General features: G+C 38.4%; 8 protein-coding genes and 1 long non-coding RNA gene across 17 annotated transcripts; 5 read left to right on the forward strand and 4 right to left on the reverse strand.

Annotated features, from left to right (window-relative positions):
- Positions 1–20,722: 20,722 nt before the first annotated feature.
- LOC149932683 (nephrin-like) lies at positions 20,723–134,049 on the forward strand. 5 transcript variants are annotated; one of them, XM_090156442.1, is made up of 21 exons: positions 20,723–20,750; positions 29,198–29,319; positions 59,339–59,396; positions 60,865–61,023; positions 61,858–62,034; positions 63,938–64,228; positions 66,994–67,205; positions 94,894–94,981; positions 101,454–101,593; positions 103,905–104,058; positions 105,018–105,076; positions 110,827–111,046; positions 113,411–113,722; positions 117,709–117,993; positions 121,384–121,761; positions 121,834–122,172; positions 124,779–124,943; positions 126,353–126,495; positions 126,569–126,608; positions 126,814–126,953; positions 133,244–134,049. In XM_090156442.1, the coding sequence occupies exons 2-21, from the start codon at positions 29,236–29,238 to the stop codon at positions 133,352–133,354; spliced, it is 3,555 nt and encodes a 1,184-aa protein (XP_090012568.1). In that variant the 5' UTR covers positions 20,723–20,750; positions 29,198–29,235; the 3' UTR covers positions 133,355–134,049. The 5 variants fall into 5 exon arrangements, with proteins under 5 accessions (XP_090012568.1, XP_090012569.1, XP_090012570.1 ...); XM_090156443.1 differs by having other exon boundaries at positions 126,572–126,608; XM_090156444.1 differs by lacking the exons at positions 126,814–126,953; positions 133,244–134,049 and adding an exon at positions 126,695–126,780.
- A 2,155-nt stretch (positions 134,050–136,204) lies between these two features.
- Positions 136,205–142,610, forward strand: Appl (amyloid-beta-like protein). Its single transcript, XM_090155221.1, has 10 exons — positions 136,205–136,393; positions 138,167–138,343; positions 138,411–138,537; positions 138,612–138,830; positions 138,921–139,324; positions 139,402–139,560; positions 139,638–139,866; positions 139,935–140,045; positions 140,100–140,479; positions 140,550–142,610. Exons 1-10 carry the CDS (start codon positions 136,319–136,321, stop codon positions 140,817–140,819), a joined length of 2,151 nt encoding a protein of 716 aa, XP_090011347.1. The 5' UTR covers positions 136,205–136,318; the 3' UTR covers positions 140,820–142,610.
- A 1,664-nt stretch (positions 142,611–144,274) lies between these two features.
- Positions 144,275–148,596, reverse strand: Epp (Ecdysteroid phosphate phosphatase). 2 transcript variants are annotated; one of them, XM_090156172.1, is made up of 14 exons: positions 148,424–148,596; positions 148,123–148,241; positions 148,000–148,053; positions 147,747–147,933; positions 147,461–147,656; positions 147,238–147,333; positions 146,870–147,039; positions 146,575–146,813; positions 146,300–146,510; positions 146,112–146,217; positions 145,929–146,051; positions 145,772–145,864; positions 145,468–145,716; positions 144,275–145,409 (listed from the first exon to the last, which is right to left on the reverse strand). In XM_090156172.1, the coding sequence occupies exons 1-14, from the start codon at positions 148,484–148,486 to the stop codon at positions 145,153–145,155; spliced, it is 2,163 nt and encodes a 720-aa protein (XP_090012298.1). In that variant the 5' UTR covers positions 148,487–148,596; the 3' UTR covers positions 144,275–145,152. The 2 variants fall into 2 exon arrangements, with proteins under 2 accessions (XP_090012298.1, XP_090012299.1); XM_090156173.1 differs by lacking the exon at positions 147,238–147,333 and having other exon boundaries at positions 148,424–148,595.
- Positions 148,597–148,774: 178 nt separating this feature from the next.
- Positions 148,775–149,828, reverse strand: LOC149932686 (uncharacterized). The gene is made up of 3 exons (XM_090156839.1): positions 149,580–149,828; positions 149,117–149,517; positions 148,775–149,056 (listed from the first exon to the last, which is right to left on the reverse strand). Exons 1-3 carry the CDS (start codon positions 149,812–149,814, stop codon positions 148,775–148,777), a joined length of 918 nt encoding a protein of 305 aa, XP_090012965.1. The 5' UTR covers positions 149,815–149,828.
- Positions 149,829–149,955: 127 nt separating this feature from the next.
- On the forward strand, positions 149,956–151,549 carry LOC149932687 (nuclear migration protein nudC-like). Its single transcript, XM_090155250.1, has 7 exons — positions 149,956–150,135; positions 150,214–150,498; positions 150,564–150,611; positions 150,684–150,866; positions 150,924–151,049; positions 151,115–151,317; positions 151,381–151,549. Exons 1-7 carry the CDS (start codon positions 150,058–150,060, stop codon positions 151,430–151,432), a joined length of 975 nt encoding a protein of 324 aa, XP_090011376.1. The 5' UTR covers positions 149,956–150,057; the 3' UTR covers positions 151,433–151,549.
- A 16,405-nt stretch (positions 151,550–167,954) lies between these two features.
- LOC149932688 (nuclear migration protein nudC-like) lies at positions 167,955–174,078 on the forward strand. The gene is made up of 6 exons (XM_090156547.1): positions 167,955–168,039; positions 169,632–169,761; positions 172,195–172,260; positions 172,317–172,382; positions 172,770–172,892; positions 173,442–174,078. The coding sequence occupies exons 2-6, from the start codon at positions 169,759–169,761 to the stop codon at positions 173,508–173,510; spliced, it is 327 nt and encodes a 108-aa protein (XP_090012673.1). The 5' UTR covers positions 167,955–168,039; positions 169,632–169,758; the 3' UTR covers positions 173,511–174,078.
- Positions 174,079–200,133: 26,055 nt separating this feature from the next.
- On the reverse strand, positions 200,134–201,275 carry LOC149932689 (uncharacterized). 2 transcript variants are annotated; one of them, XR_016472965.1, is made up of 3 exons: positions 201,060–201,275; positions 200,838–200,972; positions 200,134–200,773 (listed from the first exon to the last, which is right to left on the reverse strand). It is a non-coding gene; the product is annotated as an uncharacterized LOC149932689 (long non-coding RNA). The 2 variants fall into 2 exon arrangements; XR_016472966.1 differs by having other exon boundaries at positions 200,135–200,773; positions 200,838–200,936; positions 200,998–201,275.
- Positions 201,276–247,296: 46,021 nt separating this feature from the next.
- LOC149932690 (uncharacterized) lies at positions 247,297–249,115 on the forward strand. Of its 2 annotated transcripts, XM_090156282.1 has the most exons (3): positions 247,298–247,415; positions 247,475–248,552; positions 248,634–249,115. In XM_090156282.1, the coding sequence occupies exons 1-3, from the start codon at positions 247,353–247,355 to the stop codon at positions 249,008–249,010; spliced, it is 1,518 nt and encodes a 505-aa protein (XP_090012408.1). In that variant the 5' UTR covers positions 247,298–247,352; the 3' UTR covers positions 249,011–249,115. The 2 variants fall into 2 exon arrangements, with proteins under 2 accessions (XP_090012407.1, XP_090012408.1); XM_090156281.1 differs by having other exon boundaries at positions 247,297–247,415; positions 247,475–249,115.
- Positions 249,116–249,637: 522 nt separating this feature from the next.
- On the reverse strand, positions 249,638–252,103 carry LOC149932691 (uncharacterized). Of its 2 annotated transcripts, XM_090156200.1 has the most exons (4): positions 251,779–252,103; positions 251,322–251,700; positions 250,989–251,243; positions 249,638–250,540 (listed from the first exon to the last, which is right to left on the reverse strand). In XM_090156200.1, the coding sequence occupies exons 1-4, from the start codon at positions 251,979–251,981 to the stop codon at positions 249,848–249,850; spliced, it is 1,530 nt and encodes a 509-aa protein (XP_090012326.1). In that variant the 5' UTR covers positions 251,982–252,103; the 3' UTR covers positions 249,638–249,847. The 2 variants fall into 2 exon arrangements, with proteins under 2 accessions (XP_090012326.1, XP_090012325.1); XM_090156199.1 differs by having other exon boundaries at positions 250,989–251,700.
- Between the last annotated feature and the right edge of the window lie 11,031 nt (positions 252,104–263,134).

Consider the following 263,134-nt stretch of genomic DNA (forward strand, 5'->3'; position numbering starts at 1 on the left):
AGGCTTAACGGATATCAACACACCGTGGTCCAGTGGTGGGCGAGTTGAGAGAAGTAATTTCCCTTAGGAAAATTCCCTTATGTTCCGGGGTCCTTTCCATTTCTCTTCGCTGTCTTTAGCTGGCGCGTTAAGAGGCGCTCCCTCGGCCAATGGCCAACTTCGAAAAGCCAAAAGAGAGCCTACTGAGTGGAGCGAGTGCGCCACTGCCTGAATATATAGGAATTGAAGAAAATTGCTTTCTTCTCTTTGGGCATGTACCCTCGCTTTCTTCGCGAGGAGTCCTCATTTCGTTGGCTCTCGTCGTCAGCCGTACAAGTTTTTCTTTGCGGAATTACGAACGTTATCCATACTGACGTGCTTTATTTGCCTTTCGTAGCCCCACATAAAAGAAAAATATAAATATAAACCTTTGCCTTATTTTATTTCGATGAAATATCGTAAAAAAAGTTTTTCTGGTATTCCGTTTATTAGATTAAATTGTAAGTACGATTTGATACGGTTAAAATAATTTAAAATATCAATGATATATAATTCACTGATGGTCTTTTTTTTTGTATCAGCAAAAATAATCTACGCGGGAATTCCTTTTTGATTCGCGGAGCTTTCTCGTTGACAAAATAATAAATTGGTCTCCAATTAATTGGATAGATAAAAGTGGTTATTGACGAGTGTCCCGCGGATCATTTTGACTAAGGCCCCCGTTATATTATTTGAAAAATCTATGGACATATAATACGGTATCCAAAAGCAGGTTTTTGAAACCCGCGGAATCGTCAAACCTCATTAAGGGCCTTTATAGTTTATTCTTTACAACCAACAGTTCCTCGCTCTCAGCGTCCCTGGGGCCATGTAATCGGTCTGGCATCCGGTGCAAAAAAAAAACAGAACTCATTATTGACTTCCATTGTTCTACTTTGGGGATGAGGACTGGCGTGGAGATAAAACCAACTTTCCGAAATTATTTTTCCTCGCCTTCTCCCCTTCCTTTCTCTTTCAACGAAGTAAAGTTCATCTTTATATTTATTTTATTCCATTTTTATATATCTTTCTATTTCTCTAATACACCGATAACCAGACACGGAACGTGTATTTTTCGGGAAATGAAAGTTTTTTTTTCTCTATTTTGTTTCAAACCCGGCACTCCCGGCTTTTGTTTATTGTCGGTTATACAATTTTTCTCGAGAAGATGATGATACGTGATTCAAAGATTGTTTTCTCGTCCTTCCCCCCTTCCTCCCCTTTTCTCCCACTCCACGTCGTTTTTATTTGATTTTTAAAAAAAAATTGCAGTTTTTTTCCGCGTTGGGTTGATGGGTCTTCGTGTTCGTTTATCGATCTCGCTGAAAATGAACCTAGTTGTCTGTCGTCACCGTCGTTGTACAGCGTATCTCTCTCTCTCTCTCTCTCTCTCTCTCTCTCTCTCTCTCTCTCTCTCTCTCTCTCTCTCTCTCTTTGTTAGTTCAGTCCATTCTTTCGTTTCGAGGTGTACGCGGAAACGAAAATTTGCGGATTTTGCATAACGAGGGAAAAGGGCAAAGGTAAAATATATATATTTTTTGTAGTGGCTCAGCACACGTCTGAAGTTCTTTATATCATTACGAAGTCCTTTGTTTTAGATAATTTTTATGATAAATATATCTGGAAAGTTTCAAAATATTTAATGGAATGGGTGGAGGAAATTGAGTTTATGACTTGTTTACGCGAAGTTTCGAAGGCATCAATAGAGCGTACCTTACGCTCACTTAGTACCTTTAGACGATCGTAATCTACTGTAAAATGAAACGTACGAAATAAATTGGAAGGTAAATTTTTGATTTTTTTTTATATGAAAGTACGAGGCATTCAAAAAGGCCCTCAATAAAAGGCGCATTTTATAATGGCGCTATTTTTGGCGATCTTTGAGTAATGGCCATATTGCGCCTCGAATAACGGTCATATTTCAGAAACATGTTTTCCTCGTTTTCTGTTTTTGACGGTGCTTAATCATATATTCTATTTTGGAACACAGAACCCGCTTTTTTACGAAGAGTATTCTAAAGTAACGGCGTCTCTCCGGATATCCTATTTAGTCAGCCGGCAATCTTCGGATACGTCGGACGAGGCAGATTCGAACGGCTATAATATAACGAGGGGCGCTGCGATTGTAAACGCGAAGGCTTAATGGAACTTAAATTGAAAACACCTTTCGTTCAACCTTATGAAGTTTAGTAGCGGGTTCCTCGTTCGTCATTTATCCATTACGACCCGAGGCGTTTTTTCCTTTCCGCTTCTAATACGATAACCGAAACTAAAACGAAGAGCCGAGAGGAAGCGAAGAAAGCAAACGCCTCTTTTTCATTTGGAAAAGAGCGTCTTCTTTTTCGGGGCCCGCTGCTGGCGTATTTCGTTTCCAGAGAAAGGAGATACTTTACTTTGTTGGGCGGGGGCCCACTCTGTCTCAATCAGCCGTAGTACACGGGGCCAGACATGAAAAATGACTTGAAAACAGCTGTTACGGAAGCGTCTCTCTCGGATCACCCTATTAACCCGCTTTTTATCGCCGCTTCCCGGATAATGCCGCCTGCTCCACCTCGGCCCCCGCCTTCCCGCCCCGCGGGACCCTGCCGTTTCGGAGTCGCCGTCTTCCCATCTACTCTCTATATAATCACCCGTTTTTTTGTCAGACGCACGCGTCTACTCGCTTCATTTAGGAGTCGTCGAATAATATCGCCGATAGATAAAAAAAAAGATCCTGGCTATTATAAGGTAACGTCTTTCGAGCGGCCCCCGTAAATAATAGTTGCCATACGCGGGATAGAATCAACAGACGAGATGGCATCTCCTCTTATACATCATCGGTTCGGCCGCACCTTCTCCTTTGTTTTAGTGTCGGCGGGGATCGCGTTGGGAATGGCCTATTATTGGCCGGGTCGTTTTCCTTAACGATCATCGTGGCTTTTATTTGTCCCGCCGACATTCTCGCAGTCCAATTTTTCGGACACGCGGTTTTATTGGCCCGTTATTGTATACTTACTGCAGCCCGGATTTGGAACGATACGACGCGAATGGTCTTTTTATTTGAGCTCCATTGAGCTCGATATGAAATTGCGAAAAACACCGCGGACACCCTCTCATTTTAGCGAACGTCTATAATGTAATTGAGGGTGTCACGAGTTCAATGAGATTTTATTACTGGTTATTTAGCAGGCTCGTTTCTAGCTCTACCACTCTATAAACCAGCTCCTTCCCCTTAGATCCGCTGTATTTCCAATTGTACTTGAAGTTTTCTAGTATTTTTAGGAAAAATTTGCTCGTTCATCTCCGCAAATTAAATGCTTTTGTTAAATCTTTATAAAATATCTTATTATTATCATAAAAAAATATACCTGACAAAAATTCCGGATTAAATTTGATTCCAAAGCTATATAAAAATTCAAATTTATTCCGATTTGATCAAAATCATTTGATTCAAACATATTGAAACAGTGTGTCTTGATTCCAGCATGGACCAAGAATCGAAGGTGACTTAATATTCAGGGTTTTAAAAAGCACGTGTTAATACCGGGAATAGGAAAATAAGGGTTTATTTTAGTTCAATGTGGACAAACTTGGCGTCGCTGAAGTCGATTTCCGGCGTAGTTTCGTAGAGAAGCTGGAGCGTTCACGTTCAATTTTGACAAAATTGCGCCGTCGTTGTCGGTTAAATCATGATTAGGCTTAGTAAGTTTTATAACTTTTATTTTTGAAATTGGTTCTCTAAAAATTAATTTAATCAAATTAACTGGAATTCATTTATATTCTAAACTTAAAAAATTTAATGAACTAAGCCTAACCTAACTTTATCGCACGAACTGTCGCCTAAGCCCCGACTAAGATACTCGTAATGTTAGTTGAAAGGGATTCTTGAGGCGCTTCAAAGCCGCTGATGTACCTCAGTAAGCCTTCCGACCAACCCTACCGTGTCAAACTATCGGGAACACTAAATCCCTTAGATTCTTGGTCCATGATCCCAGTTGAATCCAAATGAGCGAATTTCAATAACCCATCGCCATCTATCGGATTTAAAAATAACTATAAGGGTAGTACTTTTCACAAATCGCAACAAAGGGAAGCCTAAGCCGACGTCATGTGTCACCGAGGTCACGTCAAAATACCATCCGCGTTGAACTTTCTGCCCAGGCGCGTAGGAACGTTTTGAAATAAGGGCGGTACAGTTTGAATATTGAATTTGGTGCCCCTCTTAAACGTACTAAAAAATACACTTTTGGTGCCCCTTTCCAATTTTACGAGGGGTACATTGTACTCCTGTCCCCCTCCCCGTTCCTACGCCACTGTTTCTGCTTTATTTTAGAATTGAAACTTTGACTTAGCCCTCTACCGACTGTTTGTACGTTTTTTTGTTTTTGTCACTAATAAACTTGAAATTGAAAATTGAAATTGAAACTCATTTTCGTAACTCCAATTATCCAACAAGACATTATAGCATTTAGACTTTCATACTACCAACATCTACACCCATATTTCATAACCCGCATATCCCAGATTTCAAAACTCACTTTCTCGCGTCAGTAAATACGCAATAAATATGAAATCCGTTGGGATAACGTAGATTAAAAAAAAAATCACGGGTCTCTTTTTCGTTGGTCTGGTGGCTCGGCGGTCTTGTAATTACGTAAAGATGAGTTATTAGCGTGCGAATGAGATCCTCCTGTTACGCGTCTTCATTACTCGTTTCCGCGTTAATACGCCTTTAAACGCGCCGCTTCCAGAGAACGACCAAGGTCTAGCGTCCAAAAAAATAGCCATTTGTACCTTATGAAAAAATTTATTAAAAAACGGAGAAGAGAGGGAGAGAGAGAGGGAGAGAAGCGGAATCTAATCTCGCTAGGATTACGTTTGCCTAATAAGGTTTAATGGCGAAATCTAGCAACGAATAACCCAATTAAATTAATACGGAGATAAATAAAAGCGCGTGTAAAGTTTCGCGAAATAAATCGCTTTCGTCCAGAAACATTTTCTCTAATTATCCGGACAAAAGTCCCTCCTAATCTTCGGACTTTTTTAAGCCTCGGCAGCGATCTTTTAGTAATATGCAGGCTTACGTCCGCAGCCCGCGGGATTTTGACGTCGCTGTTTCTATTAAGGTTTCGATTCGTCCATAATCTCGGAGCCTAGCTGGACTAATATTTAAACAATCTTCCCCGCACTACAGTGTCTTAATTACCGCTTCGAACGCGACCCAGGCTGCCAATTAAGCGGCCTCAACCCCGCAATTAGCGACTGACGCCTTTCGTTCGACGGAACTCCGATCGAGGCCTGGTTCTATTTCCGGCCGCGCAAGCTTTACCCCCGTCCCCGCCTTCTCCTCTTATACGATTCTCGGTATAAAGTCGGCGTAAAAACGATTAAACGCATCCGGGGATCGCGTGGGTACGAGGGGTTTGGAAGATTGTTCCTTATCGGATGATATTATAGTGTTTTTACGGGTCCTTTTAAGAGGGACCCGGGGCAGGTTTTGGCTATAAAAGTTTTCATCGCGACGCCTTCTCTTTTCTTACCTTTCGCCTTACGCTCGGGGTGTTTTCTGGTTCCTTCTTTCCGCCGTTTCTCGAAATTTTTGGTTAAATTGCGGCCATCCACCGTTAGGGTTAGAGTTATCGATCCCGCTATTACCGAAGACCAGAGGGCTCTTAACACGTTCCAATCCACGGATGACTGCAAACTGAACCGTTACCGTTCACCGAACGCTTCACTCGTTGAGGGTACCCAATCGAAATCTTGTTATTTTCGGGTTTTGTTCACCTTCCTATTTTTATAAACTTTGCGAGGATTTTTTTATCGCTTGTAAAACATTTCTCGGAAAATGTTGCGACCCTAAAAAAAACTAGTAATATTTTGTCGTAGGTCAATTGTATTCCGGTTGTAGATCGACGCTTTGACAAATTACTCGGGGCGCTTTCGTAGTTCTATGTTTTTAGACTACATAAAGTAGGAACTTGTCAGGCGTTATAAATTTCGATAAGACAGAGAGAGCGAATAAGAGGAAGCTTTTAGATGGTTTCTCTCTCTCTCTCTCTCAACCTCTTCTTCGAAATTTCTAAAGTCATTCTAAAGAGGGCCTATATAGCCACTATATTCATTGAAGAGCGAGATTTCGGTCGCCAGTATACGCGACACTTCAGGGTGCAGCGTGTAGGGACAATGAATGGCGAAATTGGAGAGTGGGCGACGTTCAAAATATTCCCTTAACAGGTGACAGTGTCGCCTGCTAAATAAAGGAGAGCCAGTGTCTTTTCTTCGCGTGTGTTGACTTCTTTTTCTTCCAATTTCAGCCGACGGCGCCGTGTACACGAACTCTCGCGTTGTTTTTGTAGAATTTATACACGTTTATGTCGTATATATTCCCTTAGAAAAAGCCAGTTTTGTTTAGTGACGAAAAGCGGCTAGGGATAACAAGCCTAGGCTATATTCTCGCCTCAATTTTACCTTCAACCTAAAAGGGTTTTCTTCGCCAACCGTCCATATAAAAACAATCTTTTTTTTCAGTCGTTCTTTCACCCGTGGCTTACTTCTTTTCAATATATCCCGATTTTAAATTGCCTCCGGCCTTTGTCTCCAAACTAACACCAGTCGAACTTTTTTCTTTCCTCACACGGATTTTGTCCTCCGCCTGAGCGTATACCGCTTACTAGAAATTCTCGCGGTTTTGGACATTTTTCTACATTTAATAAAATCGATATTGATCATGTTGGAACAGTTTTATTTGTATACGTAACGAGGTAGTAATCAGGTGTACAAATAGTAGGTAATCAAGGAAACTCGCTTTAGAAAATCACTGGAAGTTACCGAGATATTGTGAGTTTTTTGTAATATCAGTAATCAAGTGTACAAAGATTTTACGAGTGATTACACCTCGATACGTAATGATCATTAGCTCATCTTCTGATTGAAGAATGATTTTTTTCGCCGTTACAAAATTGTAAATATATCAATCCGCATTTTCTAATTCAAAGAAAATTTACCTTAAATCAAGAAGGTGTAAACAAATTAGGGAAAATGTTATTGGAAAATTGATCCGTATTATTATAAAATTGTAAGAAAATCTTTGGAGGTATAATAACGCAAATTCAACCCCTCAATACCTAGCTCAGTTGACTTAAGAACTTTAGAAAAATTTACATAAAAAGTAACCTTTATCCAGGCGTTTTGCCGAAAGCCTTTAAAAATAGCAGAATATTTTTATTCTTTCCCGTCAATAATCGGATTAAGAGCGCCGACTACAATTCCCTTTGTTACTTTCTAAATCCCGAAATTTGTATCTTTCCTTTGGCTCCGTATTATTCTAAATATCCTATTGGGAAATGAGGGGCATGTGGCTCCCCATTATCTTCATTTTTTGGGAATCAAATTCCTCCCCCCCCCCCCCCCGGGATTCACTCCCACCCCATCCCTATTTTAAATTTAATCGAAAAAAAGGAGTCTTCCCTTTTTCGAAAATTGAGTAATATCAAAATCTTATTTAAAATTCGGGGTTGAGTTGCTAGGCATATTGGCGGGGCGTGAAAACGCTCAACTGAAAGGTCAATTTTGTAAGCCGCGCTTCTTTCTGCTAAGTGAAGTAAGGGTATAATCCCCACCATCCAAGGCCTAACTTTAAACCTAAAAAAAGGAAAGAACTCCCCACATTGGATTTTACACAAAATCTTCCTTCTTTTGGAGTAGCGAAGAATGTAAGAGAGGAAGAGGGGGAGGGCGTAAATCGCTTTTATATCGTTCTTTTATTCAAAAATGAAGAGGTGTTAGTCCAAGCCGTGGCGGGGGGCGAATAGAAAAGGGCTATTTACGAAGCGTGTGGAACCAACGGCGGAAACGGTAACCGCGCGCGTCAAATCTAGCAAACATTCTCCGGGTACTTTTGGAAAGAAATCGATCAGATGGAGACGCCGAGAAAAAGGAGGCAGTTCGTCCTGTTTGGATTGAAAGATAAAGAGTGAAAACCTTTAGTGTATAAACTGACGCGTAGTGGAAGATGATGGGATCGGCTCCGCTCTCCATCTTCCCGTATCAGTTTCGAGAGAGAAGGCGCGCCTTCGTTAAAAAATGTTCGCGGTTGAAGAGAATCCTTTTCCAATTTTGCCGACTCTCGGGCGACGCGCATCGCGCTGTCTATAGGAAGTGAGTGAGAGAGCCTGCGATGGAGAGGAGAACGTTGAAGATGTTCCCCCTCTCTCTGGAAGAATAAAATCTTTCCAACTACACTTATCGATCGAAGTTCTTCTCCTCTCTCTATAGTTGAACCGTAGAGCCGTCCTCGCTTGCCGTTTCTATAGAGAACGAGCTATATTGTAAGGCTATAAATTAAATTGCTTAAAGCGCTGGAAATACCGAGCTAACAATATCATTTGATTCAGTTTATATTAGCCGTATTTACGTGTGAGAAACGCGTGTCACTTACGAGTCCCCTACGTAGTTTAAATTCAAAACAGAGATAAAATAGCCCTAACAATATCATTTGATTAACTTGAAATAATTAGGATGTACTTGAATTTGCGATGCAACTATAACACCAAAACTTGTTGTCTCATTGATACCAAATTTCAAGCGTGTCATCAATGCGTCTTATTCGGAAACTATGTTGAGAAATTTCAAAGCTTTCGGCGTAAAAGTAAAACCAAGGACATCATTTGGGTGGGGCTAAAGTTCACGGCTTTTTCTAATACCAACTCAGAATCCGATAAAGTACAAGCAATATCTCGCGAAAACGTTTTGTTCAGTCTATTATCCTGAAAAACACGAGCAATGACGCAATAACTATTTCGATTAAAAATCCAAAAAATATAAAATTTGACGCGTTTTTGCCCTTTAAAAAACTGTTTTTCGGGGCTCAAGCGCTGCCCTCTTCAGAAAAGATTTCAAGTCAAAATCTTTTCGAACCGCGTAGTAATCCTTAGCTCGCTTGATGATGCATTGTCAATTTCGAACTTTCGCGAAAACTGACCCATTCTAGTCTATTGTAGCCTTTAACCTTTTCTTTTCGTTATCCGTAGATTTTTCCAACACCTGAGTCTTTTGGTTTTTCTTCTTTCAACCTGAGGTCGGTTTGACTCAAAGTGTGTCCTGAGAGGAATGTGGAAGGCCGAGATGGTATAATGAAATTTGCTCGGATCTTTTGATGTCCTTTTGCTCTCCTTCGTTCATTACGGGATTCCCGTTTTCCCGCTCGGAAAGTAAAAGTTTCGGAATCTATAATCTTCTTAATGATCTTAACTCCATTACCAGCAAGGCCTCGCGGCTCTTATTCGTACGTTCTTATTCTTGACATTGCTATTAGTCCGACAACCGCGTTGAGTATTTAAAATGTTATTTTCCCGAAAAGTTAGGACTCGGGCTTAGGGCAGCTCTTTTTGCGGATGAAAGAAAATTGGCTCAAATAGAAAAAAAAAGTATTACTAGGGAGAGGTAGAGAATGGGTGTATCGCGAGCACCAAATGGAAGATTCGACTAATTCCATTACCTATATATACTTTTCTTTTTGTCTCTCGAAGGCTGGTTCTCGTTAGGGTTCATTTATCGTGTTTTTCTCTAATTGCCACTGGCGGTAATTGACAGTTGACGTGATTGTACTTCTCTTACGCTCCAGTGTTCGATATCAAAAGAAACCCCCCGTAAGTACGACTTCAAAGTACGTTCGTTAGTTAAGTGTGTAATTTACGGGTTTGTATTTTAAATCGTATCCGTATAAATCTCGTAAAGAAAAGGCTTTTATCTCTAGTTCCACTTACAATGTTAATTCCTCGTATTTTAGTGAATTCTTTTTCAAGCGAATATATTTAATAAAACTACGAGCCTTTTTCCGGGAATTGTCAAAACATTTCCCTTTGATACGCCCGCTCTAATTCGGATTAATTTATTTAATAGGCTTAACTTTTACAGCGTCTATAGAAAGCTAACTACGAAATACTCTATCTTGATTAAAAATAAGTCATAAATGAATGTTTTATGAAAAGGAAAGAGTTTCGATTAAAAATAGCGTGGAGTTTTATTCCGGATTGAACCTCGGAATTATAGGTGTAAGCGAAGAGGGTCTTTATAGGGCAACTTCAAACATTCGTGTATTTATAGAGAGAGAGAATGTCTTGGTGCGGAGCAACGTGCTGACTCGTTTATCGATATCCGCATTATCGTTTCGAGGAAAAGCTTCTACTCTCTTTTTATCCCTGGTGTACCACGCAATCAGAGCTGGATATTTACTCGGTGTTTTGGGGAGCGAAAACGGGTGCTGAATACCCCGGCAGCCTCGTTCCGCGAAGAGGGAATATTTGTTCGCTTCATTATTCAAGGAGATGAGAGGAGAGCAGTCTTCGGAGGCCAGCCACGGAGAGATACTCTCTCTGAGAGAGTAGCCCAAGGCGGAACCGGACAATGGCAAAGAAGGCCCTTTTGGATATAATTTATGGGCTATTTCTGCCAACGGAGCGCGTTGGTTTGGAAACCCAGTCTGGCTGCTCCTATAGTTCGGCTTCGCTCCAACTCGCCTTTCTCGTCGAGCCCGCGCCAGATTCCAACCTTCCGACGCCATTGTTGGTACAATCAGGCGCGGACTACGGGGAATCTCGATCCTGACTTGACCGAAACGGATTCGAAATAATAGACAGTGCTCTTTTCAGAGGTCAGCGACCATAATTCCAACACCCCTCCCTCGCCCTATATACTTATCGGTGGCTTTAGTCGGGCCCAGATTAATCGCGCTCGGACCATTCCGCTCCCCTTCCTCCCCGTCTCCCGCAATCACACCCGTACCGTTAACCCTCCTCTATGGGGGGGGGGTGTGCTCCCGAATCAATTAGGCTTTTATTGGAATGCTTATAAAAGCAGAAACGCTTTATCATCTTATCAACTCTCGGAGCTGCCTTTAAAATATAGATGAAAAGGGCTTTGACGAAGATTTTTTTTCATTTTTGAATCCATTATTTCTTGATTATTTCCTCAAACGAAATTTTTTATTCTTCGTACTCGCGGGCTCGATTCTCCGTCTGGTTTCGTACCCGTAACGTTGGCCCGGGCCCCACCGGTTCCAATCACTTTCGCGGCCACCTCCTCCACCGCGCAGTTTCGGCGCTGGCGTATGGCGGTCACGTTTTCAATCGACCTAAATGCCTGGCTGACCTCTACTCTCCCCCATTCCGGCCACTCTTGGCTCGTTTCCTTAACTGGAAATGGTTGTTGGAAATGTTCGGATTTATAGAAACGCGTCGGTGCTATAAATTGATCCCAGTGTTGTTGTTGCCTCGTATGAGGACTTAATAACGCCTCCGGGAACGTGTTTTTTCCGGTATTTGAAACGTAATTGGAACGCGTCCTCGGATTTTGCGAGAGACCCTTTTTGAATACGAATAAAAGGAACGAATCTCCAGGAAGAAATAGATTTGTTGACCTTTAGTACGAGAATTGTTCGTATTTAAAGGAAGAATGTAGGAGCTTAAACGGTTTAATTTGGTTTCGCTAAATTGTATTCCGGCACGGAATTGACTTTACGGTCGCGAAACGAGAAAAGAAAATGCATCTATTGGAGAATTAAGCCACGCGACTCGTTGACAGTTTCCTAAAAGGGGTGACGCCTCACTCTTAAAACGTTTTTTTTTCCAGAGAGTTACTCGTGCGATATTCCATAAAACGCTTCGTTTAGTTCATCAGCTTTAAGTGGAGCTATAAAGTACGGTCGAAATGAATTAATTAACTAACTTACGGACCAAAAACATCGAGTAATTAGGGAAACGCTAATACGTATACAAAATATCTCAATCTGGGGAACATCTGTTTAATAATACAATATTGAAAGGGTTCGGAGAACGGGCCAAATAGCTTTTCCCTCTTAATAATTCTACAGTCTCTTTCTCTACGAGTAGCTTTAGTTCGTGGTCTTTCGACGGCGGAGGGTTGGCCTGGCCAATTCGCTGGAGGATAACGGATTAGTCTTATTAGAGGCGGGCATGGCCCTCTTTCCGAGCGGAGGCCCATGCACCTTCCCCTTGAAAGGCAAAACCATAACCAGGTATATATAATTCCAAGATTATTGTTGGAGTGTTGCGGTATCCGATGATATTTGCGTCAGGGCGGGCGGGCAAGGATCCCGACCAGATCCTTTTCATAATGCCTAGCTCGCTGCGGGGATTACCCGTTTTCTCTCAGTGTTCTCCTCCCTTCTCGTGACAGCGGAACTCTTTGGAAGAAAACAGACACCGCGTTTCCCGTCTTTCTCTTTGCCGGTATAATCTGTAAAAGGCAATCCTCTAATTCCTTCCTTCTCCCCGCTATCGGCTCTCCGTTTCCACCCCTTCTCATCCCCTCCCCCCCGCGAAATGCTAAGAGCTGGCAACGTGGATGCGTGCTACGGCCAACTAGGACAGTCTCGTTTTTCTTCGAACCTCCGTAAGAAAAAGCTTTTTATTACTAAATATCGGATTAGAAATAATCCCACGGAGGATAATAGGATTTCATTCATTATTTTCGGGTATTAGCCCGCCTGGGGACGATCTTCTGACTATTATACCTTTCATTTCTCACATAAATATGTTTATACCGTAAACCTCCGGACGAGCGTATATCTTTCGGCGAGGGCATTTTACATTTCCAGATTGTTCTATTAAACCGCCGCGTGAGGGCGCGTAATAAAAGCAACCGCGATTTTTAATCGAGATGGATACTTGGCGTTTCGTTTTCCTCCCGATCGATTTGGAAAGCAATTTCCGCGTACATTTACGTCGCCGTAGACGTTTGGCCGAACCTTAACCTTCGAAGCCGTTATTTGAGTTTGGAATCGTCTATAGAGAGCGGCGCGGTATAAAAACGTCGGCTATTTAACCCTTCGGGGTTTCTCGAGGGGAAGAAAACCGGCGTTGATGTTGAGCCCTTGTCTTGATCCCAGGGTCATTTTCACTGATAGCTTTTCCACAGCCTTTTCTTCCCTCTCGTCTCGATAATGGAACTTTTCTCTATCCCGAGCCTCTGTTTTTTCTTCTCTCCGGCGGATCCCAGCGACGCTTCCCGATGAGTTTTATTCGCTTTTTTTAGGTCTTCCCGTCTCATCCGGGAATCGCTTTTAATTCGTGTTCTTCTATTATTAACCCATCGCTCGGCGCGAGTTTCCTAGAGGCTTTGGTCCTGGACCGCCCTTCCGCAAAATTGAGGACGTTTAATTATAGTTCGACGTAAAACGTATTCCCAGAGGCCTTTTTTTTACCCAACAATCTCGCTTTTAAACAGAGCGAACGCCACTCTTTCCGCGCCTTTACGTCCCTCTTCCCCGCTACGCACGCGAGCCGTACGTGGACGACGCTTTACAAGCGTTTGTAGACGTAATTGGCCAATTTAATTCTTTTCCCGTTCGGCTACGTAAGAGAGTGATTAAAACTGTTGTAAAACCGGAACAACTAAATCTGGTTCGCTAACCGTTTAATTAGCGCGCGCGTGACGCGACAATAGACTCGCTAATTTCCCGTTAAAACTGAAACAGCGCCACTGGTGGCTGTTTAAGGAAACGCGCGTGTTATAATAAACTTAAGAGAAGCTTTAAATTTATGACTCGCTTCTCTTATTATTATATTTTCGTAATTCGAAGGAATAAACTTTTTGAAGGCCTTCAAAATTAATCGCGCGAAAATATACGACTAAAACCCTTAAATAACAAAAAGATATTTTCTAGGCTCGTATTTTAATAATAAGGCCTCGGATGAGACTTAAAATAATCCTCTTATCTCGATGAGGGAACAGCGTACGCTCTCTAATTTATTAAAACTCCGGCGCTCTAGCCAATTTTGTAGAAGATTCTATAGCGTTAGTTTTCCAAGCCGTGAAAACTCGCGTTAGAACCTAAGTTAAAATGAAGGTTTAAGTTTTCTTCGCTCGGTTTTAAAAGTTGGGGAGTTGTTTCCTCGCTTATTGAGTGGAATAAGACAGCGGGATGGGGATGAAAAGTTTCTCAAATCGCTCTCATCTCCCGAGAGCGCCAAGATACGTTTGGCTAATTGCGAGACTCGTACGTAGAGCGCTCTCTCCCGGACTAGCTCATTGTCTTTACGGAGAACGGCGCTCTTCTAAACAGACACTGGTTAGGTAGCATTCCTAAACATTTTGCCCCCGCGGTCTGAACCGGTATCGTTATCGGGAAGCGCTTCTACCCCGTCCTCCGCCTTCGACAACGACGTCCTCCACTCGAGGATCCATTTGGACAGAGTGAGCGCGGACCAGAGGGGCTCTGGGGACGCCAAGTGGACAGACTGTTCTCTCTTTTCCGCTGGCTTCCCCGTTGCCCAGAGAAGGTCGTGGTCTAATTACCACGAATCGGAATTAAACACGCGTATAAAACCCGTCCTATCCCCCGATCATTACCGCGCCACCGGGGCTAAAGATTGTACCAACACCGTCTAAATAGTTACGGAAGATCGGGTAGACGGGCTAATTTGTATTTTGTTCCGGGGAAGCCCATTTTTCAACGGTAATGAGAAAACGGACCCATTTAAACGTAAATAGGCGAATGGGTGAAGCGGGAGAAAATACGCTCAATCGGCCATAAGTCAGTTTCTTATTAATGTATTCATTTCCTTGACCGTTTCCAGTTCGTGTAGTTCATACTTCGCGTTCAAACTTAGAGCCAGCCTTTAAATCACAATAAACGTATTAAGTTGGGGGGAAGAGGTCTTTTAACATTAGCTTGTTTACTCGTTAGGCTTATTTAATGGCAGTTTTATTTGATTAGCTAGATATTCGTGGAATATTCGGGCTTGTAAATTAGCTTCAGTTCGCGAGAGAAATGTAATCGGGGCCGTATAGAAGGCTTTATGGAAAATCTCCGTGTAGAGCCGTTGTAACAGTGTTTGGTCCATCCTTCAATTGGGGCGCTCCTCCCCGCCGACTTACGGGCCGAAGACAAACATACCGGGGACTAAAACTTTCCAACTCTCGAGACTCATTATCATAATTTAGCAATAAGCCGCAGTTGGCCGCTCACCGTCCCCGTCGTCCCATCAAAGGCAAATTCGCTTCTAATGTTTAAAGAGGCCGTCTTGGACTGATTGCGAATTTTGAAGGACGTAGATGAATGAATTCCTCGTTCCCCTCAGCTTCCGTCGTTTCCACCAAATCCTATCACGTATAAAGGTCCGGCAGGCATTTCAATGAATTTCAACTTCGGGATGAACATTGAGCCTCGATTAGTGGTTGGATTGGCGGACCAACAAACTGAATTCGGGTTTAGCCTCATTTCCGTACAGCGGAACCATCTACGTATCGATAGTTGTACGCTCTAGTTTAACCCCAATTTGCCTCCCCTCCATAGTATTTGGGAACGTTAAAATTCGAGTTTGGGCACGCGCGCCCGAAATTCGTCAGATTCTTGTAAACACGAGCGATGGAGTTTCGGTCGGGATATGTTCCGTGAATTAATGAGGCCGGTCTAAGACAAATTTCGAGACTTAAAACGCCAATCGAGAAGTTAATTATGGTTTTAAAAATCGTTAATCGCCGTCGATCGCGACCCCGGAAGACGTTCGGAAATTTTCGGGACCAACGACTTTCTCTCCTTGGAGAACCTCCTTTCCGCGTCGCCTCCTCGCTTTATTACTCTCTTTTCTCTCTGGCGCTTCTTTTCTGGAAGATGGCTCTCTTTAGGGTCCTTATTTATGCCAACGCCGACGAGCGTCCCGCCTCGAAAATTTATTTTTCCACCGGAAAGATCAAAGAAAGTTGAAAGTTTTGGAAACCTCGTTCCATGAATATAGAGAAGCGGCCTGGCGTGCCGAAATTTATGCAAATTACCGAGAGGGGGAGTATCGGGATGAGTACGGTAGTGGGCGAGATGGAACGGAGCCCGCGAAGGATGAAAGAGCGGATTTGAAGAGTATATTCTCTCGCGTCATAGAGCTTTAACCATTAACCAACGTTTCTTTCATTTATTATTTCCCAGACTCCAAAAAGCTTCAGTTTTTACACACACAATGCGAGGGAATTGCGCGTATTGGTTTCACGTACATTGTAGCCGATGGCGCCGTGTCGTACGTAACTCTTTATTAGCCAGGGTTATAAATTTCAACGATATTTAGTTAGACGCTATATTTGCCGGCCTCGGTATCCCAACATATTTTTTTTTTAATCCGAGCCCAAGAAGTTAATAGTTTTTCCATTTTATTGGGTTTTGGCGATTTTCGCCTTAAAATCTACCTACTTTTTTTTAAAATTAGGAGATACTTGGTTGGAAATTATATTTTTAGTTAGTACTGATCATTTCTGAACTTAATTTGGGGTGAGATTTCTTGACAATTCGCGGGACCCCACAACTAGGGTACGCACTATTGTCGTATTTGAATTTCATGCTAATTGATACAGGCGCCATCTAACTCGTTCACGTTTCCAAAACAGGGTAACTCAAACACTTCGATTTGTCTAAAAAATATTTAAATTTAAGTGTTCGCGTTTCACTACCTTATTGCCAAAACCAGGTAACTCGAAAACTTCGATTTGTCTAAAAAATATTTAAATTAAAGTGTTCGCGTTTCGCTACCTTATTTCCAAAACCAGGTAACTCAAACACTTCGATTTGTCTAAAAAATATTTAAATTAAAGTGTTCGCGTTTCCCTACCTTATTTCCAAAACCAGGTAACTCGAAAAATTCAGTTTTTCTAAAAAATATTTAAATTAAAGTGTTCGCGTTTCGCTACCTTATTTCCAAAACCAGGTAACTCGTTAATGTTCAAGATAATTGGAAATTTGTTCAAATTCAAATTTAATATTTAAAATACATTTAATACTTTGGGAGTATTGTGTGTACTTAAATGTCCGTGAATCTTGTTTTTTCTAATCTAATCCCTGTTTATTTTACATTTAAAAATAAATCGTTATATCATCAAATAAGTTTATAATATTTACCTCTCCGATGGGAGGGGTATTACAATCACTGGGCTGCGAACGCGTATGCATTTTCGGGGCAAAGTGTAATCGCTGCGTACGCAGTTTCTTAGAATTAGGGAAAAGGTTTCTCCAAAAGCGCCCTCTTTTTGTCATTGGGTGTATTATAATTTTCTTTTGCGAATTGTGATTGAAGAATCTTCGACGTTTGGGACGGACCGAGTGCTGAGGGTTACAGTAAACGTCTCAACGTCCAAATGGCAGGGTTTCCACCAATTGTTCACGGTATACGTCATAGTATAATTTTGCGATCGCATCGGGCGGGTTTCGAACCCGAGCCCTCCTGCATGACAGGCGAGTGTTCTACCACAGAACCACCGATACATGTTACGCTTTACTGAAAATTAGAAACTCAGCTTAAGCGGAAGAGTATATTAATAGTTTTTACAGTCTTACATTTTTTACGTATGAAATTATAAAGGTCAAATCTTGTTTTAGCGTAGTCAGCAGAGATAAGGGTAGGACCCGTGGGTGGTCCACTTAGTTAGTTTTTTTGTCTATCGGTACTTTTGAACCGTTAAGGGTAATTTATGAATACAATTTCAAGTGGTATACAACGCGCTTTTTACCTCTCCGAGGGGACTTTGTACCCTATTAGGGGTTATACAACAACCGTGTCTGTCTGCCTGTCTGTGGGTCTGTCTGTGGGCCTGTCTGTCAGGCCTGCGAACGCGTTCGCATTTTCGGGGCAAAGGGTAATCACTGCGTACCCAGTTTCTTAGATTTAGGGAAAAGGTTTTTCCAAAAGCGCCCTCTTTTTGTCATTGGGTGTAGTATAATTTATTAATCGGCTGGGATTCGAACCCGAGCCCTCTTGCACGACAGGTGAGCGTTCTACCGCAGAACCACGGATACAGTTATGCTTCACTGAAAATTAAAAACTCTTCCGAGGAGAGGTATATTTTGGCTTGCCAACTTGTTTCGTTTTGCTTACGAATTTATTTTACGTGTTTTCTTATCGGCTTTAAATGTGTGATACATTTTCATTAATGTGGTTACGTTGGTTTTATTTATTTTGAGATACGCGCTGTTGTTTAGCCTTCACTATTCTGTTAAGGGTTTTTTTTGTGTGCGTTATAAGCCGGGCATTGTTAACGGTAAGGTGTTTTTGGTTTTTTCTATTTCAATTTTCATTACCGTGGGTATATGGATTGTCATCTTCTGGATTTCTAAGTATTTGAATTACCTTGTTGTTTGATTTTGTTATTATTATATATTTGTTATTGCATATTTCTGCTAATACAAGGTTTATTATACTGTGGGTATTTAGATTGAAATTTTCTTGATTCCTAAGTATTTTAATTAACTTGTTACTTGGTTGGGTTATTATTTTTCTTGTTTTATTTCGTCTATCGAAAGTGTTGATAATGTGGGGGAGAATTTATGTCTACCATTTTTAATTTACATTGATTTTTATCGGCTTCTTGGGGTTATCGTCATGAGCCCACGTAGTTTTTATTAGTGCTTTCACTTATAGTTTTGGTTTTCGCTTTAACTTTTGTTTTCCATATACATTTGATTGTTTAAGACCTATAATACAATGGGTTGGTTTTTGTCTATAAAATAGTATATTTTTCGTTTCGTGAGCGTTCTAATAATTTAAAATTTGTATTTTCTATTTCTCATATTGTTGCTTTGTTAATTTATTAACGGTTTGGGTCAAAAGTTGGTTTATGTTCTATTGATATTGGAAATTTGTTTAAGGCAATAACATTTGTAATATTTATCATAATTATAATAAAAAAATATTCTACTGGTTGGGATAGAACGGGGATTGGGTTTTTCTGGAGGACGCTGTGAATATGACGAAATATCGTTGAGTGTCGTGTCCAATAGTTAATACGCCCAAGGACAAATTCTTCCGAGGAGGGTATATTTTGGCAAGCTTGCCAACTTGTTATATAAACATTTTTCTAACGCAGATTTAGTAAATCTCGACTTTAACCTTGAAATATTTATATCGAAAGTAAATTAAACGCTTATAAAGAAATGTAACATCAATAAAATGGAAATCTTCAAAATAGAGATTTTGACCTAGAAAATGGTGATTTTGAAAGTATACCAAAATATAGCAACTACCTTCAAAATTGCAAATTGCAAATTTGGGCAACCGTGTTTTAATTTTTAATGGAATATGAAATCATTTTAATTAGATCTTTGATCAGCGGGATTTGGGAGGGCAAAGGTGAAATTACGTTTAAATAAATTACTTAGGCTATAGATTAAATAGCATTAACCCAAATTTGTGAATAAACATTTTCGAAACTATGAAACCATTTATTAATACAGGATTTATTTCAACTTTACGCGTTCATACACAGTTTTAAAAATTTAATAACGGTCAAAACAAGTAGTCGCGTAGTTGAAAGCCTTTAAAAAATCATCTTTATTACAAGTTACAAAGTCGTGTTTTGATTTTCCGTTTCGGGTGAGGATTTTAAGTACAAATTGATGTTTATAGCGACGCGCGTCTGCTTAGTTTTTCAACGCTGTATATATATTGCCGGGGCTTTTTCCGTACATTTTTCAACTCGCATAAAACTTCTTGCAATATTTTACTCTGAAGGATGGTCCTATTTTTGAAAATGTTGATCTTTTTCAAGCCCTAAATCCTTATTTCACCCCCCCCCCCTCCCCCCGCGCTGGTGGAGAAAAACTTTAGTAGAAAATTCCGCCGCATCGGTCCTAAAAGTCACGGACGAGTTTACGAAAATGGTTTTGTCCTATGACTTCAAGTTGACGCCGACTTCACCATCCCGTCGCCTTCGATTCTACTGTAGGCTGGAATTTGATTCCGCTATAAAGCCGGATTTTTGGGACGTAAACAAATTTTTTTACCCGTCCCGGTCCTTACAGAATATCTACCAAAAAGTGCAAAACGGATGAGAATTGGGAGGTTAGAGTCTGCACGATTTCAAAAAATTGCCTTCAAGTTTTCCAAGTTACTTTTTAAAAATTTTTAAAAAGACATTTTTTTATCACAAAATCAAAATAAACGTAAAAATATATCTAATAATACCTATACGAAGTAAATACATACGCCTTGTTTTCCTCAGTGGTTAAAAGGCCCACAATCAATTTATAAATCTACAGAAAATAAGTGACAAAATTCAATTAAATTTAATTTTAATTAAAATCAGTATTTATTCAATTTATGGGTAATCGTCGTAAAATTATCAAGTTCTTGTATAATAATATAATCCCATAGCGTGATTAAGGATTGGAACTCGCTATCCCAAAATTTTTGTTAAAAAATACTATTAAAAAATATGTAAATACCGTTCCACAGCAATATATCACATTTGTAGCGACCTCCACCGTTTTTATCAGTGATTTCTTTCATAACATTAACTGGTTTTTATTATATTAATCATATTTTACTTAATTCTAGCCATTTTTTCTCGTAAGGAAAAGGCTTTGTAAAGAGTTGATTGAAACATTCAATTAAAAATTTATGGTGGGCAGGAAATGTATTCTCACCGATAACTACAAAAAATTATGCTATTTTAAGCGATGTTTTAACTATATAAACAAAGGTAAAACCAAGAATGTATTTATTTATTTTTAGGAAGAATGATTATGTTGCGACAATCGTCGGGCACGTTGAACGCCTTTCCCCCGTCTCGCGCGGAAGGAAAGACAAAACGTCACCGGCGTTTGATTTCCATCGCGTTAGATGACGTAAATTTTAAGCAGCCAATGAAATACCGGGACAATTTGTTTTATTTTAAGTGGAGGAGCGTACTCGGGGGACCAACAGGTGGATTGAGAGAAAGGCTAAAAACCGTCTCGACATAGACATTCTCCCTAGGTATAAATAAATACATTCTTGTTAAAACTAAGAAAAATTGGGAAAAAAGAATCATGAAAATATATTATCTTTCGTTTTTTCTACGATTCAGACTGTTTGAGCCATCTGATAATATTTCGTGTATTTAAATATCGACCAAATGGCGTTGCTCCTCTGAAAAGATCTTCTACATTGTTATGTATGTATCCTAAATCTATTGCTTAAGACCTTAAGGGCTGGTTTTCATTTGGCCAAAAATGCGTCGACGCAAAAAATCTCCGTTAGGCCTAATACAATATTTTTGCGTCGATATAAAATCTCCGTTAGGCCAAAACAATATTTTTGCGTCGACGCCAAAAATCTCCGTTAGGCCTAATACAATATTTTTGCGTCGACGCTCGTAGTAGCAGTTTTTTGCCTTGTGAAGACCAGAGAGCGGATAGAAGATAATAACTATATTATTAAGACTGCAAGTGCAAAGTGTGTCGGTACATTACTATTCCAATCCACTCGTCCGAGATCAATTGTATATCGTTAGTGGGTTCCCGGCACCCTCGCCAAGTTTCGATCAAAGTTGAATTTTATTTTGTACGGAATCCTCTCTCTCTAGAGAGTTTTTTCCCGCAAGTTTGGGCGAGCGGTGTATAAAGCCGAGTAAATTCGACTTATAAAGACATTCTATGGCGAAACTAACCGCGTTACGAGCGTCTAACGAAGTATAAAAGTTTCTATAACTGGGAAGCGGTCGATGGCGCTAAACTCAACGGGCACAATGGCCGCGCTAACCCATTCGAGCGTATATGGCTTGGGCCTATTTCCCGCATTGTGTACTGTTGCCATACAACATTTCGTTTGCTAAAAAAATACGGTTGACTCTCTATTTGCGAAACGATCCAAACTCCTAAAGGGTATTAAAGCTCAGGGTGACGCCAAAACCGGCTAAGTCAATAACGGAAAGGGCTCGTAGCCCGTACCACACCCACGCCTAGTAGGCCAACAGCCAACTGACCCGCTTATCCAGCCCTATTCATTGATATTTCTCTATACTTCTCTCCCCCGTTGACGCGTATCTGGCACTTCAACCGAGTTTCACTCCCTCCCACGCGCCCCGTCCATCATCCTCCGCCAAGAATGTACGGAATTTTGAACCTTCGAGCTTTCGAGCAGCCATCCTAAGCCTAATTTTCAATCGGATTAGCCCAGAACGCATTCCGAAGGTTCGCTTCTAACGGGGGCCAGGCCACGGCGAAAAGCAATTTTTAATATTAATTATTCTAATAAATTTAAATTTTCCCGATAGCTAGAGGAGAGGAATTTTATCGAAGGCGCGCGTGCGAAAACCAGAGAACGGTGGGGGTGGAATTTTTTCCCTTTTTCGATTTACGCGGATTAATTTCGCAGAGTGGGGAAGAGGGGGGAAGGGGGAGTCGATTTTGGAATCTATTAGGGAGATACAAATTTGAAAGTCAAGGAAGGCTCCGTTAGCGTATACGGTACGCGTTTCTTATTTGTAAGGAGGTTAAGCCGAGAAGGAACGAAATTAATACGCTATTAGGTTCGAAGTACAGGTAGAGAATTAATCTTATAATAGAAGTTTAGAAGCTGCTGTCTCGGGGGAGGGGAGGCATTGGCGTTGTAAAGGGGGGGGGGGTTTCTTTATTAAAAATCCCCAGACGCGCTACAAGATTAACAAGGGTGGAGCGGCGGGTGGCTAAGAAAAAGGCGAGGGTGCTTATCTGAAAGGGCCCCGTTAGATTTATGGTTTCTTCTACTCGCCGCTGGTTACTTCGGCGGCGCTTGTTTTTTAATACTATCTCTTGTAGTTGATTGGCGAGTAACGACCGTATTACGGGGGAACCCTGTCTGTGACGCGGACGCTATCGACCTATGTCGTTACAAATTGCTTCGCTCTAATATTCTATTTTCGGAGCTGATTGCCGAATTTAGTCCCGTTCGTACGTATACCCTCGGAAACGTCTCGCGTCAGTTTAGTTTCGATCACACTTTCAAGTTTTAGCGCGTTTTATCGAAAATAAAGCGCGCTCAATGTAGTCAAAGTTTGTTGGCGTTAAGCCACATTTTCATGCTCGCTGGTAGCGGGTAAAAATCGACAAAATCCGCTTCCGCTACACACTTTTTCACTTTCCGCGTCAATCTGTTTCAAACAGATATTTTAGCTTAATTTTCACGCGAATTTTTCCGATTTTTATCCGTTACCAGCGAGCATGAAAATGGGCCTTTACGGTTAAATTAAAGATGGGATGTCCCCAGGAGAACTTTGGTTTTTTTTGAGCTCGTTATGAGCGATTGTGACGGGTGGGACAATTCAGTCCGCTCGTCCATCTGGTTAATCAGGTGTTAGATATGTGTTACGGCCACGCCGACGGGGGGCTACTTGGGGATAGGGACGGGACACCCGTGGCGGAAGTATGACAACCACCCGTTGGGGGATTAGTGGTCGTCCTCACACGGCCATCCACAAACTCTGACTCCCAGACGCTTGGGATTACAGGAGTACGCCACTATTCCCGGTAGTGACCTATTTTCGTTGCCATGGTAACTTATTTATATCGGCCATGACATTAAGACGCTCATAGTGGTCACGTGATTAGTTGTCAAACATGATAGTACGGTGATTTGCCTCGTGATCTTTGACGTTGTTTTAAGGCGGGGCTTAGTTTCGACGTATACCTAGTAACAAAGATAATATAAAACTCGTATCTTAGATTCGAATTAACTGCCTCGCGCGTAGTCAATAGCGTTTGTCTACTTCTTGTCGGATTCTCCGAAAAAATCGGCTCCATAGTTACCATGGTAACCCACTATAGATAGCAACCGACCAAGGACAGTAGATATAGGGACGAGAAAGCAGGAAAAAAAATTCGATTTTAAACGTCTTCATATTCACGGGGAGTTAGATGTAAACAAACCGCGGCCATTGTTAAGACGTGGTTCACCATGGACAGTATTATTGTAGTTAGTTTTTACCATTTTGATGTTAAATTAGAAATAAAACTAACTAATAATAAAATGCCCATTTGTTTTGAACACTTAAGCCTCGTTAAGAACCGCTAAAATTAGGTGACCGCCATTTTTTTGTATCCGTGGTTCTGCGGTAAGACGCTCACCTGTCGTTCAAGAGGGCTCGGGTTCGAATCCCGGCCGATTAAAAAATTATACTACACCCAATGACAAAAAGAGGGCGCTTTTGGAAAAACCTTTTCCCTGATTCTAAGAAACTGCGTACGCAGTGATTACCCTTTGCCCCGAAAATGCGAACGCAGGCCTGACAGACAGACCCACAGACAGACAGACACGGTGGTTGTATAACCCCTCCTAGGGTACAAAGTCGCCTCGGAGAGGTAAAAATGCAGAATTATTTTTTAAATCGCTGCTAAACTTGACGCCGACCGGTTCAAACGAAACGATACGGAACGCTTAGACGCGTTATGTAAGTGACTGTTCACACGACACGAAACAAACGCTGTGGGTACGTGTGAACGCGGCTTATGTCCAGCGGCACGGAGTCGCATCGGGCGCGGAATGCGATATTTATTGAACGGCGAACGTCAAGGGCTTATAAATTACTCGGGCTTTTTGTAGGCCAAGTCTGAGTTCGGGAGTCGCTCTATTTTTATCTTTTAAATTTCTATTAAAAAGGCTTTAAGTTGTTTTTCGTCTCGAGATTTTTGCGTAACAGATGGTGTAAAGTGTAGACCCTATTAATTGTATATTTATTTCAACTATATTTTCCTTTTTTTTTATCCCTTCCAGAGCTAAGATGCTTTTAATAGGCCATTTATACGGAGATGGTAAAAAATTGAAAATTTTGTTAATAAATTGTCTCATTTTTTTTAATCCGTAACTTTTTAGACACTTCCGGTGATTATTACACTATTTATCTAAACTAAAATTGACGCTTGGGAGCGCCTTTCGGTTAAATTAAAGGCGGGCAAAGAGGTGAAGTTTACGTTAAGTAATGAACTACGCGAAATTAAGTAATACTTTTTGGCTTTTCGACCATGAAACTATTCCGAAACTTAATGGGATGGACGTAAATCGTCTAAAAGGCGTTTTTTTCTTCGTTATAATAGGGAGGTTCAGCACCGAAATTCTTCGACAGCACTGTTAAGTTAACTTGACGAAACACCAACTGCTAGCCATAAAGTCGATCGCTTAACTTCTCTATTATACTTATAGTATACTTTATTTCAATACGCGTATATTATACGCGTTAAGTTGAAGAAAATTGTATTAAAGCTAAGAAATATACGGGTCAGTGAGTCCGGAACACATTTATTTTTTTTTCCTCTTTCATTCAATTTCTTTATATATTTTAGTCGCTATCTTTGGAAGAATTTTCTCTGGCTTTCTTTTTGGCATAGGTGGTCGTTGGGAGGTCGTGGGGTGGATCCGAGATCCTAATGACGTTACGTATAAAATCGGGCCTTGGTCATCTATACATTGTTAAATTATAATAGGAACTGATACTTCCATAATGGTCTCTGACGGGTTGCTGGCTTCGCCAATTGATCGCGTCTCTCTCATCCAGAGAATTTTCAATTTTTGACGGTCTCCTCAACGATTTGCGATAGAATGTGTGTCTCTCACCCATTAAAATAGTTTCGCAGAATCAATTTCGAAAGTTTAAACTGGTTTCGGCGGTTTCCCCCTCCCACTATCCTCGATCTATCCCCGGCCTATTCGCCGAAGAGAGAGATGACAAAAGAATTTTGGCCAAGATCGAACGTTTAATAAAGGTTTCCCATTTCCAATAGGTATAAAGAGGGATTTCTTTGCCGAAATATATCGATTTTTATTTTATATAAAAGTATCCGATAACGTTATTTTCGAAAATTGGTCAACATTTTTTGATATACCGTCTATTTTTGTATTGAACTAACCCAATCGCGAAAACCTACTTTTAAAATTAAAATATTTTTTTTTTATAGATTATCTTTTTCAAACATTGAGTTTTTTTTTAAAGTTTGAAAGAGGATGGAAATATTTTCTGAATCTGATAATTTAAAAAAATTTTTGATGTACATTAGAGGTTCAATTTTAACGCTTGTTCTTATACTAGATGGCGCTAGCTACATTTTCGTTGCTGGAATAAGTATTAGGGATGCACCGATATGGGTACAGCCCATATATCGGCTATTCGTGGCCGATATTAACAAAGTTAACGGTTGTGTATATGACAAAATCATTATAAAAGACGGTTACTAATTTTTTACATTATTTTAAGCGATTGTTATTAAAAATTAGAATATACTTCGTATAAAAAGAAACACGAAATAAAATAATTTTCGAGGTTTTATATGATTTAAAATTAATGGCGTTAGCATTTTCGCCTCGCAGCCAGAGGAGCCGGGTTCGATCCCAGATTGTGGCACTGGGTGAAAACTCGGAACCACTCTTTCCGCGTTGAGTTTGCAAGTTATCTCCGCACTGGTTAAAGGGGTTTCCCTCGAGTTCTTCGGTTTCCCATTTCCATAAAAACTTGTAAAGGTTAACGGTAATAGTAAGTGTAGGGTGCTGTTGGCTCGTGTGGCATGAAGGGCTTGCCACCACCTTCGTATACGCATTGTAACCCGGCCACCTGTTTAAAGGCATTAAAAGTCGTCCGATGACTTGGGTATTAGCCTAGCTGATTATTATTGGCGTTACTCCCGTGAAAGAATCTTCACCTGGTCAAACGTGTATCGATCTATATTGTAATAATATTATAATGTCATAAAAATATTAATATTCATAATAGAATTCGTTGGAAAATCTCAAATCTGGTTTGTAACGACTATTTAATTTTTCAAAATAAAGCGGATGAAAACAATTTTAAATTTTTGAGGAACAATGTGTTCCTTTTAAGTTTCTACAGATAAGAGCAATTTGCCTTACCTCTTTTTCGCCTTTCCGTTTCTGTTAGGAAAGACCGGTTGAGGGGGGGGGGGGGGGCAGACGGCAATCTTGCAGGAATAATCTTATTAAGAGAGGGCGCCACCACACCCACTCTCATTCACACGTGTATTTAATTAGTTGGAGCCGCTTAAAGCACCCTTGACACCCGGAAAAACACCCAATTAACGAAAAGGCGGCGTGCCCATCTATAGCGGATAAAGTCCATACCGGAATCTTCCGCCGGAAATAAAGATCGATTCCCGAGAAAATAGTATACGGAATAACAATTTGCTTTTTGGTATAATTCTCTTTCGATATTCGTATTTGATTAGAGCTGATTCAACCATTGTTTTCAATTTAAGACTTTTAAAAATATTCGAACCTTTGTAAATTTACAGTCTTTCTTATTTGCCTTTAACTTCAAACCTCGAGAAAGATTCGGTGCTTCGAAACTTTTGTATTTTTCTTCATCTCCCCGTTTGTATGTAAATTGCTCAGAGCCAGCTAAATTTTAAGGCTCAAAGATTTTTAGGAGCTGACTTTTGATTTTGCATCAATAGGTACGACGTAATTTTACCTCTCCTTTAATTTCGAATTCTCTTTTAAGGTTCGCGTCGTGTCAACAAACATTTATATTATCAAATAAAATTCGCTTCGATGATGTTTTCCGTCAATTATTAATTTAACCGTTTTGTTTGGACAATATTTATATAACGAACTTAAATAAAACAATATTTCGAGAATTTTCGCGAAGTTAAGGTCTACTCGCCTAACTTGGTGAAATTTGGGATTGAGAAAAATTTAAAATAACATTTTTGTCGTTAATTAGAAATTGGGCTAAAAGGTTCATCGCCGACTAAATTAAACTATTCAAAAAACGCAATTACGCGAGCGCTATTTTTTAACACTTGCTTGACGTCTCCTTTTGTTCACCTAGTCTCAGCTTTTCTATTAATAGAAGTAAGAAAACGTCATCTTTTGGTATGCAAAATAGATGGAACTTTTGTCTGGGTTAGTTTAATTAAAGAACGTCAGATTCCATAATTAATTAATTTGGCAAATTCCATACTTTCGACTTACGTCGCGGTTTAAAGAAAATTAAAAGAAAGCGAGAAAAATGGTAGAATCTAGCTGAAAACTTGACGCTCTTCCTTACAAGCGGCGTTAAAAGCTTTCCATCTTCTCACACCCGCTTTCCAAAACTTTTTCACCTAAAAGTTTATCATCTAAAAAAAAATAAGGCGCCCTTTTTGAATCCAAGTAATTAATTAAGATTAAAAGTGAACAGGGAGTTAAAAAAAAGCGCTGAAGTTTTATTTATAGAAAGTGTTTTTCTTTTAAGTTCTAAGAAACTTCTCTTCTAATTGCTACCGCCAACTTTTTATCCGTTCCCCAGAAGTTGTATACGCGCTACTATCGAGAGCGAAAAAGTGATGAAGCTACTTGGTCTACCATAGTAGGGGGGCTGTAATCCTCTTGGGGTTTAGAGGCGGTGAAAGCTACTAGCCAATCCCTAATTGACTTCGGATTAAACCTGAACCAGTAACCTATACGGCCCTATACGTATTGTAGATGCAAACATTTTTCGCGTTAGCTGAGAATACGTGACACGAGTCCCGGAAGATATTCCACGCCTATGAGCCTTCGATCGTACTTCCGCCCCATACCGGGAGAAAGGGGCGTGGTATCTCTTCAGCGAATCAGGAGACGAACAACAGAATACAGGGTGTTTCAAAAGGTTATGCAAGAATTTGAAGGAGTTGTAGGAGGTGAGTTGAGAAGTATGCCTGTTTTTTCCACATTTTGATACGATAAGTTTAAAGAGCGCCAGAGAGCTTCAAAGTGTGGTCTACTAGTCCCTGGAAGTAGGCTGCAACAAGCGCAAAGCCAAACAGTAGGGACTGTTTAAGTTTACTTTTTTACGCTAGTTACCTCGATTTGTTTACAAAGTCCTTTTTTACCTATCGCACGAACCCAAACCTTAATGTTCGCGTTTCCCCGCTGCTTGGTTTTGAGCTTGTTGCAGCCTACTTCCACGGGCTAGTAGGCCGCACTTTGAAGCTCTCTGGCGCTCTTTTAACTCCTCGTAGGAAAATGGGAGAAAAAAACCGGCATACTTCTCAACTCACCCTCTACAACTCCTTCAAATTTTTGCATAACCTTTTGAAACACCCTCTATATTCTTGGCACGTGTACCGATACAGGTTTTGAAAACTAAATTTTTAGGTCATTATTAGTTTATTAGCTACTTCCAAAATGTATTATTTAATTTACTTATCCTGAATTTAGTTAGTAAAATTATTAATTTAAATTAAATTAAATATTAATTTTAATAAGTGGTAATATACAATTAAATTTCAATAAAATATAACGTTATTTCTAAGCAAGCCTTAGCGGTCGATCGACGCCTACTTGTTGACCTTTAGCAAAACCAACTTGGCTGTCCATTTTAAGCGTAAAAGGGGGATACCTACTTTACCTATCCTTGCCTCTAATTGAAACTGTCAAGTAGAATCGGTATTCAAACACGACGGTATACGCGTATTGATAGACTTTTCTTCTTTCCTCAGGATTCGAACCGACAATTCCGGGTTTCGCACGATATTCAATGGACGTTCGAGAGCCCCAAGGAGTCTACGATCTAATCATTAAGGACGTTCACTTGAGCGACGAAGGCGAATACCAGTGTCAGGTTGGTCCATCGGAAACCTATTTGCACCCCTTCTATAAACCCGCTGCCACCACCGCAGCCACCCAACGGCCCTCCTAGACTAGACTGAAGACGAGTCACCCTTTCCTCGTATCTCTAGAGTCTTCCCGAGATAGAGAAAGATATACCCCTTATATAGACTTTTCCCGCAATTCACGAAGAGGGGAGAGGGGTTGGGGCGCGACGCCGGGAGACAGTCCCGTCTCTTTTGTGTAATTGAGGGGGTCGGGGGTTGGATCGGGGTTCCGGAAACTTCTACGCTAGTCGGGCGCGGCCCCTCCCTTCCTTTTCACAGTCGTAATAGAGCTTTTAATCACCCTTCGGGGTCCCCGCTAATGCCCCAGGAATCTTTCTGATCGAGATGCTCTGTTTCCAATAAACGTCGAAATTAAGTTTGGGCAGCTTGGAAAAGGGTTCGTCGCCAGGGGGCGTTGGCCCTTTCTCCTCCGGACTAATGACTCTCTGGCTATTTCACGCGGATCGCTACTATAAAAGCTCGACGACTTGTTTGTCGTCTCTCTATAAATCTTATCTCGGTGTTGTTGAATTAAATTTTTCTCTCTCGCGTTGAATACCACGCCACAGGATCGAATAAGTGTAGTCATTTCTATACTAAGCTGGACTCCTTCGTTCTGGATATTTCTGGCTATTTATATACTATTGTTGATGGTTTTAAGGATTTTCCCCGCGTCATTTTGAGTGTCCTAACGCGATCTTACGACGAAAATGGCTCGTAGACTTTATACGGGAGCGAACCTTCGCTTAGTCATTGGGCAAGGGGTCACGCGTTTCCCCAAATTCAAAAGACGGGGTGGCCTCGAAGGAGCTTTACGCGAATTTAGGAATAATGAAGCGTATCCGGACCAGATCGGCTTCACTCAAAATCTTATATTATAAGTATATTTGGGGCGCACGCCGCTTTCGTTGGACGGGCTTTAAAATGTAATTACCAAATTCGAAACTCCATATTCCGTTTCTCTCTTTGGTCGAGAAATTTATGTAAATCTGGATTTATCGTTTCGGGCTTCGCTTCGTAATAATTTCGTTACGTGAAAATCCCCCTCTCCCCGTTGCGTAGCTCGTTGTACGGGGACCCTTTGAAAACTAATCGTATTGATACGACGAAAATCTGCAATTCGGAAAAGGTTCCTTCCCGTTCTCCCCGAATTTCCTCTAAGAGTTTCGTATATACGCCGTTCACTCTATTGGATAAATCGGTCGTTTAACTCCACCGATGTTTTTATATGTATTGTTGTCCGAAATTTTGGTAACAAAAGGAAGCCGTATCGGATACGGGGGTGGGCCTATGAGGGGGGGGGGTGGAGTAAATGTTTATCGAATGGGAAAAGCTTCCGATCCGCCCCCGCCGCCAAATCCGGCAAACCTCGAGAATCGATCTCGTTCCTCTTTTGTTTTAGGAAGATTGGATAGAGAAGTCTGAAAAAGAGAGGGACTGCAGCCACTTTTAGGGGTGTTGCGGAGGGGATCATTTTTCCCGTCAATAATTGACCCAGTTTCTCCGTTAGAAGTCTCGCTAAAAGTTTCCACTTTTTCCAAGGGTCCATCGTGACCCGCTGTTTCGTCCCAAGTTGGTCTAAAGGTAAGCCAACTATCGGCTAATCGAAGGAATTCCGACGACCGCTTTCAGGTACCCTCCAGTTCAAATTATTGTATAAATAACTGTTAGGAAAGGTCAGGTCGAGTCGGGTCGAGGGGGGGGGGCTTCCGGCACTTTCCCCACGAGCGTATATCTCCGGCCTTCTAATTAAGCCTCTCTTAAAGCGATTAGAGTCTTTCCTCGAGACTATTTTAAAATGCAAAGTCAATTTCCTCCGGCGCGTCGCGTAGTAAAAGGATTCACTAGCTGGACTTTATTATCGCGCGTCCGAATGGCTGAATTCCGAAATGTTTTCAAAGACTACCGGCCTAGATACGACCCTACGTAAATACGTTTAAAAGCGACCGGACGCCAAATATAATCGTATACGAGGCGTAATCGTCGCCTTTTCGGAGGAAAGATTCTCTCGCGTAATTCCTCTCGTTTGGCGAACGGGTCGGCTTCTGTCATCTCGCGAAAATTCTGGATTTCGGAAGCGAAGGAGAGACAAGGCGGGATTTAATCCTTATCATTAGCCCCGAGCCTCCGCTACACGCGTCGAAGCAATTAAGATTGACTCTCTCCCAGATCTGGCTACGAACACCTCCCCGAACTGGATCTCGAGCGGGAAGGTCAAAGCCGTCTTAAGCCAGCAGCCTCCTACCGCTACTCTGGAACCTAAATCCATCGTGAGTTTCGCGTCTGGGCCAGCCGAAAGGATAGGTAACGAACTGGCCTTTATTCTCTAAGCGACGCGGCCGCCCTATGACGACGCGCCTCCCCGTTCTCTCTCTCTCCGCTGGAATCTGAAAGCTAGATTATTCTAAAGACCCTTATTAAATATACGCATTTACGGATAGCATCGATCAGAATAGAGCCGGAGAAAGGGCCCGAGTTTAGGGATCCCCGATCGAATTTATCAGGGCATCTCCGGCCGAAATAGCCCTGCGATTTGAGCCCCCTCTTCGTCGTATACCGGGGGAGGAAGCTGTCAAAATTCGGTGTCGAACACGACTCCGGAAACCGCCGAAAACGGGTTTCGTCGTCTATACAACCCCGGAATAAATACTGATGATTAATATCTGCGTTTTCCACCGCATCTTCGCTTTAGCCACTTCTAAGTAACCCCTTCTAGTTCGAGCCAACGCCGATAGGGGCCCGCTCGCTTGCCTTTCGTTACAAGTAATAGTTCTACCACCTTTCGAATCTCCTTTTCAATGTAAAGACTGCCTCCGAAAAGCTTTAGAGAGAGAGAGAGAGAGAGAATGAACTGCTCCTTTCTGGCCCTGATCTTTGATATATATACTCTCGCAAAATCCAGTTGGCTGTTAGATAACCCCCGTTCCGGATCTGCTCCGGTTCTATCGATTCGGTATATCGGCCGAGACTTAGTGTAGCTTACACTTTGCCTCTAAGAATATCCCGAACGTAAAAGAAACCGTGTAGGATAGTTGCCCCGAAGGAAAGAGTAAAGGTAGACGCGTAGAAAATGTTAGACATGTCTTCCGCGCTACTTACAAAATTGAAAGGATTGGGTTTTTCCCTTTACCCGAGTTCTTTATTCTTTAAACTTTACTTTCATCTTATTTAAATTCGGATGGATATTTTTTCTTTCACTCCGAGACTTAAGGAAATAGATTTTTATAGTATAAAGTATCGTGCAAGATATTGAAGTTTAACGCTGGTGGTTTTCTCAACTCGAAACGTTTTGTATTTTTATTAATACGATACGTTATTCCGTTTTAAATTTAGGTTTTTTTTGGTAAGCCCAATTAATTTGTCACAGTCGGCGGTGAAGCTTGTCAAAACTCTCTTAACAATTTGGAAGCAATCTAAACTGACGCGCCAATAACAATAGAAAACTTTCCCCCGTGGGGGAAATTCCAGACCGAGCTATGCAAATGGTTTTTCGTTTTTTTTTCTTTTTCCATCTTCACTCATCTAAAATTCCGTACACTTTGAAAAGGCCGGGTTATTACTAAACATCGTTCTCATTAAGAGATAGCGTACTAAATATATATAGGCCTAGTCTGTTATATATTTGTAAACCGAATCTCATTTCAATTTCTCCGAGTTCCAGACCTAATTCTTGTCTATAGGTATAAGTCTGGTTTATACTCCAGTTCCAGAAATAGTAGTTATTTGAAACTAGTGAGGGAATAAATCGAATTATAACGGCTTCCAAAACAATAACGACCTAACAGTAATAGACACGCGTATATACAGGGTGTTCATTAATAAAAGGGCTAATATTTCAAAATATGTTTTGTTAGGAAATCCAAATGTTCGGAAAACTGTAACATTGGTGTAATAAAATGGATTCATACCATTATTATCTTTGTGTAAAACATATTGGTGTTATCAAAATAACTTAAAAAAAATATATAGAATTTTTCTCAAATCGCTGTGGATGACACACGAAAGACTACGCGTCACTTAAGCCAAGGTCACACTAGAACTTAAAACTCAGTTTAGGTCGGTTTGAATGTCAGTTTTGACCGCCGACGATAATTCATGGTTCACACGTGCGAAATCCCCGGTTCGCTTATAGCCAAAGCTTAACGTTATTTCAAATTATGGCCAGAATTTTGAAAATACTAAAATGTATCCCAAAAAATTAGTTAATCATGTTAGCTATACAGTAATATTATTGGACATTATTTAGAATTTGTATTTCCATTATTTTGGAAAATACGAGCAATTTTAGTTATCCACCTTGTAGTTTTGAAAGTGATTCTAAGCGAACCGACATGGACGAGTTGCTTCCCGAACCACGGCCAACTTTGATCTCTCGCGCTACAGCGGCCAACCCATTCGTCGAAATTCCGCGAGAAGGATTTTCAACCCTAAAAACTGTACTATAACCTGTAGGAGTTCAGCGCCACGCTCGTTTTTATGTTGGCTTCAATGCAAAAACTATTCGAAAAATAATATTCCGCTCAAACCACACAGATATCTTTTGCTCATAGGTTAACATAGAAGCTTCAACGAATGGGTTGGCCGCTGTAGCGCGAACAGCGCGTGATCAAAGATGGCCGTGCCCGAACCAGCACGAAGCGATTTCTCACGCTGGCTTTGAAAACTAGTTATCTCAAAGACTAAAACGAAGCGATTTTAGGGGTAAGTGCGAACCTGGCTTTATTTTCTCAGCGTAGCCGGGGGATTTCCGATTTTGAAATGACAGGTACAAATAGTCGCGGTAGAAGAGAAGACGCGATCTGATATTCCGCTATTTAAATTTCCCAAATTTTTTCGCTTTTTCGGTCTCAGACAGGGCTCGCGGTTGCGAGTCGAGGAAAGGGTCTAATTAGGGAATAATTAACCATAACACAGGCCACCAGGCCTCTTATCGTCTAAATTGCAGAGTGGCGGATCCGTGTTCCAGGCTACGAGCGTATTAGGAAGAGGCCTTTATACCTGTCCGTGATCGGTATCTCGTTTTATCAACTGGGCGACGTTTCCTCTATTACCAGGCAACGTTTAACAGCCTGTTCCAGGCCTGAATACAAATTTTCATCCGCTCCCAATATCCTATTATATCCTCAGGCGCGTCAAGATCCGCGGCCCTTTCTGGGGAAATGTTGGTAGTCTTTACGACCACTCTTCCCGTTCCAGCCAGCACCAAAGAAATCTAATTTGAATTGGCCCGCTCGCTCGTGGCTCCCCCTATAAGCTTTAACTCCGTCCGTCCGACCAAGGTCGATTGTAAACCTGTTTAAGGAATTTCTCCGGGACCGGTGCGCGCTTATATAAATAGTTCCTTTCTAGTCGCCGGCTTTTACGTCCGCGTTTCGCCGTTCGGCTTTTGTTCCATCATTCGGTTCGTCTCGACATTGGCCGGCTTTGAATTCTTAGTGGCTCTCCCAATATCGCCTTACGGAGAGATAAGACTGTTTTGCCTTTAAGACTTTTTAGGTAAGGTTTTACGAAGGGATTTTACGGCCATTTTATGTTTCTTCTCGTTTTTTTATATCCATCGTGCGCCCTCTGTCTTTTTCTTCGGCGCCTAATTTTAATTTTGGTGGAAACCCTTTTATGTTTCCTCTGATCTTCTTATGGAAAATCTTACTATTTTCTTTTTCGTCCGGTTTTATTAAGAGCTATTTTTTGTAGCCGGTTATGGGATTAGAGTAACGGGATTACGCTTTGGGGCTCTGTAATTCGCGTATTAGGTCGTCAAATTTTTATATTCTGTCCCTGTAGTAGTAGTTGTATTTTACAAACTGCGGGCGTGTGCTCTGAATTTTAGAAGTAGGAAAAAACAGTAAACAAAAAGGCCACGTTATTTTAAAGAAATGCCTATTAACAATATCAGAAGTATATTATATATACGTGAGAAGTATTCCTCGCTTATGTCATTCGCTCGAAACATGTTCCTACGATAGCTCCCGTTGATTTTTCAAAACCACTTTGGAAGGTGAGGTGACGGAGTGGTTAGCGCTTTCGCTTCGCATCAAGAGGAGCCGGGTTCAATCCCAGCTTGCGGTACTTGTATAGAGTTCGTTAGGTCTCTCCCCAGTAGTTAAAGGTTTTTTTTCGAGTTCATAGGTTTCCTCTTTCCGAAAAACATTGTGGAGGCTAAGTGTAAGGAACTGTTGGCTCACGTGACATCACCACCCTCCTACGCAATTTCACCTAAATTAAAGCCATTAAAAATCGATAGATGACTTGGGCATAGGGTGGTGCCTTGGATATAGCCTAGCTGGTTATTATTATTATTGTTAAATTAATAAGAAAAAAAAGCGGGGCGAGATTATTGATATATTGAAATATATTGATATTCGAATAAAATGTCATCGGTAAAATATGGTTTATTAATAAATAAATAACTCTACACATCTGCGATTTGGGAGACAATTAAGGGGAAGTGAGTTTTTACCCACTGATTTTCTTAATCGAGCTATTGATTGTCACTAATTTAACAATTTATTTTATTAAAATATCGTATACAATCAATGTTAACTTAGAACAAATTGGGGAGAAAACTAAGCTTTATTTAAACACCATATTAAGACAATTTAACACAAAGCTCGAATCAGCCAAATTAAGTGTAATTTCTCTATACATCGCGTTCAACACAATTCGAGATAACCGCTTTGACTATTTACATTTAATAATACTTAAGGTTAGAACTGATGCCGTATAAACTGTAGAGACGTGAAACAGCCAGCATTTACATCCTCAAAGTCCATTCAATAGAGAATCACAATAAGGCTAACTTGTCCTATTTAAAGGTCGCGTTTAACATTAGGTTTATTAACGAGCGTAACGGGAGGATGTTGATCATTTTGCCATTTCCCCGCCCCGTCTCTCGCCCCCCTCTTCGGCAAGTGTCGATTCGAGCGGGCTTTCCCCTTTAGCGCCCATCGTTAGCGAGAGCCGAAAAATGATTCCGTTCGCTTCTTTTTTAACGACACGCCATCCTAAGCCCTGGGACAGAGCCCCGTCGAGATTGTTCGCCTAACAGATTACGCCATTAGGACATCAACCCTCCTCCACCGCCACCCTCTGCTAACCCTCTTTTCCGAGCGAAGAAAACATTAAAAAGTACAGGTTAACGACTACGGAGATGCTCTAGTCGTCCCAGCGATCGAGTTCTGGTACGCGTGGCCAAATCCTCCAAACGAGAAAAGATTCGTACTAAATTAACGTTTCCCCCCAACTTTATTTCTGATTATTTGGCGATCTGACCGGTAGAGTGTGCCGTAATTAATAACGCGCCTAGCCTCCCCGTGGGTGGCTGGGGCTGGATTTCTCGGCTTTCGCTTCGGGCCATTCCGAGGACTGATTTGCCTATGTCTAAATGTCATCGAAGCCTCTGGCTCTCTTTCGGCTATTCCTTTAATAACGGGAAAGTATGTTTATACGTCATTAGAATCGGTCAAGGGGAAGAATTAAGCTCGTCGCGTATCCCGCCGCTTAGGAACGTCGAGGCTCAAACAGGCGGCCGATGGCGTAAGCTATTCCGTTCGGGAATGTAGAATATCCCGCTATAGGTTTTGGGTGGCGCGGCCGACGCGAAATAACGAGTCAGCATATTTCAGGCCTTATTACGAGATAATTACGCGAGGGAGAACGGAGAACGGGGAGTTCAAATAGTGTCTCCCCTTTTAACAAATTAACCATAAGCCTAATTAGAATAAGGACCAATAAACGAGTCCTGATCATTAGATTTTCCACTTCAATAATTAGCTCTATTTTTTCCCGCCATTCTCTCTCTGGCGTTGAGGGCGTAGAAGCCCCGGAATGGATGTTTCGGCGGCTCGATCACTTCCTTGGTCGTTTAGAAATTGCTTTCGCAGCTGCGTCGCTGATTTTAAATCAACCTTCATTACCTGGATATTTATGGAGAAAGGGGGGCTTATGTAAGCGGAATCTCGTCGAGCTCTATTCGTCCCCCCCCCCCCCCCATTTTTTTGGTCCTGATTGAGCCGCCCCCTCTCGATAGTTTTCCGAAACTTGTTAATGGAGCGTACTACGCTCGCGTCGAAATATGTTTAATATCGGGCATGGCACGCGCGCCCTAATTTATTGTTGGTAAATTCTGTTGAATTGGCCGCTTAATTGATGGCCGGGCATCGTTTACGGCTTCTAATTACGCCGTGTTGCGTGCTTCCCCGCCGTTATTTCCTCGCTTCGCTTCGCTTTACGCGCTCATATACAGTTCCAAATTAATATTGCTTTTTATATTTATCCAAACGCGCGCGTTCTGCAATTTAGCAAATATGCAAATTTAAATAATACATAACACCGGCGTTGTTTTCTACCATGTTTTCAAAGTTCTGACGACTTACGTACCTCGTGTAATTGGATGGTTTATTTACCGATGCCGGTTTCATCTTGGTGGTAATTTGTAATTAGTTGAAAGGACGCGAAATGCTCTCTCCAATTTGTCAAAGAAATATGTTTCACCGTAATTCTGATTATAAATTTTGTATCAATGATAACGTTCAAGAAAGTATGACTGTTTAATTAAGTTTACTTATCGTGGTTCTTTGGCTGTTAATTGATAACGGGTCCATCGGTTGTCACCCAGTACACTTGTTGTAGTTTGGCGACGATAAGACGATAGTACTTATCTTCTCATTCTTTGGGCCTCAAATGCAGTGATCTCAATGCCACCATCATGAGAAAGGAAAACGTTACACAGAAAAAAAGGTGTTTAGTTCGAAGGGTCCGACATTCGTACAAATCCCGTAAACTCTAGAGAAAAATAATTTTAATTATCTTGAAAAACACTTTAAAATGCTGAAATCTGGCTGAAAAACAGTTCCAAAATTTCTAAATCAACCTAATAACCAGAAATCATCAAGAAAATCATATTCTGAAATCTTAATATCAGTTTCGGACTTCAAAAATCACTTGGAGATTCAAAATCACGTACCCAAAATTTTCAAGTGTCCGACCGCTTGGTTTGGTGCTCTCCCATACAACCGAATTCCCATTCGACCGAATCAATTATACAACCAATATATTTATAAAAGTAGCACCAAGTTGGCGGGGTCCCATTCAACCGAATAATAATAATATTGTATGTAACAAATAAATATTAATCGTGAGTTTAAAAAATATTAATTTCGATCCGTTGACATATAGACTGGGTTGGTATTATGTAAAGGGGTGTTAATTTATTCATATGAGTAAGGGTTAGGTTAGATTGGAATTTTGTATAGTTAGGGCTGGGTTAGATTAGGATTATGCATTTTTTGGGTTTAGGTTGGGTTGAGTTGGGTTAGGTTAGGTTGGGTTGGGTTGGGTTAGTTTAGGTTAGGCTAGGTTGGGTTGGGTTGGTTGGGGTAGGTTAGTTTAGGTTGGTTGGGTTGGGTTGGGTTAGGTTGGGTAGGTTAGGTTAGGTTAGGTTAGATTGGGTTGGGTTTATGTTGGGTTATGTTTATGTTGGGTTGGGTTGGGTTAGAATTGTCCGTACTTGTGTTGGCTTCTGTAGGATTCAGCCGAAATGGAATTCGGTCGTATGGGAATTCGTTTGTATGAGTTTTCCCATTCTACCGAATCCATAAATAGCCATTACATTTTTGAAAATTGCGCTAAGTTGGCGGGGTGCCATTTTAACCAATAAATTAATAAAAGTTCTCTGAAAACATTTATTTAAAATCTGTCAAAACTGTGCGGTTTGGTCGAATGGGAATTCGATCATATGGGAATTAAGCCCTTCGTTTTTAAACAATTTAATAAACACCTAAATGCAACATAATTTTTATTATGTTTTTAAATAATCACGTTCAAGTTAGACTAGTGTTTATACTACTTCTAAGTCATGAAGTAGCAGCTTTTTTAAAATTTAACAATTTATAATAAACCGTGGCTAAAAGTTTTAATATTTATAGTTACTAGTGTTTAAGTTCGTAAAGTGCTTTTTGTTTATAGCATTTGAGCATGTATATGTTTAAGTTTGAACCATGTTAAGAAGTCAATTTAAGAGATGTTAACTTAATCATAATCCTATCATAAGGTTCACCTAAGGAAAGGTGCTACGATCACACACCCGTTATTAAGTGGTAGGAATTATAAACCGGCACTTCCTAGTAACTACGTCCTTAACTACGCATTTCTGAAAGTAAATTCGCAGCCCTTAGCAGCGTAGCCAGGTTTATTGGAGATTATTTCCAAGGAGGATAGGAAGGGAGGCGAAGTAGGAGGGATAAACGCGCCAGTATCCTTGTAAGAAGTTTAGCGCGCACTCGGCGGGAAAATTTCGGAAAAATGGCGGCAAAATAGCGGCCACTACGCTACGTGTTGCCGCCATTTTTCCGAAATTTTCGAGCCGAGCGCGCGCTAAACTTCTTACAAGGGTGCTGGCGCGTTCATCCCTCCTACTTCGCCTCCCTTCCTATCCTCCTTGTTATTTCGCTTTCAAAGTTAAAATTAACACTTATCTTGTCAAAAAATATTTCACCTATGCTCTAGACCTTTACTTAGGGGGACCTTATGATAGTCTTATAGTATAGTAGAAAACAAAATACCTGTAAAAAAAAATTTGTTTTTTTGAAAATATTTTGTTTATTAATTAACTAGTTCAACATAAAATGTCAAAATTAATTGTTTTAATTTTCTAAAAAATTTAACATAAAATTATATTTTTTAATATATTACAATTCTCCATAAGAAAAATAATTTAAGTAAATTATTACAATAATAATTAAATTATTAAATGTACTAAATTTTATAAAAGCTTGCGTTAAATAAATCAAACGTAAAGCATATACTGCATAAATTCTAGATAGACACACTTTAAGAACATCAATGTTTATATTTGTGAAAAAAAAACCCGAAGATTAGTTTTTATATACGATCTAGACGTGTGGTTTGTCTCTTATTGGGACACCATTGGAGTTATTGAATTGGAAATTCAATTTTAAGTTATGCACGAACGTTTAAGCCGGCAACATCAGCTCTATACAATATTTAAGATTAGAACACGTTTAAAAGTTTAAATCCTATATACATTATTTTTGGTATTGGAATTCGAAATAATGGTGAAATCAGAAGAAATTAAATGGATTGTATCATGCAGTTTTAAACTTAAATGAATCTGAGGTAGTGGTTGTACACAATGAGCGGTTAAATTGAGAAAAGTTTAAGTCCCAAGAACATCCCCTACACGATACACGACACCAAATAAAACTTCGGTGATTATCTCGGAAGCCATAAGATGCCGGAGATACTAACTCGACTTAAGTTTTATTATACGATTAAAAATAAATACTGCTACAATAAAAGCGAAAAGGAAGACTTGAAAGAAATTGGAGAGCAAAACAGCGACCATAAAAATAGCCTTAAACTCATCCAAGGAGAAGAAAAATTTGGGTTCCGTAAGCCTCTGCTCCTATTAGTTTCAAAATATATTTTAGATCAATTAAAATAAAAAATAAATAAAATAATAAATTAGTTCATTTAGGCGTATAGAACACTTATAGACGAATCCGAGCTATTTTATATCTAAATGTTTGAGAGCGCTTTTTACCTCTCCGAGGGGACAAAGTCCCCTAGGAGGGGTTATACAACGACCGTGTCTGTCTGTGGGTCTGTGGGTGGGTCTGTGGGTTCGTCTGTGTGTGGGTCTGTGGGTGGGTGTGTCTGTCTGTCAGGACTGCGAACGCGTTCGCATTTTCGGTGCAAAGTGTAATCACTGCGTACGCAGTTTCTCAAAGGGTTGGCAAAACCACCGTGCGACGGTGAGCGTTAACGGATGCATTTGCGGTTTGGGTTGGATGGTGTTTTTTCGCTCACCGTCGTGACGGTTTGGTGTATTACGTTTTTGTAATGTTTATGCGTAGGTTGTGAGTGTTGAATTTGTTGTGTTTGTGTTCTGATGGATGTGCATGTTGAGTCTGTTGTGTTTATATGGGCGTTTTCTCTCCAACTTCTTCTTAATGACTTTGGGACGGACCGAGTGCTGAGTGTAATGCTACCTCTCAACGTTCAATGGCAGGGTTTCCACCAGTTGTACACGGTATTCGTCTTAGTATCAATTTGCGATCGCATCGGGCGGGATTTGAACCCGAGACCTCCTGATTGACAGGCGGACGTTCTACCACAGAACCACCGACACTTGTTACGCCTTATTGAAAATTAGACCTTCAGCTTTATCGGAAGCGTATTTAATAGAGTACGAAATTTTGGTTTAATTGAAATAGAATTGAAATTGAAATTATTGCATCGAAGAAATTCTAATTTAGCGATTTCTCATTTGATTAAAAACAAATGCGTTACCCAGGTTTCGAACCCGGGCCGTTCAGTTAGGCAGTCGAGCACTCTACCACAGAACCAACGATAACTTCAAGCTACACTGCAAATAAGACACTCATTGTAAGCATTATAGTTAACAAAGTCCTGAAATTTTTTACGAATGAAATTGTGAAGGCCTAATGTGGTTTTTTTACGAAAAAATTATAAAGACTTAATCTTGTTTAATATAATAAGTTGCTTTATTTCAATTTGGTACTTTTGTTTAGTGTTTTTTTAATGAATGGAGTTTAAGATTGTTTCTTCTATTATTTGACGTTTTATTTTTGCGGTTGTATATTTGTTTTATCTTTTATTCTTTTAAAATTATTTACTTCTTCCGCAAAATGGTTCATTTTTTGGAGGAACCTTTTTACTTATTTTTTGTGTATTAATGTTTTGAGAACCTTTACGTTTGGGAAAGGATAATTTTTGACGGAACCTTCAAAGTGTATACGTCGCATTTTCAAAAAATTTAATGGTCAAATCTTGTTTTAGCGCAGTCAGCAGATAAGATAAAGGGTAGAACCCGTTAGTTTTTTGTAATTTATTTAGTTTTTTTCAGTCGTATATTCTTATCTATTAGGTTTAGCGTATTGGTTTTCAAGCTTAATAATTCATTTATTAACAACATATCGAGTTGGTCTGGTTTTCAACTCGGTCGTAATTTATTTTAAACGTTTTCTCGGCTGATTAAGATGTTTAATGCAGTTCATCAATTGGGTTCGTTTGTGTTTATTTATAAAGAACCCTAACTATTCCCTCTACGGTCATTTATTGATATACGTTTAGTCAAGTGGCTTTCTGTGCTTTGTGAATGGTAAGTTTTTCCCTTCTTGTTAATAAGTTTTTTGTTGGTGTGGATATTTGGATATCTACGATTCCTAATGCAGTCATTGATATCCTGGGTGTGCGAGTCATTATATGATATGGGAAATTGGACGGTTTTGGTCTTTTTCATGCGGTATGTGTCACAACGTCAACAGGTTCCGACAGTCTACGAGTCGTCCACTACCAGATATCTACGGTATCTTGATCGGGCGATAGTTGAAATAAAATGAGCGTTAACTATGCGGCAAGTATTTCGTAAGCGACAAAAATACAAATACCCTCTGTAGATATTTCTTTCATTAAAATTGGCTTCGTATTATTTTTAACTGCTAAACTTGTACCGTAAATAGGGTTAAAGTCAATTGTGCATTGTTTTAGTACGTCTAACTCACTGTTGTAACTACTTAATTTATAATATTCTGAATAAATTAATCTCGGTTGTTTCGTCTCAATTATTTTAATTCAAATTAAAATTTTATACCGGGCGGGATTGAACCGGGATTACGTTATTAGTAAATAACTCTGAATTGGGGAGATATAACTTAGAGGGTCATCTCGAGAAATTATTACCACTAGGGACAATGCTTCCGAGGAGAGGTATATTTTGGCTTGCCAACTTGTTGTATTAAACAGGTGTTTCTTTTTAAATTTGCTTTTTATAATATCCGAAATATTTCCGAGTATAAAACGTTTTAATATTTATATTTCCATCAAATTTAAAATATTTGAAATGTTTTCATTTTCTGTTTGTTTTTATCCAAACATGGACGATTCGTTGCACTCAGTTGTTTTTTTAATGGTTTTTTTGGATTTTGAGGGTAGTTTCTGATATGGCTGGTTAATCTTGTTTTATTCTCTGGTAAAGACAACCACGACGGCGTCTCTCGGGGGATTTTGAAGTCGTCCTTTCTGGAGGTCGTGCCTTCTTCTCAGAGCGCAGAGAGGTCATGGTACCCGCGGAGGCCGACCACTTAGGTCTTCCGTTGACAAACCGAAAAAGCCCCCGGCCACCTTCTTCTTTCCCGGGGCCAGGAGGACCCCAGAGAATGTAACTCGCATTCCGATAAGTGTTTTCCGTTGGTTATACACTCGGCCGATCCGCCGGCCATCGTCTTGCGGCTTGTGTGTGCGGAACCGTTAAAAGCTGTATAGCTGTTTGCCCGTTCGTCGCTACCACCCATCTTGGTCTACCCTCCTTCCACAACGTAGAATCTACGTGGTCTCGGAATCACGCGGAACGCGGAGCCTTAACCATTCGCTTTGGGTATAATATCGTCTCGGAGAACGAGAGAAGTAGAGTGGGAACTGGAAAACGCGTCGATTTTTCGCGGTCATTGACAGACGTTGGGGAACGAAACGTACTCTCCAGTAAAGAGGTGCCTTTTATCCCAGAAAACTTCTTTTATATTGAAAGAGATAAAGCCCAAATATTGATATGTTCTTGGACAAATTTTCGTTTTGTTTACTTAGCTAAGACAACTCGAGTGCCGTGTCAGACCCTGGATGGGCTTATTATACGCGTGCCGAGATGGATTCTTGACAAACTGGGTTTATCGGAAACGCGTTGCCACGAAGTCCTTCTATCGTATATTAAAATCTGGACGTGTTTACATAAGCAAAAGTCGAAAAGATACAACCATAAGAGGACCGTGGAATCGTTGGAAACATTTTGGGCGAATTTCAAGTAGCACCAGCCCTTCTCTTCCATCACGTCACAACACGCTATGATTTAGCCTTACTCGCCAAATTCAAACGATTCAGTGTCCCTTTAAAGTAACTGGTGGCTTTACCGGGGAGTCGGGGTCCGGCTCTTGTAACTCATAAGGGCGGTGGTGCACTGGGTGATGTTAGCTTTAACATCATATCTCCACCTCCGACTTCGGTCAGGTATGGGCTGGAAACTGGGCTTCGGCTCAGGTTAACGGAGAGGGTCCAGGCAAACTGGCCACCTCGGAGGACTGGGTAGCCTGCTGTGGGTCTCCGCATGAGGCACAGTGGTCCTGCTTTCCGGCCTTTTGGGGCAACACCAGGTGTCCGATGCCAGCCTGTCCCTATCTAGTGGTGTGATGGGGTCACTGGAGCCTGTGGGGGGCTCCATACCCGGCTCTCAAGGTCATGTGATCGGGGCGCTGGGTCACTGGAACCTCATGGGTGTTCCACACTCGTCATTCTGTGACCTACTAAGGAGGGTAGTTTGCAGTGGAAGAGGAAGCCACTCTAGTCCTCAGCTGTGCGAGGGTGGGTCTCGGGCAGCCCATGGTGTCGCCTTTTGTTGGGCCGTGATGAGGGCGTTTGTTTGCTATATGTGAGGCGGTCAAAATGGCTGTCTCACTGGCCGAACGTTGTTTCGCAAAGCGCACTTTTGCCCAGGGCTGGTTGTTTAAGGTGGCCGCTGTAGTGCTTAAGGCGGGGCAGCGGGGTACAAATACATATACTTATGTCCGATGCCAGCTGTGCCGGGTTACGTGGGCCGCTGTGTGCCCGTCGTTCCCCTTTAGGAGCTCTTTCTGAAGGGTATGGCCCTCTACCTACGTAGGTGAGGTGTTGGCTGGAGTTGCTATAGCATCCTCTCTTATCCCCACTGCTGTGTGCGAAGTGAGGGGTTGGTCGTCCCATTGTTGCACCTTCTGCTGGGTTGAGCGGCTCGCGTCGAAAGTGTGACCGTCAGCGTATAGGGTTCTCTCGCTGCCTTGGCTGTTCTGTCACCTGTCCAGGCTTTGGACGCTGCCGTAGGGCATTATGATGAGGACCTCCGGTGATGTGCACTCTGTTTACGGTACACCGGACTACAAATCTGATACACATGTCCCTTTAAAGTAAATGAATTTGTTACTTCGCGAAGATTTTGTTTAACCGTAGCAATTTATTCGATAAATAAAGTCAGCGGGAAACCTGATCTAAACAATATTCGGTTACCAGTTTCCTGAGTTGGATATTTTCTCTCTCGCGCGTATATACGGATAAAGAAATAAAAATTGCGATTACTAAGCGTATACGAGTCTCGAGGACGGAATACGAGGTCGTATACGCGAGTGACGGTGGAAGAGAAATTTCAATATTTGCTGTGTTTGTAGGTGGCGGAAGGGAGGGCTTAAACGCGGCAGGACCCGGAGAAGATGCGGATCGTCTGGGGTGAGAGAGAAAGAAACGGAAGCCGTTAAGGAAGTCCAAGACGGCCAGGAACGGGGGGGGGGGGGCCTAAATCCGCACCCCGGCAACCACCGGGTTGTCTCTCTTTTTTTCTTCTTCTTGCTCGCTTCGACTATTGGATTTAAAAGTTTTTCTTGGATCATACGCCAAAAGAGGCAGAGAAAATCTATTCCTAAGGCAATAAATATTCTCTATATATTGTCGAAGATTCAAAGTCGTACCAACCCGATTTCTCTCTCACTTTTATTATTTTTTATATGGCTGGCTTCCCCTTTCCCGACATTTCGGTATAACCGTCCTTGGCGGCTGTTTTTTGCGCGGTTTTCCAGCTTCTCTCTCTCTTTACCCCAAACCCCCACCGCCCCGTACATTTTTTCCGAGGTTATTCGATTTTGAAAGACGCGTGAGAGGCGCATCCCCCCCCCGAATTGGCGTCAATATCACTAGAAGACGATGCTTGTAAGGGGTTCACTCCCCCCGCTCTCTTCGTCCCTCAGACGTCTACGTGGACCAAAAACCGATGCATTTTAAAGAGGTATAAGCCACCATCAAACTCCCTTATACCCACGGGCTATGAAGGATGAAATTCCGAAACTTATCTGACTCTACTGTCGATAGCCGGAATGAGGTGCGGGCTGCTTCTTTATTAACGCTTTAAACGAATTTGGGGACGCGATATCGAACCTCTGGAACCGATATATCGGGATTACATTTTTACGCGTAGAGGGGTGAAGATGGGGAGGTGCTGACGAAATCTGTCCCGACTCTTTGCTTAATGATATAGTGTCAGGGGGTCAAATCTTCTAACTTGAGAAACTTTATTTGGACTGAAAATCACGCTCTCAAATCGGTGTTATTTGCGTTAGTTAAACTTAGGAAGAATGGCTATTTCGAAACGACCCTCGGGCACCATGGTTTAGTTTTCTCCTGCCACCAGAGGGGGGAAGGAAAAACGTCACTGGCGTGCACTTCAATCCAATGATAAAGCGTAAATTAGCGGGAACCAATAAGATACTGGGCTGATTTGATTGACCGTTAATTGGAGGAGCTTACGGCTAGAGCGTGAGGTGAATTGGCTCCAGAAATAACTCGAAAAATTCAGAAGTATAAATAAATACATTATCGGGAGAATATAGTTTACCAGGAGTTTATTCAATTAAATGTGAGTGCGGAGGGGAATACATTGGACAAACTGAACGAAGTGTTAGGTTAAAAAGGTATTATAAGTCGGCCCTGGCCACCCACGTTCAAAATACAAACCATATAATTAATTTCGAATCAGCTGAATTTAAAAAATATTGCAATATTCCAACTGAATTAAACTTAAAAGAATCTTTTTATATTAAAAAATCAACAGATAAATGTAAATGTTTAAACCGTGATTTTGGACCGGGGGTAGATTATATCAATATTTGGAAAAAAATCCTTTTTAAAAAAAATAAATATAATATCTAATTTGTAAAGTTCTAAGGTTATAAATATGTTGTAAACGTTGTATCTATTTGGTCCGAAATTCGCGTCTTTTTGTTTGCTCGAAGATCTATTGGTACGAGCATATGTAACATAATTACTCATAAGTATGCCTCTGTATAATATTTCCATTGAAAAAAAAATCAATGAGACCTTGTTTCACGCGGAACATACATTGAGCGGACCCAAAATGCCAAAATGTTTTTAATCCTTGCGCTATTGGAAAGGTTACCATGGAAATGAAATCGTGTGATCGCGAGGCACGAGCTAAACTTGACATGGGCAAAGCCAGAAACGCGCGAGGAATTCTCACTAACTTCCGTTTCCCATCAGTAAAGTTGATGACGCGTATTTCATCACGGAGTTCTAAGTGACGAAATTTACGTCATATCCCGTGAACAAGGTTTCATTAACGAAAATGCTTTTATGGCATACTTATGAGTGATTATGTTACATATGGTACGAGCTATTTGTAAGTTTTTAAATTTCTTCAAATTTGTTTAGGGTTTAGCTTTTCTATCCCTTTTCATTATGGGCTATTTGGTTTAAAAATAGTCGAATTCCCTAGTGATGCTATTGTATTTATAAATTTTCTTTGGTCATTCTAATAGCTCTTTCTATAAAATAATATATACGCATACATGTATAAAGAGTGTTATTTTTTGGAGCGCGCGCTTTCTAATATTTCCGTGTAGAGGGTCTCGTGCGTTTTCGCGCGAGCTCAACCAAAACAAAAATATGCGCGCGCTCTCTAACTTTAACTGCACGATGAATCTAACGTAATCACGTGACCTCTCGTATTTTATATAAAGAGCTATTAAATTCGCGGTAAAAGGTACGTTCGGATAAACAGTACATCCCCCCCGGACAGCTCTTTCGTTTGACAACGGCCGAAACATCAATTGAGAGCGTGTATAGCTCGTAAAGCGATCGTTATTCGACAAATTTAGTCGACAAGCCGCGATTTCAACTTGTTTAACATTTAACAGGCCTAAAGCGAATCATCTTTTCGGCCTTCGAGACGTCGCTTAACAATAATAACTATTTCCCGTTATTAAGCTAATTTGCGGGAATAAAGCGGGTTCGTATCATTACCATTCCGTCACGTTTACATTCTCGTTACGTTGTTGCTTTTATCGCGGAGGACGTTTTCAAAGTTGCTTTAAACGCGGAATGTACATTACGGAAATTTGCTCGTATTCTTGTATTTCTCGTTATGATCGATGGCGCTGTACAGTTTTCCGGCATTCGCTCGGGAAAACTCGCGCTCCAACCTTAACGGAATAAATCCTTCGAGGAATAACTGTACAACCTTAGTTCGTCCTATACGCTTCTCTTACATATACCTAACTAGATCTGCCTGTCCTTTTTCCCCCCGCCGAATTAGCGCGTTTAGCCTACAGTCGTCGGGTATCTCAGTTCGTGGAAGGCGAGCGGATTTGATGCACTCTGTCCGTATTACCGCGGCGGAAAGCGGCTTTTCCGCTAATAAGGGTGTTATATAGCGTAGGCCCTGACTTCTCCGCGCAGTCCTCGCTATTAATAGGATATAACGTAAGCTCTTAATGGTATACTGGCTTATACCGTTGAGGCCGTAAAACTAGAGCGTGGCGTCACTCGGACTTACTTTTCTTAACAGTAAAAGGGTCCTGACGTCAGAAGGTTCCGAGCGCCAATTAGGTCACCCGACTTTGGCCCCCTTTTTCCCGCTTTCCAAATTTTTCGTCGCTCTTATGAAATTCAATTTATTCGGCCGCTCACTCGCCGCCTTTCCAACATTCTACATTCTCTCAGTTCGGAACAGTCGATATTCTAATTACGGCTCGCCAAGTCCGCTAATTAAGGTTTTAATTGGGTTCCGCCGTTACTTCTCTCTTTCTCTAGACATTATATTTTGCTAAAAGTCTACTAAAGCTAAAAATACCGCGCGTATTTCCTTCTGCCTTTTTGTAGTTAGGATTTCCTGGACTTACCGATCAACAACACCTTTGAAAAAACTACGACGGGGTGGGGGGTTTTCGCTTGATTTATGTAAATTAAATATTTAATTAAGTCACGGAAGACGGTGTACGGAACGGTGGGCAAACCTTTGGACGCATTGTTATTATTTGTAGTTGTTGACTGATTTTGATTAGTTCGGTATCCTTAAAGAGAAACCAGGCGAAATTCAATTAAAAACAAACGTGGACCGCCAATCGATTCGAAACGCTTTGCCCCGTTTGGAAATCGAGCGTCCTTCGACGCTGGTTTTTGTTTATCGTCGTTCCACCGTTTCCACGAAATGATTTTACTTTCCGTTTCCGTCGACGAGTGTTTTCCGCGAACGCTAAATATTATTCATCGAAGACAGCTCTTATAAATCGCTGGAAATGTGACGTAAAAAATCATCTCTTTGTTCGCGAATTTGGAGTCCATAAACAAGCGATGAAAATAATCCTTTCCATTAATCTAGCCCGAGTACCTTTGTTGCGTACAGATTTTTCCCAAACAAATCGAAATTGAGGAAAAAATTTGAAAACAAAGTGATTAATTTTATTGACAGCGGCGATAAATGATTTTGAATCTGGGATTTGATTTATTTTGTTACTAAGTTAGCTGTAGAAAAAATTCTCCATTTTCTAGTTCAACGGAGTAACTTTGTTAAAAGTACAACTCTTTTCAGACATGACACTTAAAGTAAATTCAATTTGTAATAAAAATATATATTTGGAGAAGTATTATATTTATTATTGGATGATAAAATTGGTGAATATGTTGATAAGTCCATTAAGAAAAGGGATAATCAACCCTAATCAAATTTGAAGAAATTTAAAAACTTAAATAATTTAATTTAATTATTCACTCGAAGATCTATTTGGTCCGAGTTTCGCGTTTTTTGTTTGCTCGAAGACCTATCGGTGTTTAAATTTCTTCAAATTTGTTTAGGGTTTAGCTTTATTATTCCTTTTCTTAATGGACTTATCTACTTATTCGCCAATTTTATCATCTTTTGCAATGCAGTCCATAGGTGGTTCGTTTTAACTTATATTTATTATTGTTTCAAGTATTAGCATCGAAGTGTGCGATTCCTATAGTGATAAAATTATGTTTAGAAATTCAACTTCCATTATTTAGTATTTGCCTCGGGCTGTTTTTCGGAAATTCTTTTATGTTTATCTTTTGAATCGCGAATATGGAGAGTATCGGCTCTTTAAAATATGCAAACGGAATACGGAACGAAATTCCGAAGCATGTTAGAATTTTTAAAGATTTCTAGAACGATACCCTGTATACGTATTCCTATTTTTAGCTTAACCCCTCTAGTTATAGAGGGATTGAGGCTGTTATTTTCACTCTGGACGTTATCGGTGGTGATATGGTGAATACACCGCGGCGCTAGCTCCAAAAGGGACTCCGCGTAAAGTCGATTGCTCATCAACGGCACTCGATAAATATTTAATTGATACGTCTTTCGATTGGTATTAGTTCCCTCTATCTAACCATACCATAGTTGCGACTTTGTTATTAATCAAAGGGGGGTTTTTCGTCCCCCAAATGCAAATGTTACTTCTAGGTCCCCGCGAAACGACGATTTCTCCTCAGTTGACGGCACTTGATAAAAATTTAATTGATACGTCGTTCGATTGGTATTAGTGGATCAAAGGGGTTTTTTCACCCCCAAATAAAACTCTGACGTAAAAGTCCCCGCTAAACGCTAAATTCTCTTCGGTGGCGCGTGCGATCGATTTAATTGATACGGCATTCGTTCGGTTAAATTTCCTCTATCTAACTATACCAGTACCGAACCTTTGTTGTAGATCAATGGGGGTTTTTTCGCCCAAGAATAAAAATTTTACGCAGCGATAGATCCTTGGGGGACCGTAACTTTGGGCCCTTGATTTAGCAGCGACCACTGAGGCGATAAATATGAAAGATACGTCCATGAATATGGTATGAAAAACTCTTTCATGTGCGATACCCGTTTAGATCCTTGGGGGACCGTAACTTTGGGCCCTCGATTTATCAGCGACCACTGAGGCGATAAATATGAAAGATACGTCCATGAATATGGTATGAAAAACTCTTTCATGTGCGATACCCGTTTAGATCCTTGGGGGACCTTAACTTTGGGCCCTCGATTTATCAGCGACCACTGAGGCGATAAATATGAAAGATACGTCCATGAATATGGTATGAAAAACTCTTTCATGTGCGATACCCGTTTAGATCCTTGGGGGACCGTAACTTTGGGCCCTCGATTTATCAGCGACCACTGAGGCGATAAATATGAAAGATACGTCCATGAATATGGTATAAAAAACTCTTTTATGTGCGATACCCGTTTAGATCCTTGGGGGACCGTAACTTTGGGCCCTTGATTTAGCAGCGACCATTGAGGCGATAAATATGAAAGATACGTCCATGAATATGATATGAAAAACTCTTTCATGTGCGATACCCGTTTAGATCCTTGGGGGACCGTAACTTTGGGCCCTTGATTTAGCAGCGACCATTGAGGCGATAAATATGAAAGATACGTCCATGAATATGATATGAAAAACTCTTTCATGTGCGATACCCGTTTAGATCCTTGGGGGACCGTAACTTTGGGCCCTCGATTTATCAGCGACCACTGAGGCGATAAATATGAAAGATACGTCCATGAATATGGTATGAAAAACTCTTTCATGTGCGATACCCGTTTAGATCCTTGGGGGACCTTAACTTTGGGCCCTCGATTTATCAGCGACCACTGAGGCGATAAATATGAAAGATACGTCCATGAATATGGTATGAAAAACTCTTTCATGTGCGATACCCGTTTAGATCCTTGGGGGACCGTAACTTTGGGCCCTCGATTTATCAGCGACCACTGAGGCGATAAATATGAAAGATACGTCCATGAATATGGTATGAAAAACTCTTTTATGTGCGATACCCGTTTAGATCCTTGGGGGACCGTAACTTTGGGCCCTTGATTTAGCAGCGACCATTGAGGCGATAAATATGAAAGATACGTCCATGAATATGATATGAAAAACTCTTTCATGTGCGATACCCGTTTAGATCCTTGGGGGACCGTAACTTTGGGCCCTTGATTTAGCAGCGACCATTGAGGCGATAAATATGAAAGATACGTCCATGAATATGATATGAAAAACTCTTTCATGTGCGATACCCGTTTAGATCCTTGGGGGACCGTAACTTTGGGCCCTTGATTTAGCAGCGACCATTGAGGCGATAAATATGAAAGATACGTCCATGAATATGGTATGAAAAACTCTTTCATGTGCGATACCCGTTTAGATCCTTGGGGGACCGTAACTTTGGGCCCTCGATTTATCAGCGACCACTGAGGCGATAAATATGAAAGATACGTCCATGAATATGGTATGAAAAACTCTTTCATGTGCGATACCCGTTTAGATCCTTGGGGGACCGTAACTTTGGGCCCTTGATTTAGCAGCGACCATTGAGGCGATAAATATGAAAGATACGTCCATGAATATGATATGAAAAACTCTTTCATGTGCGATACCCGTTTAGATCCTTGGGGGACCGTAACTTTGGGCCCTCGATTTATCAGCGACCACTGAGGCGATAAATATGAAAGATACGTCCATGAATATGGTATGAAAAACTCTTTCATGTGCGATACCCGTTTAGATCCTTGGGGGACCGTAACTTTGGGCCCTCGATTTATCAGCGACCACTGAGGCGATAAATATGAAAGATACGTCCATGAATATGGTATGAAAAACTCTTTCATGTGCGATACCCGTTTAGATCCTTGGGGGACCGTAACTTTAGGCCCTCGATTTATCAGCGACCACTGAGGCGATAAATATGAACGATACGTCCATGAATGGGGTTTGAAAAACTCTCAGGCGTGATACCCGTTTGGGCCCTCAATTACGATAATAAAGGGCAGGCGTGAGGCAGCTATTATGCCTGTGCAATCTTGTTGTATCACATTTCGATTTGACGAAGAGAGGCTAATTTTAATTTTTCATAAATATTAATAAGACCAGGCTACGTTTTCCCCCGACATCGACTCAACTTGAAAACGAGAAAAAATGTTCGTATTAAAAATGGACGGAGGTTGGTTGACGCCGAAAAAATTAGCGTTTACAGTGGCGGCGCCAGGAATTTTCGCGACGGTAGGCAAACCAAATAAATGGGCCCCCGACCCGGGACCCCCCTTTTCTCAACGAAATACTTCAATAAAATAAAGTAGTGATGTACATGACGAACAAAAACGTTCTAACAACAGTAAAACGAGTCCAAATATAACAGAACTGGTTTTATTTACTAGGAGATACCTAAAATATTTCTAAATACATTATCGACATTGGTTTCATTGTTATTTATAAATAATTTTATCCCTTGGGACAATTTTGAGACCCTTTCTAGATCAATTTGGGGCCCCTTGTAGGGTGATTTTGGGGCCCCTCAAAAGTTTAAGGTAGGCAGTGGCCTACCTGGCCTACCCCCTAGCGCCGCCACTGAGCGTTTACGTATTTTTCAAGATCTAAAAATGTGTCCGATATCGGGAGTGCTGGGAGACGATTGGTACGAAACGCTTTGCGTCGAAAATGATCTTTGAAGTTCTTCGGTCGAACAGAAAAATAAGCGGTTTACGGGAAAAACGAATTGAATCAATAAAACTGAAGTCCTCTTTCTCCCCTTTCTCCGACTTTCAGTTCTCCGAGTTGGAAATTGAATTTGGGAATTGCTTAGCCCCGCTCGTTGGCGCCCATCGCCCACGCTCCCCCATCGCGCGGCCTTCTTAATGTCCGCCATTCCATCACGATGGCGCTCTTCGAGTGGGCCGTTTTGGAAATAAAGCGACGCTGGACGGCGGTGGGACATTTGATTCGGTCACGATAAAACGCCCTGAAAAATCGCCACTGTCCGAGAAACGCGATGCCCTTTGACTTCCCTTCCTTTCCCAACCCGACCGTATTTATCACGCTATCTTTCTTCACCCTTCTCTCTCTCTCTCTCTCTCTCTCTCTCTCTCTCTCTCTCTCTCTCTCTCTCTCTCTCTCTCTCTCTCCCTCTCGCTCGGCATTCCTTCGAATACTTCGTCAGCCGTTATATTTCCTTTGATTACGCCCAGCTAGTACGTTAGTCTCGAAACGGGTCTGGCACTTCGGTCGGGGGGATATTTAGCTATTCTCTTTGGGGTAACGGAAGCTACGTTTACTTCGAAGGCTAGCCTACCAAATGAATAGTATATAATCACGCGAAGAGCTTCGTTTCGTTCGTTGTTTATTTGCTTAGCATCTATCGCGCCTTGGTTAAACAAGATGTTTGGCGAGCCGCGGTTTGATATACCGTTTTCGAAGATTACGGAGCTTCTCGGCGAAGGGAGAGACTTTCATTTTTATTCGTTCGTCTGAGCGCGGAACGATGGGAAAATGGCCCGTTGGCGCAGCGTGCACCGTTAAAGAGTCCATTTTTCAGGCAGCCCGCCGTGGTGGAAGCGACCGATAAAACTAGCCGAGATAAATGTGTCTTAATGAGATAAGTTTCCATCGCCGACGAGCTACTTTTTGATAGATCGCTCTAGTCATTTTTTTCCATCTTCGTTATAAAACCTATTAAATACGAGGCTACAGCCCGTCACTATTTGTTATCACGTTCGAGTTCTTTACCCAATACGCCTGTAAAATTAAATATAATTTCGCACTGCGTATACCTCTATCATAACGTAAAATCGACGTTGCGTCATTAAAGGCTAGTTTGCACTAGGAAAAAACGCCAAGACGCGAAACAATTGTATAAGTCTTGGTTTCCACTAGTGCGCGTAATTGACGGATTTTGAAATGACGTTTTAGCGCGCGATACTACAGGTACATGTCTTGGGCACACAACCTTCGTTGCGTGCTTTTTTGACCATAACATGTAAAGGTATTTTCACGCGCAAAATGAATTTTAAAAGCCGTCTATAGCATACATTAAGACGCGCCCTAGTGAAAACCAAGCTTTAGGCCTAACGTAGATTTTTGCGTCAGCGTGAAATTCAACTTTTCACATACATTATGACGCGCCCTAGTGAAAACCAAGCATTAGGCCTAACGCAGATTTTTGCATCAGCGCGAAATTCTACTTTTCACATACATTATGACGCGCCCTAGTAGAAACCAAGCTTTAGGCCTAACGTAGATTTTTGCGTCAGCGTGAAATTCAACTTTTCACATACATTATGACGCGCCCTAGTGAAAACCAAGCTTTAGGCCTAACGTAGATTTTTGCATCAGCGCGAAATTCTACTTTTCACATACATTATGACGCGCCCTAGTGAAAACCAAGCTTTAGGCCTAACGTAGATTTTTGCGTCAGCGTGAAATTCTACTTTTCACATACATTATGACGCGCCCTAGTGAAAACCAAGCTTTAGGCCTAACGTAGATTTTTGCGTCAGCGTGAAATTCAACTTTTCACATACATTATGACGCGCCCTAGTGAAAACCAAGCTTTAGGCCTAACGTAGATTTTTGCATCAGCGCGAAATTCTACTTTTCACATACATTATAATTTAAATATTTACAATTAGGATCTACGTTATCTAATGAAAGACGGCAGCATCCACTTCCTCCATAAACAACAAAGCCACAAAAATTAGGTAGATGGCGCAAAAAGCCGTATCTTGTCCCGTATTTTGTCAACCTTTCCACCCACTTTCCACCCACCCCACCTCGATTCTCTGGCTTCTTGGTTGAGAACCCTAAGAGATCTGTCAAAACGACTCCCGTTCTGTAAAATTTGTTTTTTACACACAATCCTTAGGGATTTGTGTGTATTACGATCACGTACTGTGTAGCCGCCGCCGCCGCCGCCGCTGCCGTACACACGATTGCTCGCGGTACGTTAGTGGTACAAAGGCGATTGATATCTCAATCGATAGGCACTATTTTGGGATCGGAGCCCGAGAAGTTGGGCAAATGCCCAATTTACTATTTTTTGTGGTTTCGCTTTGTGTGGTTGATATTTTATTTAAAATTAAGTCCGATAACGTTAAAAACAATATTTTTGGTAAGGATAGGATTCAGCGGATATACAACTTCAGTTATATCAGTAAATATTAAATTTAAGTATAGTTTCCTGGTTAATTTACGGGACCCCAATTTTCGCGGTTTTATATTTTCGCTTAAAAGTCTACATAACGTTCTTTAATTTAAGTCCGATTTTCATGATAGTTATATTTTTGAATAGCTATGGTTTCCCTTAACCCTAGATTTGCAATTACGTTGCTTAATTTTAATTCTAAGTGAGGTTTTTTCGACAGCGTATGCGGACCCCCGCAAATTCCGACATGGTAAATCCGCGTGTCTATAGAGTTCTAAACGCCAGTTTCCCTCTCGCATTTTTCAAGGCCGTTCGCGCCGAGCTTTCAACGTGTTCCCAGAAGTAACAATAAGTGTGACCCCCAACGTTTTACGCACGTTTAACGCCCTTTTTACGCACGTCGTACGACAGGAAGTAGGTAAGTAAGATTTGATCAAAAATCACCAGTTTTTTTACTTCTAGGCCTATTCCAGCTTAGGTTGCAGCCGCGTTGGAAAAAGTTAATTTTAAGTGAATTAATTAGCCATTTCGCGGCATACCTGAATTCTTTACGCGCTGAAGCTATATTCGCATTCCATTGAAAGCCTGTCTGCAATAACAATAACGTATGAACAGGCGCGTAAAAAATAAGTGTGACCCTAAATATTTGTTATGCCCAGAAGTTAAGCATAAGTGTGCCACTAAATATTTTTTTGACCAGCTGCCGTACACACGATTGCTCGCGGTACGTTAGTGATATCTCAATCGGTAGGCACTATTATAGCCTCGACGGGATTTTCGTAATTTTTGGGGTCGGAGCCCGAGAAGTGGGGCATTTGGTCGATTGTCATATTTGAATTTCGTGCCAATTGATACAGGTGCCATCTAACTCGTTCGCGTTTCCAAAACCAGGTAACTCGGAAAACTTGGTTTTTATAAAAATTAATTTAAATGAACGTGTTCGCGTTTCGCCACCTTATTTCAAAAACCAGGTAACTCGAAAAACTTGGACCTTATTTCCAAAACCAGTTAACTCGAAACGCTTGGTTTTTATACAAATTAATTTAAATGAACGTGTTCGCGTTTCGCCACCTTATTTCCAAAACCAGGTAACTCGGAAAACTTGGTTTTTATAAAAATTAATTTAAATTAACGTGTTCGCGTTTCGCCACCTTATTTCCAAAACCAGGTAACTCGAAAAACTTGGACCTTATTTCCAAAACCAGTTAACTCGAAACGCTTGGTTTTTATACAAATTAATTTAAATGAACGTGTTCGCGTTTCGCCACCTTATTTCCAAAACCAGGTAACTCGGAAAACTTGGTTTTTATAAAAATTAATTTAAATGAACGTGTTCGCGTTCCGCCACCTTATTTCCAAAACAAGGTAACTCGAATAATTCTTTTCCGATAACATTCCTCTTGGGTTTATTAAGTTAATACATCAGTGGGATTGTGTGTACTCAAATGTCCGTGACATCTTGTTCTTATTTCAGGCTGTTCATAAAACGACCGAATTTGTATTTCATTATTTATTCAAAGCGCGCATCTATTAGGGAAAAGTTAAATTTCTGTTTTTAATATTTTTATCAGGGAACATATATTTTGATGTAATATTTATTACAGCCCTAACCAACGAAACCACTCATAATTCATTTAAATAGCTGCAACCGAACAAATTAAAAAAAAATCTCAAACCCGTCTAAAATCCCATTAAATTGAGCACTGCTTTTGCCAGAATTACCCCAATTTCACCTAATGGCTAATGCGCTAAAACTTAAAAATTTCAAAAATAGCCCAACCCGTCTTAAGTTTCCTAAAACGACAAAACCACCGAAAATCTCTAAAAGCACCTAAAATTCAAATTTTTTAAAAAAATACCAAAATTCCCAAAACGGCATCAAAGTACTTAAAGAAACTCGCCATAACAATCCAAAAATAAAAATGGTATAAAGTTCTTAAAGAAACAGTGACTCAAAAAAATCATAAAGGGGTAGTAAGCAAAAAAAGATCTTAAAGGGATCACGAATTCAATAATTATTAAAACTATATTAAAAACAAAATTGAGGTATATTGAACCGCTTTAAGGGACAGTGAACGCAAAATTTTTTGAAGGGATAGTTATCTGAAACATCCTTAAAGGTCGAGAGAAAAATTTGGGATAGAAACTGAGCTCATAATTTGAAAATAAAAAGATTTTATTACTAAGAAAAATATAATTTTACAGAAATTATACCAAAACATAGTTTGGCCTGCATAGCTAAACAAGTTGGCAAGCCAAAATATACCTCTCCTCGGAAGAGTTTTTAATTTTCAGCTGTATCCTTGGTTCTGCGGTAGAACGCTCACCTGTCGTTCAAGAAGGCTCGGGTTCGAATCCCGGTCGATTAAAAAATCATACTATTCTATCGTGTATAAGTAACGGATAGAATTAATTGATCTTATAATATTAGTGTCTGCTTTCTAATTTAAGTCGTCGTTATTGCTACGCGAAAAAGGAATAGCAACTTATATAATTTATTATTGATGGGTTCATTTATAAGAAATGGTCTTAATAAAATTTGCGTACGAAGTAACAATTTTTAAAGATAACGTATTAAAGACTAAATAAAATAAAATTTCTTAAATCGTATTTATACAATTTTTGAAAAAACTTCGAATCGTAACAGAATATTTTGATTAAGCAATTGAAATTATTAATTTATAAATATTAACCTTTAACTTTATCCATTTACGAGTACAAATCGAGCGACGTCCTTTTCTTAGAAGTGCAAAGCTCAACTATGTTTTTGTATAAACTCGATTCTCTCCTTGGCCATCCTTTCTCGCGAATTTCGTTTGAATACATTTTTAGATTAAATGTACGCGATTAAACTGATGTATCTGCTATTAAGAGGCGTAATATGAATTAAGGAGCGCTTAAATTTTGGAAAGAGTTAAAACGATTCTAGCGTGTATTCGGGATGGGCTCGCGGCCCGTTATTCATTAGCGGCCTTCATTTGTATAATCGGCTTAGCCTCGGTCATTTTTCGACGAGAGCGGGTGGTGGATGGGCGAAAGTAGGTCGGTGTCCCGGCGCTGGTGGCGCGCGGGGACTCCCTCCATTGTTCCTATAGTAAAGTAAATATTTTTCTTTCTCTGACTCTCATCTTTTTCCTCCCTTTTTCCACCGCGTAGGTTGGTCCGGCTCCGGAGCAACAGCCGATAAGAGCGGGAGCCAAGTTGACAGTCACGCGTAAGTAGGCTGAGTCACTTACCGCGTCCCAGTAAAACCTCTTTCTTTCTCTCTCTGGGGGGGGCGGGGGGGGGCGAACGGACGGACGGACGAAGAGGGAAAGATTCGGCTGCTCAGGTCTTCGGCGCGCTAGCTTCGACCTGTCTGTTTCTATCAGTGACCTATTCGTCTGTGAACGTACGCTTCGCCTACACCGTGACCCGGGATTTTGGGCCCTCGCTCGACGCGACGCTCTTCCTCAGATCTCTCCCTTTTTTAGCTCACTCCGAGAGAATTCCCGGATTCCAATTTTTGATTTTTGTCGTTCCTCCGCGCGCGAGAAATCCCCGAAGCTTTCAATGTCAACTCAGCGCGAAAGTGAGAATTAGAAACTGGAGAGAAGAGCCGGAGCGAGAGAGCGGCCGAAGTTAAACAAAACTTTTTTGACATTCGTTTCGCGATCCCCCATCGAAATGAGGCTGACCTTTTGTCGTACCTTAGCTTCCTTACTCCTTTAAAAGCCTTCGTTGTACTTTTTTTTTCTACGCAATTAGAATTTCATACATTCTTTCACTCAATTTTTGAGAAGAACGTACGATTCTCGGGGGATCTTTGGGTTCCTTAAGTGTGGAATCCATTAAAATTATTTCAATCATTCTAATCTTTTATCTTTTCGATCGTACGAGTCTAAACCTTTCCAGTTTTTGATCGAAAATATTTTTCGATCGTTTTATCACGGTCTTCTATAAAATGAAATTTACGTAACTAACCGCGAATTAAGAATATAACACGAGGAAATATTTACCAAAGTTGTCAAAGATCCCTTTGACGCAATCCGCGACTCTGACCGTAAATGCGATATTTTATCGGAGGGAAAAAAGCGGTTTTTAAATTAAATAGCTTTTCCAGAATTGGAGTCACCGTCAGGGGAGTTCACTCGCTCGACTTCAATAATTTAAAACCAAATATAGAAAGGCCCTAAAATAAGAGTCATTAAATTTCCAAAGCGCACGAAATTTGCATAAGGTTATATTTCCGGCTAAAATTTCGCGACAATTTTCTTTTCGGAATGCTTTTAAAGGTTTTCCCTTTGAAATGTCTTAACGCTTGTTTAAGCGCGGCTTTCGTATTTTCCGAAAGAGTAACCGAAAAATAATAATTCACGAATAGGCGCCAAGCTTCAAAGCCAATTTTGCTAAATTATTCGAGGTCGTAACGCGATTTTAGCCAAGCTTACGGTGTTCAATTCGTCTAGCCGTTTGTTTACTCTTTTTCCCCAGCGACCTTTAATTTGAAAAAGTTTAACGCGTTTTATTTTTTACGGTGTATGATTATTTAGTTTTGATAGGGGAGCTTAATCTCAAATATTTATCGCAGTTAGATCCGCTTCATCTAGAAAAAAATTATAGCCAGAGGAATAAACTCGGAAAATATGAATATGTATTGAAAAAAATTACTCTAAATTATTTTCATTTATCTTTCGTCTCAGTGGCTCCCTCCAACGTTATTTTGAATAACAAAGAAAAACCGCAAGAGATTCAAGTCCGGGAAGCGACCCGCGTCACTCTCACTTGCCAAACCGACAGAAGTAAACCCAAATCTGCCCTCAGATGGTACAAGAACCAAAAGGAGATCGAACCTGACGAAGGTAATACGACGCGTCTCGTACCATATAATGGATCATCCGCGTTACGTTGTTGACTCCATTTCTCCGTGACCAACTTTTAAGTCTTCCAACGCGGTACAGCGCGGCCATCCTCAAGTTATAAATGCGGTGGACAGGAGATCTTAAAACTTCGAGGAATTTACTCCTCTGTGGGTCGTTTTTAATCCAGTTTTTTTTTGGTATCTTAGGGGAATAACGGTGTTGACTTTCACGACGGTAAGAGTTGGCTGGGGAGGGTTTTTAGACGCTGTTTTGACTTTGAGAAAGTAATTACTTATAGATTGGTAGCTTGTCAGTGTGTTTCGGTAACGACTAGCGTAGGCGGTTAATATCGGCTGTCCGCCTTGGACGTAACTGTCAGTTGATCCGTGGTTCTACTATACACGCGTAGCTCTCCCCGGGCGCGCTCGTCCTCACTTCTGACTTCTGACGCGTTGTCGAACGGTGAGCCGCATCCATCAAGTTTGAATCCCTATTCTCTCACACTCTCGATATTTGAAGACAAGAAAAAGCTCTTCCGTTTTATCTCAACTTACCGCGCGCTGTTCTTTGTTTACGCAAACAAAAACCCCAGCCCGTTATCGCCTTTCTTCCTGTATTCTTACACTCGAGAGCGGCTAACAAGGAAGCTACTCGTCTCGGGTATCGGGCGACGCCTTGGGATGGAAACGAACGCGCTGTCCGTTTTGATCTGAGAATCTTTTCTTCGGACTTTATAGAATGTATTATAAAGGGGGGGGGGGGGCAGCCACCCGAGGATGGCTTTTCATTATAAAAGGCGGGCTTAATTTAGCGTTCTCTCTTCCTTCGCGACAGAGACGAAGCCTTCGGAGATGACGAACCCGGCCAAGCAGTGCAGCCAGTGCTTCGTGACGGTGGGCACCTTGTCTGTGCATCCGAAACGGGAGGACAGCGACGCTACCTACACTTGCTCGGCTCAGCACCCAGCCCTCAAAAGTCCCCTGGAGGCTTCTTTGACTATCAGCGTCTTGTGTGAGTAGTCCCTCTCCTCCTCCCGCCGAAACCCTTTCTACGTCAACGGGCCATTTTTGGATCCATTCTTCGCGTCCGCCTTGTCCGATATAATACGGGCCATTCTTGGCGCTGCAGCGGGAAGGCCCGGCGGATGGCTTATACTGGGATTTAACTGGGTCTCTGCCGGGTGTAGCCGCGGTATCCCCTTTTCCTATTCCAAAAAACTATCATTCTCGGCAGCGGTAATTCTTTCACGTGTCACCTATTTATAAATCACTCTTTCTTTATTCTTCCACCCTGGTGGCATTTTTCCTTGTCGCGCGGATGTAGTTTTTCTCCTCTCTTACCTCCGGCCACCCCCCTCTACTTTAACACCCCTACGAGGCTGTCACCTCGCCAAATTCTATGGCGTATCCGTTCCGCCTTCTACCGGGGTTTTTGCCTCGCTATGTAGTGACGGAACTACGGTCACTCAAGCCTAGCCGCCTCTCGTTCGGCGTCGTTGGCTCCCTCGAACTAGAACCAAGCTGGACGCGCCACCGCTACCTATAACAACTTGACTCCTAAGTGGAGTAAAATCTGCTCCAACCTTAAAAGGGATTAGCGATCCGTTTTCTTTCCGCTCGGTACGGAATCGGAAAATGGACGGAGTAAAGAGGAACTAGTCGAAGTCAGTCCGAAAGGCGTTCCAGGCTGCGCGGAAAAACTGGCGGCTCTCGTGTTCGCGCCCAAAAAAAGGTTGCAACCCCCCCCCCCCCAGACGAGTGAAAAGAACTTTTGATAAAAAGTGAAACGACACCGTTAGTGGAACTAAGTATACTAAGGGTAAATTAGGCTGTCTTCGGCGGAAGCCCACGCTCTCGGCTTTCTTTTCTCGTCGTCGGAGCCTTCTCCATCCGCCGCGGCCCCCCCTTCGATACTTTATAACTCTGGCGCGTACTTGTTCGCAGCGCCACTGTTCCGATCTCGTTTTAGGCGTCGAATCCGTCGAAGGGCCATTCTTCTTAATCTACGGGGCGAGCCAGAGCTTAAAAGTTCTTAGCGAGGCCGATTCTTCTTTTAAAGTTTTACGCCAAAGTCCCCTTTCTCGGTCGACGTCAGACGAGAGCTCTCCGGGAGTCGATTAGGCCCAGCCTTTAAAAGGAGATTGACGGATAGAATTATCGTTAAAAAGTCTTTTTGATCAAATTATTTCTTTCCACCCCCTCTCCCTTCCCCGTTTTTCATCCCCAAAGGTGTGCTTTCGGCTTCTTTCGCATTAGGAGTTCTCGTTTTGACGCCTTAATCCGCAACCTTCGCCGGGATACGTGCCTTATTGTCTCACCGCCACCGTGATTATTCCGAAATGGCGTCGCGACGAAAATAGCCTTTTTATCGCGGTTGCCGTTAGAAGCTCTAAAGGCTAGTTCCCACTTAGCGAAAAATGCAGTTTTCGCGAAGCGAATTGACTCATGCGAGTGAAATTTAGTGAAGCTTAAAGCTACGACGAAAATTAAATTCGTCGCGAAATTCTCGAAAATTCGTCAAGTGGGAACTCGGCTTAAATTGGGTAATTTTTGTAAATGACCTTTTGAGACTCGGAATCCCAAGCTTTTGATGATTCGTATTTTCGCTCGTCTACCGCGAGATTTTTCCCACACGCCGCGTCCACTTCATTCGGACCCTATCCATCGCGTGCGAAGGAAGCTATCCTGGCGGTTCGCGACACCCAGCCCAAGGGACAAATTACGTTTATTCCCTATTTTTTTACCCCGTATTTTCCGCAGTGTTATTACGCGTTATTTTCATTCCTTTTTTTTTGCTTTTTGTCGTCCGAACCGACTCGATGTCGAATGTCTTTTGAATTATTTTCGTTCCAATTTTGTCCGTCGCGAAACTAAAAGACAAAGTTCTAAAAGCGTCGTTTTGTCTTTCGGAACAGACGCTCCCGATCCACCGACGATAGAAGGTTACACAGAGGATGACTCCTTGAAAGTCGGTGATCAAGTCAGTCTGGTTTGCGTCTCTCGGAGTGGAAACCCTCCAGCCAGGTTAACCTGGTTTAGAGGAAACGCTCAAGTAGACGCCTCGTACACGACGGCTGGCAAAGTTACCTCCAACAAGTACACCTGGACAGTCAGACCCAGAGACAATAAGTCCCTCTTGAGGTGCGAGGCTTCCAACGACGTTTCCGTTAGAGCAGCTGCTATCACCGTTCAGTTGAACGTCGTCTGTGAGTGGCCGACCTTTCTCAACAATTTTCATACTTCTCTATTCAATCCATCGAACTTCTTAGTTCAACGATAAATACAGACGAGTTTAGCTATATTTATAGACATTACCGATTCCAAGAACGTATTTCTCCCGTAATCTTCTCATCCCTACTAATTGGGCTCCAACTTATTAAATGATATCTCCTTAAGCTCTTTACCAGTAAACATCTTAATATCTTTAGATAAATAACCAACGATACGATCATATCGCTAAGCGGCTATACAGGGTGCTGAGTAGTTCCTTGGATCGGCTGGCGTTCCAAATCTTAAATTTATCCACGGAATAGGGGAAACATGACGAGCTTTAGCGCGGAATTTGTAATCTACCGCCCAAAGCGGTAATTATTAATTACGAATTGAGTTATCCCCTTCAATCGGTCAGTTTACGTTAGCTTTGACTAGCGGATAAACTAAGCCCCCGTAATCACCGCGACTAATACTAATTCCTCCTTTGACTCGATTGCCCCTTCCTTCGTAGAGGGATTCAGATTTCTGGCAACACGCGGTGCACGCGCGCATTACAGGTAAGCACCGCTAGAACGACAGATCCAAGGGGCAAAGCAGAAGCACCCAGTTTTCCTCGAAAGCCAACATTTCGAGTGTTTTCGTTCCGCGGGCAATAGGAAGGATTACTTATTACGAATATATGCCGAAAGTAAATTTTCTGAATATGGGTTTTGAGACAAAAAAGTCTCAAGAAATCTTAAGAAAATCCTTGGGAGCTCTAAGTAGTCTTTGGGGGGTTGAACGTTTGGAAATATTGTCTTAAGAGTTCTTTGGAAAGTTATAGGGAAGTTTTGAGAGAAATAGCTTTGGAATATATTGGGATATTATTTCTTAAGATTTCTGAAGAAAATCAAATAGAAATTTTGGGAGAAAACATCTAGGGAAATATTGGGAAAATTTATCTGAGGAAAACTTAAGAAAAATTAAAGGAATTTTAAAGAGAAAAAATGGTTTTATTGGAAAATGTTGTTTTAAGATCTTTTAGAATAAATAAAGTTTTGGGAAGAATTTAGATTTGATTATATTACTGTTTTTCGGAAGAAAAATTACGGCATATTTGAGCTAAGGAAGCCCCCGAAATGAAACTGGAGTTTGGGGATTTCTAGGGAAATTTTCTTAAGAACGTTGTTGGGAAAAAGGGGCCAATTTTCCCCTTATTTCCCAAGGGAGTTTCTTAAGAAGTTCCCATTATTACCGTTAAAAAATTTCTTAAGATTTCTTGAGACAATTTTTATTAGGGTAAATGTCTAATGCTTTCGGTTTTACTTAAAAGATTGTAATCGCGAAAGCAGTCGTCTACTTCTTTATAAAAGGGATGATATTTCGCATCGCTTATGGCATATATATATATATATATATATATATATATATATATATATATATATATATATATATATATATGTTTCGGGATTTTGAGCACCAAGAGAAATTGTTCTGACAGCTTGCTCAAAGACAAGTGGCCGAACTGGAAACTACTTTCAATTCCGAAATGGAACCTGTACGTCTCGACAAAACATTTCAACTACTTTTCTTATTCCACATAGTTTGTTGAATTCTATTTGTTGCCACGAAAGAATATAACCTAATTAGAAGCTAGTAGACCGAAAATGTCTGATGTTCTGTCTAAAATGTATATTTTGCACTTACAAAGGAGAGTACCCGAGGTATTTATTGCCGATTTTGTTCAAAGTCGGGCGTTATGTAGACTTAGATGAGATATGAAATTTCCCAAAAGGAGACGTTGCACTACCCGTTCGATTTGCCAAGGCAACCAAAAATGTTTTGATCACTTAAAACAAAAAATCTCTATTCAAAAAAGCATGGGTTTTTCTCGGTTTCACAGAGAACATTTTTAAAAATCTCGAAATGGGTAATTTGGACCAATTTAGGTAAATTTCAACAAGTTTGGGTAAATTGGAACATTGTTGGAGTAAAATTGTAAATATTTTTGGGTAAAATAAGGAAAAAATCTTATTTTTGTTTTAAGTGGTCAAAAAAAATTTCGGTTGCCATGGCAAATCGAATGGGTAGTGCAACGTCTTCCTTTTGAAAATTTCATATCTCATATAGGTCTACATTACTCCCGACATTTTGAACAAAATCGGCAATAAACACCTCGGGTACTCACCTTGTTAGTACATACTCTCAGTGGCGCACCCAGATGGGGGGGGGGGGGGCGAGGGTTAGGGGAAAAAAACCAAAGTTAAATATAAAAAAATTGTAGATTTTAGAGAGATGGTTGACCTACTTTTTTCTATAATACAGATTTCATAAAGTCGGTGACGAATATAGATGTCGGTAGCGTTGCTTTGTAGCCCTTATGAATGTTTTAGTACTTCTCCGCATTACAGTGAAATAGAGCCGCGACGTTAGAGAGTTGCAAAATCCAAGCCGTTCAAAAATATCTCCCAAAACGCTGAAAATACTAATCTTAGTTGTCAATTGTAACTAGAATCTAACATTTTAAACTTTATTTAATATATTGGAATTTTTTAGGGTGGCTTGATCCTCCAGCCCCCTCCCGCGTGCGACACTGCACACCCTTTACTGCTATCGGTATATTTTATCAATATTTAAAATTTAGGCTCGTACTTGAAAACTGTATAGAATCGAGGACACGAATAAACCAAGACTAGGAATTATTTATTACGGTGTTCGAGTAAAATTGTAGGTTTTCCTAGTATCTAGTTTGTAACGTAAATTTTCAAATTTTCATTAGATGCACCTGCCGCTGTCGGAGTTAGTGGACCAAAAACGGCGATTTCGGGGGAAACAGTTACCTTCACCTGCACCACGGACCCCAGCAATCCACCCGCTCTGATTAAATGGTCCGTCGACGGAGGATCCGTTCTTCCGGGAGACGAAATGAGCTACGGCACCGAGACGGGATGGGTCACCGTTTCCAACCTCACAGTCACACTCGGACGTCAGGTAGGAGAGACCACCCGTCTCCTTCTAATTTATAATCCGCGTTCCGCCTTCGTCGCCTCGTTGACCCGCGCCTTTTCAATTTGAAATATATCCGCCGGGTTCGTCGTTATTACCCACTTAATTATCATTTAATCGTTCCTTATTCAACCCAATCTATGGTTCTAGATATTTTTTCATCTACATTTCAAAACGCGATGTTTCGGGGGTGGCGAAAGAATAGACGACATCGTAGATTGAAACTCGATCCATTTTCATCTATTTGGAAAAGAAATTACTCAAATTTGCATTTTGGAAGAGTGAAAAAAAACTGTAAAAAGAACTTTCGAGCAAATAATTCTTCCAGCCGTTTTCCCAGAACGACTCTGTCTCTTCTCGTTCCCTCTTCTCGCGATCTTCGAGAAAGAAAAACCTAAAAATTTTTCCTCGTTGGAGTATAAAAGTATAACTCCCCATTGTCATACACCGCGAAGATGGAGGGGGAAAATAAAGGAAAAAGAAGCGCGAGAGAATGCTGGAAAAGAGGTAGGAGAGATGGAAAAGGACGGCTGAGTCCATTATCTATAGAAATTGAAGGGGGGGTTGTTTATCAAAAAAAAATTCCGGGAATGGGAGAGGGGTGGGCGCGAAGGACCCGGAGTTTTTGTCCGTCGAGTTTGTACTCTTTAGGGCCCTCCGCTTTGGTCTCATCCCCCGTCGCCCGTAGAAATGTATTTATCAAAACAACATTGACAGCCATTGGCTCTTTCTTTGATATAGTCCCCGGTAAATATATATAGACGATGGGCACTCTTCTAAATAAGGGGTCAGCCGCCCCCCTCTCCCCCCTTTCCTTTCTGCTTTAGTCGCTTGTTTATCTTTCCGAAGCCGGGGAATCCGCGCGCCGACGATCCTTATTTTCGGAAATGTAAAAGAGAAAATGATCTATAGTCGATCATTTATTCGTTGGGGGAAGATACGGCCGCCTCTCCCGGGGAATTTCTCAGTGCACGTTCTCAGAAACCCCCCCCCCCCCCGCCCCCCGCCCTCACCCCCAGGAGAAGACGTTCGAGTTGGAACCCAACCTCCGCGCTCGCAAACCGAACCCGTTTCCCGAGCGTTTACTCGAACATTCCAGCGAGATGAGGATCTTCGAGGCAGACCCTTTATAGCGCGTAATCACCCCTTGTTCTCTCGTATATCGAAAGTAATTTTTACGCGTGAATATTCGGGTCTTCTCCCCCGTCCTGTTTGTTTTTGGTCGCGACTCGCGGAGGGAATCGGAGTGAATGGGCGCGTGAGAGCTTCGTCCATCATTCTCTTTGAAAGCATAATTTTCGCATCAACCTTTATCGCCATTAGGGTGGAAGGGGGGGGGGGGCTCTCTACGGTTAATATTGGAATATCTCGATAGATACCCTTTCTTTTCGTTCCCGCCATCGAGTTCGACCCACTCGTCCTCGATGGTGGAAATGCCGAAAGGAAAAATAGAAAGCGCTAGTTTTGTTTGAGCACGGTTCGCTATTAGGTTTCTCCCTTTCACTAAACCCAATTTACGGATTATTCTGGGTTTGGTTTTATGTTATTGGGCGTAGCTATTGTGTAGAGCAACGACGCCCGTTGTTTGTTTGGTCGGATATGTAGGAAAATGGCGGCGTCTCCTCTAAACCCTGGGGGTTAACCTTGATATTACCAGTCCAAATAAGGGCGGTCAATAGCGAAGGATCTCTGGATAGCCGAAACGAACTTTGTAATGGATAGCTAGGTTTTCTCGTTGGTTATTAGGCCGAGCTCATTCGCTGATAAAATAGAAATAGAACTCCTCATTATCCGTGTTGGGCCGAGAGTGTAGTCGTTCGGAAGGATGTACCCGTAAGATCCGATACGCGCGCTGATGTAACGAATTCCGGAATTAAGTAGGTCAACAATATAACGCTCCGACGAACGCGAATGTTTATCGACCTAACTAGGGATTTGCTCCCCATTACAAATTATCTATAGTCGAGCCTGATTTATGAAACGCGCTTTTAACAATGAGTTTTGGGCTTCGAGATTTCCCTATCACTTCAAAGTTTAAAAGTTTATCAATTCAAGTTTGACTTTCTGCCGGGTTAAAATACTCCGAAACGCCGTAAAAGATGCTTTTAAAAAATTGACTCCCTTTTTCTTAAATTTCCAATTTCGCTATCCGTTTTAAGAAATACTAAAAGTTAAAGTTAATAAAAACCATCTATGGATTATAATGCAGTTAAAATACGTGAAAAGGTAGAAACGTCCATAGTAAAAAGGGGGAAAAAAAGCTAAACTCTAACAAATTTAAAGTAATGATAAAACTTACGGAATACTCCATGGACAGTAAATTAAGAGGACAGGTTTTCGATACCCTTTCACAGTGCATTTTATTTCTACCCGCGTATCAATCAGCTCGAGAGACTCCGAGAGAGTCTTGCAAGGTCATTTGTACCACGTGATCTTAAAATTTCAAAATGGCAATCTAATGCGGTTGATATTGTTACGTAATCTTTTGCGCTTTATATTTTAGTAATTTTTAATTTTGGTTTTTTAATTCAATAAAAACTATCAACTGATATTTAGTATATCGTATTTAATCTATAAAAACGTGAAAAAATACCTTTTGGCGTAAAAATTTACTTCGTGTTTATCTTTTTTCGGTTTTCGAACAGTATCCGTCCACTCTTAGCTATACTTGTTTTTTTTTTCAATAACCTTGGCCGACTCCCTTAGTGTGATTGGTTTACGGGGGCTAAAAACCAGGCTTTTTACCGATCCCCTAAAATCTACTATAAATGAATACTCGGACCAATAGGTCTTCGAGAATAAAATTAAAACGCGTTTTGAAAATTTTAATGTTCAGGCTTAGCTTCTGTTTTCGGTTTAGTCGCAAGTCCGATTCATTGCGTGGTACCATAAGGCTATAATATTTTTCATAAGTTTGTCAGTTTGGGGAATATTTTACTGAGAGCTAGTAACGGAGTGACGTCATCACAAGAAGAAAATCTCCCCCTAGCGAGGCGCTGTCAAAGGCTACGTGTGACGCGTTAGCAAGCGAACGCAAAACGGCGGCGAAGCCCTTATAATGCAGTCTGTCTCGTGAATAGCTCTCAGTAAAACGTTTGCATGTGAAGAATAATAAGTGTCACACTTAAGTAACAATATTATACACTTATGGTGGCACTGATGAGTTCCAACTAGTTCGAAACCGGTCTACCGCTGGAAAAAAAAACTTGTTGAGGTTAACGGTAATAGTTAGTGTAGGGAGCTGTTGGCTCGATCGCGTGGCATGCAGGGCTTTCCACCACCCTCCTACGCGTTGTAACCCGGCCACCTGAATTTATGGCTTCAAAAGTCGCTTGATGACTTAGGCCTAAGGTGGTGCCTTGGGTATTAGCCTAGCTGATTATTATTATTATTAGAAAAATGCTGGCTATTTTAATTCATTTTAATTCGTTTTTGACTCGAAGACCTATTGGTCCGATAATTTCATCAGTTTTACCATTACTTTAAATTGGTTAGTTTAGCTTTTTTGCCCCCTTTTTATTATGTACGTTTCTGCCTTTTCGCGTATTTTAAGAAATCCTAAAGCCACGTGACTTACTCTTTCCGGGCCAATTAACAAGTTCTACTTTCACTTTCTCGATGACTATCGCGAGCTATTAGTAGTCATGGCGAATGGCGCTGTCTTTTTTTATCTCCTCGTAAGTCACGTGTATTTCATCGCGTTTTTCGCTTGTTAAAATGACTCCGCCTACAAGTTGTGTGTAGGTGGAGAGTGAGGTCAGTTCGCGGACGCAACCCCGGAATCCCCCGAAGTAAACGGACGTGATTCTTCCGGCGATGTTTGCTCTGGAAAGCCATCGATGGAACTGGGCTCCGAAAGAACGAAAGCGCAAAAATAAATAGAGGTAGAATTGGCCCAACCTGGTCAATTTTCCGCCATTTCTAATTCGATAAAAAAGTTAAAACTAGCGTGCTACGATGGTTAGTCTGGCGAAAAGAAAAATTCTATGTAAATTACTTTCGTGATTGAAGTCGCTCAAACCCAGTTTAGCCCTCCTTTTTTCTATCCGTTGGAAAAACCTCTCAGTTTGGCAAACCCACGCTGTTTTTCAAGCCTCGCGGAAAAAGTTCGATTTAAAAATCGACCGAACTTGATTTACTAATTGGGAGTAACGGAAAAACACGAGTCGAACGGAAAAAGTAAAGTTGCGGTGCCGAAATCTTTTTTATTTTTACTTTTGGAATTGAGGACGGTGAACGGGGGAGTGTTAGTGGGTGAAGGGAACTTTTTACTCGTCCCAAATTAGCTCGGTTCGATTCCTTATTCGTACAATTCTCGCGTTTTTTCTTCACCCTTGTTATTTTTCATCTTTCATCGACGTCATTCGTTTAATGTTATTTTTTTCCCAGTCGTGATAAATCGAAGGAATCGTCTTATCGCCGCTGAAGCCGGCGACGTCATTTTCGCCATTCGTCGGATTGCAGTGACATTTTGCGCCGGCCCTTTATTTAAGACGTCCTGTTTGTTTCTTCCTCCGCTTTTAGAGATAAATGATGGTTCGATTCATTTCATTCAGAAAAATCGCCTCCTTGTTCGGTGCCATCCCCGCCATTTCGAATCACTTTGTGAAGAATCGTGATGAAGATGGGTGCCAGGGGTGCGCGAGGGGTGCACGAGGGGTGCGCGAGGGGTGCAAGGACCAGGGGGGCGGGGGCAAAGGTGTGTTTTTTGGAACGCGTCTGGCCCGATCATTTTTATCAATTTTGTCCATTTTCCAAACACCCCCTACCGGTCATTTTCGTGACGAACACGTCACTATATCTTTATTTCTCGAGTGTGTGACACTAAAACGCGTCACTTTCAAGAACGCAAACTTCACCCTTTTCCCGAGCGTTCACTTAAATAGACACCGTATAAAAACGTTTGGAAAATATTTTAGTATACGATGGGGACGTAAGAAAAGGTAGAGAGATAAAAAAAAAAGGAATTTGGAGGATGGAAGGTTGGAAGAGTTGGAGAAACACGAAGAAAAAATGGTCCGAAAAGGGTCCCCGAAACTCGCTCATCCGAAACAAAGACCGTTTATATCAAACAGCAATTGCGATCTGCTGACAGCTCAATTCTCTTAAATTGAGCTTACTGTGTTCGACCTTTTTTGTCGCTATAACTTTAAGGAATGAACATTCAACACTCTCCTACTTCTAGGTTCTCTTCAAATACCACCTCTTTATTGAAAACCTAAAACCGTTGCGCTCATCTCTTCACTATTTACATGTACGTCCCAAATATTCATCCGATATTCGTGGAAATCGATAAATAGGAATATATTCTACACAAAAGAGGAATTGAAAATTTCGGAAATTATTGGCGCGGAAGTAATTTTAAACGTTATTTTCGTCCACCCTTTCATTCTCTCTCATTTTTTTTACTCTTCTTCGTTATCCAATTTCGCGTTTTTTTCTTTCGCGAGACTTATTAAAAAATACCAGAAAAAGATAAAAGAAATCTTTAAAAGCGAAGAAAAGGCTTTCCTCGACAGTCAATGGAATATACGATGGTTGGGGTAAAAATATAATATTATACGTGTACGCGAAGAGAAAAGAATTGTCTACGTACTCCACTTCAATCAATATCTGAGAGTCAAATGAAGAGCCAGAGGTGACCGCGTTCAAACTTTAATTACGAGGACTTCATTATTAATTTTTTCCTATTTCTCTTTTCTTACCGGAAGTTAGGCCAAAACGCCAATGTATTATTCCTCAAATTAAGCCTGTGGTTTTCTCCTTTTTGTACGGACTTGTTTTGTCTTTCTGCTGTGCCATCTGGGCGAGGGGGAGGGTGGATGAAGGGGTTCGCGGCATTGACTTTTTTTATCGAATTCCGTTGGGACCAACGAAGAGAAAGACGAAAATGATATAAACATTTGCTTTGTGGTATTACCAGAAGTATTTAAGATTACGAGGCTATATTCAAAGCGTCCTATTCAATGGGTGCAACTTGGCCGACAAGCCGCGGAAGCTTACACCGAATCACGGCAGAAAAAGTTTCCGCTCGTATTACTCCGTAAATAAAGTGGTGCTATTTAATTATTAATAAACTAATTTTTTGGATTCTAATATTTGTAGAAAGTTACTTGAAACGGTATTTTGAATAAAAAGAATGGGAGCGTGCGATGGTACATGTTTGAAGCGAATAACACTAGCGGCATTAAGTATATTTAAGATAAATATTATATTCAATACCATTTGCATAAGTGTATAATATGGTTTCGTAAGTGTGACACTTCCTATTCTTCACGAGACGGACTGCATTATGGGCTTCGGCGCCGTTTCGCGTCCGCTTGCTAACGCGTCACGCGTAGCCTTTGACAGCGCCTCGCTAGGGTGAGATTTTATTCTTGTGGTGACGTCACTCCGTTACTAGCTCTCAGTAAAATAATCCCCAAAGTGACAAACTTATGGAATTATATTATTAATAACTCTAGCAGAATTAAGTATATTTAAGATAGATAAATTAAATCTTAATTTATGTTATTTATTTATTTATCACGAAACCTCCAAATTGCTATATATAAAATGAAATCCTTTCATATTAAATTAAGTAGGATTTGGAGTACAATTTTCGGCGTTCTTTCGGGTAAAGTACAGAATTTTCATTTTATTTTTAAAGTTTGAACAAAATTTGAAATGCCTTTTAGGATTTGTAGCCATAATATGTAACCCAGTTTTAGCATTCTAGCGTAATATATAGCCTGAATATTATAAATCATGGAAATTCCAAAACTATTTTTAAAAAGTCTTGAAACGTAAACATTGACATTGTGGACATTTCTATCTCCAGACTGTTGCCCTTCCTAATGAAATTTCGTAAGAAATATATCCGTATACCGAAGGCCGTGCCTGTACCAGTTTGTGTGTGTGTGTTTCTGGGGGGAATCTTCCCTATTTCACGGTTCAATTCGTGGATTTTTCCGTTGACCTTCACCATCACGCTCCCACTTATTTTACGTCCGCAGGGACCCTAATTTTGTCAAAGCATAAAAACAGGAGGGGGAACCACCCGTCCACCCTGACAAAGAGAAGCCACCCCTCTGACCCCCCAATGTCTCGGATAAAAAGAAGAAACTTATAAACGCAATAAAGAATAAGGGATGAGGATGGAGCCAGGGGTATTGAGAGGCGGTATCGCGCCGAGAGAGAAAAACAATGACGTTCTTTTTCAATGGCCTTGTTATCCAATACGAGATACGGCGTTAGGCGGCCACCCAGCCACGCGGCCACCCAGCCACGCGAGTCGCTCTCTGTACGTACCACGTAGATAAAAGCCTAGTAACTACTCGTGTTTCTCCGAAAATATCGTATAAGCCTAACGTTTTCCTCCAGAAAATATCGTATAAGCCTAACGTTTTCCCCCAGAAAACTAGAATATATTCCGTATAGTTATTGCTAGACAACGCGGTTGAAAACGGGGGATATGGTGTAGTCTGCGACATGGTTTCATTTGAGATTTTTCATCACGGAGTATGTTTGAAACGAGAAAAGTGGAGACGAAAATGGGGGATTGGTAAGAAACAGATGCCGTGTATTTGGTTTTCAAGAGCTATACCCGGAAATCGTAAATAGGGAGTAGTTTGGACTTATACGCTGCGTTTTCCGAACCTCCCTCCTATTGCAGTTGCGTTTAATGAAGAGAGAGCTATTTTGCCTTAGTCTAGTATCTTTTTATCTCTCAATTGCTAAATCGTAGCTTATACTCACTGGTACGTCCAAAATAGGCCAAGTGAACCAGACATTATGGTTGTCTGGTTGCTGGGCTGTTTTCATTTCATCAAAGGATTGCGTGTAGTTGTGTAATTCTGATAATATTAAATATACATGACTTAGGGAATATTAAGTTACAAAAAGAAATTAACATAACTAAATAAATATGAATTCCAATGAGGGCCGTTGAGCGTAAATTAAATTTTAATTCTAAAGTAACCTAACGATAATATTTTCAGAAAACCTATCTTTCAAATTAGTTTAAAAAAAATATTCAGGTCCTTAATTTCTAACCCAAGAAGTTAATTTTAAACTGCCTCTTTAAATATTCTTTAGAATTTTATAATGATGTTAACTTAATAATCAAAGTACCAAGATTTAATTTTAATTTGACCTAAATAAATAATTTAGTATATTTCTTTAAATAATTAAAAAAGATATTGCAAGTTATTCATTTTCGCATTCGAAAATTTAGTTATTTTTAAATCTAAAGATTAGCACGGTACAACCGTAATTTCATTTAACCTTAAACTTAGAAATAAATATTAACGATAAAAATAATAAAAAAAATACGCAGATTTTCTCCATCCTCGGCATTGAGTTGCTTCTGCTTATTAGGAAAAATAATCACGTATACCCGCAATTTGAAAGAGAAGGAAATGGTTGGCCGCTTTTCCCAGAGTCCCGCTCTGATCTGGTCCCTCAGGGGGGAGTAGGGGGGAGGGATAGTTGGAAATTAATTTTCGGAACAACGAGGGAGCCTCGAACAATGAGAAGTTTTAATTGAATAATTATTCCGCTCGCGTCTTGCCATTTCATTTCAATTACACTTTAGAACGACCTTTAAAAATGGGCGGCTAATAACGGCGACGTTGAAGACGGAATTAGAGTGGGGCCGAATCGGCCAATTGGGTTTACAGCCATAAAATTCTCAGACACCCTCGTCCTTTCCATTATTAATCTTCGATAGATTTCTTGGAAAAAGTTTTATTTCGCCATCGCAATTTCCCTCGTTCTTTTTTTGGAAAACGATCCATCGCCGTCCTTATAAAACAAATTGAGCCATTTTACTTGGACCGATTTGTTTACGTTCCTTTTGGCATTTCGACGAAATATTTTTGTTTACTTTCGTCCGAAAGCTTATATTCGATTTTATTGAGAATTGTTTTTTTTCATCCACCGAGTTGAGGCATTAGGCAAATCGGAAATGGTCTACAGTCTCCTCTATATGTTTTTCTTCTCCGAAAAACCAACTTTTTAACGATAAGTGTGGCGTAGAAAATGTTACGGCCAGAATCGAGTCCGCTAAATACGGCGACTCCTTAACGTCTCCTGACTGGGAAGCGAATGCCTTTTGGGCGGTATACGTAGGCGAAGGGCGGTGGAAGCTCGAAATGGATACTTTCCGGAATCGTCTCGGACGTGGCTTCTCAATCTCGGTCGTTTCCGTCTAAGAAATATCATTTCTGGGGCATCTCGAATCGCCGCGACATTTTTTATCCGAAAAATTCCGATTCTTTCATTTTTATTTGGCATTTTTCTCGAATTCGCGTTTCAGCATTATTTTGTCTCGTCTTCTCTATTCTCTCTCTTCTATTTCACTCCTTTCGAGGAATTTTATCCCGCAAACTTTTGTTTCGCTCTACTGTCCGCTTCGTTCGATGCTAGGTTCATCGGAGTCTTCGCGACGGAGTAGTCAGTCCATTAGGTTTTCGCTAAAAGCCCCGTTCCCTCCCGGTCCGTTCCTGTTCTTATCCCTCTCTTATTTTAGTTTTCACTCTTTTCTCTCCGTTCTTTCTACGTTCTTCGTTTTAAAGTTTTGTTCTCTCGTCTGGTCGAATGAAGAGCAAATATATTGCCCTTTCTAGCCTTCTTCGGGCGGGTTTCTATTCCGGGAATGCTCGTGAATAAAACATTAAAACTCCATTTGATTGTATTAAAATCCAAAATAATAACCGTACGATATTTGTCCTAATCGTTTTTTGCGTTTACTTCGATACGTTGCGATGATCGTTTCCGAGGATACGCTTGTTTTTTGTTGTATATACGAGGTTTTTTCCCCTTTTTATATCGACGAGAACCTAAACGACTGTACCGTTATCTAGCGAAATATTGATAGTACTTGAAAAATGGTCGTCGCAGTGCGAACGCGATCAAGAGTTTTGCTCCTTTTTGGTCTATCGCGTGACGCCGTACACCCGGAAGCGTAGTTAAAGGCGGGTATCGGGTGAAGTTTACGAATGCGCGTCCGTATCGTCGGATTCGATTATAGGCGGTATCGAGGGGTCGTTTCTCGAATTCGCTTAGGTTGTGATAGAGATAAACTACTCGTCTATCCAGTGGATAGAGAGAAGGCCACTCGGATAAGAACGAGACTTCGGGTCTGAGCGGAGCAAAATTGAGCCCGTGTCTGGTCCTAAAACGGAGAGGGTGGATTGGGAGCGAGTAATGGTGGAGGGTGAACGTAAGAGCTGGACGGGAAGGAAAATGTATAAATCGATAGGATGCCCCCCTTTAAAGCTGGGGCTATCAGAACGTGGCGGCTACTATTCGCTTTTTCAGCCGCTCGCAGTCTGAGAGCGAGTGCACCAGTTACGCCCCGTGTAAATCACGGCGAAAGGGGCTTTTTTCTGCGGCGCTGGCCCGCTGCTGGTGACGGACTTCCTCTTTGACTTTGCCGCGACTTTGGCCTTAATTTGACAAAACTCCGAAACCCGTTTTAAGAGTCCAATCCGCGGGTGGTGGTCGCGGCCATTACCACCTTCTTCTTCTCACCATCCGCCGCAAACTTTGACCCTTTCATTAAACGAGTACGTGTCTTCGGACCCAATTGAATGGCGAGCTCTTTGACGGAAGAAATACTTTGGTTAACTTGATCAAAAAATAGTCGTACATTTTGCCCGTGAAATTGGCGCGCTACTCCGCGGTCATTGTTTGCGGTCGTTGGTAACGAGTTCTTACGTAGAAGCGCCCCTCGTCGGTTCAATGACACCCTCAAAGATCTCGTCGTATCCTTAATACAATTTGGACGCTTTCAGAAGCGAGTCTCGGTGGATATTTGCAATGGCCGCTATTTGCCTCGAGTAAACGCTGGCGAACAGACGACGAAAAGTATGGCGAAAGGTTCTTTTTGCAAACACATTAGGGCCGGCTTACTTTTTCTCAATCCTCGCTCTATTTTTATTAAGGGCGTAAGGAGAGGCCGCTTCTAAACGTACAACGCCACAGAGACCAGACCTGATACTTACTAACGTCACAGTTCTTAGGTTAAACCCGCTTAATCGAATGAAGCTATGTATATTTTACCTTTAAAGAATCACCACTTCAAAATCAATACGAGCGTTTAATTTAATTTTTCTTACTTAAGACAAATGTTTAAACTCGACCAACCTTCTTTTTTTGAAGAGAAATCAACTTTGAACTAGAGTTAGATAACTGTATAAAACGTAAAAAAGACCAACTAATTTCGGCCCAAAGTTTTTCCAGGCGAATATTATATATATATCTAATAAGGCCCAAATCATTGATCTCTTTTACTTTTTAGTTTTAGAGTATTATTTTTTTTACTGAGGAATTCGTGAATGGGCTGCTTCTAAATAGCCAGAACCACGGAATCTTCTACACGACCTTTTAAAGTCTCTCTCTATACTCGTATAACGGCTTTTTAAAAAAAATGTTTGACATTCTTCAGGGCGGACCATCCGTAAATTATAGTTAGCGTTTACGACTCTGGATACCGTTGCTTTTCTCGGAGAAGGCGAGGGCGAGTATATCGCGTGGGCCCCTCAAAACGATTAAGGTTAAAGACACCGTTTTTTGGCGTATACCCCGTAGCGGGCAGAGCTATGGGGTGACCCACGTGATTTCGGACGATTCGCGCTCTTAAGGTTATAAAAGTTGTTTCGCGATCAACGGCTTTTTAAGATTTAGGAGCAAACCGCATTATGGGAGGAGCCATAAATCGTTCCGCAGAACGCTCTCAGAGAGAGAGAGCGAGAGAGAGAGGAAGAGAGAAATAAGAGAGAGAGAGAGAGAGAAAGGGAGATCTGTGAATAGCGTAAATCAGTCTAAGAGCCTCCGTATCCCGCACGATCTATGGACGGGCATAAAAAGAGGCACCCCGGAGTAGAGTGTTAAGCCAGGCGCTCACTGCTCTTTGTAACGTCTCCGCCCTACCTTTCGCAAGCCTTTGCTTCGTAACGGAGACGATGCCTTGTGGAAGGCAGGACAGATACGAAACGGAGAGCCAGTGGGCGCCTAGGCTTAGATGCGGGGAGGCGAGGATGAGTTTTCTATAGCCGAAGGGGTATACTCCGTCCCTTATTTCTATAGCGAGACCCGTGGCGACCCGCCGCTTAAATCAAAGGGCAAATCCCTGTTTTTCTTTATATATTCAAACGCGGAGATCGGACTCGCAATAATCGATACGATGGTGGTTGCGAGAAAAGCCTTCAAAATCCCGCTTATTTTAAAGGATATATGACCGTCTTTTAAAACCGCTTTCGTCTCTAACATTCCTCGGATAGAACAAACATAGTTCTCTTTGTAATTCCTCGGTCCCTTTAAGACGCTGGATTTGGGAAGTTCCGACTTTTCGTCCGTAGTTGAAAGTCGCTCAGATTTAAAATTTGAATCAACATCTGAAAAGTTTAAGAGTGTGTAGTTTTCGTTTACTTTCGTCGACCGTTCCGCCGGCCCGGTTGATCTTTCCGAGTGTTTATTTAGCGTAAGTAGGTCGGCAAGGTTCTCTCGGCGTATTCCGAGTAATTCTAACCGAATTTCACCCCTTTCCATAGCGGGAATATTAAAATGTCGAAATAACGGCGTAGGCCCCCGCAGGGTCGAGCCGGAGTGGGCCCAGTTCTCTTTTTCGATCGAGCGCCGTCGAGGGGGCGGGGGAGAGTGTTTTCATAGGAAGACGTCAACAAAGGCTCCAAAGTTTTTCTTTCCTTTTTCTAATCTCCCTCGAGGAGATGGAAACTTTCTAACTGAACTAAATTGCGGCTAGGCACGAGAGGAAAGCCGCCCATATTTTTTAAGCTACATAAACGCTTTCTCGTATTCATTGAATCCCAGTTAACCCGAGGATAGCTCGCACGAAACAAAAAACTCCTCCTCTTTCGCGAAGTGCCCTTTCTCTAGGTAAGCGAGAATTACCTTTTCCCTCGCATTGTTACTCTCTTTGGTACACGCGTACTTCCAGATATTCGATTTTCACTCGCCCTATTGTACCGCGATAAGCGTCAAGGTAGTTTCAATAATTGGCGGTAGTTGTTCCAGGTTTCAGAGCCTTTACCCTGTAGGCTTAAACGATGATGCTGAAGAAAAAAAGAACTTGAAATGTAATAGTTGATTTTATAAAATAAAAAGTGGTCTTGCCCAACTTGTTAAAATGTTGCTCTTACGTCACAAGACCCAGCTTTATTTGTGTATTCTTCGCACGAGCGATTTGCACGTGCTCTAGAAAAAGCTATATTCCTCGCGACTGTAGCGCGCGCTAGCAGGCTTGTCAAAGTAAGAGACTGTGACGTAAGAGCAACATTTCAACAATAAGGCCACGTTAGTTTATAAAAAGAACTATTTCTCGACTAAATATCTTTTTAATGGCAATTCGAAGCTTTTATTCTTATTTATAAATGGAACGTCCAGCGATTTGGATCGACCTATTGTTTAATGGGAGTTTTTTAGAAAACATTTTCACGAAGTTTATTCTATTTATAGACAATAAAGATATTAAGCCCGTGGTAAAGAAACGCGTAGGAAGAACGTGTACAACTCGTAGCTGTAATAATCTCTAAACGTTTTTTGGTACCGCCTTAATCTCTCTAATTTAAGTTCCGAACTTGAGCGTGTACGCTTTCATATTGCACGTAGCTGATCGTGGTATAGACCCATTTTGCCCGGTAGTTTTAATCTAATTCCGTCCAACGTTGAGTTTGACAACCTCCCATTGCGCACGAGTTTCTAAACTGGTAGTTACTTAATGTATTTCGACAACCGTGAAGGGGACCACTCATCACGTTACGCTCGACAACAACAGACACCTCCGGTACAGTTCGGTATAGTTGAAAAAGAAGAGAGGGAGTGGCGAGGGAAAGAGAGCGCCCAAGCATATACGAGGGCTCCATTCATTTCGGGGGAGACTCGTTTTAATTAAAACACTTTTAATGACGCCTTCGCAACCCCCCCCCCCCCCCCCCCAAAAAGAGAAAGATAAAAAGTGTACCCCGACCCCAGGACGAACCGCGGATGAAAAATTACGGCGAGATGTAAACGGGAGCAATATGTCTTTCGCGCCTACCTTCGAGGCGCGTAGATTTGCGGGCGCCGAATAAAAGGCGGCAAAGCGAGTGGGACGAGGCCTAATCGAATAAGGTGAGAGAGAATGACGCCGCTGGTTAGCTTCGGGAAGCGAGCGTTGTAGTCCAAATTTGATGGATTATGACGATATTCCAGGGTGTAATGGGCCGGCCGCCTGGGATTCTTTTTCGGCGCGGAGTGCTCTTTGCCTCTTCCCAATCGATTGACGACTGGCCAGAAATCTGGGTTCTTTCTCTGGCTGCCGACCGCTCCTCTCATTTCCCGAGTAACGCTAATTATCAGGGACATCTACAACTCGATTAAGAGGAAGGGGATGAAAAACGAAGCTTCCACGCCTCCCTCCGGCCCTTCCATCTTTGTCTACCTTCTTTCGCACCCGCCGGGGCATCCGTCCAACCCCGTCTACTTTCCCCTTTCCCCTTTTTCCCTGCTTCAAATTACTTTCGGATCTTTTCCTACTTGTACATTTATATTTGTAAGAAACCCCCTCCCCCATTGTTACGAAACTTATCACTTGGTTCCGATTAACACGCGAATTGTAGGTGAAGTCTGCGCGGTAAGCTACTCTTTTCCTTTACGCTTGACTGAATAACGGTGTTTAGCTTTACTCGGACTATAGATTTTCACGAATATTCGGCCGTTCCTCGGTCGTTTCTCAACAGGTAGCAAATTACTGCAGTTCCGCGAATGCCTCCTGCCCGCCGTCTGTTGGATGGAGGAGGAAATAATTTCCTTGTAGCGAAAACCCTCCTCCTCTCCCTGCTTACTCTTTGTTTTCCTATCCAAACTTCCAAAGAACGAGCTATGAAGAAAAGAGGAAAAAGATTATTGAACGCCTGCCTCTCTTTCGCCGTGTGTTTTTAATTGATTCAAAGATCAGCCGCGACTAGACCGTCGTCATTACTATTTACGCCTTTAAAAGTTGATTATTGCTTAGTCAGACTACAACATTTTCCACGCGTTAGAATTAGTAGCTGTTCGCATTGGTTTTCTCAGCAATGTCTATTTTTGACCTACTAGCCCCTGTAGAAGTGTTCAAACCGCGGTACACCAATGTTCAAGAAGAAGCAGATATACACGATTTTATCCTACAACGCTTTTTCTTTGAAACTAATTTGAAACTAGCATACTTTATAACCTTAATTTCGAATTAACATATTTCTTTATAACCTTAATATTGATTTAACATATTTTTATAAAGTCAATATCGAACCAACATTTTCCTTACCAAAATTGAAGCGGCGGCGCTAGGCTCTACCTCTAGTGGTGCCTTGGGTTATTACTATTATTATTATTATCTACTACCGACATTTTCCGACGGTACGATGCGATAGAAACCAACACCTATGACGTTTACCTGGCCCCCCCCACCCGTGCAGGGGGAAATCTAGACCACAGTGTCCACGGATACTCTCGATATAGTTATTCTCCCGACACTATAATTAAATACATGCTTGATGTGACCAAAAGAACACTGCGCGATAGGCTGATAACTATATTTAAAATAGAAACTCAATGAAGTCTCTCTATTGCAAGTTATTCGAGATTTTTTGGTTGATAAATCCCTCACTTTTTTAATCTACTATTTGGTAGCTCGTATTTAAATCTTGTCCATATTTATATCCTACAATTGAAGGTTGGGATTACTGTTAAATATGAGTAATATTTTGATGTTTCAAAAATATATGTTTATTTAAATCTAATCTAAGATTTTATCCTTAATTGTCCTCGTTTCATTCTTAAATATGGTTCTTTTTTCGGTAAAGGCTAGGCTATATTTTTAAACCGAATTCAAGACTCATTTTAATATTAATTTAAATACTCTTATTACTGTCTTTAATTAATATTTTTTACACTTGATCTAAACGGAATTGTAGCTGAAAATATCAGCCATATTTAGGACTATTTTGAAGTTCCAATGAAATAATTTTACACTGCGTTTTTTAATTTCATCTAGGTTAGTTATGCTTCATTTTATTATCGAATTAAAGTCGTTTTTGGATCTTAACTTTAAAGGTATATTTTATCCTAAAGTATTCCTAATCTTATTTTGAACTTGATTTAAACGTTAGATAATTAACTCTTATCCGAGTGTCAAATTTAGTCAAAATATTTCAAATTTAAGATAAATAAAACTAATTTAACTTTAGCTTGAAATTTTCCTTTCAGACTAATTCGTGTCGAAAGTACTACTTTATTACTATTGTATCCTTATTGAATCCATAATTAGAATTTGAAGTACGCTTAATTTAGTATTAAAATACATACTCGAATATACATTTAATCTCTATTTTTTAGCTGACTTTAGCACTCTAATAAGGTTAAAATAAGTATTTATAACTTGCATGTATTTTTATCGACCAAAAATTTAGGATTTAATTTTAAGCCTTATTCAAGACTTTTTCAAATCTTCGATAATAACGATATTTGCATCCCCATTTTCCCTTTATTTCAGTCAATTTTAAATCTTATTATAAATCGAAATGTAACGTAGTAATAAAGACGTATTACAAATATCAATAAGACCTCGGTGAGTTATATTTAGTCATTACTATTCCATAATTGAGACTTAAAGTAAAACTTATTTGGTATTTTAAATTCGTACTTCAATATACGTTAAATCTTTATTTTATTCCTTACTTCAGAGCCTTTCTAAGGCTAAAATAAGGACTTTTCAACTTGCAGATATTTTTATTAAAACACATTTTAGGCTTTAAATTTAAACCTTCTTTAAGACCTTTTGAAATATTAAGTGAAAAGGAGATTAGTCAATTTTAAAACTTATTAAGGACCTAAAATAACTTGAAATGTATCGTAGATGTAGAGACGTCTGTAAGATATTAATAAGATTTCTATGAGTTATATATTTAGTCCGCAAATATTATACACGTGTAAGGTTTGTTTCAGTCTTAAATGTGTTGTATTTTGATTTTTCGAAAATATCTGTTCCGATCTGTTCATTTTAGTCTAATCTAAGACTTTATCCTTAATTATCCTAGTTTCATCCTAAAATAAGACTCCAATTTTCGTAAGGGCTAGTAACATATTTTTACAACCTTAATTTAGAAGTAAAATATTTTTACAACCTTAATTTAGAAGTAACATATTTTTACAACCTTAATTTAGAAGTAACATATTTTTACAACCTTAATTTAGAAGTAAAATATTTTTACAACCTTAATTTAGAAGTAAAATATTTTTACAACCTTAATTTAGAAGTAAAATATTTTTACAACCTTAATTTAGAAGTAAAATATTTTTACAACCTTAATTTAGAAGTAACATATTTTTACAACCTTAATTTAGAGGTAAAATATTTTTACAACCTTAATTTAGAAGTAACATATTTTTACAACCTTAATTTAGAAGTAACATATTTTACAACCTTAATTTAGAAGTAACATATTTTTACAACCTTAATTTAGAAGTAACATATTTTTACAACCTTAATTTAGAATTAACATATTTTTACAACCTTAATTTAGAAGTAACATATTTTACAACCTTAATTTAGAAGTAACATATTTTACAACCTTAATTTAGAAGAAACATATTTTTACAACCTTAATTTAGAAGTAACATATTTTACAACCTTAATTTAGAAGAAACATATTTTTACAACCTTAATTTAGAATTAACATATTTTTACAACCTCATTTAAGAAGTAACATATTTTACAACCTTAATTTAGAAGTAACATATTTTACAACCTTAATTTAGAAGAAACATATTTTTACAACCTTAATTTAGAATTAACATATTTTTACAACCTTAATTTAGAATTAACATATTTTTACAACCTCATTTAAAAAGTAACATATTTTACAACCTTAATTTAGAAGTAACATATTTTACAACCTTAATTTAGAAGAAACATATTTTTACAACCTTAATTTAGAAGTAACATATTTTTAGTACCTTTATTTAGAATTAACATATTTTTACAACCTTAATTTAGAAGTAACATATTTTTAGTACCTTTATTTAGAAGTAACATATTTTTAGTACCTTTATTTAGAATTAACATATTTTTACAACATTAATTTCGAATTAAATAACTACTTGTCTAATGGGAAATATAAGTCCTATTTAACAATTTCTAAATACATTATAGAATAGAAATGAAAACTTTCCAACACGTAACGTCGTAAAAACCGCATTTATCACTCGATCAATAAAAACGACAAAAAAAGGGAAAAACAATAAAAGCTTGGAAATCTCTATTACTCTATGAATGGAATTACAACGATTCCAAAAACCCGTGTCCCAAACGTGAAAGGGCAGCTCAACTGACTATAAACTTTTAGTAGGAAATTCTTCGCCTCTTAATAGCTCTCTGGTAAATAATAACTTCCAAGTTAATAGCTTATATTTTTCTTCAAAACCCGGCGCTTTAAAAATTGGAATCCAAAACGTCTATAAGGCCTAATGTGTAGGACGATGCCCCTCTGTTATAGTGGCGTCTCTATTAGTGAACGGGAGAGAGCGCTCAACCATTTATTTAATTTTTTTTATGGAAAAGGGCAAAAACGGGCGTATCTGTGGGATAATACATTAAGGCTCTATATCCCCTTCCAGTCCCTTTTATTTTTTTATTTTTTAGTTCTAACTATAGAAGCATTGTATATTTAAAAGTTTTAAAAATGACGGCTGGGAAAGGGAATTGGTTTCGATTGGAATCTCGCGTCATTTTTTTTTTTCAAACTTTATTTTATCATTATACGGCTTAACTTCGCGTAGTTTCTAAAAATAGGGTCCCCCTTTTTATCGTTATATTTATGTTCCATCTAAATCTAGGCGCTCATTAAACGCTTTGGGCGTACTCCCCGACGACTATAGTGGTGATTAGGATTACTTCAAACTTCAGTCAAACCTACAGGGACGGAGTTAAGGGCTAGGGTATTGTTTTACGAAAACTCCACCCGTCGCTTCTCTTCGACGGAATTATAAGGTAAGCTTCCGAGCAGAATGTCATTGCTCGCTGATACACTAATGTTGTTCGTGATATATGGTCCGATCCCCAAATCCACGGTTTATTTTATTTTCTGTATTCGGGTCGCTCCTTTTTCCGGTTCTATCTCTCGCTTACTTTCATCGCGCGCGTTTCTTGTCCCCTCCCCCTCCCCCTCTGTTTTGTGGGTTGTGGCTTTTTTCACGTGAGCTCAGCCGTTTTGAGAGAATAACGTCAATTACCAGGTCTGTTTTCGAAGTTTGTTCCGTCCAGCATTTTTTTTTTAATCTTGTATTTTTAGGCCTTTTTGCGTCGTTTATTTAACTCTTATCTCGTTTATGGTGAAAAGTTTCACGCTAAGATAGTGTTGTTGATTTTATTATTTATCGTAATTTGTATATTTAAATTTCGTGGCAAATGGTTGAGCTGGAAACGGGGTTGGACGTAAGTAGTCAGCCTGACTAGTGAGCCTCCGATCTTAATTTATTTTAGTAGTCACTGACTAGTGGGGATAAAAAGGGGGGTATAAAACCAGAGGGACAGCAAACATTTTGCTTTACCCGTCCGAATTAAAATATGAGTTTATTATACCTTGAGTTACATGATGTGATGTTTATTTAAATAAAATGGGATTGATGAATGATGAATTTATGATACGTCATTTTCGCACAATGATTGGTTTGCATTTCATATAAGTTACGCGTAAGCTTAACGTTTTCAAAGCTTAACTACGGATTAATAAAATCCTTTGTTTTCTAAATCCATTTAAATTGTTCCTTATTAAATATATTATTGAATAGAAAACTTAAATATTTCTTACCGTTTTAATTGCGGAATTAATGTTAATTAGCGTAAAAGTTGGGAATGGTTAAAAATCTAAAAATCATAGCAAAATTCTATGGGCTTCAAAGGAATAGTCCGAAATAGGCGAAAACATAAAATTGGCTATGCTTGCCCAGTTTTTAAATGGTACGACGAAATTGTTCAGTTAAAGGCTGTGTATGAATTCATGGGCTCTTTGGTGGGAGAGCTAATGGAAGCTTAGCCGAAGGCATCCATTCCCATTAAAACAAGAAAGCCACGTTCCTTGATAATGACCCCTATTTTTCTTTTGCTTTCTCAGAGAGGTCAAGCGATCAGATATACTGAAACTAAAAGTAATCAAATATAGGGATCGTCAAGCCTTTGATAGCGGTATTAGGTAATTAAATTTAAAGCTTAGAGATAGATAGCGCCAGCTCTTAATGATAAAGTTGTCCGTCCTGATTGATTTTTTTATGTAGATTAGAAGTAAATATCCAGTTTAATATCAACCTCATTGCTTAAAAACTAATTTGATTGGATTTTAATATTTGTTGAGTAGAAATACTTTATGTACGCGCCCATTTCTACACAGGTTTAACTAATAAACGTTTTGTAAAGCGCTTTTACGCTTGGACCCCAACAAGCGACCTCGTGATCCTCAAGCGTACTCTGAGGGACGATATTTCATTGCAGGGTAACTCTTCGTTCTTAATTCTAATTTCAAATATGCTAATAGTTTTAGAGGCATTCCTACTATGACGTCGGTAACCTATATTCCTTTGGGGTCAGGAGAGGATATTTCACCTTTCTCTTTCGCTTAGAAAGAAAATGTTTCACAGAGTAGAATAAAAATTAACGCGAAGTGGTAGCAACTGCGCTCTTTTATTTTATAATTAATTCGAGTTTTAATTTATTTAATCTTGATACAACCCGCTATTTCATTAAATTCAGGATTACGTTTTTTCAGTCGGCGTTGAACCTATTACGCCCTAACTTGAACCCGCAGTATTTCTGTCACACCCCAAAAGGGATCTAATATTAACCCTTCCTTCCTTTGCCCTTTGACATTTTCGGTGGTTCGTTGCGGAGATAAATGTGTCGGGGTCGTCAGTAAAGAACGCGGTAAAGGCTATTTTCCCTTATTCGGAATTAAATATTTATTTCGTTCTAGTGCTCAAGTTAAAACATTAGCAGCTAGGAGCAACAAACACAAGGAGGACGCAGCTAGCCTTTAAACAAGCTAGCGCAGTGTTGTGTACAAATTTCATTGGACGAATCTTTACGCTGAACATTTTACGGAAAGGGGGAAGACAATTGCCGAATTTTCCCCTTCCGACGGCAGCAGGCGCTAAGGCTAGGCGCCCACTGGCTCTCCGTTTCGTATCCGTCCTGCCTTCCACAAGGCATTGTCTCCGTTACGAAGCAAAAGCTTGTGAAAGCTAGGACGGAGACGTTACGAAGAGCAGTGAGCGCCTGGCTTTAAGCGTCTAACCAATCAAAACTGTACACAAGAATTTTGACGGGTTGCGTTCTCCTGGTGTGGGGGCGGTGTTTGCGGCTCTAGTTAGCAGTATTCCGGGCCATAGGCCAAGTCTTCTAAACGTTCCTCAATGTAGCGTGTATAAAATATCTGTAAGGAAGAATCCGGGCCCAAGACCGTTGTCTATATTGCCCAGTCAGTAACGCGGCCATGCACTGAAGCTTAACTTTCGGGGATTATACCAACTAAACCCGTGTGCTAAACTTAGTTAAGAATTGTTAGCGTAACTCTTTGAGTCCTTTCTCGATGGTTTTATCACTTTCGTTCTCAATTCGTTGTACTCTAACACTCTCCGAATATGAACGAGCTTAGTGAATAAAATTTGACAATAGCGGGATCGATCCTTTCGCGCATTGAGACTAGCAAACTAGGCAGAGAAAGACTTTGTTTAGGAGGCCTCGCTTTTACGACTCGTCTCATTCTCTCTCTTCACGGTCGGCGTTAAGGAATTAAGCCCCGTGTCGAGTACTATAAGTCCACTGGACTTTTCCCTTTTTTATTCGTCCATCATGGCCGCGCGATAATAACTCGAAGTCGCGGTTCCTATTATGTCGACGGACTCAAAAAATAGGCTGGAAGGGAGCGAGAGAGATAAAGGGTTGGTGGTGGTGTCGGCGCTATAGGGTCATCGGACCAAATCGGAGCGCCTCGTAAATACGCCTTGGATCGAGGTTTCGGTACGCGCTACTGGTAGGCCGTGCGGTCCACCATCACCAACCGAAAAATATTTGGGAACGAAGAAGCCTGGCCTCTGTCCAGTCGGCCTCGTAATCCCCTAATACGCCCGGATGACTACGTATAATTCCCCGCAGAAACTACAAAAAGGACTATAACATTTACAGCGACTCGAACGACTGAGTAAAAATATGCTATCAAAAGGATGATTTTGCGGGACTCTTTTTGTCATCGTAGTTTTCTTTATGATCTCTTTGTAAGAATTATATTTTTCCTTATCGTCACTCGGGTAACTACCGAGTTTATTTATAAAAAAAATATTGTCTCTTATACTGACGAATCAGTATGGCGTCGCTCTACTTCGGCGCGTTGTATTCCTCCGCCATTCTCTTTCTCTTCCTTCAGTCCTTTTCGACAAAGAAATAATAACGTAAAAAATAGTCCCGGGTGGCGTTAGCTCGTCTATTATTGTTGCGAGATATTTTGGAGAAAATGTCGCGCGAAGAACACGAAAAGCCAACTTATAGGAGAAGGGGGGGGTGAGAAGCGTGCCAAGAGCCGCGTATAGGCATCGTTCCAGAATTTTTTCCAAGCCACCCCATCGAATTCGACGAAGACAGATTATGAAGAGAAATATTTTTTCGGCAAACGGAGCCTCGAGGGATGGAATGGGGGCTAAAATGAAAGAAAGTTAAAGCTTTTATACTGTTTTGTAAATATATATTTTCTTCATTCTTTAGCCCGAGTCCGCGCCGTAAAGCTTCCGTTCTCCGGCGCTTTCTCTTTCGGGGCCCCTATAGTTTATAAAAGATACGCGAGTTCAAATTTTTTGCCGAAGAATCTCGGTCTCTCGATCGTATTTTCTCGATAGGGTAACGCGGATGTCTATAGCGGAATCGCGCCCCGATCGACGACTTAGGCCCGAGTGTAGAATTGGTAAAGTTTGCGTCGGACGGTCACTTTATGATCGACTGAACTATAGATCGGGAATCGACGCGAAAACGAAGAGGTTCGACTATATCGGAGTAGGCTTAAACAGGGGCGCGTCTAAGGTAAAGGAAGATGCCTCGACGCGTTGAAAACTGTTGAACTATTTGAATCGATAAAGATAAGATGGCTTTTGTTCCCGGTGTTACGACGGAGGAGAGAGATGGATCGAGCTCCCGTATTCGCATTTCCATCGTGTCGATATTTTTCATTTGGCCAATGGCTCGGGAATTTCGAGTTCTCCGGATTTTTCAGCGCCGCGAATCCGGAAGGCTGAGCATTCGTTTATAAGGATTTTCCATCAAGTTTGGTAATTAAAATGGCCATTTCGCCTTTGAGACCACGCGGAATTTTCGCATTATGTTTCGTCTATTTTGTTGATATTTGTGGTACAAAACTCCACGTTAGGCCTAAACATCATTTTTTGCATTTTTGCCATAGTGAAAACCATCTATTAGTCTAGCCTATCTGGAACTCCAAAATATGAAATCCTAATCAGCAAAACCAAACTACTAAAACAAGATAAAATACGCGAAAAAGGGATAATATAGCTAAAACCTAAACAAATTTGAAGAAAATTAAAAACTTACTAATAACTCGTACCGATAGGTCTTCGAGCAACGCGAAACTCGGATCAAATAGATCTTCGAGTAATAAACTAATATAAAAAAAAAAAATTAAATAGCCAGAAATTCCAACGGTAGACCGGTTTCGTTCTATTTGGAACTCGTCAGTACCGTGCGGGAAATCTGGCTGGCGACTATCAAATCGAAAAGGGAAACTAAGCCTAAACATTAAAAATTTCAAAACGCGTTGCATATAGCAACGGAAAGCCGAAAGGGGGGGAGTGTGGTGGAGAATAGTTTATACGATAAGTTAAGTAAGAAGAAACCACCTATGGACTGTGAGAAGGTTTCTTACTTTACTAAAACAAGAAAGCTTAAGCTAACGACAGTGAAGATAGCTCGAGGGGGTAGTCACTTAGAAAAAACTTGTACACCACATTTCTGATTTCCGTTATTTCTTAAATATTTCCAGATTTATAGAAATATTGAAAATATTTCCGTTTATTTCTCTAGATTTTCAATACTTCTTTCGATTTCTCGAGATTTCCTTATATTTCTTTGGATTTCTCGATTTCTAGATATATTGAAAATATTACCGTTTATTTCTAGATTTCCAGTAATATCGAAAATATTTCCGATTATCTCTCTAGATTTCCCGAAATATCGAAAATATTTCCGTTTATATTTCTTTCGATTTCTCAAGATTTGCAATATTTCTTTGGATTTACCGATTTCCAGAAATATCGAAAATATTTCCGTTTATTTCTCTAGATTTCCAACTTTTCATTGAATTCTCGAGGTTTCTAATATTTCTAATGTATTTCTAGATTTCCAGAAATATCAAAAATATTTCTGTTTATTTCTCTAGATTTCCAGAAACATCGAAAATATCGAAAATATTTCTATTTCACTAGATTTCCAGAAACATCGAAAATATTTCTATTTCACTAGATTTCCAGAAACATCGAAAATATTTCTATTTCACTAGTATTCCAGAAATATCGAAAATATTTCTATTTCACTAGTATTCCAGAAATATCGAAAATATTTCTATTTCACTAGATTTCCAGAAATATCGAAAAATTTACTGATTATTTCTCTAGATTTCCAATATTTCTTTGGAATTTTCTAGATTTCATATTTCTCCTGTATTTGCAGATTACCAGAAATAATTATTGTTATTTCTCACTATTTGTACACCAGATTTCTTAAGTGACTACCCCCTCTGGCAATCTATAATAATTAATACGCGTTTCTCGTTAGGCAGGACTCTAAAATAAATGCGTATTTATGGGGGGCACAGGGGGCTCGTCCCCCACGCAATCAGTCCTGACGACCCTACTGCTGCAAAATATGTCTATGGGTATAATCCAGGTTTCGAGAAACGTTTCTAATATTTAATGATGTACTAAACTTAAAACGCTATAAATTTATCAAAGGGAAAATTCTTTACAGATAAAATGAGAAATATTTAAGTTCTAATTAAAATATTACATGAAATGAACTATCCAAGACAAGGATTTGATTCGCCATATAGTAATTTCGGAATAAGAGCACGCTTTGAAAATAATCCATCATCCAAATCAAATAACATTCAAGTTCAAAGCGGTTAGTGGGTTCAATAGATAAAGTGGTTTCAATGCGGTAGTCCTTCGCTTAGCTAATAACTGACATCAGAGTCTTATGACCCTCGTCGTATGACCCCCGTGACGTAACTATCTAAATTAAAACACCGCAATCGCCTGCACACACCAAAACCGTTTCTGCAATCTTTACGCGCACTTACCGAAATGAACAACCCCAAATACTGATTTTGGAAAAACCTTCGGTAATTTCCAGTGATTTTCTAAAGCGAGTTTCCATGATTAGCTACGATTTGTACACCTGATTAAATAAATACAAACAAAAGAAGAGTGAAAATGGTACAACTGCTATATAATATCTAATAATATAAGAAAACCAAGATTTTTTAATCACGCAGTAAAATCTCTAATATTGTTTGAACAATATTTTCAACAAAATGGGGTGGGTAGATATTTCTTGGAGAAAGGAAAGACCAACAGCAATTATCTTCTCGCGTGTCTACCCAAAGAGACTTCTTGCAAAACAAAGACACGGGCTCTTATGCCAAAAACCATTAACGACCACCATTAAGGTGCACACTTTGTGAAAATATTATTCTAACAGACTGATATTGGATCGCGGATCTTTTAAACGTAATTTTAAACATCGCAAATATGTAGAATATTTTTCCATATGCGTTAAAAATAAATAGCAAGTAAGGCTTAAAATCGACATTACAATCTCATAAATCTCGTCTATATGCTGGGAATTTAAAATAGCCTAAACAACGTCCTCTTTCGGTGGTCTAATGAAAATTGCCTTCTATTCAGGCGTCTTTTAAATGGAACGCGAGCCATTCGTAAGGATTGTAGAATCAACTCGAAGTGCCGCGATAAATTAGAATTTATCGACTGTAGAGGGAACATTTGTTGACGCGGACATTGTGTTTGGTCGACTGCGCAGTCAATAACGCCACTAATAAATTAAATCATTTTTCTTTTACGAGACTACGGTGGGAGAGCGGATTTTTGACTCGGTAATTTGTAGCAATTCGACCAGATAAGATTCTTAATATTTTGACGTCGCTTTATACGAATTGATTAGGTATACGTGAGGGGGGTTTTAAGGGCGGTGCGTAAAGTTACGGATCAACTAACTTATTTTAAAATCACGTTATATTTTAAAGACTTTGTTCCCGTCGTTCTGTATCGGCTTAAACGAGCTAAACTACATCAACGGAGGCGTATTCGTTGGGGGAAGGGGGTACGCCGGGTTGACGTCCGTCATTAATTATTCATGATATTATAGAGTCCGGAAGGTTTATCAGGAAAAGTCGTGGCCGATCAGAGCGGATTTCTCTCTCTCTCTCTCTCTCTCTCTCTCTCTCTCTCTCTCTCTCTCTCTCTCTCTCTCTCTCTCTCTCTCTCTCTCTCTCTCTCTCTCTCTCTCTCTCTCTCTCTCTCTCTCTCTCTTGTATATTTCGGGGTCGAATCCTGTTTAATCGCGCGAATAAACGTTGATTCCTCCAAAACGGCTCTGTCCTACTATACGGTATATTTAGCGTCACACCCCGAACGGACAGTGTAGAATCGCGGAATATATCTGACGTTCCTCGCCGGTCCTAGGAAGTCGGTTGAGTTCCAAAATTATTGGGTTGGAGCGCGTGGTTACGCTCTCTCAGGAGTGTCCCGCTCAACGCGATGGGGCCCGTTGATCGCTTTTAAGCCTTCGCGAGCGAGTCCCTCCGATCAATTCCCGTTAGACCGCCAATAGCTATAATATGGTTAGCGCGGACGAGTAAATGCTAGTCATACGTCATACTCAGAGTCCCGTTTCCGCGGGCCTCCTCCTCTTTGACGCCGAATCGCGACCATGAGGAGAGCCGCTTTCGCCGATACTACTCCTATCTCACGTCCGCAGAAAACTAGACCATGACTAATTACCCGGCCAAGTCTTAGGCCATCTTCGCCTCGCACCTATCAAGTCCCGAACTCGACCGGATCCGCGGGCCTCGCTACGCCGTATATACTACAACGGGCTTTTTGATTATCTTCCTCGCTGTCGCGTCCCGAACTCGAAAGAGCTTATCCGCGCCACCGCGGGGTCATCCGCGACTCTGAACTCGACGCAGACTGATCCCTCTTCTCTTAGTTTTATCCAATTACCAGCTAAGATAGAAATTAATGGTAGGCGATCCTCAGCCCGCGTCACTAACTTACGCCCGGCATCATTTTTACTCTTTTATTCTTCGACTCTGAAGCTAATTAGAATGGATAACGCGGTTTTAAGTCGGTAGTCCTTCGCTTAGCTAATAAGTGACGTCAAAGTGCCTCCTTATACAGCGTGTTTCGTAACCGGGGGAATAATCCTATAGTTTTATTTTGACGGATCTTTTCCTGGGGGCTCCGAGGCCGAAAGCTACGTTGTAACCTAACCTCCCGGATTACGCGTTGGTGTAGGTTTCGGTGTTCCGAATCGCTTAATCATTGCCTTATTTCTAACCGAACGCCGTTTTTCTTTCAACAGGAACCGGAAGTCAAGACTTTTACGTGCGAAACGGAAACTCCCCCTTTTCCTCGCGCTGTCACCGAAACTGCCAAGATGACCGTCTTCAGTGAGTACACGCTTTCTATTCTATCTTTTCTATTGACGCCTAACGTTACGCGGGGCTCGTCTATTTAGTCGAAGCGAAGCGGACTCTACCACCCTCCTTCCTACTAACCACCACGCGCGCTTTGTCTCGCGCAGCCGCTACCGATTCGAGTATAATCAGGGGTCATTATGATTTTAATACGGACCTCGTCCCCTCCTGCCCTCTCTAGCGCGTCGTTGTCTTTTCGGAAAACGAGACCTGCATTTCCATATTCAATTAACTCGCCTCTCGTAATAAATGGCAGCCATATTTATTATTCATATTCTAGCTTCTCTCCTCTCGAAAATGGCCTCTTTTCGCTCTCACTCTCACTTTCTCTCTCTCTCACTCTCACTCTCACTTTTTAACTCTCCCTCTCTCTCTCTCTCTCACTCTCACTCTCTCTATACATTTATTTTTAATAAGCGCTTACTCGTCTAACTCGATCCCACTCCAACCAGCCTTTTTTCTCTTTTGAAAACTACAAATTATAATAAGTGAAGGGAATTTCACGAAAGTTCCCGCTGAAGGTTGAAGGCTCCGTTGGTTTCTAGCCGAGGCTTCTGGCTGTTTGTACCGGGATGTTTTACCGCATTCCTCCTATCCACTTATATCCGAAACGACTACGGTTAACAAGATGGTCGCACCGAGATAATACTCTCGCTCCTTCCTTTTTGAGGTTAACGGTAATAGTTAGAGAAAGCTGCTGGCTCGAATGGCATGAACGGCTTTCCACCACCCTCCTACTCTGTATAACCAGGTCACCTGAATTAATGGCTTTAAAATTCGCCAAATGACTGGGGCCTAAGGTGGTGCCTTGGCTATTAGCCTAGAGCTCTGATTATTCACGACCAGTCTAAGTGGCTTAACGGCGCTATAGCTTCTCCGAGGTAGCGCCTACGATCTAGCGTCTGCTATAGAGAAAAAGTCATAAGAACGTTTTTTCTTAAATAAACCTATCAAAATATAAGTAAACGATAAAAATATTGTATTATCATCATTATATATAAAATCAAATTTAAGAATAAAGATGAGGAAATACTAAAAGCGTCTGCTTTAGCCGCTATCTATCTAGGTTTCAATAGCGAACCAAAGGGGTTCCAAATGGAACGATGTCCAAGAGGCCTAAATGAAGCTTAAGTTTAGAGTTTCGGGTGGTAGTATTATCTACAGCATCGCCATCTACGTAAAATCTATTAGTTGCACTCGTCTTTTAAGGAAGGGAGTTAGGCTTAAAACCCGGGGGTCATCGTGGTTTTGAGTGAGAGCCCCGTTATTAAAAGTCAGTTATGAATTTCAACAACGACTCGCCTAAATTGTTTTTGTCGAGCGACGCGTTCCTAGTGTCCCCTGTCATCCGAGCGCGCGCCTGATTTACTTTATTGTATTTTGTCCGGTGTACGTTGTCAGATCCGCTCGTCGTCGACCCGTTTTTAAATACGTTTAAACGGGTGTTTAGTATTCGACTAACGCGACGTTTCGCCATCGATTTTGCTCGTGACTTTCGGACAACCCATCCCCCCTCCTCTGAAATCCTCCCTTCCAAAATTCACCCCTCCCCCCCTCTTCTAAAAATAAAAGGAAAATGCCAAAATTCCCCGAATAAAATGCGCGTCAAAAATGCGTGGACAAAACATCGTCATCTTTCCGCGACGGAGTCAATACGAAACCATTTTCTTTTGAGCAAATCGTTATCTAAAAATATGACAAGTCAAAGTGAAAACAAATTCTATCAACTAGAAATAAATACGATTTTGGCAATCCAAAAAGCTCCTCGGTCACCTCCCACCCTTTTTTTTGACATTTTACTTCGATTTTTCTATTCGAGTGAATTGAAATTTTTCTATAAAGTCAAAACGCACCACGATACAGAAAAAAATATCTCGAACTCGTCAAGCGTTGGTAAGCGCTTGACTTTCTATAAACGTGATAAAAGGAACACGAATAAAAAAGGAACCCTATTTCCCTCGGTTATAGACTATTTGCCCGTACTACGGTGACTAGAAAAAAAGGTGGCCTTTGGGTCAGTTCCCCCTTCGCGACGGACTCCTTTTGAGGAATATAAAATTTCTCAGAAATCGAAACTAATACTAGCCTTATTTCCATCCCTAACAATATATATATATATATTTTTTGGTACTTTTTACTTCAATATATACGTGATACCGTTATAACTACTCCCCTTTTCTAGGATTCGTGGTATATTTATACGGACATTTCTTATTTTGGTAGAAGGGTAAAAACCCTCGGAGGGGGGGGGGGGGGGCCAAGGGAAGAGTTGGAAGCGAGAGAATTGGCAAGCCCAGTTTTTTTTGCGGAAATGGGGTTATTTTTTTTTACTTTTGACAAATAGAAAATGAAAAAGGTACGGGGCATCGAGAATCGAGCGAAAATAAAGATGGAGAGAGCGAGGTAGCCCGGAGAAAGTCCGGTTACCTTGGCAACCCATCTCTCTCTCCTCTCCGATAGTCCGGAGCAAAATCGGCGTGGGTGGGTTCTGCGGGCGGATGGGCAGAAATCCTCTATGCACAGACGCGCTTAGGTAAGCGCATCTGATCTAGAAGCGGCAAGAAAAACCGCGGGGCGCCGGCCTAGAGTGTGAAAAAAGACCAGAGCGGGAGAAAAAATAGAGATGGAGAAAAACGCGCCGTTAGCCCGTAGAGATTTCGGGCCCCTCTCGAAATTGAGGGTAAGATTAAACTCGCAGCCGCCGGCGCTAAAAATTTCTTACGGTGGTCGGCCCCTTTTTCTCTCGGAGAGATATATCAGAGGTGAAACTTTACCTAGCCACTTTATACCAAAATCCACTCGCGTTATCGTGCGGTAGTGGCATGCAAAAATATTACATCGTGGCCACCCCAACGCCTTCTTCGGATATAAATTTTTGTTTGAACCCTCTGGGGTTACGCCTAGCCACTCCGTGCGCTTCTAAAATAATACGAAATACCGATAGATACGATCTCTCACCCGCTAATATACTTAAAGCGAGGGAAATAAGTGAAATCTACGTTTTAACGTCTATAGGAAAGCGTCCCCGTTGATCGAAATCAATTTCCGAAGTACGGGTTTAAATTGGAAATGCCGCGTTAGGTAATGTAAAATATTTTTTTTTAAACTTCGCTATATTTGAACCCTCTTTGTTTATATCGTTATTAGCTGAATATAGTGTTTTCCGCATCCAACCTCTATTGTAATTTAAATCGCCTTAATTTTTTCCTAGAGAATAAACCGTATATTCTCTTTCGACGGCTAAATTTTAAAAACCCTATCGGGACTAGCGAGAAATAAAGTAAAGAGCGAAACTTTTTCCTTCGTAATTTGGGACACCTCAGCGGGTTTTTTCCCCTTTTAAGTCTTTTTTTTGTCCGCGGCGCTATGCCCTCGTAATTGTCACCAGAGAATGTTTTCGGGCCCCCTTCCATTTTGGGTTTTTTCTTCACCGCAGAGCAGATTTACCTTGAGGCTAAAAATCCCTCCGTCTTGTTACGTTTCCTGATACAAAGGATCTAGAAGAATTGAGAGAGAAAAAGGTTCCTCTCCGAGGAGATTTTTTCTTTCATTTCTCGGTTGTCTAGAAGGTCATTAGTTAGTTTTTTGTCGAAGCTGCTTCGCGTATAATCTGTCGAAATGTTCTAAATTCTCAGAGAAAACCTTTATTTAAAGCTTTTTGCCCGCCTCCTTCCGTCAGTTTTTAGGAAGCTTCCCATCGAGGGGTCAACTCGTAGTTCGCTTTAAATTATCAAGGTGGTAAAGACTCAGTTCCCGCCCCGGTTATCGAATGAACATTTATCTAAAACCCTCGCGTCGGAGAGAAATTTGGAAGGACCTTAGAGAATGGGATGATGTGCAATGGGAGGACGGGTGGGCGAATTCATTTACGGGGTACTGAGCAAATGACAGCCGCCTGACCCCTATTGCGCCTTTCCTTTTACGCTTATTAGGGTACAAATTTAAGATGTTGCTTTAATTTTCGAATCAAATCCCGAATGTATTCATCCCAAAGCTGTTTTAAAATTCCGTACAAGAATGTCTTTTACGTTTCGCTGGAACTCAAATTTAAATGAAAATAAAAGTTTTATTCTAAAGAAGATTGACCATTTTGAGACGGTTGTTAGCGCTGCTCCCAATCCCCCTCGTGTTGGAACAGTTACCAATCCCCCTCGTGTTGGAACAGATCCCAATCCCCCTCGTGTTGGAACAGTAAGCTAATTCCCCTCGTGTTGGAACAGTTCCCAATCCCCCTCGTGTTGGATCAGATACCAATCCCCCTCGTGTTGGAACAGTAAGCTAATTCCCCTCGTGTTGGAACAGTTCCCAATCCCCCTCGTGTTGGAACAGATACGAATCCCCCTCGTGTTGGAACAGATACGAATCCCTCACGAGTTGGAACAGATACGAATCCCTCACGTGTTGGAACAGATACCAATCCCTCACGTGTTGGAACAGATACCAATCCCCCTCGTGTTGGAACAGATACCAATCCCCCTCGTGTTGGAACAGATACCAATCCTCCTCGTGTTGGAACAGATACGAATCCCCCTCGTGTTGGAACAGATACCAATCCCCCTCGTGTTGGAACAGATACCAATCCCCCTCGTGTTGGAACAGATACGAATCCCCCTCGTGTTGGAACAGATACCAATCCCCCTCGTGTTGGAACAGATACGAATCCCCCTCGTGTTGGAACAGATACGAATCCCCCTCGTGTTGGAACAGATACGAATCCCCCTCGTGTTGGAACAGATACGAATCCCTCACGAGTTGGAACAGATACGAATCCCTCACGTGTTGGAACAGATACCAATCCCCCTCGTGTTGGAACAGATACCAATCCCCCTCGTGTTGGAACAGATACCAATCCTCCTCGTGTTGGAACAGATACGAATCCCCCTCGTGTTGGAACAGATACCAATCCCCCTCGTGTTGGAACAGATACCAATCCCCCTCGTGTTGGAACAGATACGAATCCCCCTCGTGTTGGAACAGATACCAATCCCCCTCGTGTTGGAACAGATACCAATCCCCCTCGTGTTGGAACAGATACGAATCCCCCTCGTGTTGGAACAGATACCAATCCCCCTCGTGTTGGAACAGATACGAATCCCCCTCGTGTTGGAACAGATACGAATCCCCCTCGTGTTGGAACAGATACCAATCCCTCACGTGTTGGAACAGATACCAATCCCTCACGTGTTGGAACAGATACCAATCCCCCTCGTGTTGGAACAGATACCAATCCCCCTCGTGTTGGATCAGATACCAATCCACCTCGTGTTGGAACAGTAAGCTAATTCCCCTCGTGTTGGAACAGTAAGCTAATACCCCTCGTGTTGGAACAGATACGAATCCCCCTCGTGTTGGAACAGTTCCCAATCCCCCTCGTTTTGTAACAGTAAGCTAATTCCCCCTAAAAGCAATCAAATCAGTTCCCTAAAACTTAAATCTTCTAAAGGGTTGTCTATATTGACTTCGATTGTAGTGGTAATTAAATTACATTTCTAACAAGCATCTGAATAATTCGCTTATAATATCTAAAACTTCGTCAAGTATAAATCAACCTAGACAAATTTATACCGTAAAAGACAATTGGCCGGGATTCCTTTGTGCCCGGGGAATTTACCCACCGGAAAAAAAGCGACTCAAATTGATATTTATGGATCAAAACGTATCTCCATTGCCGTTCCTTTTCTCCAAATAACAAGAAGAGAAATCATAAAATCGAACAAAAAATAGAGCTTTGCATTTATACATGAGGGTTCTTTTATTTCAAGCGGTGGTGTCGTAGAGGCGGAGGAGAAAACTTCCGTGTCATTCTTCGTAAAACGTTAAATGTCGCCAAAGGAGGGTGGGCTTGGAAAACGGGGAAAACCAAGAGAGAGAGAGATAAAGAGAAAATTGCGTATCTCTTTTGAATCCGCGCAGTTTCTCTGGAAGAGAAGACAAAATCGACGTATACCCTCTCGGATAAATATTGTCGAAACTTCTTAATTCCAGCTCGCTTCGATGGTTTTTTCAAAGCAACAGCCGTTTTCTATTTTTCTCCTCCGTCTCTCTCTTCGTTCCTTCCGTCTTTCTTCGGGGGCCAGACGTTTATCGCGACTAAATAACGTCTTCTCAGCGCTTTCCACGAAACTAGACCACCCGCCCCGCTACTCGTACGTTATTTAGTAGCGCCATTGGTGAAGTGGCTTCGTTTCTCTTCTTTTTGGTGACTCTCTCTCTAAGACCGACGCCCAAACGACCGATTGCTTCATGAAATACGCATTAGAAATAAATATATAAAAGAATTACATATAGCTCTCCCTTTTGTGTGCTTTTCCGCTGGCGTTTTTATGATCTCTCTCTCTCTCTCCCCCCCTCTCTCTCCCTCTCTCTCTCTCCGTATAATACTTTCTCTTATTCTTTGTTTATTTATTCTTTCTGTTTTCTGATATTTCTTTCTTCGCGCGTATAGCTCCTCCGGCGGCACCGACAATCCTGGGGATGCGGGACGCCACTCGTCCTTTGCGAGAAGGAGAGCTCTACCGTTTCGTCTGCGTCGCCCTGGGCGGTCACCCCAGAGCCTCCCTGCGATGGTTTAAGAGGGACCGAGAGGTGAGCTATAAATAAGTCTCTTTTCCTCTCAACTAGATGGCTCGCCTTTCCCTCTTCTTTACTGCGACCAATTCCTCCTTCGTCTCCTCTTCTCCGTCAGACTCTCCCGTCGCCAATGATAACGGATACCTTTCGCCAAGAACAAAAAACCTTATTGATTTTAGCCGAGCCTCTACCGCGGAAGAAAAAAAACAATTTGCAGACGATTCTTCCATTGATACGATTTATTCATATCTGATTTCTACCTCTCAGACTTCGTATTTTATGGCAACGGAAGTGGAGGACAAACGCCGCGTAATGTTTCGTCGGAGTGTCTTACCAAACAAACCAAATCCCCCTTCGCAATTTTCATTAATTAGATTATTTCATTTTTTTAAATGAATTTATTTACACTTTTATGGCTTATTCATCTTTCTTTTACTGTTAATATTATTATCTTGAAAAACATATATTCTAATTTTTCAAAATGTACTTTGGAAGAGAAATTAGCTTGGGGTGAAATATATTGATTTTTTAAAACTACTTTATCCAGAAAATATGGTTCATAAATAATATCCTTAGGTCGTGTGGTATTAACATTTACATCGTTGGGTGGAGTAAAAAATCGCTTAATATTTTGTTGGAAGTTTTAAACTATTGACAGTAAGGGTTAAACTGTGTTTCATTTTTATGCCCTGGATGGATACTGATTATATATTATGAATATATTCCCTACAACTGTGAAAATTACACTTTTAAAAGTATCTAAGTAAGAAATAAGGTTTCAATATTGTTCCACCTCCGCTTAACAGCGACAAATGGAGTACCAGTAAGCATTAGAACGTCATCAAACGCGAGAACACACTGTGTTGTCTTAACACCCTCGAGGAAAGAGACTCAAATAGTCGTCTGTTTTCCCAATAGAACACTACAGACACGTAACCCTAACCCTTACTTACACCCATCTTCGTTGAGAGAGAGCCGTAAGAAAACGCGACCTTTAGCTAAAGTGTAAGTCAACGGATTATCGTTGAGTAAATGGCTCGAAACCTTGTCTCCATTGTCAGACATATTGGAAAATTATCCCTTCTTGAAAATAAGAGTTTAGCCACTGCGTAGGTCAAAGGGTAATTGTACAGTCTAGCTACCATTTGAGGCTTAGTTTTTGTTGTAGGTAGAATGAACTCGGTATATAACGTAAGACGAAGTCGTCCATAGAGATCGAAAACCTTTTGCACAGCAGCGGCGTGGAGTTATCCCCACGAGGGTTTTCAAACTTTTATATGATAGCGGCGAGACAGGAGAGAAGCTCTAGCTAAAGAAAGGTTTTTCTCGGAAGAGTTCACTCTTTCTTTTCTCTCTGAGGACGACACCGGCAGCCATCCTATAACACCCTAAACGCTCTTGTCCAGTTACTATTTGCCACCGAGGAAGCTCTTAAAAACTCTCGCCAGAAAAGAATAAAAAAAAGCTAAGAAAAAAGGGAAGAGGAGGTGAGCGGACAGAAAAGGGGAGGTTGCAGGGGGGACCTTCGGCAATAAAACACCAGTTCCAATAGGCCAGTGTTCCTGTCGTTCGATTTTTCAATCGCAATCGGCGCTTTGCGTCCGCGGTTTTTCAATTTCGAAAGCCTAAAAAATCGTTCTTATCAGCCTCTATGAATCATTTTCCCTCGTGGAAGAAGTCGCCTCTACTAAGACCACCGCGTTGCCAGTTAGGCCTCGGACTCTCCTTTATATCCCCAGAAGGATTCGCACTTTTATACCTCCTTCGAGTACACCTCATTCTCTCCGAGGCAGTACCTCCCGTTTTCCTCGTTGGCCTAGAACCTCTCTAAAATAAAGAAACCTCGAGTGTTACTTTTGATTTTATTTCCTATCTCGTGATTTAGTAAAAGTTGGCGATAACGTTTTCCTAGGAAGCATAGACAGTTTATTGTCTTCGATTTGATAAATATACAAATGAACAATCGCCTCATTTAACCTCGAGGAACATTTTTTTTAATAACATTTCGTGATACGAAGTTGTCTTAGAAAAATAAGACATTTCGGGCGTTCATGAATTGAGGACAATTAATCATAACCCTCCCTTAAATACGTTTCGAGTGGCCTTTTTCTTTTCCCCAACAAAATAGAATAAGTCTTCTAGATGGCGCTCTGTATCGGTTGAAAATTTTTCCGTTTTATGTTTTAACGGTTTTTTAATGACCTTTTTGGGGATTTTTTTTTATCTCTTGGATGGTGGATAAGAACGGCGCGCATGATGGTATCGTTTTTCGATTAACGCCTTCTTCATCCATATATTTCTCTCTCTATCTTTCGTTTCTCCGCAGATTCGAACTTTGACAACCACCTCGGGTAGCGGGGTGTCCAGCGAACTGGTCATCCGGGCCGAAGCTGATGACCACAATGCCCTCTACAGATGCGAAGCCGAGAACGTCGCCACCCCCAGGCCCTTCGCCGTTCTTATGAAGTTGACCGTTCTGTGTAAGACGTTTCTTTTATTTCCCTTAGATTCCCATTGGCCGTTCGTTCGGCCATATCTCGTTGATAGTCTTTCGCTATTCGCGCGGACATAGATTTCTATGACGCGCTGGCCTCTCCTAAATATGACAGTGCTACTTTTGGCATTAAGCTTGGTTTCCACTAGATCGCGTAACAACGCGTCACTCAATTTTGGGATGTACAAAGGTTTTTACGCGCGTTAAAAAATTTACATTATGACGTGCCCTAGTGGAAACCAAGCATAAAGAGCTTCGTACAGTTGACCAGCAATCTTTATTTGATTCCGCGTGCCTCGTGAAATTCTGTGCAACTCGGTTTTTGTACACATTTCCTCTAAATAAAGTTTCTTTTACATTCGCGCGAATGAAAAGAAACGGGTCAAACGTACTCTTAAAATGTAATCGCCGCTTATTTTAGTTTTTAAATACGTGACCAGCCCTTGTTTTATTTCGAAACACGTATCTAGAAAAGAGAGTATAATTAAATGAAAATTATCCAAAGAGGTTCTTGAACATCCCCAAAAAAAACCGTTTATTGACTTTAAGTCGTTCTGAGAATAACGGAATGAGTGGCGAAAATTGTTCACGTTTTCCACGGTTGTATCCCGAAACACTTAAGCGCGAGCGGGGGTCTCTTTTAGATGGTAATTAACGCGTTGAAATCCGTTTTAATGGCTAATAAATACCATCGATCGCGATCTGTTGGCCCATTAAGCTTTCGAGTAGCTGCGCTTAATGTCCGACTCGAATATAAATTCGTCTCTAAAGCGACCTCTCTGCGTATCAATTTCGCTCTCCTTCACGCGTTTTTTTCCCTTCCAACATATCCGCGAGTTGTAAAACCAATTTGGCGCGTAGGCCCAAACGCGAAAGTACGCCCTCGATTTCATTTTTATAAACAGTGTCTCTTTTTTTTCCTCCCGCGTCTTTACACGGCCGCAGACGGACCGGATCACGTAATTATGGAAGCGGATCCTCAACCCGCTCGATCCGGGACCACGGTAAGTAAGGGGAAATCACGAGCTGAAAAGATAGGGAGCCGTCAAAGTGACACCGCGGGAAAGTAAGTCATTAGGACCATTAAGTTCCCCAGCGACATTTCGCGTCCTTCGATCCAGCCCGCAACGTCAACCGGCCTCTCCTCCTACCGGAACCTTCTCGGACCGTTTAATAGTAGCTATCATTATTAACTCTGTGGAAATGTAGAAGCGAGAGCCTCCGTACCCTGGGCGAACCCGCCACCGTACCTTCGGCGAAGAAAGTCCGGCCAGGGTTGGGTCCTCCTACTACCAGGGACCATTTGTAAAAGGTAATGGCGCGAAGCTGCCAAAAGTTTATTTCCAAACGAGGAAAGTGACGCGAACGGCATTAACTCGCCACCGTCCGGGCCACCCCCACCGCCACGTTAAGCGATCCAGCCTTTTAAACATTTCCGAGCCCTCCGCTTATTAACAATTACCGAGACACTCGCTCTGCCGCCGGGCTTACTGATTCCTTTTAAAACCGCGCCCTAGATACGACTCGTTAAGACGTACGTTTACTGTAGTATTTTTAATTCCCGCGGAACTTCTCGAATCGCCGCAAAGATACTCAGGGTGGCTTTTTCAATTAAGACACCAGCCTGTAAATTAATACGCTCCTGGAACTCGGTACAAAAGGCTGTTTATTAAGCCATTTCAAAACTATGGATTTTGTAGGTTGTTTCCTTTCGGTTTCCTCATATTTTTTAGCAGTTTCTCGGAGAATGTTGGATAGTTAATGTTCCTTCCCTCCTACCACTATTATAAACATTAGACCGATACATATTTTACAAGAGAGAACATCCTTTCACAGAGGGAACGCCGTTAGAGGTCGATTGATGTCTTACCAGATGGCGCCAGCAGACTGAAACGTTTAATTTTTAAATTATAGAAGAACCGTGTAAAATATTGTTTAATTCGTGTATTTTTTGGCCGTATTTTTCATGATTTCATCTTTGTTTTTAGTTTTTACATAGAACATTGCTTAAAATAATATTAGAAGTAGTTTCTGGTGATAAATCGGGAAGTATTGCCATCTATGATAATTAAGAACGTTCAAATTGAACCTTTAATAACTTCAGGTTCCCCTCCCCCCCCCTAAACCGGTATAGCAACTATTTCGGTCCTGGTTTCTTCGCTGTTAATGGTTTTTATAAAACTTAAGTTTGTACACTTTGTTGACTTTTAAAGCTATAGTCTCATTTCATAGTTAGTAAACAAATCCCATAAGTAAGGTCTTACAATGATAGTCATCTTAATTCACAAATCTTGTTAATGAGAAAAATGCTGTGTTGAATGGTGTGATAATTAAAATCACGCTCCAATATAATGTTCAGCTATTAAACAACAAATTAAAGATTATTATTTGCGCAAATAGCCATAAATAAATTAGTGATTCAGCAACATAATAAAGAGGTCTAAAATTCAAAATCTTATAAATTGATATTGTTTCTTTTCCTTCATTACATGAAATTATCACTGCCTATTACCCTAAAAAGAGAGACTTTTTGATTTCGGTTTTACCCGGTTTTGGGCCAAAACTGAAATATGACCTCCATTTTTTATGTATCCCATTAAAAAGCAATTTTATCGGAGTTTTTGCCAACCCTGAAATACGACCTCCTCTAGGGTTAATGTGTCCCCAAAACAAATTTCATCTGGATTTTTGCCAATACTGAAATACGACTTCTATTTTTAATGTGTCCCGGTAAAAAAAAACAATTTCATCCGGGTTTGACCAACCCTGAAATACGACCTCTATTGTTAATGTGTCCGAAAAACAAATTTCATCCGGGCTTTTGCCAACACTTCGAGTTTCGGTTAACACTGAAATACCATCTCTAATTTTAATGTGTCGCGGTAAAATCCAATTTCATTCGGTTTAATGCCAAAACTGAAATGTGGCCTCTATTTCTCTTCTTTGACCAATTGTTTTTAGAACTTCAAAATGGGGAAAAAGGAAAAGCCAAGTTCTTGTTTTAATTGCGTAAAATGCTTTTCTTAAAAGGAAAAGGTCTTCGTTGAATTAAAAAATATATATATATTTAGTCATTCTTTGGCATTTCGAAAGTATTTTGGAACTTCGTCGAACATTCGGTGTCCAAAAAGAAAGCCTAGCTTTTGGGATAAATCAATGGCCTCTTAAAATGGGAAATATCTTCTTAGCCTCTTTTCTCATTTCGGTTCCGCAGCCTTTCCAAATTTCGTTTCATTTCCGTAAGAGTGGCGTGAAGAAAAAATATTCGACAACCACCCGTACTCTTTTGCACCTTATCAAGTCCTTAGAAAAACTCCACTTCAATACGAGAAAAGGGGATGTGTAGCGATCTGCTTGAGAGCCAGAAGCCTTTCCAATGTACTCGTTCAAATTCTTTCGAGTTTTCTTAACGAAGTATTCATCGTTGGAATTGGATATAAATTTATATATATATATATATATATCAAAAACCCTCTTAAAAAATTTTCTATTCAATCGTTGATGATGAAATAATATTAGAGCTTTCCAATAGACCATTTTTTGTAACGAAGCGTTTACCCACTTCCGGCAGAAGACCTCCTAAAAAAACGACCTCCTAAAAATCGACCTACATGTAGGTGGTTTATTTTCGCTCGTTCCGGGATTTCGGAGTAGGGTAAGAAGAGTAAGGCTATGACATCATTTTACTCCGACTCTGTGATGGCGAATAGTTTGAGTCGGAGTATAAGCGTTTTTCCAAATGGCTGCAGACGATAAAATCCGATTAACTCCTTTACACCTCCTTTTCAGAAGGATTAAAAAAAATACTATGGAACATCGACTAGATTGTGGGGCGGAGTAATTCTCATCCCCGGAACAGGCGAATAAAACGTTTTAGGGTAAAAAGAGTACACTTTTAGTCCGAGAACAGGCGAAAAGAAACCGCCTACTGTCTACTTTGATGCAGCGTTCAACTATAGTCAAAAACCATAGCACTCATAACGTAGCTGAGGACTTTTGAACTGCCAAGCAGTGTTCCGAAGTGGTAAACGGCGTGTGTTAAATAATATGACAAATAGTGGCAAATAATGTTTTAAAATTTCAGATTTGGGATTATTTTAGTCAAATAACAAATATATATTCCTCAAGCTTTTGGGGAAGAATGAACAATCGGCAAGTGGTAACACTGATAAATCACGTTAACTCCAGAAGTGAAAATAAAGCTGGATGGTCCGATGACCCCGATTAAGTTTAGGCAACTAAATACGGTTACTAACATTATTTTTATATTATATTTGGTAAGACATTTTGAAGAAAAAATCATTTAATGGAAATTAGTTATTTTGGCCTATTTATATAATTTTAGTGCAATAATTTATTATTTGCCACTTTTTGCCACTGTCATAAATATGTACAGTCCCGATCAAACGTTTCTAACAAATAGTGGCAAATAATGTTTTAAAATTTCAGATTTGGGATTATTTTAGTCAAATAACAAATATATATTCCTCAAGCTTTTGGGGAAGAATGAACAATCGGCAAGTGGTAACACTGATAAATCACGTTAACTCCAGAAGTGAAAATAAAGCTGGATGGTCCGATGACCCCGATTAAGTTTAGGCAACTAAATACGGTTACTAACATTATTTTTATATTATATTTGGTAAGACATTTTGAAGAAAAAATCATTTAATGGAAATTAGTTATTTTGGCCTATTTATATAATTTTAGTGCAATAATTTATTATTTGCCACTTTTTGCCACTGTCATAAATATGTACAGTCCCGATCAAACGTTTCTGGCCGTTTTCTCTTGACAGCGATTTTATTTCTATTTTAGGTAGAGAGCCGAATGAGGGCTTCTATGAAAGAATACCCTCACGAAAATAATATGCAGTGAAAATTAGTGCCCTACCACAAATCGGGCACGAGCCAAGCCGGAAATAGCCAAACCCCTCCAAAATGACGTCATGAAAAATAAATATAATTTGTCGTGTTTAGCTTATTCGAAGCGTCATAATATTCGGAAACCAAAATTAACACTTATGTCATTTTTAATTTAAAAATTAAATTAGGGTTAATTTTCATGTTTTCCGTCATCACTATTTCTTCAATAACTTTACAACCACATATCCGATTTGAGAAATTAAACCAGATTCGGTTTCCGAATATTATGACGCGTCGAATAAGCCTAAACGCGACAAATTATACTTATTTTTCATAACGTCATTTTGGAGGGGTTTGGCTATTTCCGGCTAGGCTCGTGCCCTAATAGGGCACTAATTTTCACTGCATATTATTTTCGTGGTTTATTCTTTCATAGAAGCCCTCATTCGGCTCTCTACCTAAAATAGAAACAAAATGGCTGCCAAGAGAAAACCGCCAGAAACTTTTGATCGGGACTGTACCACCATGGAATCTATAACACTAAATAAATGAATTGTTTGAACTGAGTAACAAAATTAAAACTCTTTCAAAAGAAAAAATAACGTTCGGTAAAGTAATAATGATTTATTGAATCGAAACATAAAATTAACTATTATAAACATTCGCTTCGTTACTTAATGTAGTTATTTTAGACATTTTTAGATTTAAACTCGTTTGAGTGTAGTGACGAATTTCCACTTCTGGACTGACTTCTTCGACAGACTACCATTAATCAATATCGTTCAGTGTCCTACTAATATTTATCATGTTACTCATGCTATTGCGTAAGATTCCAACCAGGAAATTGCTAAAAAGTAAAAAAAAAACCTAAAGGAAAATATTTTTAAAGAAATAACCTCGTGAAAAAAGTCTAATATTTATTCTTTGTTTTATGCGAATTTTCAAATGAAAAAACGTAGAAAAAAAAGTTCCTCTTCCCCAATTCCGGAAATTGAAAATTAGATTGAAATCATTATCCCCGGGGTGTTCCTCTACAGCACGGCCACGAACCCCCCGTTATTTTTAATCCAGAAAATATAGTTCAAAAAATTGAAATCAAATATAAATTTTCCAATCTCTTCTCCGGTCCAAAGCTTAAAATTTAAAAGGAATTCAATTTAGATGTTACCAGCGCGCGTGTCGATGGAATACAAATATCCAAAACGTCGCGAGATTGGATAAGAAAGGGAGATAGATATAGAAGGCTATTTGGAAACTAATTTCGTACTGATGGAGGAGAATTTTTGGAAATATTAAATTATATTTTCCATCGTACTCTTGATTTAATACGGGCGTTTAATAATAATAATGTCCGTTTAAAAACAGTGACATTTTTTCCTAAAATATAATTTAGGAAAAGCGTACACCTATTCCTATTAGATAAGCAAATTTTAAACTGCGAGGAGCGAATTTTTATTGAAGCTATATAGTTTTTGTTTCCGTATCAAAAGTGGGCCAGTTTGTATTATGGATTGCAGATGGCGCTTAAAACGGGCTCGTTCCGCGGAAGGAAGGTTGCTACCACTTTTAAGGACCGTAATAAAAAAAATTCGCCCAACTAATAATTTTTTTCCCTTTTGCTAATGCGTGGCTGCGATGGTAGCGAATCAGTCGCGTTTCACGCGCGGATTTTACCTGATTGCGGCCTTCGAGCTTTACTTTATTAAACTGATTAATCTTGTACTAAGTAAAGTAGGCCATTTAATTGTTACGACTCTTAAAGTCGTAAAATTCCCTGTGAATAGACTCATTATTTCTTCTTAATGACGGCCTTCCGCTTTTTTTAATTGGGTGCCATATCATTAATTATTATTTTCTAGGAAGAGAGTTGACCTTTCTTATTTCGTCAGGTGGTGGTGACGTGCAAAGCCAGTCCCAGTAACCCGGACCCCAAATTCTCTTGGTTCAGAAACAGAGTAGAGTCGTTAACGGGTCAAAGGTCAGTGGCCGGCGGCAGTCGAATTCATTTGAGGGTCACTTCCAAAGAGGACGGAGCGGTCATTTCGTGTTTGGCTTCCAACGAACCCCTGGGGAAATCGGCCAGGGGAAACTTCACCTTGCGCGTGCTTTGTGAGTATTCTTCTTTCATATTTCCGAAACTGACCCCTCGAACTGACCATTACTCCATTACTGTATATGAATTTGTATTTATAGCGTAATATTAATTGCCCTAGAGTTCGGCGTTCGATTAACTTTTATTCATGGATAAAATAAGTTCGGCGATATTTAAATAACCAATATTTGAATAATAATTGTAAAATGTTTAAATAATCGAAAGTGGATAAGCCTATTATTTAAACAAAACAAACAATTATTTAAATATATACCACTTTAATTCAAATAAATGCTTGGTTGCGTAAAAAACATAATTAAATAAGTTAAAATTATATTCTTTTTACCAACTTTTGTGAAATAAATCGGAAATTTTGTGGATAATGAATAAACAATTCCGAGCACTAAATTGCCCGAGCACGGGTAAGCCTATTTTGGACCTGATGCAAAATTGAACCGGTAGTGTAGAAATTATTGAACGTATTAGAATATAAATAGTCTTAAGGCAGCGGTACGCAATTATACTGTTGGCTTTAAAACGGAACCTAACAAAAAAAAAGAAAAGGAAAAGTGTTGCTCGCTTTTTGTAAGATTTAGTAAGGCACAAACATTTTAAATGAGGCTCAAATCCGAACGAAAATCTCGAATCGAAATCCTTAAACAATTTTCAATTCCTTTTTCCCCCAACCCCAGCCTTTCCCCACCGCGAATCTAGGATCCCGTGAGACTGAATTGATCGGGGAAAAAGGATAAAAAAGGAAAATAAAGAAAAAACGACGGGTAGAAAGGAGGGTGAATAAAAACATTAGGGGAATGTTTTTAATAAAGCTTCTACCATCGTTTTCGCAGGTAGGGTACCGCTCTTCGCTTTCGGAGTTGATTTTTTTGGTCGATACACCTGTACCGAAAAAATATAGCTTATTTCTCCCGTCTCTCCGGGCTATTTTGGTCCCGGCAATAAAAGATGGAAGTCTTCCTTTTGCACCCACAGCTAGAGAGAGAAAAAAACGAATAATAGAAAACCGTAATATTTTCGAAGGACGCGAAAAAAATCGATTAGAGAAAATGGTCTTTTGAGCCCCTTTTTATCTTTTCTACTTGAATTTGGAATTAAGGTAATCCTCTAGGTTAATAAATCTTGGATGGGCGAAAGGTCTGACGCGCCTTTTCTTATAGAGCCGCGCTCTTTTTCTTGGCGAGTTCGGGGGAGGGATAAAGTTTTATCTTCGCTAGAACGTGCGATAGGCCTTCGCCGTCAGGGTTGCATTAGTCCGGGAATAATGGCGATAATGCGAAAGTCAGGGCTTCTTTAAGGCCCAACAGACTTAATATTCATCCCTCCTTTATAGCAACTACGCGCTAAGCTATACTCGCCCCGATTTCTACAGGTTCGATTAAAGAATCAAATCTTTCACCCCCGAACTAGCCACTTTGAAATATGGCAGTTTTTTAACGCGCCAGTACCCCGTCCCTCCTCCCTTTAATCCACGAACTTCACCTTTTTTATACGTTTGAATGACTCGTGATTAGAAATATATTATATTCAATAAATTTCCCTCGATCGTTGTATGGCGCGATGTAAAATTTCGCCCCTCGTGTATATTTTTTTTTTGCCTTTTAATTCAAAGTAAAGCCGAGGTTTTTTCTAGGAAGTAATTCATATATCAGTGACATTTTCTCGCTATAATCCCGAGTTGCACGATTTTCCCGCAGCACGCATCTCTGGGAGATTTTTTTTTCTATCTTAATGGTCTTTGCTTCGCGAACATGGAACTGGGATTAGTCAATTATTCATGTCCTATGAAAGAGAAAGATTTTTGGTTTATTAAAAAAAGTTGTTCGGAAAGTTTTTCGGGGAAACGGCTTTTAGCGATTCTTAAATCTAAATGTTATCATTGTTGTTGCTTAAATATTAATATAATAACGAGTTCCGAATGCGTTCATTATCCATTATTCAAAACCCTACACGTAAACGTTAGGCTAACGCGCGGGGTTTTGAATAATGGATTTTTTCTTAAATCTCGGGTTCGACGCTCAACCGCGTCGATGGCTGCGAAGGAACAGATATCTCTTAATTGAAACCATAAGGGGTCCAATGACCCGCGGAGGAAAGGGCTAATAATCACCGAGAGAGGGAGCGGCGGTAAATTCTTCTCTTCCTTTCTCTTACGGCTCTTTCCGGACGCCAGACACGCTCTGTCCTCGCAAAAAAGGAATAAGAAAACTATAGTGTTGGCCCGGCGCTCCTTCTCGCTATAACGGTAATAACAGTAATGGTGGAAACGGTTGGTTGCTGGAATCAGGGTCACATCCGGCAATCGAGCAATATCCGCGCGCGCGTCTCTCATTTCCTCTTTCTTATTCTCTCCCTCCGTATCGCAGACAAGCCGGACTTTTCGAGTCACGTGACCAGGGTGGACGTTGTGGAGCGCGATACGACGCTGGTCAACGTGTCGGCCATGGCTAACCCAGTCGAAGTGACCTACCGATGGACGAGAAGGGGGACCCTGGTGCCCACGGCCAGGGATCGCAAAAGGCTCTCGCCTCCGGAAACCGCCTCCAGCGGCTCCGTCGAAGCGGAGGGCCCCGTTCTGTACGTCACGGGGGCCAGTAGGGCGGACGCCGGCAGTTATCTGCTGGAAGCGGAAAACAGCCAAGGATCCGCCAACGCCACCGTCTTTCTCAACGTTCTCTGTAAGTCATTTATTTCCTTTCTTTCTTCATATCCTCGAATCGAGTTGACCGTTTCGCCCGCGGAATGACGCTTCGTAAGCTCACTGACCTTCTTCGACGAGTCCAATATACCGTCGCTATCCGGTTGTTTCTGATTAACTGGATGCTCCGTAATTTTTAAAGCGGGCCGTTCCTTAAATGAAATACTAAAGCCCGTAATTATACCGGCTCTAGCGTAGCGTTAATAGCGTCTTTTGATTCAACGTGTCTCTGGAGCTGGGATGTCTAGACCTCGATAAGTCCCCAATTTGGCGGATTTACTTCGGTAAACATCTATTTGTAGACTCGTCTTCGATAAAACGTACGAATCATTGGAACATTTTAAACCAATCGATAAATCGCGATATGTATTATCGGATAACTCGTCGAAGGGGGAAGAAAAGCGGGGGATGAAACTATCGTAGTTACGGCCGTATTGAGGTAATTTTATAGTTGTTAGTGTCCCAATCGCCATTGTCGGTCGTATAATCGGGAATATAGTGTTATAATAGTGGCCTTCTATCGCCTTCTCAAGTTTCTCGCGTATACGTTTCTCTTTGTATAACTCGATTGTCCTTAGCTAACGCTTACCAACCTTTATAAAGATTACCTTTCGAAAGGGCCTAGAAACGCGTATGGTAATCCTAAGTGTTTCCATCCCCCCTCCCGTTCTTAGACGGAGTGGTCTCGAGAACGGGGGAGCGCGCCTTCGAAGGGATTAATAATTTAAATCGGTGACTCCGAAGTGTTCCAATTATCCAAAATCTTCCCCCCCGCTTAACAGTAGAGGGCCGGCTGACGCGTCTCCCGTTTCTCGAGGACGCGTTGGTCCTCGAATAAGCCGGCGACTCCGCCGTTGCCGGGCTCTCTACCTTTTAGCCGTCATTAGCTCGGGATTAAGCGTCGCGATTTACACGAAATTCCCATTAGTAGGCCGCTCGCCTAATTCTATGGGTCGGCCTGATTAGACCAATAATTGTTTCCCCACGAAGACGTCGCGCGTTGAGAGAGAGACAAACAACGCGCTTGAACCTTCCCTATAAACGGATAGAATATCCATACTCGCCATTGTCCGAAGACCAAGAGAAGAGGTCCGAGACAAAGCCGCCATTGAACTAATTTCGCGTTTCGGTACAATTCTCGCGAGACAAGAACCAGTCTTCCAAGCTCGTATCGCGTGCCACGCTCCGTCTTCCTTTTGAATAAGTGGCTTGTCCGGCCTTTCGGCTCTAGCCCCCTCTCACGCCCCCCCCACAGCGCGTCGTCTTATCGTCCATTTTTGTCGAACATCACGCCATTATTTCATTACCGCCGGAATACTGATTCGACGCGGGGCACTCGCTCTCTTTGATAGTGGCGTGCTCCAACGGCCATCCGAGCAATTCTCCCCTTCTCTCTCAATCTGACACAGCGTCTTTTTATAGATTGTCTCACCCTCATACTCATCCTTAATCCCGAGCTTATAGGCGAAAGGGGGATACGATTATGATTAAATCTCAAAACGTGGCTGTCCGTCGCTGTTATATATGTATTTCTTATTCGCGATGATTAAGGTGGGCTCGTTTCTCTTCCGATCGCGTCGAAGAAAATTGGACTGGATGAGCTACGCTCGTTTTCAATTCCTTTGAAAATATTAAGACCGGGTTTTCTTCTCATTCTTGCGCGTAGCGTGAGCGCGTTAATCCGAGCGTGTTTGAATATATATACTTAGACTTTCAAAGCGAAGAATCTTTTACGGATCGTACCCCGTCCTAGGCCTCGGGATTCGAGCGGGTCTATGCCCGATACGAAACGACCCTGGGCAAACTTCCGCCGTATTCGCGTGACGCGAACAATAAGTTGGCCAACATTATCCCGGCAGAGTCGGCGGAAGGAGGGCGTACCTCTCGGGACGATAGATTGACAAAAGAGGAGAAAGCGAATGAGCGCCGTTGTGTTTGGAGATGAATAAATTACCTCCGAGCGGGATTTTTTCTTTATCTCGTGCTTGAGATTTTGATTATTTTTCCCGTCCCTCTCCGCACGTACGGCCAGACGGAAAAGCCCCCCGTTTAACTCGACACTGTAGCTCGGAATCATTCATCAGCTCGTAATAAAACGTAAAGCGCTCGCTTTCTCCGCCCTCCCTTCCTCCGCCGGCTCATTCCCTCCGAGGCCCGGCGTCTCCCCCGGAGAAAGGCTTCCCTGGAGTGTCCGTAAATACGGTGATTTTCGAGGCTCGTTTATTATTTCGTCCCTGAACTCTGGGGGCCTCGCTTCCAAAGGCGGGAAAGTGGCCGATTAGTCCTTTATACGTCGGATGACGCGTTCGTTGGCGGGGTGTGTATTCCGAAACGTCCCGGAATATACTTTATGAGGAAACTGCTCTTTAACGCGGCTGAAATTGTCCCTTCTAGTCCCGTCATATATCAGAGGACTGCGCCGAGAATAAAAGTTTTTGACTCTTTTTAAGAGGCGCGTCTCCTCCCGGCGCGGGCGTTATTCTCTTCCTCTTCCGACGTCGCTCTCGGAATCTGTTTTACGATATAGTTTAGTTAATGGGCGGACGTTGCCAATGGATATTCTCTTCCTTCCAGATCGTGCGCGCTGACTAACGCTTCAAAGGCGCACTCATTCTATGACAGCTTTTATTTTTCTAATGGTCCGTTTTCCGCTTCTTTTTTCGACTCTAATCTTAGTTTCTCACGTTGGAAGGGGTCAGTTCTACGTTATTTTTTTAACTCAAAACATCGTTGAATATTATATCTAAAGTAAACTACGCGATTGTCAATACGCATTAAGGATAAATATATCTTAAAAAGTAGTTGGAGGTTAGTTTGCGATTAACGCCAAATTATAGTAGATCCCAAATAGACCAAAACGCCTGTTGAAGCGTTCCAACCGCAACATTCCGGTGTTCAGGGAAAAGCCAACTTTCTTAGCCCTTTTTATTATATATTTCAATATTGATAGCTCTTTAATAATGCCAATATTTATAAATATTACAAGACATTATACAACAAAAATCGTCTTTGTTTCTTGCGAAGATGTCTTACTTATAATAAACTTGATCGATTCGGGCTTCGTTACTGTCATCTTTATAGAAATCTTGATCAAGAAAAGACGGTGTCAGAAGTTTGGGTTTTGCTCGAATTGGCACCTATTCAGTGAGTTACCTTAGCTTCCCTTAGCGAGAAAAATAAATGGTGAAGAGAAAGGAGACGTGAGGCGGGGAAGGGGGGGTGCGTGAAAGGGAAAAAACAGAGTTGACTAATTATTTCTCGGGCGAAGGCGAGCGATGGGCCCAACACGGAATATCGTCATCCGTCATTTTGAATAACGAGCTGGCTAAACGCATTTTCTACCAAGGAAATGACGTGCCCCCTCGGGTCCCCCGCTAGACGGCCAAATTAAATAAAAAATAATGAAAAATAAAAAGGACCACCCCTAGTTTGCGTCGAGGCCGCCATAATGGCAATGGACGTTGCGCCAGTTAGATGTCCGCCCTTCTTTCAAATTATGATTGAACGAAATTAGTATTTACCGAAACTGACGTAACGCGTTCGATTCCACTCCCCCTTACCCCCCCCCCTCCTTCGGCGCAACGCGAATTTGATCCCCGGGGGTACCGCCCCTCTTTGTTATAAATTGTTGAGATTTTGTAACACCGTGGAGTCGCTTTTGTATCCTTCCTGTCCGGGGATTTCTACTCGTAGCGAAAGACAAAATTTTAATTAAACGAAATGCGTAGTCGGTATATTGGTTTCTATCGGAGTGTATGTCCGACCAAAATTATTTCGTAATTATTTCGGCGTTCGCGTTCTCGCGGCGGGGGTATATCGCGTCCAATTACCGCCGCTCGAGCGTCTTGATTTTAATAGCGGCCCTACTTATTCGTTTAATGTTTGCGAAAGGAAGAGAGAGTCTCGCTTCGCGTCCAATCTTGTTTCCTCAAATCGTTCGGCTATCTCACTCTAATTAAATTCCAGACGCGGCGACTATAACGAACCTGACTCGTTTGCTGGAAGTTCACGAGGGCGAAGAAGCGCGCCTGGAGTGCTTCTTCGACGCCAACCCTACCTCAGCGACCGGCGTCCGATGGCGGCGGAAAGGAGCGGCCGATCAAAGGCTGCCCACGGACAGTTCTCCCGGAAGTGGACGCTCCGAACTCATTCTGCGTCAGGTCACTCGAAAGGACGCCGGCGTCTACGAATGCGTCGCCTTCAACGGAATTGGACGCCCCGACGTCGCCGAGTGTCAACTGGTAGTTACGTGTAAGTTACTCCTCGCCAAATTCTTGCTCGGATATATATACGCTAATACCAACTTCTTTCATTCTGGAGCTCCACTTTGGCCGGTACCGAATGCTTCCAAACCCGCTCTACGGGGTAGATAAGCGGATATTTTAAAAATATTCCTTTTACAGGGACGCTATAGTATATTTGTAGCTGGGGCATTATCACGACCTGGTTTATCGTTAAATGCAATTTTCAACTTACGCAATACGCAGCGGAATTACTTATTGGAATTTAAACCGAGCTTCCAAAAATGACCGCGAAATTACCGTATTCTTGAAAACTGAAAATAAATGGTTCTTTTAGAAACAAGACTGCCACGTCGCTTCTAAACTTTCCCCTTATTTCTACAAATCCCAAATTCGAAACTCTAGAAACTGGTGGGGTGGCGGAGTGGTTAGCACTTTCGTCTAGCAGCAAGAGGAGTCGGGTTCGATCCCAGCTTGTAGCACTGGGTGAAATCTCGGATTAACTCAGGACTTCTACATTGAGTTTGCAAGTTATCTCCCCACTGGTTTAAGGGGTTTCCTTTCCATGGAAACTTGCGGAGGTTAACGGTAATAGTTAGTGTTGGCTCGCGTGGCGTGAAGGGCTTGCCACCACCCTCCTACGGATTGTAACCCGGTCAACTGAATTAATGGCTTTAATAGTCGCTCGATGACTTAGGCCTAACGTGGGGCTATATATCCTTCGTCCAACCGACCGAGTTATAAATTGAATATATCAAAGCTGTCTGCTCGTTCAAAATTCTCTTCACAACAGCCTAAAGTTACAACCGAAAAACATTGAAATTCAAAAGTCGTCTGCTATTTCTTCACATATTTAGTTCACGGATATTAAGGCAGATGGCGCTATATTTCCTAAGCTCGAAGCCTATACGGAGCGGATTACTGGGGTTAAAATGATTACCATGGAGCAGATACGAAGTTACCTCGTGAGAGTGGGTCACTCGGAAGCTATAGCGAAAGAGAGAAGGTGGAAATAAAATCGAGGCAGTACTGGCTTTGGCTATATAGGCTTACCAGGCGCAAACCTTCCTAATTGTGTCGTAAATCCCTGACGAAACTCCTTTTATTCGTCTCGGGGCCCGGCGAAAATTAACGCCCTTATCCATTTTAAAGTTTCCTTCAGTCTCATTCTCTCTCTAGGCTAAAACGGTAAACCTATAGTAGTTTCTATTTGAGCGGTCTAGTAGCCGGCTTTCTCTTTTCCTAGTGGCTTCGTATATACTTCCCAAAGAGAGTACGACCGGACTTAGATTGAGTCAACGGGCCGTATTAACGTCATTACTTAAGGGCCTCTGAAAAGTTGATGAATAAGCCTTTTAAAGTCATCCGCTTCTTCGGGGGGAACTAGAGCCATTTACTGGGTGATCCACCGTTCCTTTCCTTCCTCCTCCTCCTTACGCGGCCAAAATATTTCGCAAATTTCCGCTTGGACGGGATAACAGACTCGTTTTAAATCATATACGGGGTGCCTAGGCCTAGAGCCATCCGAGGTACCCCAACTCGTGTTACCAGAAATATTTCATAATACAGACGCTTTAAAATGTTATATTCAAATTACCAGCCCTCTTTCACCGAAGCTGAAGACCCTCCGATTATTACCGGCTAGCCGACTGAAATGAATGGATATGGGTTTTCAACGTACGTTTTTTTCTCACTTTCGACGGCTTGAATAATATCAAGCGGGATTTAGCTATAGACGAGGATTTATTCATCATAGGCGAGCTCCGCGTCCGGGTTTCTACAAAGCCGTACTTCCCTTCATCATATTCGCCTCTCGGTGTATTTCCTTATTTCCGCTCGCTGAATGCCTGGAAGAAAACCTATAGATTATCGCCGTAAGAACGAGACGGGACCAGACGCGAACCTTGGGCTAAAAATAGCTCCCACGCTATACTGACGGCCAAACTGGGCCCTTCTCTTTGGCTTCGGTTACGATTCGGATTGGGCCCGGTTGCGGAAGAGCCCTTGATTCGAGCGTACGCGTGGTTGCCTCGTACGACGGAGGCAATAATTTCCTCATTTCACGCTGGCTAATCTCGGGGAGCCTCCTCCAGCGTTTTCTCGCTTTTTCGAGAAAACCATCCGCTAGTGGAAAAGTGAAAATTATACCGAGTTTCTATCGAAGACGGATGCTGGAAACGCTACGGGCTTTTAAAAGTAGGGCTAGCTCGTAATATAATCACTTACTCCGTAACTGGTCTGGCGGAAGCGGTTTTATAGAAAGAGGATTTAACTTTCGGGGCGGTGGCGGCCCGCGATAATTAACGAGTGGCTGCTAGATTTAATCGCCCAGAATGGAAATGGGCAGCCCTCTCTCTGTTAATCGGACTTCCCTCGCAGATACTCTCTTTTATTTTAAGCCTATTTGCAGGCTCCACCCCGAGGAAAAGACCGGGATTTGGACCGTTTATTTTGCAGCCTTGTTAATTGTCTTTGAATCACCTCGCTCACTCTCTCCTTTAGCTATAACGTTTCCGCTGTTGGGAAATTATTAGCCACCCTTAGACACTTCTTTCATTCAAAGATATCCGATTAACTTCGTATAGCGTCTAGTTTTAATACGATTTATTTTTAAAATCTCGCTTGGCTGACGTAAAAGTGTGGGAAATGTTTACGACTTTAAAACTCTGGCGCCTTCTTTCGAAAGTCGCGTTATTTCGCTGCCGTAACTCGACGCCTTCTTTTAACATATCTTTCTTCTACGCGTTTTGACATAATCCGGCGAAATTCCTTCGTGAGATTCCGTATACGGTTTGTTAACTCCGTCTATCTTTTATTTTTGCTTGTTAAGGGGGGTTTCTTGGGGGATGAAATATTGGCCCTTTTTTTGGGTGTAATTTGAAAAGTTCGTAGCGAAACGACCGTGTCTGGTGGGATGAAAAAAAGGACGCAAAAAACGGTCGTCGATTGCGTGGATGGAAAGGAGATGTGGGAGCGTCGTCGTTGGATTTTAAAGAGCGAGATTAAGCCTAACCGTGTCGTAATAACGGTGGAAAAAGCGCCTCCCGTGACACGAACCGAAACCGTAAAAATCTCGTCGCTAACGTTTGTTTCTTCAGGCAAACTCAATTTAATTTGTTTTAAGCCTAGGTTTGCGCTTTTACGAGTCACTTCGTAGATAGGATGTCCACTGAATACAAATTTAATGAAATACTTTTTTTTTTCTTTTACGTTCTTTTCCCGCCCTCACCCTGCCCCGACATATATATATATATATATATATATATATATATATATATATATCTCTATCCTGGCTGGTTCTTGGCTTTCTTCTTTCGATCACTGTCCACCGTGGTTCCTCGGCGTCCGCCTTCCACCGTTCATCTTTTTTTAACGAAATCCGAATTGGACCGTTGCCCAGATAAGCCAGTGATTTTATCGACCTTCACCTCTCGGACAATCGGGGGTCAGCTACGAGACGACGTTTCCCTGCGTTGTCTGGCCGACGCCAGCCCCGGAGCCACCTTTCAGTGGTCCTTTGAGAATTCGCCGATCGAAGCGGCCTTCCAAAGGGGTTCAGCCGGCACGGAGAGCGCCGGACCTCCTTACGTCGTCGGGGGTGCCTCTGGCGGCGGCGCTGGCAGCAAGTTCCTGGTTCGCAATATGAGGACCGAGGACAGAGTCTGGGAGAGCGTTCTATATATCAGGGACCTGGAGCCCGCCGATTTCGGAAACTACACGTGCCTTAGCAGGAACGAATTCGGCTATGACGCTGTCGATATTTGGCTGGTGAAGCAAAGTGAGATCTTACAGGACGTGGTTGGTCGTATGACCTCAAGAACTAACGTCGTTTTTCTTTTTCATTTCACAGGGAAGCCGGACCCACCCACGAACCTAAAGTTAGCGAATGTGACTGGCGCGAGCGTCCTCTTGACCTGGGAACCGGGTTTCGACGGCGGCTCGACGCAGACCTTCCGAGTTCGGTATTCGAAACTGGGCGAAACGCATTACGTGTACGAGAAAGTGTCGGACGGACGGTCTCAGTGTCAAGTTTCCGGATTGGAACCCGGAAGCGCGTACGTTTTCAGCGTTGCTTCCGCCAACGCGTTGGGTGAAAGTGCCTTCAGCGATCATATCGTCAGAGCCGCGGCGACAGACACCCAGATGGGAGCTTCGTCTACATCCTCCGATTCTTCGCCGTCGCCAACCGGTACGACCTTTTCACCACGTTTCAATATCCGTTTCACCTTCGGTTCACTTAAGTCACTTTATAAAAGCCCGTAACTATTATCAATTTTACGTTTCAAAGGGTCTAACTAATCCTAAATATGGTTGATACGTCTCAATAAAAGTAAGGTATTTGTAGGTGGCATTCTGTACATTGGAATGTCGCGGCAGACTCAATGGCGGGAAAAAAAGAGTAAAATGCCGACTCGTTCAATTTGTTCCTTTTCCCCCTTTCACCCGGTTGTCGAGCCTGTGTCGAAATTGAGCCGAAAGACGGCTTCGAGAAGCGTACTAGATATAAAGGCGCGCATCCAGCCGCATTGCAGTTAAAGAGGAGGAGAGGCTGGCAATTTTGATCCGGAAGGAATTTACCAGAGAATAGTCTTCCCTTTTTTTTCCTTTCAGTCCCCTTCGGGTTTTTAGTTTCCTCGAAATAGATTTTTTTATTTGTCGCTGTTCTCGACGCGCTATTCTGGTCCAATTTCGGAGCGCGAGAGCGTAACTGGGAGCCGACCCGTCACTCGAAACTGCGCTTTGAACGCGCGGGAAAATAAGGTGGCAGCCGTAGAAAAGCCGCGTTATATAACTTTGCCCTTAATCCGAATCAATCAAGCGGCAGACCGAGTCTTCGCCCACCTTTAGCCACCGTCTGAAGTCGGTAAGATAACTTGGCGGTTCCGTGTTCGAATCACCGGTACTCCTTGACGTATCTTCTCCTAGCCTACTAAGCCCCGAGGTATATTGCACCCTGGAAGTCGGAAAGCTCGGGTTGAAGATTCGTGGTGAGCGCCAGGCTCCAAAGTCTCTTTGATCCTGACAAAAAAGCGGCTAGCGTTAAAAGCTCCGAAGAACAAACAAGAAGTTAGCGGTATAGCTTCGTTTCCCGGTGGTCTCCCTCGGCTCCCGCTAAAGCTCCTCGGACTCCGCCACGCGTCGTTCTTCTTCTCCCAGGAGCTCCGCTTCTTTTTGTTTTTCGTAGTCTGGTATAAAACGTTTTGGCCCTCGAAACGGATATACCATATTGATGTTAATGCAAAAGTTAAAGTACTCGTCTTTGAGAGCTGACCAGAGCCGCGGTAACAAGCCGGAGATTAGTCGTCAACTAGTAAGAGGCTAATGCTTTTAAAAGCCATAACGAGAAACCGTAAAGGCATTAAGCCAGCGTCTGAATCCAATAGCTACCGCAAAAACCCAACCTTTTTATTTTATTGACAACTCCCGCGGGTATAAAAGCTTTGGCCTTTAGCCTTTGATGAAAAAGGACCTAAAACGGTTTGTTCCGGAGCGATCCGTACAAAAAGAAAAGGGCCAAAAATAAAAGGAGGGAGGGAGGGTCACCATTCGCCACAGTCCCCCCCCCCCCCGGAAAAAGAAAGATAAAAGAGAAGGATGTGTAGGAGTCAAGTTCTGATAAATCGAGGATAGTTTGGCGAGTCGTGGTTTAAAACGTTTTCCACTCTTGCCGGAGCTTAGCGTTGTTCGGCGCGCCATCCCCCAGACGATAATCCTTTTTAATCCGTTAAAAGGAACCCCCTTCTTCACTCCCCCCCAACAAAGGCGTTTTATTATAATAATTCCTCGAGTTTTCATTTTATCCCCGCTCTCTCGAATTTTACTTCAACGACACGCTCGAGTCCGAAAATGATCTCTCAGGCGTCGTGAAGAGCGGAGATGTAGAAAGAGAGGAAAGAAAGATGAAAAAGATGAGGATTGCGGGAACCTGGAGAGAAATTTGGGCGAAAATCTAAAATCAATCCGACTACGGCGGCGTCGAATGATAGCGAACTATTCGCTCGAAGGGAAAGAAATCGGGGAAATGTCCCTGTCCCTTTCAACGAACTATTCATTGGGGCCTCGAATGAAATATCGCGGAAAGGGCTATTTACTTTTCCCCCATCCGATCTCTCCGTCGTTCTCTATCCATTTCTTTCTCGCCAGAAAAGCAGTGTTGCTAGATTGTGGGAAATTTCCCATATTGTGGGAATTTTTGGGGTCCATTTTGGCTCTAAGGGGAAAAGGTAATTTATTTTCCAAAACGTTGATTTTGTGGGAATTTTCATGTCTGCGGGTATTTATCCTATATTTTTTTAATATGACTATCAATAGAAAGCCCGAAATTATCTAGAGCAGTGTATTTTCGTAAATCTTGGTTTTTATAAATAATATAAAGGAGGTGGCTCCTAATACTACGATCAAGCAATGCATAGGCCTAACAACCAAAATGTTTAAACATTTTAATTTCAATAAAATTTAATTTTAAAAAGTTAATTTTTCAAATATTTTGAAAATTACGGCATGTTTTCCATTGACTTTTCGTTGGGGGTGGGGCTAAATAGGGGGGGGGATTTGTGGGAATTTTACGACCCAGCAATGGGAATTTCAACTTTCAAACATTGGCAACACTGCAGAAAAGCGAAAGACGAGAATGTTAGTATTACAAATAGGCGAGCTAACGATTCTTTTCCTTTATTTCCAAGATGCCCAGATTTCGCGTCTGTTTTTATTTTCGTTCTTTTCTTTTTTCGCGTCGGTAGATGTCGGTATTTTCGTCTTTTCTAATTCCTAATTTGTTCCTATGTTTGTTCGCAGACCAAAAAGGAGCATCGTCGAATAGCAAGAACAATTCGAAGAAATCCGGTGGTCCCAGACACCAGTGGTGGTTGACGACGGCTGTCGTTGGGGGCGTCCTCGTCGCGCTCAATCTTACGGTCATCGTCTGCCTCGTCACTCGGAAAAAGCGGAAAAAACGTAAAGGTAATAAAATTCTAGCCCCCACCCCCCTTTCTCTTTTTACCAAGACGGTCTTTCTCGCCACTATCTTATCCCGCTGACGACCAAAACTCTTTCGGCGTCTCTCCGAAAACGCTTTTTACTACTTTCCGGATCTGTTTAAATGTAAGGACTACTTCCTTTATGGATGGTCATTTTGTAGAACACCCCGGCGCGTAAGCCTCCGCGCCTATAAAGTAGCTTTTCTTCGCGACGACTCGCTGAAAGGCTAATAAAAGGAAAGAGGCACGTGCGAACTGGTTTGGCCCATTCGGAAGGAAGCCCCGTAACAACGACAACCCAGAAAGGCCTATCGCGTCTAGTACATTTTGGGACGTTAGCCAAGAGGCGCCAATTTCGTGGGGCCTTTATCCTTCTCCGAAAGCAAAATGTCTTCCGTAAACAAAGAACCGGAATTTTATTGGTCCGAATGTAATGCGTTCTTTCGGACGTGTTTTATATCCTTTCGTAAATAAATTCGGTTCCACCGATGAATTTCGTCTACGCTTCTACAGATACCCTTTCTGGGTATTCGTGTCCGGATCATGCACTCACCAGATTATAACCGTATATTAATACTGTATATTTACATTTTTTCAAAGAGGGTTCAGGAATAATTTAGCCGTATCGGGATCCAAAATATACGCGCTTAAAATGACTTATATTTAAAGGGGAACGGCCAAGCTTTTCCAAATATGGCCTTATTTCCGTATCAAAAGATTAACAAGACGTTCAATATACTAACACGTACCTTTTTTTGTCTTGAAAAAATAGCTTTTGGCCCAAAAAGTTGAAACGAAAAAAAAAACGCCAGGTGTTTGGATTTGAATTTTCGCCGCCATCTTAGGGGCTGCCGCCAGCGCCCCTAACCCCGTATGAGCGATTTGCGAACTATCCTAACTTTTAAAATCGCGAAATTTAGGCTTAGGTCTCTTATAACTGGAACGCGCCGCGCGTGCAAAACATATTTTTTGCGTCTTCAGCAGCGCGCGCTATTACCTTGTTTTTCTGTCTCACCGACTTCTCACCAGGTGTCGCGACGGACGCGCGCTTTTCGATTTCCCGAAATTTCTTTATTTTATTAAAAATTAATAACTCAATATTTTTTGATGTGGTTTTTGCCATAAATGTTACTTTTTAATGTTCTATAGGGCTATCTAACTGGTTAAAGCTTGACCGTTCCCCTTTAAATTATAGGTTCTCCTCATTTTTAAAATATTAAAGTGCTTTAATGCTCATTCAAAAATATTTAGATCCGTAAAGTTTCCTAAGACGATTTAAAATAATCTAAATCTACGTCTCCATTTTTCCAATTTTTGAATATACTTAAAACATTCCTCGACTCCTAAACCTTCGAAAGAACCTTATTTGATTCCTCGTTGACTTTGAAATAGCTTACAAAATTGCTCGTCAAGCATTGGGAAGCGGAGTGCTCGGTCCTAGTCCTGGGGCTGACGGCGTGGCCTGCCTTTTGCAAGGGTCAGCGGGCGAAAGGTCGATTAGCTCTCGACGTGACTCCGAGGACATCGATGTCGAGGTAAGCTCGCGACTGTCATCGACCATCACCGCGACTCGTATTAAAAGGGATCGTATCTATTTTGTCTTTTCAGCAGCTTCGACAAATAAGGCTCTTAAACGCTGAGATAGTGGGTAAGAGCCGCAATTTTCTCGTTGTATCTTCTTCATTCTGGGAGTGAATAATGAAAGCTGTGTTTTTTGCATTGAACTGGAACTAGACCTAGTGGTAATCCGTGTCAAACACGACTGTTGAAGTTGGTCTGTTTCTTTTTGTCTTTTCTCTCTCTGCCTGGTTGTCCGTCGTCACCGTCCGCACCATTTCCGCCTACCTTCCAAGAGAGACGGGAACGGAGGAAGGAGGGTATCCATCACCTGAGACGAGACACTTCCGATCATCCAGGCTCTGAGATCAAGACTTGGCCAGATGTCATCGCCGCGGGCGGCGAATACATTGGCCCAACCGCTCTCTCCGTTAAGGTCGACCAACGACACACTTTCTCTCTAGTTCTCTTACTATTCAGTCTTCTTCTCTTTCATCACCGTCTAAGGCTAGGCGCCCACTAGCTCTCCGTTTCGTATCCGTCCTACCTTCCACAAGGCATTGTCTCCGTTACGAAGCAAAGGCTTGTGGAAGCTAGGACGGAGACGTTACGAAGAGCAGTGGGCGCCTGGCCTAAGAGACCCCGAGGATTAAATACGTGCTAATGGTACACGTGTTAGCGCTGGACAGTCTCTCTCTCTCTCTCTCTCTCTCTCTCTCTCTCTCTCGTGTCGAGAGGTTTATTTAACTTCCAGCTAGACTTAATTAGGCTTATACAGAAAGGCTTAGAATAATAGATTTCAGCTCCCAGTTAGACGAGATCGCGTATAATTGGTTTTAATTACTATTATATTCTAATTAGTGCTTCCGACGGTCAACTGTTCCAGTTGTTTGGGTCGTGATTTTTATAAGCACTGACAAGGAGACGACCCGAGGTGAATTTCACCGATTTTCTTTAAATTCGGTGGATAAGTAGACCTTTTTTGTAACTTGAAATTTCCCAAAAGAAAAAGTTTCGACGGGCTTTAGTTTTGACATGGCAACCAATAAATGTTTTGGAATACTTAACATCTTCTTTACCATATGGAAATTAACATGGATAAATCACGTGTACATTTCGGTAAATATTAGTAAAATGTGTAAATTAGGTAAATGCAAGTAAAATTTAAAAAAAATGGTTACGGAAGTAAAATTGGTAAATGCCATTTAATTTTATAAAGGACATCGCACTTCTTCTATGGAATTTGGCTTTCGACAGATTTTTTTCAAATTGAAACATGTTGTTAAGCTTGATCAAAGGAGCAAAATTGTCCATTGCCATTTTTCCCTAGCTCCTATAGTTTGTCCTGTATCAGCGGTCAAAAGTGGACAAAACTTAGCATAGTCTATTTGTTAAAAGAAGTCACGGCCCATAGGTTAGCCCTCTACGTTCGCCCGTCGCTAGTCCGGGCTCACTGTCAAAAGAGTTTTCTTGCCAAGATTTTTACACCTCTACTTCATTATTATTTCTTTTCTAGCAACTTATTATTCGATGAATTTTCGTACGTGGAATTATTTGATATTCAATATTTTATGATCAATAATAAAATAAAATAAAATAAAACATAACATAAAAGAAATACTTAGGAAATCAGAATATATATGATTAACCGTTTCGTTGAATCCCACATTCAACACTCGCTGATAGGATAGAAACAGTCACTCCACAACAGATCAAACACTTATTTATCGATACAGTCACATAGTCAGTCATAGTCACGGTCACACGACAGTTAAAACTCTATATTTAACTATTTATTTACTGTGTTCGTTTATCTTGCGATCAGAACGAAACCAAATCCGACGCTCTGTTTTGGTAGCACCCCGAATCTTGGTAAGAAAACTCTTTTGATAATGAGCCCGGACTAGCGACGGGCGAACGTAGAGGGCTAACCTATGGGCCGTGACTTCTTTTAACAAATAGACTATGCTAAGTTTTGTCCACTTTTGACCGCTGATACAGGACAAACTATAGAAACTAGGGAAAAATGGCAATGGACAATTTTGCTCCTTTGATCAAGCTTAACAACATGTTTCAATTTGAAAAAAATCTGTCGAAAGCCAAATCCCATAGAAGAAGTGCGATGTCCTTTGGAAGTAAAGTGGAAAAATTTAGGTAAATACCATTAAATTTGCAAAATGTTAAATAGTATAACCCAAATTTACTTGTATTTACCCAATTTAATTATTTTCCCCCAAATGTACGCGTATTTACCCAAATTAATCTGGAATTACCCAATGTACAATATTTTTAACATAATTTATTTAACTTTATCTATAACTTATTTTTTTAATATTAATTTTTTTTAAATCTGCGATTTCTCCAGGTTAATTTCCATGGGGAAAAAGTAGGTTTTAAGTTATCAAAAACATTTTTGGTTGAAATGGCAAAACTGAAGCCCGTCGAATATTTTCCTTTTGGGAAATTTCAAGTAACATAAAGGTCTACTTATCCCCCGAATTTAAACAAAATCAGTGAAAATCACGTCAGCTCGTCTCGTGTATCCCAAATATACCGATCTGAACAGATCTGAAATAATTCATCTGTCCAGATTCAGTTATCTGACTTAAATGAGGGAAGCAAAATCAAATAAACCGTAATTAAAATTTCGAAATCAATTTTATCGGGGGATGTGTAAAATCGATAACTGTGAGGCCTACAATGAATTCAGATTAATTTCGAACTTAAACTACCAGGTTTTCATACTGACCCCTATCAATTAATCTGATAATATCTGATCAGAAAAGCGGATAATTCGATATTTGATTTATTACAATTATTCAGATAAAGCAACTGTTTGTTAGCCTTATTTATTATAAATAAATAATGAAAGTTAATAAGAAAACCACTGAGTGTTAAAGAAAATACGAAATGAGCTATTCATAAAATCCGTCACATCATTTGAAGTGCATCGAATTGAACGAGCCCGGATCAATAGGGCAGATAGGCTCTTTCCATTTCATTTCTCATCCGGTGAATCGGATATTATCTCGCTTCCTTGTGGAGCGTTACATTTTTTTGTCGTTTTGGCGCAATTATAAACGGAACTATAGTTCAGTCGGAAATGATTGTGGATATACGTTATTATTTCCCGCTTGGCGGCGTTCGGAAACGAGATCGCTTTCGGGCGTCTTATCTGAGAAACGAGCGGATTTTTCTTCCAAATTTGCTAGATTTTCGTGCCTGTTTGCGCCTTTTACGTATCGGAGTAACGCTTTCGTAAACCTTCTTAAGGGGAGTCTTAAGTCGTCTTTGGAAGGTGGTCGCGAGGTGGCTAATAAGACGAAGGCACCGAGGAGTTTAATGAGCTATAAAAGCGGGAATTTTTCCGCTCTTTTTCTTCCATCGAATTTTTGCCGAGATTGATGAAGTAAAAAGAGTGGGAAATCGAGAAAAATGGGGTTGGCCCGTGTTGGGATGGCGTCTCTAAATTACGAGGCCGAGTGAACCGATCTGACTGCGGGGAAGGCGGCTCCTTTTAAGGCGGAAGACGACTCGTCGATATCGGAGTGAAAGGGGTGGCGGGAAACAATCCGAGAACCAACAAAAAGCAGTCGCCTCCTGGTTGTCCCGATTCCAGATTACTTTCATTTGACCCCAATAATCACTAAGATAGAAGTCAACCAAAGCGACGCCTTTTTTGCTATTTGTTCTTTGATTCCTTCGCTTCCTCTAATGACGTGAAAAGACAAAACCCCCGGGAGACGCTCTCATCCTTTATCGCGATGCCGAACCAAAGCGATGATCAGTTCCAGAAATTTAATGTCCCGTGATTCGAGCGTTATTAGGCGAAACTTTGCTTTAGTGGACTTCCCTACTGGCCGTATTGCGAGGGCCTATTCACACGAGACAACATGTTTGGGCAGGGCCGGACTTAGAGATCCTGGGCCCATAGGCAGATAATAAGTCTGGGCCCCCTTTTCACACGCTGCATTTACTCTTATCCCTGTAACTAGGCTGTGCCTGAATTTCCTTGAGTCAGCGTAGAAGTCGGAGCTCTACGGTTATATTACTAAATAAAAGCTCTTAACAATCGTCGACTAAATATGCGATAATTATGCAACATTGCTATTTAAGGCTGCGTCCGCAAACTGCCAGGCAGAAATTTTGGTAATTTTAAAACAAAATCTTCTACCTAGGAATTTCTCCAATATAAATTACGATTGATATTATAGATTTATGCCTTCGAATACAGTAATTACGGTCACTGGAGGGCCCCTTCCAAGGATGGGCCCCTAGGCCACGGCCTAGGTTGGCCTAGCCGGAAATACGGCACTGTGTTTGGCTAACACTGTTGGTCAACACAACCTGAGTTGGTCCGTGCGAATGAAGAACGCGTTTCCACGCAAACGCTGTTAGATGGTTTCCTTTCGCTTGTTCCGGGATTTGGTAGTAGCAAAAGTAGCGTAAGACCCAAAAGTATGTCAGAACGGTATAGTAGTTAATGAGAGTTTGTCGCAAAGTAAAAAAGGGAAACGAAGAGGGGGTCGGAAAATACGTCATCAAAATTGAGGTACTCCAGCGCCGCCGAGTGAGGCGTTTTAGAACGTATGTCTACGGGCGAGTAAATCAAAGAGCGAAAATCGCACCAGACCATAGACTAAAGCCGCGTTCACACTTACCCCTTAAATCGCTTCGTTTAGATAACTAGTTTTCGAAACCAGCGTGAGAAATCGCTTCGTGTTGGTTCGGGAAGCAACTTGTCCAAGTCGGTTCGCTTAGAATCGCTTTCAAAACGACAAGGCGGGAAGTAAAATTGCTCGTATTTTCCAAAATAATGGGAATAAAATTCTAAATAATGTCCAATAATATTACTGTAGGTATAGTAAACATGATTAACTAATTGTTTTGGGATACATTTTAGTATTTTCAAAATTATAGTCATAATTTGAAATGGCGTTAAGCCTTGGCTATAAGCGAACCGGGCTGAATAGATTTCGCACGTGTGAACCAAGAATTATCTTCGGTTCTAGTGTGAACGTGGCTTTAATATAATGTTGCTAGTACTATTCCAACTAGTAGGTTATGTAGTCTATAGTGTGACTAGCGAAGGTACAGCTGACACACATTTGGGTCTTACGCTACTTTTGGTATTAGGGTAAGAAGACTAAGGCTATGGTATCATTTTACAACGATTCTGTGGATGCGAAAAGTTTGAGTCGGAGTAAAAACGTTTTTTCAAAATGGCTGCCTGTGTCCTTTTTAGCAGATAAATTCTGGCTCGCAGACGACAAAATCCGATTTACTCCATTACACCTCCTCTTCAGAAGGAGTAAAAAGAGTAGCCCTAATACTCCGGAACAAGCGAATAGTTTATGGGGCGGAGTAGTTATCATCCCCGGAACGGGCGAATAAAAAGTTTTAAGTTAAAAAGAGTACACTTTTAATCCAAGAACAGGCGAAAAGGAACCACCTACTGTTGCCTAGTTTTTGAGGAACTGATCTTCTTATGACCGAGGCTTAGTTTTAAATATTTATTTATTTAAATCGATAAATAGTCGTGACATCCTTTTCAATGAACAAAACATAATGAAAATATTAATCTCGCCCTCCTTTATTAATGTTAATGGACATATTTTGAAGTATTGGACGTATTTTTTAAGGACTAAAGTTAATTTTCCTCTTTGAAAACCCGTGTTGAACGAAAATGTTGGCTCGTGTGAATAGAGTATTATCGCTCTGTCAAGATTCAAGATTTAATTTCAACCTGTACAACAGTACAACCCCTTTGTATCGGGGCGGCATCACTTAAAGGAGCACAGTTAATCAAAAAGAAAAACAACAAAAAAGGACATAAGCACATTCTGTAGTTTGTTTACATTAACAAAAATAATTAACACAACATTTGGCTGTAGCTTTGGGCTATGGCCACCATTTTTAGGGCAGTTTTAAATTTATAGGAAAAAGCATGGTTGACGTCGACACCTAGTGCTTTCAACGGCCAACTGCTTAGATCATTCGGGCCGTAATTTTCAGATATCCGAATACAATCAGTTAGTCAGACTAGGTTTCAAATTGTTTCCGAATCATTATTCCACTGAACCGCTATAATTCATCTTACCTGATTCTATTATCTTCATGAACAGTTATCAACTTCCACGTTTGACACATATATAACCTTGTGAAAGTAAATCAAAATAAACAATAATTAAAATTTATAAAGGAATTTAATCGGGGTATGTGTAAAATCACTTAAACTATCTGGTTTGAATTTTGACCCATATCAACTTATCTGATCGTGATGCTGATAATCCGATATCTGATTTATCACAATTGTTTTATCGGTTTCATATAACGCGACTGATATCAATGGGAACCGCGTATTGACCCTGTGTCTCGTCCCCTTTTCACACTTTGCGATTGCTTTTAAATAGTCTAAAATAACTGATCGATTTTGAAAGTCAGACTAAAGGTCTATTCACACGAGCCAACTTTTTGACCCAACTAGATGAGTCAACTTTGAGTTGAGTAAACTAGTTGGTTCGTGTGAATAAAAGTTCGATGAGTTGATCCACCAAAAAAGTACGCGAGAAAAAAATGGATCACTGATCCATTTTTGCTGACTCAGCATTTTGATTTGAAAAGTTGGCTCGTGTGAAAAGGTCTTTACTTCCCTTAGTAATCTTCTGGCTTTCGAAATCGAGCTACTGATGAGAAAGACTAATTATTTTTTTCAAATATTGATAGGCTTCTATGGCTCTGGACGAATTGATGCCTTCCCTCGAAGAAGCCGTGACGTGCCACGAACTAAGCACGTTCATTGGTTCGAAACTGGAAGGTGACGTCATTCAAGCTTGATATAAAAATGGCAAACTCCCTCCCTCTTCTTTCAACCTCAGCCAGTGCTCAAGAAATTCGCGCTAATTTCTACTCGCGAATCCGGCGTATTATACGCATTATATAATAATAATACATATAATAATAATTATTATATTATGTTATTATATAATATTTATATTATGTACTTACCATATACTTCCTATATCAAAATCTATAGGTAATTTGAAGAAAAAAACTTTAAAAATTAAAAGAAAACGTTTTTTATATAAACATTCGCGTGTATATAATGTAACTGAACTTATAAGACATATTATATAATTTAGAGGTAGACTGATACGGTTCGCGAATATAGTTGCCATCTAAAGTACTTTAGGATATTTTAAAGAAAAATGATCAGTTAAAATGTTGCGAGGGGGACGTGCGTGGAGTATACTACGAAATTTTAATTTAGAAATTATTCCGCGATATAATAAACCGTAAAAGTAATTTTTAAGAAAATATATTAAGCCTATTTTGAAGGGCTCGGTAAAAAAGCCTTTTGTGTCCCAAACTTACGCGAAAGCGTCGTTTTCAATAATTTAAAAAAACAAATGGGAGAGTAATAAATTAAGATAGAAAGATACAAACGTGTATGTATGCGAGAAAATGCGATAGTTCACCCCTTATTGTAAATATTTAAAAATAAACGAGACGCAAAATAAATTACATAAAACTAGAGACAAAAGTCTTTTGGTCTAGAATTTTTGTAATTTTTTAAAAGAGAAAATATTTGGTTATCGGTATTACACATCTAATTGAAGCATGGAGCAAGGTTACTACGAAACAAAAAAATTAATTCGCGCGTAAAACTATAAATATAGAATTTAAAAAACACAAGTTTTTAAATCGCTAGTCCTACATTAATATTGTAATTCCGGATAAATAGTTTTCTTTCAATATAAATAAGTTGTCTTTAAGTGCATCGCGTTTTGCTAAAACTTTCTTAGTGGTTTCCGTTCGAATAAAAAGTGCTACGATGTAATATATCGGAAACCAGGTGCGGCTTTCCTTCCCCCTCATCGATAGAAACTTTTCCCGGATAATAACAAAAAAAAAGACTGGAACTTGTGTGTCAGGACTTGTTTCATTTTTGCTCAATCAACATCAACATAATGTACCGCGGAAAATTAAAACCGAAAACGAAAACATTTTAGGAATTTTATAATTATAAACCGCCCTCGACTTGAATTAAAATACATGTTTGACTGGCGTTTTGGGAACTCTAGTCGAGAAGCGTAACTTAATAATCCGCGTGATTTATCAAGTTATTCCAATTGTAGCGATCGGATTTCGAAAAAGCAAAATAACCAAAAAAAAACTTGAAGTATAAAAGCGTTGGTGAAAACGAAATACATGTATCACTATCCAATTTCGTTTTGTATATATATAAGGATAGTGTGTACTATAATTAGTTTCGCAATAATATAATTATATATAATGACGACAAAAATAATAAAGACTGTTAAGTATTTCTCTCGTTTACTTTCTCGTCTGTAGGCATACCTAAACGCTACATAAGTACTGTAAAATGTTCTAACACATTTTCAACGGCTTAATATAATTTTTGAGTATTTCACGATTACAGCGTTATTATTGGCATAAGTTTCGGCATCTACAGCGATGTACAGTAATGGTACTATATATATAAAAAAACATAATAATTCTTAAATTATCCATAGTCGTTATTAAATTTTCGCTTATATATTTAGAAAAAAAAACAATGAAAATATTATCATAAAATAAATAAATTATTTTTTAAATTTGAGGTTTATAATTCATTACCCTTTATATACGACTGACATAACGATAGCTAGACAATTTAGTACTCATCGCTATTTTGGTCTTTGAAAGTAAAATAAGTATTGCGAATAGTCAAATAATACTGATAAAATGTCGTTTGACAAGTTTTGCTATTTTTTTTTTACCCTAGTGGGAAAGAGATAATTACTGACGGATAATTAAGCTGTTTGAATACGTTTGGCTACCCGCACACGGTATTCCGCCCAACAATGGATAGCTACGTTATGAAAATATAGGAACACAGATTTTCTGTAAAAATAAAATATAAAATTTTTAATCGATTATTTGGATAATTCGAAATGAAAGCAAATCTTACACCAAATAAAAATTATATTTTCATTTAAAATTATTCAAAGAATTGTTTGAATGCGCAATTTTTCCGATCAACGTCAATGGCGTCGCTTTAGCCCCGCAATTACTCTTCATTTCATATGAGGCCCCACAAATCTTCTCGAAGGAGCCCTGAAGGCGTCTCTATAGTCGCTAGGCCTTTTACTACATGAAGAATTTAGTAAAATTCTGAAGAGTGCCTACAAATGAGGAAAAATTATCAGCTAAGACCGAAGAAAGTCCTGGAGCCGACACTTTTGGAATTAACTCGTTGCATCGGGCATACGTTTGGCAGTTACCATAGCAACGTAGCAGTTGCTATGGTGCTAAGAGAAGATGAGTAGGAACCAGACTTTGGTGGCACGTTATGGTTTAATGAACTCACTAGGATTTTTAGTTTGAGGTCATAAAAGACTGGTCGTCTAATGTCATAGTTACTGGTCCTAAGAACCAATGAAAAAATTATTTTCAAGATTTTGTCTGGCTATTAGCTTCATTTATAAAACAAATAAGCATCTCCCTGTTACTCTTTATTTTAATTGTATATCAATTGTATTATTTATTGTATATCTGAAACGAATTACTATAAATAAATCTGCTTTATTATTTTAAATTGGGCTACATTTCAAACTAGAATGGTGCTACTTCTCTAATAAACTTGGGTGGTTATCTGCGTTCATATCCTGGCAGTTCTGTTGGTTTCCAAGGGCCAAGTAGGGTGTCGTATTTTCCCTCGAGTTTTTTATGGTCTGGTGAGGGTGGGTGCTTTTATTGAAAATAATTATTGTAAAGTTTGAACTCTTAAAAGCAAGAATGAGGTTTTATTTAGCTGTGGTTTTTATTATGGTATTTGTCTTTGGATGGCATAACTCGTGTGCATTAGCTGAGGTGAGTTCTATTTACATTAAAGAAAAGTGTCACCGTTTTCGGCCTAGGCCTAAACAACCAGAATTTAGTTAGGACTAGGCATAGGGATGGTTCTATTTTAAGGCGTAATTATACATTTTTTTTTTAATATCGTTTACACCCAATTTCTTGAAATTGTTCTATTCTTTTACGATGCATTATATTAATAAGCCACTGAATTAAATTTACCACTTTGAAAAGTTTTTGAACGAAATTAAAAAGAATTGAAAGTAAAAACAATTCTTAATCGCTATTTGAGGCCATGATGAAGCCTTAGCTGAAATTACATGTACCTACGAAACTGGTCCACCCACAATGGTTACTATTTACCAAATAATAGGCGTTAGCCATAAGCTTCATTTTGTAATTTTGTTTTCAGTTATAAAAGTAAAGATAGTTTTATTGATCAGATCAATGGTATTTAGTCACCTAGTATTAAGCTACATTTAAATTCCTATCTGAAGAAATTTAACAATTGGTGCTTCCATTGTTTGGGTTATGTGGGCGTTTTACATTACTAAGATTACTTGGTACAGTAAAATTATCGAAGTTCTAATACAACAGTGGTTCTAATCTGAAATGCTTCGTGTTTATGAATGTAAATGAAAAGGTTTTCTTGAAAAGGTATACCTTTTCTTATACAAAAAGTTTTTAAAATGCGTGTGTATCGGTTTTTCTGATAATGATATGTTGAGCAAAATATAATTATTCAAATAACCATTTTAACACCTATAGTACAATCTTTAAAGCTCTCACAAAATGGAGAATATTATTACCACATGCAATTGTAGGCTAAGCCTATCTGTCAAATTGTTTTAAAATCACTGAAGTGTGATGGTGCAGGCTAAAATGTAACCTTTCATAGCCACCAGCTCAAAAGGAAAATGGTACTAATTAAGCTCAATATATTATAACAGTTTTCATAGTTCTATGTGAAAGGTTTTTTTAATTATAAATGTAAGTGATCAATGTGATGGAAAACTATTCCCAATATATAGTTTTCAGTGGCGTAACGAATTGATGTTGGGCCCAGGGTTGAACGCGAAAAAGGGGCCCCCACCCTAGGTGTGACAGTGAATCCACATTTTCCCACACGGGCCACCCCTTCTTGTGCGCGATCGCGATGGGGCCCCCTAAAGGTCAGGGGCCCAGGGAAACCTGTCTGGCAAACCCCGTGTACGGTACGCCACTGATAGTTTTTTCACAGTACTATAAATGTTATTATTTTTTCTAAGATAACATTTATTTGATACTTGCTAATTTCAAAAGCCAAGAGTGGGTATTTTCGTAGTTAATAAAATAAAAATTAGTATAGGTTTTAATAGAAACTACTACTAATTACAGTGTAAATATGAAGAGCTTTTTAGCTATTATATTTTTCCATTAAAGATAACCCAATTTATTACACTGAAGCTGAAGAATATATTTTAAATCTAAAAATTTGCTGGTACCATTAGTTATGACTTGTTTTTAATGTAATTAGCGCCCATTACCCTAATGATAAATCTGATGCGAAAAATCTGAAATGAGGTGATTCACCATTTATATTAAACTCAATTTAAAATATTCTCCATAAAAATAATTTTCTACAGTGATCGGCTTAGTTTTAAGGTTATCATTAAGTTATTAAGTTATTTATATTATAAAATGAGTTTTTCAGTTAATAGTTAAATTCTTTGTTTTTGTGGTATCGATTATAGCAGCTTATTTAGTCTCTTTAATATCAAATTACTAACAAAAAGATATTTTTACAAGGCGTCTGGAAATGCGGATTCCAGCTTAACTCATTTCCAGCCCATGGTGGCAGTTCTTTGTGGTCATGGAAAATATCGTAATCAATATCTAGATGAAAACCGACAATGGGTCTCTGATACAGACTCTAAAGCCACTTGCACCAGTGATAAGTTGGAAGTGTTAGAATATTGCAGGAAGGTACTAAGCAAATATATAATTGATTTTTGTTTAGGTTATTTTTGTGACCAATATTTTATTTTCAAAGGTGTATCCCAAAAAGGATATCAGAAACATAGTAGAATCCGGTCGTTATTATAAAATAGACAGGTGGTGTAAAGCCGGGCAGAAAAAATGCAAAACCTCTCACTGGGTTAGGCCATACAGATGTTTAGGTTTGTAAATGTTACATTTTTGATGTGGTGACTGAACTTTGAAATTTTTATAACAAAGATTTATTTTATTATAGAGGGACCATTCCAAAGCGATGCTCTTCTAGTGCCAGAGCATTGTCTTTTTGATCATATACATAACCAGAGTGTTTGTCAAACCTTTGACGAATGGAACCACACAGCCGCTGGAAGCTGCGAAAATCGCAGTATGAGGCTAAAAAGTTTTGCCATGTTACTTCCGTGCGGAGTGGATATCTTCGCCGGAGTCGAATTTGTTTGCTGTCCAAAGGAAGAAGGTATTTCAGTTATCCAGTTAAACCTGCCTGATTTATAAACTGAATGCAAGTAACTTCACAATTCTTTATAATTCTTATTTTACTACTTAGATCAAAGCAAATCTCTTGGCAGTTCTGAAAATGAATTAGATAGCAATGATGATGATGATAGTGACGATAGTGATGATTACGACGACGATGATGATAATTATTATGATAGCGATTACGACAGTTCGTCGCAAAGTACCAGTAGCAGTAGTAGCACGACAACTACAACAACAACCACTACAACCATGACTACAACTACAGAGAAGCCTGTAGATTATTACTTTACTCACTTTGACAGTAAAAGAGAACATGATGCTTTTAAAGAAGCCCAAAAATCTTTGGAAGACAGTCATAGAGAAAAGGTCACGAAGGTTATGAAGGAATGGAGCGAACTAGAGGAGAGATACCAAGAGATGAAGGTTAAAGATCCAAATGGTGCCGAAGACTTCAGGAAGAAGATGAGCTCTGTACGTGATATTTTATTTCTGACCATACTTTTCATTGGCCAATAAACTTAGCCCTAAAGAATTTTCTTTATTTATAGCGCTTCCAAAAGACTGTAGAGGCTTTAGAGGAAGAAGGTGCCGCTGAAAAAAGACAGTTATCTGCAATGCATCAACAGAGAGTGATGACTATTGTAAATCTACGAAAGAAGTCTGCCATGGATTGTTACACAGCCGCATTAGACCAAAATCCACCTAAAGTAATAATTCTACTCTTACTATTTTCCTTTTAAAATATTTCTGTAGAAGCGTGTCTGATTTAGTATGTGAGTTTCAGACGAAAAAGATTGAAAAATGCTTGGAAAAGCTTTTAAGGGCCTTGGAGAAAGACCGCATTCATACACTTCACCATTACCGCCACATTTTAAGCTCTAATCCCAAGCAAGCTGAAAAAGAGAAGGATGCTATGCTCGAACACTTGGAAAGCTTGCATTACGTTGCGAATCAAAGTTTAGCTATGTTGGAAAGAGCGCCATCAGTCGCTGAAAAGATCAGGGATAGAATGAGTTAGTATATTTTTTACCTCACTTTAGTTTGCTTACAGTTCCATTTACGTATTTCATTTTATTTACAGCTTCTCTCTGGCACCATCTGCACGGATTAGGACCGGAAGAGGAAGTTAGTAAAGACACTGATAAGGCCATATTGGATAAGTACAATGAGGAAGCCGAGGCCAAGCAAAGAGGTTAGTGGCTTTATCAATTGAATAGTTTCCTCAACTAAACTTCTATTTCTACAGAAAGAGAAAAGAGGAAGCAAGTAGAGGAAGCTAGACGCCAGGAATTGAAAGAATTGAGAGAAGAGAAAAAGAGAGTAGAAACGAATAATGGAGGAAAACTTGAACGCGAATTTGATCCAGAGTCCATGGAAGATGAAAGTTTGGTAGCTTCAACTTCAGTTATGCCATCCAAATCAAGCTTTGAATCAGCCTCTCAAATTAAAAATACTCTGGATAAAGTTCCAGAAGAAGGCCTAAGAGACGAATCAAAGTTGTTTAAGAATGATCACCAAAATATAGCTCGCAACTCCCTGGATTACCCTCAACAAAGATTACACGATGAGCTTTTAGCGCCTCGACTAGCTCATATGCAAAAAGAGACCTTTCATCAGTCCGAATCGGTAATTTTGGAAATTTTTGATTTACATCCATAACTAATTATTTAACCCTTATTTTTCTATAATATTTTAGACTTACTCCGTTAGGAAAGAGGATCTGGGAAGGTTCAAATGGAATGGGAGCTTATACATAACGCTCGCTTTTGCGGGAATCGCTTTATTAACAGCCATGATTGTTGGCATTGTGCTTTTGCGACGCCACTCGCAAAGATCATCTCCTCATAGCCAAGGTTTTGTGGAAGTAGATCAGGCTGCTACGCCGGAAGAGCGACACGTGGCCAACATGCAAATAAATGGATATGAAAATCCCACTTACAAGTATTTTGAAGCCCAGAGCAATTAAGAGGAAAACGTTATAACCAAGATGTTCAGCAGGGGGTATGTAACGATTTAACCAACGGAGTAATAAGGGTAGATAAAAGAAACACTTTGACGTGGGCAGTGTTTTGTTCTATTTTTGTTGTCTCCTTATTTTAGAGGCATTTAAAAGAAACAACTTTTTATTTTAAAAAAAAGCGGTAGTTAGGGGGATAGCCAATCCTTCAAACAAAATAATAATTACAAATCTTCAACAAAGAGTTAATGTACTATGTGTATTATTATGACATATTTAATCCGGAGAAAAAGTAATAACTTCTTAAGGGGCAGTTTTATTTTTTCCCCTTTTTACGCCCCTTGAGAGATATTTATAATTTTTTTACTCTCAACTCTTATCTCGAAACAAGCCTCTCTGTGCACATCTCACTTAGAAAAGCTGTTACTCTCTCTATCTCATTGTGAGAAACATTAAAAAAAAACCCTTTTTGTACTGCAAAACTATAGATTGTAGTGTTAGAAAGACTGTCTTCTTCTGGAATATTTTCGAGGACATTGAAAATAAGTGCCACCTTTTTTGAAATACTTAATGAGGAATAATAATATACCCTGTAAATGATAGAATTTGAAACTAAGGTAATCTTGGAAAAAATCTGTAAATTGACAGTTATCCAATTAATGTAATAATCTTGCGAGTATAATTTAAACCCTTGTATTTAAATAAAAATCCAGCTCAAACCGTGTAAAATAAGAGTTGCGCTTTAGTCAGTTGCGAATGAATCTTAAAAAGCGTGTCAAAATGGCCATAGAATTTCTACATAAGTGACTCAAACTACTTAAACTGCCTAGTTACGCAACTCTTTTGCAAAAATCGCAAGATTATCGATTAATGTTCAGATTAAATTCTAACCCTTAAATGACCTTTCAAATTTTAAGGCATTTCTAACGTAATCTCAAATCCTCTTTTACGAAAAAGAAATTAGCTGTACATTAAGAAAAGATGCTACTTATAGAAGTAATTCACGTTAAGCGATATTATATGACAACACAGTATTTGCGCATCCCCCTAAAACCTTACTACATTATACATTCCTAATAATCAACCGCACTTTGTATTTAATCCACTTTAGTGTTGCTATAACGTTGTTGGAATTACAAAAAAAAATATTAAAAAGCCCTGAAGGCCAACAATTTTGCTCCTTGGGATTTATGTCTCAATTCAATTGTAAAATTTATGGGGATTTTTTCCCTGTAACATTTTATTAGGGAAAAACTGAAGTGCACAGTTAGGCTCTTGTTTTCTCCCAAAAATAATGCGAAAAATTTGTTATTGCAACTAAGAATCAACATATTTCTTGAGCTGAGCAGTAATGTGTACATTTGAATTGTAGTCACAGTTTGTGCCATTTGTAGGTAAATTAAAAATTACAAGAGTCTTAATACGATTTTATCCACGCATTTGTTTATATATCCTTTTGAATTGTTGAATGTGTTATAAGTGCCACTTGTCTTAAATCAGTCTTCAGTCATAATTATATAAAGAAAAATGTTTCCTTAAAGTTACAAGTGTTCAAATTTTTTTTATTGAACATATCAACCAAGGTAGACTGTAATTATTGTAAGCCATTTTTCCTTTGCTTATTAGCTGATATTTTAATAATTTATTGTTTTCAAGTTATTGGTGCTAGCTAATAGTTTAAAATAGAAAACCCAAACCTAGTTTACAGCTTGTTATTTTTATGTACAAAGTATGTTTATTTGTACAAAATTCAGTTTACGTGCTGTACCTTTTACAGGTGATCTGGGCTTTAATAAAGATGTAGTTCTTAAAGAAAATGTTTGTGATGTAGGCCCTTGACGCCTAATAAGTACAAAGTCTTGTTTCAAAGGGGTAGTCACTTTATACACATGCTTACTTTTAGAAAAACATTTGGTGATTTTCTTTAATACATGATTATTATTATCCCAATTATGTTTATAGACATTGTTAAGGGGTTAAGTGTGCGCAAGAAATAATATGAGTGTATAATATACTTTGAATGTCCATCGTTGCTACGAGTGCATCTGGAGAAACCGGAGTGGCTTAAACCATGTTGAAAGTAAGCCGTGACGCCACAAAATTATTAAAGCTATGGGAGCGTAGCAGTAAACCCATAAGTATGACGCTGTTAATTTTCATACCGAACCTTTTCACTTACGTTCTCGCGCAGCTTTGACTTGGATTTGCAACTGAACTGACTAGTACATTATCGTACTTTTTAGTAATATATTTTAGACACTTTTCTGCGCAGAACTAAACCTTGATTGCACAATAACTCTCAAAAATAGTTCGGTTAGTGTTTTCTAATTATAATAATATATAAGGGTGATCCTTAATTATATATACATATATTTAAGGCAAAGTTGACTAGTTAATTTTATGCTTTCATACTTTTGGTTATTATGTTACGTATGATAAAACCAAATACTACTCACTTTTGGTTATTTTATGACAGAAGTATCCATTTAGGGCGTGTAAATGAAACACGCCGGTTCATAACAGTTTTGAAGCTATTTTCTTGATAATCCCTGGAATTATCAGAATCCTTGTTTCTTGCAATGATTAATTTGCGCCCCAAAATGGAGTACTATACACAGCATCACTTCCTACATTTTTTATGAAATTGTATTGGCAGATGACGTATTTCGCCCTCTTAGCTATTTTTCTTTTAAGAGTAATTTTGAAAAATCTGCAAATAACATGAGCAGTATGATTACTTCTAATATTGTTGAAGCGAAACTTCCTTATAGCTGACTCAAATGGTGAAATGTTTGTTACCGTTGTAGGCATAGTTAATTTTAATCAAATTTTGATTATAACAAGTTGTACAACAGCCCAAATTTTAAATTTACATCTGTGGTCTGTGACATTTGTGGATAAAATTTATGGGAACCTCCAGCCTTGTGAAAAACCACTAGGTATGTGAAATATATGCATAAATTTGATAAAATTTTATGTATATCATGCACACTGATTAACATACTAAATTTGTAATATCAGTCACATCATATGAAAATAGGTTTCTTAAATGATATTTGTTTGCCTTAGTATTGGATCATTAGAATAGTGGTTTTCAACCTTTTTTTTTAATTTTGGGAATTATATAATATATCGCGGGGGTTAGTGGGAATATTTATATATTTCCTATATCTATGGTGTGCAAAGCCTCCAGCGTTTGGAAAACTAATTTTTTAAATTCAAAACGCCTGAGATTTAAAATTAGGATTTTTTTATTTATAATAATAATATTTATAATTATTTACAAACCAAACTGCAAAATGATCAATTTTTTATCTAAATAACACAATTATAGGCTAGATTATAAATGTATTTGTATTTTTAATCTTTATATGTTTTTTAAATGTTTCCACTATCTCCCAGGTTGAAAACCACTGCATTAGAGAAACCTAGTTGTCCAAACGTTTGATAATGCATGCTGTAAGCCATTTACAATTCTCTATTAGCTTGAAACATATGTACCTTCACAGGCATCATTGATTTTTCAAAATTTGTTGAGATAAATCATTGTGGGAGATAATTATCATTTACTTAAATTTGAAAGCTATAACAGACTAAAATATGGTTTATAAACAACTTCATATACATAGGAAATACACAAACTTTTCCATGGCAATTTTTGAGCAGTGATACGGTTTGGCAGGAAATTTACACCCATTGAAAAGTGCCTGCAAAGGTACATGTTTCATTTTAATGGCCAAGATGGATAATTCTCTCATAAGAGATATTATATACTTCTGGAATAAAGAGGGCTCCAGCAAATTACCAGAAAAATGGTTTTTTAAATTTCGTATGGGATTTTGACATTTCAGAGCACAATTTTCATGTTGATATCTGATTATTAAGACTGATTTCCACATTTTGGAACTGATTTTTGCCCAGATTTCAGGATATTTAAGTTGATTTCAAGATTTCTAAAATCATTTTTCTCTAGAGTGTATGGGATTTTTACAAATATCGGACCCCTTGTGTTTTTATACAACCCAATTAATTGTCTGCCCCTTTTTTAAGTAAACACTACAAACTGCTATTAAGCTTACTCTACTATAAATTTAATATTATTATGTACATTTAGGAAAAAATTAAATTAAGATTTTTAAATTAAATTGTCTATATTAAAATTAGATATAATATCAGCTAGGTTTTTCCCAAAACAAAATTGTAAAATATAAAATTCATTTCATTCTCATAAATATAGTAATTAGTTTTTGAAAATGTTATTTATATTAACTTTGATTTTATGTTTATATTTTTAAATGTTTCAATCTCTTTTTTTTTTGGTTTTGGGCAGGAATGAGACGTATTAAGTTAGCAGACACTTCCAATCAAATTGACCGCTAGATGTGCCAGTGTGGGTTAGAGGAGCAAAAGGCGGCTTCACTAGTTGCCACTTTCCTTCTAATGACTCTTCTACTGTTACAACTCCGCAATATGAAGCTTTATGAGTGAATCGAACTAAGTCATTTGCAGACCGTGGCTCCTTTCCTGTCAGCTGTCGGCTCAGCGTATCCAGAGACGCTGCATGGGCTAAGAGTAATACTGACGCTGCACGTTGATCACCTACAATTTAAAAGTTAAGTTAAAAACCAAAAAAGGCTAGAAAATTTAAGATTTTCACCTCCTTTACTAGTATTATTCAATATTGTCTGCACCACGTAATAACTTCTGACATAGTAATTTTCACTAGTTTCATTAATTTTTTTCAAATCCTCAAGAGTAACTATCGGTTTGTAGTCTAGCGCAATATTATAGCCCAAGGTTTTTAGTTCTTTGGTTGTTAAAAACACTGGTTTTGATTCTTGATACCAAGCCAACCACTCAAATAGACCTGGCTCGATATGAATTGGCAGATGAGAAAGCCCGGCAGCTACATAGTTGAAAAATGTATTAAAATAAATAACAATCATTTTGAAAGAACTTGCCTTTCAATATATTTGTTACAGTTTGAACACAACGGAATGAGGGAGAACAATACACATGACCGATTGAAACATTGGCTTCTTTCATGGCTTCTCCTAAAATAATTTTTTCCACGTCATTTTAAAATAAATGTTAATAGGTTTTTTTCTATAAAATTACCCGTTAGAGTTGCTTGATATAACCCTATTCTAGTTAGTGGCGAATCTTGAGCGTAGTCTTGATATCCTCCTTTTCTAGGTGGTACAGCGTGTGGCATATTTAAATCTTTTTTACAATATTTACCTTAAAAATGAATTAAATAAATTATAAAGAAATACACATTTATACGATTTAAAAAATCACCATCACTATCGATACACATGCCAACCCAATTCCCAAAAGTAAAATCCATTCTTTCTGCATGCCTCGCAATAAATAGTCGTCTTAGTGAAGGTTCAGATTCATTTGACTATTTTGATAAATGAAATAATGATAATAATAGTAGCTTTTAACAATAACAGTGGTAAAAAATTACTATTCAATATTTGTACCTGTTTAGAAACAACAGGTTCTTCCATTGAATTTGAAATTTGACTTTGAGGAGAGACAGACCGTTTTTGATCTTTTTTATCACCAGTAGAAAGCAACTTAGACGAGATATCGGAAGCGCATTGTTGAAAATAACTCAAAGGTAACCGTCTACCGGATAGACTAGGCTCTTCCAAATCCTCAAAAGAGATGTTGCCAGTTAAGGAAACTGCCCTGAAAAAGAATAACTAAAAATCATCAGAAATTTATTAAATTATTAAGTTAAACAAGCACTAACTTATGGAGAGTCCAGGCGTCAGATTCGGCCACTTTCTCAACAAACTCTTTCGGAAATAAACCAGTGCAACCAGTAAGCCACGATGTACCTTCCGCCCATCCGTCCATGGGGGAAACGTTACTTGCACCTTCTTTATTTGTAGTTTGACCTTCTACATTTGCATAAATAAAATCACCCACTATTAATTCTACTTCATCCGGTTCCTGTTGAGGTACGTAAGGATGAGTTACGCGAAAAACCTATAGAGAAAAATAAACTTAAAAAAGGAAATAATAAAACTTTTTAATTAACTAACCTCATTTCCTTTTATAATGGAGTCCCGCGAAAATAGCTTCAATTCCCACGTTGCTGTGGCATTTACGTCAATTTCTTTAGAGAGTTTCTCAAGCTCCACATAATGCTCATTTGGAAACTGATACGATAAAGTGATGTGCAAGGCCTTAAGATATGGCTCCACTTGAATACCTAAAGTAATAAAAAAATGAAAACATTTTCTTGCCCGTTAAGACAAAATATTTTCTAAAAACCAAGAATATTAAAAAACAAGCCATAAAGGAAGGTAAAGATAGGAATGACACGAGAAGGTTAGAGCGATGGAGATGATAGGGAAGATGACAGAGATGAAAAAGGATTTTTTTGGGGAGGTTAGAAATGGACTCTTACGCTTGCGAGAAATTCCTTTAGTCAAGGAAGAATAAGAGGAAGAACACCACGGAAAGCAAGTGCCAAGCACATCCAGAGCTCCCATTTCAGAAACAACTGGAAATAGCCACGCACAAAGTAATTTGAAAGAAATATATATTTTAAAATATAGAGAACCTCCAAAGACAACGCGGAAGGAAAAAGTGTTTAAGGTTTATTAGAGTATTTTTCAAGTAGTACTCACTATACTCAGAGACCTCCCTCATAAATTGAACAGCCAGTCTCTTCAAGGAATCATTATGCTCTTCCGCCACAAATAATCCAAGGAATGTCGGAGAGGTGTAGTGATCTAATTGAATCCTATCTGGAATTTCACTTCTTAGCTTTTCTACAACGTGTTGTAACGCATTTACAAGGTGAGGAATGCTGTCATCAGGGGCCTTCAAAGCCAACAAAAAATATCTCAATTCTATACTGGTACAAAAGCAAACACTGAACTTCTAATAAATATGTAGAATTACTTATAGAACCTGAAAAAATGAACAGAGAGTGATATGAGGCAAATAATTATGAGCTCCGTTTCTTCCGCATTGCTTTAGTGAAGTGTCAAAAAACGTTTGTAGTTGATCTAGTAGTGGTCCAGATGGGCACAAATATAGAATATATTCCCTAGGTGTATTATCATCTAGTGTCGGGTCATTAACGTGAGCTAAGAGCCTGAATTTTTAATATTTTCTGCTTATTTATATCAAATTTCCAATCAGTTCACATATTTATATTTACCAATCAGCAGCAATTTGGACGCTTCTACCACCAGTCGCTGCTAAGGCTTTTTCACTAAATAAGCAAAATGCAGATTATTTTTTGAAATATAATAGTACCTAAAACGTTTACGCAGATATTTACGCTCTATGCTTTGGAATGCCCATTTGTAGGAGGATTTGTAATGGAGTGCTATTGGAGAGTTGACGAGCCGCTTTGGTGTAACTAACATTCTTGCGGGGAATGTTTGGCGACGCCATGCACTACGAAACAAAAAAAAAATCAAAATATAGACAGTGGCTGATGTTTGAATTATTGATACAAGGTGGTTGGCTACAGCTATTACAAGACAAGTCCACAAAACTACTAAACTGGGCCTTGGTACACCAATATTTTAATAGAACGGATTTGGAATTTCAATACATTTAATTATATCAAAACTTACCTTAGAGTCCTGAAAACATTTGGGGGACGGGGTGCTTCTCCTAAAATTTTCCTGCTTACTCATTTACTTTCATTAACTCAGAAGTTCTAAACATTCACGCAGCCTTGCCAACTTCACGAGCAGCAAAAACGAAAGAATCCATGTTGCAAATGTAACAAGCTGGGCAAGTCGTATCTTCATTAATACATCCATGGTCAGTAACCCTTTCAAGGCTTAGAGGATTATAAACTGATATCACACGATTGTTAGAGATATCTCCGGTTTGGCGTGCCATATATAAGTAGACCAAGTTGTTACTTGTTGTATTTTTTTTATTAATAAAAATTACAAACTACGAATTTAATTGTTACACTAAAGAAACTTCAAGAAAGGAAATTCTTTCATATTACTGAGACAAGCATTCAATCGTAAATCCAAATCTTTGTCATCAGCAACATTGACAGTTGAAATAGAAACAGTTAAACACTCTAACAAATAATATGTTGTGTCAAATATAGAAGGATCTAAGTCTTCGTCAAAATGCAACTTAGAGTAATATTTGTTCAAGTAATCCAAAAATAGACGCGATACCGCTGGTCTGAGTAATTCGCAGTACCCAAACAATGATATCTTACTGCTTAAATACCTCTTCGTCTAATAATAAATTAATTAATACGTAATCAATTAAAATCACAAATATACAAAGGTTCATACTTTAACATTCGACTCCTTGACATAAGCGTCCAGCAAATATTCGAGAAACTGTAGGCATTTCCGCAAGATCATCTCTCTGATAAAAGAATCCAAAACATTTGCGTCGCATAATGAAATTACGGACTTGAGAGCTGCCGCAGTTTGTTGATTTTCTTCATTAGTAACGTCTTCATTTATTTTGAAGGATTTGAATAATTTTAGAATTGATTCATTCAAACTATTTAACAAATAGCCTTCATCTATGAAATGGAATAATGATATCCCATTTTGATGTAACTGGTTTATAGAGAGGAGGGAGCAAATCTTCGATACAAACGCTGCATTGTGAATAATTGCAACTGAATTATATTCGGGTACCAAATGGTCTAATTTTTGTACATTCGATGAAGTTTGCGTTTCATCTAAATAATAGCCGTAAACATTAGTTTCAGAAAAATTAAATTATAAATACTAAGATATTTACCGAAATTCTGAATCGTAGCAAGAACTTTGTTCTGGCGCAAAATAAGATTTTCATTTTGAATATTTTTAAGTTCATTTAGAGCCAACGAATAGTTTTGATGAACTTTTCTAATCAATAATTTCGTGAATTCCTCGGCATTAACATTACTTGGCTTTAATTTAATTATATCTACTGCCAAAGAAATTTTACTACGTAAAATAACTGCTTCAATTAAATTTATACTTCTATTTTCCATTGTGAATTATAAATTAATACTAGGCCTAACGGTAGATTTTTGCGTTTAATAGCTTCGAATTTCCCTCAAATTTCAGCTTACCAAAAAAAGTGACCTGATAGTGACATCTATCGTTATTTTAGTTCGAGGTTTCATGATTCATCATCTGAATTTGTGCTTAGCGCCTGGTGCTCGTGTTCAATCGAATCTAATAACTTAGTAACTTAGTTATTGTAATTAAGTATATATATTAAAATCACAAAAATGGAAACAGCTGACCAGGAAAGGTTTGATGGCATGCTCTTAGCAATGGCCCAACAACATGAAGGCGGTGTGAAGGAGGTAAAGAAGTCAAACGTCAAAACCATAAGCCTTGGTTTTTGTTTCGTTGTTACGCTGGTGTAATGGAATTTATTTTAGTTTTTAGACACATTTTTTGGGTTTTTGGCTCGTAAAACGGATTTTTACATGGGAGGAGGAGACAATGCGGCCAAAAAATTAGTCGATAATATATTTGAGAAGTACAATAAAATAGCAGTGGCAGAGCATGTAAAGAAAGTTGAAGAAAAAGAAGCTGCTGAAAGGAGAAGAAAAGAAAAGCTACAGAAAAAAGTCGAAGCAGAAAAGGCAAACTCTATAGATGAAACACCAAAAATTACAGAATTAACTGATGAAGAAGCTGAAAAACTTAAAAAAGAATTAGAAGTATACAAAAATCTAAAAATTTTGTTTACGATTAAAATGCAGCTAAAACAAGTTAATAATTTTAGAATAAAGAAAATCAAGGTACTAATGTAACTGAAACGCAAGAGGAAAAAGTAAAAACTAAATATTTATTATTTTTACATTTTATTTATTGTGTTAGAAACTTAAATGAAACTTCATTGTAGAAAGAAAATGAAGAAGAGGAAGATGAGGCTGATAAAAACAAATTGAAACCCAACTCGGGCAATGGGGCTGATTTACCCGACTACAAATGGACCCAAACTTTATCTGAAGTTGACATCAAAATTCCTTTGAAAGTCAATTTTAAACCAAAGAGCAGAGACATAGTTGTAGATATTAAAAAGAAGGTGAATCATTTCATTTTGTAATTCTAAAATTTCATTATTAATCAACGATTTCCATAGTCTTTAAAAGTTGGTTTGAAAGGCCACCCACCTATCATTGACGGAGAACTCTATAACAATATTAAAATTGAGGACAGCCTTTGGGTGATGGAAGATTCGAAAACCATCTCCATTACTTTAGAAAAAGTTAATATTCCAATAACATTTTTAAATTGAAAGATAAAATAAACTAACGTTTTTTTAATTCTCAGATCAATAAAATGGAATGGTGGAGCAGAATCGTAATTTCTGATCCTGAAATTAATACGAAAAAAGTCAATCCAGAATCATCCAAACTCTCAGATTTGGACACTGAAACCCGAGGAATGGTTGAGAAGATGATGTACGATCAGAGACAAAAAGAAATGGGCTTACCAACTTCGGAAGAGCAAAAGAAACAGGACATGCTTAAAAAGTGAGGTTTTACCACAATTATTATTTATATTTGTAAACTTTTTGTTATTTAAAATTATTTTAGGTTTATGGAACAACATCCAGAGATGGACTTTTCCAAGTGTAAATTCAACTAGTAAAGCAGCTGCGTCATATCACAACAGTGTTTGTACATTAATTTCATCACACTAATGATGTTAATATTTTTTCATTTTGTAAAATTAAATAAAATTGCAATTAGCCTTTTCAGTGAACAGAGAGTCACATAATGGTTGGTCTTTCAAGACAAGTTGAGAAATGGTATGCTGAAAAGCTAAATTATCTAGAAAATAGTATTTGGTACAAAAATTAAATTAAATAAACACGAAAGAGTGATATACCGGTTAAGCTTACAAAGGAAATATGAATTTACCCTACACACTAAAATAATGCAGGCATTTGGATCTTTTGGTGCACGGAAGATTTTAACTTTATGGGGTCAATCAGTGCCTCCTATATCTATTTATATCAGAAACGCTTTGCACTCCATGTTTATATTTGAAATATTTTGCTGCAAATCTCTTCAACCATTTCCATCTCATATTCATCCTTTAGAAAATTTCTTTCCCTCTAAATTATGAAAACTCACTTCCCCTCATGACATCTTCACAAGATAGGGGGAACAAAATATAAATCTCTGAATTTTGGAATTGATCTTTTGAAACAGAAACATTACTATTTAATTATTGTTTAAAAAAATTATATTCCCATACCATTTCCATCTAAATATTGGAATTAATTCCACAATTTCCATTTCCGTCCATTCCAAGTCCATTTCGCATTACTGCCATTACCTGAGGAAATTAATTTAGACCATTTTTATAAAGCTAAATGAAATTATGTTTTACATAAATCAGTTCTTTGAACTGAAAAAATATCCCATTTTGAAGGCCCCCTGGTAAAATTGATCTTCCCACCAATTTCATACTACTTTATTTATCCCTAGTAATAAAGACGAAAATTTGTCCAAACTTCAGAAAAATTGAAACCAAGCTGAATTTTTGTTTATACCTTTATTCAGTTTTAATATATTATATGTCAAAAGTCCCTATCAATTGGTTGTACGAGTAATTTTCGTGCCTTAATAATCCAACCTCCAAAAGTTGAATAACTCTGGTAGGGCATGAATTTTTACGAACCTAGATAGAACCTCTAGTGTTACTCATATGGCTTACGGACATATTCCCTCAAATTGTTGTGGGACATAATCGCTTAAACATATGCTTTGGAAAAATAATCGTTAATAATAACCATAAGTCTATTATATTGTTCCATAAGTTTTGTACTTTGGGGAATATTTTACTGAGAGCTAGTAACGGATTGACGTCATCAAGAAGAAAATCTCCCCCTAGCGAGGCGCTGTCAAAGGCTACGTGGGACGCGGAGGCAAAACGGCGACGAAGCCGGTAATGCAGTCTGTCTTATGAATAACTCTCAGTTAAACATTTGTTTTTGAAGAACAGGAAATGTCACACTTATGTAACAATATTATACACTTATGTAATAACTTAATAGTAACGTAAAATTTACTATTTTGGTGCCTCTTTGCTAATTCCCCAAAACTAGAAAAATATGGTGATTCGTCATTTCTATGCTCCGTTTAATTAGTAGGTAGGATTTGGGGGTCTATTTAAAAATGATAAGGTAGATAAGCCGCAATGGCAATCCTTCCCTAACCATCAGGTGCCGCCACTAAATATTTTTTAACCCAAAAGTTAAAATAACTTAAATTCCAGAGACTATGGGACTTAATAGCGACACCGTATGCGGTATGCCATGTTGCAAATGGTTATTTAGTTCTCGTTCGTTAGATCTGGAAATATAAAAAAATTGCACCTAATACATTAGCTTGTCTCCCATACGATCGAATTCCCATTCGACCGAATCCTACAGTTTTGGAGGATTTTAAGTAAATGTTTACACATAACTTTTATTAATTTATTAGTTTAAATGGCACCCCGCCAACTTTGTGCAATTTTCAAATATAATAATAATATAGTAATAATAATTTATTTGGCTTTTTAGTGAAAATTGGGTCTTACCGAGAGGGTTCAACGCGTGACATTAGGGGATGTCGTTTCCTCCTGGTGCCCCGTTAATAGTGGTGTTCCTCAGGGTTCGGTGTTAGGACCTACATTGTTCGTCATATATATCAATGATCTCCCGTTAGCTATTCGGGAATCTTTTATTATAGGCTGTTTGCTGATGACTCCAAACTTGGGCGCGAAATCAAAGTATCCCACGATTGTCTATTGTTGCAAAGTGACTTAAACGCTTTGGACTCCTGGGCCTCAAAAAATGGGATGAGTTTTAACCCTGATAAATCCACGGTCCTCCATTGTGGTCCTAACATTCCCCTTTTCCAGTACCGGTTGGGTAGTCGGGTCATCAAAGCCAGCGAAATTGTTCGTTACCTTGGCGTCATGTTGGATGGAAAAATGTTGGGCACCACTCACAGTTGGATGGCTTCTGCCCGCGGCTTAGGTTTGTTTTAAAACGTTCATTTTCCTATTTCTCTATCAAGTCCTTTAAGGTGTTATATCAATCTTATGTCCTACCACATCTCGATTATTGCTCGAGTATTCGGTCCCCTCACCTGGTAAAGGATATTAAGAGGCTTGAGAGAGTGCAACGTAAGGTCACCAAGATAGTCTCTGGCCTTCATTCTCTGTCTTACCCTGAACGTCTTGCGCGCCTTGGTCTTTTGTCCCTTTCGAATAGGCGTCTGAGAAATGATTTGGTTGAGGTCTTCAAACTAATTTATGAGTTGTATGACGTCCCAGCCACCTCCTTCTTTACCATTCGCTGGACGGGTAGGAAAGCTCCTACGATGTGTAGTAAACTCATGGAATGCTCTCCCTTCCCTAATTAAGATTAAATCGTCTAGTTCTGCCTTTAAGAGTCGGCTTGACAAGTTTTACGGGTGGTAAATATCTTTCTTGTATATAGTTGTATAAAACGAAAAAAAAATTATATTTTACTCTTCCTAACTGTACCTTTTGCCATATCCATCGCCATTCCTTTGTCATTGCTGTTATTTCATTCTTATTTTTGTGTAATTTTCATGGTATTTTAAATTATCTGCATTCCCTACTAAAGCAGGGCGCAATAAGTGTACACTTTCTTTTCCTGTTTAATAAACTTTATTATAATTGGCTAAGTTGCGAGGCGATTTTTATGCCGTAGCACCGAAAACATTACACTTTATATTTCCGGAGCAAAGAAAATTCAGTAAAAAAATTTAGATTAACAACAATGCAGTAAACAAAAGAAAACAAGTTGGCAAGCCAAAATATACCTCTCCTCGGAAGAATTGTCCCTAGTGGTATTAATTTCTCGAGACGACCGCAATTCAGAGTTATTTACTTAAAACGTAATCCCGGTTCAATCCCGCCCAGTATAAAATATTAATTTTAACTAAAATAATTGAGACGAAACCACGGAGTTTAATTTATTTATAATAATATAAACAAGTTCACCAAAATAAAAAAATCGCCGTACTTCAATATTTTGCCTGTGATGTGTTTTGTTTTCAGGGAAGTCAGTAGCTCGGCGGTAAAACATCTGCTCAGTAACTCGACAACCTGGAATCTTCGTCATGATCGTAATTTACAATTATATTATTAATTCATAAATTAGTTATAAAATTAAAAATTTAATATAAATTTAGTTCATAAATATTTAAAAAATTAAATCAACACTATTTCATTCGTAAAAAAAACCAGATTAGGCCTTCATACATTCATTCAAAAAAAAATTCAAGACTTTATTACCTATTATGCTTACGATGAGTGTCTTATTTTCAGTGAAACTAAGCAGCTATCGGTGGTTCTGTGGTAGAGCGCTTGACTGCCAAGCCGAATGGCCTGGGTTCGAAACCTGGGTGGCGCGTTTGTTTTTAATCAATAGAGAAAACGCTAAATTAGAATTTCTTCGATGCAATAATTTAAATTTCAATTAAATACGCTTCCGATAAAGCTGAAGGTCTAAGTTTAAATTAAGTGTAACAAGCGTCGGCGGTTCTTTGGTAGAACGTCCACCTGTCAAGCAGGAGGTCTCGGGTTCAAGTCCCGCCCGATGCGATCGCAAATTGATACTAAGACGAATACCGTAAACAATTGGTGGAAACCCTGCCATTGGAAGTTGAGAGGTTGCCATAACACTCAGCACTCGGTCCGTCCCAAAAGTCAATAAGAAGGAGTTGGAGAATACGCACCCATAACAAACGTAGCGACGGTGGGTGTTAACGAAAAAAAAATCAACGCAATCGCAAATTTATCCGTTAACGCTTACCGTCACACGGTGGTTTTGCCAACCTTTAAACTGCTAAAACGGTTGTTCGACTGCGTACGCAGTGATTACCCTTTGCCCCGAAAATGCGAACGCGTTCGCAGGCCACACACACACACACACACACACACACACACACATACACACATACACACACATCCACCCAGTGGCGGCGCCAGGATATTACTCTGGGTAGGCTACTTATTTCTTTAATTTGGGGGCCTCCCTTTACATACACTAACTAAACAAAACTGTGACAAAACCGGTTTATTTTTAATAATTTACAAAAGAAATGTACATGACTGTTTAAATGTACTCGGAAGTTATTTTTTTTTAGTCGATGAGCATAACAATGCACATATCGGCAAGGAAGGATTTTAGTTTGAGGTACTTTCATCAATTTGGTTTTTAATTTTAATTTTTCTTAAACATTCATTAGAAAATACAATTATATTAAAAAGTAACCCCCGCTTTTCGAGAATAATTGATAATTTACGTTATATTTCCAATTTCAAAATTTCGAAATTTTGGTCATATTAATACATTTTAATATATCGAAGGGTACACCACGGTAGTATTATTACTTTTGGACGTTCATCAAAATTTTTATTGTATTTCAATGTATGTGGTATTTCGCGTTTTGAGCACTTGGAGCACCTGATTTTTGGCTCTCCGGCTAAAGAAAAGTGTAGTATCTGCTATGTAGCAAAACACATTTTAAACCGAATACACTTTATCACATCCACGTTAGCTCATATTCGGGTAGGGAAATTAGCTCTCATTCCGGTAGGTTTTAGTTCGATATTGGGTAGGATAAGTAGCTTTCATATATGTTATACTATAATTCGGGTAGGTTGTAGCTCATTTGCGGGCAGGTTTTAGCTCATTTTCGGGGAGGTTGTGGCATACCTTCCAATGGGCTTAGCTTACGAGATAAGCTTTGTTTTCGGACACAAAGTTATGGTCACCTCCAAGTGGTGTTTCTCGGGTAATGCGAAGTACCATACAGACAATATATTTGTACCTAACCGAATAGGGCTTAAAAATAACCCAATGGGCTTAAAACTAACCGCATAAGCCTTAAAATAATTAAAATGTCTGCCACAAAAATATACGCCTTTTCCAAAATATTGCTGTTTAAATTTAGTACCTGCCACGAAAAATACCCCTTTTCCAAAATATTGCTAGTTAATTTTAATGCCTGACACAGTAAAATACGCCTTTTCCAAAATATTGCTAGTTAATTTTAATGCCTGACATAAAAAATACGCCTTTTCAAAAATATTGTTAGTTAATTTTAATGCCTGCAACAAAAATGGCAGCTTTTTGAAACCTAGTGCATGGCCCTAAAATTACCCATACTGCCACATCTAAACTATATACTTAGTTTGCACCTACTCTACCTACTCTGTTTGCACCTACTCTGTTTGCATTTACTCTGTTTACATCAATATTTTAATTTAAGTTTCTATCGCTCCCCAAATTTTCCCCAGGGCCCGTAGGTGGTAGAATAAAAATTTAGAAAAAAATGTCCAAAAGTAGTAATACTACCGTCGTGTACCCTACGATATATCAAAATGTATTCTTACGACCAAAATGTCGCAGTATATTCTACCTATATTGGAGCATATAACGGAATTTTTTTAAATGGAAAAATAACGTAAATTATCAGTTATTCTCGAAAAGCGGGGGTTTATTTTTCATATAATTGTATTTTCTAATGAATGTTTAAGAAAAATTAAAATTAAAAACGAAATTGATGAAAGTACCTCAACTAAAATTTTACAATGGGCAACATCCTCCTACAGAATTCTCCATTTTCACTTACAATGGTTGCAAAACACTTGCCAGTTGCCACGCGTCAGACTTGGAAATAGTGATATTTTTTACGGGGGGGAAAATTTAAAATTAGGTAGGGAAAATAGGAAAATAAAAATTGGTTACGTTACTTACATAACATTTATTAACTTTAAAACAAGCAAGTATATCATAATATCACACATAATCATTTGTAACGCTAGATCCGAGGGGCTGATCACTCCGCGTAATCGGTGTACAGAGCCGTACCTTTGACTGTACTAATGGGATTACGCGTAATCTTTGAAGTCCCTGCCTTTGGCAGTGCTAATCTAAGCGTAATCCGGCGTAATCGGTTTACAGACTTTCTAAGAGTGGTTAGCCCCTCGGCTAGATCCCGCTCTCGTATAGGGTAGGAAAACAGAGTTTCAAAAACGGCGTACAAATTATGTTCCAGAAATTTCTGTAAAATGTTTAATAAATATTTTTTAATTTAATTGTGAGCCATGGTGGCCCGCAACCACCATTCGAATGATTTATTTTAAGAGCCCACTGATTTTTATTAAGAGCCATTGGCCCCAAGACTCCCGCTAATTCCAAGTCTGCCACGCTTTATTTTATTTTATTTTTGAAATTGGGACTCGGAGAGCCGGAAAATCGCGCAATTTATCATCTGTCTAACGATGCAACACCTTTTGAAGTAGCTAGTTTAGCAACTACAACGAATCAAGGCTGCATTCGAAAAAAATCTTAGAAATCACTGTTCAGTGTTCGCAACTTAAAAACAGCAGGGTTTTAATTCGGATTTTGATATTTCAAGTTTCGCAAATCATTTTAGGGGGCTGTTCGGGGCCCCTTCATCTAGATTTGGGGCCCCTACAAGCGAAATAAAAGTAGGCTGTAGCCTGCGTAGCCTACCCCTGGCGCCGCCACTGCACCCACCCACAAACAGACGGACACGCTGGTTGTATAACCCCTCCTAGGGGACTTTGTCCCCTCGGAGAGGTAAAAATAGAGAACCTAATCAAACAAAAGAAAAAAATTTACATATATGGTTAGTTTTTTTCTTATTTATTATAAGACCGGGTCTTTCTTAATAAATTCTCGCGCGGCTTTTTTAAAATTATTTAATCCAATATTGGTTGGCGCATTAAGTTTGTTAAATAAACTCGTTCCTTTACAGAATATAGAATTTAGTTTGAGGCTGTTTTTTGCAAAGGGGATTTCTATAATACATTGATTTCGAGTGAAAAATTTCGCAAATTTACTAAGTGTAAAGGTGAAATCGGACCTGTAGTGTCTCTACATTTTGTTGTCAATAACGCGTAACTTACGTTTTTGTAGTAAAAAATTCTATTTAAATTAGTTTCAGATGTATTTCCCCAAATGGGAATACAAAACGTAATAACTAAAGTATAGTTGCAATTTGAGAATAGTAGTAAAAAACCGTTTACATTTACTAATTTTTGAGATATAAAGGCAATTTTTTAGCAACATAATCTGTATGGGTATTTATATTTATCGACCTCGTTTAATGTTGTATTACCTATTATAACATCGTTTTTTTATTAATATTATGAAATATCATATATACAGTTTTGTCTAAGTTTAATTCTAGAAAATTATCCAATGTAATGGCTATTTATGGATTCCGACGAATGGGAATTCGGTCGTATGGGAAAACTCATACTAGCGAATTCCCATTCGGCCGAATCCTACACAAGCCAAAACAAGTACGGACAATTCTAACCCAAGCCACCCAACCCAAACCATCCTAACCTAACCGAACCTAACCTAGCCCAACCCAACCTAACCTAACTTAATCTAACCCAACCTAACTTAATCTAACCCAACCTATACTAATCTAACCCAACCTAACTTAATCTAACCCAACCTATACTAATCTTTAGGGTCATTCCATGACAAATCGTCCAAAGGTATCCACCCTACCTTTTTAGATTTGGATAAAAATTTGCCTTAAGGGTTATTTTGGTCGTAAAAGCCGATTTACAAATTATTTTTAATGTGCGATAAGCGGTTTTTGAGATATTCGCTATAGAACTTTAGCAAAAAAGGCCAAAAAGGCCTCAACACCGAAAACTTGGAAATTGATATCTCCGTCAATAAAAGTCTGATTTTAATGGGATAAAGCTTATTGTAAAGCATTTTTCTTATACAAACCAGCATAAAATTTTAAAAATTCTATATTGATTTTCTTAGTCTCAAAAAACAGTTTAAATTGTATGACCTTTGACCTTTACCTGTTACCCCAATTTTAGTGAAATATAAATATTTTTTTTCGAATTCCCCGTTTATGATTTAGTCGGAAAGATCAAAATCCCAAAGTAGTATTTTTAGTTCTTTAGAAATAAATTATTTTGTACAACCCCTCGTGCAGTTTTAGAGACATGGAACTTGGTAAACATATCTTGTTAGTCCATTCGATTTAAATTAAAAACGGGGTGTAACTAAAAAAAAATTGAATAGAATTTTTCTCTTTTGCAATGTGTTCCTAAAATCGGTCTGAACAGCCCCTGAAAAATTTCCATGAATCCCACCATGGGAAAGTGGTCAAAAGTGGTCACAGGTGGTCAAGGTAGATTTTATTTGGAAAATACGGTCGGGGAAAGTTTAAAAAAGTTATTCTGACTTCATGCTTTGAGATAAAAGGCTGAAATTTGGTGAATATACTTCACAGCTATAGGGGATAATTATAGGTCAAAGCTTTTTAACGCCACCATCTTGGATTCAATATGGCGGACGCAAGTTCGGTGTAAATCTCGGAATATCTTATCAAAAAACCTTATAACGTATGCAAATACTCTTGATATTGTCTATTATCTATAATAATATTTTCCCGCCATTCGCAAAATACAATATGGCAGCCGTTTCAACCTACAAGAGAGAGAATCACAATTGTTACTTGGACGATTTATGCCGAGTTTTGGCTTATTCTATAGGAAACTACATTCTCGGAGCGTTCCCGTCAAAATAAACACTATTTAAAAAAAGAAACATGAAATTAACCTAAATAATTTATTTTAAAAATTTTAAAACTTAAATATTTTCGGTATCAGAGTTCAATATCCGGTTTCAATGAGTTTTCGCAAATAGCTAATTGGCAAGGTCCGCAGGCCGACGAACAATTAAGGCTTTGGCTTTTGCATCGACAACTCTTATCGGAGCACCTCTTGGTACATTTGCAGCGTACTAAATTTAGTAAGCAAATTATAGCTGGTGTTAAGTCCATCGTTATCTCACCACCCTCTAATATCCATCCCCGGTCACTATGGTTCAGATTTTTGACGTTTTATTTCCATACAAATACAAATAGTCAGGGGAATACTCTCGGGTTTCACAAGTGAACTCTTAGATGCAACTTTTGAAAAAAAAGGCTATGTAATGACCGTCAAAGTATCAGTTGATGTACCACCAAAAATGGACTAATAGATTTGTATAGCCCCGTACCGTAAATAGATACAGAAACAGATAAACCCTGTTCCTTTAGAATAAGTCCAAACTAAATCGTCCCAGTAACAATTGTGATTCTCACTCTTGTAGGGTGAAACGGCCGCCATATTGTATTTTACGAATGGCGGGAAAATATTATTACCGTTCAAGCCCGTGATAAACCGGAAATATAGATAATATACAATATCAAGAGTATTTGCATATGTTATAAGGTTTTTTGATAAGATATTCCGAGATTTACACCGAACTTGCGTCCGCCATATTGAATCCAAAATGGCGGCGGTGAAAAGCTTTAACCTATAATTATCCCCTATAGCTGTGAAGTATATTCACCAAATTTCAGCCTTTTATCTCAAAGCATGAAGTCAGGATAACTTTTTTAATTTTCCCCGACCGTATTTTCCAAATAAAATCTACCTTGACCACCTGTGACCACTTTTGACCACTTTCCCAAGGTGGGATTCATGAAAATTTTTCAGGGGCTGTTCAGACCGATTTTAGGAACACATTGCAAAAGAGAAAAATTCTTTTGAAATTTTTTTTAGTTACACCCCTTTTTTAATTTAAATCGACTGGACTAACAAGATATGTATACCAAGTTCCATATCTCTAAAACTGCACGAGGGGTTGTACAAAATAATTTATTTCTAAAGAACTAAAAATACTACTTTGGGATTTTGATCTTTTCGACTAAATCATAAACGGGGAATTCGAAAAACAATATTTCTATTTCACTAAAATTGGGGACACAGGTAAAGGTCAAAGGTCATACAATTTAAACTGTTTTTTGAGACTGAGAAATTCAATATAGAATTTTTAAAATTTTATGCTGGTTTGTATAAGAAAAATGCTTTACAATAAGCTTTATCCCATTAAAATCGGACTTTTATTGACGGAGATATCAATTTCCAAGTTTTCGGTGTCCAGGCCTTTTTGGCCCTTTTTGGTAAAGTTCTATAGCGAATATCTCAAAAACCGCTTATCGCACATTAAAAAAAATTTTAAAATCGGATTTCTCGACCAGAATAACCCTTAAGGCAAATTGTTATCCAAATCTAAGAAGGTAGATTGGAAAATTTCAAAAAATTTGGTCGATTTGTCGTGGAATGACTCTCTAACCGAACTTATACTAGCCTAACCCAACCCAGCCTAGCCTAACCTAACCCAACCAACCTAGCCTACCCCAACCCAACCCAACCTAAACCCAAACTATACATAATCCTAATCTAACATAACCCTAACTATACATAATCCTAATCTAACCCAACCCTAACTATACATAATCCTAATCTAACCCAACCCTAACTATACATAATCCTAATCTAACCCAACCCTAACTATACATAATCCTAATCTAACCCAACCCTAACTATACATAATCCTAATCTAACCCAACCCTAACTATACATAATCCTAATCTAACCCAACCCTAACTATACATAATCCTAATCTAACCCAACCCTAACTATACATAATCCTAATCTAACCCAACCCTAACTATACATAATCCTAATCTAACCCAACCCTAACTATACATAATCCTAATCTAACCCAACCCTGAATCATATGAATAAATTAAGACCCCCTACACTGAGAGAAAAAAAAGTATTTTCAACAGTAATCAATTAATGTAAAATATACAAATCCTTTTGTATTATATACAGTGGTGTAGTCGGGCCAGGGCGTCGCCCCGGTGCTTTTTTCAAAGGCAGGGCGCCGCCCCGCCTTGGTTTATCCATTTTGCCAGGGCGCGCCCTGCTCTTTTTTTCCACTTGCCAGGGCGCGCCTTGCTTCTATTTCGTAAATCATTTTTCTCGAATTTATGATAAATTTTGGCCGCAGAAAAATGCCATAACAATTTCAAATCGTTACCTAGGTACGGCCAACTTCGATCACGCTAAAAATCGAAGTTGGACCCACATTTATAGCAGCCGGTACAGCCAAATTCGGTTACGCGCGAAATCGAAGTTGGCCGTACCCAGATAGCGCCCCGGTTCTTTTTATTTTAGGACTACACCACTGATTATATAGTTTACTCCACATTACTGTGGTTTTTACAAGTCCATCCCTTACTTCTTAAGACAAGCAGTTGTAATTGGTTTTTAACTTTCACTAACTGTAAAAAAAAATTAGCATTCGTATTTTTTTCATGTAATTACTAGTAATTTTTACATGGGCATGGTTAGTAAGTTAACACAACGAAAGACTAAATCTTACAACTTTCATTTCGATTTTACAAAAGATCTGTAATACATTATTACAGATTATTACTGTTTTTTTCAACGACTAATTCTTGTTTTTGTAACTGGGCTAGCATTATTTAGATATTAAAGTATATTCACACTAAATGTTACCTCATAGTACGTATTTTATACTAACTGAATACTAGTAAAGTATATTCCTTTTTAAAAAACAAATCAAAAATATTTTTAAACTTTTACACGGTAAAGCACATTTTACATCAAGTCTGTAGACAGTGGTCTAACTAAGGACCCGCAGAGCCCACGACCGCCCGGGGGCCCATGACAAATAGGAGGCCCTTTCGTTTTAAGGGCCCACCGAAGAAGGTCAAGGGGGGGGGGGGGTGCAAATCTAAACGATTGAAAACGCTTTGAATAGGCTGGAGGGGAAGGGGGCCCTGAATGAATGAATGAATGATTATTTATGAACTCTTTGCAAGAAACAAATCCCTTTTGTGACAGGGATAATTCACATTACAATAAATCCGCATGTTTTAGACCAAAAATCATCAAAATAAACCGGAACTAAATCATATGTTTAGAATGAAAATAAACATAATAATACACAGAATTAAAAATTAGTATCTTGATATCTTGTGTGGGGGGGGGGGGGAAATTTTTCGTTACGCCACGGTCTGTAGACCTTAAATTGTGTGTAGTATCATGGTATTACGTATTTTTTAATATTCATATTATTATTAAAATAGTGATAATAAGAATATATTATTAATTTAATAAAAACACATTGGCTTGTTTATATTATTGCACAATATTATTCATTAATTAAGATAAAATATACTTAAATATAACCATTTAAATTTAATTAGTTTATTTGCTTAAAATCGGTTTAAATAAATAATATTGTGTAAGAGCAAGAGTCAAGTAAGTCGAGATACGTAACTTTTGAAAACATTGCAAAATAAGAATCCTCGAGGGTGTTCAAATTAATCGTAAATTTTAAAAATCATAATTATTTTTAAATTAAGGTGACTTGGTACAAAATTTTCAATATATATTTTCACTTTATTTTATTTAATTTTAATTATTATATTATGCTAGATTTCGAACTTAAAACTGGTTTTTCTCAAATAGGGGTTTCAGACTTCATTTAAAAAATACGTTTTGTACTTCCTTATAAAATTTTCAGAAAACCTTATGATATAAAATTTCAATGTAAATTTTACGCGAGGAAACGTAAAAATTATTTTCTTTCAACGTTATTTTTACTGATCCTCTTGTAAAAATTACTCCAAGATAATTTAAAATTTTAATAAATGGTATTTGATAAATTTTACCGCCAACCTGTATATTTTACATTATATAGATTGTTATATCTAGGAGCAACAAACACAACACCCCACACAAGGAGAACGCAACCCGTCAAAAGTCGTGGATTTTCTTGCGTACATTTTTCATTGGCTAGACGCTTTAGCGCTTTCTGCCGTCGGACGGGGAAATTCGTAAATTGTCTTCCCCTCCGCCCGTAAAACGTTCAGCGTAAAGGCTCGTGACGCACGTCCAATGAAATTCGTACACAACCCTTCGTTAGCGTGTTTAAAGGCTAGCTGCGTTCTCCTTGTGTTTGTTGCTCCTAGGTTATATTAACAGGGTTTATATTTAAAAGTACAAGCAAGTTCTTGTTAAATCGACAAAATATACACTGAAGAAAAAATAGTTTAAACGGTTATCAATAATGTCAAATTAAGGCTACATGTCCTTTGATATTATATATTTTACTCTACATTACTGTGGTTTTTACAAGTCCATCCCTTACTTTTTAAAACCAGCTGTTGTAATTGGTTTTTAACTTTTACTAACTGTAAATAAAAACTGAGCATTCGTTTTTTTTACAATTAATTACTAGTAATGTTTACATCAGTATGGTTAGTAAGTTAACACAGCAAAAGACTAAATTTTACAACTTAAATTTTTATTATACATAAATTCTGTAATGCATATTATTACAGATTATTACTTTTTTCAACGATTAATTCTTGTTTATGTAACTGGGCTAGCATTATATATAAAAGATACTACACTTTGGTCTTAGCCAAAAGACCAAGTTTCTTCATTCTATGGCCATACACACGAAAAACGCTTAAATTATAGCAATTTTTTAAAAGCCTTCTTCTATAGACACTAAGCCGTATAATAAAAGACAAATTATTATGTAAGCAACGTATAATTGGTTAAAATTGTCATTAATCAGTTGGTTATGCGTAGAGAGAGTTATGCCAGCGTTCTATTATCGTGATAAACGTGCCGGGCTTTTAACACTAGCGCTTTACTTCAGATATTGCTTCCGAGTACAGTGTGTTAAAGAACTACACTTATTTTTATAAGGCATTTTCCCTAGAAAAACACATATTACCCTTTTAAAACCTGCCCTTACCTGAAATCAGCGTATTTTCTCGGGAAATAATTGCTTTTTACTGTAATAGGGTTATCCGCCTGGGAAATACCAGGTTCCCCGGCTAGTTAATCCCAAATGTTATTAATATAATTTATCGGTGTAAATTTTAAGCGAGGAACGTAAAATTATTTTATCTCAACTTTAGTTGAACCGATCCTCTCGTCAAAAGTACTTGAATATAGTTTTAAATTGTTATATATGGTATTTGATAAATTTTACCGCTTACCAGTATATTTTACATTATCTAGATTGTTATATTAACAGGATTTATAATTAAAAATACAAGCAAGGTCTTGTTAAATCGACCAATATATTGTCAGTAAAATTGACTTTTTCAACAATAATTTAAATAGTTTCGCAAGACCTATTTTATAAAGCGTAAATGTCATTAATATAATTTTACCGTGTAAATTTAACCATAATACCTAATGTACATTTTACATGGGGAGCCGTAAAAATTAGTTTCTGTTCACATTAGTATTACTGATCCTCTTGTAAAAACTACTTCCAGATATTAAGCATAATTTTATAAATGCGTTCTATCCTTACGCTACTTGTATAATAAGATAGTTGAAATTTTAATAAATGGTAATAGATAAATTTTACCGCCAACCTGTATATTTTACATTATCTAGATTGTTATAGTAACAGGATTTATAATTAAAAACACAAGCAAGGTCTTGTTAAATTGACAAATATACTGTCAGTAAAATTTACACCTACGAATTTGGATTATCAGATAATATCATAACTTGTAAAATTTACGGAACCCTCTTGGCTTCACCGGAGTCCAAGAGTTTCCTGTAAATTTAACAAGATTATTTTTCTCAGTGTACATAATGCCAACCCAGTCTATATTGTCAACGGCTCTAAACTAAATATTTTTTAAACTCACGCCCAATATTTATTTGTTACACTATTATTATTCGATTGAATGGGGCCCCGCCAACTTGGTGCTATTTTTATAAATATATTGGCTATATATTGATTCGGTCGAATGGGAATTCGGTTGTATGGGAGATTTTATTAGGAACCTTGGTATGGGAGAACATTAAGGTAGACGAACTGCAGAAGGCGACATCTAGAGCAGCCACTTACTTCAAATAGCTTATACCTAACTCCACCTACCAATGTAAAATTTTGTAAACACTGCATTTATACTTCAATCATACTGAGCTAAAAATATAAAATACGTTATTAATTTCGGTTATCGTATAAATCATACCAGTTTTAGAAAATATCACTTACGTGTTTCGCCTGGCATTATGTTACCTTTCGAAAAATCAGCAGGTAACAACGATGGTGAAAATTTAGTATAGTCAAAGTTTCGGCCAAGTGGGTCAACAGGGGCGTCGCTAAGTCATTTTTGAGGCTGCTATGCCCCCCCCCCCAATACAACATTAGCCTCCACCCTATTTTCTCAAAGCCCCCTCAAAGATGAAGATTATAATCATGGACACTGAAACCACTCCTGGCTAGTAGGAGTTCCATTTTAGTTTTCAAGGGAGCCTACGTTTTTAGAATTTAGGGGTCACAACGTTATTTAAATTTAGTTTAATTTAAATCAGGCCTAATGGAAAACCATTTTATTACACTATATAATAAAAATGTTATTTGAATTTGTATTCCAAATGAATTATTTTACGTCCAAAGATAGGATAAAGTGTGTCATCTAACAAGGAGAGTACTCGAGGTGTTTATTTCCGATTTTGTTCAAAGTTGGCCAAAAATCCACTGTCCATGGTTGGGCGTAATGTAGACCTATATGAGATATGAAATTTCCCAAAAGGAGACGCACTACCCATTCGATTTGCCTTCAGTTCCATTTTGTAAATACAGATGACATTATATTGATATTATATACGTACGCAAACCTATACAATAACAACATTTTTAGGTAAATTCATTTCACTCAGGAAAGAAGAAAAATTGAACTAGATGTTTTTCTTAAATTAAATTGAAAAGGTCGAGGCCATAGAGTAAGGTCATTCGAATAAAAAAATTGAAGTAAATTATTTTTTTTTACTATCTTTCCAAGACTCGCGTACGTGACCAAAATGAACAAACCATCCGAATCCATTGGAACGGGTAGATTTGAATCCAATTAATAAGCTCGCCAGACAGAGAAACTATCCAATTTACGTTGGCTTGGAATGAGTTTTCGAGCAATGGTGTCATTGGAGATATGTTTTTCAATCCGCACATACACCTGTTATGCCAATAATAAAACCAAAGAGTGCGTCACGTGACTCGATGGGGTATCTACTAAAAATGCGTCACGTGGAGGAAAAAAGGGGGGGGGGTGTTCAGTTTTGGAGAAGCGCCTCGATTTCCCTCCAACGAAATGTTTCCTGTAGGCACATAATAGTAAGGTAACTGGACTGGAGGAATCAAATCAGTTTCGGACGTTCAGCGGTAAAGTGCACGATCTATCATTTCTTGTAATATCTTCGGATTGAATTATCTGTTCGGATAAATACAACTTCGATTTCAAGTGAGTTTGTACTAAAATTTATTCCACTTTTTAAAACTATTTTATACATTTTCATTAAAAAACTGTTTTTTTATGCTGATTAATTAACTAATTTGTACTTACGTATTAAATTTTTTTAAACTATTTTTATATGTTTTATTAAAAAAATAGTTTTTATGCTGACTAATTAATTAATTTGTACTTACGTATTCAACTTTTTTTACTCTTTTTCTACGTTTTCTTAAAAAAATAGTTTATGCCGATTAATTAATTTGTACTAACGTATTCAACTTTTTTTCAAACTATTTTTAAATGTTTTCTTAAAAAATTGTTTTTTTATGCTGATTAATTAATTATTTGTACTAACGTATTAATTTTTTTTACACTTTTTATACGTTTTCTTAAAAAAAAGTTTTTTATGCTGATTATATAACTAATTTGTGCTTACGTATTCAATTTTTTTAAACTATTTTTATACGCAAAATAAATATATAAATTAGTACTCTGGTTAAAATTAATTTAAAGTTTTTTGATAATTTTATACCGAATTCAGTTTTAATAGAAAAACTAAATATTTCCCTTTTACTTTAAACGTGCGAAACAATTGAAATAATTGTTGTTATTAACAACAATTAATTTAATAAGTTTAAGTATGTATTTTAATTTTTAATAATTTTCTTATCTCACAAATTTACAGGCGTAGAATATTAGAGAAAAATGAACTTAGTTAAACAGTGAAGTAAACTAATTTGAAATTTTGAACATAAAACTAGATTGTAGAGTTATGTTGGTCAGTTATACAGAGGTATATACATAGACTTGATCGTCATTTTGTGTTTTAAATGACAAAATTGCTTAACCGAATCACTTAAACGAAATAAAGACGCGTAATATGTGTTAATATTTTATATTTTTAAAAATAATTATTAATTAAGAAGTAAAATAATAACTCAGTAAAATAGCGTTAAAATATATTTATTTATCTTTACGAGAAGTAAAATAAAAAAGATGCGCAAAAAATAAATATATATAGGAAACAAAACTGCAACGAGTTTATTTATATTGCCCTAAAAACATTTCGGTCAAGATTTTGGAGAAAATTTTCCTTGTAGGGGTTATACTTCCTCCATTAGAATGGAATGTAACGTCCGAAAAAAACACAAGCATCATTTTTGCCTTGCATTGAAAATCACATTTTTTTCAATGAAATTTAATTCTTTTTACCACAACCTTTACTCTAGCGCTTGTTGAATTAGTAGATACGGAAGGAACTAACCCTAATTTCGCGACAAGTTGCGTACTAGTTATTTTTACAAGCGTTGTTGGTCTTATAGGCCAAACGGCTGTATAAAGGGCAATAATGAAAGGAATTTTCGGGTGGTTTCCCACAAAAGTAATAATTTAATATCTTTTTAGATACGTAAAAACCCTTAAAAGTTTCGGTAATTTAAAATGCTTGATAAGCGAACCGTTAAGTGCGCGGGATTCAATATTAAAAACTTGCGGTAGACTAGATCAAAATCAGTGACTGAATTTGGTAAATTTAAGTACTAAAACAGGTTTTGTTTGGGGGATTTTTCATCTTAAAACTTTTATTTTCGTTCTCTATTTAGGAGATCAAGGTGACAAAAGCAAGGTAAAACCCCACACTGGTCTTGGGTATTCTCGAGGCGAGCAACCAAAGTTAAAAAAAAACTTTGCATCCGTTAAGCGGTATAGCGTACGTTGAAGAAATCAAATATGGTAAGATCAAATGGTTTTTTTATATAACGCGTACAATGATATATCTCATTAGTTAATAAATCGGTTTGAAATTAGCTAGATGACTAAATGAGTTAGTGTTAACGTGTTTTGGCTTGAATCTGCAATATTTTTTTGTAAAAATACGTTGAGGGCAATAGGACATCCTGTGGAAATAGTAAATGCACAAAAAATCCAAAACCATAAAATCTATGACTAAAAATCAAAATAAAAAAATCTTAGTAAAATAAATCTAAAAATTAAAAAATCCATGACTATATAATCATGGACAGTAAATTAAGAGGACAGGTTTTCGATACCCTTCCACCTAGGAGCAACAAACACAAGGAGAACGCAGCTAGCCTTTAAACACGCGAACGAAGGGTTGTGTACGAATTTCATTGGACGAGCGTCACGAGCCTTTACGCTAAACGTTTTACGGGCGGGGGGGGGGGAAGACAATTTCCGAATTTTCCCCTTCCGACGGCAGCAGGCGCTAAAGCGTCTAGCCAATGAAAAATGTACACAAGAAAATCCACGACTTTCAACGGGTTGCGTTCTCCTTGTGTGGGGTGTTGTGTTTGTTGCTCCTAGCTTCCACAGTGCATTTTATTTCTCCGCGCGTATCAATCAGCTCGAGAGACTCCGAGGGAGTCTTGGGAGTCTTGCAAGGTCGTTTGTACCACGTGATATTAAAATTTCAAAATGGCAATCAAATGCTGTTGATATTGTTAGGTAATTTTTTGCGCTTTATATTTTAGTAATTTTTAATTATGGTTTTTCAATTCAATAAAAACTATCAACTGATATTTAGTATATCATATTTAATCTATAAAAACGTGAAAAAATACCTTTTGGCGTAAAAATGTACTTCGTGTTTATCTTTTTTCTTTTTTCGAACAGTATCGTCCACTCTTAGCGATAGTTGGGTTTTTTTTTCAAATAACCTTGGCCGACTCCCTTAGTGTGATTGGTTTACGGGGGCTAAAAACCAGGCTTTTTACCGATCCTCTAAAATCTACTATCCCTGATATAATCCAAATACATTTGAATTTTGAAGAGAGGTTAAATTAATTCGTTCAACGGTTAGAATGGAGATAATTAAATCTAACAAAGGCAATGAAGGTTGTATTGGACGAAACCCAAATTGCACAGCGATTTATAGGTAATTTGCCACCAAAGAAGAAAAGAAAAGTCTACGCTGACCTTCAAATTCGTTTAAAGACCCTTTGGGAAGATTATAAGCTATTTCTCATAGTATTAGATAACGATAATGTTTGACAAAATAATTTTTTTCAACGAACTTTGGTATTTTAAAAGATTTTAATTTCTATTTTAACGCATTAATTTTGGAAATAAATATACTATCAAATAGAAAATTATTTATTATGGATTTTTTCAACATATATGTTTTATTCGGAAGATTTTTTTAGTTGGATTTTTTTATTTGGGTTTTTTAGCCTTAGATTTTTGGTTATAGATATTTTCTCCTAGAGTCGATGGAAATATTAGGTCCAAAAATATTAATTTTGGGGATCGCATACTTCCGAAGTTCCGCGTACATTACAGTCTTATAGGAGCGGGCATGAGAGTAAACAAAACCGGAACTAGACACTCACTATAATTTTCAACTTTTTGGCAGGAATATTTCTACAGTTTGATTGGTTGAGGACTAAATTAGGTTAGGTTAGGTTAGTTGAGATTAACTCTCCACTGGTTTAAGGGGTTTTCCACCGAGCTCTTCGGTTTCCCCTTCCATAAAAACTGTTGAGGTTAACGGTAATAGTTAGTGTTGGGAGCTGTTGGCTCACGTGGCATGCAATAATTGCCACTACGCATTGTAACCCGGCCACCTGAATTAATGGCTTTAAAAGTCGCTTGATGATTGGGTATTAGCCTAGCTGATTAGCTTAAATAAGGTTAGTTTATATGAGATTATGTTAGCTTAAATTAGGTAAGTTTATATTAGATTGGTTTAGATTATATTAGCTTAAATTAGGGTAGTTCAGATTATATTAGCTTAAATTCGGTTAGTTCAGATTATATTAGCTCAAATTCAGTTAGTTTAGATTATATTAGCTCAAATTCGGTTAGTTCAGATTATATTAGCTTAAATTAGGTTAGTTTACATTAGATTGGTTTAGATTATATTAGCTTAAATTCGGTTAGTTCAAATTATATTAGCTTAAATTCGGTTAGTTCAGATTATATTAGCTTAAATTGGGTTAGATTAAATTAGATTAGCTTAGATTAATATAGATTAAATGAGGGTTGTTCAGATTAGCTTAGGTTAAATGAAGTTAGTTGGGATTCTTGGGAACTGTTGTTATATACGTTTAGTGAAATTTTTTCCACCCTCTAATTGTCAGTTTTATTAAAACTGAAAACTTAACGTCTCAATGAATGAATTTTACGAATGCACACTGTTCTCTTTAGGCCAAAGAAGCGGTAACTGTGGATGGTAAATCTTTCTACTGGTACGATAAAGTGTTTTTCGTCGAGGTAAAACAAAAACTATCCGTATATTTTTCGACAATACTAAACCATCATTTTACTAGCTGCTGATACCATACGACGCTAACACCGAAAACGAAAACAACATACAAGTAGAAATGAATAAAAAGGTTCGTTTATTTTAATTTTAACTTACGTAAAGAATAAATATATAAACTATGACCATGAAATTGCCATAAAAGTATAAAACATGGCGGTATTTAACACGTCAGAATATTCGATTACTTTTCAATGAAGAGTAATTTGGTTTTTTAGTCCTTGAACATTTTTTCTTAGAAATATGTTTTGTGAAAAGATTTATATTTTTAAGCTAAATGGGCAATTTCAAAGAGTAGGCTGAGTAGCCGTACTGAAAAAAATTCCGTTCCAAAAACCTTGGCCAATAAATATCGTGCTAACGTGTCAAGCTTGGAGTTTTTCAATTTTTCTCTTTCTAAGCAACGAAGGTTCTTTGTTAATCTGGTATTATATTACCCTATCCAATTTATCCTTTTCAGCATCTCAAAGTTGGAATAAAAGGAAAACAACCCATCGTCGATGCGGATTTGTTCGATGACGTTGAAGAAAAGGGTTTTACCTGGAGTTTAAAAAACGGCAACGTTCACGTTGTCATCAAAAAGGTAAAAGTAATTAAGTTTTTACATATGGTCATAAAAAAAACGCATAAATTTGAAGCTTAACAGTCGGCGTTAAAAGTGCGAGCCCCCGCGAAGTTTTGAAATGACCTCAATTTTGAAGTGGTTTATCGACATCCTTACTTTCACTTTACGTATCTTAAAAAAACCTTTCGAATAAAAACGAGTAATTTTTTTTTAAGTTTATACGTACGAAGTACTTAGTGAAAGTATTCGCTTTTGTTGGGTGTAAATAAAGAAGTTTAATAGAGCTTACAATAATGGCAAAAAATAGTATGTTTTCTTTCATACTAGTAACCTACTTTAACAACGGTTGTTGAACGTTGCGTGTTAATATACCAAAAAAAATTAAAAGACGTTATTGATAATTTTTCTATCAGAAAATAAGTTGTTTGGCAAGAAATGAATTATAATCATCGTAGTTTTCACCCTTACGCTAGTGTAGGTAATTCGGATAAATCCACTCAAACGGGTTATTTTCACGTCGTTTTGACCTACTAAATTTAAAAAAGGGATTCATTTTCTTCCTCACAGAGTGAAGCGTTTTCATTTTGGATGCATCTATTCAAAAAGAACGATCAAAAGGATGAAAGTGGTCAATAAATCCTCACGACTATTCTTTGCTATGTTTTCATAATTTATTTTATCGTGTAATTCACTTTCCTCCAAACAAAACTTTAAATGTAAAGCCTTTCATTTCAAGTGTATTTTTGTTGTAATTGTAATTAAAGTTATACCATAAGTAACATAATAGAAGTAAGTATATGACAAAAATGTCAGCTATTGACAGTTTTTCGAGGGTCTCAAAACTATAACGATATTACCGTAAAAACAAAGAATAGATTATGTTCTGATTCAATTTAACGCATCATTATTTTTACTTTTAAAAGAGTTGATTGTCAAACCGCCCTAACTATTCTGTTAAAACAAGCGGCAATTTATCTGGTAACTTAACCTGGGAGTTCCGAAGACTACTAAAAGTTAGCGGAACAAACTGTTATCTAAGCCATTAGTGTTACAAGCGATCATTTTCAATTGCGCGGAATATAAGCATTTGGGAGAAAAAGACCCCATCACACTTAAACGTTTTGTTACTTATGCTTCTACGTATATTTCAAAAGAATTGTTGATCAACAGAAGTGCAATTAAATAGCGGGCGTTTTAATGATAATGCGTAATTTAAACGGCGTCTATATGCTTTGTATTTACTCTTGAATTTTCGATTGAATAAAGTTATCTGTCTATTGCCAAGGCTGAGCAGTGTTTTCAGGACGCGAAAACGCTTTACGTACGAGGCTTATAAAACTGGGCTTAGAAAACCAAACCATGTTTTGTAATATGGAAATATGTATGAAAAATATACATTAGATTACTAAAATAAGTAAACTAACAATTGTAAAGACATTATGTTTCACTAACAAGGAGACATCCCGAAGTGTAACAAACCGATTTTGTTCAAACTCGGGGTATTGGTAGACCTTCATGTATCATGAAAAATCCTAAAGGGAATTTATTCAATGGACAACGGTTTTGCCATGGCAACGAAAAATGTTTTTGACAACAACAAATGGAAATTTTCCCATTGAAAATAACATGGGATTCTGACCGATTCCTAGGGCCACCCCTGTAAAAATTTGAACAAATTTCAGAATTTGGAAAATGCCAAAAAAATAAAATAAAAATAAAAATTGACAATAAAAACATCAAAATTGATCAACTTTTGATCAATTTGAGGTCAAAATCCCATGTTATTTTCAATGGGAAAATTTAATATTTTGTATTGTCAAAAACTTTTTTCGTTGCCATGGCAAAACGGTTGCCCATTGAATTCCCTTTAGGATTTTTCATCATACATGAACGTCTACCAATCCCCCGAGTTTGAACAAAATCGGTGGGTTACACTTCGGGATGTCTCCTTGTAAGGCGTTCATTTTCTGGTGGGGAGAGGTTCGATTTTTGTAAAAGGTTCCATAAGAGTGATTAACAAGAAGAGTTTGAAAGTTTCCTCATAGTCTAAGAAGAAAGAACTTAATTTTACCGCATGAGAAATTTGGTTATTTTCCATTTAAAATTTTATCAAATGGTGCGATATAACTGAACTCGAAGGGACCTTCAAAGGTGCAAATAGGAACTGTGAATTTATGTCTAAACCATTTAGTTTAGACAATTGTCAATTTGGTTCAACTTACAATTGTTAGTGATAAAAGGTTTTCGACTCAAGTTTGTCAACAAGTAAAATTTTACTCATTTGTGAAAAACCAGTTTTGGTTTCATCTCTATGATATTACTAAAGATAGTGGAAATAAACAAAAACCAAGTTAAAAAATTAAAAAAATTTAAGTACTTTAATTTCATTTAAAAACACGTAAGATTGGATCGCGTGTACAGGCGTCATAGTCCGTTGAGTTCCCAGTAATTACCACATTTTGTTTAATTTGTATACGTTAGTAAATGTTCCACAATTAAATTTTATCTAATTTCCGCTTTTTAGAGTAATTACGAGTTGAGAACGTTTGAAAAATGAACGCGAAGCACGGAAAGCTAACCCAATTTTTACAATATGCACTTGTTTCAAGAATGCAGTTATTTATAGTTAGGATAATGACTATGTTGAAACAATTCGTGGGCATTGTGGTCGAATTTTTGCCCGACACGAGAGCGCACGATAGGGGGTATGAGAAAAATGGCCGGCTAGCACTAAATAGTGCTATAAAAGATATAAAAGATACGTTTTATGGAACAAATGAGATGACTTTATTTTTTTAGGGGAACGAGTCACTCTTCAAAAACCCTAAAAATCGTTCCAAAATAGTCATTCTCCGTAAGTGTAAATAAATCTATTCTTGGTAATTTACCTACGAATTTATTCTCACGGGTGGTAAATATGTTTTTCAAAATGAAAAAAAGTTTTGCATGCTAATTAGCTTTATTTATTAGCCAAATTTTCGCGTCTAGTTGAAATGCCGGTTTTTCTGATATCTGGATGATGTAATTAACGTGGGCCTACGTGACCAAAGTTGTTTTTTTTTTAAACTTTTACCATATTAATAGCTTTTCTTGGGGATGATTCGGATAGAAAGATAATCGTTCTCTCCGCCGCCTAGAGGCCAAAAAAAATGCAATGGTTCAAGCAACATCGTTTCATTTCCATTTTGGCGAACACTGGTCGCAAAACAAGCTGCTTCGACTGAATGGATAAAAAATTCAACAATGTGTTGGCCATACCGTAGACTAATTATTACATGGAAGTTGGGTGCCACAGAAATTCTTCACCAAGCGGGAAACCCTCTTACACAATTTTACTAACATATCCTCAGAGTATATAATGAAATGTTTCAACCAGTGGCGGCGCCAGGAATTTTCGCGACGGTAGGCAAACCAAATAAATGGGCCCCCGACCCGGGACCCCCCTTTTCTCAACGAAATACTTCAATAAAATAAAGTAGTGATGTACATGACGAACAAAAAAGTTCTAACAACAGTAAAACGAGTCCAAATATAACAGAACTGGTTTTATTTACTAGGAGATACCTAAAATATTTCTAAATACATTATCGACATTGGTTTCATTGTTATTTATAAATAATTTTATCCCTTGGGACAATTTTGAGACCCTTTCTAGATCAATTTGGGGCCCCTTGTAGGGTGATTTTGGGCCCCTCAAAAGTTTAAGGTAGGCAGTGGCCTACCTAGCCTACCCCCTAGCGCCGCCACTGGTTTCAACCTTTACTGGAATTTACCCAATTCTACTAAACTTTACCCAAAAGTACTGGAATTTTACCCAAAAAGTCATTAATTAGTAATTTTCACAAAAAAAACTTTAAATTTTAGATATTTTTTAGGGGGATCCTTAAAATCTGAAATTTTCCCATATTATTTTAAATATGTAATTGATTTTCCACAGGATTAATTACATGTAGATTGGGATTGTTCTTAATGCACTAGGTAGTTGAAAAATATAGAGGGCGGTTGAGAAAACGCTTATTTTCGATAGAATTCCTCTATTAAAAGCTTTATAACTCTTTGAAATAATAGGTAATTTATTCACAAACAAAACAAAGGGCAAAAAATCAATAAAATTAAGTTGTCTTCTAGCGAAGCTCCGAGCAAAAATGAGTTCAACACAGAGGCCTCTTAGGTTTCTAACATAGAGTAACCCACTCGCATAGTGGAAGGCCTATGGAAGCGCATGAAACATTAATCGTAACTGGCTAACTTGTTTTTGAGGTGTGAATAAATATAGTCCGAAGAGCGATGGTGTGGTTTTTACATTTTTTAGAGTATAAACTTACTTTTTTTCTCCAAATATTGTACATTAACTTTAGGCCAAATTGTTTATTTCATGCCTCGGAAACAAGACGTTGCGTAAGAAATGTGTTAATAAGTTTCGCTGATAGCCTCTCACTCTATGTGAGTGAGTTACTCTATGGTTTCTAACTTAAAGTACAATGTGATTAAAAATTTTGTGTACGCAAATGTCCGCGACATCTTGTTTCGTAAAACTATTAAAAAAATACGCTTCAACCCACTTTCAACGTCGTTGCAAAAACTAGGTCGTCATTTAAAATTATTACTGGTAATTAAAGAATTCATAAAAAAAAACAATAAATAGTTTTGTTACACACCATTATCAATTTAAGTACTGTTTATTTTTTAGTGTTATATGGTACGGAAAATTCTAGAAACGAGTGAACAATGCGTTTACTTACGATTCCGATCACGTGGCTTTGTTTAGATTTTTCCGTGTGTAAACACAGTGTTTCGAAGAGACAATTATTTGGTAAAAATTAAATAATGGTCAGATTCAAATTACATTTACATAGTTACATGAAGCGCTCGGCAGTCGATTAATTTTTATCCCTGAATAAAATAAGCTCGGCTATATTTAAATAATATTTGTTTAAATAACCAATAGTTGAATAAAAATTGTAAAATGTTTAAATAATCGAAAGTGAATAAGCCTATTATTTAAATAAAACAAACAATTATTTAAATAAATACCACTTTTATTCAAATAAATGCTTGGTTGCGTAAAAAAACACAATTAAATAAGTTAAAATGATATTCTTTTTACCAACATTTTTTAAATAAATCGGAAAATTTGTGGATAATGAATAAACAATTCCGAACACTTTTTACATGTAGGTCGAGGAAAGGAGTAGGAGTGACGTAGCGCAAGACTAGCAAGCGGCGAAGTTAGCGTCTATTAAACAACACAAGTGTTTTCTTCGGTGGCATTCGATAATTTTAATTTATTCGCAAAGTCTTGTTTCCGAGGCGTGGAATAAACAAGTTGGCCTAAAGGTAATGTACAAGATCTAAAAAATGTAAAAACAACACCCTCGCTCTTCGGACTATATTTATTCACGCCTCGAAAACAAGTTGGCTCGTTAGGATTAATGTTTCACGCGCTTCCATAGGGCCTTCCAAACTTGTGACTGAAAGTTTGAGAAAGTACATTATCTCGCGAAGACTCACTTTATCTACGTCACTACGTCGTAGGTAGCCATTTTATTTTTAATACTGGACCAAAAAAATTACAAAATAAAAGACTAGTTCACGATAATTAACTATTTCGATACACTGTATCGCCAGATGGTACAAATTTTTAATATTGTTTGCAATGCATGAAATTGTCAAAATGGTTAATTAATTTTTGAAAAAAAGATTACTGAAGCCCATATTGTTAATCGTCCAATATAGGCATTATTTACGTCTGTGATAATTTATTTCAATATAATAAATTATTTTTTAATTTTAAAATATCAGTTAATACTTATCCGAAAATGTATAGTGAAATCTGCATTTTGTTAGACCTTCGCAACCTTAGATGACGCAAAGTGGCCCATACGTTTAAGCGCTAATAATCTACGGGTGTGATGTAAACTCGGATGCAAATAATTTCTTCGTCAATATCGCATCCACCCAATTGAAGAGGTCACTACTGAAGGCTTGCGAAAGTTTTAATCCTAGAAATCAGAGAAGTAACTAGAACGCTTATTGGAATGGCGGAATATCCGGAAATTTGAAGTTGTAGCAGTGGCGTAGCCATGATTATGGTTCGGGGGGGGGACACCATTAAAAAAAAGTAAAAAAATAAAACGTTTTTTACGTACATATGTCCCTTTGTGTCCCCCCTGACTACGCCACTGAGTTGTAGCTTTGTCCTCGCTTTTTGTTTGATGGGTTACGACAGTACCGCCCTTTTCGCTGCGCCTTGAAAGATCATTTCAGGTCGATTTTATGGATAACGTACGTACCCATACAAATAATTATTGAAACGCGTTATTGAATTAGAGCTTAACGAATTTAGCTAACGAGCTAAATTTCGTATTTATGAAATATAAATATTTTACATAGATTTACTTAAAGAGAATGTATTCCGTCGACAGAGCTGGATTAACCATTCAGCAAAATTAGCATGTGCTTAGTGTATCAATGCAAGCAGGCACCGCAGAAATTTCCCATTACTAGATTTACTATGAACAGGTTTGCGTCAAGTTTATCCCAGTGGTTCGAATATTTAATATTTGTAAAATATAAATAAATATTTTAAAGAGAATGTACCCCGTCGACAGAGCTGGATTAAGCAAAATAAGTACGTGCATACGCAGGAATGCAAGCGGGTACTACTACAGAAATTTCCAATTACCACATTTACTATGAACAGGTTTGGCAGGTTTAACTGATGGGTGGGAGGGGGGCTACTTGGCAACGGTTTTGTTCTCCAATTTGATGGCTTTTCAACTTAGATAAAAAAGGTTAGCTTAAAGAACAATAAAAACGGGTTAGTAATCTATATTTTTGTTACGAACTCTTCTACCTTTTTTCGTAATTTAACTGCATTATAGTTCATAGGTGGCGCGACATTACGGAGTGGACGAGTGGACGATGGTAAGATAATTGGCCTCAAAATATAAGGAATGCAATGGATATTTCGAAACTAGAATAATAATTATAATCAGCTAGGTTAATACCCAAGGCACCACTTTAGGCGCAAATCATCGAGCGACTTTTAATGCCTTTAATCAGGTGCATAATCGTCTGATACCGTAGACAACCCATTCGCAGTTCCTTTGCCTCGTCGTCCTTTCCCTGGTGATCTGTATCGCGGTGGACGTTTCCGGTTCCTCGGACAAAGCAATTTTCAAGCTCCAGGAGAAAGTCCGCGAATTGCAACTAACTTGTTTGACCGTCACGGGCAAAACTACCAACACGCGCTTTATCAAATCATCAAAATCTCTATTATCATTTTAAAAGCATATACAATTTATAGAACCTCAACTGTGTTTAAATTTCAGTCTTTTCCCGCCAATTTACATAGTAGTAACAAGTACACATGCATTCGGAGAAGCTACACTCCATTAAAAATTAAAAACCATTCTCCAGACCCCTTTTCGTTTATCTTTGCCCCCTCCAACTTCTAGAACGTTCCTACGCCCCTGCCCTACCCGATGACCAAAAACCACATCAAGGGGTCGTTCAGCTGTACGACGTGTAATCTCGTCTACGCTCTTAGTTGTAAAGTCTGCTTTATGCGCTACATTAGTGAGACTCAGAGGTGGCTCGCCAATTGATAGATTCGGGGAGCATCTGAATGATATTAGAAAGAGTCCAACTAAAAATCACGTAACCCATAATTTCACTCACGCTCAAAATATCAATGACGTCATGAAAACCACCAACTTTCCAATGAAAGGCCGCCAAACAGAAGAAAACAGATTGATCTACAATATCGTCACTGAGTTTCCATTGGGTTTAAATGAAAAATTAGTTTTTAGCTAGTTAAACGTACGACATTTGTCGATTTCCGTCTCTTTCGTATGTGCAAGGCCCCCAGAGGTCCTATAATACCTATAAAATCCTATATTTTCGAAAATGTCCTATAACATCATATATTTTTAGCAAAATCCCCAAAAAGTCCTATAACATCCTATAATTTTGATATTTTGCCCGATTTGTAGGGACTACAGCGCTTTCCTAAACAGCATTTGTTTAATCAGCATTTTCCAAAACAGCGTTTTTCAAATCAGCGTTTTGTCAAAATAGCGCTTTGTCATAACAGCGTTTCCCAAAACAACAAATTGTTCAAACGGCGCTTTGTCATAACAGCGTTTCCCAAAACAACAAATTGTTCAAACGGTGCTTTGTCATAGCGGCGGTTCTCAAAACCGTATTTTGTCGAAACAGCGTTTCTCAAAACCGTATTTTGTCGAAACAGCGTTTCCCAAAACGGCACTGCTTTCTATAGCACTAATAATATAGGCCTATTGTAATACATATTTTTCTGGAATTTCGGTAAATTTCATACCTAATGGTCTCTGCCGATAGTTAGTATTGCAAACTTACCTAACCTAACCTAACCCCTGAAGTTCATATGTATGTTATACATTTTCCATCGTCAATTCATATAAATTTTAATAAAACCGCTGCCTTGACCAAAACCGTGGTTTCAAAATCGCTAATTTGAGAAACGCTATATTCAGAAACGTTGTTTATGGAAAAAGCTGTTTTGACAAACCGCTCTACTGAGAAACGCTTAACCAAAAAACGCTTACTAAACAAAAAGCGCTCTTTCGACAAACCGCGGTATTGAGAAACGCTATTTCAACAACCGCTGTTTTAACAAAGCGCCGTTGCAACAAAATGCTGCTTTGAAAAAGTAGGGTTTAAAAAAACCCGGGTTTTTTTTAAATACCCAGCCCGGTGGGTTTTTTCGGGTTTTATTGGGTATTTATTTGTTTTATTGGGTTTTTTATTTTAAAAATATTAAATATATTATGTTTATTAAATTATTAATGTTTATTAAATTATTATTGTTTATTAAATTATTATTGTTTATTAAATTATTATTGTTTATTAAATTATTATTGTTTATTAAATTATTATTGTTTATTAAATTATTATTGTTTATTAAATTATTATTGTTTATTAAATTATTATTGTTTATTAAATTATTATTGTTTATTAAATTATTATTGTTTATTAAATTATTATTGTTTATTAAATTATTATTGTTTATTAAATTATTATTGTTTATTAAATTATTATTGTTTATTAAATTATTATTGTTTATTAAATTATTATTGTTTATTAAATTATTATTGTTTATTAAATTATTATTGTTTATTAAATTATTATTGTTTATTAAATTATTATTGTTTATTAAATTATTATTGTTTATTAAATTATTATTGTTTATTAAATTATTATTGTTTATTAAATTATTATTGTTTATTAAATTATTATTGTTTATTAAATTATTATTGTTTATTAAATTATTATTGTTTATTAAATTATTATTGTTTATTAAATTATTATTGTTTATTAAATTATTATTGTTTATTAAATTATTATTGTTTATTAAATTATTATTGTTTATTAAATTATTATTGTTTATTAAATTATTATTGTTTATTAAATTATTATTGTTTATTAAATTATTATTGTTTATTAAATTATTATTGTTTATTAAATTATTATTGTTTATTAAATTATTATTGTTTATTAAATTATTATTGTTTATTAAATTATTATTGTTTATTAAATATATTATGTTTATTAAATTATTATTGTTTATTAAATATATTATGTTTATTAAATATATTAGGTTTATTAAATATTGTATTATGTTTATTAAATATTGTATTATGTTTATTAAATATATTAGGTTTATTAAATATTGTATTATGTTTATTAAATATATTAGGTTTATTAAATATTGTATTCTTTCTAGAAAATATATTTTCTTTTTTTTTTGCCACCGAACTTTGGAGCCCCTTTAATTTAACAATTTTACATGTGAAAAGGCAATGAAACTTGTGAAAGTCTATTTAGATATTTCCGCGCTGAACCAAAACACTGGCTAATAGTCTAATAGAGTAGTAGCACTATCTGTAGCTTTGGCCATAGTCGCCATTTTGGTCGCAAATTTTTATCTATAGGAAATAGCATGGGTGACGTACTACGACGTCACAGTGCCATTATTCTATAAAGATTTAGATATAAGGTTGTTTAGATAATAAAAGTAATAAAAATCTTACTCTTACAAGGAGACTACCCAAGGTGGTTATCTCCGATTTGGTTCAATCTCGGGTGGTAAGTAGACCTTCATGTAACTTGAAAATGCCTAAAAGGGTGGACAAGAATGGGCTTTCATATTGCCATGGCAACCAAAAATGTTTTTAACAACATAAAAACGGATTTTCTCTATGAAAATCAACATGGGAAAATCGAAGATTTTAAGGGTCCCCCCTAACAATATTTTTCAAAAAATTAAAAAAGGTTCATCAATTAGATACATAATTCAGATCATGGCTAAATCTGGTACCTTTGGACCAATATACGTCAATTTTGGTAAATATGAGAAAATATACATATATTGGGTAAATACGAGTAATCAGTTTTTAAGTTGTTAAAAACATTTTTGGTTGCCATGGCAAAACGAAAGCCCACTCTTGTCCACCCTTTTAGGGATTTTCAAACTACATGAAGATCTACTTACCACCCGAGTTTGAACAAAATGGGAGATAAACACCTCGGGTAGTCTCCTTTTTAGTAAGTTAGTCTTTTTAAGTTCTTAACTTAATAAACATCTAAAATTTTCCTCTCGTGTTTTTTAAAATTCAAACCTTTGAATGTGGGTTTTTTAAGTGGGTTTTTTTAAGTGGGTAATACCCAATAAAAACCCATGGGTTTTTTGGGCTGGGTTTTTTCAATTCGAACCCTGTGAAAAAGGCGCTTTTGAAAACGCTACTTTAACAAATTCTATTTTAGTCAAGCGCTCTATTCCCTACATACCATTTTGCCCATTTCAAATCCATCCGCTCAGTTAAATTGCTAGATTTAGCTATAGGATATATTTATATACAAACTCATTCTAGTCTACACTTTTGTTATTCGACTAGAATATTTTTGTGATAAAATTGTTAAATAGTTACAATTTTTTAAGTGAAAAGATTTATTTCACTAAATATAGATTTTTGTTTTTAAATGCACAAAATTAGTATATGAAATGGCATATAAAATCCTATAATTTTGAAAAATAAATCCATTGAAGTCCTATATTTTTAGAAATTTTATCCTATTTTTCCTATAAAAACTTGAAGATTTTAGTGGGGGGCCATGTATGTGGTTTTTTGGCCGTCGAGTAGTGTTTTTTTGCATGCATTTGATGTTGCTTTTCCCATTTGTTTTTCTCCTTACTTTTTCGTCAAACTTATTGCAAACTTGCCCCCTTTATAGCAGTCCTGTTCTAGTAATTTATAGCCTCTTTGTAGTCGCATTTTAATGTCTCGCGCTTTTATTTAAACATTTTAACTTTTGAAATTGTTTTTGTATTCGCCTAGAAGTACCTAAAGAGCTTTTCACACGAGCCAACTTTTCAAATCAAAATTCTGAGTCAGCAAAAATGGATCAGTGATTTTTTTTATTTAAATCGGACTTTTATTGATTTTTTGATTTTAATTAAAATTTCAAAGTTTTATAGAATTTAGAATCATAATTTTACCTAAAGCAAATCTATTTATATGTATAATGAACTTTAAAACCTATTTTGGTACTTTACAAAATAAATTCGGCGGAATCTCCACCCACAGGTAGAACCCAATGCAACATTAGGGGGAAAGTACAAGAAAGATTATATTTAAACATAAATTATAGCAATTGGCGAGGTTTTTCTTTTTTTTAAATACTCATCATCATCTACAAAATAAAATCAATATTTCAATAGAGCAATTCTGAAATTGATAGCGATAAAACGGCTGTTTCTGTTAAAACTCCAAAAACACACAACTATGCAAAAGAATTGTTAGACCTGACTTTATCAGGAGAAATAGTTCGGAGTCTAGAGGAAATGTTTCCAGAGAATCCCTCTATACATGTAACGACTAAAAGAAAAAACATTGCAAAGACCCCTTGCCCTGAAAGAAAGGAACTGCTAATAGCAAGAGAAAAGTACGCAAAATTTGGTAAAAGTTTGCATTTACCTTTTGAAAATCCACAAGCTGAAAAATAAATAAGTAAAATTCAGATAAAATTAATCACAAAAGGCTTTTATTTTCAAGTTGAGAAAAATTTATGAAATGTTTTACTTATTTTTTATTAAAAGAGGCAGTTCTTCTAAGTGTTTATCATCGTGTTATTTATTTACAATTTTGACTGATGCTTTTGGGACATGGTCCTTCTTCAACTGTTAGTTAAAGAGATAGTGCCAACTCAGAATAATTTAAAATTTTGTTCTTTGGCTTACACGTTATGATAGATTTTTAAGTCCTGAATCCGAATATATATACTTATTAGCACTTTCAATTAGTATTTAGTTTTATATTTTAATGTAAAATAATGGTATTTCAATAGCCGCGTCAAAACTTTACAGATTGTTAATGTCATGAGTTTGGTCGATTTCGGCGCGCTCGAGCGGCAGGGAATTTCCAGTAGTCTCCTTTCTACTATCGCGTAGAGGATTTGTAAGCGCGTTTTTTGACTTTCTTCTCGCGGACCACGCGGTTCGAGATTCTCGAGTCACGACTTCACAAAAATATTATTTTCAAAGTAGAAATTGAAGAAAAAATCGATAACAAGGTATTGTTTATAAATTATATCATTATTTCTTATACGTAGTCATTATAACGATATTTATATTCTACGGAAAGATGCCACCGAAAGCACCGAAGACCGTGGGCGCCACAGTGTATTGTGCAGTTCCTTCCTGCAGTAATAATAACAACAAAAGTGGCTTATCTTTCCATTACTTTAAATCGAATGAGGCCCAGGGTCTTAAAGCGTGCGAAAGCGATGGGAGTAAAATTTCCTCCTGTAATCCCTTAAAAATTCTATCTCCAGCTCGCTCTAGTAGCAACCAATAAACATCAACCTATCTATGACGTAGACAGTATGTGATAAAAACAAGTTACGCTATCTTTCTATTTTAAAATTTGAAATTAATCGTGAATATTTATATTTATACCAAATTTTTTATAACTATATTTTTCTTTACTATATTTTTCAATAATTGATGAAAAAACGTCATATACGTAGAAAATTCTGACACTATCTCTTTAAACAATTTTAAACATAAAAACGAAAAAAAAAATATTTAACTAGCTGAGACTGGGCCATGACTCAAAAGATTCTGTCAAAGTTATAAATAAATACTGTTAAAATTACTCATTTCAAAATACTTCTTTAAAACCAACATATCGGTTGTTTGGGCTTGGTTATGTTGTTCTAATCCTATGAACAACGAATGCTGGTATTACCCTGCGGTTACCATTTCCCAGCTTACCCCATTGCCAAAACACATATTGGCGATAAGCTGAGAAACGGTAACGTTTATTGTAATCTCCATCATTGTCATCCAAGTGGACCAAATTTACTCTCATCTCCATTTGAATTTCTAATACTTCACGGTCCAAAATTAAATTTGAAAATTTCTATAATTGGTGATGCATCCAATGTTCTTTCGCCTGGAACAGCATTTCCTTTCTAATGGTGTGTCCATTTCAACGCAGTGATCACATTTACACCAGTTAGGGTGCCCACCATTAGAAGGATCCTTGGAGAAATTTGGAGGTTCATCACATGATTTTCAGACATATCTTGTAAAATAATTCCATACTGTTCTTCCATCGGCTCCAGGATCGTATCTACTAATTTGTCACCTTCAGGCTTCACCATCGATCGTGCGTGCGTGCGTGCGTGTGTGTGTGTGTGCTTAAACTCTTTTGGATTTAGACAAACGGGTTTCTTTACATTCGGGGCAATACCAAAATTTGGTTGTAGGGGCTTTTCGAATACCTAAACATTTGAAATGAAACCATTTTAAATTATAATTTTCATTGTCGCATGCGACCATTTTCCCGCTTTCGTGTTGGTTGCAGTAGCAGAATTTGTCAAGTTTTTGCTCATCGCTGTCAAAATTTGTATTTACTGGTAAATCTTGTAAGCCATTGCGAGGAATCTTCTTAGAAAAATATTGGCAAATAAGCTCTGGGAGAACGCAATTATCAAAAAAAACCATAGCTTTGTTATGGGCGTTTGTCCAAAATTCCACATTCGGGGTCACTCTTTCTATTTTAATACCTTGGGGGCTGAAAATGACAAAGTCCGAATATGTAACTTCACATATCATTATTTGCGCTTGTACTTGAAAGTAATAGGAATGTTCAATATCTAGTTTAAATTCCTGGGAACTTGCGCTTAACTTTAAGGGGGAATTCTTGGTTGTAATAAATTCCTCAATGGTTATATCCTTGGCAGAGTATGGACATTTTACCTCCAAGGCCCCAGAACCACAACAATCGCAGGATATCACACCATCAGGAGAGGCTCCCATAAATGGATATTTTGGATTTATAACTAGACCTGACTTTTTTACTCTTAGGTTTTCATGCTTATCTTGGTTTTTTTCTAAATATGCTTTTATTGCATTTTCCTCATTTTCAATTCCCCATTGTGTAGTGACTTCGGGGTGACAGATAGATTTTAATAAGGATACCGATGGGTTTGTACCAGGGTTTAAAAAAACCCGGGTTTTTTTAAAAACACCCAGCCCATTGAGCTTTTTTGGGTTTTTTTGGGTTTTTTACCTAAAATGATACCCTAAATCGATGATTTACTTCATTTTTATTTTTTATTTTCAATTTAGCACTACTTATTTATCGCTCTTATTCTTATCTTTCGTAGACGTAAAGTATCGTCTGCTCCATGTTCTGCTAAATATTTATTGAAAGTTGCAGAAGTTTAAAACTTACTGTTTAGTTAACACTGTTAACTTGCTACTGTTAGATTAGTGTTTACCAAAACACTGGTAATGTATTTTGTGTAAATACGTTTTATAAAAAAGCAATATTTTTGTATTATTATAGAATTTAAAGAATTAAAGTTTAATTTTTTAAATTATTTAATATAGTTTAATTATTAAACAATAAATTTAAACTTTTTTCGTCATTTTTGAAACTATTTAAGGTGGGTTTTTTTAAGTGGGCTTTATTGTGGGTTTTTTAAGGTGGGTCAAACCCAAAATAATCCGTGGGTTTTTTTGGGTGGGTTTTATAAATTCGAACCCTGGTTTGTACTATTTGTTCGGCATGCTGCTTTTAAATTCGATGCGGTTATTCTACCCGCTCTTTGAAGAAACCAATCTCGACTCTTTGCTTGTTGTCTTGTTTGGCTTTCTATCCTTTCCGAATCTTCTTTGGTTATTTTAATTTTCCCTCTAGACGTTTTACTTATATCTAAAATCTTCTTGAAAGGTAAATCTTCAAAATCATTGTTTCTGAGGCTCGTTAAGGGGGCTGGCAACTCATTAGATTTTGGAATGTAATTTTGATTAAATGGACTAGTTATTGCTAGTATAACAGGTTTTGACTTAGATTGGGATATCACATTAAAATAGTTATTCATTTCTTCTTTGGTCGTTGTGGGGATTTCTAAAGTTTTCTTCTTTCGATTATTGCACTGAACTGAACTTGAACTATCATCCAATAGTAATCGATCAAGTTATTTTTTTCCTCTGTTTTGAGGAAGAGAAATCAATTTCGCTTGCACGTTTGAAAGGAACTTGCTTCAAGTGTGGCACTAGCCATTGGTTCAATTTTTCTGTGCATGATTGGTTTTTAAGGAGCGAAACCCCAGCATCAATCAGAAACAATATAGCGCCAACATGGGAACAAGATTCCCCTAGTCCGGCCATGCAAGTGCAGTGGGCTGTTAATAATTCACGGCTTTCTCTTGCTAATATCCAATTGTAGAGGTACTCGTCATTAGCTCTTTGAGAGTGTTTCACCTAAATATATGTCTCTTATAAGCATCATAATACGCAATTAAATATTTTTATATAGCAACTTACCATTCCTAAAACCAGTACTAAGCTTTTATCCATTTTTTTAACTAATACTTTTTTTATGTGTCCACTGGTTAAAAATGTATGCGATTCCATACTTTTATGGTTTTTCATTTCTTCAATTGTGACGGAATTTGTGGTATGTAAAAGCATAGAGAAATAATATGGTAAAAGATACATACTAATATCTGGGAATTGTACCTTTGGCCATAGTGCTGCATCAGCGGAATAATTGTCTATGTTTTCTTTGTAAGAATCAAATCCTACAAATTTTATAAACTTATTTCTGTAAATATTCTTTTCTTCTTGATTAAGACACTCATAGTAACCCTCGTAAAATTCATTCGACTTATTGGTTGACATATTTCGACAATTTCATAATTAAGCCTATGCCTCTACATATAAATTCCAATGGAAATATTAACTGCTGTCTGCTAAGTTGGGCTCACAAGTGGCTGGCAGTTCTGTACGGGGAGGAGAACAGGGGATGAATTTAGGGGGAACAAGACCACACCCCCTTTAGTGAAAACTATGTATTCTTTACCGTATTATTTTTCGGAATTCTTTCGCGCATTGAAAGTGAGCGAGTTTTGCTTTTCGACCGTATTCTTTACCGTATTATTTTTCGGAATTCTTTCGCGCATTGAAAGTGAGCGAGTTTTGCTTTTCGACCGTATTCTTTACCGTATTATTTTTCGGTACTCTTTCCCGCATTGAAAGTTAGCGAGTTTTGCTTTCCGCCCGTATTCTTTACCGTATTATTTTTCGCTATTCTTTCGAGTTTTGCTTTTCGCGTACCGTATTATTTTACCGTATTCTTTCGCGCATTGAAAGTTAGCGAGTTTTGCTTTTCGCCCGTATTATTTTTCTATTTTTTCCACTTTTAATAAAGAGTGGACTTATTATAAATTATAAAACAGATTGGACTAATAATTCACGATTATCGTAGCGCCCACGCTCCGCTCAAGTCTTTGTCGAGAATGCCGGCTCCGGGTTTTGAGACGTCCTAGTAAAAAGAAGTCGAAATGGTGAAAATCGAGTTTTTCGGAGAATTTCCAGACTTTCTCGGCAACCATGACGTCAGAAAATGCGAAGCGTATCATTGGCTAATTGTCTGTAATACATTTCTTTACATCTGGGTTTAAAAGCAGGTTGATTTAACACCCAGTAGTAATTGAAATAGGCATACACAAGCCTACGTAGTAGAAAAACGATATGAAACCGAAGGCTCCTCGTAAATTTTTTGTGAAACATCGGGTCGCGCGTAAAAAAAATATTTTTTATTTCGATAATAAGCCTAATATTATGATTAAAAACCTCTGGTTTGAAAACTTCTACAAGTAAACAGAATCCCGCCACTTCAGTTCCTTCTATTTTAGGAATAAAACTACAGCTTTGATTTGCCCCAAATTGCTCGTGCTACGAAGAAGGAACAGACACAACACCCCACACAAGGAGAACGCAACCCGTCAAAAGTCGTGGAATTTCTTGTGTACGTTTTTCATTGGCTAGACGTTTTAGCGCCTGTTGCCGTCGGAATGGGAAAATTTTGAAATTGTCTCCCCCCCCCCCCACCCGTAAAACGTTTAGCGTGACGCTCGTCCAATGAAATACGTACATAACCTTTCGTTAGCGTGTTTAAAGGCTAGCTGCGTTCTCCTTGTTTTTGTTGCTCCTAGGTGCTACGGAGGAGAGAAATTCGCCGAAAATTTGAGAATTTTGAGGAGCGAAAAAGGTCAGTTTCGGACTCAAAGTTAATACACTTAGGCTTGGAAATTTGTTTCGACAATGACATTTTTGGAAAGAGAACGTCCTGGGCTTCAAAACAAGCCCGCATTCATTCGTTTTTAGTTCCACATCGATATATATATATATATCGAAGTGGGACCAAGAATGTGTTTATTTATACTCAGGAAGAATGAATATGTCGCGATTATTTTTAGCGTTTCTCAAATTCCACCCATTGGGGCCACCGGTATGCTCCTCCGATTTAATAAAATCTAATAATACTGCAATCTCATTGGTTCTTAAAAATTACGTTTTTCGACGCGATTACCGCCGCTGCGAGGACGCAAAAAATAAGCTCTCCTCCTTTTTTCCTCCCCCCCCCCCCTTAGCGTGACGGGGTTAGGGCCTCAACGTGTCCGTCGATAGTCTCGACATATTCATTCTCCCTGAGTATAAATAAATACATTCTTGCTATGGATGGAATGTCGTTAAGTGTTGTAGTTTGTTTGGCGTGGAATAGCGACGACACGGTAGATGGAGCTGCCAAAAATAATTTATATAAATTATATTATTGGCGACGCCGGAATTCGAACCCAGATTAGCCGCTGGCCGCACAAACACGAAAACCGACGCCCTTACCAACCAAGCTACGCCGTTCTCTTCAAAATATGCTCGGAACTTCTAGTCGTTTTAAGCGACGCTGGGGTATTTGGCTAGTTAAGTGCAGTAGCGGCGCTAAGGTTTTAGCACAGGTGGGCTAAGAATTTGGTGGCCCTCTCGTCGCGTTTACTGGACCCCTACTGACCTTGTATCCGACCGGCGACCTGGTGGGGAGACGTGCGTGCCCGGGGTATTTTTCTAAATTCCCTTAAGCCCCTTTCTTTTCTTTCTATTGTCCATTCGACTTTATCTCAATTTCCGCTCCCTTCCTCCCGAATCTATCTGTTTATGGGGTACGTCAAGTTGATATGATTTCTGGTGATCTCGCGAACTTGACGATTTTTAAAACCGGAAGTAAGAGCGATTGACGTAAGAGATCTTACAAAATTAGTAAGATCGCATTAGAGGTAGTTTTATATAAGAATTCAAGATGGCGTCGAATGGCGTCGAATGGCGGTGAATTATTTCACAGAGACCTCAAAGACGATGATACGGGAAAAATTTGTAAATTTAAAGTTCCTGCCGAAGAATTTCAGCGAATTTTGAATGGTAAATATATCTTAATTGTTCTTCGAGGCTTTTATAATATTAAATCAACATTTCGGCGTACTATTTATGAAATAGCATTTGATGACAAGGCTTAATGATTTACTTTCTACATCCATGCTCTGACAGAGCCGCCATTTTGTTTGGGACTTCGCGATCTTTTCAACTTGACGCAAAACACGTGAAATCTTATAATAAGAATTTTTCTTGCTATAGTGAGTTGCAGGCTAAGAAAGACAAAATATATAGTACAATCGGCGCAATGATGCCTCAGATCGTTTCCGGTCATTCCACCGCGCGAAATTGGAATTTGGCCATTTTACGGTCAAATTCGAATTTTGCTCTTTTCGTCGTCTTTTAGCGCCATCTAGAGTCCAAAATTTGAATCTTTATTTTTTAATTTCATAATTGTGGTGGCGAGAAAATTTAAAAGATAAGACATTCCTATCATTCTTAAATTTAAAATAGTATGTATAATTATTTAATTTTGTAAATTTATTTCTACGTCTTACCAGTTAAATCGGCAGTTTCTTTTAAAATAGTTACCACGCTTTCTTGGGGGTAACGTTGTCTTAATGAGCTATAGACGTTTAAAATTATGTTTTTATCTTTACTTGTTAACAATAAACCTTTATCATGCTTTTTATAGTAACCTCTTGGGCTATTTAAAATATTTGGAGCTTCCATTATCGAACCTTCTTTAGCAAAATAATTCGGCTGTATTCAGTAATTAAACTCATGACAACATGAAATTAAAAAATAGATTCCCATTTCGGTTCCTAGATGGCGCGAACGTACGATGAAAATCACGAAATTTGAAATTGACCGTAAAGTGGTCAAATTCAAATTTCGCGCGGTCGACTTGCCGGAAATGGTCTGAGGTAACCTTGCGCCGACTGTACTATATATTTTGTCTTTCTTAGCCTGCAACTGACTATAGACCGTTTCTTATAATAAGGAAAATATCCTCTCCACTTGAAGTACCCATGGTCTACTATCTTCTTGAGTAAACGAATTGATTTTCAAAGATAGTTTTTCCAGAAAAACGTTTCTAGGCAATAAAACAAATTTCTAGAGATAAGGAAAATTCATAAATTCAAATACGTGCCCTCTTAATTATAAATATGTGGCCCTTTTAATATAAATAAGTGGCCCCTCTCAGAAATGAAGGGGGGCTAAAGCCCACTTCAGCCCACCCTTAGCGCCGCTACTGGTTAAGTGGTCGCAATTGTCGTACCTTTTTCCGCGTTATTTTACGTATATTTACGGCTTTTAAGGTCAAGGGACCTCAAACTTCGCCTCCCCCCCCCCCCCCCCCCACCCAGTGGATTTTCACCCAGGGTGACACGGGCGTGGCGGGAAGTTTGAATTACAGTGTGGGGCTAAACAACTTTTACCGATGGGCAGTTTCAGGCCTGTCAGGTGAACAGGGAGCACAATTTCGACCCCCCGCTTGTTTAATAACAATACGTTAAAGTTAACTCTTTAACTTAGGATGGTACTTTTTATATCAAAAGATAGAACCAACCCCCTTAAAGGGAGAGAGACTGAAAAAAAAAACAAGTTGGTCTCATTCGATAGAACGTTTTGACGCGCAGGCACTGCCGTTAATTTTCGCCCCTTCCGACCAGCCCCCTTAAAGGGAGAGTGACCGAAAAAAACAACTTGGTCTCATTCGATAGAACTCTTTGACGCGCAGGCAGTGCCGTGAATTTTCGCCCCCTCCGACCAACCCCCTTAAAGGAGAGTGACCGAAAAAAACAACTTGGTCTCATTCGATAGAACTCTTTGACGCGCAGGCAGTGCCGTTAATTTCCGCCCCCTCCGACCAACCCCCTTAAATTGAGAGTGACCGAAAAAAAAACAGTTGGTCTCATTCGATAGAACTCTTTGACGCGGACGCAGTGCCGTTAATTTCCGCCCCTTCCGACCAACCCCCTTAAAGGGAGAGTGACCGAAAAAAACAAGTTCGTTTCATTCGATAGAACTCTTTGACGCGCACACAGTGCCGTTAATTTCCGCCCCCTCCGACCAGCCCCCTTAAATTGAGAGTGACCGAAAAAAAAACAGTTGGTCTCATTCGATAGAACTCTTTGACGCGGACGCAGTGCCGTTAATTTCCGCCCCTTCCGACCAACCCCCTTAAAGGGAGAGTGACCGAAAAAAACAAGTTCGTTTCATTCGATAGAACTCTTTGACGCGCACACAGTGCCGTTAATTTCCGCCCCCTCCGACCAACCCCCTTAAATTGAGAGTGACCGAAAAAAAAACAGTTGGTCTCATTCGATAGAACTCTTTGACGCGCAGGCAGTGCCGTGAATTTTCGCCCCCTCCGACCAACCCCCTTAAAGGAGAGTGACCGAAAAAAACAAGTTGGTCTCATTCGATAGAACTCTTTGACGCGCACACAGTGCCGTTAATTTCCGCCCCCTCCGACCAACCCCCTTAAATTGAGAGTGACCGAAAAAAAAACAGTTGGTCTCATTCGATAGAACTCTTTGACGCGGACGCAGTGCCGTTAATTTCCGCCCCTTCCGACCAACCCCCTTAAAGGGAGAGTGACCGAAAAAAACAAGTTCGTTTCATTCGATAGAACTCTTTGACGCGCACACAGTGCCGTTAATTTCCGCCCCCTCCGACCAACCCCCTTAAATTGAGAGTGACCGAAAAAAAAACAGTTGGTCTCATTCGATAGAACTCTTTGACGCGCAGGCAGTGCCGTGAATTTTCGCCCCCTCCGACCAACCCCCTTAAAGGAGAGTGACCGAAAAAAACAAGTTGGTCTCATTCGATAGAACTCTTTGACGCGCACACAGTGCCGTTAATTTCCGCCCCCTCCGACCAACCCCCTTAAATTGAGAGTGACCGAAAAAAAAACAGTTGGTCTCATTCGATAGAACTCTTTGACGCGCAGGCAGTGCCGTGAATTTTCGCCCCCTCCGACCAACCCCCTTAAAGGAGAGTGACCGAAAAAAACAAGTTGGTCTCATTCGATAGAACTCTTTGACGCGCACACAGTGCCGTTAATTTCCGCCCCCTCCGACCAACCCCCTTAAATTGAGAGTGACCGAAAAAAAAACAGTTGGTCTCATTCGATAGAACTCTTTGACGCGGACGCAGTGCCGTTAATTTCCGCCCCTTCCGACCAACCCCCTTAAAGGGAGAGTGACCGAAAAAAACAAGTTCGTTTCATTCGATAGAACTCTTTGACGCGCACACAGTGCCGTTAATTTCCGCCCCCTCCGACCAACCCCCTTAAATTGAGAGTGACCGAAAAAAAAACAGTTGGTCTCATTCGATAGAACTCTTTGACGCGGACGCAGTGCCGTTAATTTCCGCCCCTTCCGACCAACCCCCTTAAAGGGAGAGTGACCGAAAAAAACAAGTTCGTTTCATTCGATAGAACTCTTTGACGCGCACACAGTGCCGTTAATTTCCGCCCCCTCCGACCAACCCCCTTAAATTGAGAGTGACCGAAAAAAAACAGTTGGTCTCATTCGATAGAACTCTTTGACGCGCAGGCAGTGCCGTGAATTTTCGCCCCCTCCGAAAAAACCCCTTAAAGGGAGAGTGACCTAAAAAAACAGTTGGTCTCATTCGATAGAACTCAGTGCCGTTAATTTCCGCCCCCTCCGACCAACCCCCTGAAAGGGAGAATGATAGAAAAGTTGATAAATTCATTGGTATTTGTTTTATGAATTTGCGACTTTACAAGACTTTTGGTGCCTAAACTACCCAAATGTTTGATATAAATTTCCTAAAATAAACCCATTATAATCCCAGTTTAAGAATTTCTTTATATCATATTTCCACTAATTTCAATAATTTAAAAGAATTATGTTCGTCGTGTTTTGCTTACCTATTTCACCTTTGATACTTTCTGTCTATCTAACGATAGGAAATCACATGGCCTCAACAGCTTTTGTATTGATTAATTTGGTTTGCCCACCCGGGTATCCTGAGGGTGGGCGATGGCTACTCTTTAATATAGGATGGTAAATTATATATCAAACGTTAGGAAATCACATTGCCTCAACAGCTTTTGTATTGCTTTGCCCACCCACGTATCCTGAGGGTGGGTGGCGCCCAAGTTTTAATCCATCAACTTAGGATGGAATTTTATATATCTAACGATAGGAAATCACATGGCTTCAACATATTTTGTATTGGTTTGCCCACCCGCGTATCCAGAGTGTGGGCGGTGCGCACTCTTTAACATAGATTAGTAAATTATATATCAAGCAATAGGAAATAACATGGGCTCAACAGCTTTTATATCAGTTTTCCCACCCGGATCTCCTGATGGTGAGCGGCATCCACTCTTTAACTTAGGATGGCAATTTATATATCAAATGATAAGAAATCACGTAGCCTCAACAGCTTTTGTATTAGTTCGCCTACCTGTGTCTACTAAGAGTGTATGGGTTTGCCCACTCGAATACACTGATGTGGAACTAATATTACGGCCTGGGCTGACTTGTTATTACTATCGATTTTTCGTGCAACCAACACATTAAAATGAGCCTCATTTCTTTTACTGAAAAATTGAAGGTATCGGAAAATAAACTTGTGAAAACCTACCAAAAATTTTTTTAATTATTATCCAATGTTTACATTCAATTAAATACAGTACATTCATATTATATATTTAACCTTGATAGTACTTCATTACAATTCCTAAACTTTCCAACATACAGAGTTGTGGTAGCGGGGCTCGAACACACGACCTCCTGTTTCAGTGATCACCGACTTACCAACCAGGCTACGGTGGCCCCAATATAAAGCAACTCAGAACTTCTAGTCTTTAGTTATATTTGGTACAGCTTCAATGCGATTCGTCGGCCACTTTTGACGTCAAACAATTTAATACGAGCGCGAGCTAATGTCACGAGCAACGATAGACTTCAAATCATATCGCGCGTTCTAATGTCGCCATTTTTGTAAAGGAAATTTGTATGACGATGAGTAAAGAACCCAAATTAAAATATTTTGAAACTTTAGATGAAGTAGTTAAAGTAGGGTACCGAGAAAAGACAAGTATAATGAATTATACAGATCCTTATCTCCTGAAAAAATGTGATATTAAATATTTTAATGGCCAAGATAATGGGGGAAGTAGAAATTCCTTTGACTTGTTGCCACCTGTTGGTTATACTGATGTGTATTGGTATTTAATTTCTGGTAAATCACCATTCGAACATAAGTTATTAAAAAAAGAAGTGTATTTAAAAATAATGAGTAAAAATCATAACAATTTTATATTGGAAGAACGGGGTTTAATTTTAAATGCACTTCATCCCCACCTTGGGGCTTCACCAGATGGGCTAGTCGAATGTCAGTGTTGTGGGAGAGGGGTATTGGAGATAAAGGCCCCTTATTCTATGAGGTTCAAATCAGTTGAGGAGGTATGCCCAAAGTTCTGCCTCGAAAAGAAACCCAGTGGTCTTAAGTTGAAGCGAGATCATGATTATTTTTATCAGATTCAGACACGAATGTTTTTATCCGAAAGGAAAGAAGCCTACTGGGTAGTTCCAGTTACAAAGCAGCCAACATATTAACCTGTTTGCCAAATGGATATAACTTCAGCGAAGGCGAAGAAGAAAGCATTGGACCATATTGTGGAAGCAGGTACCCTATCTAAACCTAGTACGTTAGTTCGGAAGCCAATAAAGGAAGTTCCTGACTTCAACAAAGAAGTAATGGATGATTTTTTTATTTAAATTAATGAAAAATCTCCAAACTCCGCAATATTTAGGGTACTCCCGCAGTTTTATCACAAATATATTCCAAATTGTACCAATTCCATCACATATCCACCAGTTTTCACTGACCTTTATGATAATTCACTAACAAAGTTATCATTTGGGGAACTTCTAGTTCGCTCAGATTTGCTGGATATATCATTCTCCCAAGAACAGGCTAATATAGTTGAAAGCGAAACAAAACATCTGATATGAAAAAAGCGTGTGACACTGATCCATCAATGCCTTCGGTTTCACTTATTCAAACCATTTGTTACCCTGAGTCAAAACATTTTGAGAATGAGGCTACAAGGTGGGGAATAAAGCGTGAAAATACCATGAAAGAAGTGTATTTGAAAATAATGAGCAAAAATCATAATTTTGTATTGGAAGAATCTGGTTTAATTTTAAATACGCTTTATCCCCACCTTGGGGCTTCACCAGATGGGCTAGTCGAATGTCAGTGTTGTTGTGGGAGAGGGGTATTGGAGATAAAGGCCCCTTATTCTACATGAGGTTCAAATCAGTTGAGGAGGTATGCCCAAAGTTCTGCCTCGAAAAGAAACCCAGTGGTCTTAAGTTGAAGCGAGATCATGATTATTTTTATCAGATTCAGACACGAATGTTTTTATCCGAAAGGCCCTATGCGGGTTTCTGCGTTTGGACCACAGTCTATGTTTATATTGAACGTTTAAAGCCTTTTGGGAGAATGCTACTCTTAAAAACACCAAACTTTTTAGAACAGCATTATTGCCTGAACTTCTCAGTCAATATTTTACAGCGGAAGTAGTTCAGGAAAAGAAAAGGACCAAGCTCGACTCAAGTGAAATTTCAAGTCCAAAACCAAATTTCCCAGACACATCCAACGCCACTTTCTCTGAACTTAAATTCTTTCACCATCGCAACCCAAAATTAAAGATTTCAATATAGCTGAAGATGTGGAAAGGTGGTGTTATTGTAAGGAGGGAGAGAAAGGGCAAATGATATTTTGCGAATTCGAAAACTGTGAAATTAAGTGGTTCCACACTAAATGTTTAAAAATGCTACAAATTCCAAAAGGGAAATGGTTCTGCCGTGATTTCCGAAAACAGAAACGTAAAGACAAAAAGAAATTGAAGAAACCTGAAAATTTAATCTCAGCCAAGTTCAAGAAATCAAATTTTTTAAAGTTAACTTCTCTTGAAGCAATTATCTCAAATATCGATTATTAACATACTTATAAGTCAAAGGTGAATATTTCACTTATTTAAAAACAAAATTATTTATTTCTATAAAACAAAAGTCAGATAAGTTAATATGAGATATCCACCATTGGTCTACAAGACAAATTGGAGAAACTAAATTAAGGAGAATGCAGTTGTTCAGATATTAGGCCTTCCACGCGATCAAACTTACAAAAAATCTGAATGTAAATTCTACTTAACAAAATTAGTTTTCCCAATTTTTTAGTCTTTTGACCTCATATAGTTTTCAATAATGATATATTAATTTGACAATTTAACTTTGTATGTATTAAATAAAAAATTTTAAATAATTTTCTTTTTTATTCTATTGGAACCACTTGGGATTGAAATTTGTTAATCCACATGCAACTATGACAATTTTGTCTATTATAGCTATCGTTTCATCATCAGGTGCTTCATGTAAAAGTTCGTTGAGTGTAGAATTTTATATTTTTGGCGCAATTATCCAATAACACGTTCTACATGAATTCTTACATAAGCTATATGTCGGGTACTCTCAACTTCTAATGGATCTAATCCTAGGGCCGTAACAAGGGGGGGGGGGGGGCGTCTGAAAGGTATGGTTGTATGTACAAATTTTTATTTGTTTCCATTACATGCCCCCCCCCCCCCCTGAAATCAAATCCGGGTTACGGTGCTGTCTAATCGTGACTTTCCTTGTGTAAAAGCTGGTAATTTTATTGTTGCATAAACCATACTAACAGAATCGGCTATACCAAAACCACGGTCAGCTAAAACTAAATCTCCAGGCAACAACTAATTTAAAAAACCACAATTTTCTGTCAAGTGTTTATCACTGACACCCCACCCTTTAGAAACAAAACTATTTGTGCCTTGCGGTGTAATTGCAATTATTTACTTAATAGTATTGTTGCGTTTGTAATTAGACCGAGTTTCTGCTTTGCTTAAAACATTTAAGGGCTTTGCAGTAAATATTTCAAAACAATCTATGATAGTAGCCACCTTTTTACCAAAATGCTCACGGAAACGCCTAGGCATAGTGGCATAAAGTATCTCTCTTTCAGGCCAAACAATCCTATTTTTAGTATTTTGAAAGAGTTTATACAATGCCTTCAAAGTATTTTAAAAATACTCTTTCAACAGTTCGGTCTGAGATATCTATGTTTGTTGATATAAGTTCATAAGTGTTATAATTAATTGTTGGAAGTGAGCAAGTTTTGAATTATTAAATTATCAGTAGAATAATCAGAAAACCATGGCTTCGACAAAAAAAAATCAGAAAATCTCGCATTTAAAACTTAAAAATTCAATATTATTTCCAAAGTCACATCTTTTAAATTAATTAATCTCGCGTATATTGTTCACGGATAAATTAAATTTAAAAAGTACTGTAAGGGGGATTCAATACAAGAGGGACCACTGGCGGTCGTATCTTACCAAATAACCAACAATTTAAACAGTTGAATTTTTTTTTTCAAATTACCGAAATAACCCCCAAAACTTTCAAGACCCGTAAAATAACGAATTTTGTCATCACTGTCATTAAAATAAGTTTTGTTTTGCCAATTCTGTTTGCAAAGAACAAATTTCTGCTTTAAATTTAATAATTTCTGATAAATAATTGTTTATCTGCTCATTAGCTTTTTCTCATTTTTCATTTACTTCATCAAATAAATTCCGTGACTTATCCAAATCCTACTCCAATGATTCTAACTGAAACTTCTCTACCATTCGAAATAAAGTTTTGAGTTTCCCGATTTAAAATTTTCACTAAAATTACTGGAAGCACTTGCGTTTCATTTCCCCTGTTAAAACTTCATGTTGCGCACAACTATCAACTTTTTTTGCCTCAAATTGGCATTTAAAACCAAACTCTTCACCACTGACCTGGATATATTTACTTTCAAATGTTTTGAAAGGTGTTTGTGTACCAGTATCCACTCATGTTAATGCATCGGTTACAGGGCTAATTTCCAATTCTGACGTTAATACAGCACGGGTGTCATCCGGCTCACAAACGGAACACGTAGAAATTTCAGGTCTTTCCTCAAAATAATTAACTTCAACATTTGACATATTTTCCGTATTTAGAAGTTTTCCAGTTTCTAATGTAGTAGATAACTTATTTCCACAATCCAGCCCCTATAGTAACAATGATTCCATTAAAATGGTTGGCCATTTTTTGAAATTATATTTAAGTAAATACATCTTTTGTTGCAGCACGGTTTTTTCTACGCTTGTATCTTCCCACAGCCGTCTCAGGCACGACGAAATGCTTGTTATTCACATTGGTTTGGAATCCAATCTGGATTTGTTTGATCAAATAGGGTTGAAGGTACTCCTAAATTAAACCAGATCCAGTTAACAATAATAATTTTAAAGCCAATTTAGTTTTTCACTTAGCAGAGAAAAAATGTTTAGAACAAACCCTTGTATGTTCTTTTATTGCATTGGGTCCAAGGTTTAAATTTCTTAGCCATAATTACGCCGTTTGAGAGATGATTCTCGAGTAACCTCACCTTGGTTCGTTGTTACACATGGTATTCTGAAGAAACTTAACTTTTCTTTGGTACTAATGGTTTTACAATTACTTAAACAACACACCCTCACCATTTTCAAACTTTAAACAAGTTAAAATTACCAGCCACTCACTCCATCAAAATGGCGTAAAATAAGAAGAGTGAATACGTATTTATTTGGAACTAGATGGGGTAAGAATCTCCCCGCGAAAATGAACCATTGAGTTGGGAATATTAATCTAGAGATCCAATCAAATCTGCTCCCCGCGAAACAAGTTTTTGAAATTACGAATGTGCCGTATCCTCTAAAATGACGAAAAAACGTTATCATATGACCCGTGGCGCCATCCATTGTTTTTTAAGAAAAAATATTTTTGCCAGAAAACGGGTCTCATTTGAACGAACCATTGAGAGATAGACGGCGCCACGGGTAAAATGATAACATTTTATCGTCATTTGGGAGCAGACGGCAGTATTCTTATTTTTAAAAACTTGTTTCGCGAAATACTCAAATTCGACGTTTTGATTGGACCTCTAGATTAATATTCCCAACTCAATGGGTGGAACGCTACGAAGTTTCTTTCGCGCCTTTGTCCTAAAGTTTGGTAAGTTTTAGTCATAGAAATCTCATAGGTAACTAGAATGCTGCCGTGTAACTGGCAAATGGGCCAAACGCCGTGGCAGACGATAGCCAGATCTCAGCCAATCAGAGCTCAAAGAGTGGTTCTGCCAAGAATTTAATGTCACCAGAGAGAATGACGTCACCTATCTCCCGCTATAGTAGCAGATCCAAGGAGAATTATTCTCCTCCTTGGCGGAACCACTCTACGGCCTCTCATTGGCTGAAGGTTCAAGGCGAACTGGCGTCAAGCTCGGCCGTAGGCGGCAGCATTCTAGTTACCTATGAGATTTCTATGGTTTTAGTTTATTTACTGACTTGTTTAAACTTATAAATAGTTTTCAAAACTATTGTACTAGTCAAAGCCCAGAATAAATGTAACAATTATTAGTATTTCCCGCCAAGGCCTGATTTTATAATTTAAGCTCTATCAACTGAAAAATAAAATTGTTTAACAGTTATTCCATGACTTTTCTATCTGGGTAAGGGACAGTGTGAATACCGACTGAACTAAAACACCAATTTTAATATAGACCTGTACATTAATCACCAAGTCATCGAGCGACTTGTAAAGCCATTAATTCAGGTAACAGGGTGGATGCAAGTCATTCGTGCCACGCGAGCCAACAGCTCCCTACACTAACTATTGCTGTTCACCTCGACAAATTTTTATGGTAAGGGATAACAAAAGAGCTCGGGGAGAAATCCGCTTCATTCTGTTCACTGTTCAGTTTCCGTTCTATAAAGCAGCTGCATGACGCATTTTTCGTCACGGAGTCGGAAGTGACGTAATTTACGTCATATCCCTTAAGGCATACTTACGAGTGATTATGTTAAATATGATAGTAGAAATGAATACTTTCGTGCCATAGGCTTTTCCTCAAACTCACAACATTATCCAAACCAAACACGCGACTGTTTGCGTGCCTCGGAACGAAAGATTAGCAAACGTGCTTATATAGCTCTTTTTTATCATGAATTCTACTATTGCATATGTTACAACAAAAAAATTTGTGAATTCCCTGATCAAGATATCGAAATATAGTGAAAGGGTAATTTAATATAATATTTATTGCTTCACTAAACACTAGCATTTTAAATGATCTGACGTCACTGCTTTTTTTTTGCTGTCTCCCTATTATTAATCCAAGGTGGAACCATTGAGTTGGGAATATTAATCTAGAGATATAATCAAATCTGCTCCCCCCGAAACAAGTTTTTGAAAATCACGAATGTGCCGTATCCTCTAAAATGACGAAAAAACGTTATCATATAACCCGTGGCGTCTACCATTGTTTTTTAAGAAAATATATTTTTGCCGGAAAACGCGTCTCATTTGAACGAACCATTGAGAGATAGACGGCGCCACGGGTAAAATAATATTTTCTCGTCATTTGGGAGCAGAAGGCCAGACTTGGAATTAGCGGGAGTCTTGGGGCCAATGGCTCTTAATAAAAATCAGTGGGCTCTTAAAATAAATCATTTGAACGGGGGTTGCGGGCCACCGGGGCTCTCAATTTAATTAAAAAAATATTTATTAAACATTTTACGGAAATTTCTGGAACATGATTTGTAGGCCGTTTTTGAAACTCTGTTTTCCTACCCTATACGAGAAAAAGGAAAAGATACTGAAAGTGACGACCGAGAAGTTTGCGTAGAGGTTGAAGCACGGACTGTAAATTTTACAGTCCGTGGTTGAAGCCAACACTTCCGAATGCGATAATCTTCGAAATAATCTAGTCAATTTCGATGATCTTTCTCATGATTATGTGTGATATTATGATATACTTGCTTGTTTGAAAGTTAAAGGGGCTCCAAAGTTCGGTGGCAAAATGGGTGTAAAGTCAGTAAATTTTAAAATTATAATTTAAGCTCTATCAACTGAAAAATAAAATTGTTTAACAGTTATTCCATGACTTTTCTATCTGGGTAAGGAACAGTGTGAATACCGACTGAACTAAAACACCAATTTTAATATAGACCTGTACATTAATCACCAAGTCATCGAGCGACTTGTAAAGCTATTAATTCAGGTAACAGGGTGGATGCAAGTCATTCGTGCCACGCGAGCCAACAGCTCCCTACACTAACTATTGCTGTTCACCTCGACAAATCAGCGTTGCCAGATTCCGAAAACCCAGTTATCGTACGATATGGATCGTATTTTCTAAATTGGGATCGTACGGCTCCTCAACCCCCTCTATTAATGAAAACTCCCCGAAAATAGCCACAAATGTTTTGTGACCAGCAATTTTTCTTTTAAATTTATATAAAAAGATTTAAAAATAAATAAATTTTACGATGTACGGTGTAAGGAAACGTATGTAAATTATAGACCAATGGTTTTATTAGTTTTATAATAAACCAATGGTTTTATTAGTTTTATTATAAACCAATGGTTTTAGTAGTTTTATTATAGACCAATAGTTTTAGTAGTTTTGTTATAGACCAATGGTTTATTAGTTTTATCATATGTAACATAATCACTCATAAGTATGCCATAAAAGCATTTTCTTTAATGAAACCTTGTTCACGGGATATGACGTAAATTTCGTCACTTAGAACTCCGTGATGAAATACGCGTCATCAACAAACGGAAGTTAGTGAGAATTCCTCTCGCGTTTCTGGCTTTGAACATGTCAAGTTTCGCTCGTGGGTCGCGATCACATGATTTCATTTCATGGTAACCTTTTCAATAGCGCAAAGATTATAAGCATTTTTGCATTTTTGGGTCCGCTCAATGTATGTTCCGCGTGAAACAAGGTCTCATTGAATTTTTTTCAATGGAAATATTATACAGAGGCATACTTATGAGCAATTATGTTACATATGGTTTTATTATAGACCAATGGCTTTATTAGTTTTGTCTGAAAACTATATAGGTATACACAGGAGACATTACTCCACGCGCCGATTTGAAACTGGGGGATAAGTCAGTAACGCCGTCTTTTAACAATATCCTTTATTCGAAACGGGAGAGGCCGCTACGGGCGGATTCCGCCAAGTTTTAGTAAAGTCAAACCTACGTTTCTAATCAACCGGTATTCTGGCATTCTTTGCCTCTAAATCGATAAGTGAGGACAGGCTTCCGTTTAAATTAGCGACGACTACAGGGCTACCTTTCACGATCTGCACTTACTCTGATCCCTGGAACTAGGCTGTGCCTGAATTTCCCTAATTCAGCGTAGAAGTCGGAGCTCTGCGGATATATTACTAAATAAAAGCTCTTAACAAGCGTCGACTAAATATGCCTAGGCGGAAATACGGCCCTGAATCTCGGATCGTACTTTGGATCGTATTTTATCTCGGGATCGTATTATAGACGTACGATCCCGCCTTCGGATCGTATATCGTACCGAGCGTCTAAATATCGTACAAATACGATCCAGATCGTACATCTGGCCACTCTGCGACAAATTTTTATGGTAAGGGAAAACAAAAGAGCTCGGGGAGAAATCCGCTTCATTCTGTTCACTGTTCAGTTTCCGTTCTATAAAGCAGCTGCATGACGCATTTTTCGTCACGGAGTCGGAAGTGACGTAATTTACGTCATATCCCTTAAAACATACTTACGAGTGATTATGTTAAATATGATAGTAGAAATGAATACTTTCGTGTCATAGGCTTTTCCTCAAACTCACAACATTATAAAAACCAAACACGCGACTGTTTGCGTGCCTCGGAACGAATGATTAGCAAACGTGCTTATATAGCTCTTTTTTATCATGAATTCTACTATTGCATATGTTACAACAAAAAAATTTGTGAATTCCCTGATCAAGATATCGAAATATAGTGAAAGGGTAATTTAATATAATATTTATTGCTTCACTAAACACTAGCATAATAAAACAAGTTGGCAAGCCAAAATATACCTCTCCTCGGAAGAATTGTCCCTAACTAGTGGTATTAATTTCTCGAGACGACCCTTAAAGATATTTGCGCAATTCAGATTTATTTACTAAAAACTTAATCCCGGTTCAATCCCGCCCGGTATAAAAATTTTATTTTAATTAAAATAATTGAGACGAAAAAACAGAGTTTAATTTATTCAGAAAAATATAAATTAAGTAGTTATAACAGCGAGTTAGACGTACTAAAACAATGCACAATTGAATTTAACCCTATTTACAGAACAAGTGTACCAGTTAAATATAATACGAAGCAAATGTTAATGAATGAAATATCTACAGAGGGTATTTGTATTTTTCTCGCTTACGACATACTTGCCGCATCTTTAACGCTCATTTTATTTCAACACTCGCCCTTGATGAAGATACCGTAGAATAGCTATATTCGACATCTGGTAGTCAGTGGCGGCGCCAGGAATTTTCGCGAGGGTAGGCAAACCAAATAAATGGGCCCCCGACCCGGGACCCCCCTTTTCTCAACGAAATGCTTCAATAAAATAAAGTAGTGATGTTCATGACGAACAAAAAAGCTCTAACAACAGTAAAACGAGTCCAAATATAACATAACTGGTTTTATTTACTAGGAGATACCTCAAAAATTTCGAAATATATTATCAACAATTGTTTCATTATTATTTATAAATAATTTTATCTTTTGGGACAATTTTGAGACCCTTTCTAGATCAATTTGGGGCCCCTTATAGGATGATTTTGGGGCCCCTCAAAATTTTCAGGTAGGCAGTGGCCTACCTGGCCTACCCCCTAGCGCCGCCACTGCTGGTAGTGGACGACTCGTAGACTTCCTGTTGATGTTGTTACACATGCCGCATGAAAAAGCCCAATACCGTCCAACTTCCAATATCATATAATGACTCGCACACCCAGGAAATCAATGACTGCATTATTAATCGTAGATGTCCAAATATCCACACCAATAAAAAATGAAGTAACAAGAAGCGAAAAACTTACCATTCACAAAGCACAGAAAGCCCCATGGACTGAACGACAGCTCGTATATCAATAAATGACCGTAGACGGAATAGTTAGGGCTCTTTATAAATAAAATAAACGAACCCAATTGATGAACTGCATTAAACATCTTAATCAGTCGAGGAAACGTTTAAAATAAATTACGAAGTAATGACGACACAGTTAAAAACCCAGACCACTATGTAAACAACTCGATATTTTCTTCATAAATGAACTAATACCCTTGAAAACTAATAAGCTAAACACACAAGCAAAAGATAAAAAAAAGACTGAAAAACTAAATAAATTACAAAAAACTAACGGGTTCTACCCTTTAACCATGTTATTTGCTGACTGCGCTAAAACAAGATTTAACCTTTAAATTTTCATACGTAAAATAATTAGACTTTATCAAGTTCACAAAAATTAAAAAACAAAGTTCAATAAACAATATATACAGATATTGTATTCATCACAAACACAACAGACTCAACATACACAACCGTCAAAACACAAACACAACAAACTAAACACCCACAACCGTCATAACACAAACTCAACAATCACACCCTACACATAAACATTATAATAACGAAATGTCCAATCAAACTGAGTTAAAACTCTCGCGACGGTAAGCGTTAACGAAAAAACACCGTCCAAACCCAACCCAACCGCAAATTAATCCATTAACGCTCACCGTCGCACGGTGGTTTTGCCAACCCTTCGACAGTCCTAGCAACTGCGAACGCAGAGCTTTCGAGAAACTGCGTACGGAAAATGCGAACTAGTCGTGTCTTTTAATAAAACATTTTTAAATTTTACTATGCAAAAGTGGTCGTTTTCTTAATCTTCCTACATGTATTTATTAATTTATTTATTTATTCATTTTTTATACTTTCTTTTTTCAAAATTGTTCGCAGGACAGACACACAGACAGACACGGTGATTGTATAACCCCTCCTAGGGGACTTTATCCGCTCGGAGAGGTAAAAAAACTTCTATCAGACATTATTAACCGACGAATTAATTAGACGGGAAAAAATGGTTTTTCCTTATTATTACTTTAACAGCTATACTAGAACAGGGTAGATAAGCATTTGGAATGGGAAAAAATATGCTGTTTCTGAAAATTTCAGAAATGAAAGGTGTTATGGTCCTATATCAACCCCCTAAAGTCTCCAAGCCTCCGAACCCGGCTTTCGCCGCCATCTTGGAAAGCGCGCGCTATAACGGAAGTATAGTCGTAACGTTCGAACCACTTCACCGATTTTAATGAAATCGGTATAAAAATGCGTCCTATGATCTAAATAATATGATAGAATATTGAAATTGCCGATTTAAAGTTAATAATTTTAATTAAAATTAATTTTATAATAATTTTAGACTTAAAATTATAGATTTTGATCAAAAAAGTAAAACCTTTTCTGAAAATAATTTCATAATAGCCTCGTTGTGCTAAAAATAAAAATGTTTTCGTTTTATATATCGGTCAAATGCAATTCAACTTCTTAAGCGTTATTTATATTTCCTTTTTTTCGTGGCGAGGTGTTAAATAACGCTATTTTAAAGTCTCTCTGCTTTTAGTAATATTTCAAAGTAGCCCTTTTTCTCTGCGGAAGGTCAAAGTTTAAATGGATTTAATTGATTTAGTAGTTATTTTAATATTAAATAATAATTCGTTTTCTAATAAAAATCACCCTTGGTTTAACGCCAATTTCGAATGTTAATGTTCTAAGGCGAATTCTAAGTCCAAATGTTGCGCTTAGTTCGAACAAAATAGTTTCAAGACTGCGCGACTTGACATTCAACCACCAGAGGGCATTCTGGGTCGTTACGACCCCAGCACGTGCAGTTTCAAAGCGAACGGTACCAAAGATATTTTTGGAGAACAATTTTGAAAAAAGAAAGTATAAAATATGAATAAATAAATAAATTAATAAATACATGTAGGAAGATTAAGAAAACGACCACTTTTGCATAGTAAAATTTTAAAATGTTTTATTAAAAGACACGACTAGTTTCTCTGCCGTTCGGTAGCATCACCAAACACAACTTTGCTCCGGAATGTCTTTTGAACATGATTTTTTGTAACTGTTTAAAAGGATGCGGACCATTATGTGGTTGTCGAAAGCTCGGACTTCACTGTTCATCAGTTTGCGGTAATTGTCACAGGCAATCAGGCCAAAATTGTGAACCAATAGATTCAACCGAAAAAGAAGTAAAGAGCGATAAGGAAATAGACAATCCAGCAGAAAGTGAAATCGAAGAACAAAAAGAAAATGATGAACAAGAACAAAATGGAAACGAAGAACGAGAAGAAAATGAAAACGAAGAACAAGAAGCTCAAAGCGAAGAGTAATAAGTTTAACAAACGATAAATTTTTGGAACTTTAATTTATCATATCACTTTATTTGTGTTATACTTACTTTTTAATTCAAGTATTTATTAATATGGTAAAACTAACCCTATGCATTAAAATATAGAAAGATTAAGAAAACGACCACCCTTGCATAGTCAAATTACAAAAAAATGTATTGGGTTGTATGGAACTTTTGTTTCGCTGCTGTTCGTTAGCATCATCAGGTGCAAATCTCGCATTTAAAACTTAAAAATTCAATATTATTTCCGAAGTCACATCTTTTAAATTAATTAATCTCGCGTATATGGTTCACGGATAAATTAATTTTAAAAAGTACTGTAAGGGGGATTCAATACAAGAGGGGACGACTGGCGGTCGTATTTTACCAAATAACCAACAATTTGAAGAGCTGAATTTTTTTTTTAAATTACCGAAATAACCCCCAAAACTTTCAAGACCCGTAAAATAACGAATTTTGTCATCACTGTCATTAAAATAAGTTTTGTTTTGCCAATTCTGTTTGCAAAGAACAAATTTCTGCTTTAAATTTAATAATTTCTGATAAATAATTGTTTATCTGCTCATTAGCGTTTTCTCATTTTTCAATTTTCATTTACTTCATCAAATAAATTCCGTGACTTATCCAAATCCTACTCCAATGATTCTAGCTGAAACTTCTCTACCATTCGAAATAAAGTTTTGAGTTTCCTGATTTAAAATTTTCACTAAAATTACTGGAAGCACTTGCGTTTCATTTCCCCTGTTAAAACTTCATGTTGCGCGCAACTATCAACTTTTTTTGCCTCAAATTGGCATTTAAAACCAAACTCTTCACCACTGACCTGGATATATTTACTTTCAAATGTTTTGAAAGGTGTTTGTGTACCAGTATCCACTCATGTTAATGCATCGGTTACAGGGCTAATTTCCAATTCTGACGTTAATACAGCACGGGTGTCATCTGGCTCACAAACGGAACTCGTAGAAATTTCAGGTCATAATTACGCCGTTTGAGAGATGATTCTCGAGTAACCTCACCTTGGTTCGTTGTTACACATGGTATTCTGAAGAAACTCAACTTTTCTTTGATACTAATGGTTTTACAATTACTTAAACAACACACCCTCACCATTTTCAAACCTTAAACAAGTTAAAATTACCAGCCACTCACTCCTTCAAAATGGCGTAAAATAAGAAGAGTGAATATGTATTTATTTGGAACTAGATGGGTTAAGAATCTCCCCGCGAAAATGAACCAGTTGGCAAGCCAAAATATACCTCTCCTCCGAAGAGTTTTTAATTTTCAATGAAGCGTAACTGTATCCGTGGTTCTGCGGTAGAACGCTAACCTGTAATGCAAGAGGGCTCGGGTTCGAATCCCGACCGTTTATAAAATTATAGTGCAAAGTAACCTAATTTGGACCACGACCATTTCTGAACCACCATTTTAAAACTCTTATAAAATATCATAGGTTATAGCTCGAACATTTATTTTGAGTTTTAAATAATCCGCCAAACCTCTTCTATCTTGTAATAAATAATGTTTCCAAATAGAAGGCAGTAAATATGTAGAAAATTCAATATTATTCAACCAACCGAATTTGCTAAAAGCCGTCATACGCACCTTGGTAATTAAAAACCAGTGTTGAGTTCCCGCTAAATTTTTAGACAGAACTTTCACTTTGAGCTCCAGAAAACCTTGAATTTTAATGCATTTCGTGATGGTAATTTAATGTTACATCGCATGAGTGGTTAGCACTTTAGCCTCGCAGCAAGAGGAACCGGGTTCGATCCCAGCTAGTGGCACTGGGTGAAAATCCGAAACCACTCCTTCTGCGTAGAGTTTGTAAGTTATCTCCCCACTGGTTAAAGGGGTTTTCCACCGAGATCTTCAGTTTCCCCTTCCCATAAAAAACTTGCTGAGGTTAACGGTAATAGTTATTGTAGGGAGCTGTTGGCTCGCGTGGCATGAAGGGCTTGCCACCACCCTCCTACGCATTGTAACCCGTCCACCTGTTACTTGATCACGCACAAGCAACATTGCTTATGTGGTCGAAGGTGGTGCCTTGGGTATTAGCTCTATTTAAAAAAAAATAATAACGTTTACGTAAGTAAATTTGTTTATTTTTAAAATGTCTTAAGTTTAAAAAAATATAATTATTTTAAAAAAATTGTTTTTAAGAAACTATTCGATTTGCCCTATTCTGAACCTACACTCGACCTATTGTGAACCAATGTTGTCCTATTTTGGACCTAGCAATTGACCATATCTGGACCACTGTGTAAACCATTTCTGGACCGGTTCAGAAATGGTTTATATTTGAAAAATGCGGGATATTTAAATATATTTAAATGATACTAGTCAAAACAGAGGTTAGTCCAGTATTATATTTGTAGTAGAAACGTGTAGGTCCAGTACGATTAAATTTGTATTAATCTTTCAAATAAATGTTGCATTGCTTTTAAAAAATGTTTACGTGCAGTTTTATTTTTAATACGTAGGTCTATGCCTATTTAAAATATTTGACCTAATTTTAACGGTTTTTAAACAGACCTATGTCTAGAAGTAGGCCTATAGTTTAAAATTGTGGTTAATTAATATAAATCTACCGGTCCACTTTAGGTCCCCCCGTGGTCCACATTAGGTCGCCCCTCGGTTCACTTTAGGGCATGTGGCCCACAAATGGTCAAATTGCATATATTGAGAAAAATGAAAAATGGTATCAAGGTCGTCCTTTTTTTAAATTAGAATTTCTAAAACGCAACAGTTAAATTAATAGTTTAAAAAAAATTGTTTTTATTTTTACGAATATTAACTTTTAAAATTGAACTTTTCAAGCGCAACAAAAAAGGTGGTCCAGAATTGGTCACTTTGCCCTACCACACCCAATGACAAAAAGAGGTCGCTTTTGGAAAAACCTTTTCCCTGATTCTAAGAAACTGCGTACGCAGTGATCACCGTTTGGCCCGAAAATGCGAACGCGTTCGCAGGCCTTACAGACAGACCCACAGACAGACACGGTGGTTGTATAACCCCTCCTAGGGTACAAAGTCCCCTCGGAGAGGTTAAAATTTTAAATTATCTGACGTCACTGTTTTTTTTTTTTTTTTGCTGTCTCCCAATTATTAGGTGAAATCTATTCGCCAGTCCCAGAACCGTTCGGACCATGGATACAGCGGCAGCGGACATCATTTCTCTATAGAAGAGTAGGGGTTCAAAAATCAAGTGGCTCTCCCGAACGGCGGAGACACGAACTGAGTCTAAGCGGACGAATTATCGTGAAAATTGGTTTTTCTCCCCAATGCTTTTCCTACGGGAATTTGTTTTCCTAACTGTTGCAATTCGGAAACTTTTAAATAATTTTAGTGTTTGTACTCAACTTTGAATTTTTCATATGATTTTTAGTAAGTTTCCAGGTTTTATTTAAGACTACCTTCATAATTTTCCCTTAATTATTTCGCTCGTAATCTACTTTTAAAATCGTCGAAAATTTTACGGCGAGCAAATTAATTCCCCGCCTTTGGGACCTGTATTTGTGCTAACTGCTAGGCCTCGGTTTTAATGTTGGGAATTTAAAAATCATTGCGCAATAATTGAAAAAGGCTGGTTCGTTACTCGTTAGCACCTATAGTGGGGTTTTAACTGTGAAATGGAAGACTTATGAGCTGATAATAAATAATAAAAAGATTTAAAATAAAAATATGTTTATTTAAAATAAGGATTTTTAGACTCCCTTGAATTTGGCTCTCAACTAGCGAAATAGTTTATACGGTGTATCCGATTGCAATAAGAGACCTATGAACTTTATCTGTGCTTAATCGTATTTTGTCGATGAATAATCCGACGCGGCGAAACATATTCAAATGGATAAGTTTCATTATTCTTTTAAGTTAAAATGTGCAATGTAGAAAATATTAGTTTATAAAAAATATAGACTTATCTGAGAGATAAGTTATTTTTGGCATTGCTTTCTCGGATGAAAGACGATAAGTTATAAGCGAAGTTTTTTTATCCGTAAATTCGGATCTGTTGTTACTTCAATAGTCATATTATTTATAGATAATATAACTCAAAGGGCGTCTATCCAAACGGATAAAACTATTTTAAAGAACCTAAAAATGTTACAATTTTAAAAATATATTCGTTTGTTCGTTAGCCGAAATTAAAGATAGAGGTACTTGGTTTATCGGATAACCATCCGTGAATAAATTGTCAAAAATTAAACGAATAACTAATGAATATGATTAACCGATTCCGAGCTCTAACGGTGATAATGTATGCGCGATTGGTGAAAGCGCCCCATTCGCTTTATGGATGATGGAGTTTAACTCCACAAGACGTTTGATGCGGCGACGTGACGCGAGAGTGCGTCAGTTAACATTCTTAAGTACTTGTGAAATACTGATGTCCCACGATTACCCGACCGATGTGGCAAAACGGACGGCCTTTCGTTGAACCATATCGAGTTTGTGGGTTTCCGCCGCGGTGTGTGGGGTCCACACGGCTGAGCAGTACTCCAAAATCCGAGTGACGTAGGTTTTTATGGCTGATGCTTTCGTAGGAAAGGAGTAGCCGTGGAGGGTTCGGCTGAAGAAGCTGAGAGCTCGGTGGGCCCTAGAGACAGTCATAAAAACGTGGACATCCCAGGAGAGCGTGGCAGTTAAAGTAACACTGAAATCCTTGTACTCTTGAACGTGATCGATGGCCGTGCCTTCAACTTGGTACCCGAAGGAGGTGGGTTTAAACCCTGAGCGGTGAAGGCTTAGCACTTTGCATTTTTTGGAGTTTAGTTTCAGCTTTCAGTGGCAGCTCCAGAGCATGATTTGGTCGAGGTCCAGCTGCAGGATGACGTGATCGCCAGGGCAGCAAATTGCTCGAGACAGGGTGACGTCGTTGGCGTAAATGGACAAACGAGAGAATACACCAGAGCCTACGTCATGGACATAAATTGTGAAGAGAAGAGGGCAAAGTACTGGAGCCCTGTGGTAGCCTGAAGTGACGGGATACCAATCTGACCCGGCCCAGGAAGGACTACACGGAACTCATGCCCCTCCAGGTAGGAGGCTAGCCACCGTAGGGTGGGGCCGCGTACGCCGTAGCTATCTAGTTTCGAAAATGAAGCTGATGAGGCACCGTGTCAAATGGCTTTCTGAAGTCTAAGAAGACCACATCCACTTGGGGGGTGGTCTCCAGACCGGTGCACCAAGCGTCCACGCTGGAGAGGAGCTCGCTTTCGGTACTGTAACCGCGGCGGAAGCCGTGCTGGGCTGGAGTAATGGCATTATGGAGCTCCAAGTGGGTGGTGATGGAGGAGGTGACAACGTGCTCAGCAACCTTTAGGAGTTGGGCCAACAGGGAGATTTGTCTGTATTCCTCAGGATCATCTGGGGGCCCTCCCTTTGGAATCGGCGTTACATTAGCGCGCTTCCAGTCCTGGGGGAGTTTGGCCGTGGAGGGGGAGTTTGACCGTTTAGAGCGAGCAAGCAATCATGAGGGGGACACCGAATCTGGATGAGATGTTGCGTGAGGGGTGTGACGTTAGACCGCCTCAGAGAGGGTAGCCTTAAAAGTGTCCCACTTGTCACACATATCCTGTTTTGGGAGGCACAGTAACTGGAGATCAGCGGAGATAGCTTCAGTATCGCTAGGCAGGTGCGGGGGGGGGTCAGTCTAGGTGGTGAGGGGAGAGCCGGCTGAGTTAATTGAAAAAAGTCGTGGTCCTCGAGACCTGGGTTGTGTATCACGTCGCCAACAACTCCTGCGGGAGACGAGAGCGCTAAGTCGAGAATGCTTTCACAGGTAGACGTAGTTCTGGTAGCACTAAGAACGTGCTGCGTGTAGTTGCACGAGAGCAAAGGCACAAGAACTTCGAATCGAGAGTTAAGGGGGTTTGTAACAGATCCCAGTCTATGGATTTATAGTAGAAATCGCCAACTACTAGGATATCAGAGACACCCTGGGACAGCTTTTCAAGTAAGGCGTTGACCCGGGCGGAATACGACTTATTGGACGAGGGGGGACGATAGACGCAAGCGACCCTCAGACATTTGGAGCCCATAGTAAGTCGCACCACAACCACCTCAACGGTATCCTCGGAGCGCACTGGATAGATTTTATGCTGTTGGCGACCGTGATCAGGACACCACCACCGTGTCGATTTCGGTCGTGACGGTATACGACAGTCCGAGTCAAATATTTCCGAGGAATGTATCGAGGAGTGAAGTTTTGTCTCAGTTAACGCGACAATAGCAGGGCGGAGAGTTAAAACTGATTCAGGCCGGTGACTTTTTACTTTCCTCTTTTCTCGTGGGACCAAATATGGAAGCACAAAAAACAAAAAAAAAACAAAAACCGGGCAAGGGTTTGAAAGAGCCCGGCCTTAAGCAGGGGGAGGGTTCGAAAGAACCCGACCCAAAGCAAGGGGCAGGTTCATCTTCTGATGTAACCCCCCCCCCCCCTGTTTCTAACCCGGAGGGGGGACTTACCCCTGTAGGAACCCGGCCTAGCCTTCGAGGGTCTGCCTCTGGCAAGAACCAGTCGGTGAAGCACGGGTTCAAGGGGGATAAGCCCCTCAATAAAACTCAAAAGCGGAATCGACGCCGCAGGGAAAGATTGATGCAGGAGGAGGTCTCTTGTAAGCACGACCCCCCGCCATAACTTCCAAAACGTTCTAGGGAAAATGACTCCCCCGATTCCCAGTCTCAGGTTTCAAAAAAGGTAAAGTCTCACGACCAAACCTATAGTGAAACCTTAAGCTCCACAAAGATGGCCATCGTTAAAGAAGGCTATCCTGTGAAGACCATCTCTGCCGAGGAGATGGGCACAATTCAGCGTGAGGTTCTGAAGCGGATAGATGGGTTACCCTCGGGAGACCCTCTACCTCGTTTTGGGAACTTTCAGCTGGTTGGGGGCGCCATTCACTACCTCTGTAGGGATGCGTTTACAGCGGATTGGTTGGTGGGAGGATTTAACCAGAAGGAGTTGGTTTCCGGGGGGTCACGGCTTTTAGTAATGAAGGCCGTCGACCTACCGATGCCCTTCAAGGTTGCCTTTCGCACCAAGGATATCTACACAAAGGACGGCACTGTCCTCCTTCGTAGACTCAGGACCTACAATAACGCGCTAAATACGCAATGTTGGAAGGTAGTTAACAAAGCCGATGAACCGACTGCTATCTGCTGGATCTTCCAGGTGGATGGAGAGTCGGTTAAGGCTATCAAGGAGGCAGGACACCAAGCCTTAACGGGTCTTAACGGTGGTATCTTTAAGACTAAAGGCCTTTGACTTGTCGGACACCGACGAGAATAAAGAGGTTGTACCACTAGGGCTAGGGATGTAAGTCGGACCGGTGGGTGTGTTGGGGTATCCACAACCACCATTGCGTCTGAATAGACATCTAAGGCCAGCAACCGAGCTCACCTTAACCAAGATGAGTGTAAAGGTGCTGCAAATTAATTTGCACCACTGCAAGGCAGCCATTGCAGTTCTCTGTAGGAGGTTCGCAAAGGAGAGCTTCGACGTCGCTCTCATACAGGAGCCATGGACTGCCAATTGAAAGATACTTGGTCTCCAAAATGCAGGTAATATATTCTATGATTATAACTCTGCTACATGCCCTTCCGCTCTCAATGCACACCTCCAGGGATATTTCCACGGTAATGCTCATCGCGGATGGTGGGGAGGTTACTATGGCATCGGCATACCTACCGTACGACGATGCTCCCCCCCCCCCTCACAGGGGGTGACCAGATTGGTCAACCACTGTGAGAGTTCGGTAAGGAGGCTGATCATCGGTTGCGATGCTAATGCGCACCACGAAATCTGGGGCAGCTCAGACTGCAACCAGCGTGGTAACGACTTAATGGAATATCTGGTTAGTACCAGACTTCACATTTTGAATAAGAACAATGTACCAACTTTTGTTACTTCTAACAGAAGTGAGGTCATTGATCTCACACTGTGTACAGTAAATGTCGCAGATAAAGTCAAGAACTGGCATGTGTCTAACGAACCGTCTTTGTCGGATCACAGACACATTTGCTTTAATATTTTGGTCAAACCTGTATGGGCTTGTATGGCACGCCAAACCGGACAAAATTCGTCTACCACTCGCAATATTCATACTTTACCTCTTGTTACATTCATACTTGGTCTTGTTATATTCATACTTGGTCTTGTTATATTCATACTTGATCTTGTTATATTCATACTTGGTCTTGTTATATTCATACTTGGTCTTGCTATACTCATACTTGGTCTTGGTATATTCATACTTGGTCTTGTTATATTCATACTTGGTCGTGCTATATTCATACTTGGTCGTGCTATATTCATACTTGGTCGTGCTATATTCATACTTGGTCTTGTTATATGCATACTTGGTCTTGTTATATTCATACTTGGTCTTGTTATATTCATACTTGGTCTTGTTATATTCATACTCGGTCTTGTTATATTCATACTTGGTCTTGTTATATTCATACTTGGTCTTGTTATATTCATACTTGGTCTTGTTATATTCATACTTGGTCTTGTTATATTCATACTTGGTCGTGCTATATTCATACTTGGTCGTGCTATATTCATACTTGGCCTTACTATATCTATACTTTGTCTCTCTCTTATACATCGAGGTCTCGCACACTTCGACTCTCTCTCTCGCTCTACTCTAATTTGGTCATTCGCTATTCATACATCGCGCCTCTCTCTCATACTTCGTCTCTCTCTCTCTATACTCTAACTTGGTCATTCGCTATTCATACATCGCACCTCTCTCTCATACTTCGTCTCTCTCTCTCTCTATACATAGTTTCCTTAGCTTTCTCTCAAACTACATACCGTCGAGCTATCAAATTCGAAGGTCGTCTGTCTCGAACTTTGTACCGCGCGCTTTTGACGCCGACTATATTTGGCCAAGTTAAGTGAGAACTTGACCAACTGAAAAACTATTCTGTCTTAGCCTTATTTTATTGTACAGGTAGTTTGGAAATTAAATTTGAAGAATGAGAATCTACCAGAGTTCAAAAGATTAGTAATTCGAGATACGTGACTTTTCCCCACTTTTGAAAGGTATTCTGCGATTTTGCAATCATTTTGCAAGTAGATGTATTGTACTAGGTGAAAATAAGGTAGTAGACGGAAATTTCGGACCTTTTCTAAAAGACGGTTTTCGCCAAGGTTAGTTAATTTTAGGCTATAAAAGGTTGCTTCGATCACGCGTACCGCGCTTTAGCGGTCCCGTCAATCGCCTCGCATCTAAATGTTAATGAAATCGCGGAAAAATGTTTTTTCTTCGTTTTTCCACTTTCCTATTTATAAAAAACAAGGTATACTAAGTTAAACTATCTTTTCGCAATATATTTATGTATAATTCATAATTAAAAAAATATTACCTTATAAAAATTAAATGAAGAAAAAGAGATGCGTTTTTTACGCGAAGGCGCCATATTAGAATACATAGTTTTGAAGGCTGTAGAGTTGTTGTGAGCGTTTTGACGCGTAAATAATGTCTCTTAAAATTTATAAATCTTTAACAAAAACAAATCTTTATTATATATATATATATATATATATATATATATATATATATATATATATATATATATATATATATATATATATATATATATATATATATTTAAATATATATTTAATTCACGAGTTTATAACCGTTCTTAGGTAGTATTTTCTGTAAATCTAATTAATTTTAAGAGTAAGAATCTTAAAACTAATATAATTGAAGATAAAAGAAGCTTAGGTACATCTTTGGAACTAAATAGGTAAAAGATAGATGGTCTTCAGCCTGAATTTCAAGGAGGATGATTTCTGTTCAGGGTTGTACCTTTATTATGGAAAAAAAATTTCAGTCAGATAAAATTACAAACCGGCCCTTACTAAATTTACAATATTATTCTAGGTTTAAAAAGAGGAAAGTGTAAAACTTGTTGAAACCTAAAATTATAACTTATTGCGCTTATAATATATTATTTAATAAAAAAATTTAAAATAATATCTTTACACTGAAGTGACAGTGAATCTTCTTTTCACTTTTTTTTTATTTATTTATTTACATGTGTTTCAACTTTCAAGTATTAAACAATAATACTATTTGGACACCTCTAATAATTAAGTAATATCGTGAGCTAAAGAAATTTCATACAAACCAAAAGTAAAGCTACGGAAGATAAAAGCTTTTTGTTAGGATATATTTTTTTTTTGTTTTTGCTATAATTATTTAATTCCAATTCTGTAAAGTTACCTTTGATTATTTAATCTTAGTTAAAAACGTTAGGCCAATTTCTCCTTCTTGATTTAGGGCATTTTAAGAGGGGGAAACACTGCGAGTGAACGCTACATGGAACATTTTAGTGCCTTCTCTCAAACACTGCAAAAGTTGCGACGCTCACGGGCGAAAATTTGATGGGAATGCCAAATAATTTAAAACAAAATCAAATAGTCAAAATTTATGTTTTTGAGCGCTGCGCCCATGTTTGAGATTAATTTATTCAAAGACATTAAATATTTCGAAAAGAAGACTTTAGAAGCCATAGAGATATTCCCCAAAGGAGGTGCCGGGTGGCAAAGTGTTCAGCACCGACGCGGAATAGTATACACTCTTTTTCGCGGTATTTTCTAGGCGCGTCCATGTTCTGTTTTCCCCCTTTCAGCCTCATCCACCATTACGGATACCTAATGAGAGGATGTTAGACCAAAGAATATAAAGCTTTATATTCTCTGGTTAGATTCCTCTCTGAGGGCAGAGGCAATGGCCGACGAGCGGGAGGCAAGTAAGTGGGGTCAAATAAAGGCGCCCCGTTGAATCAATTCGCGATTCAAAATATCCTGATGAACTTGCGCCCCCCCCCCCCTCCCGATACGACGACCAATGGAATGGTCCAAGGCCAAACTATCGCGGCTGAAATAGCCGAGACATTTCACAACCACCGCTTTAAACAGAGGCCTTTATTAAAAGGTGGGTGAAAATGGCTACCCTCCCAGCAAAATTTGAATATATGTGAAAGACCAATAAGAAACTGCTATTTCGTTACACGTCGTCTGAAACGCGGACGATTTTAAACCGAAAACCCGAAACTACGCGAGACAGGAAATTCGTTTTCATATAATTTCAAATATTGCTGGGAGGGTCGACATTTTTACACACCTTTTAATGAAGGCCTTTTCATTATTTGGTATTTAAGAATATTAATAAAAAAACTTCGATCGATTCGTCGGTGCGAAAGGTAAACCCGAAATTTAACGTCATAATTTAGTCGAATCAAATAGTGGAAAATATCTTGCACGGTCCTACTGCAAGGTCGTTTGACGTCGACTTCGCACTTTACACATAGTCAGCCTAAAAAATTGCCTCTGTCCAGAAAACTGTAGGTGTTTGAGAACAAATAATCGAAGGTAGAAATCAGCTCAGACTAAATATGTGACGCCCGCCGGTCGCGTTATTGACTCGTTAAGCATGTCCGGCCAAGGAACGCGATAAAAACGGTTGATAAAACGTTCCTATAAACTAAATTCTAAGCAATTTTAAACGTTTTTAGAGTAACGTAAAATAAACGTTATTTTCGGAACGTTTTTTAAGCTATTTTAAAACCATTATATTAACGTTTAAATTGATTTAATATCGGGTACATTATACAAATAAGCTTTAAATTCAGGTACTCTTGAAAATTGTATAGGATTTAGAGCTCGCATCTCCAAATTGAAGTAAAAAATCTTTAACTGAATCTGCATACCTTCTTTTTAACGATTTGGGACATCAATATTTTCCATTGGGCAATATATGATACCATTAAAGCCTAAAATAGTACAAAACCAATTAAATTTAAATAAAGTTCCATGTATGTTTGGATCAGAATCTGGTTATTTTGAGATTCAACTAACTCTTGCAATAAGCTCATTCCTCAAGCTGCAGCTCAACTGAAATTTGTGATGTATTAAGGGCTGCGTTCAGCAGAGCTCATCGGACTCACTGATTACTAATCGCTGACATCGGTTTCCTACTGTACGCTTTTTCGCGTTTCCGGTTTTGACGTCACGAGAGTCATCGGTTACTCACCGAAGTCATCGGCTAGAAGAGTCGGTTTTTCCGATGACTGACGTCATTACTAACGTAAAACTACTATAAAAGCACCGATGACTGAATAAAAGCGTTCAGCAACTTACGACTTTATTATGACGAAAAAGCTCATCGGTGGAAAATATCAAATCCATCGGGTTTTTTTTTAAATATTTTTAAACATTTTCAAATTGTCGGTTAGTCGTATTAAAGTTTTTCGCCTTGAAGGCCTATCGGCCGAAGTACCGCATATTTTTCCCCATTAAAGCTTAGTTTTCTCCCCTACTTATTGGTCTCTTTACTTGTCGCGTTTTTACTCCTCACTCTCTAGACCATTGGTGGTTCTCGTGTTTTTTTTCCGTTGACTACTATACTGAAAGTACCCAATATATCAATTTTCTACAATTTACAATCTACATTAAAGTTTATAAATTGACCAAAAAATTTAAATGAAATACCCTATATATATTTTTCAAGAGCTGATAACAGACTAAAGCCAAGTGTTTTTAGGGTTCTAGTTTAAAAACAACTTATTTTTTCAATCTCTTAGCTAGGTATACATTTCAAATAAATAAAAATTACAGTTGAAATCCTGATAAAAGGTCATATGTAATTTTCTTAAATTATTTCTACCTAATAAGATGTAGACATGGCTATTTTTGACCATATAAGCCAATACACTTAGCAACATCTTCCAAAAAAAATTATAGAACAGGTAATTTTACCTTCCCTCGCTATAACATTAAAATATTGTAAAATCACCCCCAAAAGTAACTAAATTTAAATGAAATGCCCGTTATGTTACTCAAGAGCTGTTAACAGACTAAAACCAAGTGTTATTATGGTTCTAGTTTCAAAAAAATATTTTTATCAGTGCATAATAAAAGCGATATAATTCAAATCCCTGAAAAAATTAAAATTTCACAGTTTTAATCCAATAGTGTCTTTAATTTTAAATATTCCATTACCTTTAAATTTCTAAATAGGTTATTACACTAAACAGAATAGGAAAAGAGCATCTGGAAATACAATAAAAAGCGAGCGATAAAAAGTGCCATGAGCATGACCATTATTTTAAGACCAGGGGTTAAACAAATGTAATTAATTAATCTAAGCCTTTCAAAAAATGTTAAAAACTTGTATTTGTTTTTAAATTTTTAATAGCTCAGTCTATTTTGTATATAGCCAAATCAAGAATGTATTTATTTATATTTAGGTATAAATAAATACATTCTTGGCCAAATCCAATGACGCAATAATAATAAGCGATGTCTCATAGTGTTTAATCAGTTAGTTTCTAAACATTAAAGAAAATGTTGATGCCAAGAAAAACTTAGTTATCATTTACAAGTATCTGTTTTAATTTAAGAATAAGGATGTTTAATAGTTTTCAGTTGTAAATTCGAAAATTATAAAAGAAAATAAAGGTAATTTTAATGATAACTTCCGAAAATATGATAAATGTTTTGAAAAATAATCGTTTTTTTCTATATATAATAAATATAATATTTGTAAATTGAAACGGTATTACCACGTATTTAACTCTCATTAAATATAACGTTGAAAAGAGTTGAAAGTATGCACCTAATATCAACGTTGATATTAAGTTAAGAAATAACCTTAAAACGTTATATAAATCAAAAAACCAAAAATCAACAAAACTGAAACATTGTCATTGCTACCTGGGTCAGACTACAGTGCTACGGTTTAATTGACTTTTGAAAGACGCAGAATACCCTTCAAAAGTGAGGAATTTTAATTTCAATTTCTTTCAAAAGTAATTATTTAATTATTGAAATTCAATTTCCAAACACCCTGTACAATAAAATACGGCTGAGACAGAATAGTTTTTCAGTTGGTCAAGTTCTAACTTAACTTGGCCAAATATAGTCGGCGTCAAAAGCGCGCGGTACAAAGTTCGAGACAGACGACCTTCGAATTTGATAGCTCGACGGTATGTAGCTAGAGAGAAAGCTAAGGAAACTATGTATAGAGAGAGAGAGAGAGACGAAGTATGAGAGAGAGGTGCGATGTATGAATAGCGAACGACCAAGTTAGAGTAGAGAGAGAGAGAGACGAAGTATGAGAGAGAGGTGCGATGTATGAATAGCGAATGACCAAGTTAGAGTAGAGAGAGAGAGAGTCGAAGTGTGCGAGACCTAGATGTATAAGAGATAGACAAAGTATGAATATAGCACGACCAAGTATGAATATAGCACGACCAAGTATGAATATAGCACGACCAAGTATGAATATAACAAGACCAAGTATGAATATAACAAGACCAAGTATGAATATAACAAGACCAAGTATGAATATAACAAGACCAAGTATGAATATAACAAGACCAAGTATGAATATAACAAGACCAAGTATGAGCATAGCAACACCAAGTATGAATATAGCAAGACCAAGTATGAATATAGCAAGACCAAGTATGAATATAGCAAGACCAAGTAGGAATATAGTAAGACCTAGTATGAATATAGCAAGACCAAGTATGAATATAGCAAGACCAAGTATGAATATAGCACGACCAAGTATGAATATAGCACGACCAAGTATGAATATAACAAGACCAAGTATGAATATAACAAGACCAAGTATGAATATAACAAGACCAAGTATGAATATAACAAGACCAAGTATGAATATAACAAGACCAAGTATGAGTATAGCAACACCAAGTATGAATATAGCAAGACCAAGTATGAATATAGCAAGACCAAGTAGGAATATAGTAAGACCAAGTATGAATATAGCAAGACCAAGTATGAATATAACAAGACCAAGTATAGATATAGTAAGAGGTAAAGTATGAATATAACAAGACCAAGTATGAGTATAGTCAGACCAAATATGAATATAAAAAGACCAAGTATGAATATAACAAGATGTAAAGTATGAATATAGCGAGTGGTGAACGAATTTTGTCCGGTTTGGCGTGCCATAGGCTTGTACCGCTATTCGTAACCCTAGGGGCAGAGATTGGTCCGGTTACAGGGAAGACTTAAGCTTGTTCCTTAAGGGTGATAAGCCACGGCTGTCATCGGTGTTGGATTTCGATTTGGCTGTTGAACGCGTTTAACAGTCCATTATCGACTCCTATCACCGCAACTGTCTGGCACACGATAATACTAAGCATCTTGACACCATTAAGTTGAAAGATGGTAGTTTTTCCACATCCGGTAAGGACACGCTGACACATATGTTAGATGTACACTTTCCGGACTCTAAGGTCACCAGCAATGGAATATAGTAAGACTAAAGTATGAATATAGCAAGACCAAGTATGAATATAACAAGACCAAGTATAGATATAGTAAGAGGTAAAGTATGAATATAACAAGACCAAGTATGAGTATAGTCAGACCAAATATGAATATAACAAGACCAAGTATGAATATAACAAGATGTAAAGTATGAATATAGCGAGTGGTGAACGAATTTTGTCCGGTTTGGCGTGCCATAGGCTTGTACCGCTATTCGTAACCCTAGGGGCAGAGATTGGTCCGGTTACAGGGAAGACTTAAGCTTGTTCCTTAAGGGTGATAAGCCACGGCTGTCATCGGTGTTGGATTTCGATTTGGCTGTTGAACTTGTTTAACAGTCCATTATCGACTCCTATCACCGCAACTGTCTGGCACACGATAATACTAAGCATCTTGACACCATTAAGTTGAAAGATGGTAGTTTTTCCACATCCGGTAAGGACACGCTGACACATATGTTAGATGTACACTTTCCGGACTCTAAGGTCACCAGCAATGGTGGCACTGGCACTCTCCCTTTGAGGATCAATCGAACCAAAAGTCAGGGCCGGCTCAAGAAATTTGTTTCACCCGGGCAAGGGGGATTTTTGGCGCCCCTCTCATTTTGAGGCTAAATTAAACTACCCCCCCCCCCCGTAAAAACATTACCGTGTCCATGTTATAAATTTACCGTTTTCATAACAATAAATAATCTCTTTCTAAATACTTTGTGTAAACATATTTAATACCTTCTTTATGGTACATGGTCATTTTACATGGAGTTTGAAACACTAGGTAAGGTGGCAAGACTAGTATACCTTAAGTACTTTACTTATAATGTCCATGCTGAATAGGATTATCGTTAATATATAGGTTGTCCTAATTTGATCGGCCCAGGCGTTTATAAGAAAGGACCCTTTTCTTTTGGAATTTTCAGAAAAATCGTTAAATTTTTCACCGTTTTGAAATTTTTATTTTTTGAACGATAATTATAATTATTATTGAGAGGGGGCGGGGCGGAATGAATGCCCAACCATGCACTTCGACCCTAGGTCCATTGTTCTCCCCTGACCTATGACTTAGAAAAGTCCTATCTCCGACACAAACCTTAAGATACTTTTGGCTGGCATATTAAAGAAGTCGTTAGTTTCCAATTGATGCATCCCAAGATGCTCTAGCCTTTGAGCCGCATAAAAATCGCAGCTACAGAGAACGTGAGAGGCACTCTCCTCCTCGGCCTTGCAGGCCCTACATAGTGGGTCATCGCTGATACCAATAAGATTTAAATGTCTGTTGAGCTGGCAGTGACCTGTAAGCAGGCCAGTAACCCACCTTATACTAGATTTTGAGAGCGAAAGCAGTTCTTTCGCCCTTTGCCTAGAGGGGCCAGGAATAAACTCCTTAGCCTGTCTTTGGCCATCCATCTCGAGCCAGAGCTCAAGTTGATGGTTAGTCATGTACTTGGAAACCAGGCTGCGTATCAAGCCACGGGGGATAGGGACAGCAGGTTCTGGCCCACAGAACCCAGCCGTCGCACCCTCCCTGGCCAAGATGTCAGCCTTTTCATTCCCATGGTACACCTTATGTCCTGGGACCCAATAAAGTTGAACCTTATTAAGCGTACCGAGATTGAAAAGGAGATCCAAGCAGCTAAGAACCAGTCTGGAAGAAACACTAGACTGGTTTAGAGCTTTTAAAGCAGCCTGGCTATCCGAACAAATTTGGATAACTTTCCCGCGATAGTTCTTCTTAAGACAGAAGTCAACACAGAAGCAGATAGCAGAAATCTCTGCCTTAAAGACACTTGCATAAATCCCAAGGCTCTCGTAGAAGCCGTATTTGGTCGTTAGGCAGTTCATCTCTGCGCCCGCACCTAAATGGGTTTTAGACCCATCGGTGAAATAGACAACTTCCCCTCTGGTACCGAGGGTAACAATTGACCATTCTGTGCGGCTAGGGAAGTTCACGCCGAAAGGCTTACTAAAACGAAGTTTAGCAGCCATGTTGTCAGAACCCATTGAAAGAACAGGTAACCGACTGGAAATATCCCTAAAAAGCGTAGTGTGGCTCTTTTCCCAACTATTGGCCATCCACCACCCGTTTTGGTTTAGCCTATAGGCACCAAAAGTAGCAGCTTCCTCTATAAACAAATGTAGAGGAAGAATATTCAGTAGAATTTCTAGAGAAGCAGTTGAGGCTGTTCTCATAGCTCCTGTTTTGCCAACGCAAGCTAGCCTTTGAAGAGTGCGCAGTTCTGACTGCACCGTTTTAAGAGTAACCCTTGGCCACCAGACTACAGCTGCATAGGACAGTATAGTATTGAACGATAGGTGGTAGACGAAAATTTTCAATCAACAAGTTGTAGAGCGTACTCGAACACCATTAATGAAATTGGTTTGGTCAAAAACGGACAATTTTTCATTGAAATAATACGTCATGAAAAAAACCAAGTTGGTACTACCCAAAAAGGTTTACGACTCATGAAAAAGAAAGAGAAACCTATCTAATTTGAAATGATCGTATGTTGGTAAAGATAAAAATAGGGACTGCTTTTTAAGCCAAATCATTTTAAATCTTTTTTTAGAGAAAATACAATTTACATAGTAGATCAATTCCAGAATTCACGCGTCTTATTTGGGGCAAGAATGTTGCAAGAAGTCCACGAAACCGTCTAATTTATGCCAACTGAATTTCCCACGTGTTTTTTATTTTGCACTACTCTGTCGCTTAAAGTGTGGTTCCATTTTATTATTTAAAGATACAGCTTCGTTTTAAAATTATTCTCTGAACGTACTCCAGTAAAATAAAAAGATGCCTCGTTATACCTGTGAACAGCGGTCCAGGATGGTCGAATTATACTACGGAGATGGTCAACGAAATGTACTTGAATTGAGTCGATTATTTCAAATGTTGTATCCTGACAGTGTGTCAGAATTTATAGCCCGGTGTACCTACACCTCCGACTTCGGTCAGGTTTGGGCTGGAAACTGAGCTTCGGGCCACCCTAACGGAGATGGTCGGTGCAAACTGGCCACCTCGGCGGATTGGGTAGCCTGCTGTGGGGTGGCGGGCCTCCATATGAGGGCACGGTGGTCCTGTTTCCTGGCCTTTTGGAGCACACCGGGATCTACGGTGCCAGCTGTGCCGGGTTATGTGGACTGCTGTGTTCCCGTCGTTCCCCTTTAGGAGCTCTCTCCAAAGGGTATGACCTACGTAGGTAGGTTGTCAGCTGGAGTTGTTGCTATAGCATCCACTCTTAATCCCACCACTGTGTGCGAAGTGAGAATTGGTCAACCCATTGCCGCACCTTTAGCTGGGTTGAGTGGTTTGCATCAAAGGTGCGACCATCATTAGTACGGTACTACTACCCATGCTGGATTTGTCACCTGTCCGGGCTTTGGGACGCTGGCGTAGGGCACTATGATGATAGGCCTCTGGAGGTATGGCCCCTGTTACTAGGTACACCGGGCTAAAAATTCTGGCACACTTCTATTCTTGTAGTATCGCCCAACCACTTTTGCTTCTTATTATTATTATAAACCCTGGTTTATAATGTTAATACCAGAAAAATGCTTCATCCGTCAGAATTGCAAAATAAATTAGTTGGACATTTTGGTTGGGAAAACGATTTGTATTTCTAATTAGCTAAAGATTTTTCAAATTATGTTACGCTTTCATTAAAAAAATTATAAACAAATCCAATTCTTGGTAAACCAAAAAGGCGCACAACTCAATTTCGGCGCCCCTCTCGAACCGGCGCCCCGGGCAATTGCCCGGGTTGCCCGGCCCTTGAGTCGCCCCTGCCAAAAGGGAAGATTGGGCAGTTGCGAATAAGGTCGTCACGCATTCTAGACTTATGTGGGCTGTAAAGTCATTTAAACCCTATAAGTCCCCGGGACCGGATGGGATTTTTCCTATCCTCTTACAGGAGGGCGTTGATATTCTATGCCCTCTGTTGCTGAGAATCTACAGGGCTTGTATTGCTCTAGGGCATTTACCTAGCACCTGGAAGCTTTCTCAAGTAATCTTCATACCCAAGCCTGGTAAATCTGATTACCTGGAAGCTAAGGCATTTAGGCCAATTAGTCTTACCTCTTTTCTCCTAAAAATTCGGGAGAAAATGGTGGACAACTATATTAGAGAGGAGGTTCTTTGCAACTCTCCTCTGTCGGCTGCGCCAAGGACGTATATAAGGGGGGGTTAGGGGGTTCAAACCCCCCCTTAGGACTCGATTCCTTCCTTACGAAAGGTGCGCAACGTTAAAAAATAAACAGTAAGACGTAAAACTGAATTTAAATATTAAAAAACTTCGTTTGATACACGTGCGGAAATGTCACTCGTCCCGAGTCAAGCCAGTACTTTAAATATGCGTTATTGCTAACGAAAAATTTCGAGCTCGCTGCGCTCGCGATTTCATCTGGTTGTGCTATAACCCGTCCCCCCCCCCCCCCTTAGACTTTCTATATCTACGTGCTTGGGCTGCGCAGCATGCCTATCAGAAGGGCAGGTCTACTGAGACCGCCCTGCATGGTATCAGCAGCTGTCTGGAAAAAGCAATTGAGCACAACTAAATTGCGCTAGCAGTTTTTCTTGATATTGAGGGAGCCTTTGATAAGGTCTCCAGCGCTGTTATACTTAAGGCTGCGAAAAAGTTTGGTATCAATGACACCAGGGGCGTAGGAACGTTCTAGAAGTAGGAGGGGGCAAAGATAAACGAAAAGGGGTCTTTAGAATGGTTTTTAATTTTTAATGGAGTGTAGCTTCTCCGAATGCATGTGTACTTGTTACTACTATGTAAATTGGCGGGAAAAGACTGAAATTTAAACACAGTTGAGGTTCTATAAACTGTATATGCTTTTAAAATGATAATTTGACCCTTTGAAGATTTCAACTGACCAAAGGTTGGAGGGGGCAATAGCATTAGTTGCCCCTCCCAGCAAAATTCTAGGGAGGGGCATTGCCCCCCCCCTGCCCCTCCCGGTTCCTACGCCCCTGAATGACACATTGTGCCTTTGGATCAAATCTATGTTAACTGACCGGAAAGTGACATCCTCCTTGCTGGGTGACTCCCTTATGGTCTCCACCAGTCGTGGTTGCCCACAGGGGGGGGGGGGTTTCTCCCCTTCTGTGGTGCCTGGTGGTGGATGAACTCGTTCGGAGGTTGAACAGGGGAGGATGCCGCTGTTTCGGTTACGCTGATGATATTGCTATCATCATTACTGGGAAATTCCCGGTAACAGTGAAGGACGTAATGAGGAGGGCCCTAGCATCAGTTGAGAGCTGGTGCAGGGAGGTCAACCTCATGGTTAATCCTAATAAAACTGTCTTGGTTCCTTTTACTCGTAAAAGGATACAAGACATGTTTGAGGGTATTTACTTATTTGGAAAGAACCTAGTGGAGAGTACCGAGGTGAAGTACCTCGGGGTCATCCTGGATAGCAAACTAACATGGAAACCACACCTTGACTACATAGTCAAGAACAGTAGCCCCGCCAGGGGTTTTATGCACGTAGGCTCAGCCTGAATTAGAGGCCCCATCTATAATGTTTATTTAAAAAATTCCCGAGTTCCAAGGATTTTTTTTATTTAAATGTTTTAAATTTTGACATGATTTCTATTTTCCCATTGAATTTTTTAAAGGCATTTTAATCAAGGAATGACACTCTTCGATTAGTTTTTTTTTCCAAATTCGTCGACTACTAACTTTGGGTTTTCTCTTAAACAATTCGACAAATCACTATTTATCGACAGTGTAGCCAGATTTGAAAGCCTAAATTCTCCCATAGTTGTCCGTAGACGTGTTTCAATTCTTTTGAGTGAACTGAAACTTCTTTCTGAGATTGTATTTGCCACAGGAATGCAAGAAACAATTTTGTAGTATTTCACTAGGTCGGGGAACCCATCTGCCATTTTAATTAAATAGTGGAAGCAGTCGATTACGCTGGTAAATTTCTTGGGGATAATTAAATTTCTGGCTATTTTAACGAATTAAGTTCGAACTGAAACCGATTTTAAGTGTTACGATGGGTTACGATATCGTTTTCGTTAAGAAAGTTTTCCGAGTTAGGGTCAGACGCCATTATACCTTTGAATAAGCCAGAGTTTTCCAATAGTCGAATTTTCATTTCTGAAATGAATTTATCAACTAATTCGAAATAGGTGGACCTCAACTGGTCAATCAGGGTTTTTGCTTCCGTTTCCCTGCTACCCGTTGTACTCGTTACCACACTATGTTTTAATCTCTTGTTAGGGATTATTTTACGTTTCCGTAAAGCTATCGGTTCGCTGTTACGATCAGGTATTGCAATAAAAGCAGATTCTGCGATTTTAGTAGCTTCTACCCAAATTAAATCAAAACGTTCCGAGTTCCTACATTCTTCTAAGGTCTTAACGGTAGCTTGGCAAATGGCAACGGCTTCCGTTAAAATAACTTTCGAACTTTGCAAGTATTCCGACAGGGAATTCGTTACGAATAATACTTCGTCTAGTGCGACAATTAATATTAAGTTGTTAAAGTTATGTAATTGGGATATATACCCACGACACTCAGCAGCTTCCTCTGGTTTTCCGTTTTCAATTAGATTGTCTAACGTTAAAACTACGGAATCGAGTCTATTTCTAAAATAACTAACACCTTTTTTTTTTACTCCACCACCCACCGAGTGTCGCAGCTTTGTGGCATTTTAAGTATCTCATAGCCCATATCTTTTTGGGAGTTTTCAAAATATTCGCTTCTAATAACCGAATTGCTTTGAAAATTGTATATGGCCTGAACCAAACCAAGTAGTTCCCTAACTGCCAATATTTTGGAGCAACAGTCAACTAAAACTAAATTTAAGCGGTGCGCGTAGCAATGCACATACGGACAATGTCCGCCTACTGCCTCTTCTACTTTCACCCTCACTCCTTTTACGTGTCCGCTCATTACATTTGCCCCGTCATATGTCTGTCCAACGCAATTCTCCAGTTTTAAACCACCCTCTGTCAATAGATTTATAATTGCCAAGCTGATATTCTCAGAATCAAACTTATGTAAATCAGTGAAACCAGAAGTTTATAATAAACCCCTTCGGGGGGAGTATTCAACTTCACTTTATTTGTGATACATCATTCCGCGGCACTTCAGGGGTTTTGCTTAAACGTGGCGGAATACAAACAGAGCCTACTCGCGGTTGGTTATAATCCTGCGCCACGAGCGTTTGCCGCCGTTATCCATTCCGTCGTCCGCTTTAATAAACTAGACTTATGGAAGGAACGTTTACAGTACAGTGAGGGTTGGCGGGGTTATACAACCACCGTGTCTGTCTGTGGGTCTGTGGGTCTGTGGGTGGTCTGTGGGTCTGTGGGTCTGTGGGTCTGTCAGGCCTGCGAACGCGTTCGCATTTTCGGTGCAAAGTGTAATCACTGCGTACGCAGTTTCTCAAAGGGTTGGCAAAACCACCGTGTGACGGTGAGCGTTAACGGATGCATTTGCGGTTTGGTTTGGATGGTGTTTTTTCGCTCACCGTCGTGACGGTTTGGTGTATTACGTTTTTGTATTGTTTATGCGTAGGTTGTGAGTGTTGAATTTGTTGTGTTTGTGTTCTGATGGTTGTGCATGTTGAGTCTGTTGTGTTTATATGGGCGTTTTCTCTCCAACTTCTTCTTATTGACTTTGGGACGGACCGAGTGCTGAGTGTAATGCTACCTCTCAACGTCCAATGGCAGGGTTTCCACCAGTTGTACACGGTATTCGTCTTAGTATCAATTTGCGATCGCATCGGGCGGGATTTGAACCCGAGACCTCCTGATGGACAGGCGGACGTTCTACCACAGAACCACCGACACTTGTTACGCCTTATTGAAAATTAGACCTTCAGCTTTATCGGAAGCGTATTTAATAGAGTACGAAATTTTGGTTTAATTGAAATAGAATTGAAATTGAAATTATTGCATCGAAGAAATTCTAATTTAGCGTTTCTCTATTGATTAAAAACAAATGCGCCACCCACAGGGGCGGATTAACCCTTTCGGCGCCTTTAGGCACAGAAAAATTTGGCGCCCCTTGGCATTGGTCAGCTAAGGAGGGGCGTATCGGCTTATAATAAATAAATATATTTTAGTTTCCCCAAACCTTTTCGGCGTTATTTTGAGTAGGGGCAAGCCAAGTACATGGACAGTGGCTCTTTATCACAGTTTTGGCGCCCCTAGAAAAATGGCGCCCTAGGCACGTGCCTACTTTGCCTAATGGTTAATACGCCCCTGGCCACCCAGGTTTCGAACCCAGACCATTCGGCTTGGCAGTCGAGCGCTCTACCACAGAACCACCGATAGCTGCTTAGATTCACTGAAATTAAGACAGGCATCGTAAGCATAATAGGTAATAAAGTCTTTTTTTATTAATGAATTTATGAAGGCCTAATCTGGTTTTTTTTAAAGGTTAAATCTTGTTTTAGCGCAGTCAGCCGAGATTAGAGGGTTAAAGGGTAGACCCTGTGGGTGGTCCACTTTGTTAGTTTTTTTTGTTATTTATTTACGGGTATTATTAACGACCTATATATAGTTGTGTTAATTCAAAGGAGATAATTTAACGTTAATTGCTTTAAGAGCTGGCGGTTAGTCAAGTGGCTCTCTGTGCTTTGTTGATGGTAAGGTTTTTGCTTCTTGTAAATATATTTGGTGTGGATATTTGGATATCTACGATTTCTAACGCAGTCAATGATTTCTTGGGTGTGCGAGTCATTATATGATATTGGAAATTGGACGGCATTGGTCTTTTTCATGCGGTATGTGTCACAACGTCAACTGGAAGTTGAAATAAAATGAGCGTTAAAGATGCGGCAAGTATTTCGTAAGCGAGAAAAATACAAATACCATCTGTAGATGTTTCTTTCATTAAAATTTGCTTAGTATTATATTCAACTGATAAACATGTACTGTAAAAAGGGTTAAATTCAATTGTGCATTGTTTTAGTGAATCTAACTCGCTGTTGTAACTACTTAATTTATAATATTCTGAATAAATTAAACTCGATTGTTTCGTCTCAATTATTTAAATTAAAATTAAAATTTTATACCGGGCAGGGTTTGAACCGAGAATACGTTTTTCGTAAATAACTCTGAATTGCGGAGATATCTTTGGGGGTCGTATCGAGAAATTAATACCACTAGGGACCATACTTCCGAGGAGAGGTATATTTTGGCTTGCCAACTTGTTTTGGTTGCAGTAAACTTTTTAAGGAATGTTATTGTGATTTTGTAGAATTATTTTAATACTAAATGAGATATTTTTTTTATTCAAGATTATGGAGGAACTAAAAAATATAGATAACTTTATGGAATGTTTAGATGATATATTATTTAGCTGTGAAAGCCAAACGTTTATGTTCAAGGGACTACTATTCTGGAATTGCATAAAAAATTTATTGATACTCTGTGTTTCAAAGCTCTTTTACAAGCTTTAAAGCGCCCGGTGCAGAGACGTTTTGCGATTCCTGTTAATTTTAACATTATCGCAATTTAGCGATTCAGATGCGAGCTGTTTATTTTGCGATCCTCGCAATCGAAATCGCGGTGCAGAGACGTTTTAGCGATTCCTGTTAATCGGCGACGCTGTTATTTTTGCGAATTTTTATACCCAAGTCACGGACTAATAGGAGAGCTCGAGTTTTGACGCAAAAAGCAATCACGTGGTTATGGTTGGCTTGCATTTTGATAATGGAAGATTGGCTCTTCTAATTAATAATTTTCTTACTCTAATTTTATTATTAGTTTTTATAATTTTTATAGTTAAATCCGTTATTTTATTAAAATATATTTATATAATATAGCCACGAAGGGAAAGCAAATCAGTTTCTGAAGAATGAGAGGTTATCCAAAATCTTTTTTAAAGCCATAAAATAGTGCATGAAAATGTTTTTTCTGATTATATAATTTTCTTACTCTTATTATTGCATTTATTACACAATTTAATGGTTTTGTTATTTTAAAAATTTATTTTTATAATATGGTTTGAGCACCAATAAAATAACGAATGAAAATAAGAATTATTACTATTATAAGTCAACATTTTCCGAAAATAATTCTCTATTAGAAAATGAGCCAAATCATATGGTTTTTGGGAAAATATTTATTTCAAAACTTATCTGATAGCAATTAAAATAAATCTAGTTATAAAATAAATAAATAAATAAAAAAACCAATTTCACGAGTGTACAAAAATTGGGAATTGTCTAAAACAATTTATAGCTAAATATATTGATCACACGTAAAACAATGGTCCTGCTTTTTGATATAAGTTGTTGTTCTACCTAATTATCTGGCATTTACATAGCCTAGTCAAGGTATCAATTTTAACAAATGATATAAGCGTGGAAAATTAACTGACAAACACTTTTACGGTACTACATCAAATTGGCTCGGTAAGCTCTTGATGCATGCCAAATAAACTTGACTATTTCTATACATCTTTTATCGCAACTCCTAGTCTACCTGAGGAAAGGTTTCTTCTTAGTAGATGAATTGATATAAACGCTGGTTGATAGTTGAAGATCTTTGATACACTGAACCAATTCACCATGTCATTACTGACTTATTAGTTAAAACCCAGTGCATACACTACCAGCAAATAAGGATCTATAAATAAACCAAGCATTAGAATTACATCCAAAGAAGTAATGTATAAGATTCCCTATTATAATTTATTCTTACCTGTAAAGTTGCTAAGAGTGGCTGGCTTATTTTAGTGTTTCGTAAATCGTGATTGTGGTTAGGCCTTGGCTCTGACAATAATTAATCCTTTTTGGTTGATGTATAGGTTCTTCTATATTTTTAGTTCGCTTGCCACTAACTGATTTCTTAATTGTTGATTCACGAGTCTGAAATGACTTATTTAAATTATCTTTTATATAAAAATTACATTGTGTTTCCTTATTAACACCACTGCCACCTCGGTAGATTCCCGCCATTTTATTTTTAATAAAAAAATCCTCCGATGTCGACCTCTGGTACTACTTTTATTTAAAAAACGTCATGATTTTAAGAACGAATGAATAGCGACCGTAGTGACGCGCGGTTTTTGAACTGTCGCGGAATGATGTATCATTAAAATAAAATGGGCTCAATGGGAAGTTGAATACTTCCCCCAAAGGGGTTTATTATAAACTTCTGGTGAAACCTAGAAATCTTTCTACGACACCTATTTCTATTCTAGTATATCGAATACAAACGCTTAGCTGCTCCACCCCTGCATTGTCTCGGGTTTCATCTTCAATTACAGAGTAAAACCCACCGGATTCGATGACCTCTTCGACAATCATTTTCCTTACTAAATTTGCACAAATGTCAATTATTTCATTTTGTACGGTGCTGTGAATATATTTTGCATTATTGGGCATACTCTCGCATTTGGCTTTCAAATCAGGACATTTTCATTTCAGAAGTTCTAAAATTTCAATAAAATTTCCTCTGTTTCCAATTTTATCGGCAGATGTATTCCCCTGAAGTGCTAAATCTTGTTGAGAACATAAAATTATGACTTCCACGTGTGCAGATAATACCTCTCTATTTCTAATTACGTCAAGTCTATGGTGGCCATTAACCTGACACGCTATTGATCCACGAGATTTTAATTCAGTGTAGTCTAAATACATTCTATAGGCTAGTTGGTGGGAAGATTTATTCGAAGTGAAATGTTCTTCGAATTTTTTCGCCATATTTTTCCAATCCGAAAATCCGTTCACAAATCCAGTATTTCTACTGCCTAGAAAATGACGGCAACAAAAGCAGTAAACTGCATTTTTTGCAACTGAATACTCAAGCATTCGATATTTGTCGTACCAAGAAGAAATGAAACCACGATTTTTACCACCCATTAAAGTTTTAGGAAAAGGATTGAGTTTAGGCTGAACTGGAAGGCAATCTTTATCTAAACTAATATCCAATTCGTGTAAGCGCACTTCTGTTAAATTAGTTAAATCTTGCACATCGGCAGATATAGTAGGGTTTCTAATAATTTCGGCTTCATTACTTAGTGCAATGTCTAAAGCAGAACTGACGTTTGGAAGAACCTCAGAAATATTACAACCTTCGAATTCTAAACCCTCTTTATTTCCCAAGCTTTCCCCGGGACTATCATTATGACTCTTGCCTGACGATTTCAAAAAACGTTCCATTGCGCCTTTCTGACTACTAACAACCCCATCTTCTCTCTTGCGCTTCTGGCGTTTTTGGGCCCCAGATAAAAATTTTCGGGTGCTCATATTTTAAAACGTAATTTAAAACCTATTCTAAACGAAGCTTGTAATAGCTTAGTACACTGTGAAAAAAAATATGACTATTTCATACCAAATAAGGTATTTTACGTTGCGTCCCCAGACGAACCTTTTAAAGTGCAAAATAAAACCTTTCTATGAAAGTATTATAAAATACCTTTTCATAAAGGAATAGTTTTGAACTATGAGTTACACATAAGTACCATTTGAAGTATTTTTGAAACCTTATTTTGGGATTTTTAAATACCTTTAAAAGGTATAGTTTTGAAGCATGAGGTACACATAGGTACCATTTAAAGTATTTTAGAAACCTTATTTTGGAATTTTTAAATACCTTTATAGGATTAGTTTATAATCTTTTTAAGAAAATCGTATCATTTCGAACCTTTGAAAGTCGTAACCAATACTTTAAAAGGTTTCATAAAAAGCCCCTTGGAAAAAATGGTATTAATTTGTACCTTTCTAAGTCTCAAAAAAAGCCCTTTAAAGGTTTCATGAAAATCCATTGGAAAAAAGGATTCATGCGAAGCCAATTAAGGTGTTCATTTTGGCCTTTTATGGAATTCAATCTAGCGTTGAAAATAGAACGAAGTACCTTAAAAGGTACTATAAAATACTCTATTAAAAAAGGTATTATTTCATCAAACTAAAGTTCTGAAATTATCCTTTGTATTTGACAAAACTATACTAGAAAATTAATGTTTACGAAAATAGTATTTCCCAATTTAGAAGATTAAGATTTAACACATTTTTTTAAAATCATTTCAAATTTATCTTTCAATAGTACCAATACAAAAATTGTACATCTTATTTTAAAAAAAACCTAGTTACATTTCTCGTGGGTTATGCACGTAGCCAAATAGTTTGTGGCAATTTTTTCGAGTTTGTTTCTATTTCTAAAACAACTTTCTGTAAAAATGCCAATGTTTTTGCCAATTTTGGAGAGTAAAGTAGGTCATGAAAAGGGTGACGAACCCTTTAATCACACTTCCTGATGAAATTTCTGCAGTTTCTAAAATTATAACTGATTTGTCCAAAAAGGCAACATATACCACTGCATGTTCATTGCTTGGAGCCTAAAAAAATCAATTATTGCAATAATATGTCAAATAATATAACGAAATAAATTGTACTTACATTGAAAGTAAATAGAAAATTAGGGTCTTCCTTGAAAATCAATGGTAGTAGCACGCGGCCATAACAAAATTTTCAAATCCCATGTAAATAAGCGAAAGAAAATTGTCCCGCTAGGCGCTACGTCTCCTCACAAAATATGTAAATTTTATTACAGGCAAAGGCGGGGTACTCGAATTAAATCCGGAAAAAACGTTTTCTCTCGTAATAACATAATTTTTTCGGAAAAAACACGTTGGCATAAATGAAATGAAAATAACATGTTTTAGAATTATGTTCGGGTAAAATTGCCAGATAAACTAAACTAATTAAAGGAAATGTGTTTTTTAGTCAAAGAGGGGAGAATTTCATATAAAGAGACGCGTAATTGATACAAGGCGTCATTTTTGAAAATTGGGCTTAGAAACGTCTCGGTAATTTTTTATTTATTGTTATTAATAATAAAACGTATATAAATATGAAACCATACCGTCTTGTACCTCAAATACAAAAATTTGACAGATTTGTCTTTTCATGAGTTCCCAAGCAATGAAAATCTTCGGTTATTATGGTTAAAAATCATTAAATGAAAAGATTTTCAAATGAGTGAAAATGGTAAAGATGTAGTCTACATTTCAAGGACGACGATTATATTTCAGGTTTGTATCTTTATTTAAAAAAATATTTATCAGTCATGTTGAAAGTGCTAGTGCAAGTTCTTCAGGAAAAAATATTTCTGAGGTGGCTGAAGATGAAATCGAAAAAGAAATTGTAGAAATATAAAAACTCAATAAAAGTCACCATAAATAACTTGCAATCAAAAATTTGGCGTCAAAACCTAAAATTACAGGTTAATTAAAGGTTACCAATTTTCAAGGAAAAATGGTTTCCTCAAGCTCCCATCAAAGATGACACTGAAGAGATACGTTGGAAAAATTAATGGTGAAACGGGAGTTACAAAAGCCATCTCCTTGGTGTGATACAAGACCTTCTAAATTGTCCGACAATCAAATTCCTGAAGACTATAAAAATATTTTAGATGCCCTTTTGATCACTCCTGAAACTCAATGTTCTACCTTAAAATTAGCCTGTGAAGCATACTTAGCTGGGCATGTTTTGAGGGAATTACAAAAGAAGGAATTTTGAGGCTGCTGCGTTGTAAACATTTCCCAGCCATGTCACAGCTCTCCACTATTGGATTTGATTAAAAACCAAGATAGAGGAAATCTTAAATATCCAAGTCGTCCATTTATATTAATTGTATCAAGAATAGTCACCTTTGTGCAACATTTGCGGGTTTCAAGGTGTTTACGATGAACTAACGAACGACTGAAGAAGAGCCTCGGCTCGAAACGTCTTGTATAAAATAAGTTTTATCTTCTAATACCATGCCGTTTTCTCTGAATTAAACATAATTTCTACTAATATTCACCATGGTAAATAATAAGTTTAATATATTGAGAAATGCATTTTGCCAAAGCACGAACTCTGTCCACTATTTTATAGTTGTGATCCAGAACCTGCCAAATTAATTGCAGGAATAGTCTGTCAGAAAATAGTCCCTCCGGTTATGGATAACATAACGCGCACAATTTCTGCTAAGCATGAAAAAGTAAAAGAGCTTGTATATAAGCCAATATCTAGAAAAGAATACAAACTTCAGTAACATTTACTTTGTTATTCAAAGATTCACTTTACAACTATACTAAAAATATATCTATTTAATATCAAGAATAATTATCAACAACATTATTTTAAAGATGTAGATAAATAATTACCTAATTTAAAATATTTGAATTATTGGTTTTATAAAAAATACTATTCATAATTACGCATTACTGTGATAAGGTGTTGACCACATCTGCTGGAACAGAGCTGGAGATACACATTTTTATTTTTATTGTCGTAGAATATAAATAGAGTAAAAATATTTCAAAGCTAAATTATAATTTAAATATAACTAAAATATTAATTTACTCTTTCGTTAATAAAATAAAAATATAAAACCTGGGAAAAAACGACTTTTTCTTTGAAGAATAACAGCTGATTGCACTGGAAGGCGGCAATAAAAAGAGAAAATATGTGAGGAGTTCTAGCGCTACTTCTCCCTGGCGGGAAAAATCTTATTTTGCAAAAACACGGCGATTGTTATGGCCGCTATAGCGCCGCAGCGCGAAATCAAAGTTGGCCGTGGTAGTAGCATTAAACTGACAATTACTTCCATTCTAAAGGAGGAATAAGGTAGATATTATTATAGTTACTTCCAAATAGCCTAGTTGAAAATTTTTACCTGCGATTTTTTCTTCAGTTACGAAGTCTTTCTTTGCTAATAGCTGTTCATTTAATTTTTTTAAAAAGGTTCGACTTTTTTGTTAAATGAAATATTTTTGGTAAGTGGTTGGATATATTAAAAAAACATTTTCTGGGATTTTTTAACAATAGGTACTTTTGTTTCTTTTTTGTTTTTTTCTTTTTTTGTTTATTATTCGCCAGGTATTACAGTAATTCCAAAAGTTTTAACCGCAGTTTATTTTTTAGAAAGATATGATAAATGTACAATTTTTACTTGCCAGCAATTTTTCTCACGGAATATACGACATATTTCGAGATTTTTCTACGTGTTGGATGAGGTAGGACTGATGACGAAAAAGATTTAACGGCAAGATATTACTAAATATAAGAAATATTGAGTAAAAGATAACCAAAAGAACGCACAACAACACAACCCCAGTGAAATTTGGACAAGGTAAAGTAACCAAAATCAAAATTAAAACCTAATTTATCTGTCTAAAGCAAAACTACAACCGATAAGCAAGTTCCAAACTAATAGTAAAACTGAACTCGTAAACCTAAGTATTGTACGTGTTGGATGAGGTAGGACTGATGCCGAATTAGATTTAACGGCAAGATACTACTGAATTTTTAAAAAGTGTGCAAAGTGAAATGTGTTTTTTTACGGCGAATTCAATTCGCTAGAAACTAGGTACGACTTCACTGGCGCTCGATCGAAGCGAGTGCGCAACGCCGTTAGTCGCCAATACTTTACAAGTCCTTATACTTTTAGTTTGGAACGTGCTTATCGGTTGTAGTTTTGCTTTAGACAGATAAATTAAGTTTTACTTTTGATTTCGGATACTTTACCTTGTCCAAGTTTCATTGCGGTTTTCTTGTTGTGCGTTCTTTTGGTTCTCTTTTACTCAATATTTCTTATATTGAGTAATATCTTGCCGTTAAATCTATTTCGTCATCAGTCCTACCTTATCCAACACGTAGAAAAATCTCGAAATATGTCGTAATTTTCGAGGTAAAAATTAGTGGCTAGTAACAATTTTATATTTATCACATCTTTTTAAATAATAAATTGCGGTTAAAACTTTTGGCGTTACTGTAATCCTTGACAAATAATAAACCTAAAAAAATAAACGAAAACCAAAAGTACCTATTGTGAAAAATAACCGGTAAAGATTTACCTTCTAAAACTTAATATCCCACAATGGAAAAATGCGAAATAAAGTTGAAAGGAAATTTAGAAATCCACTGATCGAGATGAGGTCATAGCTTGGCGTTCACAAGAAAACGTTTGTTGTCCGGCGCCCGCCTCGCCGACCTTGCCCGATTTTCCCAAAATATTTTATCTGGGCACGGCCAACTTCGATCTCTCGCGCTACAGCGGCCATCTCATTCGTTGATGTTTCTGTGTTAACCTATGAGCAAAAGATGTGTATGACGTGAGCGCCCCTAGCGGTTTATTATTTTTATAATAGTTTTTACATTGAAGCAAATATAATAACCGAGCGTTGCGCTGAACTCCTACACGTTATAGTACAGTTTATAAAGAGAAAATCCTTGCTCTCGGAATTTCGACGAATGTGTTGGCCGCTGTAGCGCTAACAGCGCGTGATCAAAGTTGGCCGTGATCTGGGTCAAGCAGCATTGGCAGGTCCCGAAAATCAAATTACTATGCCGATTAAATTATCGTACAACCCTAAAAATTATGGCGCCTTAGCGTGTAGTCGGGTTTAGTACTTTTTTAAAATAAAATTCGATCTATTGAAATAAACAAACTTGCACGAAACAAGAAATAAATCAAGAAATATTTATTTGTTACTTTTCAAATATCTTGGCCGTGGGATTATCCACTGTGTGAACCAAAAATCTAACTTGGTTTAAATATCACTTTTAAAATTATTACAGCCAATTTTCGGCGAGAGAGCGAGCTGATCAAAGTTGGCTGTGACCGGACTGAACAGAACCAGGAAATTTCGCGTAGCGAGGGCTCAGCGGCTTTTGGGGGGTAAAAAGTCCGGATGGTTGGATTGATGAGCGTGTTTCCGCTAAATCCGAAAATTATAGTACAATTTTAGTACACCATAGCGGAATTGTCGAAAATTGCGTAGTAATAGTACGCAGTTAAAACTATAGTACGCCACGAAAACTAGCTTGAAATTATCGACATTTGCGAAAATTATAGTACGTCTTGATACGCTGGGGTCAGGAAGTCTCTATTTTCGTATATCAGTCCGCGCATGAAAACTACTCTCCGCGGGAGTTATCGTGTATTAAAAGTCATCGGACAACGTACGAGATATTTCTGCCTCTCTCTTGAGATTAGGGAAAAAAACCCCAAAAGAGAGATTTTCATACCACAACAATCGAGGTATACCAAGAAAGGCATAGAAAAATACTGATTATGGACAAAAACCTATAAAGGAATTTTTTCGAACCTGATACCTTCAATGGTACTTCGAAAAACCTTCTGGTATTTTAAAATACCAACGAAATACCTTTATTTTTCACAGTGTAGTCTCGAAAAGACTGTTTTTATAAAGCAGAGCTATAGTATATGTAAATATAATAGCTAATTAGGTTTCAAAAAGGCAGTGGAAAATCAGCTACAAATAGCTTATTAGCCTTGAAAAAGGCTGTTTGGAAAATTAAGCTACAATAGCTTATTAGCCTTGAAAAAGGCTGTTTGTAAAATTAAGCTACAATAGCTTATTAGCCTTGAAAAAGGCTGTTTGGAAAATTAAGCTACAATAGCTTATTAGCCTTGAAAAAGGCTGTTTGGAAAATTAAGCTACAATAGCTTATTAGCCTTGAAAAAGGCTGTTTGGAAAATTAAGCTACAATAGCTTATTAGCCTTGAAAAAGGCTGTTGAAAAATCAACTATTAAATCTAGTTAAATTCTGGCCAAAAGAGACTCAAAATTGAGAACTATCTTGCTCAGGAGACGAAAACGAAATGACGATTGACGAAACGCGAGGCCCTAATCACTAACGGACCCCGTTCGATGGTCACTGAAATCACGTGACTTCTCAAAAGAGGGAAAAAGGGGAAACCCAAATTCCTCAATATTTGAAAGAATAACCGCTTCCTATCAAAGCAATAGGCTTGGGCTTTACCTCTGCTGGGACGAGAAAGAGATAAATCCAGTTTTGGCAATCCCCCCCCCCCCTCCGGTCCTCTTCACGGACGTCGTCAAATTCCAAGAAACTAAATGTCTTTGTTGTGTGTATTGTAGCTTCTCACTGACACCGAGGCAAAAAGACAGGTGTCCCTGCACTTTGCGGCCTAGCATGACGTATTTCCCCGTCCCGGCGTCACCATCTCTTATCAGTCAATTCAAAAGAAAAAGTTTTTTCAAGGGAAAAATCTATAATCACGGACAGCGTTGCCAACCGTACTCTAATTATAGTACATTTCGATAAAATTAACTTCCAATCTGTTATATTACTCCCAGTAGGCTAAAAATGGAAATATCAAATCTTATTTTACAAACTAGTAACTAAAAATATTGAGGGTTATAATAGGCACCGTTTCAAAAATTTAGAGGCCCCCAAAGTAGGCCTACACTTTTTCAACGTAGGCACGTGTCTACTTGTCAAGAAGGGCAAAATGTTATTTTGGAGAACTAGAAGTGCAGTTAGCAAGACCTGGGGCTTAAGCCCCAGGGCTGTGTACTGGCTGTACACCATGATCATCAGACCTATCCTGTCTTATGCAGCTGTGGTCTGGTGGCCAAGGGTTACTTTAAGGACTGTGCAGTTTGATCTGCGCACTCTGCAAAGGCTGGATTGTGTCGGCATTACAGGAGCCATGAGAACAGCCCCAAGCGCTTCTCTGGAAATACTCCTGAATATGCTTCCTCTCCACCTTTTTATTGAGGAAGCTGCCCTTTTAGGTGCCTATAGGCTCAACCAAAATGGCTGGTGGAAGGCTAATAATTGGGAGCATAACCACACCAAGCTCTTTCGAGATATTTCCAATCAGATGCCTATTTTAACAATGGGTTCTGATCTGATGGTTACCAAACTTCACTTTGGTAAACCTTTTGAGGTCAACTTCCCTAGCCGTGCGGAGTGGAGTAACTTGACCCTCGGCACCCGAGGAGAGATCGTCTGGTTCACTGATGGGTCTAAGGCCCACTATGGCACTGGTGCGGGGATGTATTGCCTTACTTATAATTTTGGCTTTTATGAAAGCCCAGGGGTACACACTAGTGTATTCCAGGCGGAAATTTTTGCCATTTGCTCCTGTGTTGCTTACTGTTTACATCAGGGGTATCATGGGAAGGTTATCCAGATTTATTCGGATAGCCAGGCCGCTCTTAGAGCTCTCAGCCAGTATAGTATTCTTTCTAAACTGGTTCTTAGCTGCTTCGATTTCCTCTACACTCTTGGGTTGCACAATAAAGTTCAACTTTGTTGGGTACCTGGGCATAAGGGGCATCTTGGGGACGAAAGGGCCGACGCCTTGGCCAAGGAAGGTGCGAGGGCTGGGTTCATTGGCCCAGAACCTGCTCTCCCCATCTCCCGAGGACTTGTTCGCGGCTTGATCTCCAAGTTTATGTCAGATCGTCAACTCAGACAATCGTCTGAAATTATTGAAATTTTTACGCTTCAATGACAATAGCAGCTTCCACACAAGATGAAAATGAATTAAGACGGAGTCAACATTTTAAAACGATAAATCAAGTTTATTTAAGATGAAACATAATTCGAACTGAAGCAAGGTTACATTTTGCATGGCGGTTTTTATACTGAAAATGTAACCATTAAAAAACATGGAAGAATAAAACGTTATCGGTGCGACAAATAGAATATGCTTTAAAAAATATATTTACACAATAAAAAGATCTTTTTTGTTTACACATCACATATCTTTATCGCTTCCAATTTTCTTCAACAGAAATTGAGGGTCAAAGGCAGGCCAAAGAGTTTACTCTTGGCCCTTCTAGGGAGATAGCCAGAGAATTACTCTCGCTCTCTAGGTACAGTATTAGGATTGTGACTGACCTACTTACAGGCCACTGCCATCTAAACAGACATTTAACGCTTATTGGGGTCAATGATGACCCGATTTGCAGAGCTTGTCTAGCTGAGGAGGAAACTGCCTCACATGTACTCTGTAGCTGCGATTACTATGCAGCCCAGAGGTTTGAGCATTTGGGTATGCATCGGTTGGAGACGTATGACGTCTCTAATATCACGGCCGGGCAGATTTTAAGCTTTATGTCGGCAATAGGACTTATTTAAGTCACCCAGTTTGGGGATGCACAATGGACCTTAGGTCGAAGTGTTCGGCCTGCCACCCCACTCAATAATAATAATAATAATAATAATAATCTAAATAATATGATAGATTTAAAGTTAATTATTTTAATTATAAGTAATTTTATAATAATTTTAGACTTAAAATTATAGATTTTGATCAAAAAAGGAAAAAAGTATTTATGAAAACTTTTCTGAAAATAATTTCATAATAGCCTCGTTGTGCTAAAAAAACATTTTTTTATATCGGTCAAATACAATTCAACTTCTTAAGCGTTATTTATATTTCCTTTTTTTCGTGGCGGGGTGTTAAATAACGCTATTTTAAAGTCTCTCTGCTTTTAGTAATATTTCAAAGTAGCCCTTTTGCTCTGGCGAAGGGCAAAGTTGAAATGGATTTTATTGATTTAGTAGTTATTTTAATATTAAATAATAATTGATACCCCACCCTCCGTTTTCTAATAAAAAACGCATTTGGTTTAACGCCAATTTCGAATGTTAATGTTCCAAGGCTTTCTAATAGGCTCTTTCAATGAGCGCACCCAGAGCGACCTTTCGGTGTCGACGCATCTGAATGGTCATGAAAATTACGCGACGCGATATCGCCGCCTGTTTCCATTGTCGAATCGAACCCCCACTGATGAGTAGATCGCTCCATTTGTAGTGCTACTAACTGGCACTTTGAAGCATTTATCCTAATATCTTCTTTCTAGCCCAATGCGGTGGATTAAGTCAAACTCGACTTTCACCCAAACTAATTTGACTTACGCTTACGCCACAAATTTATACGTTCATATAAATGTAACTTTGACGGTGAAATTAGTGAAGTAGTTTGGATATATAATTCAGATTGTACCTGATCATGTGAGAAAAAGATAACGGATTGATATGTTCAGATAGAAATTAGAAGCGCTAGATTTACCAGTTGTTTTTCAATTCGGAAATTGGCTAAGAGGCACACCGAGTATAGAAGGAATAAGGAGAGAAACACCCAAAATGTAGTGAGAACGATGCGATGACCGTTTCCAAGAAACAAAAAGGAGCGATATTTTCTCCCCGGAACACCTCTTTTGTCGTGACAAGAAGGTCGACCACTTTTATCGCACTAACCCGTTTCCATGACCGTTCAGATGCGTCGACACCGAAAGGTCGCTCTGGGTGCGCTCATGGAAAGAGCCTCTAAGTCAAAATGTTGCGCTTTGTTCGAAAAAAAATGTTTCAAGACTGCCCGACTTGACATTCAACCACCAGGGGGAATTCTAGGTCGTTAAGACCACAGCACATGCAGTTTCAAAGCGAACGGTACGAAAGATATTTTTGAAAAATGTTTTATTAAAAGACACGAAAAGTTTCGCTGCCGTTCGGTAGCATCACCAAAAACAACTTCGCAACCGCCGGCTCCGGAATGTCTTTTGAACATGATTTTTTGTAACTGTTTAAAAGGATGCGGACCATTATGTGGTTGTCGAAAGCTCGGACTTCACTGTTCATCAGTTTGCGGTAATTGTCACGGGCAATCATGCCAAAATTGTGAACCAGTAGAAATAGATTCAACGGAAAAAGAAGTAAAGAGCGATAAGGAAATAGACAATCCAGCAGAAAGTGAAATCCAAGAACAAGATGAAAATGAAATTGAAGAACGAGAAGAAAATGAAATCGAAGAACAAAAAGAAATTGAAGAACAAGAACAAAATGGAAACGAAGAACGAGAAGAAAATGAAAATGAAGAACAAGAAGCTCAAAGCGAAGAATAATACACCTATCCTCATATACCATACAGAATAGATGAACCGAAGGGGCGCACGCCATCAACTATAAATTTTAATTTTTATATTTGTCGAAAGATGGCGTTCACATCGTGGTCTGTGGTGATTGGTTAAAAATGCGTAACTTACGTCTCGATGTAAAAAAATATCTTCCCCAACCTTTTTCATGTTTTTAATTGTACAAACGTTTAATTGTCTATTTAGTGATGTTTCTACGTAAATACCACTAAATATATTCATGTATTTATTTATTTTAATCTTCAGTTATACTTAAATTGAACTTCTCTGTACTGTTAAAATAGACAAAACAAGAATCATTTTTTTCTCTTAAGCCTTAGTCATGAGATACTGTAGTGTTTTTATGTGTAAACAAAAAGGAAACATAGATAAAGTTGGAAAAAATGTAAGTAACTTTGGATTAAAATATATGATATGTCTCCTAAAAATGGATATTTGCTTTAGGTGTCTTATCATAAAGTACCATCAACTCAGACTCAAAGGAAAAAATGGTTGCAACTTATTCGGAGAAGAGACTATCTGTACAATTCTGTAGCAGGCATTCACGTTTGCTCGTTACATTTCAAAGATGATGATTTTGTAAAAAATGTAGCCAATAAAAAAGGGATACTAATGGATGGAGCTTTACCATCTTTATTTCCTTGGAAAGCTTTTGAAGAACAAGCACCTGCAATTGAGGACACAGAAGCTACAGCAATGGTAGTGGAAGAAGGTCAAATGGAGAACGAAGAAATAAACAACGTCGAAGAATCCTTGAAACCCACGATAGAAACCCTTCAAGCTGAAAAAATTGATCTTCAAAAGCAAGTAGAAGTCCTAAAGAAGCAAGTAGATGATTTAGTAGTTAAGAACAATCATTTTAAGCACAATTTAGAGAAGACCCAAAAAGAACTTAAAGAAGAAAAAGAAAAGAATTTATTTCTAGGAGATAAATTGAACAAAATGGCTTTTAGCATCGAATCAATTAAAGACAACGACGACAATATAAGTTTCTATACAGGGTTACCATCGTACAAGAAACTCATGGATTTATTTGACTATTTAAACCCAGGCCCAAACGGAGAAAATGTGATTATATGGAGGGGCAGGAATACCAAAGAAGATGGCACCTCTCCAGCTGGACGCCCTAGGAAATTATCAGTTATGGACCAATTTTTGATAGTTATGATGAGGTTAAGATTGGGTCTTATGGTTAAAGATTTGGCACATCGGTTTGGTGTTTCCGAAAGTGTGATAAGTTCTACGTGCATATCGTGGATTAACTTCATGTATTTACAACTGGGCCAAATGAATATTTGGTCAGATCGAAAAGACATTGATAAACACATGCCGGAAGTGTTTAAAGTTAAATACCCTTCTACACGGTGCGTAATTGACGCAACGGAAATAAAATGCGAAGTTTCAAAATCTATGGTTTTGCAAACGGCTACTTATTCCAACTATAAATCGACGAACACGTACAAAGGTTTAATTGGAATAAATCCAAATGGCTACGTCACTTTTGTGTCTGCGCTACACACTGGTAACATTTCTGACAAAGAACTGACTAGGAAAAGTGGTTTTTTAGGATTAGAATTTAACGAAAATGATTCAATTATGGCAGATAAAGGGTTTCTCATCGAGGATTTGCTAAAAGAACTACCTGTGAAGGTTTTTTTAAACATACCCGCCTTTTTAAAGGAGAAAAGTCAATTTTCAAAAGAAGAAATAATTGAATGTCAAAATATTGCAAAAGTTAGGATTCATGTGGAACGTCGTATAAATAAAATTAAGCGATTTCATATTTTTGACAGGCCAATTCCTATAACATTAGCTCCTATGATCAATCAAATTTGGACTGTGGTAGTACTTTTAACCAATTTCCAAAATCCGATATTGAAGTGCGAAGAAGACGAAGCTACTGACTCGTTAATTGACTTGGATGAATTTAACAAGTTATTGGCAATTAGCGAAGATGGCGATGAAGAGAATTGGATGTAATTTAAAAACATGACAACCTAATGTAAATTTTAATTTTAATTTTTTCATTAGAATGTAAACCAGATCAAAATACATTGTGTTTAATAGGTTTTAAATTAAATTTCTTAAGAGGCAAAAATACATTTGCACTGATTTCACTCATTTTCATTAGTTTTAAACTGTAAATAAGTCAATTATCTATTTTTACTATGAGATCTTTTAAGGAAAGTTGTACTTTTACATACTTACTCATATTTGAAATATATCTAATATATTCTAAAACCATAATTAAAATTCATTCTTATAAACAAATTTGGGGAAATTAAATTTTTACAGAAATAAAATATCTCACTAAATTGACTTAAATATGAAAGGAACTAATTTTTAATACCCTGTTTAAGGCAAGTTGTACTTTTACCTACTCATAAAATCTCACTAAATTGACTTGAGTATGAAAGGAACTAATTTTTAATACCCTGTTTAAGGCAAGTTGTACTTTTACCTACTCATAAAATCTCACTAAATCGACTTAAATATGAAAGGAACTAATTTTTAATACCCTGTTTAAGGCAAGTTGTACTTTTACCTACTCATAAAATCTCACTAAATTGACTTGAGTATGAAAGGAACTAATTTTTAATACCCTGTTTAAGGCAAGTTGTACTTTTACCTACTCATAAAATCTCACTAAATTGACTTGAGTATGAAAGGAACTAATTTTTAATACCCTGTTTAAGAAATGTTGTACTTTTACGTACTAATATTTAAAATATATAATTATATTCTAAAACCCTAAAATTAAAATTCATTCTAATAAACAAATTTGGGGAAATTAAATTATAAAGAATAAAATATCACTTATTTTCTTTGAGATTCAGCAAGAGCTGGGAGCATAAAGTTGAAGTAAAATTCCTCAAGCTTAATGATCATATCATTCCACTTGTTTTCATTTAATCTAATTCTCTCTATTATTAAACCCTTTTCAAAGTAGACCACGAAGTCACACCAACTAAAGCCTGTCAATCCCATTTGTGCTGTAACTTGATAATGATATGGGTGAGATGTTTTGAGCTGTGGCGAACCATCAACTAATTTCATATATGACTTTGGGTCATTTATTGCCTCCGACGGTTTCATGTCTTTCATGGTATAGGCCGACTTAATTTCTAAAAGACCAAAAGACTGAACTTCTTTTGGGTCGAACACTATGCCATCTGGCGTAGTCCCTAACCAAAACATTTCTGGAGAGATAATTAATCCATTCAACTTCACTTCAACTTTATGTCCAAGCTCATGCATATGTTTTATGTACTCTAGCCTTGCCACAGATTCCATTTTTTTACCATAGTTCACAGCTCTTATGTGGCCAATGTCCGAAGGAAAAATAACATTTTCTATACCTAGCTTTGACCACTCCTTCCGCTTAGGCCGACAGACAGAGGCGAATGAAGACGAGCAAAGACGGTTCTTTCTCATATTCTTCCATTCATCGGATTGATCTACAGTTTTTCTCTCCACTTCTGCACATTCCTTCTGGGTTAGCGTGATATTCTGTAATTTGATGATAGTCAGTATTTTTATATTATACTAGATATTAGCAGAAGTAAATGAACCAAAGTTATCAAACCGAGCATGAAAATGGGAGGCATTTTCCTTATGGATTTATCTTAATCACTTAGCTTATGTCTAGTGCTATCTAGCGCGTACGTATTTTCAAAAAATCATTTTATTCCGTAGTAAAATCACTTGTTTGTCATAAATAATAATACATTACCTGACTCAGCTAGTTTAAATAATAGAATACATAAGAAATTGTAGATGGCCTCACCAAATAAAATTTACTATATTGTGGTAATTTTAGGGTAAATTGGGATACGCGAAACACAATATTGAAATTTTAGATTGAGCGCATAAGGAAAATGCATCCAGTATGGGAAATATAGGAGACTGATAACTTCGGTTCATTTACTTCTGATATTAGAGTTTAAGCTTCACCTACTTTAAATAATTCCGATTGAACTTCATTCAAAGGGAACACACAACTCATTGATTTGTAATGATCAATATGATTGACAAATGTTGGAATCTGAACTGATGAGATATATTTATTCCGCGAATCCCGAAATTGTGGTGCATACTTGGTTAGATTGTGGATAAGATCTGCTGAACTATCTACGTTTGTCAGTTGATAGGTTAGAGGTGAACCATTTGATGCACAGCCAAGCTTTGTTTCTTTCCACCCTTTCGTATTTGGCTGTGGAATCAATTTCATGAAGTCAAACTTCATTGCCATCTTGGAGACTTCTTCCTCCATTTCTATCTTAGTTCTTACATTTCGGCGAGCTTCGTACGTCTTTGAACACATTTCTTTAGCGGAGCCATTCTCCTTTGGTGACTGGAAATTTACATCTAAAAGACACAACGGTCTTATCTTATCCCCTCTTTTCCTATTCCAGCGTTGCGGCATTTCCGTACAAGAAACTGGGGTATTTTCAACATCATCTCGTGACCTTGCAGATGTTTGAAGATGTAGCAATAGTCTTAACATAGCTATTAAATGGTTACATGTTCCCGTAGTTCCATACGGGCATTCACAATAACCATCCAGTATAATTCCTTCTACATGCAATGCAGTTACTACCGTATAAGGATCTAGCCTTGATTTTTGGCTTCGGAAGCATTTTCCTTTTACGTAGATAATGCATTTGTCTCTGTTAAAAGAAGAAAATAATAAAATGTTTGAACCTAAAATTATTAAGGTAAACCTAAATATGAAGTCCGAGGCTTACCTATCGGTGAACGTCATTATGGTTTTCCTTTCTACGTATTCTTCAATAAAGAAGTTATAACTTCTTTTCAAATGATCTTGCGTATTGTTCCGGGATTTATAATACTCTTGAATATCATTTTCACTAAATTTTGGTATGTTCGATAACGAATGTACATAACCTACGATCGGAAAAATTAAACCATCCGGAACTCCAGCCGCCATAGTTTTCTGTGAAAACTTAAAGGACTCGCGATTGGTTTAAACGAAAATTGATATGAACGCCATCTGTTACCCATCTCTTGCTAAAAGTTTTTATAGTTAATGAAATTTCGCCCCTGTGAAAGGTTCTTTGCCTCTGGCAAATGAAGATAGGTGTATAAGTTTATCAAACGATACATTTTTAGAACTTTAATTTATCATATCACTTTATTTGTGTTATACTAACTTTTTAATTCAAGTATTTATTAATAAGGTAAAACTAACCCTATGCATTAAAATATAGAAAGATTAAGAAAACGACCACCCTTGCATAGTCAAATTTAAAAAAAAATTATTGGGTTGTATGGAACTTTTGTTTCGCTGCTGTTCGTTAGCATCATCAGGTGCACATCGCGCCTGGTGATGTTTTATATACCTTAAAATTAGCGTGAGTGAGATTTTAATTCTCCAGAATTCAAAATTACAGTGAGTTGAGTGAGTGAGCTTATTTATTATATTTTGAAAGGGAGTTGAGTGGTTTTTAAAGGAGTGTGCCCATCTCTGTATAATACCGAGTTCCTAAAAAGCATACATATAGGCCCCTTCTGAGGGAACTGTATCACTGTCAGATTGGTGAGCAGATGTGAGAGGATCTGAGAGGTGGTGCGACAAACCAAGATTCCAAAAAGGAGAGGACAGCGAGATGAGGTTAGACATAAAGTCCACGTAAAAGTGAAAAGCCTAGACAGATATTTTATTACGAAATACGTGCCATTGATAAACAAAAGTAAAAAAATATTTGTACGTACGACCACACGTTTCGGGTTGGGGGGCATGTGCCCACAGTGCTCCCCCTGGCTACGCCACTGATAACGCTCAATATAGCTGGTTCGGCTGCACTATTGAAACTATGAAAATTAGTTTTCGAACTTGAAAACTACCGTGGTCAGTGGCCTCGGAATTCGGGACGAGATAAGGAGTACCCAAATTTCATTTTTAAATCTGATTTCGGTCAATAACTCTTGAAAAATACAATGTATCGAATTATAGAAAAATATGGGTACCAGAGGAAACACGAAATTCACAATAAATAAGAACTATATGTAACATATTTATGTACATGAATAATGAAAATGATTCAGTTAGATACTGAATTAGGCTCTCTATTGGATAAACTACTCTATATCCGTTAAAATCCCTAGCAAAAATGGAATTCTTCAAAACATTTACCTTGGGAAAAAAAGCTTGACTTTCTAAGAGCGCTAGTCATATTTTTGTTACCTAAATATTTTCCTTCCTCCGCCACGGAAAATCCTTTTCTTTTGAAAGCCAAAAACGTCACATTAAATATATTTAAGTTATTGTTTTAATTTTCTTGAAAGTAAAATCATTTAAGGCAAAGTTTAACAGGCCACGTGGGTTGATCGTTCCGAAGGCCGCCACCATTTCATGAACATTTTGCTTGCTTTGGTTTAGAAATATATAGTGTAGTTAAACTTTCTCACTTTCAAATTCCCATTTTTCTCAAACCAAAACAAGCCCAATAGCACCAACATTTAGCAACAGGCCGGGCTAGGCTGCTGCCTACTTTAGTGAAACACGGGGTCTTCCAAATTTAAAATTATAAGTCTACAATGTGCAAACTAAACTTTAAAATATTAGATGATGGTAGATTTAAGGATTCTTCTTTCGAAACTAATTTCCAAATTATAAAAATATATATAACTATATCGTCAACGCTCATGTATTATCAGAACATCCAGAGGACTTGCGTAGGAAGGGTACCATGAGTCATCGTATTAATCATCAACTCTATAGAAGTCGTAGAAATTGCCAAGTATTGAGTTATGGCACAAACGAATTGGGCGCATCAACGTAACAAATATCAAGTACATATAAAGTCATGGAATGGTCAAAAGCTTAGAGCCGCTTAAAGCAAATCTTGATATATGAAATGCTACTTATTCAGACTGTTAAACGGAAAGATTTCAATTTGCTATTGTGATATTAAGTTCTAAGAGCGATTAAGAAGATACTGAACCACAAGGACAATAATAAGAAACAGCCTTCTGAGCCACAAGGACATTAATAAGAAACAGCCTTCTGGGCCACAAGGACATTAATAAGAAACAGCCTTCTGGACCACAAGGACATTAATAAGAAACAGCCTTCTGGGCCACAAGGACATTAATAAAAAACAGCCTTCTGGGCCACAAGAACATTAATAAGAAACAGCCTTCTGGACCACAAGGACATTAATAAGAAACAGCCTTCTGGGCCACAAGGACATTAATAAGAAACAGCCTTCTGGGCCACAAGGACATTAATAAGAAACAGCCTTCTGGACCACAAGGACATTAATAAGAAACAGCCTTCTGGGCCACAAGGACATTAATAAGAAACAGCCTTCTGGGCCACAAGGACATTAATAAGAAACAGCCTTCTGGACCACAAGGACATTAATAAGAAACAGCCTTCTGGACCACAAGGACATTAATAAGAAACAGCCTTCTGGGCCACAAGGACATTAATAAGAAACAGCCTTCTGGACCACAAGGACATTAATAAGAAACAGCCTTCTGGACCACAAGGACATTAACAAGAAACAGCCTTCTGGGCCACAAGAACATTAATAAGAAACAGCCTTCTGGACCACAAGGACATTAATAAGAAACAGCCTTCTGGGCCACAAGGACATTAATAAGAAACAGCCTTCTGGGCCACAAGGACATTAATAAGAAACAGCCTTCTGGACCACAAGGACATTAATAAGAAACAGCCTTCTGGGCCACAAGGAAATTAATAAGAAACAGCCTTCTGGACCACAAGGACATTAATAAGAAACAGCCTTCTGGACCACAAGGACATTAATAAGAAACAGCCTTCTGGGCAACAAGGACATTAATAAGAAACAGCCTTCTGAACCACAAGGACATTAATAAGAAACAGCCTTCTGGGCCACAAGGACATTAATAAGAAACAGCCTTCTGGACCACAAGGACATTAATAAGAAACAGCCTTCTGGACCACAAAATCAGAATTTCATGCCCAAATTTTACACCGATCATTGTTATCTGTAGTCACTGCGAGAGGGTACAACAATGCAGGGCCGGCGCTAGGATTTCCATCCCCATGTAAGCGTTCTCAGGCCCCTGCCAAATCTTTTTACTTCAAAATTTTGTTTTTTGGAAATAGTCAGAAAATTTTAGTTAAGCACCCGGGCCAGCAGGCCCTTTTCGGATGCCAGGGCCCGGTATACTTTTGCCCCGCTTACCCCCCTCCCTAACGCCGGCCCTGCAACAATGAGGCGAGGGGGAGCGAAACTTACTTCATTTCCGCAATGGGAATGAATTGGTTTTTAAGAGTATCTTGCTGCGGTTATTTGTCCATTCAAAATTTTGTGTGCATCGTGCGCAAAGGTTTACTTAAATATCCCACGTATACAAATAATTTTGATAAAATAATGGACATTTTAAAAGCAAATTTTCGTTCCTAGTATATGAAAGTTTCATATATCATATTCTATATTCAATGAGAAAATATACGTACTGTGTTGTCAAAAACATTTTCGGTTGCCATGGCGAAACTAATGTCCATTGCAACTTTTCCCTTGGTGAAATTTCATTTTACCATAAGGTCTACATACCCACCTAGTTTCAACAAAATCGGTGATTATCACCACGGGTAGTCTCCTCATCGTTAGCGAGAATGAGTACTTAGCGTTGATCCCAATGCCCCTCATGCTTGAAGAGTAAGCTTCATAACCCCCAAAAAATGGAATCAGTAAAACCCAATTTCTCAAAGTCAAAGACAAAATCATTAAAATTTACAAAAAGATTTCTAAGACTTAAGAAATGCGTGAGATTTAAAGTAATCGAAAATAATCTTGGAAAACAAAAATAAAAAATTCTCGATAAAAATCGGGAAATCTTTAATTAAATTATTTTAGAAATAATAAAGAAATCTTTAGAAATCTAGGAAATCTTTGGTAAACAGTAATAATTCCAAGAAATTATAACTTTGAAAAAACAAATGAAATATTTTATGTAAATCTTAAAAATTCAAGATTATTTTCGAAATCATAAAACCACTGAGAATTGAAATAAATCTTTAGTAATCAGTAGAATAATCAGAAAATCATGACTTCGACCAAAAAAACGGAAAATCTTGCATGTAAATCTTAAAAATTCAATATTATTTCCGAAATCATATCTTTTAAATTAATTAATGGCCCGTATATTGTTCACGGATAAATTTAATTTAAAAAGCACTGTAAGGGGGATTCAATACAAGAGGGGACGACTGGCGGTCCGTACAAAATAACCAACAATTTAAAGAGCAGGAATATTTCAAATACATCAAAACGTAATTTTCTCATTAGATTAGGTTAGATTCTTAACCATCGTTACCTAAGATTAACAGCTTACAAATACGATGGTTCTTTAGCTTTTACAATAGTAACAGATAAGGTTATAGCAGTAAACCTAGTCGTTGCGGGCCCTTCTCAAAACTTATTTCTTCTTGGCACAGTGCCGCCATCTAAATAAACGTATTTTTAATATTTTGTGCACATATTTAAATTCACAATCAAGTTTATATATTTGTATAGTACTAATAAATTCATTGGGTTATTATCTGATCTCACGTAGTAAGGTCTAAAAGGAGTACAACCAAATCATCAGAGATGGCGCCTTTTAATTTGGCCCGTCAATAAATCTACAAACCTGAGAGCTACAAAAGAGTATGTCCGAAAAGTATGTTTTTAGAAAAGTGTTTTGTCATATTTCGAAATTTTAGATAAACAAATCGAAGCCCTTAAATGAATAGGTTTGGTGATGCAGGCTCAGGGTTGGGCACCGCTCATCTCATTGTGAGCGGATTTTTATTATGAGCGAAAATGAGCGGTAAAATATCTTTTTAAAAGAGCGCAAAACAAAAATGAGAGGAGCCCCAATTTTACCGCTCAAAAACAAGCGGAAAGAGAGGAGCGAAAATTTTATCGCCCAAAAACAAGCGGAAAGAGAGGAGCGAAAATTTTATCGCCCAAAAAAGAGCGGAAAGAAAGGAGCCCCAATTTCATCGCTCAAATAAAGAGCGGGAAGAGAGGAGCGAAAATTTTATCGCCCAAAAAAGAGCGGAAAGAGAGGAGCGAAAATTTTATCGCTCAAAAAAAGAGCGGAAAGAAAGGAGCGAAAATTTTATCGCTAAAAAAAAATAGCGGTAAGAGAGGAGCGAAAATTTTATCGCTCAAAAAAAGAGCGGAAAGAGAGGAGCGAAAATTTTATCGCTCAAAAAAAGAGCGGAAAGAGAGGAGCGAAAATTTTATCGCTCAAAAAAAGAGCGGAAAGAGAGGAGCGAAAATTTTATCACTCAAAAAAAGAGCGGAAAGAGAGGAGCGAAAATTTTATCGCTCAAAAAAAGAGCGGAAAGAGAGGAGCGAAAATTTTATCGCTCAAAAAAAGAGCGGTAAGAGAGGAGCACCGATTTTACCGCCCAAAAAAGAGTGGAAAGAGAGGAGCGAAAATTTTATCGCTCAAAAAAAGAGCGGAAAGAGAGGAGCGAAAATTTTATCGCTCAAAAAAAGAGCGGAAAGAGAGGAGCGAAAATTTTATCGCTCAAAAAAAGAACGGTAAGAGAGGAGCGAAAATTTTATCGCTTAAACTTCTGTCTTCTGGGTGTCCGATTTCAAAATAATTAACAATGGCGAAGTGGTTTTCGATACGTGAAACTAGTATACGACAATCTCTATACAGTGGCGTAACTAAACTTACAGTCGCCCGGGGCGGAAGACAAAACCTTAGCAAAAACCCCCTCATACAATTAATATTAATTAATTAATAATAATTTGATTGACTTCAAGTATTAATTAATTAATTGACGAGTTAATTCATTATTGTGGCAAATGAACTACAAATATTATTTGCTTTGGTAATAAACATTGAAATTAAACTTAAGACTTTACTGAAAGTCTGAAATACAAGGAATAAAAATGTCGTGATAATCTGCGACCGACGGGGCGACCATTCAAAACGCGCCCTCCGCTCCTATAAGTTTGCACCTGGGGCAGCCGCCCCCTTCGCCCCCCTGGTAGATACGCTACTGCCCCTACATACCTATGGATTGTGTGTCGAAAGTATATGAAGATGTAGTTAAAGCTACTTAAGTTAATTGTATGCTAGAAAAGAGCGGATAGGAGCGCAAATATTATCGCTCAAAAAGAGCGAAGATAGAGTGAAAATTATACCGCTCAAAAGAGAGTGGAAAGAGATAGGGAAAATTTTTGACCGCTCAATAAAGAGCGGAAAGAGAGGAGCTAAAATTTTACCGCTCAAAAAGACGTGAGCGTGAGCGGCTCTTTGACAAAAATGCCCGGCACTGGATGCAGGGCCGAGGGGTCGGACACATGCCATTATTTTGTACGGGATTTCGGGATTTCGTAGAGATTTTGGCGATTTTATCATTATTTTTGAAGTGATTTTGGGATTTCAATGTTAATTTACCATAGAGAGAGTTGAAAGATTTTGCGATTTTAGACAAAGTGTACGGGATTTTTGTAAATGTCCTACCCCTCGTGCAGGGCGGTACCATGGACTAACGAAACGTTTTGTTAGTCCATGGCGGTACTTACCTTTGGCGTTTACCGAGAATCTCGTATCTTTTGCAAGTTTGAACGATTTATCACATTGTTGTTCAATGAATGGCAATTATAAATCGAGAATCTTAAATTAAAATCCTAAGCCGTAATTATAAATAACTTTAATTATATTTAATGTTATTAAAATTAAATAATTTCGTTGAAGATATAGTTGGAGTAGCAAAAATCCTATTGCTATTAATACAGTGGAAATAAATCCAACTACCAAATAGGAAACAAAAATAAGACCTTGTTTTAGTAATGTCTAACCATACGTAACATAATCACCAAGAACGCATAGAGGTACTAAGAACTACGAATGCTAGCATTGTCCCCTGCTGCCATGATCTTATACTTTCAGAAGCAGTCTAAGCAGTGTATACGGTTCTCTCTCTATGTAAAAATACATTACACCAAGGCCCAAGTTAGGCTTAAGCCATCGGCAAAGTATAACTTCATTGCACCAAAATTTAAGTCTTTCATAGTTCTTAGTACCTCTACGCGTTCTTGTAATCACTAATAAGTATGCCTCTGTATAAAATTTCCATAGAAAAATGTAAATGAAAGTTTGTTTCAAAAAATTAGGAGCCAGTTAATATTGATATTGAGTGCACTAATAATAAAATAATAATAATAATTATCAGCTAGGCTAATACCCAAGGCACCACCTTAGGCCTAAGTCATCAAGTGATTTTTGAAGCCGTTAATTCAGGTGGCCGGGTTACAATGCGTAGGAGGCTGGTGGCAAGCCCTGCATGCCAAATGATGCCACGCGTTCGAGCCAACAGCTCCCTACAATAACTATTACCGTTGAAAGGTTACCATTGAAACTCAATTTCGTGATCGCGAAACACGAGCTAAACTATAGAACGTCAAACAAAATTTCAATTCCGTTTCACTAACCTCCGTTTCCCATCTATAAAGTTCATAACGCGTTTTTCGTCACGGTGTTGGAAATTACGTAATTTATAAAGTAACACCTTTAAAATACTTACTCGAGGGGAAAACGACCTCAAAGGGGTTTCGACGATGAAGAGAGAGAGAGTGTGAAGTGAGTCTGCGTATGATCGCTGTAGTTTGGAGTGGATCCAAGGCGAGCTCCCGCCCCCCTCCACTCTACTCGAGTAATCTTTGTCGGCGCGGAACCGCCCCGCAACCCTAAATTTAAACCAGCGCAGCGCTTTATCTCTCTCTCTCTCCCCGTTACGTCAGATCGTATTAAAAAAAAAGAAAGAAAAATCTAAAAAGGGGGAGGTGATAAAAACCCCGATCACCCAATCGTTCGCTCCAACTAGGATGAGATAGACAGCGCTCCATCATCCCCGCTCAAATCCTTCGCTCGCACCTGGAAAGCTCCGCCTACGGCTTTAAACAGTTCAAATCATTTATTTTATCACTATTATCATAAGTAACGTAATAAATATAAGTATGACACTTTCTATTGTTTTGACGTTAATTTTCCAGGCAAACCTTTTTCGACCTTGACATAATCACCCAGCTCGGACTTGGACTGGTTGGGAACTGAGAAACACGTCGCAGTAGTATTTCGACTTGGGCATATTTAGACACTAGGGGGCTCTGTGCTGAGAATTAATCTTGTTTGCGCAATAGCTCTGAAAATCAGTGATAAATTTCCATATAATTGACATACTTATTTTTATTATGTTACTTATTCTATTATTGTTTTGGTTTTTTTTTACAATCTGCACCACTAGTAATAAAAATTACTAAATAAATGGTAAAATCCGTTATATTAATTTTCGTTTTTCTTTATTTTTTCTGTTACAAATTTGGTTGGACACAATACCGCGTTGGAGCACAAACTCGACGGTGAATCTATTTCGGCAATCACGTATTGAAACAAATGAACGATGTAGACGCAACCGATTTGTTTATATTCACAGTTTTAACTCGTCGTCATCCCGGTTTGGTTGGTTAAAAGTGGTCAAAGATATTGTCCACTTTTTTCCCTCTTATAAACGTAAGAAAAAATTCCGTTCATTTTTTTCCCGAGAGTTAAGTGGTAAAACGTCGAGCAGAAAAATTTAAAGAAAAAACAAATTTAAGTTTTCAAAGTTTCGCCAAAACTACACCAATTTTTTTTTTCGGCGTGGTTTTTGTAATAAACACTGTCATTGGAGCGCGTGGATGTTATTTTATTATTAAATTTTAATATAGGGTGGATTTTTTTATTTGTAAATATATTTTTATCGTCAAAATATCGATAGTTCGGTGTATTTCGTCTTGACAACATCACACACAAATGCCACCACGTGACCACGAATTTTTAAAAATACGTTCTTATATAGTTTAAACCAAATTATATTTTTTTAAATATTCAAAATAGCCGAATTTCAAAATAATTAAAAAAAAACAAACACTCGAAATTTTACATATTGCAGCGAATGAACGAATGAATGAATAATAACCTCGATAACGTCGAAATTGAATGGGTTTTGGAAGCTCGGGTTTGTTACGATTTTTTGGGTGTACAATTGTACCCGCGGAGGGGAAGGAAATTAGCGGGGATGAGGAGAGAGTGGTCATGGTTTTGGAGTCCCCAGCTGGACAATAACTTCTAATGGCGCGTGCCTCTGGTTGGCCACAGCCCCCAAAGCCCATTATCTCGACGAATAAGTCTCCCGTTTTAATTACGGCCGTAATTACCCCGGGACACCAGCGCGACGGGCGGAAAGGACATGCCCTCTGTCGCTTCGGATTCAATTAAAGTTGGCCAGAAAAATAGCACAAAGAAGACTGGATATTTCAGACCCCACATATACAATTCGCCATTAGCTTCACTCCATTGTCTCGGCTGACATTTGTATCGGTGGCTTCTTGTTCAGCCGACTCAACAATACTGGATAATATATTATTGTTATTTGGATAATTAAATACTCTAAGAAAGTAATTTATATGAAGTCTAGATTTTACGAATTTCATTTTGTGATTTTCAAAACTAATATCTTTAGTAAATTCAATAAAATAAATTTGGCAAGAATCAGCGAATTTATTTTTGCTAAGTTTATTTAAATCAGTGGCGTCACTAAAGTCGGTGTCACCCCTATGGTTCTACTAAATTTGTAATATTTTACGTAGTAAATTATGAAACATTGTTCTGCACATCTATTGGTCTAACTAACGACAATAGCTTTAAATTTTATATATAGACGTTGTATTTTCTGTACAATTTATTTTAATTACAGTGTTTCTAAGCCCAACCTTTCCTCGCAGTATTATTGATTGAAAACACAGATTAGTCAGTGTCGCAAAAGTAAAAAACCCACAACCACCAAAAACACCCAAAAACAAAAACAGCAAACCGGTTCAAAGAATGAAAAGAATTTCCAGGTTCAACTTACCTGTTTGAAAATACCCAAATGTAGGTTAATCCGTAACCTCCCAAAAGTAAGAAACTAACGGCTCAAAATAAGTAACCACCACCAATCTCTCGATATCCACTAATAGCAAAAATATCATTTGCCAAAACCCCTAAAAAGGAACTAAATATTAAGTTCAAACCTGTTAAGAAAAGACTTACTGAAAATAAACTTTATAATCCGGTCTAAATAATTTTCGAAACTGAATAGAAGTAGGATCAAGGTCTGGTCTTTAGAATTAAGAATCAGATTGCGATGAAATTTTATAAAATATATCGAATTGTTGTTCGCGTCACTTAGCGATACCACTGATCTAAATTACTATTCAACAGCATTGATTTAACGAATTAAGATTGATGTACAAAATTTGTCATAGCAAATTGAAATAATTCAGAGTAAATAATTTTAACGTAGAACTATTTATTAGCTTCGTAGAAATTTTAAGAATGTTGTTAATGACGAATGGTATATGTAGATTTCTAATAGGCTAGTATAAAATTCAATTCATTAAAAAAAATTAAACAATATTCGAAAAAAAAGCGTTTAAGAAACTTGGGCTCTACGTTAAGTTCAAACTGGGCCAATAGATTTCGAGCGTAAAACATTTCCCCAATTTCGAATTATTCGTTTTTATCTCGCGTAGACACCTTGAAATATTTCCAGTTTAACAAAGTGGCGCTCCAACGCGTTGATATTACCAATAATAACGACGCCCGTATGTATTCACTCCTCAATTTAAGTCCACAAACTACATATAGACTAAAATATCTCGACCGATTTCTCTAAATACATCGTTTTCGTTCGTTAAAAAGTTCATCGAAAAAGAGGGGAAAAAAACTGAAATTGAATGATTAAAATAACGAAGCGATTTGATTCGAGAAACAACACCTTATAGGCAAAATCATAAAACAGCGTTTTCATACATTTCTCGGTTTCTTCAGACACGAGACGTTTGTCGTTCTCAAAAAAATACCCGGGATATTTTAGCTCCGTTTCAGGTGTCGTTTAACGGAGCGAAACAGTTTTTGTCCTATTTTCATTTTTATATTATATTATCATTTATATAAAAACGTAGTAAATCGCTAATTGGCCATATAAGGAATAAGGAGACGCTATAGCTGATCATCTCTCTTTCTTTTATATTTTATATTTTATATAAAACC

Source organism: Leiobunum rupestre, chromosome 8 (genome assembly GCF_980474605.1).
Source record: "Leiobunum rupestre chromosome 8, qqLeiRupe1.1.hap1, whole genome shotgun sequence".
Taxonomy (NCBI): domain Eukaryota; kingdom Metazoa; phylum Arthropoda; class Arachnida; order Opiliones; family Sclerosomatidae; genus Leiobunum; species Leiobunum rupestre.

What these genes read in the sequence shown, in the direction of transcription:
- Epp (XM_090156172.1), bottom strand. Translation starts at nt 148,486, where the DNA reads ATGAGTAAGCAGGAAAATTTTAGGAGAAGCACCCCGTCCCCCAAATGT. An exon ending in AATGTTTTCAGGACTCTAAG is followed by an intron (nt 148,242 to 148,423) that starts GTAAGTTTTGAT and finishes TTTGTTTCGTAG; the next exon opens with TGCATGGCGTCGCCAAACAT. An exon ending in GGCATTCCAAAGCATAGAGC is followed by an intron (nt 148,054 to 148,122) that starts GTAAATATCTGC and finishes TTGCTTATTTAG; the next exon opens with TGAAAAAGCCTTAGCAGCGA.
- Appl (XM_090155221.1), top strand. Translation starts at nt 136,319, where the DNA reads ATGAGGTTTTATTTAGCTGTGGTTTTTATTATGGTATTTGTCTTTGGA. An exon ending in ACTCGTGTGCATTAGCTGAG is followed by an intron (nt 136,394 to 138,166) that starts GTGAGTTCTATT and finishes TATTTTTACAAG; the next exon opens with GCGTCTGGAAATGCGGATTC. An exon ending in TAGACCAAAATCCACCTAAA is followed by an intron (nt 139,561 to 139,637) that starts GTAATAATTCTA and finishes TGTGAGTTTCAG; the next exon opens with ACGAAAAAGATTGAAAAATG.
- LOC149932688 (XM_090156547.1), top strand. An exon ending in ATAAAGTGTTTTTCGTCGAG is followed by an intron (nt 172,261 to 172,316) that starts GTAAAACAAAAA and finishes TCATTTTACTAG; the next exon opens with CTGCTGATACCATACGACGC. An exon ending in AAGTAGAAATGAATAAAAAG is followed by an intron (nt 172,383 to 172,769) that starts GTTCGTTTATTT and finishes TATCCTTTTCAG; the next exon opens with CATCTCAAAGTTGGAATAAA.
- LOC149932691 (XM_090156199.1), bottom strand. Translation starts at nt 251,981, where the DNA reads ATGGCGGCTGGAGTTCCGGATGGTTTAATTTTTCCGATCGTAGGTTAT. An exon ending in ATAATGACGTTCACCGATAG is followed by an intron (nt 251,701 to 251,778) that starts GTAAGCCTCGGA and finishes TTCTTTTAACAG; the next exon opens with AGACAAATGCATTATCTACG. An exon ending in TTCAATCGGAATTATTTAAA is followed by an intron (nt 250,541 to 250,988) that starts GTAGGTGAAGCT and finishes ATCAAATTACAG; the next exon opens with AATATCACGCTAACCCAGAA.
- LOC149932683 (XM_090156442.1), top strand. Translation starts at nt 29,236, where the DNA reads ATGGACGTTCGAGAGCCCCAAGGAGTCTACGATCTAATCATTAAGGAC. An exon ending in AGCCAAGTTGACAGTCACGC is followed by an intron (nt 59,397 to 60,864) that starts GTAAGTAGGCTG and finishes CTTTCGTCTCAG; the next exon opens with TGGCTCCCTCCAACGTTATT. An exon ending in CTTAAACGCTGAGATAGTGG is followed by an intron (nt 126,609 to 126,813) that starts GTAAGAGCCGCA and finishes CTACCTTCCAAG; the next exon opens with AGAGACGGGAACGGAGGAAG.
- LOC149932686 (XM_090156839.1), bottom strand. Translation starts at nt 149,814, where the DNA reads ATGGAAAATAGAAGTATAAATTTAATTGAAGCAGTTATTTTACGTAGT. An exon ending in TGCTACGATTCAGAATTTCG is followed by an intron (nt 149,518 to 149,579) that starts GTAAATATCTTA and finishes GCTATTATTTAG; the next exon opens with ATGAAACGCAAACTTCATCG. An exon ending in TCAAGGAGTCGAATGTTAAA is followed by an intron (nt 149,057 to 149,116) that starts GTATGAACCTTT and finishes ATTTATTATTAG; the next exon opens with ACGAAGAGGTATTTAAGCAG.
- LOC149932690 (XM_090156281.1), top strand. Translation starts at nt 247,353, where the DNA reads ATGAGATACTGTAGTGTTTTTATGTGTAAACAAAAAGGAAACATAGAT. An exon ending in TAGATAAAGTTGGAAAAAAT is followed by an intron (nt 247,416 to 247,474) that starts GTAAGTAACTTT and finishes TATTTGCTTTAG; the next exon opens with GTGTCTTATCATAAAGTACC.
- LOC149932687 (XM_090155250.1), top strand. Translation starts at nt 150,058, where the DNA reads ATGGAAACAGCTGACCAGGAAAGGTTTGATGGCATGCTCTTAGCAATG. An exon ending in AACTTAAAAAAGAATTAGAA is followed by an intron (nt 150,499 to 150,563) that starts GTATACAAAAAT and finishes TAATAATTTTAG; the next exon opens with AATAAAGAAAATCAAGGTAC. An exon ending in TCTCCATTACTTTAGAAAAA is followed by an intron (nt 151,050 to 151,114) that starts GTTAATATTCCA and finishes TTTAATTCTCAG; the next exon opens with ATCAATAAAATGGAATGGTG.